The sequence below is a fragment of the Crocodylus siamensis genome, chromosome 6 (genome assembly GCF_052110815.1).
Source record: "Crocodylus siamensis isolate JL-2025a chromosome 6, ASM5211081v1, whole genome shotgun sequence".
Taxonomy (NCBI): Eukaryota; Metazoa; Chordata; order Crocodylia; family Crocodylidae; genus Crocodylus; species Crocodylus siamensis.
This window is the reverse complement of record NC_143400.1, coordinates 30,407,018-30,639,454: the sequence shown is the minus strand read 5'-3', so window position 1 is coordinate 30,639,454 and position 232,437 is coordinate 30,407,018. Positions and strand designations below refer to the sequence as shown.

General features: G+C 53.5%; 5 protein-coding genes across 15 annotated transcripts; all 5 read right to left on the bottom strand.

The window, feature by feature from the left end:
- Nucleotides 1–7,658: 7,658 nt before the first annotated feature.
- Nucleotides 7,659–24,108, bottom strand: BOLA3 (bolA family member 3). 2 transcript variants are annotated; one of them, XM_090052859.1, is made up of 4 exons: nucleotides 23,960–24,107; nucleotides 23,391–23,517; nucleotides 9,604–9,692; nucleotides 7,659–7,985 (listed from the first exon to the last, which is right to left on the bottom strand). In XM_090052859.1, the coding sequence occupies exons 1-4, from the start codon at nucleotides 24,005–24,007 to the stop codon at nucleotides 7,920–7,922; spliced, it is 330 nt and encodes a 109-aa protein (XP_089908985.1). In that variant the 5' UTR covers nucleotides 24,008–24,107; the 3' UTR covers nucleotides 7,659–7,919. The 2 variants fall into 2 exon arrangements, with proteins under 2 accessions (XP_089908985.1, XP_089908987.1); XM_090052861.1 differs by lacking the exon at nucleotides 9,604–9,692 and having other exon boundaries at nucleotides 23,960–24,108.
- Nucleotides 24,109–31,466: 7,358 nt separating this feature from the next.
- Nucleotides 31,467–151,368, bottom strand: TET3 (tet methylcytosine dioxygenase 3). 4 transcript variants are annotated; one of them, XM_090051075.1, is made up of 13 exons: nucleotides 151,095–151,367; nucleotides 150,544–150,688; nucleotides 149,687–150,452; nucleotides 120,202–120,258; nucleotides 69,341–71,975; nucleotides 58,811–58,901; nucleotides 53,655–53,748; nucleotides 49,021–49,229; nucleotides 48,325–48,475; nucleotides 47,530–47,619; nucleotides 45,993–46,130; nucleotides 42,361–42,697; nucleotides 31,467–41,352 (listed from the first exon to the last, which is right to left on the bottom strand). In XM_090051075.1, the coding sequence occupies exons 3-13, from the start codon at nucleotides 150,209–150,211 to the stop codon at nucleotides 39,521–39,523; spliced, it is 6,159 nt and encodes a 2,052-aa protein (XP_089907201.1). In that variant the 5' UTR covers nucleotides 150,212–150,452; nucleotides 150,544–150,688; nucleotides 151,095–151,367; the 3' UTR covers nucleotides 31,467–39,520. The 4 variants fall into 4 exon arrangements, with proteins under 4 accessions (XP_089907201.1, XP_089907203.1, XP_089907202.1 ...); XM_090051077.1 differs by lacking the exon at nucleotides 120,202–120,258 and having other exon boundaries at nucleotides 151,095–151,368; XM_090051076.1 differs by lacking the exon at nucleotides 150,544–150,688.
- Nucleotides 151,369–165,811: 14,443 nt separating this feature from the next.
- On the bottom strand, nucleotides 165,812–179,485 carry DGUOK (deoxyguanosine kinase). 2 transcript variants are annotated; one of them, XM_090051667.1, is made up of 7 exons: nucleotides 179,322–179,485; nucleotides 176,761–176,873; nucleotides 176,382–176,572; nucleotides 172,800–172,947; nucleotides 169,188–169,303; nucleotides 167,942–168,041; nucleotides 165,812–166,324 (listed from the first exon to the last, which is right to left on the bottom strand). In XM_090051667.1, the coding sequence occupies exons 1-7, from the start codon at nucleotides 179,413–179,415 to the stop codon at nucleotides 166,298–166,300; spliced, it is 789 nt and encodes a 262-aa protein (XP_089907793.1). In that variant the 5' UTR covers nucleotides 179,416–179,485; the 3' UTR covers nucleotides 165,812–166,297. The 2 variants fall into 2 exon arrangements, with proteins under 2 accessions (XP_089907793.1, XP_089907794.1); XM_090051668.1 differs by having other exon boundaries at nucleotides 176,382–176,569.
- Nucleotides 179,486–184,058: 4,573 nt separating this feature from the next.
- Nucleotides 184,059–206,424, bottom strand: ACTG2 (actin gamma 2, smooth muscle). Of its 4 annotated transcripts, none has more exons than XM_090051665.1 (9): nucleotides 206,247–206,424; nucleotides 192,515–192,673; nucleotides 190,800–190,928; nucleotides 188,715–188,825; nucleotides 187,707–187,791; nucleotides 186,994–187,155; nucleotides 186,206–186,397; nucleotides 185,177–185,358; nucleotides 184,059–184,315 (listed from the first exon to the last, which is right to left on the bottom strand). In XM_090051665.1, exons 2-9 carry the CDS (start codon nucleotides 192,638–192,640, stop codon nucleotides 184,172–184,174), a joined length of 1,131 nt encoding a protein of 376 aa, XP_089907791.1. In that variant the 5' UTR covers nucleotides 192,641–192,673; nucleotides 206,247–206,424; the 3' UTR covers nucleotides 184,059–184,171. The 4 variants fall into 4 exon arrangements, with proteins under 4 accessions (XP_089907791.1, XP_089907789.1, XP_089907792.1 ...); XM_090051663.1 differs by lacking the exon at nucleotides 206,247–206,424 and adding an exon at nucleotides 196,526–196,608; XM_090051666.1 differs by lacking the exon at nucleotides 206,247–206,424 and adding an exon at nucleotides 196,419–196,437.
- A 4,707-nt stretch (nucleotides 206,425–211,131) lies between these two features.
- On the bottom strand, nucleotides 211,132–231,093 carry STAMBP (STAM binding protein). Of its 3 annotated transcripts, none has more exons than XM_090052009.1 (10): nucleotides 230,899–231,093; nucleotides 228,587–228,802; nucleotides 225,307–225,382; nucleotides 224,551–224,646; nucleotides 217,393–217,750; nucleotides 216,234–216,358; nucleotides 215,561–215,698; nucleotides 214,982–215,094; nucleotides 214,178–214,277; nucleotides 211,132–213,283 (listed from the first exon to the last, which is right to left on the bottom strand). In XM_090052009.1, exons 2-10 carry the CDS (start codon nucleotides 228,787–228,789, stop codon nucleotides 213,227–213,229), a joined length of 1,266 nt encoding a protein of 421 aa, XP_089908135.1. In that variant the 5' UTR covers nucleotides 228,790–228,802; nucleotides 230,899–231,093; the 3' UTR covers nucleotides 211,132–213,226. The 3 variants fall into 3 exon arrangements, with proteins under 3 accessions (XP_089908135.1, XP_089908136.1, XP_089908137.1); XM_090052010.1 differs by lacking the exon at nucleotides 230,899–231,093 and adding an exon at nucleotides 230,674–230,789; XM_090052011.1 differs by lacking the exon at nucleotides 230,899–231,093 and adding an exon at nucleotides 229,600–230,647.
- Between the last annotated feature and the right edge of the window lie 1,344 nt (nucleotides 231,094–232,437).

Sequence of the window (232,437 nt, the reverse complement as noted above, 5' to 3'; positions counted from 1 at the left end):
GTGGCACGGCCCAGGTGGAGGGCATGGTCGGGTGCAGGGTGTGAGGCAGGCCAGCTGGTGGGGCGGAAGGGTGGGCAATCCCCAAAGTGGAGTCTGTTTGTGGACAGAGCCAGCAATGGCTGTGGGTTGTTTGGGGGATGACAGGGCAGGTATGTGTGTAGGGGGAGACAGTTGCTGTCCTGATAAGGCCTAAGGAGTTGGCAGTCACAGGGCAGTGTGGGGTGGTTGTGGGTGCTGGGAGATTTGTGCTGGCAGATCTTTGTGGCAGGGGGCAAAGTGTGAGTGCAGCAGAAGCAGCTGCAGGGGGCTGCTGGTGGCAGTGTTGTCCTGGGTGTGTGTTTGGAGGGGCGTCTAAGCAGACGGTCGTGTTTCAGTGGGCACTGGGAGGTGTAGGATTTGCATCAGTGGTAGGTGGGTGCTCTGTGGTGCCTGGGAGCAAGATGGCATGTGGGGTGTTGTGAGGTCAGGGCATGTATCGGTCTCAGGTTGTGCTGCCTGGATCTGTCTTTGCTGCAGCGCTTTGGGGTGGGGGTGGAGGCCATGGGTGCTGTTGCCAAAGAGGTGCTGGTGCAGTGTGTTGCCAAGTAAGGTTGTCTGGGTAGCTATGATATCATGTACTAGAGCAATTGAAAAGATGGAAAAAAGTGGTTGGCAGGCTCTCTGGCACAAACACCCTTTTGTAGCCGTAGGGAGAGTCTCCTGGTGTTGTGTGTTGCTGGAGGTAGAAAAGGTGATTTGCAGTAAGAAAGCTGTGAAGTTGCCAGTGTGCGGAGGATAATGGGGAGAAGGGGTGAGGTGTGTGGGTGTGAGTCATGGGTGGGGAGGGAGGAATGTGTGCACATTGCAAGGTAGGCCACTGGTGACTTTTGTTCGACTGTCAGAGGAGGATGGGGATGGGCTTGGCTGTGCCCAGGGACTGGTCAGCAGTGGGTGTGGGGAGTCATGCTGAGCTGGGTGTGGAGGAGATGGGGCAGTGGTACAATTCCTATTGTGCGACAGGGGCGGGGCCCTGGGATGGGGCTTGGAGGAGTCTCTCCTGCCCAAGTGCTGTGGGGTGTGGTGTGGTGCTTGAGGACTTAAGCTCCTTGGGAGGTGTGAGCATGTGGCCAGAGTGCTGTGGGTGAGGAGGTACCTGAGTGCCGGAGCTGCCCTGCGCTGTGCGGTGCAGTGCAGGTGCCACACCAACCTGGGGCCCAAGTGGAGCAGGAGGGATGTGATGTTCCCTGATGGTGGCAGGTGCTGTGGGTGGGAATCCATGGCAGTGTGTGTGATGCTGAGTCCTTTGGGGGAGGGGGTTGATGTTCCCTGCTCCCCTCCCTGCCAGCCCTGGGGAGGCCTAGAGGGAGTGGGGCAGGGAGTGCTGGTGACAGGGCCTGCCCAGGGAGGGTGCTGGTGCCTGGGCAGAATGAGGGGGCCCTGTGCCTCACTGCCAGGCAGAGTGCAGGTTAGCTGCACACTGCCCCAGCTGACACATCAGCCTGACTCCTTCACATGGCTCCCATCCAACACCCCCTCCTGCCTCTCAGCCAGCCTAGCATCTCTGCTACCTACCTCCAAAGACCATCACCCCATACAGACAGCACAGGCACCAGCACACTGCCCTACCACCCACAACTACCTCTGGGGCAGGGGCTGCCCCCACACACCTCTGACCAGCAGGTCTGCACAAGCACTCCAGGTCCACAGCCCCACCACATGCACCACACAACCCCCACACCCCCAGCTACACTCAGCAGACCAGCTCCCTATCCAACATCCCACCCATCTTCCATCTCCCACCATGTAGCTACAACAACCCCTCACCAACACCACCACTGCACAAGGCCAGGGGTTAACACACCCACCTGACCTGACTCAACACACTTCCAGGACCAGTGACTCAGCCACAAACCAAGCAACAACCACCAGCAAACACCCTCCCTCCCAAGCCCCCACCTCCCAGAGGGACACCACCCCAACCCACCATACGTCTGCCTGGGGGCAGGATGGCACGTGGGGTGTCATCAGGTCAGGGAGTGTCAGTCTCAGGTTGTGCTGCCCTCCCTCCCAGAGGGACACCACCCCAACCCACCATATGTATCACTGAGACCCTAGCCTCTCCCCTGGCACCTCTCACTACAGCCCCCGCCCCCATGACCAATGCATGCTTCCTCACGCTGCAACACCTCCACTGCTTAGACACACACAGGCGACTTCCTAGCCCAATACCAGCACCTCACTCTCACCCACAGCAAACAGCAGGTGTCCATCCAAGGGAGCACCCCACCACCACCTCCTGCCACACAACAGCCATGGCTCCCAAGAAAGACAGCGGGACCCCCTGGCTCTATCGCTGGGGTTCAGATCAGCACCCTCCCACAACAGGACATCATTCCCAAAGGACTCAATATGTAGTATCTTCTGATTACCACACACAACTCCATATGCTTCACAGCTCGACAGGACAACTTCAGAGACTAGTAGAAATCATCTTCACCTCATCTACTCAAAAAGAGACCTACTCAGGAAGGAAATCAGTACATGCTACAACTTAAGAGAAAATTCCAGCCATCTTCCCTAACACCGTGCAGACAGACTACCAAAGACTTTCTACAACATCTATCCAACATACCAAGGATAAATGGAACACGATATCAGATTTCCCAGCCACAAAACAACCATCAGACACACAACACCAACACCTTACAACACTCCAACCTCACACTTGACTAAACTGCAAGCAGCAACCAACCCTCAAATATCATCTATCTCTTGCTACACACACATACTTCTCAGACCTAAAACATCTGTCCACTCCAAAGGCCTGCATTTCTGTCCAGAAAAATACCCAAATAAGATATTCACCGTGGACAGCTAAAATAATTCTTCCAACACCCCCACCTCCTGGAATATGTCCACAATGTAAATGAATTCACTTCCAACAACACTTCATCCTCTGACAATTTCAAGGAAAAGATCAATCCCGAAACACCTGACCAAGCTTCAGATTGAACACCTCACAGTGGACAAAACTCTACCCTTGACCACTATATTGATTGCTTCAGGGAAATAATGAAATAATGAACAATACACACCACCATAACCACCTCTCCCTCTCCAAAAGAAGAGCCATAGAATCCCTAAGATCCAACCACCAAATAGCCATAAAACCATCAGATAACAGAGCAGCCAGTCATCCTTAACCAGGACTACATAAAATAAGCCCACAGACAAGTTTCACACACCACCTACTACAAAAACTACAGAAAGAACTACTCCCCTTGTCATCTTGAAACTCTCTAAATGACCATCAAATCATTTCCATCAGAACTGCAAGAAAAGCAAGAGACCTTGATCCCCTCCCACTACCTAACCCAGGAACTTTTGACAGGCTCCCTAAAATCCACAACCAAGGGAACCCTGGCAGACCTATCCTATGCAACCATGAAACCTTAACTGACAAAATATCAGGTTTCGTCAAATCAATCCTAAAACCACTTGTCCCCCAAAGACCACGTTTTCTCCAAGACGCAATAGACTTTCTACAACAACTTAGAAACACAGACCACCATCCCTGCAACATCCTCCTAGCCCCTGTGGACATTACCAGCTTATACACCAACATCCCACACTGGGATGACATCCAAGCCTGCCTTACATCTCTACAAAAGCAACAGGACAACTCAGAGGACAAACCCAAAGGTATGACTGACCTTATACACTTCATTCTCACTTTGAATAACGTACACTTCATCCAGACCATGGACACATCTATGGGCACCAAAATGGCCTCACAGCAGGCCAACTTTTTCATAGGGCACCTGGAAGATTTCCTCAAAAACTGCACCATCAAACCCTTGCTATAGTTAAGATATAGCAATGCCATCTTTATCATTTGCACTGTAAACCTGCCATCTCAGACTGAGTTCCATCAGAAATCCAACAATCATCACCCCTCCAGCCAACTATCTCTTGAATACTCCAGCACCACCATCTCCTTTTTACACACAATGATCACCATCCAGAATGGTCAAACAGACCTACATTATACAACAAACCCACAAACCAACATACATATCTTCACAGAACCAGCAATCAGCTTAAATACACCTAGAAAGCTGTAATATACAGCCAAACCTTCCAATACCATCGCATTTGCACTGAGAACACCCAGGATTGCCACTTCCCATCTTAAAAAGGCTTTCACTCAACAAGGACACACTTCCAGATAGATCACAGTTAGCCACCTGGATACCATGTGAAGAATTGCTGATGTACAGAAGGAAAACCCCCATGACACTCACACCACCGGTTAAGACATATCACCCCTCCCTCAAACCTATATGGAAAATCTTCAAACAATTGCAACCCATACTAGAAGAAGACCCAGTTCTAAGAGATCTTCCTAGAACCACTCATCTGAGGCTTCAAACAAGCACTGAACCTCACTAACTCATCACCAGAAGCAAACTACCTATGGCCCAAAAGAGAAAACATACCTAATGGATGCAGACCATCCATGACATGAAATGTAAAACCTGCCAGTATATCTCCACCACCACCACAATGACTACATCCCATCACCATTCCCGGATCTTACAGCTGTACCTCCAGACATGCCATCTCTCTCAGCCAGTGCACCAAATGCCCTGTTGGAAAACATGTAGGAGAGACCAAACAACTGCACACCAGAATGAAGGCACACTGGAAATCCAGCAAAGACAAAAATACCCAATGACCTGTGGGGGTACATTTCTCACAAGACAACCACTGTTTTGCCAATCTCTCAGTCTCTTCCTCAAAGGGAATTTACAAAACACTTTGCACATACAAGCCTACAAGCTTCACTTCATCAACCTCCTGGATCCAAAAAGCATGGACTACAGACAGTGGATTTATGACACCTTCTAACGTGACTCATATCTGACTCCCCAGGTACCTCTCCACTATTTACCACCTACAGTCATTCCCCTTCCCCTGCAGCCCGTCTCTCACCCACTGACTCCTCAGTTTACATCCATCTTTGCTGACTGCCTGTCTTGCATGCAGACCAGCCTCTGCCTTCTATGCTATCCATCCCAGCCAGGAAGAGCACACAGCGACTGCAGATGCTTCCTCAACCTGACCAAAGGGATTTATACACAAAAGCTTTCCAAGAAGAATTTTTCAAACTACCTGAGCTGGTCCAATAAAAGATATGAGATGGCTACAACCTATACCCCTGCCCACAAGCTCCTCTTACTTTGTGCTCTTCTCCTGACACACCACTTCCTCCACTGACAGACATGGCCCTGGGACCTCCCAGCCCATCACCTCCCACGTGTCATTCCAATGCTGCCTGCCCAACCTGCTACACTCTAAATAACACCGTCACGCCAGCCAGCCTGGCTGCCACCGGACATGAAGCCCACCGCATAGAGCGCTCACCAGTATCCCACTTCAGGCCACCCTTTCTCCCATGCATCCTTAGCTGACGTGTCCCATCTGCTCTCCCCAGTGCCACCGCCTCCAAACCAACCACGCTGCTCATCTACTGCAGAGACAGCAGATATGGAGGGCAGCCCCATATTTACCCCAACTGTGTAGATGACACTCTCACACTTTACCACACAACCCACCTTTAGGCCACGGGACACTCCCCAGCCAAGACCCTGCCTCATCTGAGTGCATAGGCCTCAAAGGGAGGGCCATGCTCCCTACAGCCCACAAAGACCAGACCTAACCCTCTCTCCTCCCCCAATAAGCTCCCAACACTACACAGCAGCACACAAAGCCTTTCCTCCACTCACACCCCCAGGTGTCTCTGCCCTGCTATACCCCAAACCTCCTCTCACCCTAGCCCACCCACACCATCACTTCCACACCCATCAGCTCAGCAACACTTCCCTCTGCACTACACTTCAGCCACCACTGCCCCAGCAGCAGCCCTCCCATACAGACAAGCAGCCAGCCCACTGCCACACACCCTGCTGTACCTCTCAGCAGCAGCCTACCAATGATGGCTTCTGCCCCTCTGGATATCCAACCTCTCCAGCACCCCAACAGCAGCTTGCCCCTGCCACACCCTTGCGCCTCATCCCTTTGGGACCATCACCTCTCCGACACCCCTCACAAGACCAGGACCCCTTACAGCGCTCACCTCAACCCACACCAGACATGCCTGCCACTGAGTGCAGCCCTGCCCTGCCCACTCCTCCCACACCACCTTAGAGAGCGCCCCAGCATGCTGCTCCACAGGCCTGCTCTGACACTGGGCACCAGATGCCAGGCGCACAGAGATGCACCCAGGCCACCTGCATGCACAAGGCTAAGCCCAGCCCTCCTGTATCCTCCCCCAGACTCCAGGCAGTCCAGAAACAACGGGGCCCCTGGCCAGCTTCTCCCAGGTCCCCCTTTCCCAGCAACACACCTCCAGACAGGTTCTCCCACCCTCCCACCTGCAGAGCACAAGGGCCACGTGGCAACACAGACAGGCCAGCCTCTGCTGCTCCCCTCCTGACCACACCGCACCTCTTCCCGCTTACGCTCCACTCAACACAGCTGCACCCAAGCATAAACCTCTGCAGCCTCCCTGCGCTCACCCCATCAAACTAGGCAGCACCCTGCAGCCACCAGCTGACCGCTGGGTCCCTCAAACCCCTGCTCCAGGACACCAAGGCTAGAGATGCAGGCACACAGCCAGAGCTTCCCAGCATCAGTACCCTGGCATGCCTACCCCCTACTCTGGCCCTCCTCTCAACCCACAGGGCCACACGTGCCCCGTTCCTCCTGGCCCAGCCGAACAAAAGCAAAGCCAGACCCCTCCACCAGGTCACCGCCCATCTGCCCCACACAGCCATGGTCAGCAACACCCCACCGACCAGAGGCATCAGAGCTCACTGAAGGAAGCTGCACAGGCAGCACCCTCCCTGGCACAGGTCTTCTCCTAACACCCGCTACTGGCACCAAAACACCTCGCCAGCTCACGTCCCCATCCAGCCTGGCAAGTCCCCGCCCTGCCTGCCACACTAGGCCCCACTCCACACAACCGGCCCCCTGCCAACACACTGCCGCACCTGCCTCACAAGCACACCACATGCCACACACAACACGGCAAGGCTACATCAGAGTAAGAAAGGCACCTACCTGGCAGGAGCCAACTCCACACGTCCGCTCCACCTGGGAGGTACTGCCTCCAGCCTGTCAAAGTGGCACTCACCTGAACAGCTGGTCCCCCTTCAGCTCCTCCATCACCGCTACAGGGAGGCACTTACTGCACCTCCATCGCTGTACTGCCCGCAACACCCTGCCCCCACACACACAGCATCTTCTGCCCAGCTTCATCACCAGGGGTCCAGCCCAAGATCTGCCCACCCCACTTGGGGGACACCCACCCCCAGCTGAGACCCACCATGTACACTCGCCTGCCACCAGTTCCCCCCTCAGGGGCTGCACTTACCTGCTGAGACTCCACACACGGCCACTGCAGCTCCTGAAACCCTATCACAGCACCTCACATAGACTGTGAGGACACTGGCACCTCAGCAACACCCGGGGCAGGCAAGGCCATACTCCCCAATTTCCCTTCGCCCCTTTGGGGCCACCTCCAGACCCCCCAAGCAAGGGACCAAACCCCTCTCACAGCCCCAGCTCCCGCACACAGCCCAGCCGCTGCCACCCAAGAAAGACACACTGCAAACTTGGCTTCACAACTTTATGGAAGGAGGGGGCAGGGGAGTCATGCTGGAGGCCGCGCACATGCCCCAACACACAGCAGGACCTCCTCCAACAGACAGCGCCTGCAGCCCACTCTGCAGGCTGCCGGGAGCACGCACCCTCCGCCAAGACGCTCAGCAATCAGATGACGACGCGGCCCAGGCACAGTCCGCTTCTCCAGGCCCGTGCTACCAGGTTCCTCTCCTACAACTCCGCAACCCGAGGCTCTACCCTCAGCTGCCTCTTCAGTGCTTGGGGACAGAGGTGAAGATGCGCAGGCCATGCATCGCTTTGATCTCTTCCTTGAGTGCCTACAAAAGGAAAAACGACACCCCTGTGGACAGCCCAGGGGGCCCCGCGCACACTTCCCACCACCCTTACAGTATACCATACACTGCCTCCACCAAGACACGTGCCTGACTCACAATTGCCAACCTCGACCCCGGGCTTCTGCCCCCCACCAGCTTTCCCTGCTCCTGGAGGAGGGCTACACCACACCGTGCCACTCAGCTCTCCTGACCTTGGCCCAGAGGCCTCCTGCTGGCCTTCCCCTGAAAGATAGCCACAGCTAACCTACACAGGCCACCTGACCGGCCCCAAATGCCCTGCTCTGCAGGCCACACTGCTGCTTCCCACTCCTCTGGCACATGCCTTGCCGCAACCAGGTCAGTCTGACCCCCGGCACCCATTCCCACACACAACCCTCCTGCCCTGCACCCACTTTACACAGCACCACATCTGAGTCCCTAGGCTGGCACTTCTGTTCTGCCCAGCTGCCGCTTCGCCCTACACCAGGCACAGCTCACGCATGACTGACTCCCACATGCCTGGCAGCTCCCCATGGGAACTCACTTCCACACACAGCTGCCCCGCAGAGCCTGCGCTTGCACACCCAGCAGATCAGCAAAGCCTCATGCTCCTCCGTCCTTTGCACACCCACACCAAACCAAACCATCACCCTGCTCCTCAGCACCTGTGGGGCCCAGAGCCACAGCCCCAGGCCTGCCTGCCCACGGCAAGCTGCAACCAACTCCAACTGGAACCAGACCCCCACAGGATGACCTACCCTCCAGCAGCCTTGATAACAAAAGGCCGGCCCTGCCCAGCAGGAAACCCCAATGGCAGTCTCCCCCTGCCACCCCTTACCCCAAGCACCTCCCCACATCTGTGCCCTGCCTGCCGCTCCCTGCTCACATTTCTGCTACAGACCCTGCCATAAACCATCCCATTGCACCGCTGCATGCTCCTTTCACTGACATCACCACACAGCTGGCATGCTCGCTGGTGCGCGCACACACAGCACACCCCTGGCAGATCACACCCTTCCCTCAGGCCACTCAAACCCAGTCTTGTCGCCCAGCAGCTGCAGGCCTGTCCATGTAACAAGTCACAAGCCGTGCTTCTCACAACCCTCGCCCCAACGTGAGACACAGGTAAGGCAGCCCCCAGCAACATCCCACCAAGCCACATGCCCGAGCTACTCCAGGCTTTCTCTGTTATATATACAACACTGCTAAGGGCTGCACACCATTTCCTCCCCTGTGGGGAGACTTTGCATCACTCCCCAGCAGGACACCCCCTCCCCGCATGGCACCAACACCTCTGCAAATTCGCCCCTCTCCTGGGAAGCACAAACTGCCCCAGACTCTGATGAGACCCACACTGACAAGGTATACCCCCCACTGCCAGCCGGAGCCCTCTTCTCCTGACACAAGACACTCCCCTTTCAGACCCCAAGATTTTGGGCGGACTCTGACTCACCCTCTCCACTGCCCCTTACCCAGCTGGCATCCAGCCTCCTGCCCCAAAGCCCTGCCCTACACACACCCACTGCCTGGGAAACACAGACATTCCCACACACCACTTTCCTGCCCAGTTTTATCTAGCGTGGGCTCAGAGCCGCCTGCCCTGTGCCACCGGGCCCCTCACCTGGTTCACCATTTGGTGCTGCTGGACAGTTCTCTTCTCCTTGAACTCCTCCGACTCTATGTGGATTTCATACATGGCCCCACAGCCCCCTGCAAGACAGAGACACACCAGCTCAGTCACGTCTCACACCCAGAATGTCCCAAGCACCTCCCTCTAGACACCCTGCTCTCGCCCGCTCTCTCCGCAACCAACTCATGCTCCCCTCTCCCACAATGACATGGCACATGGCCCACAAACCCCAAACCAGTCGTTCATCCCCGTCTTTGCCCCTGTGCTCTGTGGGCCGCATTCACTCGGTCTCTGCCAGACACAGGCTAATGCAGGGGTCAGCCGCCTGTGGCCCGTGGGCTGCACCCAGCCTACAGAGCCCTTGGACCCACCCCTAGAGAGGGCACCTCCATGGCATACAACAGCCAGAGCCTTGTCCCCTGCCATGCCACATCCCAGCCAGGCACTTGCCCCATGCCACAATACAGCTCTGCAGCAAAAACAACAGAGGGAACCAGAGGCAGCGGGTCCCATGGCTTCTTGATAGATAAAAGTGCTCTAAGACTCCTGGGCTACCAGATCGGCAACAAAGAGTGGCTATCAACAGGCATGTCCCAGACTGGATACTACATCCCAATGCCATTCCACGTGGATTAGTGTAGGGGCCACCACTTTGCAAGCTGCTCCCGCCCCGTCCGGGCAGAGGGACAAATAGGGAGGTGGCCGGGTCAGCAGGGGACGCGCAACACTCCAGAGCCCCGACCGCAACAGGCCACAACATGGCAGACAACGGGCACTAGAGGCAACTGCGAGGCGATGCCCTGGGGACCGTTCCCCCAAGGCAAGTACCCACACAGAGGGCCTCCCCAGGTGCCTGCAACTCCCTAGCACCGGGACCACATTCACAGTGGACATTTCCCTGCCAGCCTCACTTTGCCATTCAGCATCAGCCCCCACAGACAGACTCCACAACACACAGAATCTATCATATGCCTACACAGGTGCCCACCAAGATCATCACAGGCCTACAAGGCTGCCAAACCTGAGAGGCTGCCGAACACCTGGACAGGGTCCACACCACAACACTCAGACTGATCAGGGATCCAGGGGGGTTTCCAAGGCTAGGACTGTACAGCCTAGGACAGACGTGCTCCAGACGAGGCAGGATACACGTCACCAGTATATTACACAGTGGCCATGAAGTCCCCAGGGATCTCTCATTGTCTCTCTCTCTCTCTCTATCATGTGGCACTAGGGGACTGCCTTTGGGACCAGCAGGTCACCACTCTAAAGCCACTTTGCAGAAGCTCTTGCATACGATGCCCTGGGACCCTGGTCCCTACACCGTGCCCTAGACATCTGTCGGAGACATCCATTCCCAAAGGGAGAGGCCATATGCATGCAAAACAGGACCCTCCTGACAGACTGGCTGTGGCAGACTCAGGGGGGAACTAGCAACTTGGCCTTTCCAAATCCTCTAACAGCTCAAAGCAGCAGAGCCAGACAACCCAGGGGGATGGATGACACACACTTCTGGACATGCCCCAGGCACCCTCCCCCAGGGCTTTTGGCTATCCAGATAGACAGAAGCTTGACAGGAAATGACTAACCTAGTTAGGGAAGCCACTAAACACATTGCAGCAGAGTCCCTCGAGTTCCCCTGGCAAACACCTCTTTCCCAGACTGGGTGCCAGACTGCTTGGCCAGGGCCAGGAAGAGGTTGACTGGAAGCTTTCAGGACTTTGGGGGGCTACGCATGGAGTTTGGTACACAGGGAAACCAATACGGCACCACTCTGCCATAGCCACCACACAGTCCCTGGCCGAGAGATCTGACCAGGACACTGGCAAACAGAGGTGCTGCACCACCAAGCCTCAAAGCCTCGCCAGCTTTGCCCTCTAGTCTACAACGCTGTATATGCCAATTAAAACCAAATTCTAAGGGCACCACAGAGAAATACCACCCAGACCATGGACCCAGCTGAGGACGGCCATACCAGAGCCACACAGGCAGGGCCTACCACACCCTGCCACACTCGCACGCAAACCAGGCCACAGAGAATGGCAGAGGCAAAGATTTCCCCGAGGGACGTCTCCTATGGGACAAATGCCACAGTGGCTGCACAATGCATAGCATTCAAAGGCTTCACTAGGTCCGTCCCCACCACACTCCTGGTCCCCTAAAATGGTATGGCCCCCAGAAACCCTGGCCTGTCCGTATTTCCTAGTGCTTCTCAGCTCCAGGACAGCTCCAACATCACAAAGAAGCCTGGTCCCACAGCCAACGGAAACAAGCTTTGCTTGTGCTGCATACAGAGAGTGTGTTAAAAAAAAAGGCATGGGGGAAAGGAAAGGCAAAACCTCACAAGCGCCCAGGGCATGCTATGAGCCTCCAGCCCAGAGGGGCAGCCTCACTCCAACAGGGTAATGGAATGGCACAAGGCCGCAAATACCAAATTGGCCACTTGCATTCACCCTGACATCACCCGAATACCACCCACCCTGCACCAGGACACACAGACGCTGCACAGACACTCCGAGGCACCGTACAAACGGACCGCTCTCGCCAGCACTTGGATCTGCCACCTACCAGCACAAAGCCTGTACCCCAACACGACAGGAGAACAGACCAGCTCCGGGACAGCCACTACCATATCACCACATCGGACGTCCTTCTGGGACACCAGAGACGCTCTGCCACAGCACCTCTGACCTTCACCGAGCCACACAGGACACTGCCAGCAACAAAGATGTTGTAAGTGCACCGATGCAGGGTAACCCCTTGCCAGGACTGCTGGAATGGCCAATGAACACCATGCTGGAGACAGAGGAAGGACAAGCCTCACATCACAGCCAACATACACCATGCCACAAAGACTGGAGGAGGTAAAGCTTTGTGTGGCCAACCTCTTCTCTGAGACCCAGTGCCTGGGGCAGAAAGAACGCGCCTCCTTCCGACACCAGCCGCCATCTCCCCGAGCTGGCAGAGAAGTCACACTTGGCCCCTTATGGATTGGCTCCGTCAGAGCTTACATCAGTCCGGCCCTGCCATCAATGGGACTCATGAAACAACAATGCCCACAACAATCCTGACCTGTCACACGTGGCCCACACTGTCGGAGCCACAACCCAGCCCCTGTGCTGCCAGGCGGGCAGCCCAGGAAAGCTGGTTCATTTATCACATGGAGGTCGGGACCCCACCAAGTGCAGGCACGCAACTCCAGTCTGGCAACTCACAAGAAACCCATGTGAGAACAAGAGACATGGGGTTTTGGGAAGACACTTGCTAGAAACTAGCAGGACAGGTCACTCTACCTGGATGACAGGCACAAGGCCTGGCAATGAGGCACTTGCACCACTGGAAAACTGGGGAATAAATGGAGCTCCAATGGAGGAGATCGCCGTCAACCAGGACCTAGGAGATCTCTACATTAGCCTTCAACGCAGGCAGAAGTTACGGCCAATCCCTCACCCGAGCCACTCCTCCCAGGGCACCAGTCCCTAGACACAATCCACATTCAGGTGGCAGCTCTGCCACAAAATGGATCAGCCACAGCAGCAGGCAAACCTTTTGTGGTGGACATGCCACAAATTAGCCCCATACCCCCCCGAAACTTCCACTCTGCTACCCTTCTCCTGCCCAACCTGCTGCTCCACTTTTTGCTTCCTTCCTTGTGCTGCCTCCGCAATCTCCTGTTCTGCTTTCCGCTCCCTGCCCAATTTGCCTGCCTGTTCCTACCCCAGCTGTCACACACGTGCTGCAGGCTGGCCACCGCACCGCAACACCGCACCTCGCTGACGTCCACCCCACGCATACTGTGGGAGCAACACATTGAGATTGGAGACCTACTCCCTCCAGGAGGCACCTGATCCCTACACACAGTCCCTGCACCACACCCCCAATCATCAGGATGGGCTCCAAAGCAGACCCAGGGAACTCCCAGCCACCATCCAACCTACGCTGCCTGCCAGCTCCATTAAGCCAACAAAACTATAGGATTCAGCCCAGACAGCAGGGGCTTAAGCAGCATTAGGTGGGGAGGGCTTGGACTGGCATACCACCAGGCCTCAGCCAGGCACCAGGGAAAAAAGCAACTTAATTTTAACACTTCTGAGTCCTGAAGTCTTAGAAAGCCTCTAACAGGTGTCCAGCCTGTTAGGGAAAGCACCTTCCTACCCAGGTTTTGCAAACCGAGCAACTACACAGCCCTGAGTGGGTATCCTGGCAAGCTGGCAGTTCAGGATTGAAGAGCAAAAATCCCAGGGGAGTCTACGTTTTTAGACTCTACTGCTTGGCTACAATATTAAAAAGCTGACCAAATAAGGTAGAAACTTATATTACAATGTTCCTAAGAGGTGCTACTGGAATTATTAGCCATCCATCTATTCTTATTGCCTATAAAGGCTTCATCTTTGCTTACTGTTAGCTTGGCCTATCATCAAGCCCCTCAAGGTACTCAAGACAGCCAGGCCACTTTTACACTAGTTTCTTCACTGCGCCTGCCCCGAGCTGTCTAAAATAGTTCACACCTTGTGACAGTCTCTCACCTGAGCACATCATTCACCTGTTCCTCTCTTAGTCAACCTAGAATCAGGCCACCACAAGCATCTCTAGAACACCCAACCCTCGAACAGCTTCAGACTTACAAAAGGCTACAACAGGAAAGTGACCTCAGAGTCACAAGTCCCTAAAAGCCTCCCCTCTTCACTCTGTGATAACCATGCTACTACTCGTGACATGTCTCCAGACATCTTTCCCGCAGCCTTGCCACTCACAGCATATATTTTAACCAGCCAAACCTGACAAAGGATAACAATCCACAGGCAATATGCAGAGGAGCAATACAGGTGATCACAGGCACAGAGGGGTGATGTAGGCTAAGGTTCTCTGTCCTTGATAATGACCACTTGGAAAGGGATAAGATACAGGCAGTGAATTACTGTGCGTCACAGAGACAGCACCCAGGGATTTCTCTCTCTCCCTTTCTCAAGACAGCAGACCCACAAGACTCAACAACCACCTATTAGGTAGTATAAGATTGGTGTTGTAGCGGTCCACAAAGAATGCCAAAAGCAAGAACTTTCCTTGCCTCCTGCATCATTTCTGGACCATCACGGCTACAGCATTGCTCTTGCACTACCGTTTCTTAGGTCTCACTTAGCCATTTCACATCTAACACAGAGACTCTTGTCCTCGTGCCACTCCATCACTGGGTGGCCCTTGTGAAGAAGTTGTCCTTTTCGTCTGCCTCCCTGCTCTGAGTCTGCCCAGCCCCCTCTTTCAAACTGGCTGCTGGATCCACCTGGTCAAGCTGGGTGACTGGGGTGTGACAACTCCACAGGGAGGGGGAGCTGCTCGCTCTTCCTTTTCCCACAGAACAACCTGGTCTCTCTACCTGAGGACTGCTGGTCTGCATCCAATACTGCCTGTTTCTGGTTGGGACTTAGTGATAAGGTCACAAAAGCTTTAAAAGGGGTCACTCCGTTTTGGAGGTAGAAGTCATTTCGGGACACTGAAACAAGCAACAGGCCTCCAGAGCTCCATCCATCTCTGGATGAACATGTGAGTAACTTACCTGAAATTAAGCCATTAATTTAGGATTAAATGAACTATCCATGTATCAAAAGGGCCAACAAGCCCATTCTGCTTTGCTCAAGTAGGTTTTCTTTCAATTTTCCCTTGTTTTGGATTCCTTCCTCACTCTTTCATCAATAAAGCTATCTGTTACAGCACACCTTGCTGAACATGTTTATGTGAATGAGACTAGCTTTTAAAGCCCCCTTCGCCTGGCTAGCTATGGTGCACATAGCTTTTTACTTTCCTCCTGTACAGGAGGCTACTTGTGAATACTTCAGGCTAAAAGAAGCACCCCAAAATACCATGGTGGGCTAAGCACCCCCAAGGTCTGCAGAGTCTGTGTACCCCAGGCTGCACAGAGCCCTAAGAAAGACCAGGGCCTAGGTGGTAGCAGCAGTTACCTCAGGCTTGCAGGTGTGCTCCAGGAAGTGAGCTGGCCAGACACAGGCACCCCAGACGCCACAACAACACATGGATCCGAGAACACTGGCCAGCGCCCACTGCCCCGACACGCACCCCAGGAACCTTTGTATGCTGCCCAGGAAAACTCTGCCTGGAGGTGCACACAGGGGAGTGGGGGGAACACAGCCCCACCACTGCCCTGGATCCCCTCAGCCACTGCATACCTTGGTCTGGCCCAGGAGGAGGCTCACCAGAAAGTCCTGGGGCTTGGTGGTGCTTCATAGGCACACCATGTACAATAAAAGGGGCATGGGAAGTCCCGATGAACAGCACCCTGGACCGACCCAGGAAATGCCCGCCACACAGTCAGAGAGCACCCCACCAAGGCTGCAAGAGGCAGAGATTTTGGAGGAGGTATCAAGAGACACCGCCAGATGAGGATGCTCAGCTGTGGGGGAATGTGTCCTGGCACTGCCAATCCACTCTGCTGGAATCCCCGTTAGCCCACACTGGACAGGGGCCTAACCCTGTGGGCCATGGGCAATACATTCCCCGCTGCAAAGGTGCACCCGGGGATTCCCCAAGGCAGGCGTCCATAGGTAGGGAAAGTACCAATTCCTCACTTGCAGAGATGCACGCAGGAAATGGCACGTCTGGGAGAAAAGGCCAGGGCTCCCCACCTGCAAATGCACCTGAAAGACCGCGTGGGCCAGGTCAGTGTACAAAAGCAAAGCCAGACAGCCGCTCCCTAGGAAGCCAGACAGCACAGGCAGCTCCAGGACAGCTGCTCTGTCCCTCCAGAAATGGAGACCAACCACATCCTGCCGAAAGACTGCGGGCATTTGTGGTGCACCAAGGAGCACAATTTCCTTGGCCTCCATGTCACCCCAAACCTTGCTGTGCCAGCACCAATGCAACATTTGTTTCCACCCTTTTACTAAACCAAATGTAGGATTCAGGAATGCATCCAAAGGCTTGCCTAGTTCTACCTCAACCACAGGCTTCATCCAAAAAATAAATCACTCCTAACTGTCCTTGCTCTTCACAGTGCTCCTAGACCTTCACAGCTACACCAGGGCTCCCACACCAAACGAGAAGCCAGGCTGGGCCCACAGCACAGTAGGGAGGCTACCCGAGAAAAAAGGCTCCACTTATCAGGCAAAGGTCAAGCTCACATGAGCCACAACTCAGGCAGTAAGTCCTGCAGTTAAATGAGCTGACCACAATTTGGGGGAGACAGCTGCTACAGGCAAACACTAAGAGCAGCTCTAACTGCACTGCACCCTGAGAGCCGGGCAAGCAGTCAGGTACACTGCTGCACACTCAGGACAGAAAAGGAGTGCAACCAAAGGAGGAACTAAGAGAGATTCTGCATTGGTCTTCCTGCAGAAACCTGTTAGGGCCATTCCCTCGTTACACCCGCTCCTCCTGGGGTAGGCACTCACCGCCACAGACCCACCTCAGCAGGAGATGAGGTTTCAAAGAGAACAGAAGGGCTACACCAGAACACATCACCAGGCCTGGATGGCACTGACCCCAGAACCCTAAAGGAGCAAAAACCTGGTATTGCAACATGACTTCCTGCAGTAACCAAGTTACCTCCCCACACAGCCGCCATACCAAGAGACGGAGGGGCTCCAGAAAGAGCCCGGTGAATGGCCAGCCCCCGAGTCCACCCCCCCTGCCATGCAACTCCATACAAAAAATAAAGCACAGGCCTGGCTGACCAGACAGATGCACAGGACTTCCCAAGGAGACACTCCGTGGCTGCTCTATGCGAAGCCATGCCACAGTAACTAAGCAGAGCTCTGAAGCTCTTGGCAAGCAGGTGGTTTGGGAGGGCTCTCCTCAACCGACTGCATCTGGACCACCAAGAAACCTTTGCCCAGGTCCCCTCTCAAGGAAGAAACTGGATCAACAAAGGAAAGCAGGAAAGGCCACGATGCAGACCAGACATCGGCTAACAGGAGTCCCGGTCCTACAACCCACAGGCTGGCAAGAGGAGACTTTGGAGCCTCCACACATGGGAGCCACTTCAGAGGGGCTCGTGCCACTCCACATTACACTGCTACCAGATAGCTCAATGATGCCATCGGCAGGAAAAAAAAAACCACAGTAGGAAGAGGCAGCAGCAGCAGCCAGGCCCTTCCACTGACCCACCTCTGATCCATGCTGAGTCTGTGCAGCCTGTTGCCCAGAAACATCACTGACCTCTGGGACCCTGAGCTACTGGCTCAACAGCTAGGAGCATGTACTAACGGTCAGCATCCAGATGACAGGCAAGTTACCCCTGTGATCCCACAGGCTGTGCTGCTCTGCCAGTTCATGGTCACAGGCCCTCAGGAAAGGACACCGTGTGAAGGGCCCTGTTTGCAGGGGCACAACATGGTTCTGAGCAACACAGGCAGAACAGGATGGGCGGGCACTGCTGAGGACATGGCCGACGCCATGGAAGATGGAAATGCCCATGGGTATATGGAACGCAACACACGTGGGAAACATGCCATCCGTCCAATGACACCAACGTGTAGAGGGCTCCCGCATCCACAGTTACCACACACCAAAGAGGCCTCAGAGGCACTGTGGACACTGCACCAGGAGCCTCTGCTCCTCACCAAGCACCAGTCACAACACACGTGCGCTCGACTATGAGCGACATCCATCTGTCGACATTGCTGGCAGCCCCACCGACACCACCGCATACGTTTCCGAGCTCTGAGCCCTTGCCAAGGATCTAGAAGCACTAGCCACAGCAGAGCAGAGGGATTTCTATCTCTCTGCCTCTCAAAGCGCTAGCTGTAAGGCACCTCCATTTCCCTATTAGGCAGCTGTTCGACACCTAACAAGGGGAAGCACTGTTCCACCTAGCACACATTGACCTTGCGGACCTCAAAACCACCACGCAGACCCACAGCTTGACCTACTTCACAGGAGGACCAGATAGGGCCCTTGCTCCATACTGACTCGGGGAGGAACCAGCGAGTCAAACCTCCTCTGACAGCTACCAGCTGCTAGGCAAGGGGAGCAGGGGGTGGGAGAATCTCAGGAGGCCTCATTCACCCTCCCCCTCAGCATCCATGCTTCAACACTAGGTGAGACCTGCCTATCAGCTATACAGACAGAAGGGGGGGAGGGGAAGCTAGGTAGATGGAAAAACTAGGAACCTCCCTCAGTGACAGGGAGACAGCTAGGGACAGCAACGGCAACCTTGGGACCAGGCACAAATTCACAGAGTCAGAGAGAAGTGGGGCTGGAAGGGACCTCCAGAGGTCACCTGTAGTCCAACCCCCTGCCTGAGGCAGGATCAGTCCCATCCAGACCATCTCAGACATATCCATCATCTAAACTCTCCATAAGACTACCGTCAGCCCTGACACACCACAAACATCACACCCGAACCTGCCACGGGGAAAGCTGGGGAACCACAGCAGCCAACACCCTGACCTGACCAACACAGCAGCCAACACCCAAGAGATGTTAGGGCTCCCACACCAAATGAGAAGCCAGGCTGGGCCCACAGCACAGTAGGGAGGCTACCCAAGAAAAAAGGCTCCACTTATCAGGCAAAGGTCAAGCTCACATGAGCCACAACTCAGGCAGTAAGTCCTACAGTTAAATGAGCTGGCCACAGTTTGGGGGAGACAGCTGCTAAAGGCAAACACATACAATTAAGAGATCCCAGGAAGCGGGGTCACACTCCCAGCTACAGAGGAAGGCAACCCCCTCCCCAGCGGTCCCTATCAATCTGACCAGGGGGTGAAATTCCTTCCTGACCCCAAATTGGGGGATCAGTCTGACCCTGAATAGAGGGTAAGACCCTCTAGCTAGGAACTTCCAGCTTTGTTCGCAGGAGGAGCAGAGGCACAGCCCAGTCTAAGTCCCCAGCCTACACAAAATGCCTCTCGGGTGCCTCCCTCACCAGACTAGAACCCAGGGACTTTGTTTTCCCCTGCTAGGTGGCAACTTTAAACCTAACTCATGGGAACTCTTTTCCAAACAGTACACAATCACCCTGTGGCCCTCATCGCAACACAATGCTGGGCGGACCCACATTTAAAACCAGTTCAAAAGGCGATGGGGCAGAATCGCGCAGAAGAAAGTCAACAGCATTCAGACCATGGTACATCGGGGGACGCCAGCGATTTTGACCCTTCAAAACCTCCAGTGACTGGAAGCTACCACGGGAGAAGAGCAGAGTGGGGAAAATCCTGGACAGGCCCCATTCATCCTCCCCCTCTGCACCTGCACTCCGATACTAGGTGCAATGGGCTTATTTGCTACTCACAGACAGTAACCTTGATCCTCTGGGAAACTATAAGCCTGCCTTCATTAGAGGAAGGCCATTAAATACATCAGAGTAAAACTTTGGGACAGCGCAAGAAGAATCAGGAGCAGAAGTGAGGTGCTCACCCGTTGACTCTCAAATGTATTCAAGGAGCCACTGGACAGCACCCAGTAAAACTCAGCTGGGAGACGTGCACAAATGAGACAAAGTGAGGCAGCTGCACAGTTGCCCATGATTTTTCCTAGTCTGGTAGATGGGCACTCTGGCCACAGCCAAAGGCAGGGTAACCAGAAAGTCCTGGCACTGGCTGGGGCTATGTACGGGGCATGTCCAAAATAAAACATGTGGCAAGGACCTCAGGCACCAGCCTCTGGCCTGGACCATGAGCCACCAGCCCTGGATGGCAGAAGCAAACTAGAAATGCCCCTGGAACAGAGAAATGCTGCAAGAGCAGACGCTGCTATCATGCTGCACAATTCTGTTCATCCTCATGCTGCCTGGGTACCTTGCAGTATAGGGCAGGAGGCAGAGGCAACTTTCCTGGGCCCCATAACTGACCACTCTCTCAAGGCCTTATTCCAGCTACCTGCTACCCAAAAGGCCAGGTATAATGCAGGCCTAGGCAGGGCACAGGATTTGGTACAAAGGGTCACTGCTGCAGAGCCATTCTGTGACAGTCACTGTGTCACTGCCTTTACCTTTCTTCCAGAACAAGAGACCGAATGCAAAGGGCCCCAGCACCTACACAAATCTGAGTGGACCTCTGGGAAAGCAGTCCTGAGAAGCACCAAGGACAGTTATGACCTGGCCTGCTTAGTCACTCCACATGGGAGACGCCTGGGAAACGCCCACCACATGTCACACACCTAGACAGAAAGCATGCCACATACCAGCCATCCTGGTCCCATGCCAGGCTACGGAGGCTAGGCCAAGGAAAAACACTTCATTGAAATAGCACATGTTAGATCAAAATGAAGCATGTAAGGAAAGACGCTCACCTCAGGCAAGGCGCTGGGAACCCTGACGAGCACAGAGCTACAAGAGAGGCAAAGGAGACGCTTGCTAGAGACTAACAACATACCCACATCAGTTCTAGGTCTGCTGCATGCAAGAAGTCATCCTAAGGGTCAGCTGGACCACGGTTATCTAATGGGATAAAATCAAGGCATTGAGGGATCAATGCAGAAGGATACCACCAATGCTGAGAAACTAAGACAGCGGTCTGCGTTCATCTGTTACAGAAGAGGTTAGGGTTGTTCCTTCACCAGAGCTGCTCCTCCCAGGGCACCGGTCAGTCGAACGGATGTGCAGTGGGGCAGCAGCCGAGGTGGTAGCAGAAATGGAGATGTTGGGCTAAAGGATAAAAAACCAGGAATGACAACTAATGGGCCAGTCCAGGGTCCCCCAGGGATCTGTGTTAATACAACCACAGCATAACGTAGTCTAACTGATCCAAAAAATTCAGAACAGTAAATCGAGGTAGACTGCAAAGACCTACTGAGGGCACATCCCACAAACCATCCAATGGGCACAAAGAAGGATTTTGCACATTCAAGCCAATGGCCGCCACAAGGACAGATGATGTTCAGTATCATTATGTGCAAAGCAATGTACATGGGAAAACCTAAGGCAATTCATCCACGTCCTGCTGACAGGCTCTATGTTCTCTTTTTCCATGCAAAGATGAGATCTTGGCGCCATCAACAACAGCTGGCTTACTACATCAACTTGGGATGAAGCCTCAGTCAAAAAGGCAATTCCCCAGTTAAAACTACAACCTATCTGAAAGCCAGAGGAGAGACACCCATTGAGCACTGTTCACCATTCAGGTTGTCGCACTGCTACAGCAAGATAGAAGAGCTAGGAAGGGGACTGAGAAGACCAGCCAGGATGATCAGGAGAACGGTAGACCTTTTGTACACTGAGAGCTTACACAAGTGAGGACTCTTCCGCCTAGGAAATGGGCTCTTGAAGGAGACTAGTATAGATCTCTAGACTCCATTAAATGGAGTACAGTACATTACTACCAGTTGCTTAATTTCAGTGCCATGCAATATCAAAGCCAGGGGCTACATTTAACTCCTAAGTGCCACATTTAGAACTGCCTCAAAAAAGCTCTTTCCCATGCACCAAACCATTATGTTGCAGACCTCCTCGTCACCCAGTACTGCATGCACTCGTACTTGGCCCTGATTAAAGGAGGAACCAGCCAAATTCACACAGAAGAGGGCCACTGGTTGCTACAAGGAAGGCAACTTAGGGGGCAGACTCGGAGGCAGCCCCCTCTACACCTCTGATGGCTGGAAGCTGCAATGCAAGTGAGGTGAGGGGGAGATTATGGCTACACCCTACTCCCCACAGAGTCTACCCTCTGACACTACGTGACACAAGATGCTAGTGACGACTCTGAAATTCATGCTAAGCTGGGGCCTACTCACAAGAAGTTAAAATCCAAAATACTGATGCTAACTGAATAGTGCAAGAGGATGCAAGTTCACAGCTAGGCCATCTGAGAAGAAACAATGAGGTATCCCTTCTAGCTTATCTTACTACATTCATGATTTCAAGCAGGCTCCTAGTTGTCTAGTATGTAACTGTATTAAATGTTTATCCTTAATTAATTAGTATGGTAAATATTTCTCCTGCAATTAACTCAAGTTATGTACAGAAAGAGCCATTCTCCATATGTGATAGATGTCTCCTCCTGATTTATTTATGTTTTGACTCGTGGATCCCATGATTTTCCAAGGACACTCCCCAAAACCTGGTGTTTTTCCTGGTTATTAATCAGTTTTTTGGTATGTACCAAACTTAGTAGAAATGGATACCTCTCGTCACAGAGGAAGGCAATTCATTCAGATTGGAGCTTTCCAATACCCAGGGATCTCGGTATTCCGTTCTCCACAGAAAAACAGAGTAAACTGTGGATTTTACCTTTAACTGGAAGCAAATGCGGATTTCTCATTTTACCAGAGAAACCCACAGATTTTGCCATTTTCCCATGAGCCCCAGGTAGGGCTTGGGGCCACAATGCATGGCTGCAGAGCCCCAGCAGGGAGTAGGACAGCTATCCTAGCTAGGACAGTTGGAAGACATAGACTGTCTCTGTTGTCACCTGTTTGGTGAGAAATCATCACCTTATAACTAACTACTGAACTCTGCTTTGGTTTGAGCTCATTTGACCTTGAATATTTATAGTAAATAAAAGCCTTTCTGTTACTCATCGAATGGGGTGCTGTGTCAATCCCTTAGGCTAATTCAGAACCCTAGGGTTTTTTTTACTTGCCAACAGTTATGGAACCTACAGCCTCATCCAGGCACTGACCATTCCCAGGAAAGATCCATGCATCTTCAACAGTCCACAAAGGGAGATACCAGCCCCCAGCACCACACCTCAGGCTCCATGCACTTGCCTCCTCCACCACGCTGCTCTGCAAGCAAACCTGGAGGCCCTGGCTAGCTCCGCTTGTCCCCCAACACCCTGCCACCACAACGCCATGCACCAGACGCAGCCAGCCCAAAGGCTTCCGCTTACCGGAAATATCCACCACCTTGATGGCACAGGCTTGGGGGAACTTCTCCTGCAGTACCCGCATCACCTGGGCCTCCCCTTCTGTCTGCGAGGCTAGTGCCCTGCACTGAGGCGCACAAAGGAGCAGTGCCTGAGGGTAAGGAGACACTGGATGAGGTGGGCAGGGGGCATCAGTGCCACAGCAGCTGAGTGGAAGTGGGGCCTGCTATACTGGGCAGGAGCCCCCAGGCCCGGGCCCTTCTGCCTCCACTGCCTAGCAGCTCCCTCTGCAGCACGTGCTTCCTGGGCCGGGCAACGCCCAGCGCGCATGCGCCGAGTCCCGCCAGCAGGGGGCGCGCTAGCATAGGTGGCATACCCAGCCCGCGCCGTACAGCGCCCAGCGCGCATGTGCGGTATGCCACCTGCAGACGCCGCTACCATTGGCCGAACTCCAAGCGCCCGCATGCGCGGTACAGCACCTGCAGGAGGGCGCCGCGGTTGCTAAGCAATCCAGCGACAGTCTTCCCCAGCTAAGAGAGGGCACCCTAGGCACAAGCGAGGACCCGCACCCGAGACCCCACCCCCCGCCGTACCCGGCTGCCGCCCCGCAGCAACCCCGCGCCGAGCGCGGCCGCCGCCATGTCCGCCCGCAGCCCCTTCCGGCGCGGGGTGATTACGTCAGCGGGAGAGCCGGGATACCACACGCGGGAGGCGGGACTCTAGCGCCCCTGGCGGCGGGGCGGGACGGGGCGCGCCCTGCGGCCGCCCCGGGTACCTGCGCCGTCCGGCGCCCGGACCGGAAGCGGCGGGAAGGGTCCAGGCCACACCCGTTACGTACGCGGCGCACAATGGACATGCCTCTGCGTGTCGCTGGCCTACGCTCATGGCGCACACAGTGGCTGGCCGCTTGTATGGAGTCGTGATCCCACTTCCAAAAGCCTCTCAGGTCCCCGGCACGCATTACCTACATGGCGCACGGTGGCTCTGGTGTGTAATGAATGGGAGACAGCCACATGCGCCGAGTTGTGATGCCACCCCGAGAAGCCTCGTAGGCTCCCTGCACACATTACATACATGGCGTGCGTGGCGGCTCAGGTGCCGCCAACGTAAGGCAGCCACATGGGCAGAGGCACGAGACCGCCGGAGCCGGCCCGCCACAGCGTTGGGGCTGGGAAAGGAGCAGCTCAAAGGCTGGTTTCTGCCCGGGTCGCCTGGGCGGTGGGGGCATGGCCTGGTGCCAAGCGCTGCCAGCTGTTGCCCACAGGGTTCAGTGGGGGCTGAGCCCGCTTGAAGCCGGGGCTGGGCTGGATGCATCTCAAAGCAGCTTCTAGCCCAGCTTTCCTGCGACTCCTAGGACAACTCCTAGCGTCTGGATCACAAAGCATCTCAGTCCCCAGCAACTTGCAGGGGCCACCCACAGACCTAGGCTGAGGTCTCCAGCTGCTCAGGGCGCAATGCAGCTGCACTTCGGGTCTGGGCCCATGCCCACAGCACATCAGGTCCCCACAGACACTTGGGTCCAGACATCCATCCCCCTGGACTGCTGCGCTCAGCACCAGGCAAGACATTGGCACTGGAGGCCAAGCTCCCCTGCCCCAGGTGCTCGGGCAGGATCTAGCACTCCCTGAGGGCAGGGGAGAGGCCCGAACAGCCTACGGTGGCATTCGGATGTGACGCCACCTCCCAGCTCTCCTGGCATCACTTGTGGGGCCACCACAGGGCACTGGGGACAAACAGGGCACCCACGCTCCGTCAGTGACTGTGGAGGCACAACGCAGGAATGAGGGGCACTGCCCAAACACTGTGGGGGCTGCACATCAGGAGTGAGGAGCACCACTGGTGGTGGGTGAGTGAGGGGCACTGGGAAGCAGGAGGATTTTCCTGCTGCCATTCTCAAATGGGAGGGTCTCGTCTCCAACTCCAAGTTCACACCCAGCTCCAAATACTTTCCCACTTACTCCAGTGCAGACTGTTTGCCCCACAGAATCACCCTGCTGTGGTGCTGGGCGCTGGAAGTGACACCAGAAGTCACAGCTAGTCCAAGCCCTGCCTGAGGCAGGATCAGCCCTGGCCAAACCAGCCCTGATGCATCCATTGTCCAATCTCTGAGCAAAGGCACCAACTCAGCCCTGACACAGTACCAGACCTCACCCCTGCCCCTGCCCCTGCCCCAAGGCAAGTGGGGGATCACAGCAGCTGCTGTCCTGTGGCTGCAGGAGATCAATAGATGCTCCAGGGACCCCAGGCCCAGACCGTGCCCCCACACCAGAGGAAGGTAAAACCCTCCAGTCTAGACCAGTGGAAATCTCTTCCTGCCCCCAGTGCAGCAATGATCTGAGCCTGAGCAGAGGGGCAAGACCCTCTAGCCAGGACCCTTCAGCTTTGGTCCTAGCAGAAGCGTTGGCACAGCCCCATCGCCAGCCCCAGCCTGGGCTGCACCCCAGAGCCTCAGACGGAGGCTTCAAATGCCCCTGACACAGGTATCAGCAGCATGAGGGGAGATGGCCCTGGACCCAAGCAGGCACCAACGACAGGAAAGGACACAGAAAAGCAGGGCTGGCAAGAACTGCATAAGGCTTCATCCTATCCATTGGTGCCAAGGTTTCCCACACAGAAGGGCCTGGGCTTTGCTGGCACCACAAGGACAGCCCTGGGCCCAACCCTGGCTGGGGAGACCCAGCCTCCAAGAGCCCAGCAGCTACATGTGGTTAAGGCCTCCCTGTGACGCACCTCCAGGGCTTGATGAGCAGCAGGGACCAGAGACTCTTCGCTTGCCCCTGGCTTGCACCTTGCAGACCTCCGTGGGAGGTCTCAGCAGGCCAGATGTATGGCTTCTAGCTTGGGTGAATGCCGTGCCACATGGCCTTCACCTTGGGGTCAGCCATGCCATGTGGCTGCATTCAGGGCAGGGGCCAGCACATGAGGTGCTGAGGACACATCACCTGTGAACACACAACACCACGTGTCACTCACATGAGAGGCATGCAGGAAGCTACCACAAACCAAGACCTCCATACTGAGCCAAGAGGCTCGTCCTCCCCAGGCAGCACTGATGCCTACTTGCTCTGCAGCGACCTCCTAAACCACTTCAACATGGCACCCACTGCCCCATTAGGACGTGGCCTCTTCGAGGAACTCACCCCCAGGATTGTGGGATGGGATGCTGCTCTGATCTCATGCCCGTGGCTTCCCCCCAGGCCCAGAGACACTGCTTGAGAACTGAAGATCATTCTAAGCAGGAGGGGGCCTATTTGTGCACCCAGAAGTCATGTCTTTGGGGTGGTTAAATGCAGCTCACTCACCTGTTTCCACTATACCTTCTCCCAGCTGCATCAGGATGCTCAGTGCCTCATGGCTCCCATTTCATTCTTGCTGCCAGGGATGGAAAGCCACAGCTCTGGCTGCCACCTGGATGGTCTTTGTCTGGCCCAGTACTTAGCCATCACCATGGCCATTGCTTAGCTGCAGGCACCTGTCTTGGGCAACGTGCTCCGTCTCTGCCAGCATCATGGGACAGTGCCATGTGCATTCCTCCTGCCACCGACACCCCAGGCCACAGAAACGGAGCAGGGCCCCTGCAGCTGCAAAGTGGTTCCTGCATTCAACAGACTCACTTGACCACATGAGGACCTTGGCAACTCTCTTCCCCTCTCTACCTTGGTTTCCCTGTCTGCGAATGGAGAGGTAACAACGCCCAGGGCTGAGAAACGGGACACACTATGACTGAGGTAGGCAATTATTTCGGGCAGAGGGCTGCTTACTGAGTTTTGGCAAGCTGTTGAGGGCCTCATGGGTAGCCCCGCCCCTTGATAGGTGCATCACCCCCTGGACCAGAAGTCCCACTCCTAACTCCTGACCTTTGCCACTGGAAGTCCCTTCGCTTACCTCCGCAAGGGATTTTTCCATCTCAGGACCAGAAAAATACCAAATTATATTCTAAAAAATGAACGTCTACAACATTCATTAATTTGACTTTACAAAATATTTTTTCCCAGGTTTACATGTGTTTGTGTGGTGCACATAGAGGTGATCTCACAACAGCTTAAAATGAAGTCTTATGCTTGTATGTTGTGGAGGATGGGTGTATGGGATGTGGGTCGGTATGGGGTTTGTAGGGGCATGTGTATGGGGGGAGGGTGGCTGGGCTATGTGAGGAGGTGTGGGTGTGGGGGGTCTGTGTTTATTGTCGACCGAGGGGGCTGTGGGTGCATGTGTATGGTGGGGTGTACATGTGGAGCTTGCCCTACAAACACACACACACAGTCTGTTATGGGTGACTGGTGCTTCGTGATGCTGGGGAGGGCATCAGCAGCCGACCGGGGTGCCGGGGACAGAGAGGGAAAAAATTTGCGGGGGAGGCTGAGTGAAACTCTGTGGGGGGCAGGGGGAGGGGAAAGGGCCATGTGGGGAGAGAGCGAGGCTGGGGCTGGCACCGGGCAGAGCTTGGGCTCAGAGCCAGGGTCCACTTCACCAATGCAAGTGCCCCTTTCCCCACGCCAGGGGTCATTGCCCAGCACCAGTGTCCACTGCCCCCCAGGCTTGCACTGGCCCTAGCTGCCTCCCCATACCGGCCCTGGTTCAGCCCTGGCCTTACACTACCCAGGGGGGTCTAGAGCTGGAACAGGGCCAGCATTGGCTGCACCACTGGGCCAAAAGAGACAGAGCTTCCAGGACCTCCGCCCCACCTAAGTTATCCCCAGTGGCTCCTGCAGAGTCATGGCACCGGGGAGTCAAGGGGGCAAGTGCTCCCCCCCTCCAATCTTTGCATGGGGCAGGGCAGGCTGCAGCTGCGAGGCAACATGGGCTCTGCCTCCAGCCCTCTGCACCTCGCTGCAGCCTTTGAAAGCAGTGCAGTGCCATGTGTGTCTCACCACCGGGTGGGCTGGGTAGCGAGGCACATGGTGTTGTGCTGCACCACTTTCAAAGGCTGCAGCAAGGTGAGGACCAGGCAGGTCCCAGCTCACTTCATAGCTGCAGCCCACCCTTGCCCCATGCAAAGATTGGAGGAGTCCACATGTCCCCCGCTTGGCTCCCCAGCACTGTGACTCTGCAGGAGCCGCCAGGCTCTGCTTGTTCCATGACCCACCCAAGCAGGGCTCCATTCACCATGAATGAGGTCCTGACCAGGCTGGGTCGTGGGGCAATCAGAGCCCAGAGGTTCATCTAGGGCCACAGCGTTTTGGAGCCAAGGAGTTGGGGGAACGTGCCACCCCTCCCCCAGCTCCTCTGCAGTGCATGCAGTGGCAGAAGCCACCGGGCTCCAACTGCCCCACGATTTAGCCCAGCCAGGCCAGGTCATGGGACAATCCCCATAGTGCAACATGGAGTGGAGCAGGGGCGGAGGTGAATGTTTCTCCCCTGCCCCTATCCCACTCCCTTCTGTACTGTGGCAGGTCTTGATTCCCCACCCCCTCCCCAAGAAGAAACCTCACCTACCTGCCTGTGCCTGCTATGCTGGGCTGGCGCTTCTCTCAGGGTGGGCATGGCCATCTCAGGGAGTGTACATGCGCCCACGTGCACTCCCTATGCCACTGCACTCTGCCCCTGCCTACACACACACACACACACACACACACACACACACACACAAACACTCTGCCCCTGCCTATGCATGCACGCACACCCCCATACCAGCAGGGTCCCGTGCTCCTGGGTCCGGCCATGCAGCCTGGAGCCACATGCTGGAGCAGGGCGGGAGCAGGAAACAGGGAAATGGATGGGGGTGGACGGAGCTGGTCCTGCTGCAACCGGCTTCCCCTGGGTCCGACAGCTCCCGACTCCTGTCATCTTTGATGGGCAGCCAAGAGGAGATAAATATTTTCTAAATTTTTTAGGGGCCCCATGGGCCAGATAGTATGGCTTGGTGGGTTGGATTCAGCTTGTGGGCCATATTTTGCCTGCCCTTGCTATAGATGGCCGCTTCCAAAGGCAGGTGCCCCTATATGTACCACTGTGCTTTGCAGTAGAGGGGCCCAGGACCCATGACTCCCCTTCGGACCCAGAGGGTTATAGCAGCACTTGCCCAGTCCTACCATCAGTCTCCCACTCCCAAAGCACAGTGCACAGGCAGAGCAGTGTTACCACAGACACCCTGATTGCATCAGATCTAGATCACTCACGCCAGATACCAGCTGCTCTGTCGATGCAAAGCCAGAGGTACCCCCCATATGCTCGGGCCAGACGGGGAGGTGGCGAGATCCCCCCACCTCGTCTGGCTTCTGGGTCCCGCGGCTTGTCCCCTAGAGAGCTGGGGGCCTTGAAAGGCCTCCCCAGCAGGACCATACTTTCTCCTGAGGCTTCATGGCAGAGAGGAGCTGCCTCCTCCTCCTGGATTTGCCCTCGACTAGATTTTACCTCGTCTCGCGTGGGGACAGGGTAACCACTGACCTGGAGCAGGTGCAGCGGCAGGCATCTGTTCCCCGGAGGGCCATGGTCTGCTGGTCTTATACCACTTCTGGCCAGGCTTCTTCCTGCTTCTGGCATCCACCCACCCCATTGTCCAGTCACCACGGGACGGGACAGCCTACAGAGTGGTAGTGCAACCACCATCACCTCCTGCCCAGATCTTGGCAGACAGCCTCCTCCTCGCCCAGCCTCCCCCTCATCCTCTCCCTTATTTGATCATTTCCTGGAGCACCACCAGCTCTGCACATGCAACATGCACGTCCCAGCCTGCTTCCCCAGGCACCTGCAACCCCGGGCACCACTCCCACGTCCTGCCCATGCTCTGCTTCAAGTAATGCACAGGGGCGTACGGGAGCCCGATATGGCTACCACAGAAGACCCGACCTGGCCTTTCAGCCACAGCTGAAGGCAACAGCAGGGTGACAGGACATATGAAGGCCTCTTACCTGGGCTCTTTCTCCTATCCCGCCAAACACCTGGAAGCAAAATATACATGTTAGGACACAGCTCCACTCCACTGCAGATGGGGCTGGGGTGGTGCTGGAGAATTCAGAGCCAGGGGAGAAGGGCACAGGCAAGACCCTAAGGCCGTGTTGCCAGGAGAATGTGACTGCACACTGCTGCCACAAATGAGGAAATCCACTCCCTGGAGCTCTGCGGTCCGTCAGGGGAGGCTTTAGCCAACAGGGAAGACAAGAGCATCACACGGCATCAGAATCGTGTGTTCCCTCTTCTGCCTCCCTCCTCTTGGGGCTGCTCACAGCACCCATGTCTGACACTGCAGCGAAGCAGTCACTGCTAGCTCTTTTCTCCACCATTGCTTGTGTGCCAGCAAGCTTCCCGCCACGCACACAGAGGTGCTTTGACCCACCCACCTTACAGCGAGGGCTTTCTTACCTGGTGTTTGCCTGTGGCCTCATCCTCTTGACAACCAAGTGTAAGACATGCACCTCCTGTCAGCTCTTTGGATAGTCCAGGCTCTCCGCAGGTATCTCTCAACAAAACGGAATCCGCACCTTCCTCGTCTGAGTTCTGCTATGCACAGGATTGTTCCCTTCCAATCTTCCCATGGAAAGGGAAGACGTTTCCATGGGCTATCAACCCCATGTGGATAATGTGTCTTCCAGGGAAGATGGGCTGAGGACAGCGAGGGTCCCGTGCACAGCTGGGGAAATTGGCTGCAGCATCTGGCATTGCACCCACCCTTGGACCTGCCATCTCACCATAGCGATGACATGGTTTGTGCCCAGGGACCGGTCCATCATCTACCTGCTGCCCGCCAGCTGCCTTCCACCTAGCTCAAGACCTTCCATCTGTGATTACTGTAAGGGGCTGTCCTGCCTTGGACACTTGGCCCCCTGGGACATGGTCAGAGGGAGCAATGGCAGATTCTCCATGGGGCCCTGCCTGCTTTGGCATGAAAGGGGAGCCCCTGCACTTACACTTGGCCCAGTCTTGCCCACAGCGACCTGGTTTTCCAAACACCCCAGCCTCCCCTCAGCCTCCTGCTGGGGGTGAGTTTTTATTTATTCTCTGCACCATAGAGACCCACTGACACCCCCGACTCAGATTCCCCCGCCTCACTGACACTGGCCAGGGCTCAGGACAACTCGTCATCGACTAGGCAATGTCTTTGTCTGGGGGCAGACGATGGAGGAGAGGACAAAAAAAAACCACTGAGTATGAGTGCAAAAAATAAATATAAAATTTATTAAAACACCCACAATATTTTAAAGATATCAGGAATAATACATTTCACAAACCAGCTGGTTGTGTGTAACTTATAATAAAATACAAAAAAAAAAAAAAGGAGGATCCATACTTGCGATTTTTTAGGTGTCCTAAAAAATAAATTTACCGAAACACTGGAGGAAAAACAGGGTAAGAAAAAATACAAACAAAAAGGGGGAAATTATACAAAATAAAATTATCAGCATAAATTTACTGTACTAGTCATATCTACAGTTTAATACACATTAATCCTATTGCCTTGAGACATTGTTAAATCTACCGTTGGTCAATCACCCCCAGATAAAACTTCATTTCAAGTAGCCACAGTCACGAGTTGACAAAGAAATCTTCAAGTGTGATTCACAAGATCGCCTCCATTGGAGGCCTGGTTACCGCACGTGAGTTCAAAGAGACAAGAAATCAAATGTGTCGAGAAGTTACGGCATTGAGATCAACTGAACTGAAGTAGCCTCTCACCATCCAACCTGCATTCCTTGTTTTGCTCCAACTAGAACGGCGTTAAAAAGAAGACAGCAGCAGCCTACCCACACCAAACCTGCTTTCCTCTTAGCAAACTAGAAGCTTGAAAACCAAGGACTCGATGGTAAAATGGGTCCGAAACATGAATGGCAGCAAGTAATCCCTGAACGATGGATGCTAACGCGAGGAAGAGACAGAAAGGAAAACCACAACAAAAGGATCCCTGATATTGGACCAGAAGCACGACGTCAGCTTGCTCTGCTATTCTAGGGCAAAAAAAAAAGGGACAGGCCTCAACTGTGCAGGTGGCTGTATGCCGGCCACAGTCCCAATGGGATCAATACTCCTTCTCAGCTCTGGAGCAGACCCAAGTGTCATCAAGACCCAGGTGGCTGGTGTTTAGCAGGCCTCTCCTCCTCATCAGGAAGGCAAGGTTAGTTCCCATCAGTTCTCTCTGTCATGGGCTCCTGCAAACTACAGGCCGGATCCTAACTTGGCACGATTCAGCTCACGCCCACGGGGCTACATCGATTGCTGTGACTGATAAACAGCCATGGCTGCTTCAACTATTGTTCAGGCAACCCTTCCACTAGAGTGGATGGGACCCCGCCAGGGAAGGGTAAGAGAAGCATCAGGCTCCCGTCTCCAGGAGCATCTGTTCTCCAGGGCGCATGGCCATAACCAAATGGGCCATTGTGTGCTAGCAGAGGATCCGGCCTGCAGCATTCAGGCACGTGCTTTGAGGAGTTGCATCCTGTTCCCCAGAGCCCCTGCAAAATGCGAGCGAGCAGCAACCTATGGACAGAGCTAGAAAGACCAGCACAGTTCTGCAAAGGGAAGCCCAGCTTCAGCTTTCCCAGGCATACCCCCCAGCTCTTTCCTCTCCCCCTTAAGACACATTCAGTTACCTCGCCCAGACTGCTTGACTGCCAGGCTGTTCCACTACTTTCCTGTCTGTGAGGTATTTTCCTACTGGGTTAGGATAACAACAAGTGCATGCGACAAACCTCTGGTTTCTGTACAGTTTAGACCATCCAAGCACATGAGCTGACAGAGGAGGGGTGAAAAAAATAGCACCAAAACACTCAAACGAACCATACATGTGGAACGCTTTGTGGAAGGTTTCCAACGGCCCAGAGGGAGATGCAGAGTCACAATCAACAGGGGGCCAAAGGGGGTTTCCCAAAAGGAAGCAGCAAGGGGACATCAGGGAAGGGATCTATCCTGCATGATGCTCACACAGTGTCTGCCCACGTCACTGGCTAATCAGCTCACACCAAGTGTTGGGGCAAAGACCTGAAGCGAACAGAGGGTGACAAAGAGACTCCTACGGAGTACCCCCCGACTCGGCATCCAGCCCTGGGTGCTGGCTGGCAGCAAGAGTCTCCTTCAGTTGACAACCCTGGGCTACCTCCGTCTCAGTCGTGGAGATCACCTCAGATTGAGACTGCTGTCACCAAAAGCAGATGGGCCCGTGGGGAGGCTTGACCGGGTGAGGGAGAGTGGGAGGAGGGCTCTGGCTAACTCTTTACTCTTGGTATGAAAGCAAAGTGAGATGGGGAAGGAAAAGAAAGGCTACGTTTGAATTCAGAATAAAGACCCCAAAGCCTAAGAGAAGCTTCCCCTCTTCTCTCCCCCTCAGCAGAGATGCAACACCTTGCTCTCCCGCAGTGGGGGACAGTCATGCCCCTGCCTGGCTCAGATGACTGCGAAGTGTGGATTCAGCACCAGTGTTCTGTTTGCATAAGGACTGGAGAGTTGTGGCGCCCGGCCCACCCTCATGGGGACTGTGATGGCCCGGACCACATAGTGCATCATTTTCACCAGCGGGCAATGCAGCCATAGGAAAGAGCCCTTCCCATCCTTGTTGCCAGCAGGATTTCTCCCTTAATCTACCGCCTGCCTGATAAAGAAACAAACCTGGCAACAACAGCACCGAGAACTATCCTGGCATTGCATCTCCAGGCCCAGGAGCCTCTCGCACTGGCTGAAGATCTGAGCCTAGACCTCAACATCACTTCTCGCTGCAGCTGGCAGAAACCCAGACTGCACATCAGATCCAGGGCAGGGATTCTAGATGTCACCCAAGACCCCGACATATAAGCCTCGGCTTGGGCTTTTCCCCTCAGTTCACGCATGCCCCCAGTAGCACCTCGGCAAGATGGGATCAGGCAAAACATGATAGTTTATTAAAACACCATAGCACCGTTTTATTAGAAGATTTCATGTAAGAAAAAATATGCCTTAGGTTGCCCACAAAGCACCCTCCAGTAAGAAAAGGACAAGAGTCATTAGTTGAAGCACCTCGGGCATCGTTTTTCACTCCTAGATGGGCCTTGTTATCGGATGCAGCTGGGGGGGGGGACTTCCACGGGAAACTGGAGGCCCGCCAGACATCGTCTCAGCTGCCGCAGGAACAGGTAATGGCTTCCTCCCTACAAAGCACCAGGGGCGACGTCCCTCCATGCAGAAGCCCACAAAAATCCACGGCACCACTTTGGGCTTCTGGGATTACAGTGGTGGACATGCCCTCTTGCACCAGGGTGACCTGCTCTGGCCAGCGTCTGACACGTATCGTCTACAGTTGATGGGCCCAAGCATGGTATCCTGCTTTTAGTGTGCTGGGCCTGTATTCAGGGACACACACATCGCTGATGGTACCCGTGGGGGTGCAAGAGCTCCAGCTGCTCTAAGCAGCAGACATTAAGCACCGGTTGGGAGAGCTCGACTCCCCCCCGACTGCATCTTGGGAACAAGGCAAAGCGTGACAGAAAAAGAGACCGACGGCCTGAAAGCGACCATTAAAACAACCTGCATGGGCCCAAGACCTCCTCCTGCGGACAACAGCGAGTGACACAGACAGGAGGAAGGTCATGCCCTTTGTCAAGATTTCCCCAGGGTTATAGACTTGTTTGTGGTTCTAGCACCATGGATCGGTTATACCTGCTGCAAACGTTGCACCAAAAATAAATAGAAGTCCTGTTGCCTTCTTGGAAGCGCGCCCCCTCACCCGGATTCCCAGTTACCAACCAAGTGACGCATGACAGGGCAGCCGGGCTGTGTTCAGCTCTGGCCTCCAAGACCCACCCCCTGATTCGGGCCCTGCTTCACCAAATGACGTGCACTTAGCTAGGCACGGACTGTGAGCTGGCTCCTTGGCCTGCGATAACAGGAGCCACGAGCCTGACCCTCCTCTTGGCCGGAAGTCCACGGAAGACCAGAGGCCAAGTCCTTGGTAGGTGTCGGCTGACATGACCCTGTTGCCCGCTTCATGCTGGCTGAGGATTGGCCCACGTGGAATCGCTTGGGGAAAATCCAAGCAGAATCCGGCCAGGCAATTCAAATGGCTCTGGCTTTGCCCCGGCCTGGTCTCAGCGACCTAGCGAGCATAATAAATGCAGTGGCCAACTGGAGAACAGGAGTAAATGTTGGGGTTGTGACGCCAACTCAAGCCTAGGGATGCACCAGAGGATCATGCTCGGTAACCTCACGCCCTGGCTCTAAGCACACGTCTGCCCCTGGGGTCAAATTGTCTCAGAACTTGGGGTCTTTTAATGCTTGGATCCCAATGACTTTTTCATGGTTAGAAGCGGCCACAGTGGCCACAGCATGGGGGACACGGGACAGCGCAGATCAAATGCAAGACAAAGAGTTTGTTTTCAACAGACTCTGAGCAGCAAGGGGTAAAGAGCTGTGCATAGTTTTCATCCTCTGTTACTACAGGTCTGAAGCATGCTAATTTTTGAATGACTGCGATTTGAGGTAGGTTACAGATGTAGTGTACAAAACACCATGAGACTGCGACAGGGCTCATTCTCAGGACAAATCTCATTTCAACTGGGATGGCAGAACCTGGTAAGGTTTCTTTTTGCTTGCGACAGCCTGATTCGGAGTCTGTGGGAGACTGGGAAGGCCGGGCCGGGCTCTAGTCTCACTCCTTCCGCCCTTCTACAGAGGGGGAATCTGCTCCGGATTCAGATCTCCTTCTGTAGCACTGGGACCCCGCTTCTCCCTTGACACCTAATGCGGGGCTTCCACGCCTGGACAACCAGAATGATGGAGCCAGCAGAGAATCTGGTCCCACAGCGGGAACCAGAGGCCGACCTCAGTGCCACCCGGGTAAATCCAGAGTGAATTCTACCGCCTCCAGTGAAATCATCCTGGATCTCCAGGGGGGCACCTGAGACCAGACTGCAACCCGCTTCTCCCCTTCCACTGACTAATGTCCTTGCTGTTGCCAATGAGCAGATGAAGGCCAAGCATGGGAATATTCACAACGCGTCTTGGGCACATGTGGGCTGCTCAACATGTTCCTATGCAGGAACCTACAAAGAAGCAGGACTCGGACAGGATTCACAGACCATCACATTCTTCAACTATACACCGTTCCCTCTCCCCGACCCACAGTCCAGTTTCTTGCCCTCTAAAGTCATCTATGCAAAGCTTTCAAGGCACCTCTGCAACAACCTAAGACGCGGTCGTCAGACGAGACACAGAGATGTGCGGAGGCTACGACGAGCCATGCTGGCAAACCAAAGAAAAAGAGCCATTTGTGAGAAATTCAGGTCCAACATTTCCTCAAAGCTATAAAAATTAGCATGCTCACTACAGGCTGGATCCGGCACCTGTCAGAGTCGCCGACAAAGCTCCCGCCCACCCTGATGGCACCCGACGGGACCCCCGACACCGAGAGCCGGATCCGCGGCTGGCATAAACCGGCGGCACCTCGGGCGACGACCCTGGCCAGTTTATACGACCCAACATCCGCTCCCTGAGTGCTTGGGTTTGCTCCAACGGCGAAGTTCAGAGACTTTCCTATAACTCTGACTTGGAATTACTCTATGATCCTGATATGCTATTGGGTATTTATAAGAAAGCGATAATAGCTCATCGATTTTCCTTGTCAAATATATGCATCTTTACAGGATACAGTAAAAAAACCAAAACAAAAAAAAAAACCATAATCATGAGGGACGGACAAAGCCTGTTAAATATTTTGCCACTATTTACAGTTCTCCCACAATAATCTGTTTAAAACATACTGCTTTCAAGTTGTTGGGTTTTTTTTTCCTTTTTTTTTTTTTAAATCTAGGTGAAAGTGCTTTTAAAAAATTCTTTCACTATTTACAGTTTAAAATCAGACCACGTGAACGTTCAGGATGTTTTACAGAGATCCTGTTATTCTGTGCCAGTGCGCAAGAAACAAGGTTTACAGTAAACAAAATGTTATGCACGGTTACATGTTCAGCTCTCTCTCTCTCTCTCTCTCGCTCTCTCTCTCTCTTTCTCTTCCTCTCTCTCTCTCTCTCTCCAAAAGGCACCTGAGAGTGCAGGATTATGACTGAGTCTTGTTGTCCAGTTGCGCATCTCTTCTGACCCACTGGCCCTCCCACCTCCCAGGAACAGCCGCAGAGATCTCGGGACCATGCATGTGAAGAACCGGGCATCTGCTTCCGCGATCTGGGCCCGGGGGAACGGCAGCGATGGGCTCTGTCCCGCTCCCGCCGAGGTCAGTGCTGCCAGCGACTTCTGGGAGGGGGGCGAGGGGGGCAGATAGCACCTGTGAGGCCTGAGGTACGTCATCATTTCTCTCCAGGCTCCACTTCCCCGCAGAATGAAATCCACCCGCATGCAGAGACCACACTGGGGGCCTCGGCTGGCATGCATCCCGGAAGCTCCTGTGAAATCACAGGGTGGATTCATGCCGTAGAGGTACCCACCTGCCCAAGCCCCATCGCTTCCCATTGGAGCAGGCCCCCTCGGCACCTCTAAGGACCTGGGTCCGGGAGGCCAGCAATGCCCAGCCACTGGGCAGGGTCCCTGCACGGGATGATTTTCACCCTGCGTCTCTGGGGGCCACTTCCATGGGATTCCCGCTCTCACCACGGGCATCCCAGCCTCTCTGAGCCAACTCGGCTCTAGCCCGAGGGAATGACCTCTCCACCCAGCCTCACTCAATAGCCAGTTTCGAATTCAAAGCCGTTCCCCTCCCTACCCCCCGACAGTTCCACCTGCGGGAGGGAGCTGAAGGAAGCCAGAGTCACGGTTCAGGTTGTTAGAAAAGCACCACGCGTGTTGCCGTCGTCGTCGTGACGATCGCGATTAAAAAAATGGCACCAGAAAAAAAGGACCGCTGTGCCGAGAAGCACCGCTGATGCCGGTCGCTGCATGGGAAGGCGTCGACGCACCACGGGGCTGCCCTCGGGAGGCGGCCATATGCACCATGGAAGGCCGCAGGCTGACGGCGGCTGTGTGCTGTTCCCTCCTCCCAGAATGTCCCCGAGAGACCAAAAGCACCAGATGCAGCGACAGCGCCAGCCACAGAGCAACGCACACGATTCACAGTCTCTCCTGGGTTCTTCACGAGACAGGAGCCCCCTCCTCACCTCGGCCCTCGCTGGCTGCCGCTGACCATGGGAGGGTTGGTTCCCAAAGTCACATGGGAACAGGCTCCCAACATCATAGGCGTGAGAACCCCGTGGTCCTCTCCAGCGCTTGTGAGCCAGCGGCAGGTCCCCAAAATGCCAGTCGACCCCTCGGCATGAAGACGACCTGGCCTGGATCATTTGGTCTTGCTTTCAACCTGGGTTAGAATGTATTCAAGTAAAAGAATCTCTCGTGAGCTGAGGCCGGGTCTTCTTCTGATTTCACTTACATCGTTGCGATGGCCCTAGGCCTGATTGTCCTTTCCTCCCCACCTTGGGGTGAAATTCGCACCCCCAGCGGAGGGTCACGCTTCTGGGCTGGTGCAGGGGCGAATCATATCGAGCTGGCTGTCCCCTGGCTCGAGAATCCAGCCCTATCCCCATATGCAGGAGCTCCATGCGAGCCATGACTGGAACATGCCTCTGTTAGGCATGGCACGTGTGAAGCCCCAGCATTTGCGTCCAAGGGGGAAGCCATTACTGGGCTAGGAAGGGGTCTCCGTGCGCCTCAGCCTTGCCTCTGCCCCGAAGGGTCTCGGCATCCACAACAAAGAGAACTTGGCGGTGGGGTTCCCGCTGGACACTGTGACACGCTTTTCTGGGTGGCCTCCAAGCTGAGATTCCCACCAGCCTTACCGTGAGCGAACTGTTCACGGGGCTTGTTTTGTTTTTCTGTTGTTGTTTCTTCAAGCTGGTTCATTATTTTCTGGGTCATTTTTGCGTTTGCTTTATTTCTGACGAGCGGCTTCACGGTTGTCTTAAAAAAAAATCCAATAAATACATTATCTTAAATGGAATTAAAAACCTCTCCTTTGCGAAAGGACACTATAAACTTCTCTTTCCATTCTTGCGATGTACAAGGATAGATTAAAAAAACGCAGATATAAATAGTAGGTTACTGAAAAAGGTGAACAGCAACATCTCTTGCTTGCTCTCTCTTTTTTTTTTCTTGTTAGCTCCTCTCAAAGTGCAGCTTGTCGAAAGGGTTGCACTTGAGCTGATTTCTGTTTGTTCCCCCCCTCTCACATGCACAAGGGGAAAGCACCACAAAGCGGCGCCGTCTTCTGGCGCCGCCGACGTTGAGGTAAGATGGCCATGTGAGCTGTACTCCTTTCATATCCAGCGACTGTATGGTCCAGTTACCTTCGTATAGGCATAGGAGGACACAGTGATAGCAGAGTTTGTTGGGATGGCCACCGCCTGCCGAGTGGGGATGTAGTCTTTCTTCTCCTTGTGTTGGGGCTCCATGGCCGGGGAGCCCCCCCACTTGCGCTTCTTCCCGAAGGGCTTGGCTTCCTGCTGCAGCCCAAGGCGGGCTGCCTCCTCCTGCCTCGCCCGCGCCCGCTCTGCCAGCTGCTTCATCTTGGCTTCCCACAGGGCCAGGCCATGGTTAGGCTGGTTCAGGTTCTTGTGTTGGTAGAACACGAGGGAGATGCGCGTTGGGTGGCACCGGTTGGGCTTCTTTAGCGGTGTGGTGGCGTGCAGCTCCCGCCGTGCGCACTCAATCAGGATGGAGCCGTGGGCTGGCGCCACTGCCACGCCCCCGATGTTCTCGTCCAGGAAGTTGTGTTCGCTGTCCGACCACTCCTCCTCCTCCTCCTCTGCCTCCTCCTCCTCCTCTTTGATGCTCTTCTCCTGCAGCTCCTCCATACTGTCGTCCAGGCTGAAGGGGTCCCATGGCTTCTCCTGGCCACCCAGGCCAGGCACATGTGTGCCGCCCTCAGCCTTCAGGGCCTCCAGTGGCTTCTCCAGGCAAGAGCCCAGGGCCCCATGGGCCGGCGAGCCAAAGGGCTCCCACAGCTTCTCATGCAGCCCCACGCTGGGTGTAGGCGTCCGCCGCTCCTCCCCTTTGGCCCCGGGCCATGCCTCATCCGGAAACCCGGCACTGCCTTTGAAGGCGGCACTGAAGCCCAGTTGCCCAAGGGCCCAGGGCTTCTCCGGCAGAGCCGTGGCCCCCAAGCCCAGACTGCTCTCGTTGGCTTTGCAAGGACTCCACGCTTTCCCCGCTGGGCCAGGGCCGGGATGAGTGGCAGGGCCGTCGCTCGAGAACAAGCTCCATGGCTTCTCAGGGATGGGCGTGGTGGGTGGCCTGGCTGCATTGGCATGGGGGCCAAAGGGCGAGCTCAGCTTGTCATGTGTGCCCACACCAGGTAAGGAGGGGCCGTCGCCAGGTGGATACATGCTCCACAAGCCCTCTGTGTTACTAGTCCTGTCAGAAGGAGACCCATTTCTGCGGGCCGGGTAGGGGCTCCACTGCCGGTCCGGCACGCCGTTCTGTGACGACAGGGGGACCCCTGACAAGCTCAGCCCAGGGCTCTGCACAGACTCCAGATGGGAGAGGGAGTCCACAGGTTCTTGCTTGATTGCCCGGCTGTTGAAGCAGGTGGCACTGGGGGCAAATGGTGGGGCTTCCTCTGCCACCGAGTGGGTCCGGTGGGGCACTGTCACCGCCTTCTGGGAGGTGTAGCGGTTGGCTCGCTCGTACGTCCGCTGGTGGTGGCTCTTACTGCGCACAACGTGAGGCATGGGCTCAGGGAAGTCTGCACTCCGGTACGCGTGGCTCAGGTTCTCCGGCAGCGCCTGGACGTCGGGTTTCTTGTCGTAGCTGCCGCCCACCCAGGTGCTGGCCTGCTCGGCAGAACCGTAGCCAAGGAACTGCGAGGGGAACATGGGGCTGCTGGAGAAGCCATAGTACCTGAAGGAGGGGAGTGGGAACTTGGAATGGAACCCGTTCATGGAAGGCAGATTTGGCTGTGCATAGTAAGAATGGTAGGAGTAAACACTGTTCATGCTGTACGGGTCCGAGGGCCGGCAGCTCCCCAGCACCGAGTAGCTCTCCACCACCGCGTTGCCATTGTACTTGAAGGTGTTGTAATGTGGCTGTGGATCCACTTGCAGGGAAGGTTTGATTGGCTGCTGGGGGAGACCGCTCTTCAGTGCTAGACCTGTGGGCATAGGACAGAGAGCAAGGGGGTGAGTGGCCGGGGCCTGACAGGGTTCAACAGGGTTGACAAGGAGATTAGATTCCAGATTGGGTGGGATGGTTTGGAGAGGGCTGATCCTGCCTCAGGCAGGGGCCTGGACTAAATGACCTCTGGAGTTCCTTCCAAACCCACTTCTCTAGGATTTCCATAATTACAGCAGCCAACCCTAGCATCCTACATCACCTACCTGTGAAGTACCTGAATTACTGCTTTGCATGGGGACAGTCATGGCGAATCCAAGTTACTTGCCAGTCAGGACACATGGGCAAAGGGCTGTCCTGCACTTGTTTTAACACAAGTCAACTGGATTAAACCCAATGGCTGGTGTTAGCCGGAGTCTCAGGGATCGATGCAGCTGCGAATGAGCTGACAAACACGGGCTGAGGACATAACGCAGTGTCACAACAGCTGAGCAGATGTGTGCTGGGGCGGGCAGGGGGAGGACAGATGGTCTTTACATCAGCTTCCTCAATACAGGGCAGAGTCCTGAGAGGCAACACCATCTCAGGCACTTACCAGGGCCAGACCTTCACCTGGATCACACACAGATGATCACAGGATGAGCTGCTTCTGAGACAGCAGCTTGCACAGCCACTCCCCACCTTCCCAAACAGTGCTGAGCCTGCTCAATGCCACTGGAAGGGCAGCGGGGTCTGAGGGTGACAGAAGAACTGCATGAAAGAGAAGGGGAGAAGGGAAGAAAAGGCTCAGGGGCCTGATGGAATCTGCCTGCCACTAAGAATATTTCCGACACGTGCCACACGGGACCCAGGAGCTTATCTGAGAAGCAAACATGGTCACATGCTGCCAAGGCACCGCACTCTGAGAGACACCAATGCAACTGCACACTGTCCATGTCCCTGGCAGGCAGAGCCAGGGGAGCTGATTGACCCATATTATGGCACCGTGGGTGGGGGGCGCACAGGCAGGCTCACAGCCAGCCCTGCCACCAGCTGCCAGGGCCCTTACCTGCGTTCTGCTGGAGCACTGGGAGCTCAAGCACTTCCTGCTTGATCTTCTCAGGCGTGATCAGCTTCTCCTTCTGCAGCTTTTTCTTCTCTGCTGCTGCCTTCTTGGCTTCCAGCTGCCGTTGCCGGCAGGACTTGGCGGGCTCAGGCAGCTTGCGCACCTCGCGGGGGAAGGAAGTGAGAACCTGGATGGCGCCACTGCCCACCTTGGCGATCTGGTTTTCCTCACTGCCAAACTCATCTGTGGTGGACATCTTGTACAGCGGAAGCACGTGCAGCTGCTCATCCTCGGGGATCTTCCCGACGATGCGATTGTCTTCCTTTGTTAGGGTGCACACCTGCGGCCGAGGGGAGAGGTAGGGAGGGCGAGAGGCAAGAGTCATCCATCAGCTGGAAAGCCCTGGGAAGAGTGGGAACAAGGACACCCTACAAGCATCGCTGGGTGCACACTCCGCGTGAAATCACTGGCACACAGGCACATGGGAAAAGCTAGGCAGGCCATCCAGACCCTCATTCCCCTCACTAGCTGCTTCCGTCCAGGCATCTCAAGGGCCCTAAATGGTCTAGATCCAGGCATGGCTCAACCCCACTGCTGGAACACAGCCAGCTCCAGGATGGAACAAGGCTGCCCTTGACCACATGGTACCAATGTGGCCCCAGAGATGGGCTGCAAAGTTTCATGGAAGAGGAAGGAAGAGATGCACTGGTCCCACACCTGTCTCAAGTATCTGGGCCTGCCCCTGCAGTAGTGGAATTGGCGCCTTGGCCCCACCCGACTCGCTGACTCTGAGCGAACAGGAGCCAGCAACAAGTCAGAGGTGACTCCCAGGAAAGCCAGTGGAGGTAAGTCAGGACATAAGCATTGCTCAGACCCTAGGTCCATCTAGCCCAGTCTCCTGAAGCACACAGTGGCAGAGAACAGAAGCTGAAAGGGAGAGTGAGCTGGGTCTGACCAGGGATTTTCCCCTTGTTCTGCTCTCACTTGCAGCCTCCAGCACTTCAAGTCTAGGAATTTCTGATTCCTAGGCCATGCCCCTCACTCCCATGCTCCATAGCTACCCATGCCCCTTTCCTCCAAGAATGTGTCTGGTCCCTCGTGAGTCTAGCTAAACGGACAGCTTCCACAGAACTGCCTTGTGTTCGTTTTAAACTTATTGCCTGCTAGTTTCATTTTGTGACCTTTAGTTCTTGTATTGGGAGAGACAGTCCCTAGTGACTTTCTTTTCACTGTTTAGGATTGTGTAAACCCTTCTCATGTCCCCACTTCAAATGTCTCTCTTTTAAACTGAACAGGCCTGGTCTCTTTAGTCTCCCCTCATCTGAAAGCCCCTCCACAACACTCATTATCCTTGCTGCCCTTCTCTAGTTCTTCTACCTCCTTTTGGAGGTGCGGGAACCAGAACTGGCCGCAGCAGTCAAGGTGTGGATGCACCAGGGATTTACAAAGGGGCATCATGATACTTTCAGGCCTGCCTGTGGCCTGTACCGCACCGTACCTCCTGGACGGAGGAATTCTCTCCACCACTTCCCCACCTCCAGCTGGTTCAATCTTACAACAGATGCTGTGTCTCCTACCGGGTATTGGACAGCACAGAGAGGCTGGGATGAGGAAACCCAGCAGGCCACCTCTCAGCTACCTCAGCTGTCACAGAGCCCTGGAAAGACCACGTTCATTTATTCCTCAGAAAGGGAACATCTGGAATAAGCATGGGCTTTCCTTATCCTCCCTGCTAGAAGATGGCTGCTAAATTTGCTCCTCTCCATGGGACAGAAGGGGTCTAACCCAGTAGCCAGTATCTCACAGGGACATAGAGCAGATGGTAAGGGAAAGAGTATTTAAGTAGGGCCTATCCAGACTAACACATCTTCCACTCCCTGCATCAGCGGAGCTCTGCTGGCTTTAATGCAGAGGTGACCAAGCTTCTGCCCCCCTGCATGCTTGGCCAGCAGGCTAGATCCCCAGGGGGCAGGTGCATGGGGTTGGTCTCCAAATGAGACCCCCTATGCCAACCCAACCTTGTGTGCCTGGATCTCACCACAAAACAGCTGGCCTGATCTAGCACACATGGTCACATATCCAGCCCATGAGTCTGTACGTTGAAGTCAGGGGGGCAGCAATTAATGCTGCCGCTGCTCACCCACTGCTGAATCTCCAGATGCATGGGAAGCCCTGCAGGCTGGATGACATGACTCCTTGGGCAGAATCTGGCCTGCAGGCTGGAGTCTGAGCAGCCCTGCTTCATGATTAGTGGCCTCCATGAAAGAAACCTACGAGGGGAGGTTGAGAGATCTGGATCTCTTCAGCCTTCACAAGAAATGGCTGAAGGGAGACCTTGTAGCCGCCTATAAGTGTATCAAGGGAGGACAACAGGGAATTGGTGATGCGCTATTTACCAGAGCGCCCCAGGGAGTAACTAGGAATAATGGGTGCAAACTAGTGGAGAGTAGATTTAGGTTAGACATTAGGAAGAAATGTTTTACAATAAGGGTGGCCAGAATCTGGAATGAGCTTCAGAGAGAGGTAGTACTATCACCTAACTTGGAGGTTTTAAGAGGAGGCTTGACAGTCACCTGCCTGGGGTTGTCTGACCTTGGTCCTCTTTCCTGCCAGGGGCAGGGGGTTGGACATGATGATTCATTGTGGTCCCTTCCGACTCTACAATCTATGAACCTATAAATGGATCTTGGCCAATTGTCACCACTGGCAGATCTGGCCCATGGCCTCTTTAAAGGCAAGTCAAGGCCACAGTCGGTGCCTCAGTCTGCCTCATGATCCAACTTGGCCTCCTGCCTGTCAGTTGCCTGCCCAGCCTAGGTCAGTACAGATTACAGATGTCACGTAGGTGATGGTGACCAAGGTTTGAGGGGTCTCCGTCCACTTCCTACTGGATGGGGCTCTCAGCCACACACACACACACTCTACTGCAGCTTACACACGCTCTCTGAACAGCAACCAACCCTAAAACTACTCAGCTCCTTTCCACAAGTCTCTGAGTGCTTTGCAGAGGAGACTGGCATCCCTACCCAACATGGGGAAACTGAGGCAGGGAGAGAAGCCCATAGTCAGACAGTACAGACTGTGGGGGGGGTTTCCTTCCTCTGTAGGAGGCCATGGCCCTTTAGCTGTGCATCTATTAACAACCTTTAACAAAAGCAGAACGTTGGCTGTCGTGGGCCCCCTGCTTTCCCTGCGATGTGAGGGTTGACAGTCATTGTACTCCGAGGTGATATTATAGATGTGTCTGGGACGCACTGGACAGGACTGATCTTGCCTCAGGCCGTGGCTTGGATAAGATTACCCCTGGAGGCCCCTTCCAGCCCCACTTCTCTGAGATTTCTGTGAAGGTCCCAAATGATGCCAAGAGCAGAACTGGAAAGCGAACCCCAGATCTTGGTCTGGGGTGGGGGATGTCCAGTATTTTATGCCGTCTCCCTGCAGTCTTCAGTGAAAGCCCAATTAGACATTACTGCATGGCAGACACAGAAGGGGCTTGCATTGGAGCCACTCATGCTATATGCTTTTGATGAAGCTGCTCCTTACCTGCAGGGCAGAGGGGGTCCTAAAGACAGACCAGTGTTGCCCCCTTCCTTCCCCATTCCCTTCTACAGGACAAGACCAGAGTCGTCCCTTACCACAGTGCATCCGTTGTAGAGGTTATGCTGATCTTTGTGAGCGTGAGCACAGAAGTCCATGCATGCTGTCACCCCGGAGAAGGGCCGTCCTTCTTTCAGGCCAAGCCGACAGTCTATTGCTATATCCTCGTTGGTGACCTGAGGGGATGGACACAGCTGCCATGACACAGGTGCCTACAGGGCCCCATCTGTAACCAGCATACCAGTTACTCAGCAAGCCTCCTAACTGAAAGGGCTGGGACAGCACTTCAGACACCCCAGATACCTGACAGGGCCCCCGGAGGGTTACCTGCCCCATCTAGCAATCCCCAAAATCCACTCAGAGGCCTACATGGGCTCCTATTCACCCCTGCTTGAGTCCCTGCAGCCATATAAACACCACCCTCCTTGCCCATCACCTGAGCCTCAAGACCAAGTCACAAGAAGCTGGGAAGAGGAGGACCTGGTAACTGTTTTCCAGGCTCTCAGATGGGGTGGGACAGGGCATCACTTAGGCCTCTAAAAAGAATATCAGGCTCTTTGTGGGCCCAGCCTTGAATGCGGCCACTGCTCTTCTAGAGTCTCCTAGCAGCTGTTAACTTATGCATGCTCTCAAGCCAGAGAGGTGTAAAAGAGCACAAATACAAAGAAGAATCAGAACTTAAGCCTGGGTCTGTTTTGTTACATGGTCTCCTGAGTCAGGGCCTCCCAGGCCCATAGCCATCTGGGAAGACATGGACCGAACAGAGGCTGGATTTCTCTAGGATTACATAGAGACAAGGCCAAAATGCACCCAGAGAACAGTGACTGTGCTGTTGCAGTATCCTGGCAGCCAAATCCTGGCCTGGTTTCCATCTGGCTCTGAGTATCCTGTGCTCTGGCTGTGGTTACAAAGCCCAGCCTGGGTTACAACTGACTCTTGATTCTAGGCACTCAGCTGCTGGCAGGACTGGACCCTTGCTCCACGCTTCCACTGGCTTCCCCAGTTTGGAAGCCTTAGGACAGACTAGGCTGTGGTATCTGGTAGAGGTTGTGCAGGGGGGGAGCCTACAGGGCCAGGGGTGGGGGACACTTCCCTGCCTCCCGGCCATACTGGGGAAGAAAGGGGAGTCATTTCTCCCAGGTGGGAGTCATCTCAAGAATGAGCCCAGCCCCATAGCCATGTCAGACACCCAAGCACAGCAAGAAAAGGTGGTACAGATGGAGCCTGTACTGACACCCAGCTTGCCAGCAAGCTAGAGAATCATTCGGGGGCACAAAACTGCCTGAGGGCTACATTAGCCTGACTGCCTCCAATGAGGCACGGAAGGGCCCACAGCCCTACCCCGCCATTTCTGCTCTCAGAAGGGCTTCAAAGAATATTATCCCCAAGTTCATTATCACTTCTCTCTGCTTCAAACTATCTTCTGGGGGCTTTGTGCCTCTTGCCGGAACAATATTGGTGCTGCCAGCTGGGACTGGGACTGAATCTCTTGCTGCAAACAGATAAGAAGTCAGAGCCTGCTGGGTGAGCAGGGCTGACAGCAGAGCAAAGGAAAAAAGTGGTTCTCTTGGGTACCTGATTCTGGTAGGCCTGCGGCGCCAGCCTCCGGTAAAGCGGGGCAACTTCCGTGGCCAGGTCCTGAAAGCTCTTCCGAAGCAGCTCTTCCTGGAAAGGAGAACAGTAACAGAGAGTGGGTATCCTCCAGCGTCCCGTGCCCATCGGGACCCCGGGAGGGCAGAAACTTTCTGCCTTGGAAAGAGCACACAGGTCATTTCACACATGACACAAGCCAGAGCCTTTCACACCAGGATTTCTGGGGTTGGGCTCACACATATCTGTTGGTTTGGATAGGAGCAGTTCTGCTTCAGGCCAGGGGCTGGACTAGATGACCTCTGGAGATCCCTTCCAGCCCCACTGCTCTATAACTCTATTAGGCAGAGTCCCAAGTTCGAGTCAAAGGCTCCAAGCAATGGCACCTCTCGTGAAGCAGGCCCCAGGGTTTCATCATGTCTGAGCATCTGTAGACACATACAAAAGGCTGCTGCTACCTGCTTCCAGCTGTTCTGCCTCTTATATCAGCTCCCTTCTCCACACTCCGTGGCCTCATCTGAGCTAACCCAGAGGCGTACAGGTGACAGTGGAGAATCAGGCCGCAGCATCGCACCCTCCTGGCTCCAGCTAAGCCAACCAGAGTTCTGCTACTGTCCTCGCTGCGGCCAAGATTTCCTCTAGTGCACTGAACAGGAAGGTCATGCCAGGAGTGCGGTAGAGCATTTTAGCAGGACTACTTTTCATGTCCTTCCATCTGCACAACTGGGATCCTTCTCCCCTGCACTCCACGGACCCGCCACGCCCAGCCAAGGCACGAACCTCTTTGGGATTGTCCCCCACCAGCCGGAACTTCCTGGGAGTTTTGCTTCGAGCATATTTGCATCCGTTGAAATACATGCTCCAGGAGCAGCCAAAGGAGAAAGAAGCACCACAGGTATTGGGGTCCTTGCCTTGACAAGCGCAGGTTCGACTGCAACAGAAACCCAAGGGCAGGCCCTCTCACTCACTGGCTATGGAGCCAGCTTCCTTGCAGACCACATGGCGCCCGTGGACCTGGCAACCAGCCTTCCCCATTCACGAGGTGGAGCTGGGCTGGGCTGGGCAGGGCAGGGGGAGAGAGGGAGGTACTGAGGAGCTGGAGCAGACCAAGACCCAAGAGCATTCCACCGGTTTGGCTCTACAGAGGGGATCGCACAGGCCTTTCCTCCCAGACATCTACCATTCCTGGGATTCAAACCTTCCACCTGTACCTCTGCAAGCACCACCCAACTACCATGCACGGCACAGGATCTCTCGGCCTTTCCACAGCCCCCATCTTCCCTTATAAAAGGGCTCCTGTCAGCACAAAGTGCCACCAGTTGCAGCAAGGGCCTTGGTTGGATTTCCTGGCCCTGAAGATGGTTTCTCATGGGACAGCCGTCTCTGATTACCTCCCCAAAAAACACGCCCCCCCTTGAAGCTGCTTTGCATGGCATAAAAGGGCAGCTTCTGCAACTGATGCAAACTGACACTTACTCGTCATTCAGGCCGCAGCGGCGGGTCGTGGGGTTCCCGTACTTGGTGAGTGTGTCAGTGAGCTCCTGGTACAGCGTGTCACCCAGGGTGCGGGGGATGCCTTCCCAGGCCAGGATGAGGATGATGATGACAGCATTCTGGCAGTGGTGACCAGCTCGGTGCCGGACCAAGCACAGCAGCTTCTCCTCTTGGTTGTGCCTCCTGATCACCTGGAAAACAGCAGGCCAATTCAGTCACACTGGGAAGTCCCATTTGCAGCAGATGCCTGGAAACGAGCAAGCCATGGATACATGCTTCCCTCCCTGCTTTTGCTGGTTGTGGCCATGAGAAGCTCTCGGCCCTTACCATGGCCACCAGCTCCCTTCAGCAGTGACCTGCTGTCACAGTATCTGCCTTACGGTCCCCTTTGAGTCACCACTGGGATTAGTCCACAGTTTACAGTCCAGACAGACAGGACACAGGGGAATGGAGGCAACACAGCAGGCCAGTGACAGCTGGGAACAGACCTTTGGGACACTGCCCTGCAGCTCCTACACCACAGCACCTTCCTGCACTCTCCACAAGTCTCTCCACAGTAAATCAGCAGGCTCTAGACTGACTGGGTCATGGAGCTTAACTTCCCCACCTCCATGCCTGTATCAATCCCCTCCATGCACTGGAAGCACATCATACATCCTATGCTGTCCCCACTCTGCTGGTGATCGGTCTGTTGAGCACCCTCCCCCGCAATGGAGGCAGGGGGGTTCTCCCTAGTCCCAAAGAGCACAAGCTCAATTGCTCTTCTCCTCAATCCTATGAATGCTTTAAAATGATCCTGATAAGACCACAACAAAGACTTGGAGGCCCAGCCCAAGACATGTCAGTGAGGTCCACGTGCTCGACTACTTCTGCAAGTCAGGCCCCACCCCAGACTCTTGGGGTGGGCGCCCCACAACTAGCCCTTCTTTGCCACGTGGCCCCAACTGATCTTCATCTCTCTTTCATCTCCAAGACACTTTGTGGGCCCAGGCTCTGAGGTCCTCCATGTCCTTCAAATTCCTACCAGGGTTTTGCCAGAGTAAGAGCTGACTAAAGACTTTGGGGCCTGGCTCCGTACACAAGAGGAAAATGCACCCTTCCTCCATGTCAACCAATGGGAGACCAAGCCCTGGACTCCCTCGCTTGGGCAAAATCCCTCAGCTGACTTTCCTGAGAGCAACCAAGATGGTAACACCCAGCCTGAAGGCTGGGGAGAGATGCGCCTTACCAGCTATTTGACAGACCGCTCTGTGCACGCTTTTTCACGGCAACCTATAAAGTGAGCTCTAGCTGACGAACACTTATACACATCTGGTTTAGTTGGTCTACAAGGTGTATCTCTTCCCAGCCTTCTTCCTCACACTGTTCACTAACTACCGCTCTCTATGTCCAGACTGAACCATGGGATATGACCCAGTCTCACTCAGCATGAGGCCCTGTCCTCTTGAGAGGCGGCTGGGCCATGCATGCAAATCGATGGGCCTGCCTGGAGGTCTGGCTGACTGAGGCTGATGCTCCAGACATGCCAGGTTTGATCTCCGGTAGCAATCGCACACCCCTGGGCAAGGCAGTGCAGCCGCCCTAAGGACACTTGGCTGATGTCTCCTCTTGCTGTTGCCCTGGGGCTCAGCTGCACACCTGCCAACAACCTTAGACAGGCCACTGGCCTTTTAACTGCCAGGTTTTGCTCCCAGCCCTGCGGAGATCACTGGCAAAGCTCCTGCCAACCAGAGCCACACCAGGGTTTTCTCTGCACATGCCAGACCCTTGCTGCGCAGGGCAGAGACAGCTGCAGAGCCTCCCCGGGCTGAGCGAGAGGGGGAAATTCTGCAGAATTTCCCTGGTGCCGCAGAGGCTCAAAGTGACTGTGCCACCCCCGCTTCCCGCCCCCAGAGCCCAGCCACGGCCTCTCACTTCCTCATCTGCCCGTCCACTCCTGCAAGCGGCTGCTCTCACATCCTGTGGCTTGCGCACTTGCCTCCCTCTCAGCCTCCGGCTGTGGTGGCCTGGGGGATTCCTCTCGCCGGCTGCTTTGCACACCCACCCGTGGTCTCTACCATGCTGCTTTCCTACATGCCATCTCCCCCCACAGCCCAGCATCAGCACAGATGTGACAGCCCTGCTTCAAAATCCTGTCTGTAAAGGCAGCCTGCTTGGCTGCACTGGTCCCCAACACACACACGCACATGGTCAGAAGCTCTGATCTGGCAGGAATTCGCTGATGGGGCAGGGAAGAGGTCCCAGCCTTGCTCTGCTTAGCAAGGGGGAGCTGATGGAGTCCTGGCAGGCGAACGGCAGGGGAAGGAAAAACATTTGCTTTTTGGCTGGCATCTGCCGGCAGTGGGGTCTCATGTCTAGGCCTTTACCTCTGAACAGTGGAGGGCTCGATCCAAGCCCACCTCTAACACACACACACCTGCTCAAGAGGCATCTGCTCACACACACCATCACTCAAGGGAAGAACCTCCTCAACCCAGAACAGTGACAGGGGTCAACGGCCGGACAACCAGGATTTCAGCGCACTCAAGTGGCTTTAATAAAAAGAACCTGCCTGCTTCAACTGAGTCAGCCCCGGTGCAGGGACAGGCATGTGGGTCCTCACACGGAGAGCTCCCGCAGTACCGCAATCTAGTGTCGCCCACGGACCTTGGGTGACTCGCACACTGAGAGATTCACAGGAGCAGCTGAATCTCTACTCCACCTCCATGGTGGCACAGTGCCCCACACAGTAGGGCCATCCCTCAGACATATAGTGAGGATGGTCTCCATCGGAGGCAGCTGCGGAGAGCTTGTGCGCTCCACGTGCCAAAGCCTCACATGGGAAGCCCTTCTCCTGGCCCACCAGCCCCTCTGCAAACCAGCTGCAAAATAGACATTATCCCATCCTGGCCCATAGCACCGGCCTCAGCCCTTATCTTCTCTGCTGCCTTCATGTTAGCCCACCACAGCCAGCAGCAACGGTGGAAAGGCTGTGCTGGCCGTTATGCCCCCACCCCAGGGGCCCTACACCGTTTGATCCCTGGCAGGCAAGTGTTATCTCCCACCTGATGCTCCAGAGCCCCCGCTGGCCACAGGCCCTTAATCAGCACACAGCAGGCCGAGGCCAGCCCTGCCAATGGTTCTGGGGAGGTCTGCTAGGCCCTTTCAGGAATACGCCCTTGCCTCGGCTTTGTCTCTCCCAGTGCAGTATCAGACACAGCCCCAGTGCTGCCTCTTATAAACAGATTGATAAGCAACCCATTTTGAGGTGACCAGGCCTCCTGGTAGCTCCTAGATAGTAGGTGCTCCAGGGAACCCAGAGACGCAGGCTTGGCGCTGGAGCTGCCATGAGAAGGCTGAGGAAGACATGGCCAAGCCAGGGGCTGGATCCGAGCTCGCTTACCCTGGAGCTTCTCCAGGAGCTTTCCCTGGGACAGCTCCTGATTTGTCCGTGTGCCCATGAGAGAAGATGGAGGTCTTTTGTCTGAGGACTATGGGGCCAGTTGCTGATCTCAGGATCTCAGGAGCAGCACTGACAGCAGAGACATTCACTGGGGCACCCGATACCCTGCTCTGGCCCTGTATCGTTTCCAGGAACACAGAGCTAAAGCCATCTTTCTTCTTAGTCTGAGGTTCGTCCACTCCTTCCTTCTCTGTACCAGGACCCCCTCCCCAGTGCTAGGTGCCTGGATTTGCTCTCCCTGCACTGGATACTGCTCAGACAGGAACACTCTGAGCCTCGTTCAATACAGAGAGAAATCCTGGCTTGAGCCGCTGCCAGCTTTAGAGCACTTTGGCTCTGGGCATGAACCCTCTGGGAGCAATAGGCCTCATAGCAATTTACCACGCACAGGCTAGTTACAAGAAGGGCCTAGTTCTCCTCGCAGCTAGGACGGTCTAAGCCAAGGGAACCATAGGGGGCCCCTCTACCTCCAAGCAAGACTGGCCTGCTTGGACTTTGCAAGAGGGAGGAAAACCTAGTATCACAGCTCCTCCCAAGCCCTGTTTGGCCAGCCCATAAAGCGTTCCCCTGAGCACTTCCAATGACCTGATTGGGTGAGCAATCGCTCCTGTACAAATGCACCTTGCCCACCAGACATGCAAGAAAACAACCAAGGCCCCTCCTTTTGGCTGGAGCTCCCTAGCTGACCCCTGGCTCCTGCCTGCCCTGATGCCCCTGGAATTGGAGGTGCCCATCAAAGAGTGCAGTGGGGAGCTAGGAAAAGGTTGCATTCCCAATAAAGGGTTCTTTAGGCTTTCAGAGTTGCTGGTGGAAAATGTAACAGGACTGATCTGTGGCCAGCAGGCCTGTTCAAAGCAGGAAGAGAAAGCAAGAGGATGGTGCTTAGTGCCAAGGAGGCGAGAGAGAGAGATGATCATATGTCCAGGTGATGAGTGGGGCATAAACAGCTGGGGAGGTGACAACAAACATCGCTTGGATGTTCTACTGCTATCTATCCTTCCTTTCTTCCTTCCCTTCTTCCCTCCTGTGCATTGGTGAGCCTGTGCTCTAACTTGGAGATGCAGATGGAGGTGGTGCTAAGACAACGGAGGTACTTGGAGTCACTCTTGCTGTGCGTTATGACATAAAACACAACCCCCTTTCCCTTCCCTGGAGCTGGGGGGCCAGCACTTACCCACTTGGCAATAGGGCAGCCCCGTGAACTCTTTCCTTCCTTCCCAGTGTAGATCACCTTCTCGATTCTGATGGCTTTGCCCTTCTCGCCGTACCTAGTGGAAAGAAACATCCCCATTAGTGGTGGTGAGAGGCAAGGCCTATGTCATGGAAACATCTGCACTGCTGACTGCCCATGACAAACACAGTGTAAAAAGCAGCCTGTCCCCCACAGCTTTGGAAAGAGGGTCAGTATCACCACCCCCCTCTTACAGCTGGGGAAACTGAGGCATGGGAAGGAGCAGGGACATCACACAGAGGGCTAGGGACCAAGCCAGTGGTAGAACTCTGGCCCCAGGCCCCAGCTAGGGCTCAGATCGTTTCTTACTATTCACACAGCCATCTTCCCTGTAACTCACCTACAGGCATGAGTCAGGACCCCCCCAACTTCCTACTACGGTCCAGAAAGGGTGACATTCACCCCTGCAGAGCCAGCTGGGAGCTCAATGGTAACCTTATGACAGAGATCCAGCTGATATGCTGCTCTTTTCACCCGGACTATAGACATATGTGTCCCTCTCTGCACCTAAGTCCCCCAACCACTCACTGAAAGCAACAGCTAGTGAATCTCCCTTGCCCTCCTCCCATGGGAAGGGTCAGGAGAGAGGAAGTAGCCAGGGACACTGGGACTGGCCCATCACTGACTTCGTAGTCACAGCAGTCCCTGGGAGCCCCGAGGCCTGTGATACCAGTTGCTCCCATGCCTGCTTTCCCCCATCCCCACGTCACTCGGTGCAGAGGCGGCGGTGCTGTCTGGGGGTTTGCTGCATCATCAGGACAGAGCCCGGCAGGGGGGTGGGTGGCTGCAGACCACAGAGCTGAGTCACTGGTACAAATTCAGCCTGGATGAGTAATGCCTGGGCTTGGCAACAGGTGGGTGCCCGGGCAAAACATGACTGGTGGCTCTAGACAAACCCGGCCTCATCTCAGAGCTGCAGCAAAGGGTGACAAAAGCAGCTGGCTCCAACCCACGTTGACTGAATCCAGTGGGGACCCAGATGCTGGACAGTCAGGCTCACAGGGCTCGAATACCGCGTTCTGGCCCTGCTGAGGCCCAGGGGAAGAACCAGGTGGCTTCACAACTGGTGGGGATCCTGTGGCGGAACAGATCTGGATCCACACTGGTGCAAGAGCAGACACTCAGACCCAGCAATGTCCGTGGGGTCCCTGCCAGTCTCTGTGTGCCTGCCCTCCTCTGGCACACACACAGCACAGTACAACCCAGCACCAGCTAATCAGCCTAGAGTAATCCCCCTCCCCCCGCCTTTAGCTTTCTTGAAAGTGCTAATTAAAGGAGAGGCCGCGAAGCCGGCACTATCCATCACTCCGAAGGGAACAGCACCCGCCCGCCTGCCCGGCCCCGGGCGTTTTGTCAGCAAGAGGCTGGGAGCGCGGGATTCCCATGCCCTGGCTGCCGTTCATGGGTGAGCGCACACACATGGCCATTGTGGCCCTGCCGCTCTGTGCCGGCGGCGTGGGCTGGCGCCTGTCGAGCTGCAGCTGCTCTGAGGGAGGGCAGCAGGGCTGCGCGTGCGGTCTGCGCAGGGGAGAAGGCTTCTCAGCTGATCTGGAGCCACTTGGTGGCCGCTGACTGCCAGATCCATTGGAAAGCTAAGCCCACGGCTGGTCCCTGCTGCCCACACAGCACACTCTTCCTTGGCCTCGTCCATTAGGCTGCGACGGTCTAGTCCATTAGCACCTGGCACAGTGGAGCCCCATTCTGCGAAGGCCCACGGCAGCTCCGTAATAAACGCTCACAATTCAGCCACTAGACCCATATCGGCTGTAGCTATCTCCGATGGCTTTGACCGACCTGCTTATAGCCAGCCAAGTCCTGACTTCTGTGCGGTGATAATGAAATGCTAGTGCGGGTCCCATCGCTCTGGGATGTGCAGAGCCCCCATGATGCCAGTGGGCAAGCTGACAGCTAAATGATTTGCCCATGGTTGGCTACACAGTCAGCCAGTAGCAGAGCTGGGAGCAGAGCCCAAAGACCTTGTTCTACCAGCAGACAAGTGACACTATCCAGTGCCCTGGTCTACCACGCCGCAGGTTCCCCATCCCTGAGAGGCACTGGGCTCTTGCAGTTCACCTGGCCCCCAGCTGCCTTTGCAGTGGCTGGACAGCACTGAAAATCCTAGCCCTGACACCCAAACCACATCCTGACAGGTGCAACCCCTACGAGGCAACCGGACAGCTCAATGGCTGCTGACTCCCTCGCCTTCTGCCCTTTCTCTTCTCTGCCGCATGGCCCCAGCTGTTACCTGCCCCAGCACAAGGAGATAGAGCCAGACCAGAAGCATTTCATCTGCCCTGCAGGGTTCTCCCCTCTGTAGCTCCCCGTGCCAGATGTTTCTGATCTGCGCAGGGGGAAGCAGGACCTCCTGGATGACCGAATCTGCCTGGAGAGGCAGCAGGGAGTGCACGTGTTCCACGCCGAGGCTATCAATCAGCTGTCCCGCACGGCAGGGGAGCTCGCAGTCCTCAGGACAGACATATCCCAGGTGACAGGCTTCAAAGAGGGCTGGGGGCCAAAGGGCGACTGGCAGCAGCTTCCTGCTGCCTCACAATTTCCTGCCTCACCAAATAAAGCCAGGAGACACCAATGCTTCCCCTGCTGGGACAGAGCTGGAGAACCCACTCTCTGCTCCGGGCCTGTGACCAGGGCGAGCCGCAGGCAAAGGACATACAAGCAAAGGACATATTGGTGGGTTTGCAATTCATAGGCTCTCAGCTTTGCTGGTAGGAAAGCTACAGAAGGGGTGGGGACTCTAGTCTGGTCTTTCCAACCCCTTGTCCCCCCAGCAACAGAGGGAGAAACAAGTGGAGCTGACTGAGAGGTGGGAACAGAAGTCAGATCAGCACCAAGGCTCATCTGATACCACCTCCAGACATCTGAGTTGCCCTTTGGCACTGAAGTGTCACGATGACATCCTTCCCCACACTCCATGAGGCCCCAGAAACCATGACTTGGGCACCACACTTCCATCAGCGCCTGACAGAGAGCCGCAAAAAGCCACGAGCAGGAACCACCTTCTGTGTGCGTTGTCCTACAGGGTGGATTAAGACACAGAGGCTCCTCAGTGAGGAACAGGACCTGACCCTGAAAGCTTCAGAACAATCCCATCCCGTCTCTGTAGCAATCCACCATTGACAGTGACCTTTGAACTAAACCAGCTTGTCCAATGCAGGGAGTTCCCGCCCTGCCATGCGCTGTGCTGTGCCCATGAGGTCAGAGCCATGGCAGCAGGGATGGATGGGGTTGGGGGATTTGTAACAGACAACTGCCTGAGGGCATACCCCAACCAAACCAACCAGCAGCTCTGGCCCCTGCCGCTGAGATACTGGCCTCGAGATCAGCCCTGTTCAGTAGGCTGACACTTAGACACGCTTCACAAAATCAACTCAGAGCTTCAGGTAGGGGAGTTCAGGGTGTCAAAACCACCCAGCCCTGCTGTGGGCTGGCTGAGCTCTTTGCAACAAAAGAACAGCTCTCGTATTTCTCTGTAGTCGCAAAACAAGTGGAAGCGTAAGAGCTAGCATTTTCCAGGTGGCGCCTGGAGGCTCACGAGAAGGCCTTGACCCTAACAAAGCAGGTCGTGATTCTAAAAAAGGCCAGGAACCACTAAGCTGTAGCCCAGCCCAGCCACAATAGGAAAAGGCAAGGAGCAGCACCACAATACAGGAGCCATCACAAGGGAGGAAACTTCCTGGGAACAGACCCCCAAGCAAAGGGAAGAGACTGAGCAAGGAGAGAACCAGAGGAGGGGTCTCTCAGTGGTGACAGCTCTCAGGGCTTGCCCAGGTGCAGACATGCAGGGAACTTGGTCTCAATTCCCTTCCACAGCAGATTACTCAGACCGCAAGAAAAGCCCCACGGGGACATGGTCAATCAAGACTGATTTGAATGAGGTTCCTGCTCTTCCCCCACTGAACAAAAGCCACTCCAAGAGTGTCTCACAGGGTCAAATGTACTCCAGCAGGCCCACTTGCCTTTCATACAACCCCCGGGTTGCAGAAGCACCCTATCCACCACCACAAGTAAATTCAGATTCTCTCCCCCATGCATGCCTACCTTGGACTGCAGGATCTAACAGCACCTAGACCCCGATCCTCGTTGCCCCTGGGAGCAACCCTGGACTCCAGGACTCCACCTAGGTCACTGAGACCAGGATCTGGCCGTCCATGAGCTCACCCGTTCCCCTAGGGTGTCCTGTTACTTGGGAGCTAAGAGCCTGGACCAGGCCAAGCTCTTGGGAATCGCCCTTCAGGCTGAAACAGCACCAGCAGTCGAGTGGGACCGGTGACCAACTCCAAGGATTCACCAGCAACGGTGAGGAACAGTCAGTGCACAAGGGTCTGCCTTGGCCTTGGTTGGTTATTTTGGATGGTGGCTGCAGTGCTGACTGTGGATGGGAATTGATCCGTCTCATTATGCAAGCTTCATTCCCAGCCCATGTGGAGCGGCCAAGCTTCACTGACAGACACCAGGGCAGCACGCGAATGCCCTCGTCTCCTCCAGCCCCGGGGGCCAAGGGGCATGCTCCAGCCCAACCTGGCTGGTTGCAGCCAACCACACTGACCAGGTCACTGCCACCCAGTTGCAACTCCCCACATTTGCTCTGCCTCTGCCCAAGGCAGGGGCCTGGCAAGGGCATCCCCAGGACACCCCGTGTCTAGACAAGGCTGGCAGGACTTTTTAAAGGCTCCTTGACTATAATCTTCCAGCAGGGCAAGGCTGTCCCTTGCACACCTGGCTGCCTTAAAGGGACCTCCTGCTGCAGACACAGAAGCTGCAGAAATGTGGTGGCTGGGAGCAGGCGGTAGGAGGCTCACCTGCCACAAAAGAACAGCCCTTCTGTGTCTGGGACATGGGGGGAAGCTTTCCCCCAGATGCTTTCATCACACCAACCCCATGGGCAACATCCGGGGGGGCCAAAGGAGACCCCAAATGCTGGCACATAAGCTGCAGCAGGACCACCAGGGGGAGCTGAAAGCCCCTATAATCTCCCCTCTGCCCCAGCATGCTCAGATCCATGGCGGGCGATGGGCAGGGGTAGGGCACACTCTTACAGGGCTGCCCTCCTCTGCAGGGCACCAGGGCTGAATCCCACTTACCGCTCCTCCATGAGCTGCCTGATGGATGCCACGGTGGGTCCTGACCCCAGGTGGGTGTAGTAGGGTCCTTCGTCCTTCTCTACGATTTGTTCTGTCAAAGGGAGAGAAAAGAGGGAAGGGAGATTGATGGGCTTGTTCCGATGCACCCAGTGCAGGGAGCTCTGGGCAGTCTGGGTCTTGGGGCCAGTGAGGCAATCTCTGCACAGCCAGAGCTGCTGTCATGCAAACCTGTCCCAGAACTGGGCCATATCCTGCCACCCTTACCCACTACCACAGGCCCTGTTTCCCCACGGGCTTCGAGGGGACTCCTTGTTGGGCAGAAATAACGGCAGCAGCCCTGAGTGAACAGGTCCCCTCCCTACCCTGAGCCATCTCACTGCCCACTCAGTGGCAGCAGCCTGGCTCTGAAGTGCCTGATAGAATAATTGACACCTGGAATTTCTCTGGAGAGAGCCAAACATTTGGCATGTGTTACAGCTCCCAGTTCCCCCATGGTGACACCCTCATTTCTTGGCACGGGACAGAGAGTGCCAGCAGGGAGGGTGGCATGTGTGTGTTTGTGTGTGCTCACACCCGGGGAGAAAGGAAGAGACAGCTCCTTTTGCAAATCATTCCAGTATCTCCTCTCTGCAACACACCCAAAATGGCATTTCAGTGCTGCTTCTGCTCACTGTACGTTATTTGATGCTTTACATTAGGGAACCTAATATCTACTGTAAATTCAAGGGCCCAGCCCCTGGAGGATGAATTAAGCGGTATTCTAGACCTACGACCGATGGCTGGGATATCACAGTCACCGATTTTACACTAGTATGAGGAAGAAAATCAGTAAAAAAACATGTATTAGAGAGCACAGAAGATTAGGATAGAGAGAGAAATATGTAGATTAAGGAAGACAAAGGATGAGAGATTATGCTCAATGCATGTTAAAACTATTCAAGTCCATTACAATCTGACTTATTTCCCTGATCCTTTCCAGCTGCTGGTACTTGGGAGTCCATGTTATAAGCAAAGAAATACGACAGTAAGGGTTTCTGCTGCATAAGCTTTTGCAGGGCAAAAGCAAAAGTCAAATCTGCATGTGATCTATAGAGGGCACACGACTGAGCAGCCTCAGCTCCCTTGCTGCTGCTGCTACATAATTACTTGCTACCAGGAGAGATCATTTCTTCATGCTGCCTTTCAACAGCAAGGGGCATATCTTATTCCAAAGCATGTTGTATGTGGGGAAATATGGTACATCATAGCCACTTCAACACCAAATGGCCCAGCAAGAGGAAAAGGCCAAGCTCAAGCCAACTCTAGGGATCGCTCCCAAGCCAAGCATGCTGCCAGGCACCTTGCTGGATCCATCCATCAGCCTCCCCTAATTCCTTCTCCCCGCTGCCTTCAGCCAAGTGCCTAGATCTGCAGGGAGAGTCCAAGCACTGGGATCGTTCAGGTCTGGAGAGACCGTCTGTGGCTCCGTTTCCTGCTCCAAGTTCTATTTCCTACTTCCGAAAGAGAGGCTGCAAATTGCTTCCTTTTCCGGAGCGCAATGAGCAGCCGAGCACAGGCAGCACAGGGCTCAGCTGAAAAGACAGGGCAGCCAACCCAAAGCGGTGCGACACTTGGCACCCCAACCAGCTGGCTGGCACGGGCGCCAACGGGAGCATTGTCCTGGGCCATCCAAATGAATCGGGGCACAGCTTTGGGAAGCCTCTTTTTCACTTCGCTGCAAACAAATGCTGCTCTGTTGGAAGGTTTCCATGCGAGCAGGTTTCAGCTCTGCCCCCCCTGTAATGCCTTCTATGAGAAAAGGAGTGGGGGCAGCTGGATCCCACAAGGAGGAGGATGCCCCTTCCTGAGGGACTAGGGGGAGCCATGTACAAATTTGCATGGGATTACCACACTGACCTCCACGCTCTCCACCTGCCTAACTCAGAGCAAATGTTCCCAACCGGGGACAGTTGGCCTGGACACATCCTTCAGAACTCCCACAGATTTGCAAAGCATGAACACATTTTGGCGCTGATTTCCAGCCCCCGTCTCAGCCAATCTTTCTGTATTTTCCTTTCTTCCCAACTTGGCCACAGTCCCCGTCTTACTAATTTCCGCCGCCTCTCGGAAAGGAAGATGAACCCGAGGTTCTTGGGTTTCAGGAGCTTGCGGCCAAATGCAGTGCTCTCCTGGCTCCCGGCATCACTCGGATGTTGGGTTTCTGTTTGTTTTGGAGCAGTCTTGAAGGCTGAGATTCTTGGATGCCGAGCGCTTCGTTTCTTGGTCATCCAACATGAGTTGCCTTCCAGGTCCCAGATTCTCTGGGAAAGGGGGAGCGGCGCTGTCTGAATGTCTCCTCCCCTTCTGGGCCTTTAGATCTGGGCACCCGCAAATGGGGCCATGAAAAGCCCCTAGTCTAGTTTTAGAATTGTATCCCTGCCACTTCTTGTATAGATACGAACCCCAACATCGTTTCTTTGCCCACATGGTTCCCTTCTGCCCTAGGCATGAAATCTGGCTACTTCAAGGTTGCAACTCTTTAGAAGTAAATGTGTTTTAAAAAGAAATCAATGTCCTCATCCAGAGCACTGTGACACTTGGAAGTTCCTACGTGAGCACAGCGCTGTACAAGCTCATACGGTCTGAGCAGATGGACAGTTCGCTGCACCTCGGCTTCCTCAGGCTGTGCTCTAAGCCTAGCTCCCGGCGGAAGAAGAGTAAGCCACCCCAGCTTTGCATTCACTTACTGTGGGATAAGAGCGAGCACATGAGCTGTTACTGTAGGGCAACTGACGCATGGTCAAGTGCTTTCCCTTATAACTTGAATGAGTGTTTTGCTCCAAAATTCGATCCCCTGGCCTTGAAACAATCCCCAGAGAGCCCCCAACCAGGACTCACCTCCCACCGCAGAGGCCAAGAACAAGCACAAAGGAGCACCGGAAGGAGACCCCGGTGTCAGCTGCTGTTTACAGATATCCCATAAAGTGGAAGGACCTGGGTGGTTTGAACACAAGTAGGGCAGCTTAGTTCGACAACCCATTCCAGCTAAGAGGTGCTGAAGGTGGAAGGATCTGGCCCTACGGCCTCCCAGCACTTCACCCCCTTCAATACTACTCAGTTATTCTAGACATGAGCCTTCACAGACGGCAGTCAGGGGAGAGCCAGGGACTTTGTCCTTCTGCTGCCAAGGCCACCTTGGTGGCTTATCTGCCGTGCTGCCCTCTCCCTTTTGGAACAAACAGCAACTGGGCTGCGACAAGGGCCAGGATCCCGGCTGGCTCTTTTCCTTCACAAGCTGCTGCTAATGTGATTTGCTCTTTTGGTTGCTCCATTGAGTGTAAACGCAGCTGCCCAGCTTTCTTTTCTTTGAAGCCTGCCTGTCCTGGCTCTGGCTCCAACCATGCTCAGAGGCAGCACTGGACTATTGACGGGATAAAGAGCCAATACGGAGATCATTAAAAAGACATAGCGAATGCTTGCCCGTGGCAGAGCCCGGCTCATGGGTGACAGGCTGCAGTCTGGTGCTTGCAGAACAGGAGTTGGTACCCAGATGATGCTGTGCATCCGTGGGGCATCACATGGAACTGAGCCACAAGCACGGAGCTTGTCCATTGCCCCAAGTCTTGTGTTGGAGAGTCCTGAGGCCCCAAACTGCTGGGGGCTAGATGCGTCACTACCCTCCTTCTCGCAGACAGACTGATCCCAGAGCAGTCCAGCCTGCATCATGAGGAAGACTGGCATGTGAGAAAGGTGGGTTACGTGGGACCGTTTCAAGTCACTACGTTAAGAAGCTGGGCCAGTGGGACAGGTGATGACCCTGTCCTCAAACAATGGTGACAGGTTGTGATTCAGAGCTTCCCTGCTCCCTGTTTGATTCCAAGAGACCATTACCATGGGGACAGGGACAGAAACACAGAAACATGAATCCAAACCGTACTGCTCCTCCCCACAAAGGCATAGGCACGAGAGTCTGGACGTGGCCTCAGCTACGAGGATGATTTCTGCGGGGCCCAAGACCTCGCTGCCCAGCACCGTGGATAGCCGCGTACTCTCTGCTGGATGTGGCTGTGGCCAGCAATGCGGTCTGGTTAGTAATATCCCAATACGCTGGTGTTAGTGTATGGTTCATAGACACTTGCTTTGGCTTCTCTTGTGCTTCTCTGGTTAAAGTCTAAGTCCCCAGTCACCCAGGGCTTAACGCTTGCGTAAATGGCTATGGGGTAAAGGACAGGCCTTGGCAAGGGACCATGGAGGACCCTCTCGCCTGGGGGAGGTCACCATTGGGGTTCTGCTCTCATCCTCTTCAACAGTGACATCTCTTTGTGTCATGCCTCCAAGCAACCTCTCAGCCAGGACAGAGCAGCTCTTCAGAATGCTCCCTGGAGCTGGAGGCCCATTTGGCTTCACTGTTCAGCCGGGACACAGGAGCCGGTGCAGAGCCGGGGGTAAGGAAAAGGCATGCCCCCAGTGCAGGGAGAGTGAGGTGAAAAACATGGGCTTGGAGGGAGATGCACTGCATTTTGTTACCAGGCAGCACAGGGTGGCCAGCAGTGTCTTCATCCCATGACACAATCTAAGGTCACCGCACAGGGATGACAAGGAGTGTGCCCACCAGTCCTACCGGGAGGCAGGGAAGAGAGCTGGGGCTGCATGCCAGGTGCTGCCCTGAACAAGGACAGGCAGGAACCATGGCCCTGCACCACTGTGTCCCAGCCAGCTGAGCTGCACGGGATCGACGGGGGACTGTCGGGGGCATAGAGAAGACAGCGTGTCTCTTGCACCGGGCACCTCCAGGAAAGGCCTGTTCCAGCCCCGAAAGGAATCCATCCTCTGAGGCTGCAGGCTGCCAACTGGGACCAGGGCTCTAGCACTTCACAACCACAGAGCCCACCCCATGGACCACCTCCTGGGCTGCAGGGATTATTCCCCACAAGGGAAATGGAGCGGGCAAGAGGCTGGTCCACAGCCACAGAGGAAGCCTCTGTCAGAGAGCTCAGAGCACCAGGACACTGGGCTAGGTGATATCTGCTTGCTCCCCCCACTGAGTGGGTCATGTCACTAATTAGAGGCTATAACTTTATAATGATGGATTGTGGTATCAGCCCAGAACCAGATCCAGCTCGTAGGAGCTACACACATGTGTGCATGTATCACATGGTGATTGGCACCATCATGTAACTCTGGTCCCCAGTATTATTCTTCCTCCTCCATTTGGGCTTCTGGTAATGGATACCCACTGTTTAGTTTTGCTCAGTTGTGGGTATGCCCACAAAAGCCCCCACTCCACCCTCATCTCATCCACTCACACAACCAGGGTAGTAACAGGTCCAGGTGTTTCTTCAGAGGCGCGTGTTTCAGCTGGGCCCAGCTCTGTGGCTCAGCTGGATCCAGCTCTGAGCCAGCGCCCTGTGGCTCTGCAACCAAGTCATCACACACTCCTCTGCTATACAGCCACCCCCCCGCTGCAACGGGGTTTGCCTGGGCCGGCTGAGAACTGTGCATCTCGATGAGTTGTGCAGAGAGACTCTATGCCGAGAGACGCGGCCTGGCACGCAGCCCCCTTCCCCCCCACCCCACCTGCTCCCCTCAAGCTCCCACGCTCGTTGCAATTCAGCCGTCTGCCCTGCCTTGCCCCCTCCATGCTGGCTGCGCTTGTCTGCAATTGTCTCTGCCGGATGCTGCCAAGGGAGATGGGCTGCCTCACGCTGTTGCTGAGCTGCTAAGACCGGAGCGTGTCTTGGCTCGCGGTGGGATGGGGGGTTTGGCAAAGGGCCGGATTCTGCTCTCCAAGGTGGGGGGGTTATTCCAGGCTGATGGGGGCACAACTGAGAGCCTAAGCTGGCCCCGAGCCATTCATTATCTGTGCAACAGCTCACTGCAGCTGGGGGGACTCATCTACAGTTCTCCCTGCACTGGGGTCTTCCATCTCCTTCCCCCTTCTGATTGCCAGAGGCTGCTGCATCTTGGGCAGGGGCGTCTGTGTGTCTGCTCCTTGCACTCAAGGCCAACACCCCGCAAGGACATGATCCTAGGAGTAGCAGCCCACAGAAGTGCCAGACCCCCATTCATCCCTATGCTACCCCTCAGGCACCCGCTTTCCACCAGTCTGAAGTAACTGGCACTCCAGGCTACCAGCCCAGAAGCAGGCGCATAGCTCCCCAGCCCCAGAGCTCTAGGACTAGGATAGAGAGCAGGGATAGCATGCAGAGGGGTTCAGCTCCCAAGGGAAGCACGACACATTCGGGAAGGAAAAGCCCTGAAGCCCTAGGGGTAGGTCCCAGAGGCGACTGAGCCCTGAACGCCAGAAGACTAGATGCCAATGGTATGACTGCAGGAGAGGAGAGAAGCCCATGAACCAGAGCTACGGAGTAGCTAGCAGTGATTGCAGCTTTCTGCTATCACATACCTGAGTCATACAGGGACTTGGCACCTCCAAGGGAAGGGACAGGAACCGCAGTGGCCCCCACAAGGAACCTACTCCTGCCTCCTGGCCACCGCTCGCTGGCTGTTGCAGCAGGAACCAGCAGAGGCAGACTCATGCAAGAGCCGGGCTGGCAGGGCCATCGGGCAGCCACATCTAGTCCAGCCTGCTGCTCAAGGCAGGATCCTCCCAGTATACACCATCCCAGCCCGGTGTCTGTCTAACCTGCCCAGAAACTCTTTGCAAACAACCTTCTCCTACAACTACCAGGCCCAAAACTTCCAACACAGCCAGCTTTGCCCTGGATATGGCAGAGGGATGAGGGCACAGCCCATCTCCTACCCGGCACAGACAGAGAAGGCTGTTAAAATACACTGAAGAGATCCAGAGAAGAGGGCTGTCGTCCTACAGAGGAAGGCAAAAATACCCAGGCTCTGCCTCTCTGATGATGGGGCCAAGTTTCTATGACCAGCAGCATGACCACAAGCAAAGGAGCAAGACCCTGCAGCCAGGGCCCTCAGAGGATTCAGCTGCTGGGGACAGGTGGACCCTGGAGCTCTCAACTTCTCCATCCTTTTGCGGATTAATGTTGCCATAGGATGTCCCTACATCCTGGCTCGGCTACAGTGCTCAAGAACAGCACCGTGACGGGGAACGAGGAAGCACCCACAGCTCGGCGAGGCCTGCCGAAGTGTGGAGATCCCATCGCAGGGGACTCGGCCCCCCGGCTGGAAGCAGCTACTTGGACTGCCCGAGCTGGCCTGAAGGCCTAAGGGAAACCTGAAGAACTCGCTCTCCTGGCAGGGAGCTCTCCATGGAGCTCGTGGAGCTCGGAAGGTGCCTGAGATAAGCAGGGGGCTGAGGCTGAGTTGGCTTTTTCTTCCTTCTCCTTTCCCAGCCCTAATTTTTATTCCCATCATGTCTACCTGGCCGGGAGCCAACGCAAGGAGAAAGCACATCTCAGCTGGGCTGCAGCTGTCCAGACAGAGATCAATAAGTGACATGCAGCGAAGTCTGATTTTATTACAGTGTCTAACAGCACAGACACCTAATAAAGCACAGAGCCCTGACTCCTCCTTAATTGTTTTTCTCTCACCGCCTTTTCTCTTAAAAAAAAAAAAAAGAGAGAGAAACCCAAATCTTTCCTGGCAACAGAGGCGCAACAGAGTTTGGTTCAATCCGCACTCCACAAAGGCTGGCAGCTCCCTTTCAGGGGCTTGGTGCCGTCCGGGGTAATTACGGGCGCAATTTGCAAGCAAATAAATAATTAATAATCAGCCCAGCTAATAAAGTTCAACTTGAGGCTGGCTGGCGGCCAAGTCCCACTCAAATGCGGGGGAGGTTCTGCCAGCAGGTTTTTGTGGCTTGCAGCAAACCCCAAATTCCTCCCCCGCAGTTCTGTTTGCTGGATGCTGGGGAAAAGTGGCTATGAACCGTGAGGCAGAAGAAGCCCAGAGGAAGAGAAGGTCAGACCCCTCAATGGGGAGAGGGGCCAAAGGATCCACTCATCCCTGGGATGTAAAATGCAAACCAGAGGGCCACAGGAAGGTTTAAAAGAAATGCAGGACATTGGACAGGCCCTCAGTGCCAGCAGAGGAGTGACAGGAGGTAGCAGACGCTACCAAGAAGTCAACCTGCATGGGCGCATGGACAAGACAGTGGTGCAGGTTCGTGTGGCTGGAGAGACAGGCCTGCCGCTGCTCCAGCTTCCACCTGCTGCACCAAGCAAGAGCCCAGAGAACAAAGCCCTGGTTTAGAAGAGGTGCCAAAGAGGCGCTCCCAAACAGGATGGCCCCCCCACCCCGAGGGGACCTCTGGGGCATTCAGGCCCTGTGCTCACTGCCCCATGCAGAGGCCCAGGCCAAAGGTCCCTGGCAACTTCCAGTTGGTGGCGATGAGCTCTGGATGGCAGCGCAGCCCAAGGAAGTTCATCCTGCTGCCGCTGGTTGAACCAGCCAGGCAACCGCCTCCCTCTGGCAATGTCCAGGGCACAAGGACTTCAGCAGGGGAGAGGAAAGGCAGACTGGAGGCAGGAGGAGGGACTTCTCTGCCCTTTTCCCAGTGCCTTGCCTGTTCAAGCACCAGAGCACAGTCCCTAAGCAGAAGACTGCTTGCAGTGGCAGCCTCTGCTCAATTCCATCTTCCAGACCCCTTACTTCAACCTTACTATCGTTCCCAGCTCCTGACCCCCATGCCCACTGGCCCTCTCCTGGACCCCTGCGCTCTATAGGTGCCTCTAAGTACCCCCTTCCACCCACCTCTTGCAGGGCTGGCCAACATTGTTCCTATGGCAGAAGTCTCCCCAGGTCCAACCATGTTGAAACACATGGGCACCCTCTGCAAACAAGCAACCAACCTGCATGGCTGCCCAGGATGGCCTCCTCACAAGGGCAAATCCAGTGCTAATTCAGATCCCAGAGTGCTGTGTTATACAAAACCAGCCCCTCAATGCCAGCTATACCAATCTTGACAGACACATGGTTTATGCCCTCAAGCAGGAAAGGCTTGAAGGTTTATGCCCTGAACCAGGAAAGGCTCCGCCAAGCCTGACTCCCCAAACTTTCACAGAACATCCTCTGAGGGTGTCTCCAAGGTCAAACCCTCCAACTAAAGGCACCAGAGAGCCAGGCTGAGCACTCTCACCTCAAACTGAAGCCAACGAGAGCCAGGGAGGCTCAGCCCTTCTGAGAATCAGGCCCCAGGGGCTGGGGAAAAGCTGGCTTACTTTGGTGGGCTTTGATGGGGTTGCCACGATCAGTCTCACTACCTTTTAAATAGGCGATCTGCTTTTATTAGCATCCCATGAGGAACGTGACAGGCACACGTACTGGAGGCTGTCTTCTAAGCTCTGACCGGATAGAAGCAAATTTCTTTCTGGGGTTTTTTTTTTTCCTTATTTTCAACAAAACCAGAAGCTTTTAACCCTATATGCATCAACATCCCATCTATCCCATGCACATGGTGACTGGCAGAACAGCTTTACCAGGGTTCTGGGGTGGGCAGAGAAAGCATGTGCACATGCACATGCAGACACACGTGCCTGCACACAGACACATGAACACACACACAATTTCAATTCACACTGGTCCAACTATTTTTGCCGCAGTTCAGTCAGAAAGCCATCCTGAGGCCCAGCACTCCAGGTCACCCATCAAACCCTCACAACAGTGGTCCCTGGACCCTGACTTCTGCCATCTGGCCTATTTGTTCCTTTCTGTGGCCGTGAGCTTAGCCCAGCACAGAACATGTTAGCTTCCACCAAATGGGGAGGCTACTGGAGAAGGGAGCTACTAAAGGAAGGTACAACTGATGCCAGGGGACAAAAAATGCAAAAACAGGGTGGGAGTGCAGGTTACAGAGCTAAAACAAGTACACCAGATGGGGACGCTGAGCAGAGTCCCCCCGGACAGTGCCCACTGGCTCTCAAACACAGCTTAGGAGCCAGCAGACACTGCCCAGTGGTGCTCTGCCCAGAGACAGGATTGGAGTAGGGAGAGGAAGATCCCCAGGGACCCTCCTGGCCAAAGCCTCCTTCCTGGTCAAGCATATGGCCAGCTGAGCCAAGGCCTGGAAGAGGTTGACCAGGAGGTCCTGGGACTTGGTGGGACCACAGATGGGGCATGCATAAACACGCCATCTGTGGCCAGAACCTCAAAGAGGAGGTCCAGGAGCTGCAGCCTGGCGCACTCCAAATATACGTATGCCACTTCTGCCTTCTGGACAGGAGCTGGGAATGAAGGCACCCCACTTCAACTTGCTCTTCACGTGGAAACAGAGCATTTGGCGTTTTGATCCCAGACACCACATCACACATGTCTCACCATGCCATCAGTCCTACAGCCTTTCATGTCAGAAAGCTATGAGCATGGGGCTCCGACAAGATCACCAGAGACACGCAGCTAATGCCTCTGGCATACACACAGTTTTCAGAGGGTTTACTTCAGGGACTGAAGACAGAAACAGACATTGCTTAGACAAGCAGGCACTTGGCACCAACATTTGATCCATTCTCTGTCTCCCTCAGCTTCACACGCCTCTGGGCGAGTGCCACCCTTATGCCCAGCTCAAATCCCTCTCCCAACGGAGCCACGTCAAGCCCGCATAAGACAGAAGGAAAGTGTCTTACTCACCCACGCAGTCGCAGGTGGGAAACTCCGCCTGAGCCCTCTTCGCTGGGGTGTCCAGCAAGCTTTTAGTCGGTGTGTCCAGGTACTTCAACGGAGACTCCAAGAATCCACTGAGGGTGGGCGTGAGCGGCACGTCGTCCTTGGTCGGGGTCCCGTCCACATCGTCGGCATCCGTGTTTTGGCTTTCCTCAGAGTAAAAGCAAGTGGTTGAAACCACGGTTATAGCACCAGAAGATTCGATTTTTATCTGCTTGGGCGACCTCGCTGCAAAGGCGCTCTCCAAATGCTGCCCCTTCCCAGGCGAGAGGGAAAAGCTTGTTAGCCCTGGGTCAGGACCACTGGTGAGGGGCGGCGCTTCCTCCTTGGTGGCTGGCACTTGGGGGGCTGCGTCAGAGCCTCCTGGCAGCTCCGGGGTCTGAGAACATGTGTGGCAGGGAGGCTGGGCCAGCAACCCATCAGCCACCGGAGCCGGGAGCTCGGGATTCTGCAGGTTGAAGTTCTCCCCAAACTCTGCCTCAAATTGCCGAATCAGTTCCTCCAGTTTGTCGTCCACCATGATGGAGTTCTGGGGTTCGCCTGGGGGTAAGGGCTTGTGGGCAGCTTCATCCGGCCCAGGACCGGAGGTGGTGGTCACGCAGCAGGGCGCCGAGCTGGCAACGGGAGCACCGGGCAGAGCAGGCTGGCCCGCCAGCCCCTGACAATGGCTCTCCTCCGGGCTGCCATGGCCGGGAGCGCACCTTCCCTGAGAGTCAGGCGCCTGGCCTCCTCCGTCGCCAAGTAGCTTATGCAGCGGAGACAGCGCAGCGGCAGCACCAGAAACGGGTAGTGCAAAAGGCAGCGGCCTGAGGGGGGTGCTGGGTGGCTGCGGCTCAGTCTGCATCTCTTCCACGGGGGGCTCGGGGGTGGGGGCCACGCGGAAGCCTTCGAGGCTGATCTGCCGCAGGGGCAGGAAGAGTGGTTGAGAGTCTTTCTGCTTGGGCTTCTTGATCTGGACTTGCTTGCGGAGTGGTTTTATCTGGGGTGCCTTGTCTGGCTGCACCTTCTTCTTCTTCTCTTTGGCCTGCTTCTCAGATGGCTTGGACACCAGGGCTGGGGAGCCAGGGGCCCACCAGTGGGGTGGTGGCTCCGGTGGGCCTGGCTGTGACAGGTTCTGGTCGAGGAAGAGGCTGCGCTTGTGATGCAGGTGCTGCTGCAGCACCAGCTGGGTCTTCTTGTGAAAATCCGCATCCTGCAGCAGCTGGGATAAGTGCTGGCCAGTGACTGGCTTGGGGTAGCCAGCCCCGGACTCCTTCTTCAGGGCCGGGTCAGGCGGCTCCTGTTTCAGCTTGATGGCTTTTGCCTTGTTGGGCATTACTTCGGGCCGCTTGAACACCGACTTGATGTAATCATCGGTGTTGCCCAGCAGCTGCTCCAGCTCAGCCATGGGGTCACTGGTTGGTGGGGTGGAGTCCAGAGCCCACAAGCTGTTCTTCGTCTTCGCCTCCTCGCCCCACGGCTCGGGGAACTCGGGCTTCGGCGGGGTGGAAGTGGAGGTGGGGAAGAGACCCGCAGACTCCCGGAGGGTGCTGCGCTCCAGGAGGCAGCGGGCATCCTCGGCTGGCCATGGAGGCTGTGCCAGGGATAATGGTGCCTGGAACACCTTCTGCCCTCCGTAGGGGGGTGTTGCTTGGCTCGGAGACCGTTCCCTGCTGGGGGTGGCCAGTCCCCGGGCTTCATCAGGGCAGAAGGGAGATGCCCGCACCAGCTGGTCCTTGGAGGTGAACGCTGCAGGTGGCAAGGGGCTGTTGGAAGCGGCCGGCACCTCTCTGGCTGGCTGGGGGAGGGTGGATGACAACTGGGTGAGGGCCTCAATGGCGATGGCTGTCTGGAGACTAATGTTCTTTTCCTTGGCGATGCTCAGTGCACTTGGGGAAAAGGGGAGGCTGTCAGAAGGGCATGGCTTTAGCACCTCCTCTGTTGCAGGCACCTGTTTAAGAATAGCACCTTGGTCTGGGAGCTGGTGGGCTTCACTGACATGCTGGGACCGTGGGCTCTGCTCGTCCCCGATGGCTGACTTGATCTTCTGCTCCAGCCACTCCAGGTAGTCGGGGCACTCGGGGCCATCGCAGTTGCAGTTGGGGGGTTTCATGCCGTGCTTGGCCAGGGTCAGGGCAGCCTTGAGTGCCTTCAGGTCCTCGCCGCGGGTGACACCATCGGGGGACGGGGGCAGCGTGGGCTTTCCCGGCCCTCCTCGGCTCATCTCAGAATTGAACTTCTCGTACAGCTGCATGCTCAGCAGTGATGGGGACCCTGAGGCCGGCATCCCATAGGAAGACATGGCCTCAGCCACCGCCGAGAAAGCCACCAGGTTCCGCGCATCCTCCAGGTTGGCATTGCTGCCGGCGTCCCCCGGACCCGGGGCCGGCACTGATGCCCGCTCCCACTTGGCCTTCTCGCTGGAGGTAGGGGCCACTGGTGGACTGCCGAGCCACCCACTCGCTTCCATTAGCATGGCACCTGCCCCGGCCTGCTGGCTCCCGCCATTCACCACGCTGAGCCCCTGGCCTTCGTTCAACCTTCTTTCTTCAACATAGTTGACTGGCCCTTCTTCCATTTGGCCTCTTGTGGGTCCATCAACTGAGTTGCCCTCTGAACCTGTCTGAGAGAAGAGAGAGAGGAGGAGAGTGAGCAAATACCCACAGAGCTCCCTGATTACAAGGACCCAGACCCTCCCAAGGGTGAAGCCCACCCAGGCAGCCACTAGGAGGGCAAGGTATGATGACAGAACTAGCACGGACAACCCCATGGGACTCTGACCAGCGTCATCTTGGGCTTGCTCCAATTAGTCAAACACTAGCGTCCGCCCCCTCAGTCTAACTTATTTCCCTCACGGTCCTTTGGTTGTGGACAGATGCTGCTTTAAACTGTTTTAAAAGGGGCTGGGAGCTCGCATCAGCTATTCCAAAGTATTTGTTACATCTGCCCGCACCTGAAGGGGCACAACTGAAACGGGGCTCACATGCCAATGGTTTTGCTCTGCTTCTACTGAGGAGCCGATACATGTAACAGGAATCTTAGAGCATCGGGTACCAGTTCAGAGTAACACCAAGGTAACTGTTACGTCTGTCCATGCTCTCAATCTAGGCCGAATCGAGCCCTGTTCAAATCAAATCGAGAGACCCCCCCCGCCATGGTCTTCGGCATGGATTTGATCCACCTGGCTGAAAACTCACCATCTGGGCTAAACAGGAGCAATGCGGTGAGTATGAAAACCCTGCCCCTGCTCACAGCAAGACTGCGATGCAGCAGTTCAAGGGACAGTCCCTATCTCCATCAGTACGGCCAGCCGTGCCAGCAGTGGGTAATGCTGAAGGTCTAGTGTGGACAGGGCCGGGAACTCAGCCCTCCCAGGAGCACAGCACGTCTCTCACCAGGCTCTCCAAGTGAACGCACCAGCCCTGCTCACCTTCCAGCCGTCCCTGTGGTCCTTGCCTGGCTGACGCTAGCCCTGAGTGAAACCTGCTCCGATCTCTTCCTGCCTCTCTGTCTGCTTTTCCTCAGCTCCGTCTGCTTTGCCCTCTGCCTGCTGCTTAGCCTGGGGAAGCGTTATCAGGGAATCGGAGAAGTCAGAGACAGGAAATAGCCATCGGGGGGGCAGCTAGTCCGTCCCTCAGCGGCCACTCCGCACCGTTCCCTCGTCCGTCTTCCATCCGAACACTACGAGCACGGGGCTCAGACGCGATCACCAGAGACACGCCAGCTAATGCCTCTGAAAGACAGCAGTCGAGGACAGGCTTCAGAGGGGCTACTTCGGCAACTAACAATAGAAACAGGCCTTGCTAAGAAAAGGGGGCACTTGGCTCCAGTGTATGATCCGAGTCACCTCCAGCCTCACCTCACCTCACCTCAGGCTCCTCAGCCCTGACGCAGGAAATTCTGAGTTTATCTCCTGGACTCTTACTGATTTCCATGATGCACCAGAGGCCCCTTGATTTCACTTCACTGTTGACACCTGAGGAAGGTGTGTATGTGCATGTATGCTTATGTGTGCACCCACACACCCATCGTACATACGTTATTGAATAGCTCTGCCTTTATGGTGGGGTCTGTGATGAACCTTCTTGTTTCCTTTCTCCTTGACACCCTGACTTGACCAGCAGCCTCTGGCTGTTGATAAATATGGATTACGCTTTCCTAAAAGGAAAGTCCTACCAAAAAATCTGTGGATGCTTGTGTTCCCAGCAAGTGTAAATCAGCATAGCCCTCCAAACTGCACTGTTTTCTGCAAGCAAGTCATTCTTTGTAAGATAAAGGAACACTTGTGGCTTCAAAACCCAACCAAGGTGACATGCAGGTTCTGACCATGTCCTCCTTGCTGCTAAGTCAATACCCCAGACACCCCATTTGCTGCCAAGACAGATCAGAGCCCACGGGCCCTACCCCCAGGTCTAGTTTCAGGTTTGTTCACTACACTGTTTGCTGTTTTGTTGCACTCCCACAACACCTGCAGTACAGGAGAGGATGCAAGGGGGAAGGGGGGGCACTTGGTTATGGGAATCATCGGGGACTTGCAGCGTCTGGATTCGGTGTCTGGCTTTGCTACTGAACCCAGCCCCTCCCCTAAGCAAGTCATCTGCTCTGCAGTTCAGGTCCCCACCTGTACAATGCAGGCAAAGATACCTCCCCCTTCCTGCCTGGATGACCACCTGCTGAAGGCCAGGCCAGCCTCTGAGGATGTGCACGTGTGGTGCCTACCAGGATCCAGCCAACTTTGTTTAGGACTTCTAGGCATGCGTGCATGGGAATTCCCTTGCAGTTACAGCAGCTTTCTCTGCCCAGACTAATCCCATTGCTAATTAAACACTGTTATCCAACAGCCTCACATCCAGTGAGATCCTAAGTGCCAAGCGGGTCAGGGAGCACCCAGACACTGCAGCAATGGGTGCTAATACCTCATAGCATAGGGCACACGGTGACACCTAGTTTTACCTGCTCCCTTCCTCAACCTGCATGCTGGACACTCTATTAAAACACTGCTGTTAGCTGCATGGCACCCTTTCCTTTTGGGGCAGAGCTGTCAGGAGCAGGCTTTGTTCCTTCACCTTAACAAGACCCCACGCTTGGAAAATGGCTGCTCTCTGGAAGCAAAGCAGTGGCCATCAGTGCCTCAAGGTGTTGCCTGGAGGCTGTGACTAGCTCAGTCCCAGGACAGGCCTAGCTGAGAAGCTAGTGAACCACTAAGACTGCTCTCTCCTCCAACAGAAAACCACCCTGAGTATGTTACCCAGCTCAGCAAAGGGGCCACCCTATAAAATCCCTAACATACCTACACAGAGGTTGGGGTAAGAAACCACCATGGGCTCCTAGGCTTCCTGACATTCGCGCCTCGTGCATAGGATGAGTTACAGCCCAGCTGCATGGTGGCAGGTCCCCAGAGCAGACCCGCTGATGACAAGCAGCAGCAGAGGTGCGAGCGGCATAAAGAAGTGTCAGATAACGAGGTGGGAGCACATGCCGCACAGCCTCCCAGGCCGCTTGCTCCATCAACCATGACCCAGGCTCAGCTGGCCCAGGGGCAGGGAGACAGGCCAGGAAGCCAGGCTTCCCCTCAGAGGCCCTGGAGAAGGCGCAGTATGTTCTGCAGGGGATGTCTGCAGCCTGCCGGCCAGATGCCCATGGTCCGGACTGGGAGTGGAGTCTTGTAATGACGCGAGCAATGTGATGAGAGTAGAGGCTCTGTGCTCACACTGCACTTGGCTGGCCAAGCCCAAAGAGCCTTGTTCATGTCCTCCCCTCCAGATGGAGAAACTGAACAACTTCTATCAACAGTCAGGAGTCAAACCCGAGCTGCCGAAGTGCCCCACGCTTATTATGACACTGTGCCTTAATTAATGCCCACCTGACTTCGGTCTGGCTGCTGCCCTGGGAGGTTGGTTTCCCTGGGAGGCTGCTGAAGTCTCTGGGTACCTTGCACCTCAGTAGGGACTCGGGGTGCCTGGCACCTTGGAAGTCAGGCTACAGATACCTCAGGTTAAGCAGCTGGAAGAGGAAACAACCAAAGCTAACTAGCCCAAACAGCTCACCTGCTGCTACAGTGGATGTGGGAGGGGGTGGGGGAAGAAATGAACCAGGATCTGGCTTTCAGTCTTGCGCTTCATCCACAGGACAAAAGCCTCCAAAACACCATGCTCCCAAAACATTGCACTTTCCATTTTCAGGGCACCTCAGGCTTTCCTAGATGGTCTGCATGCAACTGCATGCGCGTGCGTGTGTGTGTGCACGTGCGCACATGTAGGCAAGGGTCACTGGAGTGCAGCTGCCTCTACAGCTATGAGGCTGCAATGATGTTTCAGAAGGAGCTGCCTGGCCCAGTACGACCCAATCTTTTCGGCAAGTATGCCAGCTAAGCCCTGCACCCCACCTTGAGTGCCACTCTGATCCCCTTCCCCTGCCCAACTTCCTGCCCTGCTCCCTGCCCCTTTCCCAATATGCCACATGCTGCAGGCAAAAGCTGCTTCTGCCATTTCTGGCACCTGTGCAGAGGTTGGACACCCCTCGCCTAGAGTTATCTTCTGCCCTTGAAACTTCCCAGGGTGACTGTTACAAAGGCCCGATCCACACATGTGTGCACTCCCATTAGGTGCCACAGTGCTCTCAGTCATCCCAAGCTTCAAAAAGTGCTTTTGCCAGCCCCAGGGTACCATCAATTGTACTTTATTCTGAGGAGGCTTCAGCCTGTCTCTTCTTCCCCTGCCTGCAGGTGTCGGCCTGCACCACGAGCTAGTTTAACTGAACGAGGAACCGCAAACCCATTCAATTCAACTCGTGTCATCAGCGGTGCAGACCCTCTCCCACTCAATACCCCTGGCCCTAGGCCAGCACAGCTCACGGCGCTTGGGGTGAAGTGTGCCCTGAATGGGAGCTGCGGGAATGCTTCGGCACCTGTTTGAACAAAGCTGCAATTCAGGGTGCACAGGTGTCACTTCTGTGCAGAAACGAGACCCCAACTAGGCTGCATCCCACATATCACACCCCAGCCTCCACAAAGGGGAAGAACTGGCTCCTTACAGCCCAACTGAGGCTCTTCTTGCAAGCCACTGCTCCCATAACCCTGCAGGATGGTATTTTTAATCCATGCCATTCCCCACTTGAGCCACGCTTGGAGGAAAGCACAGGGCCAGGAGGTGCAGAATGGGAGCTGGTCTGCTTCACAGCGAGAGGACACCAGTTAGCTTCCTGAGTGCTAAAAATATAACTGCATTGACTGGGGAAAGGGCGTTGAGGGCCAGTGTTTCCTGTCACACAGGCTGGCATGCTCTCCGGCACGCAGGGAGAGGGATTTTCTTGCAGACAGCCGGAGCACTGTAGCTGGCATGCTGGGGCACTGCGCTGGGAGGCAGCGTCAAGAAGTAGCTGGCAACAAGCTACAGATGACCCAGTGGGTCAAAAGTACAGGAGCTGGTTATGAAATCCCAGCAGGAGTTGGGCGCACCCTTGTCCCATATGAAAAGTGCCATGAAGCTGGCTCTTTCCAGAACGCTGCTCCACCATGCCAGGAGCGTCCCTCACCCCATCTAGACGCACCACCTGCAATAAACTAATAAACCCATCAAGCCAAAGCAAGCTCAGGGCAGAGCTCGTTCACCCTGAACAGGGAGACATGCCAGAGACTCCAGGAAGGTCACTGAGGACTTTGCCATCACTACTGATTTACTCAAGAAGGGCTTAGATTGTAAGATGACAGGTATTCGTGTAAGCCAATTAGCCGGCCAGCAGAGACGGATCCCTGCACACAGACGGGTTTCTCCGCAGAATCTCTGGAAGGAACGGATCTGATGCCATCGCTTCTCAACTCTCCAACTGCTTTGCATGATTAAAACTTCATTTCACATTGTATCAACAAAGAGGGGGATGGGGAGAAAACCCATGCATCCTCTTCCTTCCTTTCCCCCCAGCAGGAGTGAAAGCAAAAGGAAGGGGGAAGCATTAGGAGCAAGGACTCGAATCAAAATGCCCATTTTCTGCAATGAGCATTTTCTGCATAGAAATTCCCTCTTGGTCAGAAAGGCACTGGCCTGACAGCACACCTCCCATCTGCTCTGCTGAAACTCCCAGCAGGGCTTCCCCCTGGCACGGAGGGGCTGGAGCCAGCCAGCGCAGGAGTGGAAGCTGGAGCTAAGCAGCATAGAGCTGGTTTATAAAAAAGGGAGTGTGTTCACCTAATCTGGTCTCCAGCCTAGGCTACACCCGGCTTGGCAAACACTCCCGTGAGCCGCAGCAAGTGCAGGGGATTGCAGCGCTAGTGAACGTGGGTGAAAACCAGTACAGCGTGATGCCCTTTGGGGCAAACTCCACCAGTGCCATCACCTGGACAGCCTTGCCTCTCCTTGGCACACATCTCCCCACCCAGTACCCAGGGCTGAGGGACTCTTACCTGCGGGCCACCTCAGCTGCTTCTGGTCCCCCTCCCAAGGAAGGGGGCCCTGCCCAGCCAGGGAGGAAAGCTGGCAGGCAATGATCAGCCCTTTGCTATGCTGCTGCCTCTCCCTCTGAGTCACTTGCCCACCTGCTGGTCCCCGAGCCTGCCCTGCTCCAGCCCTGCACTGCTTCTGACACTGATCACTGCTCCAAAGCCTTGCAGAGGTCTCAAGGCATGTGGTACATCTATGCTCGACCACCCACAAGCCACGCCACGAGCAAGGGTGTCTGGAGAGGACTCCAGGGATCTCTGATGGAGTAAGCAATGCCGCATCGTCCCAGCCCCCTGCTCATTTAGCTTAGACAAAGGCAGGTCCAGGGATCAGGAGGCTGCTGGAAACCCAGTTGCAAAATGCATGCGCTCCACTAGAGTTCACATTGGTTTCTAACCTAGAGATAAGCACTGGTGCTTACTCCAGCAAAAATGCTGCATAAGGAAATCTGAGCCACTCCCAGCTAATCAGGAGGCTCCCTAGCCTGGAAAGTCACTCAGGGCAAATGCTGTGGACCTAACGCCGCAAAACCTCAGCAGGAGATTGGTCAGATTTGCCACGAGACAAGCCAGAGAGGTTTGGGGGTCCACAGCAGCAGCTCTCCTGACTGATACACCAGGAGCGGACAGAGTTAAATGCACGCGCAGAGCTGGCAGGCATTACCATAGCTCCACTAAAATGAATGGATCTATGCCAAGGTACACCAGCTGAGCATCTGACTGTGGCTTTAAAGGGACTCTGACTGCAACTTTAAAGGGACAGAGGCCTCCTCGTGAATGCTCTTTAAATTTAAAGCAACACACAGCGAGTTTTCCAAAAATCTCATTGAATGGATCTGCCTGGAAGCCTTTCACCAGGGCGAGCAAAAACAGGGCAGCAAAGATTCTTGCAGAAAAAAAGTCACCTGAAACATTCTCCAAATCTGACTTTCAACGTGCTGACTCTGCATTCAACTGCTCTCAGAGGAGAGCCGATTGCACTATTTCTCCACGTATGGAGAGCAAGGAAGAGACTGGCTAACTTTAAAAAAAAACTTATAAACTATCAGCAAGAGGGAGAGAACAAAGAGAAACAAAACTTGGCCAAGCCCTTGTGTGAGGACATGCCGATTCTGAAGGGACAAGTTAAATAGAAAGATAAAATCAATTAAAAACACATCGGGCCCTATATTTTGTCCTTTTTTCCCCTGCCCCTGGTCCTAGAAACCCCATATTCATCCAAACAAATGTACCGGGCAGAAGCTAAAAATGCTCAAGGTGACAAAGACCATTGTTACTAATGAACTTCAGTGCAATAGCATGTTAAGACCCCCAGCCAGGGGTTCATTACGACAAATATTGCACAAACACAGAACAAGACTTTGCTGGCCCCAAGGAGCATCCAGTGAAATACACTGCTGCTTCTTACCACTTCAGCAATCCACATCAGTACAGGTACATGCTCAAGCCCATGCTTATAGCCCCATTACAGTCCTGACAAGCCTCAATACTTGTACGGTATTGTTAGCCACATTTTACAGCTGGGGAAACCCCGAGAAAGAGCCCAGTACATGCCTGGCAAAAACATCCCCATCCTATAGCAACCTGCCTGCCCAAAGGGTGAATTTGGCCAAGGGGGACAAGTGGCCTGATGCCAAGCCAGCTGAAATCAGCAGAAGTCTTTACTGCAACTGTTACCCACTCCACAACACATAGCGGTGAAGAAGGCAGGCCTGGCTCCTGTTCCCACAAAAAACACAGCAGAGCTCCCAACAGCAAAAGCAACTGGACCCCTCCTCTCGGAGCCAAAGCAAAGTCAGTCTTGCTGGTCTCAGTCTGCCCCTCGCCCCTGGCATTCAACAGGTGCAGACTGTGAGGTCTCCTAAGCATCTCTGCTGAAGCTTAATTGCAGTGAAGACAACTGCTGTGCAGCTTCCAAAGCTCTCCAGCAAAGTGTGGCCAGGGACACTGAGATGGGAATCAGGAGATACAGCCCCTGAATGACTCTTTGAGTGAGGCTGGGTCAGTACCTTCCTGTCTCTATTAAGACAGCAGAGGTTTTCCTTCAGGGGCTGCCTCTTCCTGTGTGATTGCCTGGCACCCGATGCAATCACCAAGAAGCTAGGATGGGCCAGTGCTCTCAGGTATAAAGAGAAATCCTTTCCCCACGATCCAGCTTTGTCTTGGGCTGCTCCAGGGATGCTTGAAGGACTCTCCACCCGACTCACCAGGAAAAGAACCAGGATCCTATCAGCCTGGCCCATCTCCAGCCTGGCACGACCACTAACTTCTCACCGCAGGCCTCGGATACAACGTTGACAGACGCAGGATCATTGAACGATAAGAGACGTGATGGATCAAAGAGGCGGCATGGAGAGAGCCATTCTCTGGGGACCCCAATAACGCAGAGGGTTGGACAAGGGACTGGCCATTTATAGTGGTCACAAGAAGAAAACTGAGCACTCATAAAACAGCAGGAAGAGATGCAAAACCTCCCAAGCCAAAGTTTGAGCCAGCTCTCCCTCCTCAAGGTCAGAATGATGCCTGAGCTGGGGATGGATTGCACCGCTGCTACCTGCAGCATGGTTCGCACGCTCTCCTCTGAATCTGCTGGGGTGGAGCTGGAGACAGGATCACAAGCAAACCAGATCGGGGATCTGACCCTTTGCAGCAGTTCCCAGGTCCCTGTCTTCTTGTCTCACCTTACAAATGCTTTCTCTGGATTCGGAGCTCCCTGGATCCGTGGTTCCTGTCTGGGCAAACTGCAGAGGGTTCCTGTATGCCACTCAGCTGTGTTTTACTGGGACTTTCCAAACACCAACCCAGCATCTAGCCACACGCTGGGGAGGGAACCTGGATATCCAGGTCTGTTTTAATCAAGACTGGAGAAAGCCCCTGGAGAATGCATGCCACTGGTGCAAACCTGCCCTGTTCAGCACAGGTACAAAAAGTTTTTTCCATCCAGTATTGTAGCCCCAAGCCACCCACTGGGCAAGTCTGACTCCCGCAGATCACTGCTTGTCCTATGGCACTCTGTTAGGGGCTCCTGCTCTTTCCTCACAGAAACACGGGGATCACCAATGGTCCATCAAGTCTAGCATCTTGCCCTTGACAGCAGCTGGTACTGACTGCTTCAAGGGAAGGCGCAAAGTGTCTCCCTACCAGGCAGCGATGGGAGCCCATGTTCTGGGAGGGGTGAGGAAGAGGTTGTGCCTGTTCCCCACAAAATATACAGCAATTCCAAGAACCCCAGTGCTCCAGGTAGCTCTACCCCCTAGGCAGCATTACCCTCTAGGCAGCATTACGCTGGAAGCCTCCAGCACCGCAGCTGGACAGGCTAGATTCTCCCCTGCTTAAGGCTGGGATTTTGAAAGGGGCTGAAGGGACTGTTATGTTTGTCCAAGGCATCTGCACATAAATGACTCCAGCCACAAGTGTTGAAAAGAGTGCTGCCAAGCATGGAATATATTGTAAACATAAAGTAAAACTAAACAGACTGTTCTAACTTTTATGTCAGCCTAATTTGCACAAAATGAACTATTCCAGCCAGGAGACCTTACAACACCTCCAGCTCTCCAATGAAATATGAATTTTTATTTCCACCTTGGAGAAATTTTACAATCTTCACATTCTCCTATGTCTGAGGAAGTGTGTTTGCACTCGAAAGCCTGCAAATAAAGACACTTTGTTTTGCAAATATCCAGTTGGTCTAATAAAAGATGTCATCTCTGCCACGAGTACTGCTTCCTAAAGTAAAACTAGACACAAATTGGCATGAGCAGATTCAACAGAAAGAAACTTAAGATTCACATATGCAGATTCACCACTTTCACCGTAGCTCGCACGGGTGAGGGCAGCCAGTGCCTTACACATTGGGTTTGTCTGTGGAAGAGGGGACAGGCCAGCAGCTGGGGCTCACAGTTCACTTGGCCTCAGAGATGACTTCCTCCAGCTTAGGATGCGCCTTGACAAGAGACGCTGAGGCGCACAGTCATTCCTTCATCACAGTATTAGTCAAACAGAGCACATGGCCTTGCTGAGGTCAGCACAGCAGTAGAAATTTCACGTGCCTATTTAACAATCTGACTCTGGACTGAGCCTAGCCCTGCCACCGCATATACCATGGTGTGTGCCAGATACACCATGTACCTTAGGACCCCTCTGACATGGGCTTGGGACAGGACATTTGGACTAGGCCAAATCCAGGCAGCAACCAAACTAGAGGCGGCCTAAACTGGGGGCCCACTGCAGCATAAAAGACTGATGCATCCAGCACGGAGCGAGGCCTATGGAGCAATACAACCTGCTGCTTGCAGACAAGGAGCTTTCTGGCATAACACGGTCTCTGTGGCAGTTGGGTTTCTTCCCCCCTTAATCTCCACCATTGTGTAACGCTCGGCTACTCCCAGGAGGAGGGCGGCAGCCTGAATGCCCCTGCCCTTGCTGCCCTGACAAAGGATTCCTTGCAAAGGACTCCTAAGCCCTCCATGGCCAGCTTAACATCTCCTGAGGGCTACCCTGCTCTCTCCGCTCTACCACGGTTGTTCCAGCAAGGTGAAGGCACGGCCAGCTTTGCTCCAGCCATGCAAGGGGATGGTCTTTTGCAACTCGGTGTTCCCACTGCCAGCAGGAAAAGAGGGTTTCAGTTCTGGTTTCAAACTGAGTTTGGTTTCATCTTTCAGAGTCCAAGCCCATGACAGGATCCCAGAAACCCAGGCAGGGGAAACTACTGGATCCCACACGTAGCCCATCTTACAGGCTCCCTCCAGGCCTAGACGCTCACCATTACGGGATATTCCCCAGGGGGAAGAGTGCTGCAGGACGTCCCCCTGCACCAGGGGACCAACCTGTACAGCCCCATGTCCTCTGCAACTGGTGGCCCTATCTCAATCACAGCAGCAACCCAAGTTTCACGAAAGAAACCACAACCCCAGCCATGCTCAGTGGAGACCAAGGAGTCATCCATTCCCTTCTCCCTAGGATGGGGACACCTCACTACACCCCACTCCCTTGCTGGGTTCAGGCCATGGACAGCCCTCACAGCATTTGGCCTCAGAGTCAACCCCAGACCCCGAGACGCACCCCAAAGGCTCTTGCTCAAATGCTAGCATGATCAGTCACTTGACTGCTAAAAGCTGCTCTGATGGATGCAGCCACTTCCATGCCTCGAGCATTTCACTGGTGATCCTGGAACACCAGCAAAAGGCATTGTGTCATCTCCCTCTTCCTCCTCTGCACCTTAGATTCAGGTCACACCACTTTTCTCCTGCCCCGCTAAAAGGGAAAGGAAAATATTTACACAGGAGGGGGAAAAAACAACCCCACTGACACATTAGAAAGGGGGAAGTTTACACTTGACACTTCCAAGCTGCTGAGGCAAACAAAGCCACACTGGGAAAAACAACTCTGCACCTTTTGTTAGGGAGGAAACCCTCCCAAAGGGAATGCATGCAGCCCCCCTCAGCTGGGTCCGGTCAGCTCGGAGGGGAACAGACCCGGGGCTCCTCCCAGCCCTGCAATTCACCTGCAGCTCTCAAAGGAGCCTGGCATGGCTTGACTGGGACTTGCAATCACTAGCAGAAGGAGCAGGCACAATCTCAGCCCGGCTCGTGGCAGAGAGCATCTGCTCACGGTCAGCGTAACAGCCCACGCTTCCTCCTTGTGAGATCAAGGGTAATAAATGTCCCAGCCAAATCCTACCCTACGTTCCTCCCATGCACATGCACGATGCGCTGCTCGCCCCCCGCACCCTCCAGAAGCCATCCCGTCAACGGCTGCTCGACAGAGCTACTGCTGCGATCCATTTCAGGGCTTTCACCAGCCTCCAAAAGACCTGATCTATTCCCAAGGCCAAATTTAACCCCTGGCAAAGTCCACTGAGTTCAGCGCCATGGCCAAAGACAGTGTCCTCCCCTCTTGAAAGCGCTTGGCGACTCTCAGCCATCAGTCATTTTCGCTGTGTCCCAGTGGGCGTTACATCCCTCCCAGGGGGCATAGACACTGAGGCAAACCCATATCTGACTGTAAGAAAAACTTGGCTTGAAAGAAGCATCTCGGCACCGGACGAGTGGGAAGGAGGAGATGGCAATCGCAGCATCCCCAGAGGGTAATTTTGTGCATTCCCGAAAGAAGACAAGTCAGGATTTCTCCCTGCACAATCCCATCCCTCCTACGAGGGAGTCAAAGCAAAGGGGGTCAAATCCTTCACAGGCCACTGCACTACAGCAAGTTGCTGCCATGGTGGCATCATGCTAACTTCACAGCAGAAGGACTGACTGGTGGATGCCCTGAGCAAGGACTGGCAGGCAGGACAACCAGCTCTGACAAGGGCTCCTCTCCTCTTGGCTGAGTCAATTCCTCCCTCCGTGCCTCAGTGTCCCCTCTGGAAAACAAGGGCATGAGGCTCACAAGGGGGTTGTGAGGTACAGACACACACGCACTCCTGCGTGGCACACGCTGACTTCACCCTGTGCCTATAACAAACCAAAAGAAACCTGGGGGAAGCTGAATTGTGGGTGTCCAACATGCTGGGGTTTCCTACTGCCCTCCCAGCTAAGCATGGGTGCAGCTCAGCCAGCACCCAAGTTCGGAGGGAGCCGGTCTCAGAGCAGGCTTTGAAGGAAACAGTTCTCTGTGCACTGGGTGTTATCAGCAGGAGGGGCTTGGTCTTGGCTCAGAGATTAGACAAGGCAGAGAAACGATGAAAAACCTGTTTTATTTTGGGTGTGGGTATGGCACCAGACCAAGAGGCCTGTACACTACCGGTCCCTGCAACAGGTGGAGAGCAGGCAATGGCAGGAGGGGCAGCTACCATGCCATGGTGCCCCGTCAGGGGTGAGGGGATCCTTCCACCTCACGGCTCACTCGGCCTGAGGCCTCTGCATCATGCTGGCGAGGACGCCAACGCCAACTCCAACAAAACGTCTTTCCCTCCATCTTATCTCCCACAGCCACAACACCAGGGAGGTTCATGAACATTATTTTCAGTTCACTAGAAGACAGACAACTCCTTCACCACACATGCCAACTTCCAGTTCCCTTGCCCCCTACCCCTGAAATGAGCATGGAGTAGGCTGAAATTAGGGGTGTGCGAAGTGGGCAGTACTCGACTCAGATTCGGCCCGATTTGGGGGACAGTGATTGGATTCGCTGATTCGGATCACTGTCCCGATTCGATTTGGCCAAAGCTGAACCTAAAGATTCAATTCTGATTTGGAGAATCAGCGGTTCGGCCATAGACACAGCTTCATATGTTTTTTCTACGTACCTCGAGAGATTAATCGGTCTCCTGATTCAATTCAGGTTTGAAGATTCGGCTGCTGAATCAGGCCGAATCTCCTCCAAATCAAATCAGCGACCGAAGCTTCGCACAGCCCTAGCTGAAATGATTGTGTCCACAAGAGAAATGAGAAAATGCTCAGAGAGGGGGCAAGTATCCCATACAGACTTCAAAGCCTCCAGCCGAGAACCCTCAGCAGCCCAGCCAAGCGTCTCTACCCACAGCCATCGCGCTAATGGCCTGAGGTGGCTTTTGCCCTGGGCCATGCGTGCATCTCTCTCCCCCGCTCCTCACCGGTCCCCACAACACCTCGGCTCTGGGCTGGGAGGCGAAGAGGCGTCTCTTGAACGTGCTTTCCCTGCGAACGGAAGACCCCACTTCAAAGTGAGAACAGAGCAGGGAGTTGCTGGCCAGAGTAAACAGCCCAAGACCCTTCCTGACCCTGGAACAAGGGAGAGGCCAAACGAGGTAACTTCCCACCAAAACAGGAAAGCTCCTGGCGAAGCCTGGCCCTTTTGGGAACGCCTCAACACAGCACTGCCTGAGAGACGGCTTTCCAAAGCAGCCGGGTGTCTTGAGAGAGTGGGGGGGGGAGCCCCTCCTGTGCGCTCCGCGCAGTACTGTGCAACGCGACGCAAATGTGGGTAGGACAAGCAGTCTATTATATCCCCTCCACACACGCCAAATGGAGCGTCAGGGAGACATCTGAGAGCAATTTCACGGGCTGCTGGAGGGACTGGTCTCTGAGGAGACCTTCCCGTTGTGGCTTCAAAGGGCAGAAGCCATGTACCAGCCTGTTTAAAGGAAAATAAGGAACAAAACCAATTCTGTGTTCCCAGCCTGGGGCTTGCTGGGCCCATGGCTCTACCAAGAGTGCCACCCGGGGAGGACCCTTGTCCAGAAGTGGAGGGAGCGCTTGAGAAACGGACCACAGAAAGGGAAAGGAGAAGAACTGGGGTAAGCCCCCTCCACCCCGATCTCCTTCCAGCTTCAGCAGAGACAGGCTGCCAGGACCCCTTTTGCAGGCAGACAACTCCGAGGGATGTCCCCTGGGATAGCCAAACCCAGGCAGACTCTTGTGGCTTCACGTTCCCCGATGCGTGGGGGTAGCACGTCCCACACTTGCTGTCCTCACCTCACCCTGCTGCATGGGCCCCATACGCATGCCTCTCTCTGCAAGTCTCAGGACAACATACCCCGCTTCGGGAAACCCACACTGCAGACAGCCCTGCACATACACACGTGCACGCACAGTTCCTCATATCCTCCTGACCCTTACTGCCAGCTGGCCTCCCAAACCCATGTTCAATCCTGTCTGAAACAACCCTGCAAGGGGAGCCCTCTCCACTTCCCTCAGGAAGGAAGCTGTCTTGTCAGATGGATGCCAAGATGAAGGCTTTAGAAAGACACAACTTCCAACTGCTTTTAAAGGGGGCAGGGAAGCTACCCCTGGGGAGCAGGCGTCAGCGGGTCCAACAGAGATGCTGTCCGAGGGCACACACGCGAGCTACGCTCCTGCGCAGAAAAGCATTCAGGCTACAAGGTCTGCAACCTTCGTGCTACCCAGCAGCGTGCAGTCAGAAAAGCAACACTGTCAGGCCTTATCCCAGTATAGCTGTGACGTCTGTTCACATCCCCAAGCCTATCCTGCTTCTCATCCTGCCCTTCCTCCTCATGACCATCATCTCTATCAGACCCTCAAACCCTGACATTCGTGACCTTCCTAGATACTGGCAGAGGCTCACGTCCCATGGATAGATGCTCTGCCCCTCCACCCCATCACCTCCACTCTTCTGCATCACTAGCTGTGTGGGGCAGGGGGGCGCCTGGAATGGAAGACACAACGCCAGGCCACCCCCACCCACAATGAAGCGGCACAGCCACGACAGCACAGCCACTGACACCGCCAGGGGCTGACTTCATTTGCAGCCTAGGGCCTACATCCATGTTCTCTGGGAAATCCCACCCCGGCTCATCTGCGGGAGATGTCCTAACACAATGCGGAGCAGGCAGGGACGTTCTGCCTCCCTCTTCCCCCAGGTGCTCTCTTCTCCTTGAGCTTCACCTTGTGAAATGTAGCAGTACTACAAAAAGACAGAAGAGGACCACAGGAAAGAAATGGCAGACCTCATTTGGTGGAGAAGGGTTTGGCATAGACTTTTTCAGAAGTAGACCCTCTGAGGAGGGCAGTGGGTGGAGGTATGGGCATGGGTGCGCAGGCACACCGTTATGTGGTACAAATTGTGTAATGGGCTGTCAAGTGTGCTTTGAGCTGTCAAGTGAACCACAGGGGCTACTTGGCGGAGATACACACACACACACACACATATACATATATTTATTTTTTTGTAAAAAACCTTGAGCTTTGCCTCATGCTCAGGGTGGGGAGAACCTAAGTGGAACAGCCACGAAATGCTGCAAAGGAAACGACATAGGGCAGAGAAGTCATTTGCTTCCATTGAGCACCATACCATTAGAGCCAGGTCCTAAATGCAACGAGTTCACACCTGCCAGGGAAACCCAAGTGCTCCATAAAGAGGGGCCTGAGAGGAAGCTAAGAGCGGCATTGTTCTTGCTCCTGCTGTCATAGTTCAGTGCCTGGTTTCAACACACGTGCGGAGGGAATGGGGGAGGGAGACACCCCCCCCCACCAGGAAGCATCCACATGACACACCAGGGTCAAGCATCATTCTCCTGCTGATTTGCAAATGTCAAGTCCCTGGGTAGAGAAGCTGTCAGCCAGCTCAGAGACAAGGACAGCAGATCCCTGGGTGAAGACAGCAGCAGGGGCATGTCACGAGACAGATGCATTAACACACAGGGCAAGGGGAGACCTGGACAGCACCTGCTCTTCCCTCCAACTGTCCCAAGCCTCCTGCTGTCCAACCCTACCACAGATTCCCATGCAGAACATCAGCGAACTCTGCCTCTGCACTCTGGACACAGCCACAGCCACTAAAAAGTTTGCTGCACTGGTTTTAAGCCAGCCTTGGGCATCCACAATGCCTATATGCATGTAAGATGTGTCCTTCAGGTGCACATGACCAAGCAAGCCACTCGCCGGCAGTGCAAACTCGCTGACTGCAGGAGAAAGACATCTACAGAGCAAAGCGGAAAGAGCATAGTACACCCAGCTTGCCTGGGGACATTGCTAATGCTTCACACATAGCACAAGCTGCTACCCCAGGATGATGACACACAGTGCCCTTTTAGGTATGAGTTAAATCATTCCTCTCCCTGTATTTCCCAAGCACACAGGGGTTACATTAAAGAAGCAGGATGAAAACCCACTGCACTGACATTTGCTCCAACACTTCAAGTCAAGCCTGGGCGTTTCTTTCTCTGTGTTCTGCTTGAGCAGAACCAGAAGTTACTGGCAAGAGACAAGGATGAGCATCTCCAGATTTCATGGTACCAGAGGACAGACCAGACAATCAATACAGTTCCCTCCTGGCCTGAGAACCTATGAACCCACGGGGACCTACAAAGTCCAGGCACAGCACAATCAAACCCTGCATTGCAACGACAGTGCCGGGGACGGCAGGAGTAGGGAGCGTGATGTCCATGCTGCCTCCAGTGGGATGGGGGACACCAAAGTCAGGGAGATCATAGGCCCAAAGCCCCCGCTGTGCTGAGCTAGCCAGTGCCCAAAGGGCTCATGATCCATCTAATGGCTTTTACAAATCAGAGGCAGATTTTTTTCCCCCCTCCCAGCAGAGCCAATCAAAGCGACCCCTTGTTTAACAAACCCCGCACATTCGTGGCTTTTCTGCCTGGCTTCCTTTGTTCCCTTGCAGTGCACAAGAGGGGGTGGGGAGAGAGGCGAATACCCAGATCTACGTCTTTGCCCTTCTCCCCCACTCACCCAAAGCTGTCAGCAGCACAACTCCCCCTCACTTTTGAAGAAGTGGGTAGATTCTGCAGGTTTTGCATTTCAGGGCAGGCCAAAATAATTTCTTCTGTGCCTCTCTCTGCCTCGCCTAACACCAAGAAAGCCCAGCTCCCACAGACAGTCACCCTGGCTTTCCCAGCCATGCTGCCTTGACTTTCATTGACACCCACCCAAAAACCATTAAAGATTCTTCCTAAAACCAATGCCCTTGCTTTTGTCCTGCCAAAGTTTTAAATCCCCCCCAGCCCCAATTGGGAGCACTCAACATTTTTAAGAGGGGATAACTCCCTTAAGGAGCAGCAAGCCCTTGGGTTCTTTAAATGTCTCCGGGAAAAATAAAATACCTTGGACAGCTTCCAAATGCAGCTAAGCTGTTCAGGAACAGAAGTCAGGGGCCATTTATAATTTAAGATCGTTGTGGGGAAACCCCACTGCAAGGCTGCAGAACCTGACAAATGACAGGGCAACCTTTGTGCGGGGGGCATGTGCTTCTCTTTCCCTCTCTACCCCACTCCCCCCTGAGTTATTTTGATGCCCCAGTGGGCAAAGCAAAAGAGCTGCAAACTGAACCTCCCTCCTTCCCTCCCCCACAACCCTGCCTGGACACACACGGAGGCAGAGCCAGATTGTAGAAAGTGCAAGCAAAACTGCAGAGCGCAGAGGCGCTGCCTGTGCTTTGCGGGACTCACTTCCCCCCCACCCAAGCTACTTTGGTCGCCCCAACCCAGCACCACGCCTGGCAGGTGACCTGCGGTTTGTGAATCCTGTGCTTTAAACGTGACATGTACTTGCTGGCGCTGCCACCTCCACTGCCCGTTAATCCCTCCATGCAGGAGACAGATACGCTGTGCCCAGTGAGCAGACAGGCTCACACACACGGGCATTCACACACAAGCTTGCCAGTGCCAGGGTTTCTTCAGCCACAAAGGCACGCCACGACCCAGACAAGCCGGGGAAAGCGGCGCGCGAGAGGAAAGAGGGAAAGAAAAAAGAGAGAGGGAGAGGGAGCGCACTTACATTGGCAGAATCCGCTGGGAAAGCAGAGAGAATCAAGAAGCCAAAGGAAAAGGAAGCATGGAGGGTCCAAAGGAAAACGTGACACACCACAACTAAGGACCGCAGAGGAAGAAACACTGCTCTAGTTATTCAGCCTACACACACCTCCCCCTCCCCCTGCCGCACAGCTGTGGGGGCCATTATCCCTCCTGCACAGTGCACGTACAGCCCCAGAATGGCAGCAGCCAGAGAGAGCGGGGTCAGCGAGGGAGAGGAAGGCAGCACTGTCCCACCTCGGACCTGTGGGGCTCAGAGCAGGGAGGCCACAGCCTCAGGGAGGAAGCCTCTGACAAGCCATCTGGAGAAACACAGGCGCGAGAGGCAGCATTTGGCAAGCCCCGAGACCCTCCTGCCTCGGGCTCCAGGTGCAGAACCTTAAATGCCCCCTGACTGTCCTGCGACGAGACCGATGTCGGTGGCTGCTACAACAGCTCTAGGGCAATCCTGCAGTCCCCTGCCCTGATCCAGCTTTGCGGGGAACGTGGCCGTGGCTGACGGCATCCCTGCAAAGGCACGGTGGCAGATCCACTGGCCTTCGGGCCCCCGGCCCCAGCTGAGCGCAGGTCCCCATTGGGGTGGTCCACGCGGGAACACGAGCAACCAGGCGCCGGTCTCTCCGCTCACTCGCTCTGGCGCTCTCCCCTGCTCTGATGTAATCGGGGAAGCTCACAGAGTCATTACCCCGTACATGCCGACGCACGGTCGCCCTGCCAATCACGCGCCGCGGGGCACGGGGCCCAGAGCACGAGGCCCTCGGCTCGGTAAGCGCCTGCTGGCACAGGGCTCCGCGGTACCCGGGTCAGAGCAGCAGGGAGGGGATGATTTACGTCAGGGTGGGTAGGTAGGTAATATTTTCCCCAATGCCTTGTATGGCAGCCAAGGGAGATTCCTGCTGCCTCAAACCAGGGAGAGCCAGCCCATCAGCTTCACATCCCTCCTTGCCGGCAGTGCTGCTAGGGTCTCGTCACTCAAGGAGAGCCGGCCCTGCCTCATGTGGAGAGGAGAGGACCGTCACTGAGGACACACAATCTGGCACCCCACATCTCCTCCACTGCACTCATCTCAGAGGTCCCTCAGAGCCCAACGCCGACAGGGCAGGCACAGTGAAGACTAGCTGCCGGCTACGAAAGCAGGAATGGGGTCTGCATCCCCTCCAGAGGCCTTTCCCTTCGCAGCCCAAATGACCAGGTTCCCGCACCCACCTCAGGATGTCAGGGTTGGCCTTTGACACAGCAGGACTCAAGCACAGGCCACTGCAGCTGCTGTGGGACATGTGAGTTGTGCTGCTACTGCCTGTCTCTTGGGTGCCTGGAAGAGGAGTACATGGGCCCTTGTTGTCCCTGTCAGGGTGCGTCTCCAGAGAGGCGCCAGCTCAGTGGTGCGAGGGCCGTGGCCATGAGAAGAGCAACTGGACTGGCTGCGTTCTGCCTGGGCTGCCATCCCTTTGCACCCACTGAGACCACAAGGAAACAGACCACCAGCCCATCCTGAGCAGAGAAACAGAGAAGACTGCCCTACTGCTCCAAGGGTCGGCGCTCACAGGGAGTCTGAGAGAGACCCTCCACATTGGCACCGACTCCCTGCGCCCGCCTTGCCTCCAGACACAGAAGCCTCCTGCTTCTGGGGTAACTTCTCAAGCCCTCGGGGCTGCAAGCAGAACACAGCCCCACTGCTGGGATCTTCTAGTTGGGCTCTTGACAGCTTGTTGCTCTGCTTGTCGATCTTCCCGCAGGCCCTCCTCTTAAAGCAGCCACCTCTGAGGAACAGGAAACCCCGCCTACTAGTGGGAATGCGCAGCACCTAGCACAACAGGGCCTTCTTCCCTGATTTGGGTCCCCTGAGCCAAGCAACAAGGCAAATAAGAATCTGGCCTCAAGGCACCAAGGCCTCAGGAGGGTCACAGGGGAGCAGCACAAGGCTCATGCAGCACTTATAACCAGAGCATAGGTTTTGCCCATTGTCTTTCAGCTCGGGGGGTCTCCAGGGCTCCTGAAGACACTGGGACTCACAGCTCCATGCTCCACATCAGCCCTCAAAGTGCCCTCACTTGTGATTTGCACAGGTCTGTGAACCCAGAGTTGATCCATCTGACTCTCCATGGGGTCTCTGCTTAGCAGGCCCACCCCACTCGCCTGTGGGGGGATGAATCACCCAGCAGGAGGGTCCGTGCTGACTCCTTCTTCTGTGACAGGGCCCAGGATCACTATACACCAGCACTGGGTTTTGAGATGGGCCCCCAAGACAGACCCTCCATGCCTCTGCTTTGGAAGGGCAGGAGGGGAGAGGGGAAGACACCAAAGAAGAACTGTTGAGTCTCATGAAAGCCCGGTGCCAATTGCCCTGCAGCCTCGCAAGCTTAGTGTAGGGACTGCTGGGTGAGCTCCCGCAGTGCAGACAGGCAAGGTGCTCAGAAGCTGACCTTCAAACCCTACAGACCAGATGTCTGCTGATTTCATCAGCGCTCTGCTGCTAGCTTCAACAAAGCTGTCTGGTATCCAGGGTATCCAGGGCTGGCTACTACCACAGCTGCAGCAATCCCCACACGTGGCCAGCCGGTATCCTTGGCAGAAAGGGCCAGAAACCGGTGCTGTCTCCTGCTACGGCAGCCCAGGGCAAACCTACAATCCCCAGACCCAGCCCTGATCTGGTCCCTGTGAGGAATGTGGCCGCAGCTGATGACATCCCACAAAGGCACCGTGGCATTTCCACTGGCCCTCGGACCCCCAGCCCCAGCTGAGCGCAGGTCCCCACTGGGGCAGTGCACCAGCAACCAGGCACCCGTCTCTCTGCTTACTCGCTCCAGGACTCTCTCCTGCTCTGATGTAAGCGGGGAAGCTCACGGAGTCATTACCTGGGAAAGAGCATTCAGCATGGGCATTTCGGCTGGGTTTCTACACACCCCAGCCAGGGAAGAGATCCCACCAGCTTCCTTGTGCTCCTCCACATGCGCTCTCCCCTCCCCACGTCTGACTCCACAGTTCTTACCCCGCCCCAATTACTACAATGTCCAAGCACCTCAGTCTTTACTGCATTTGTTCTCACACACACCAATGATATTGGCCATGAACTGAGAGTCCCAGACACACCAGCGCAGACCCCGGTGTCATTCACATGGGTTTCATACACTCGTATCCAGTACACTTGGATCAGGAGCAGACACACGCACAGTTAACCTGAGGTAGCTGAATACAACTTCAGTGCTAGGCAGCAGAGAGGCAAGCAGTAGCCTGGTTGCCTGAATCAAATGGGTACTCCAGGACGGATGGAAATGAACATATCCTAAATCAGGGTTATTAACCCAGAGTTCCCCCCCACCCAATTCCTTCTCCTTTGGGAGCCTGTATCATCTTTCCACTGAGCTTTTCCACCAGTCTTTTTTACACTGCAGCACTACAGTGAGCAATGCTGATTCATCTGCCCAGGGCCTGAGTGACAGTAAGGTCGTATGGGGGAGTCTAGAGAAACAGCACAAACTTCACCGAGATCATGTGAATGAAATGCTACTGCCTCAGCCTCTGAATGATGAGAGCACCGTGCTCTTCTCGCGGATGCTGGGACCCAGCAATGAACCAAATACGAGGAAAACCTGAGGGCTGGGCTGATGTTCCTTCACCAGGAGAAAGCACGTTTCTTCCTTCGCAGGAAGGATCCCACCGCAAACCCAGGGCCATTTATTCACTCCTAAAAAGACAGGCCCAGCCCCATCTGCACACATACCAGCCCCATGTCCTCAGTGTGCAACGAGGGGGAAAAAAACCCAGCCCAAAGCAAACGTCCCCACTGGCCATAAATCAAGTGCTGCTTTCGCTGCCCTTTCCAAGCCGCACACTCTGGCCACATGAAAAATCAACAGCGGGTGAAGCCAGGGGAACAGGTTTTAAATCCCTCTTCCTTGGTAAACACTGGCTGGGTTGAGCCCTGAGCCCGTGAAGGAGCACATGTGTGTGTCTGTGTGCACGCACACCATTTCCCCACCTCCTTTTCTACACGCCCATACAGACAGCAGCTCCCAAAAGTGCCCCAAGACACCTGCCTTGCAGGTTGGGGGGAACCGGGGGCTGCAGCCTCTGTCCCCCGGGTCCCCACCTTGAGTACAGGCGGTTCTCATCAGAGCCACCTCCAAGAGATGGGACGGCGTCTGTTCCTAGCTCCTCCGTGCGAGGCAAGCACAAACACGGGAGCGGGGAGCCAGCCTGCAGCTGTCTGCACACCCACCTGGCTCTCTCCCAGCCCAGGAGCGCTGGGCTCGCTGCCTCCTCGAAGGGAAACAAAGGGAAATTAAACATTAACGTGGGCTGGGCCGGCGTGAGTCAATGCGGGCATGTTGGAGGCGCAGGGAAGCATGCCAGGGTCCCCTGAGCCAGTGAGGCAGCGTGGGCCAAGGGCTGGAGCAGGGGGTGGAAGTCAAGACGCTGCAGTTTGGACGCCCAGCTCTAAAGGGGGCGGGGAGCCACTCGAGGGAGTCCCACTAGGGGAAGGCGCAGGACTCCTGTGTTCTCTTCCCAGCTCAGCCCCTGGGCGTGAGCGTGGATGAGTCACTTGTCTCCTAGCACCTCGAGCTTCCCCAGCCACGGACTGGGATGACGCTAGTCTGGGACATTTAAAGTGCTGGGGCAGGCCACATACTGGCACAATGTTGCCATCAGGCCGCTTCTCATCCTATCACACACAGCAGCTTGCTCGTGCTGGGTTTCCACGCCAGAGCAGGGGACGTGCGCTGGCCTGCGAGGGCTGTAAGAGAATGCACCAGAGTTCACAGGCCCCCCCAAGCACGTCTGGCCCCTGCGTTCAAAGACAAGGCCCCTGAGATCCACAGGCCAGCCTGCGGGATCCTGCCCACACAAACACCCGTGTGCATGCATATGCTAAACCACGCCTGTGAGCATGCCCACTACCCACGCGTGTCCCACACCCACACACTTTCTCAGGAAACCCAGGTGCCTGCCCGTGCCAAAACGCGCTGCTTTGGCCAAGGCCGGGAGAACCTGGAGCCCCCGAGACAGGTGTGTGCAGAGGGTGAAAACATGCCACACTCCTGTTCTCAGACACTGAGCACATCTCAGACAACTGCTCCCCTCCAGCCCCAGTGAGCTGCTCCGCCGTCTTGAGAGGAGCAGGAATCATGAATAAAAAGGCAAGCAAAGCCCTCCCTGGCCCTGGCACACTGCCGTCTCCCAGCTGGATGCCTGCCGCCCAGCCTCTCCCCTGTTTGCACCTGCTATGAGACAGACCCTGCTGGCTTTGGTCCACAGCCCAGAATCAGGAGCAGCTTCAAAATGGATCTGGCTTAGTTCAGCCAGCCCTCAGACCCCGCCCTGGCACTGGAGCTGCTCAGAGACCCACCAGACACAAGAGAGTTAGCATTGGGCGGGGGAAGCAGGCTGCTCCTGTTCAGGATTGCTTCACGTCTACACTGCGACTACGCCCACAGGCGCCAATCCAGATCATGTTGTAGGCACACACAGAGCAACACAGTCCCTGCACCAAAGGACAACCTTTCAGGAGGCTGCCGGCATATGGCAAGGGAGGGATGCATGCATGTACATGACACACACATACATGACATGCACATAAGCCATTTGCTAAAAGACTACTGACAGTGAGTAAATTCAGTGCCAACTACCAACCTTTGCCCCTCCATTCAGCCACTGCACACCAGCTGGTTTCTTAACAAGCCACGCCACAGAGAAGGACTTCGGGGGGGGGAGGGGGGCAGGAGAGGTGGCACATAAGGCTCTGCACAGGGACTCAGGACACCAGGGTTCTGCTCCCAAGCTCTGCTGGGTGACCCAGGGGGAGTCACTTCCCCACACTCCCTCTGTGCCTCAGTTTCCCCTACCACCTCTGCCTGTGCTGCAAGCTCCCTGGGGCACATGCAGGGCATCCGGGTGGCAGTCAGGGCAGAGGGGACCTCAGCTCTGTCAGGATTCCCCAGTGCTGCTGTTCCTCTACCACCAACGCACGGGAAAAGCATGAGCTCCAGGCGCAACTCCACGGAGGGCAGCACACTGTCACTTTGCCACACTGCTACTTACTCCTGGGACAAAGATCCATGGCTCCCCCTGCTCCTCCCATCTGGTTTTGCCTCTTCACTGCTGCCCAAGTGCAGCTAATCATGCTGACAGGTCCAAAGACAGGAGCCTCCGGCCACCACCGATGCCTGCTCTGCAGTGGGAGACGGTGCTGTCCAGTGTCTCGGGCCCATTTCCAATCTTGCCGATGTCACAGAGGGTTTGGGACAGGCGGCCTGCCTGCTCCCCCGGTCATCCAAAGGGCAGAGGAGAAAAGCCAAGGTGGGAGGGGATGCTCATTAAAGGCAGAGGGATAAAAGGGGCACTCCAAGGTGGCCTGAGGCCAGAAGTGGGGAAAATCCAAAAGAAGAGGCCCCATTTCTTGGTGTAATCCCAACCCAGCAAGGCAAAGCTCTGCTCCAGACCTGCAGTTCACAGGTGATTCTCTCTCGGGGGACTGAAGATCAAAGCCACTGCAAAACAGAGGAGACACCAGAAGAGGCTCCGCAGCAGCTGGAAGGGGACTTGCCGATGTCCAACTCCTCCACTTCACTGGGCAATGGAGAGACCTCACTGCCTTCTCCAGACCAAATCCCAGCAGCAAAGGGCCAAAGTGAGGCGAGGATCACCGAGGGGAAAAGGCCATCTCCAGCCACAGCCCACATCATGAGGATGGAGGACAAGGCGTGCGAGGCTGGGAGGCGGAAGGGCAGTCCTCTCAGGCTGGGCCGCGGTGGGGAAGGACCGTGCTTGAGAGGGTGTTTAGGAGGTCAGCAAGGGACACGCACGCTGACAGCCAGAAACCTCAGCCTTCCCAGAGACATGCGCCTCACTGGCTCCCTGCCGCGCTCCTCAGCTCAGGAATGGAGCCCGGCCAGGCCAGGCACCGAGCTTGTGGTTTCCCTACATTGGCAGCCGCGCCACGGGAGCTCCACAAGCGCTGGCTGTGGGAGTGCAGCCTGGCAGCTGCAACCCGAGGGGAACCCAGCACCCGCCTGGCCCCGCCAAGCAGGCCTGGGGGGAGCCCCACGCCACCAGCTCTGGGTGCAGCAGGGGTGTGGGGGCTCTGCTCTGCTCTGCTCTACTCTGCTCTGCTCCATCCTGGCCCCAAGGCCCTCCAGGCTGGAGCCAGAGTGGGAATCGACCAACGCACAAGCCAAGCTGCCACCATTCACCAAGACAGGCAGCCCTAGGCTCATACCCTGGCGTGAACACAGCCACACTCACAGGCAGCCCTATAATAACAGTCATGTGGTTACCCAGTGCTCGCAATGCATGGGGACAAACAACTTGGTAATAAAGCAGTGCCTGATGGTAAGGGAGACATCAACCCTGCCATAAACCACCACAGCAGCAGGGCTGCAGGGAAGGAAGGAAGATCCCCCACCTCTTTAACATGTGTGTCCCCCCCCAACTCAAGGCTTTCCCTGACAGCCTCTGTCTCCTGGGCGGGCCGAACAGGTTTGTTCCACAGCCTCGCTGTCCTACCCCATGGCCTGCCCTCACTGCTCCCTCCCCGACACCCATGTCAGTCCAGATAACTACACATGGGGTGCCCCGATGTAGGCTGCTGTGGAGCAGAATTAAATGCAGACCCTTCTACCATGTAGTCACTGGTGGGAGCTTAAAGCCATGTGCAGGACAGGCCCAGGGTCTCAAGGGCAACCAGTAGCATATCCCACTGCAAATCCCAAATGCATTTACCCCAACCTGGTCAAGGCTCAGACCTGGGCAGCCAAGCTCCAAAAGCTTCAGAAATCCCTGCCTACAGAGCACACATATCCTCTCACAAGCTCTTCATGTCTTTCTATTCACAGCCCCGCTGTCCAGATAATAGGATCATAGAGAAGCCAGGCTGGAAAGGATCTCCAAAGGCAACATCTAGTCCAGCCCCCGGCTGAGTCAAGATCATCCCTATCCAAACCATCCTCTAACCACTTAGCAAGGCAACAGAGTCAACCCTGACCCAACACAGAAATCATAGAAAATGAGGGTTGGAAGGGACCTCAAGAGGTCATCTAGTCCAACCCCCCACGCAAAGCAAAACCAGCCCCTACTAGATCATCCCAGCCAAAGCTTTGTCTAGCTGGGTCTTAAAAGGGTCCAAGGCTGGAGACTCCACCACCTGTCTGGGTAGGTAGCCCGTCCCAGTACTTTACTACCCTCCTAGTGAGAAAATTCTTCCTAACAGCTAACTTAAACTTCCCTTGCTGCAGCTTGAGACAGTTGCTCCTTGTTCTGTCATCTGCCACCAACCACTGAAAACAGTCCAGCTCCGTCCTCCTTTGAACCCTCCTTCAGGTAGCTGATGTGGCCTCACCAGTGCCGAATAGAGAACAATCACTTCCCTTGACCTACAGGCAGTACACCTACTAATGCAGCCCAGTATGCCATTAGCCTTCTTGGCAACAAGGGTACACTGCTGACTCCTATCCAGCTTATTGTCCGCTGTAACCACGAGGGCCTTTTCTGCAGAGCGGCTGCCCAGCCAGTCAGCCCCCAGCCTGTACTGGTGCATGGGATTGTTCTGTCCTAAGTGCAGGACTTTGCACTTGTCTTTGTTGAACCTCATGAGATTCCTTTACTCCCCCCAGCTTGGTGTCATCTGCAAACTTGTTGAGGGTGCACTCTATGCCATCTTTCAGGTCGATGAAGACATTGAACAAAACTGGCCCCAAGACCCCTGGGGCACTCCACTTGATGTCGGCTGCTGACTAGACATCAACTCATTGATTACTACCCTCTGAGCCCAATGCTCCAGACAGTTTTCTACCCACCTTACCGCCCATTCATCCAGCCCAGACTTCCTTAACTTGCCTGGAAGCATGTTGTTGCAGGCCATATCAAAAGCCTTGCTAAAATCAAGGTACACAACATCTACCAGTTTCCCCAACATCAGATATCACACCTGAGCCTGCCCCAGACAAAGCAGGAGGACCACAACGGCCACCATCCTTATGTTGCAAAGGTTGTTAAAATACACTTGAGAGATCCCAGAAGGGGCTGTGCCCCCTGCTACAGAGGAAAGCAAAACTTCTACAGTCCACCCCAATCTAACCATGGGGTAAAACTCCTTCCTGACCTCAAGTATGATGCTGGTCTGATCCTGAGTGGCGGGGCAGGACCCTCTAACCAGGCTGAAGTCCCAGCAGGAGCACTGGCACAATCCCCAGCTGGGTTGGAGCTGACACCCAATGCTGAACTGAGCTGACAAAGAGCTGAGCACAGAAAGCCCAAGGGGCTAACCTACCCCAGGCCTCCCACTGCCCTACCTTGCCTCTGCCTGGTATCGCATGGCTGGGTCTTGGCAGACACCTGGGAGTGGAAAGAGCACCTGGCATGAACAGAGATGTTCATGAGCTAAACAGTCCCATGAGAAGAAACCCATCGCATGGGGTGACCCCCAGCTTGAAGGACCCCAGACAAGAGGTCCAGGTTTTCCGAGCCGGCGGTGCACATGGAAGCTGCCCAGTCAGCCCCAAAAGGCTGCTTCTAACCACCACAGGAGAAAAAGCAGCAGATCAAGGTGCCACAGGCACACTGAGACATGCATGAATCTGGGGTCAGGCCCAGCTCTTGGGTGTTCCCATTTGTGGCCCCAACAGTGAGGAAGCGAGAGCCCAGGGGTGAAAGTCTGGCTGGGAGGAGGGGCAACACATGAGTGTGGGCAAATGGGCTGCAGCAAAGACAAAAGGTCTTGCACGGGACCATGATTTCCTCCACGCTGGCTCCCAAAAAGCCCCGGGAACTCCACAGAAAGTCAGGGGAACAGGACTTGCAAGTGCAGATCAATGGACTTTAGACCTACGGAGCCGCGCGCAGCAAACAAAACAGACTTCCCATGGCAGCATCTGAGTGACCTCTGGGCTGCATCAGCTCCAGCACTGGACGTTCCTAGGGATGGCTCGCTAACAGGACAACGAGGAAGCACTTTAGAAGCAGCTGAGGCCAAGGCTGGGTGCTCCGAGCATCTGTTGTTCATCTGCCTCGGATCTGGTCCAAAGGCAGGTTGGAAAATTCATTGCTGCGCACGCAACTGGCAGGCGGGTGGGCCCCACCACATGAAGCAAGCTGCAAGCCCAAGTCACAAGCAGCCTTCCCTTCCCAGGCAGCCAGCTGCTGCCTCCTGGGCCCTGGGGCAGTGAGGCAGGGGGATGGGATGTCCCAGGAAGCCCAGGACATGCAGAGCTGGAGCACTCCAAGCTTTTTAAGGAGGCCTGTTCTCCCCGGAGGAGAGGCTGGGGGCAGAGCAGCAGATTTCCAGGGCTCACCTCTGGCCATGATCCTCCAAGCACAGACAGGCAGCAAGCCTGGGACTCAGTCACAGCTGAACCCCTTCCATCTGGGAGTCAGCCCCTGCCAGAGGGATGATGAGCTGCCAGAGATGGAGCCAAGGTGCCTCCACTTCTCACCCCTCTTTGATAAATATGTATGACCCAGCTCTAAATGGGTACAACCCAGAAGCCCCAGGCATGGGCTGCACTGTGCAGGGCACTGTACAAACGCAAGACAAAAAGGCGAGTCCTACCCCAAAGAGCTGACACTCCCAGGAAAGATATGGGGAAGTGAGCATAGAGGCATACAGGGTGACCTTCCTCCTTGTGCAGGGAGCTCACAGCCATGGTGTTCAAGCTTCCTTCTGTTTTTTTTCCACTGGCCTCAGAGCCTCAGCAGTAAAAAGTTTGCTATGGGACAGGAGGTGGAAGTGACTTTCTTGGGGGTTGGTAATTAGCATCTCTGGAAAAGACCTGCAGGTAAAACGCCATTCTGTTTCACTGGGATTTTGGAATCATTTTTTATTTTATTTTTACACATCCCAGAGGGGGTGTACTGCATCATCAACAGCAACAAATCAAAACCAGAAATAGGGGTCTTGTTTTTAGTTTTATTTAAACCATTTCCAAGAAGTATTATGGGGAAGGGAGGATTTGAGTACAGGAAACCCTCACTATTCGCGGGTTCGACATTCGCAGTTTCAAATATTCGCAAATGCTGAACCCGCTTCTTAAATACACTTAAAGGAGCTCCTCAGGAGCTCCACGCTTGCCGCTGCCACGCTCCCGCTACTGCGCCACACCCCCAGCCGCCGGGGCCACCGAGTTCATGAACGCAGACGGCATTCATGAACGCAATGCCTTATTCACAGATTTCGCCATTCGCGGGGGATACAAGAACGTATCCCCCGCGAATGGTGAGGATCGCCTGTATAGGCAACAACAACAAACATCACATCCAAAAATATGATTCTATTTTTTCCCATGGGGGAAAAAAAAATGGATTTTGCCTTCAGCAAGTGAGGAAGAAGAAATGAAAAACTGTCACAAGGGAAAACTTTCCACAAAAAATATTGGGAGTTTTTTCCCTTTTTCTGCCCCAAGAAGCCACTTTGAAATGAAGGAATAGTAAGACCAGTGGTTCCCATCGTTTGCAGATGCAAGACACAACAAGATGCCTGGTTAGACACAAGGGCCCCATTGGAAAATGCCAGCTCTTAGCTTTTTTTTAACGACAGAAAAACACTGGAGCAATTCTTCTGTTACAAAGAACTCAGACCGCAACTGGGAGGAATGTTTTTGACATTCAGGATTCCTACTTGAAATCAATCCCCTATAAGTGTGCACAGACCTGACTGCGCTCCCACATCATGGCACCCTTAAAACCATTTCACAGCACCCGGGTTGAGACTCACTGGGTTAGACCCAAATACTGCAACCAGCTCTGGTGTGGAGTATCTCCGATCCACATCGCCTCAGCCAACCAAGCGCAGATTCCACACACATGCACAGAGGGAGGCAGGTCACACTGCAAACCAGCCCAGCATGGCACCTTCCTTTTGCAACTGATATCATATCTGCAGCTCTTTTGTACCACTCACTTACCTACTAGCTCAAAGGAGCTATGTTGCATAGCAACACCTGCATCCCTTATCGCCAGGCATCTCTGAAAGGGAGGGCATCTAAGCCGAAAGGAGAAGAGAAGACAAAATCTGACACCGACAGACCCTGCTGGAGACCGATTGGCCAGGCTGAATGAAACAGTGACAGACAGGGGAGATTTCAGCCTTTGGGAGATTCCCCAAACTCTGGACCCATCAGGGAAATGAAGTCGCGTTCCCCAAACTCTTGAGTGACAGTTGGGAAATCTCCCCAGCCACCTGGCTTGCAGGTCACCAGCTCTCCAGGCATTCATGCCATGTGCAGCACCCCCAGACCATCGCTCCTACTGCACCATGACCTGAGGGCTGTCTGTCCAGGCCAGAGTACAAAAACACTCCCTTCCCTGTACTTTGGACCCGGCCTGGGAACCTGAGGCTTGCACAATACATGACCCCAGAGCAGCCGGCCTCGGCTGGCCTCCAGACCACAATCACATGGGACAACATGATACAAGCAAGGGAGCAAGCCCAGAGGACGGAGCCCCAGGCTGGGAAGCAGACATCTTGGCTCGGCTCCAGTTCAGGTGGTGACCAGACAGGCTGTGTCTACAGTCAGCTCCTGTGGGTCCCCAGGCAGGAGGCTTCCATAGCCACAGGCTGGGCATCCAGGCGTGCCCCTGTGGTGACAGTGATGGGCTAATTAGCATGGAGGCAGGTCACCCCATGGCGCTAATTAGTCAACCGGAAGTCACGAGCGGACGAGGCTGCGCGGCTTCTCTGCAGCCCAGCTCCCGGAGTGTACAGGAGTTCCCCATGGGAACACGGCTTCAGTCTGCCCCGCCTCAGTTTCCCTCTGGGGCTGGAATACTGGCCTCCCTGCATACAGCCTTGGTAGCTCTTGGGGCTGGGGAAGGAGGTGTTTTATGCACACATTTGCTTCTTCGCTGGCAGGCCAGCAGCCACTGCGCCCATACCGGGGTCTTCTCCGAGGAAGGCACTGGCCCCTCCAGAGGTCACGGTCCCCGACTCGTGCATTCCACGGAGACAAAGGCAGCCGCGGGGCCGGCGGCGTGACAGGCCGAGCGGGCACGCGCTGCAAGCCTGGAACAAAACTGTCTTTCACCACGAGGAGAAGTTTACAGGCTGCACAAGAATGGCTCAGAACAAGAACGTCTTAGATATCCTGCTCCTCCGTCAGCAGCACCCATCGAGGGGAAGGAACGATGGTCGCCCTCTACCACTCCTCTCCTGCAATGAAGGACCTGCTCAAATTCTCCCTCTATGGCTGCACCGTACAATTTGCGGGACACTAATGGGCACCATTCCTCTACATCTCCTCTTGGATGCCCCTACACTAGTCATCTGTATGGCACTGGGCACAGCAGGGACCCTACCCTGGCCAAGGCCTTGATGCCACTCTTTTGCTGAGGAGTGAGGGCTGAGCACCACGCAAGAGTCACGTGAAAGGAAGGAAGGTTCAGGATTCCAGGTGCTTACAGGGGACTTAAGACCTGCTGCTCTAAGCTTGGGCAAATCTCTTCAGCTAGAACCTTTTCCCACCAATTAGGCCCCTACATCAATATTGGCATCTGTGCACAATCAGCTCGTGGCCCTGAGATGCTGCTAACACAGGTGGTAGGTCCCATGCAGAAGGAGCTTATCAACCCAGCGGGGAAACACATAGGGCTGGCCACACCGGCAGAGACACCCAGTGCCATACCCACTGCACCACACTGCTCTTCTGGTGCCCCACAGCAGGCAGTGAAATCTGTCCCCTTTGCTCCCGCGCGCACTGACAGTGCAGGGGCAGAAAGACAGGCCGCAGATTAACAAGCACGAGCAGCCTGGCCGCTCTGCGCTCATTCATGCCTGCGGCCAAGCCGGGGCGCGAATCCCCACCACGCCGCCTGCCCGCCATGAGGCACGAGGGAGAGAGGCCGGCAAGGGAAGCCAACTGGCAGGCAGTGGCTGCAGAAGGAAACACTTTCCAGGCCTGGGAAGTGGAAAGGCTCTTGGAGACAAGGCAAGAAGCAGGTTCCAAAGCACAGGGTGGGAGGAAGAGAGGGGAAGAGGAACTCTTTGAGAAGCCAAACTGAACCTTTTTTGCTCTGGGCTCAACAAGTCTCTTTCCTCCCTCAGACCAAGCTGAACCTATGTGCATGTGCCCAGCTACCAGCTTGGGCTTTGCAGCTCAGGGAGTGGAGCAGGGGGAGTAGGAGCTGTGTAGGCTACAAGCCCAGGGAGATGTCCAGCCCCCGGCCACCAGCTCTGCGGCAGCACCATGCTCTGTCCTACAGGCCAGGCCAATCTGCCTGGTTGTGACTTTATCCGCAGCTCCTAGATGGAGACATACCCTCTTGAGCTGCTCTTACACCAGCGCCATGCTGCAGGGACTCCGGTGCAGGACCCCGGTGTCTGAGGCAGCTGGTATCTCCCCACCTGTAGCATCCCGAGGCAGCCCAGGGAATGCCCCCACGAGGCTCAGGGAGAGCCAAGAGACCATCAATCCCTTCCCTCAACAACTCTGCTAGGGCTGGGGGAAGAGGTTGGTACATGTAAGGCAGCTGGTTGGCAGTGCTTCGTGGCATACCATGGGCCTGATGAGCGAGAGGCTGGAGACACTTCTGCCTGGCAGCATCTAGTACTCATCCGCCGGCTCTTTCTGGAGCCCATACCAACCCCAAGGACTTCTCTCCCTTCCCCTGCTCCTGGGGCTCAAGCCAAAAGTGATCCCGGCTCCCCCCAGCCCTGCTGACCGCACTAAGGGGCCCCCCAGTATTAGGAGGCACCAGTTGCCCATGCTTCGAGGCAAGGCAAGCAACAGCAAGGTCCCCTCTGCCCTGCCCCTAGGTGCAGCCAAAGGAACACAAGATGCTTAGATGAGACCACATTTCCCTGCAGGCATCACATGCAGACCCCACCCCTGGTGCTCAAAGCATAGGCTGGCAGCCCTTCAGCACTGGAGATTCCCCTGCTTGTCTCTTGCTCTCACACCAGTCTGGCGTGGCCGTCAGGGGCCTCCGAGACCCTGCCGCTCTCTCTGAATGGAGACGGCACCAGTGAAGTGCAGAGCAGGGTGGGCAACAGCGAGTGGAAGCAAGAGGCAGAGCTAAGCCTGCCTGCCTAGGAGGACAGGGCTGACTCGCCCCTTCACCGTGGGCAGTGTGGGGGCCCTGACACACACTGACAGCACACAAAACCAAGCGTGGGCTGCACTGAGGCCATGAGCCGGGTCCAATGGAAGGAGCCCTGACTCACAGCATCCCAGTGCACGCACAAGGGGGCTGCACACTAGTTCCTGGTTACTAAGCCCTGCCCACATCATCTGGCCGAGGCACGGGGATGGGGAGGGGACTGGGCTGACAGGGCTCCCAAGTCACTGGGCCAGAGAGCACGGGCAGCTAGCTGCCCGCCCCGGCAGGATGGAGCCCTGTGCACCCACACAAGCTCACCCCCTCCAGCAGGACATCCCACTTTGGCCGTGGGCTAACACTCCCCTTGCAAAGAAACCAGAATACTGCCACCGCCCGCTCCCATATGCATGCACCCCAGCACCCTGCCTCTGCTCCACACCCAGCACAGACGCGTCCTACAGCCCTTCTGAAGCCTGACGCAAGGTCCACGCAAGAGCATTACCACCCCCACCACAGCCAGGCCAGGCCAGGCCAGGCCAGGCAGCTCCTTCTCCAGCATGGGATTGCCAGGACCCCCTCAGCCCCACACACCTGCCAGGCGCCTGCTCTCCCCATTAGGAAAAGGCAGTGGGAGATGCTGGGGTTGCTCCTTCCCTTCGTAGCATGGGGGACAAATCCCCAACCCACCCGCATGGGTAAGGATAAGGATCCTGTCTGGCCCCCCACGGAAATGCCGGTATTGACTGCAGCTCTCCCTAGGACCAAACCCCAGCAGAGCCCGACACCCGCTCACCTACCCAGCAAAATGCTGCCGGGGACACGCGTGCCTGTGGCACTGCTGCTGGGTCCCTGAGGCACCAGGGGCTGGTGAGGAAGCCTCGCACAGCCTGGCCCCCGCCTTCTCCCATCTCTCCCAGGAGCGCTCCTCTGCCTCACGACCAGCCCCGCGATGGATCCAGGAGGTGCTGCTTCAACACGCCCCGGCCCAAGCAAGTGTGAACACGTCCCCTCCGAGACGCTGACGCAGAGGCTGGGGAGGGACCAGGCTGCACTGTGAGCCCAGCCCTATGCCCTCTGGGTCTGGGACAGGGAGCCTGGCCCCATGCCCTCTTCGTTACAAGACTGGGAGCTGGAGGGATGGCCCCACACCCTCTTAGCTCCAGGATGGAGAGCAGGTCCCAGCTCTGACCCTACATGTGAGGGCCTGTCCCCATCACATGGAGGAGCTTCCCTTCTCCACAGCACACGGCCCCCCCATGGCTGTCTGCTTCAGGAGAGCAACGGTACAGGTTGGCCTCATGGAGGATGTCTGTGGATGAGCTGCACAGTGCTTTAGAGAGGGGAAAGCATGCATATGCTGGGGCAATTCAGCAGCAGCAGCACACCCCAGTGCCAGGCAGCACCCTCCCTCCCTCCAGCACCCGTATTTCACAGATGGGGAAACTGAGGAAAAGCAGGGCAGATACCCAAGTACACCACCAGACCTCCCAAAACACCTCACTTGTCTCCAGCCATTGGAGCTCTACAGTGCCTTCCTCCCTGGCTGGTTAGTTTGCAGAGGGCTCGGGGATGAACCCTGCTTGAAGAAGAGAGATCGCGGACATACCTGCCACATCTGCTGGGACCTTGGCACACGTGAACCCAGGGACCGGTGCGGGATGAGCTGCCTGCTGGCTGTATTTACCCTCTCCCCCCTCCTTTAATTTTGATTCGTGCCGTTAATGACTTCAGCGAGTGCTCACTTCCAATTACGTCGTGGTGGTGGCGGAGAGAAAGGCCGAGGATGAATCACCCCCAGCCGCTCTCCTCGTTCCAACCTGCTGTAATTGTTTCTGAGGGCCTGGGCCATGTGCTCCCGTGGAGGCCGTGACTCATAGGCAGGCCCCCGTACACACACGCACGTAGAGCCAGCTACACACGGGTGATGGAAAGGAGATCGAATGGGCAGCCTTGACTTCCCGGCGATGCAGCTGCCACCGAGAAGCCGTCTCCCAGACACCGCGGCATCGCCTCTGAGAACGTGCCCCTGACAGCCCCAAGCGCTGTCTGTCAGCAACCGAGACAGAGACCAGCAGGGGATTCCCCAGGGCTGAATGGCGGCTGCTTTCCGGCACTCCCCACACTCCTGCGGCAGCCAAGGCAGGGCAATATTGGCTTTGAGTCCTGCTTCACTCCCACCGCCTCTCCAGGCCAGGGCGAGGGCAGCACGCTGCGGCAGCAACAGAGCTCAGCTGACGGCCGCGCTCATGCGGCTTCTGCTTCATCTTGGGCTCGCTGTGCAGCAGGTGCAAACCAATGGCAGACAGGCCGGCTCGTGCAGCTTGGGGCCAGTCACTTCCTCTCCCAGGGTGAGACTCAGCGTCTCAGCTGACAAATGATAGGGGAGCTCCTGCCCCCTCCAGAACGTGCTCCAAGCACTGGGCATGACGGCACCTTTCCACTGAGAGGAAAGGGAAGGGGGGGGCAGGGGAGGCAGAGAGAAGCAGAACTGGCCTGGGGGGCTGCAAAGCGCATCTGTAGCCAAGCCAGAGATGGACTAACAGCTGAGCTGGTGGGGCGGGCTGCTGGCGGGAGAGTCCCCACACCTCAGGCACAAGGCGCAGCCGGGAGAGGCGGTCTAAAAATAAAGCCGCCGGGAGTCGCCGATCCGCAGCGCTGCTGCTCCTGAGCTCCCGGAGCTTAAAATAGCCAGCGTGACTGCACGGGTGGGCAGAAGAGAGGAGCCTGGTGCAGCGTCTTCTGCAGAGCTGCCGGTCCTGACCTCACCTGCCACAGCCCAGCTTCAGCACTGCCCCACTGGAGGGAGATCCAGCTCCTGGCCAAGCCCAACCACCCATGCCTGTCCCACACCCATGCAACGCACAAGCACCCAGGCCTGCTCATGGAGTGACCTCTCACACTCCTGTGTGAATGCTGCCTCACACCCCCAACCCGGCGCAGCCCCACCTCACCCCCCCATGCATACATACACAGGGCCCTTACTGCCCCCCCCACACAATCAACACACCAGCCTCAATTCAGCCCCTGTAGAAACATGTCCAGCTTCCTTGAGTCTCTGCCAAGAAGGAAGCTGGACCAACCTTCTACTTTACTGTATTTTCCAGTATACAAGATGTATCAGTGTATAAGATATACCCCCTCCCCACCACACAACAAAGGTGAGGAATAGGGGTAAACTCATGAGACACGGCAAGGTGACTTCACCCAACACATATGAGGGAGGAAGGAGCAGGGGCTATGGTGCAGCGAGTTGGGTGGACGGTAAGGACAGGGACCTCCTGAGGCTCAGTACAGAGTACCAGGGAGCTCCTACACCCTCCTTACCCTGACAGCAGCACGGTGACCCAGGAGGCCCAGACGCCTGCACACATTGCGACTATACCAATGGAGAAGGATGCTGCCACACACGCCCCTTCTCCTCTTTCCCTGACCGGACCCTGTGGACTCTCCCCAACGTTTCCATCCCCCTCTCCAAGTCACTGATATCTAATCACAATTACCCGGTATTTTTCCTTCCACAGCAGCTCTGGTGGCTGCGCTGCCCTTATCTTGAAGAGCTCCTTCCCTGGAGACCTTTCTTTTACTAAGGCCCTTTTCCTGGCCTTATACACCAGGAATTAAGGCACTACTCTAATTCTGCGCTGCAAAGACACAGTCAGGTTTCCCAGCCAGCCCTTACTACCATCCAGAGGGTAGTACAGTGGGCAGAGGCCTGGATTTCCACTCTCTCAATCCAGGGTCCGAGCTGGACTCAGCAAAAGACCAGCCTGGGGCTGGCAGGCCGTGGAGCAAGCTACCAGCAGGCTGTGATCCCTGCACCCCAAGTACCAGATGAAGTGCCACGAGTTGCAGCCCAGCGCCTGGCGTTTTCCGGCTGTCCCTGAAGAACCCCTGACAAGCGCCCGCCTGGATCCTCCCTCTCCAGGAAACCTGCCAAGCTTCCCTGCTTCCTGTCAGGACCAAGCTGTCTTTGGCACAAGCAAATGAGCCCAGTCACACGCTGGGTGACCACAGACCGAGGAAGCTGCGTGTGCATCGAAGGAGGAGAACTAGGTGCTAGGAGAACAGGGGCTTGGCCACTTCTGCAGCACGGACATGGATGTATGGGCACGAGTGTCATGGACATGCAGACATGAAGCGGAGCAGGAGCCCTCACGTACACACGCATGCCAATTCACACAGGCTGGTACACACGCAGTACAGATGTGCACAGATGTATACTTACATGCAGACAGACCAAACAAAGGCTCAGCTACAGGCAAACCCAACTGCACATGCAACTTTGCCTCCCATCTGCAAGTTGCTTGTCCTGTGCCTGAGAGAGTCCCCCACCCCTGCTGGGACTTCAGCTTCCCTTGCTGTAAAAGCACAGCTCCCAATCCTAAACTGCCTCCCCCAGGGGATACATTAGTCATGCATGGCAGAGACTATGGTCCCCCCATCTCTTCACACTACGCTGGGGCACTGAGCTGAGAAGCTCAGACGTGGCAGCATGCAAGCACTGCTCTGTGGACACGCAGTAAAAACCAAGGACCTGATCTCCTGGGCTTTTTATGAGCTTGTGGAGAGGAATGATTAACCCAGTGTCCTGGCTGGGCTCCAGGGCAGGTAATAACCTCAAGTCTCCTTTGCTTCCTCCAGCTGGATAGAGATGGTCTCCACTGTCCCCGACCCATACCGGGACAGCAAGTGAAGTGTAGTGGTCAACAGCACTGCCTCTGTCCGAGGACGGGATGACATCTATAGGGTGTCCTGTCCACAGCTCCTCTCTGGTGGCTGTCACACAGTAGGCCTCGGTCTTTTAAGACTCATGGCACCCATAGGAAAATGCCAGCTCTTTGCTTGAACTTCTTTTATGACTACAGACAAATACTAGAGCATTTCTTGTGTTGCAAAGAGTGCAGCTGATCAAACACTTTGTGAGGAGCCGTAACACCAGAGTAGATAGAGAGGCATCAATACCATCACAAAACAGGATAATAACAGCCAAGTAATATTGAGAACACACTCCAAGGCATTTAGGGATCTGCGGCTGAGAAGCACCTTCAATACTACGTAGAGCACAGCTGGATTTTAGCTACTGTCTCTGTGTTCACCGGGGCCATTTGGGCTCGAATACACACAGCAACAGGCTGCGGCAAGAGGATCTGGATAACTGAGCTCATCCAGGGGCTAGACTGGGCCTCAGGCAGAAGAATTCCTATTTGATGTCCCAGAAATGCCAAGGGAATCACACACACCTCCCTCCCTCCCCCCGGCCATATCCCTGATGTCATGAAAGCAGAGGAGGGAAGGACCTCTGACTCAGCTCTTTCCCCCTTTCTCCGCACCTGGACAGCTGTTGCTTGGAGCCCCCAAAGGACAGGCAAAGACTCTAGATTCCCAGGCGCCTCTGCGGTGCACCTGGGCTGCTGTGCCTTCCAGCTCCCAGCTGGAAATCCCCCCACAACTGCTGATCTATAGAGGTGCATCAGCTCAACAACGCCTGTGCTTTAATCCTCTCCCAGGCTTCCCCCCGGGGCACTAGGAATGCCGCTACTTCATTGATGGGGGCCTGGTAATGAATGGGGGGCAAGAGGAATGGAGATTTCTTTGCTCCCCTGCTTGTGAAGGGAGACACACTGGAGTTCTTAAGGTATCAGGCAGTTGATAAATCCCTCTGCTGCTACCTTGGGCAAAGCTGGAACTGGATGCCTGACAACGTGACGTGACAGCCACAAAGCCATGGAAACCAAGACACATCACAGACAATCTCTATGGCAGGACACTGCATGCACCACCTGCTTTTCCAAGCCCATAACTGCCTCTTCTACCCGCCTGGCATCACAGCCTCATGCCCTTTACAGTGTTGCCAGAGACATGTGCTAGTTGGGTCAATGAGCCTCCTACCCCCCAGGAATGAGAGGGAAGATACCCAGCCCAGCCACATGCCCCAAGACAAGACCAGCACTGAAGTTTGGGTGGATCCAAGCTGTGTTTAAAACAAAGACACCAGAAGGGGAAAGCCCTTCCACTCCTGCCAGCCCCGTGAGTGATGGAGGTCCATACCCAGAAGGCTCTAACACCCTCGCTGACGGAGGGAGGCAGCTGGGTTTGCAAGTGAGGGCAAAGCAATAAAAGCAGCACCCACTGTTGGCACATGGGAAGGGGAAGAGGCTCCAGTCCAGCTGGAAATTTGGCTTCTGCCTCTCCTTCCCAAGACACTACCTCCTGCTGTAACAGAGCATCGCCCCACGCCAGCCTGGGGCTCCTGGCTGACTCAGAGAGAAGTTGGAGGCCTGCTGAGTCACCTGCCCCACCTCAGATTTCAGTAAGTGGCCTGGCCAGATCCTGCCCAGCATTACGAGATCAGGGGATGGCATCATCTGGAGGGCAAGCAAGAGGCAGCAAGCTGGGCCCAGCCACATTGGAAGCACATACACAGCGCTCAGGGCTCAGGTCTGCGTGTTGATGTTGCCCCAGAGGAAAGGCCCAGAAACAGCGATAACTGCTATTCGGCAAGAACAGGCTGCATGAGACTCCAGAGACAAAGCTGGGTGGCTCACAGCTGGGGCTGGGAAGGGACACACTCAAATGTTGCTTGCCTCCTTTTCAAGTGTCCCATCAACACGTCATAATGGCATCAAGGACACCTGACGTGCTCCATCCTGGCTCTGGTCCCAAGCTCTGGGGCAGCTGAAGAAGGGCTACAAACAAGTCCCAGGCCAAGCCATAAATACTACAGTCAGCAGAGCCCAGACCTCCCCAGGTGTCTTTGCTTGGGGGTGACCTGACTAGAGGATTTCTGCAGCAGTGCCTGCAAGACCTTTCCCTGCTGTTGCTTCTCTTCCCGCAGCCCCACAAAGCTGGTCTTGGACCTGTCCTGGAGTGACAGCCAGACACGGAGACCCGCTCCAGAAGCATCTTGGCTTGGCAGAGATGAGGCTTGGGCAAAAGAAGGGGGAAAAATACCCAGGGCCAAGGTAGGAGGCCTTTCCTGGGGAAAATGTTCAGCCTCTTCATAGTTCTGCTGATACTGGCTACCTTCATCCTTCCTCCTCTTGGAGCAAGAAGCAGGAAAAATCTGTCTCCTTGAAGAGGCTATAGGTGACCACACTATCTCACATCATGGAGCACTTGGGGTAAAGAGTATGAAGGTCAGGGGGGAGCATCAGCAAGAAGAGACCTCTGCTGTCATGGGAGCCCCAGCAGCAGGAGCTCAGTGCTCACAGCTCTAAAGTGCTTCCACACTAGGGCAGCAGCTGGATTTGCCACCTGCAAAGATGCCCTTCCAGCTACTGCAGACTCCCATCTCCTACCAGGACAAAAGGGGAGACCCATCAGCCTGGGGCAGGGGATCTCTCTCATCCTTAGTCATTGCATTTGGGATCGCTAAGCCCCTATCTGCACCTGGGCAACAGACCACAGGTTTACTTCAAAGGTCTCTACTGCATTGATAAGACTTGGGGTGTGTCTCATAAATGCAACCCGCCCTGCCACACAGCTACAAGGCACATTGCCCAAAGATGTTAAAAGCAGCCTTGCACATATAAATCTGGGGGACATGGGCTGTCTATGTCCTGCTGCTCCAAAGGTTGCTGAAATGCATTAGAGAGACCCAAGGCAGAGAGCCTTGTCCCCTGCTAGAGGATGGCAAATCCACCACCAATCTGACCATGCAATAAAATCCCTTCCTGGTCCCAAATGCAGTGAGAGGGCTAACCCTAACTGGAGTGGCAAGACCCTCAAACTAGGACCCCTGGGCTGTAGTCCCAGCCGGAGCACTGGCCCAGCCCAGTTATGCTCCCAAACTATGGTTGCAGCCCACACACAACAGCTCTGGGGAAGGCAAAAAAAATCCACCCCCACCCCCCACCCAATACCTGTAGCAACAGGAAGAGAAAAAAATTCCTCCCCTTGTGGCAACCAGTAAAACCCAGAAGTGTGGAAAATGCCAAACTCCTTTCACTCCACTGGGGACAGCCAGCAGACCTCCACCCACCACCCCCTCTAGCTGGACAACCCCTTTCTGTCTTCCCCTGCAAATGCTTAGCCAGCCACGTTCGTCTTCTTTCATAATGACACCAGCTGTGCCGTTCTCCGACTGTCCTTATCTCAGATCCAATTCCACCCACTAGCACCTCACTGGGATGCTATCTAGCCCTGCCCGAGTCCCAGAGAAATTCAACACGCCTCCTTGGGTACCACGCTGTCACCTGAGCCAGGAGACTCACAGCCACCAACCACAGCAAGGAAGAGGAGGACCCACCTGCCAGCAATGTTAACAGTTTCTCTGGGGTTCAGAACACGAGATGCTTAATCGGGGGAATAGGATCCAGCCCCGCATTTCTTAAAGGCACCGGCGGGCTCCTCCCCTCCTCAATGGCCCTGTCATCTGCATCCTGTTCCATCTCTCCATGTAACCAAAGCTGCCTGTATCAGGTGCCCGGGAGCTGCGAAGCGATGGAAGGCCTCTGGGTGCATGTACACTGCAGACGGCCAAAGCCTTGCTCAGGAAGGCTTGCGAAGAACTCAGGGCCGTGACGGCCTGACTTCAGTCCTCCCCTTTCTGAGCAGGGCTTTTCTTTGCACGAGGAAGGGCTCTGGGGTGTCGTGACAGCAGGGATGGGGGGCATGCACTCAGGACTCCTGGGTTCTGTGCCGGGCAGGGACCGCAGTTGAATGGCAACAAGAGACAGGCCCATGTCCTCGGGACTCCCAGGTTCTGCTGCCAGCTCAGGGCAGAAGCGTGTTCCACTGTCTGCGTACCCAGCACGGGTCCAACAGAAGGAGAATTAGGACCCCAGGTGCCACCTCTGCCCACTCTACACTAGGCCCACCCCCCCCCCCCACCAGAGTGCCCTCCACAATCACGTGGCTGCAGGAGAGTTAAAGCAAGACAGGAGCTCAGCTCCCAGCCGACTGCTCATCAGCTTCTCCGCTGACCGAGCCGGAATGAGAGCAGGTGATCTCACAAAGGGGCTCAGTGCTCTCCATCCCTTCTGGCCAGGGTCATGGTAGTCTCCCAGAGGTGAAAGGCTGCTGGACCCATCAGGATCGCCGGGTCTTTTCCACCCCGTCTGCAGATGGGCGGGGAAAGCACCGGAGGCTGGTACTTGCCCGCTGCAAGCCGCAGCCTTGCCTGGGCGTGGGATCCACATTGGTAAGCTGACCTGACCGTCAGGGCAACCTGCACCTGATCGGACGGAGGGGCCTGCCTTGGTGAGCAAAGAGTTAACACAGCTCAGAGGCCTCCAACAAGGAGCTGGAGCAGCAGGAACTCATAAGGGCCCCGCATTCCTCACCAGCCATGTTGTTTCCATTAAGGCTGCCAGTACATCGTGCAGGGGCTGCAGGGGGAACGCTGCAGATGGAGGCTGGGGGGAGAAAACCAGCCAAGCAAGAGCCAGGCCTGAGCCCCCATCCCCTGCCGCAGCTCCCACGCAGCCGGCCAGAAAGCGCCGCACGTGGCCACTGCCAGAGCCTGTCGCTGCCTCTCCCAGCGTGCCTGGAGACCGGGAGACTAAAAATAGCTCCCACCGCACCATGGTGCTGGGAATGCTGCAGTCGGGGGCTCGGGAACTTGCTCTGCTCAGAGAGTGCCAGCAGAGCCAAGCAGGGGATCAGCCAGAGGCGGCCCTGGCCTGCACAGCCCTGCTTGGCTCCTTCCTTTGCAAACTGTACCGGGGGGGGATCCAGACACCCCTGCCTCCCACTCTTCATCTCTGCCTTCTCCCCCCCCAGCTTTGGACCCCAGGGCCACTGGGGTTCCTTTCCAGCCCCCCTCATCCTCCTCCTCCTCCCTTCCAGAGCATGTTTCAAAGTGTCCCTTTAAATTAAAAAAAACCCTGTGGCGTGGTGCCCACAAGGGAGGAGAGCTGGGAGCCTTGGTGTAGTGCTCTTATGGCCGAGCCACTAGCCATGTCCTGCCACCGCCCCTTGTGCCCGGCAGTGCCGTAGGGCACGGGAACTGGCAGGAACCATGCAGGAGGGAACTCTCTGGTCCAGCGGGCACCCTGGCCACAATCCCAGAGGATCAGAAGCCTTGTCTCATCTCTGCGCTCCCTTGTATGACGTCTCTTCCCTGTTCGAACCAACTCCGCGCCTCTCGCACAACCTGAACGCTTTCCACGGGGGCCATCATCACCCCCACCCCCAATAGCATCCTTCACCAATGGGAGTGCAGCTACCACCCCCCTCCCAACCCCGTGCCGGCGCCCTGCACTCTGCTCCTGTGCCAGGGGCTGGTGACTCACAGGGCACCGGGCACACGAGGCTGCAATGTTTGTAAACCTAAAAAAAAACCCCAACCACGTGTGGGCAGGAGCAGCAGGCCACCGCCCAGCGACAGGCTCCTCAATGGGCTAAAAATATGCATGAGCACCCGCCTGGTTTCCCAGCCACTCCAGCCTTGGAAAGCAAAGCGAAAAGGAAGTCACTGCTACTCCCCCCCCCCACACACACACACGCACACACACACAAGCTGGACGGCTCCTCTCCCAGGGCGGGGGTTTAAATGGGCTAGAGCAGTGGCCTCGCCTAAGCTGTTCGAATAAAGGCTGCGCCGGCTGGGGTGTCAGCCCAGGTGCCTGCTGTGTCTGACAGGCAGCGATTCAAGCCCAGTCTGGGTTTCGTGAATGATCTCCTTGCTCTCAGGAAGCCCCAGTCTCAGAGAGCCCCCCCTACCCCAGAGTGAGCCAAGTGCTGCACAAACACGGAGCATGCTGCCTCCGGATGAGCGTAACTCTGGAGATCCAGGCATGGAGGCCACAACGGGCATCCCAGGAGGCTGCCAACATGTGCATGGCCCCTAGTTTGGAGCCCTCCACCTGCAAAACCTCTGCCTGGCATGTTGCATACCCAGCAGCTCCTATCTGCTATATAGCCCAAGAGGAAATCAGGGACAGGTTATTTCAGTTGAGGCTTTGAGGCTGTTTTGTGTGCTTTGGGGCAAAGGGAAGGAGCCGTGTGTGTGTGCTGAGATGAACATGATGGTGCCTAACAGCATCGTTCCATGATATCTATAAGAAGTTCAGTTTGTACAGCTCCTGACACACCAAGGTCTTAGGCCATGACAGAGGCTGCTAAGCTGCCACCCCAACCCAAACATGAGTAACACCTGGCTACCGAAGGACGCAGATAGGTTCTGTGATTAGAAAATCAGCAAGGACTGCTGCTATTGTCTCCTTGCACAACAGACACACTGGCCGGCCAGTCTCAACTCACGCCAGAGGGTTCCTGAATGAGGACCCATCCCTGTAGCACCTGGACACCAAGGAACGGACCCATTCACACACCCCCAAACTGGGATAAGACCAGCGAGGACAGGGCACCCTACAAGCTCCAGTGGATGAAGCGCCCCATGACATTTAGTACCTGCCAGACTCGCTGTGTCAGGCTGGAAACAGTCCATGGCCCCCCATCCAGGACAACAAGACTCTGTGCTGCCAAGCTTCGGGATGCAACAAACCCAGGTCCTTTGCCAAGCCACTGAGGTGTCTCTTCTCCCTGGGAGAACTGGATTCAATGTGTGGGGCATTCACCAAAGGGGGAACCTACAAGCCTGCTGATGGCTCCTCATTCTCCATGGGCACAGCTCCAGCAACACAGCAATGACTACAGCCATGATCTGACCCCAGGCTCTCCAACTGACCAAACCTCCTTCCAGAGGAAGCCAACGACAAAGCCTTGCAGCAGCAGCATGCTCAGGTCAGCGCTTCAGCCACCTGAGCCAGGGTCTCTATCCATCCTCTTCTTCTCCTAGACAAAGCTTCATCTTTTCCCAGATGCAGAAATTACATGCTGGTTCTTGTTAGGATGATCTGTCTGGGGAAACACCCCTGGTGTCCCCAGCACTTCTGCGATGCACCGGAAGGGGCACTCCGTGGCCCCAAGGAACTCCCAGCCTGCAGGGACCAGGAAAATCTGGCTCCTGCACAACCTCTAAGATCTCCAGGAGAAACTCTACCACATAACAATCACTAGCTGGAAACAACTGGAGGAAGGGGGGCTGATCCCACCCCGTATAACAGCAGCAGTGCAGAACTCTACCTGCTCCCCCGGGGACTGGGGAAAAGCCATCCGAAGCATTAATTCTTCCACTGCAGGCTGCCCTGCTTGGAGCCACAAGACTGCAGCAGGCCATTAGAGCCATTACCATCCAACCCAGCCAGCTTATCCTGCTGCATCGGGGCCGGGGATCTCAGCAGTGAGCACGCACCAGCTCGGGGAGGCAGTAGCAAAGTCTTGTGCAAAAGCGCCCACAGCAATGGAGACAGGCGAAGGTGTCCGCAGGAGCTGGCTGGACCAGAACTGCCATCTTAGATGCAAACCAACCCGCAGCAGGAGCTCTGTCAAAGGAGGCATTTTGTATCCCTTTCAGAGAGCTGCCTGCCAGCCCGTGCGGCTGGTGGCACATGCCTGCGACGGATGCAGTCCCTCTGCTGCCCAGCACGATCTGCATCTGCCGAGCCTCCACTGCGCACAGAACCGATCCAGGCACCGGCGAAGGGTAGAAGCTGTTTGGAAAGATCTCCCCGCCCCCTGCCCTTCCTGCCTGCAGCCCGGCCAAGGGAATCAGTAGATCCAGTCTGCAGGAAGCTTCTCTAATTGGCTGCTTGTGCAGGGGGTCCTGCTTCCCCATTTGCTCACATGCTGCCAATGGGCACCTGGATTCCCAGCCTCCTATGACAGTGTTGTGAAACCACCCACCAATAATCTCAAAGGGCGCACCTGCCCGTCCCTCCCAGGGCTCTGGAAGCACAAGTCAAGGTGCGTTCAAGACTGGGGCACTAGGAATATTCACAAGACGCAGAAGTGAGTTTAGTGCTTGGAAAAGCCAGGGATGGAGAGTGGGCTGCTCCGGAGCTGTGGAAACCTGCCCCACGTCCTTCTCACACACAGCTCAGGCATGACATGCAGCCTCCTTTGCTCTCCAGCCCCAAGCTCCCCACACACACCACCTCCCACTTCCCTGCCCTCCACAATCCCCAGCAGGGCATTTGGGAGCAAAGGTATGGGGGGGTGCATCTGAGAGGGAGCAGAGAAGCCCCCCTCCATGCAGAGGGCTTCAAGCTCTTTGTTGTGGGGGTGAGGAAGTGTCTTGCTCACACCCTCACCCTCCCTCTGTGGTCCTACCAGGAAAATACCCTCCCCTGAATAGGAGGCTTCACATTTCTAGCTACTAAGGGAGATCTTGGGGCTTTTCCACACTGAAAGCAGCCCTGGCCCAGCTTGATCTTCCCCTAATTACCAGGGGTAAAGGCAAGCCCAAAAATAAACAGCAGCAGCACTAACGAGGTGACAAAGGCCAGCCTCCAAGCAGGGCTTGTTTGCTTCTCAGCCTCCCTCAGTACTAGGCGAGGCCTCCTGCTCCTGAAGGTACCTACCTACCCCCCACCCCCACCTGCCACTGATGCAAGAGGTGAGCCAGGCCCCAGGGGCAGGGATTGCTCAGGTGAACAAAGGCAAACAGTCCTCTGTTTGCTGCATCCCAACCAAAGCAAACAATGCTCAGCCAGGGCAGAGAGCTGGGACCTAGGTCCCTACCCTCAAATCCACTTATTTACACACCAAAGGGACCTAACATCTTCCGACCCTGCACTTCTCCAGCCAAGGGCTCCTGTCCTTACTCTGCAACTGGGAAGCTAAGCTCAGGGGGAACTTGGGAAACACTGAGAGTTATGAGTGGGGCAGGGAGGGAACAGGACGGCCTGAGTGGGTGGAAGGGAAGGTCTCAGAGTCAATGCCTGGGGGTTCCCATGGACATCCACGAGATAAGGCGTGCTGAGCCTGATTTCAATCATGTGCTGCTGTAGCAACCTTTGGGCACAACCACCCCCTCTGCCCCACCTTGCATTGAGGCCAGTGAAAAAAGTGGGCCTGAAACTGCAACGATGCGAACGACTGGCACAGCAACGGGGAACATTGATCCCCCGCTCCATGCACCAGTGCCTCCTCGCCTCCCATTTGGGGAGGGTCTCCCCATGACACCCTTCCCTGTTAGGATGGAGCAGGGCTTGAATGTGCCGGTGAGGCTGGCTCCCGGCCCTCTCAGCAGAGCTCAGCCACCCAGCCAACCCCCAAGCACAGCAGGAAGGGTTGCGCCGTTGGGAAAGAACCTTTCAATGCCAACGATGCAGCGAGGAACTGAGGATCTAATCCAGGTAATGCCCTAGCTGGCAATCAAAGGACCCCCCTTCCCTGCCCCAGCAACGAGATGGAAACCCCACTGACCGAGGCACTGGAAATCAGGAGCGCTGGGAAACAGATGTCACCAGGACGGGCCAGGGAGTGGTGTGCCTTACGCTGCAGCGCTTTGAGACCCAGCCGACCCCTGCAACACAACACGCCTGAAACAGGCTCTTCCCAGCTGGCACGCTCTCGTCTCCCTCCCGCGCCTCCGGGAGCCTCAGCGCCACTGCCTTCAAACTTCATCTCCAGCGCAAGGGCGAGCTGCTCCCAGAGATGCTCCCCACCAGCCGGCGTTGGGGCTACAGCAGACTCCAGCTCCCCCCGGATCGACAGAAACAGCGACTCCGTTGACATTCACCTGCGCTCCCATCAGCACGACACCGAGAGGCCACCGGCCTTGCACCTTCGGCCTTGGACCCCAGAGCGCCTCATCCTGCCCGCTTCGTTGATTCTCCCCCCCACCGCCCCCACCCCACATTGCAGACCCTGAGGAGTCTTTTCGGCCCTGCCGTCATCGTCATCGTGAAGGCTGACAGCAGCCATCACCATGGTTACGTCAGGGTGATGTCATGCCCACTTCAAAGCACGGGGCGTCTGGCCTCCCCCTGCTAATTTCCCTGGCTGCATGTCTGACCTCAGCAGATCTGAGAGAGGGAGTTAAGAAAAAAAGAAAAAACACCGCTGCTTTTCTGCAAAGACGGGTGGAAACAGTGCAGCTATTTATTTATTTTTTGCCTTGGCACCCGCAGAGGCATAGAAACGGCTTGATTTCCCTTCCCCGCCTTCCCCCCCCCCCCGCAACAATCTTGTAAAAAAATATATATATCACAGGTTAAAAACACCACTGGAAAATGGCCCAACACAGAGAGCTCAGAAATGCTGCAGAAGGCAAGCCTGGGTTTTAAAATGCTGCAACATTGGCTCAAGCGCTGGGTCTGATCCCCCCCTCCCATGCTGTGGACTCCCTGCCCTGCTTTGTCGTCGACCTTTTAGGAGAGAAAAAAAAGAAGAAGGTACCTTGGCTGCCAGCACTTGCTCCTGCGTTCGGGCTTCTCTATTGTCCTTTCGTTCCACCTGCAGCGGGGACAAGCACACACGCACACACACGCAAGAAAGACATTTTCAAAATCAAATCCAGCAGATCCCCGCTGTGCCCCCCGCCCCAGCCCCACCGCCGGCACATGCAGGCAGAGAAAGGGGGGAGGGGGGGGCTTTGTGGAGGGCTGCACCCTCGCTGGCAGAAAAGCCCTCCGCGGATCCCCTTGTGACTCTGGCATTCAAAAGGCTTTTTCTGGGGAAAGGGGAAAGAAGCGCCCAGCACAGGAGGGGATTTACCTGGGTCTGCTCTGGTTCCCCCTCCTGCCTCTCTGCTGGCCAGCTCAGCCCCCCACCCTTTCCAGCGCTCCCCAGCCCTCGCCGGTCCCAGCACAAATCCGGCGCTACCAGGCAGCCATCTTGCTTCGTTCTCCTTTAAGCTCGGTTACAGACACCCTGGTGCATTCGGGGGCTTTTTTTCTTTCTGCCAGACGCTAGAGTCATTATCATACCGCTGCGCTCCGGGTCCCTCCCCCCCTCCCCAAGACACAAACACCGTGGACGTGACATGCATGCCCACTCTCCGCCTGCGAGAGAGCCAATCCCTGGCGTGTGCGTGTGTGTGTGTGTGTGTCCGGGGTGGGGGGAAGGAGGAGGAAGAAGAGAGGGATGTGGTTTTTCTGCTCACAAGCACACTGTATCTTTGCCTCTTGTAGGTCACCGCCCTGCCACTGCCATGAGGCAAAAAATGGGCATCGCTCTACTTGGCATCAGAGAGTGCCAGGCGGTAACGCCGGCTTCCGGGGAGCTGCTCCTGACAGCAGCCGCATGAGAACCGGCTGGGAAGCAGGGAGCCGGCGCGCGTTTAAAGAGCTCGCCTGCCAAGCTCTCCTCTTAGAGCCTGGCGATACGGGCACGTCCGGCCCTCGGCGGCCATGGGGGAACACCACCGGCTCCACCGTCACCTAGAATCAGCATCACGCCCAGCTCCCGCCTAGTGCCGCGCATCAGTAGGTTTCAGGGAGCTGCGCCGCGGGGATTGGTACTGTCCTATCCTCATTTCACCGAAGGGGAAATCAAGGCACACGAAGAAACGACGGGGCATTACTAAGGCCACCCAGAGACATCGGTGATGCATGGGGGACACGGGGGGGTGCATGCCCCCCCCGCCCCGAGACTGCCCACTGCCGAAGCTGCCCCCGGCTTCTGCAAGTGGTCACAGCCCCCCCCTTGCTGCCAAAGTGCCCGCCAGCAGTCCCCACTTGCCACCACCACCAGTGGCGGCTGCGGGCAGTCCCTGCTCACCGCCATGGTGCCCCCTGTTGCAGGCGGCACCAGTTGCTCATGCCCAGAGACACGACCAGACCCCAATCTCAACTGACCCGGTGCTGAGCCTGACCCCAACACCACTGCAGCATGATCGGCTCCAGCTGTACCCCGGAGCAGGCACAGGCTGGGTTTATCACCCCAATGCAGCACTTACACCTGACTCACCCTTGCGGGTAGTTCTGCTACACTGCTGGGCACTCCCAGACCCTTTCTTTAACCATAGGCACATCAGTTACCTCCATTTTCATTTTAACTGTTCAGTTGGATCCAGGGGTTCGGTTTTAGTAGGAAGAGGGTGGAGCACTGGGAATGTACGTACAAACGTCAGGCTGCCCTGTCCCCACAGCACAGGCAGGACCGCTGGCTGGATCCAGGTGCCACAGCCCAGGCTGAAAAACCCACCCCCTTGGCACAACTGGATCCATCTCTCTCTGCATCTTCCCCACTCCTTATTCACAAGCCCCCACAGCAAGATCAATATCATCCTCCTGGCTTCTGAGATGGGGAAACTGAAGCCCGACTATGGCAGCTCCAGGTCACATTGTAAATCTGTGAGTGGCAGGATTTGAACTCGGGTCTTTTGTCCGTCCGTGCAGGAGAACCCAATGCTTTTCCCACGGGATGGGGGTGGGGGATCTCCATGAACCAGCCAGACCCCCGGATCACTGAGGAGCAGAGCAAAGGCACCTATGTCCTGTACAAACATGTTGCAACACACTGTACTTTGGCTGGGAGGACCTGCAGGGGCTCTCTCTTCCACCCAGGATGACAGGGTTGCTCTGCAGGTTGCATTACAGGTGCTGGTGCCCCAGCCAAGGGCACGTGTGGATGCAGGGAGCTGTCCCCTTTCCTAGGTTACAGGCACAATATTTACAGGGCCTCGTTACTGCGAAGCCCCAGACACACAGACAAGGGCCTTCACCCCCAGCCCAGCTGGGCTCATGAGGTGTCACAGTGGCTGATGGGCCTGCTCACACTTTGCACGGGGGTATCTGGCCACCCAGAGACCCCTGGAAATGCAAGTGCATTGAGTGCCAGTCATTTGTAATGACCCTGAACCAAGCCCCTGGAGCCTCCTGTGCTGGGAGCATGTGGGGAAAAGAACAGACACAACCAATACCCTTCTCTGATCCCACTGAACCATGCGCAGCTGAGGAGATGGGCCAAGCAACCGCATCCTCTTTCTGCCCTAGCCCTCTCCTCCTGCCTCCCAAATGCTGCCAGCCATGCTCTGGGTGATATCAGTCACAAATGCACTATGCCCTGGCAAGGCCGCTGCTTGCTGCCACCATCTTTGAAGATGCTCCATCCTTTGCCCCACTTCCATCTCAACCACCAAGGCACAAAGGACCTCTGGATTGCGCCCGGCCATGAACGCTTCATAGAAATGAGTGAAATGACAAGTGACCCAGGAGCATGTCAATGCTAGGCCACTGGTCCCTTGCAGTATCTAACCCCACGGTTATTGCAAGGCCATTCGGGCCCTGCGGCAGCTTGATCTGAGGTTAACAGAGCATCCTGGGGTAATTCTGGCTCCCTGCAACTGTCAAGTGACAGAGCGAGAAGGAAGCGGAGGGTGGAAAGCCTGAGGTGGGAAGGAGGAATCATCACGCAGAAGAGTTAATGTGATGACAGAAGGCAGAAGCCGAACTTGTCTGACCCTGTTTTTTCTTGCCACTCCCCCCGCAGCATTAATGGGGGTGGTGCTGGGGAGGGGACGGGAGCATTCAGAGTTGGGACATGGGCCTCACATGCTTGTTACAACATCCATTAAGGGGCCCATCCAGAGCCCATCCCTGGGGGTCTCTTTGCTGGCAGCCCTGGTTAGTGGCTAGGGTTGGGGGGGGGGGTTGTTTTCATAGCACATTTCCTGAGCTGGCAGGTTCCTGGAGCAATGCCAGTGTTGCTTGAGTGTGTGCGTGTGTGTGTGTGTGTGCGTGCGCGTGTGCGTTCATGTGCGCATGCAGACAACACAAAACTAAAAAAGAAAAAGAGGGAGAGGAGTTTGCAAAATGTACCCAGAGCAAGTGTACACACGTGAAATCTGCTGGACACAGAATCCTTTCTTTGTGACCCCAGCACCAGTGCCCCCGGACCGTGGCAGGGAAAAATCCTTGCCGCCAATACCACTAACAGACAAGCAGAGGGGTCGGCATCCAGGGCTCTGCCCCTCTGCTGTGCACCGCATCACGCTCAACCTTCGCCACTTATTCCACAAGGTTCTCTGCCAAACCTTTCCACTGCTACCTACTGCTTATGGTGTGGGACTCCCTTCAGGGCAGGACAAATTCCAGGTGTAACAGGACCCAAAGGCTCGTACTCAAAGCCTGAGCAGGCCAAATCAGCAAGACAGCACTGAAGACTGATAAACTCATGGGGCAACCTATCCAAGGATGCTGGAGGCTCCTCCATTGACCAAAGTCCTCAAGTCAAGGCTGGAGAAGCATTTCCGAAAAGGCAAGCACCAAGATGGCTCAGCACAGGGATTACCGGGACAGACCTCAGGTGAAATGACCCAACAGTCCCTTCTGGTCTTTGTCCCCAGGAGTCAACAGTACCTCTGTGCAGGAGCTGGTGGAAATCCAGCCCCACCTTCACTGCCCCCCTTAGAACATAGGACTTTCTCCAATACCGTTACACTGAGGTGAAGGGAAGGGGGAGCAGGGACGCTGCGAGAAGCCTGCAGCCCAGAGGCAACAGAGGCTACTTTCACTACAGAAGAGATTTCCTGTGCACCATCAGGAAGAGAAAAGCAACAATGGAAAAGCCAGACTCCAAGTTTGTTCCAGCATCAGTGTGTTCAGGGAACCAAGTGAACAGGGACCGCTTCACACGCATGGTCTAGCCCTTTATATGCATTATCTACTTAGGCTTCACAGCACCCTGGTCTGCTAGAGATGATCTCCAGTCCGCGGACGGAGAAGAGGTGGCCCAGAGGAGGGAAGTGACAGAGCAAGGGCACAACTGGGTGTAGAGCCGAGGAGTCCTGGAAGATGGTCCCTCTCCTTGTCCTCTGTCCCTGTGCAAGAGTGATGGGACCCAAGGGTCCTGAACCAGAGTCATGTGCTCTTAAAACCTGACAATACTGCTTCAGTCCAAGATACCTCTGTTCCACCCCAATTCACCTTCCTAGTAACCAAAGCCCTCCCTAAAAGCGTATGTCTGCCAACCAGCTGAGAGCCCAGGGCAAAAAGCACTTTGCAGGGTATATGCCAGACACCTGCAAGATACCTCTTGTCCCCTGCACCATCATGAGCTGCTCACTGAGAGTGTTTCCAGCCATGAGAGATCCCAAGGAAATCAGATACCATACTCCCAGCTCAGAGAAGCCAAGAGCAGCTCAATTCCACTAGGAACTGGTCTACCGTGCAACAGAGGTCCCACTCACACACAGCCACACGAGGAAGACGCACCCATATTTGGGAGGGATCCATGCTCTAGTTCCACCTACTCCAACCTGGAAGCGCACAGCCTGAGCGCCTAAAATGTTACTGCCAGAAAAGGAAGCTGGGTCTGCAGGGGCCAGGACTGTGGCTCAGAAACCCTAAAGGACTTCAGGCAAGCTATTTCATCCTGCAGTCTCAAGTGCCCCTCTGCATAATACTTGCCTTCCTTGTCCTTGGACACTGAAAACTCTCTGGGATGGGGGCTCTCTTTTATTTCATCGGTGCACTGTGTCTGGCAGAACATAAGAACTGGCATTCGCTAGGTCAGCCCCTAGTTCTGTCTTGCCCAGTCTCCTGTGTCATGTGGGGCAGAGAGCAGATGCTGGAAGGGAGAGTGAACTGGGTCTGACCAGGGTTTTTCCACTGTTCCTCTCTCACTTGCAGCCTCTAGTATTTAAGCTCTAAGAAGTTCTGATTCAGAGGTCGTGCCCCTCACTGCCGTGCTCAATAGTTACCGATGCCCCTTTCCTCCAGGAATGTGCCCAGTCCCTTTGTGAATGTGGCTAAACGGTCAGCTTCCACACCATTGCCCTGACCATGATTGGGGCTTCTGGGTGTTCCCACACTACAAAGCAGATTTAGATGGACCCAATCTAAATGAGGGAGAGAGGATCCCGACAAAGGATGCCTTCCTAGGCAGGCAGTGCTATTCACAATGCCAGCCTGTGAAGAGATCTGGTTTTTTCCCCCAAGCTCTGCTACTACCTTTGCCCTGCACTGACTTGAACCTACACGCCACTTCGGGAGCCTAACCCCACAGGGCCTTGTTGAACTCAGATGAGGGAGAACAAGATAAACCTCCAGGAATTAATCGACAAATCATACAGAACTTCTAGGGTTTCATTATGGCTCAAAGCCCTGTGGACCTGGGAGTGATCCATGCTTTGGGATCAGAGCCACAAGGGATGTACATGTGAGCAATAAACCCCAAACCACCATGTTCCCAAAAGACATGGGGCCCAGCTTGCCTGGTTCTGCCTAAAGTCCTGGAAAGCCCAGACCCGGGGGGCTGGAAGCAAGCACCAGTCCATGGCAGTCAGCCGCATCAAGTTTGGACTCAGATGAAAAGATCCCCGAGAGGCTAGCTGGGAGGGGGTTGGTTTCCTAGGAAGGCACCTATTTTGCATGCACATTTGCATACATCGACATAATGACTGGCTCGGAGAAACACCGTATTGTTCCTACCCGTGGTGCATAAATAATCCCGCACAGCGATAGTTACGTGGAAAACAACAGATGTCAAACACGTTGCATTGCACTGAATAACTGCTTCCCCCAAGGCAGCCCGGCCAGACCCCAGCACAGACCCCACCCTAGACACGGCCAAAGGAATGGCTCTTGGAGTGGATTCTGCAACAATCCCAGGCTGCAGCTTGCAAGTGTCCAGGGTACAAGCAGAGGCATTGCTGCTGAACCCAGGAAGAGACAGATAAGCTTCATACAAGGCAGCCTGCAGTAAATGGCTTGAAAGTCAGCAATCTGGAGTCACTCCTGGACTGCAAGCAAAGCAGAGGGACCTATGGATGCAGAAAAACCAGTGGCCAGGCCAAGCTAAGGACCAAAGGTGACATTCAGATCAGGGTCTCCCCCTACTTGAAGTCCTGGGTGCCCCATCCTTGTCAAGATGTCCCCTGCTACATTGATCTGCAGTCCAGCTAGCTCAGCTCTCATCCTGATGGTACAGAGAAAGGCCCTGCAGCTCCCACACAGGCTGCACTAGCCCTGGGTGGGCTGCACTGCAGGAGCCCAAGAGGTTAAACTCTGGAGGCAAAGGACCGCTGGCCCCCAAGGTGAGACCTGGTGGAAGGAGGAGCAGCCTTTGCAAGGATGGAGCTGTCGCTTCCCTGAAGGACAGGAGCCTCATTTACTTTAAAGACTTTAAAGACAGTGTCAGCCTGGCACAGTAAAACTGTGAGACTTGCCGCCGAGAGTTTAACAGGATCCTGAAAAGGCCCAAAGTTTATTCCCTAACCTCCATGCTTCATGGCATAAGGCAACCACTGAGGGAAAGGGGGGAGGAAGGGTTCTCCCTCAGAGAAAGGCTGGCGCATCACTGCCTGGCGCAGAGGTTGGGGTGGCCAATCTGTGGCACGTGTGTCACAAGTTGCACGGGCAGGAGCAGGACACACAGCAGCAGACTGGGCAAGGAACAGAGAGCAAAGCAACACATTGGGCAGGGGGCAAAAAGCAGAGCAATAGATTGGGCAGGAAACAGAAAGCAGAGCAGCAGATTGGACAGGGAACAGAGAGCAGAGCAATACACTAAGCAGGAGCACAAGGGAGGGAGCAGAAAGCAGAGCAGTCAATCTGGCAGGGGAAGGAGGAGTGGCACTTGGAGGGGTGTGGAACTAATTTGTGGCACACCTAACAAAAAAGCCTAGTGCTTCCCCAGCTGGAGTCCAGCTACCGGACAAAGGAAACTGCGTGCAGTATTCCTGGCCAGCTGTAGAGCCCTGGAGGTCACTGAGGCCACTTAGGGATGACTGGCGGTGGGCTGACCATTAACTGGCCTTTCAGTGCAGCCGGGACGGAGCAATAATATCTTTGAGCTAAATGGATCAGGGAGGCTGTGAGATGCCTCCTTGGGATGCTCCCTGCCGTGAGCCCTAGCAGCACGCCAACAAAAAGTCCTTCCCTTTCTGCAACAGCATACTTACCTGACACGGGAAACACCATGTATCGGGTCCATGAAGGCAGTTTTCCTTAAGCGTGCCCAGGGATAACTGTTCTTCTGGCGTGGTTTAGTACCCACCGAGGTGTTGGGACTTAAAGCCCATTTTATGTAAATGGGACGCTCCTCCCTAGCTTGCTTCTGCGGCCATATGGCTGAGGGCAGGCGAAACTTGGAGGCATCCGAACCCCAAGCCTCTGGGCTTGGGCCTGCACGTAGGATGCCTGCCAAAGGACTCTGAAACTATCTGAAGCCCCTGGTGGGGGTGGAGGATGTTTCCCGGCTGTAGGGCCACTTATGGTTTTGGACTGACTCACAGATTTGGACTTGATTTGGAACACAAAGCATTTAAAAAAAAAAGCAGCCACTGCTGAAACCCCACTGGCCCCCTCAGGGTGGCAAGTGTGGCCCATGCCCCTCTGCAGTTCTGCTCAGGCAGGAGAGGTGCTTTGCCCCCCACAGCAAGGAAGGGAATGGGCATACAGGCACTACTGGCCCTCTGAGCAGTGAATGGGCCACTGAGAGCTATCTCTTGTGGCACTGGCAGCCTCTCACCTGCTGTATCCGACTGCTAGGCAGGAGCAGGAATGCCCAGGCTGGATTCAGGTGGGTCATGTTGATTCCCAAGCAATGCAGCCTGAGGTCAGTGGAGCTGCCCCCATTACCTGGGAGCAGAATCTGACCCAGATGGGGGGCACCAAAGCAGCTGGCTGGGGTCAGGACTTCTCTACAAACCCCCAGCCGACTCGCCTGCACAGAGATGTCCATGATCTCACCACAAGCATGACAGGAGCTGGCAAAGGGAACTCCAGGGATCCGCCTGGCCCATCAGCAGCATCTGGGCTATCAGCCCCTTGCCACCCTCTTCCAAACTAGTCTTGGGCGTACGCAAGGGGAAAAGGAAGTGTAAAACAGATCTCTGTTTGGAAGGAGCCTGGAAAAAATTTGAGGAAAACCAGAAAAGACTGGGGTGGTTTGTCACGGAGAAGAAGTGAATCTGAAGGAAATGACAGAAGACCCAGATGACACTGAAAAAGGACATGATCTAGACTAGCAAAGGGAAATGCTTCTTCGCTCAGTGCCATGAGAGGCTATGGCTGTAGCCAGGTCTCAGTTGTGCAGATAAGAAGGATCTCCCAAATCAAAGCATGGAAGAGCTGTGGAAGAAATGTGAGACCTCACACCCCAGCGCTTAAGCCTGTCTCAAGTGGTAAGGATTTAGGAAACAGGTCTTCACAAGGGGCAGCCTACCCCATTGAGGACAGGACACTGGGCTAGACAGACACAGTAGCAGTAACTCCTGCAGCTTATGTAACCAAGGTAGGGAAAGGTCATGGTTTGGGCCCTAGAAAGAGTCTAGAGAAACAAGAAACATAATAATCTATGTGTATGATCATAAAATCACAGCCCATTCAGGATGGCAGGGTCCTCAGAAGGTCAGATCTAGTCCAGCCCCTTATTCAAGTGGGATCACTCTTGTCTAAACCAGCTCAAGCAAGTGTGTGTTCAACTTGTACTTAAAAACATCCAAGGATGGAGAGTCCACAGCCTGTCAAGCCAGAGAGAGAAATACAGTCCATCCTAACGTCCAACCTAGATCACCCTTGTGGCACACCCAGGACTTCCTATTACCCACATTCTCCATGTAAAGACATCCGAACCAACATCCGGTCAACATCCCAAGGACATGTCCTGTACAAAAGACACGAAGCACCAGAGCAGAGGACTCAGGGGAGAGTAATAAAAATCAGAGTATGGTTCCACTCAAACAAAGACAGGAGATGGAAGTGCCACAGTATCGCAGCCACATGCTTCCACGTGCTGCGTGAGATCGTATCAGCTAGTCACAAGAAGGGGAAGTTAGAGCAAACCAAACCTGAAGGAAAAAAGCTGCTTTGGCAGAACCACTGCTTGCAGCTCCTAGCACAGGAGGGGGATTTTCAAATCCTAGTTGCTAAAGCAGAATATAGGGGAAATACATCTAGCACCGCACTTGCTACTCCCATGCAAGCTAATGGGAATTGCACAGGTCTCTCTAAGACTGGCATGGAGCTCAGGGGCTACAGAGAGAAGCCAGGTACCCAGCTAGGGCTCTGCCCAGGTCTGGGAAGATGAAGGCTGAAACATTATATCTATAGGTCTGCCAAGGACCAAGGTGTGGCCAAGATCCCCATCAGAATGACACTACTAAGCACTTGCTTCATAGCCACAGAGCTGCTGGAGCCTTCTAAAGAATGGACCCATGTCCCTACTGGTGAAACTGAGGTACAGGCAGAGGGTTGGACTAGATGACCTCTGGAGATCCCTTCCAGCTCGACTTCTCTACCATGCTATGAAGTGATGGTTCAGACTAACGACTAGGCACCAGACAGACTCAGACAACCTGGGCTTTGCCATTGACTAGCATACAACTTTGGGCGAGTAGTTTCTCTCCGTGCCTCAGTTTCCCCTCCCACCCTTTCACTCTCACTGATTTTGATAACAAATGCAGATGACTTCCTCGGGGCATGTGCAACACTTAGCACAAGGTTAAGGGGAGGGGAAGGGGAGTCTCTAGGCACCACTGTTCCCAAAGTCACACAGGAGCAGCATCTGGCGGGGGGAGGGGAGATTCAACCGACATTTAAACAGGGCCACCCCAGATGCCCTTTAGCAGAGTGACCATTCAAAGGTAGCCCCCCTCTAGCCTAGCTGAGCATCGTATCCCACTGCTTCCCTCCCACTAACCTGGGCTGCAAAGGTCCAAGCTGATCTAATTAAGCAAACAACATCACCAATAAAGCAAGAGAGACCCACGCCACCGAAGGCTGTTCTCACCCCGGCCGCTGTAATTGGCCAGCGTGCCGTGGTTTATTGCCCCGCCGGGCTTCACACTGACATCAATTTGCTGCAAAGTAATTTTAGCAGATAACATCACAGCCTAGTTTTGAGATCTCCCCGTTGTAGGCATGGTAACAGTGCCCATCTTCCCCGCCACAGCATCCTTTGCAATTAGCCGGGGACGTCATTGACAAACCAAGAAGGTGGCATCTGGGTGAGGGGGTGGGCATGGAGGGGCAGGTCTCCTCTGCAAAGGAAGAGGGAAGCACATACAGCAAAGACCACGAAAGACAGGAAAGGATTGGATGGATCTTGGGTCACAGCAGGACACAGCAGCAGAGAACCAAGAAGCCCTGATCCTACAAGCACTGGACATTAGGAAAAGAGGCTTGGCTGGGCACAAACAAGTCCTCCCCCTGCACAGCATAATGGGATGAGGGGTACCATCCCAGCAGTGGGCTAGGGCAGCTCAGCTGCATCGCAGGAGAGTTTTGCAGTGGCTCCCAGCCCAGCATAGAAAACACTTGCTGTTCACTACACTACAGAGGTCCCCGGGAGGGCCAGGCATAAATCTACCTCTCTGTGCAGCCTTTACAACCCTTGTGACTGCAGCACCTTCCCACCTGCATGCACCCTTCATCACACCCCATTAGACAGGCACTGCTGGTATCTCCACGATACGGCCAACATGAAAGGAGGCACAGCCATGCTAAGGGATTTGGCCAAGTCCACACAGAGAATCAGTAGCAGAGCAGGGACCCCAAAGAATGCTAGACTACCCTCACACTTCGACCTGAAGCCCTGGCACTGCGTCCAGCTCACTCCCTGGCATTTTGGAGCAGACATAGAAAGCTAGACAGACCCAGTGCCTCTCTCTAACAGAGATGTCTCTGATGCATCAGCCTCAGCTACTGAGATACTAGAGCCAGCTTTACACAAGGTGCTCAGGGCTGCCGCAATAGCCCAAATGCTGGCAAGAAGCAGATTCAGGGGTGCCCCCACCTCCCTTTTTGTCTGAACACCTTGAAACAGAAACAGAAGCCTGAAGGAAAACAGCTTCACATGGCTCCCAGGATGGAAGACAAATGTAGTAACATGGTATTAATGCTCTAAACGAGGCTATCAGTAATCTCTGGCATGCTCAGCAGGCCAACAGCGTGCCAGATTCACTTAGGGGTTCACAACGCTGGGATCGGGAACACAAGGAAGGGCTCCACTCATGTTCCGGGAACGTGCCCTGGAAACCACACACCCAACCAGACCCCTGACGGCAGGCTGAGTCCCAGGGGGCCAGAAGCAGCCATGGTGGAGTTGTATCCAAGCAGGGGAGGGAAGGGGGGGCAACACTGTTGACAAGATTTCTGCTAAGAGATTCAGAACGAATATCACAGCTAAAGAATTACTGATGGCCCCAGAAGCATCTACTAGGCAGCTGGTTCTGCGGGGGTTGGATTTGTCACACGGTCACCTTCCAACCTTGTCACCAAGGTTGATATGGGTGGTCTCGGAGCTAAACCAAAAGGGTAGGGGGTTTAGAAGAGTTGCACAACTCACTATCAGCCCTGTCCTGGTCACCTCCCCTCTCCACCCCTCAATTTCCCCATCTGTAACACGGACAGCAAGACCAACTCCACTTCACAGCAAAGGTACCACTGTCGAAAGAAGCCTCCACCTGACAGAATGCTTCATGACCAAAGTTAGTACTCAATACTAGAGGCCATGGGTGGATCTAGGATTTTGACAAGTGAGGAGCAAGTGGTGTGGTGTATTGTCACATATAACACAATACGCACTTTTCTCCAAGTAAAAAGAAACTAGAAGCTTTACTAACATGCAAGGGGCCTACAGCTATAATATTCAGCTTAAGATCAAAGTAATAACAAATATAACTGTGCTGGACATACTTTGCTATATCATACATTTTGAATTAAAAACAACAAACTAAGCAAAAATATCAAACCATGTGGTTTCTTTAGTCCTATGGCCATTAGAATTAAACGTACGGCTCTTTCAGATCCACAAAACAAATCAAGCCTCCTTGAGCATCTTGGCAGTACATCTGATACCTCACTGAAAGTTATTTCCACACCTAAGTTAATGTTTTTTGTTAGAGTTAAGAACAGACTGCAGGGCTGTGAAATGGGAGCTGCATTAGCAGGGGTACTACAAGACAGCAGAATGGCAGAAGACAGAATAGCTTGATTAGGGAAACACGAATACCATCAAAAAGGAGAGAAGGCCATCAACAACCATAGAATGAAGAGTTTAGAAGTAATCAGATAGGTTACAATGAGCCAGCAAGTCAAGTGACTCCCTCACTGCTGCCTGGATAGAAATGCCACTGCCACTGCTACTGCCAGGCAATTGGTTTTATAATTTGGGTGGAGCAGGGACGAAATGGGGGTGCAACCTGGATCTGCCCCTCACTGAAGCCACCTGCCTACTTTCTTTGCAGCAAGCCTGTTCCTGTAACTTGGGTGTCTCTTTGGTATTCTGGTCAGTCAGAGAACAACCATGAGCCACCCATGCAATGGAGCCATGAAAAGACAAATGCCATCCCTGAAGAGATGGGCAAGTATGAATGCCTGCCTTTTTGGCAGGCATGCCACAACTTGGCCCCACTCTCATTCCCTTCCCCTGCCCAACTGGCTGCTCTGTTTTGTGCTCCCTGTCCTGTGCTCTCTGTCTGATCTGCTGCTTGACTTTCTGCTCCCTGCCCTATCTGCCACTATCCCCACACCACGATCTTTGTATGTTACACGTGTCACAAGTTTGCCGTCCCTGATCTAAATACCAGCAAGGCCTCTGCTAGGTCGCTGCATATCTGTCTGATCGTCTGGGGTCAACGACAATGAATTCACAATGAAGCAGGTGCATGGAAGGGCTCTGAAGATGACTGGGAAACTGAACAGGAAGCACATCACATTGGGCTGTTTTAACCTAGCAAGACAAAGACTGTGGAGAGATAAACACATGAGGGGCAGGGAGAGGCCCTATTTAAAGTTTAAATAAATTCAGGCTGGAAATTCAACAACGGTTTCTAACCGTCAAAGGAAGCAAAGATCTGGAACAGCTCTTCCAAGAGGCAATCCGAGGGCAGACAATGCAGGTGTGTGATGTGGCTGGATAAACAGGGCAATGTTCTCTGGGGTACCCCCAGGCTCCCACAGGGCTATTTCTGAATGACCTGGCAGGCTGCAAATGCCACTAACAAAATCTCTGTGCTCGGTCCCTCAATACTGTGTGGGTGGAGGATATTGCCCCTTTCTGACCGAACAGCAATCTGTACCCGACAAGGGAGGGTGAGGCCCATGAACAGGAAAGTCCCTGTCCAAAGAACATTCTCTACCCAGCCAGCAGCTCTGCACACCCCACTGGGCTTACAGACTCGAGGAAGGGAGTCAACTGCTTGGAAGCACCCAAGCAATTGAGGTACTTCCCTCCCATGTGACGATGGCACCAGTGCTTCTCCCACATGGACTGTCACTTGCAAGGAGGACCCCAGTGCACTTGCACAGCTGAGTCCCTGCGCTGCCACTCAAGGAGACTCCAGCTCCATCCCCCAGCAGAAGCAGCCGCGGAAAAGCTGGCACACAAGTGACAAGACACCTGCTCTTGGCAGCCGGAGGGGCTGCGGCACAGGCCGGAGAAGGAGGGGATGGGAATCAGGTGCTAAGAGGCCACTCGGCAGAAGATACTGATGCTTTACATACATTTCCAGAACAGGGGACTGGTGATTAGCAGGGCCCAGAAATCAGACCCCTTAGAGACCAGCTGTTCTCAACCTTTTAAGACTCTGCCCCCCTGCCAAGAAAATGCCAGTTCTTCACTTTCACTCTTGTTTGACTACGGAAAAATCGTACAGCCAGTTGCAAAAAACTCAGCAAACCTGCAACAGGACAGAACGGACAATCTGGATCCTACATGAAATCTTTGGGTTTATCTTATGAATCACATGTAGGTGTCTGCTCACCTGACAGTGCTAATATATTGTGCCCCCCCCCACGTGGCACCATGAAAAAGAGCTCACGGCTTCCCGAGATGAGAATCACTCTAAGGCTCCCTACCCAATTAAAAGGACCCCTTTAAAAAGTGTCTCCATTGGAGCGCCCCCAAAAATTCCCAGGGCACTGAAGTCAAAATCTGCTTGGCAATTATATGAACCCCTTTATAGCACCATTGCCAAGGGCTGTGCGGGCCTCACACATAGAAAACTGCCCACCTCTCCCCCTGCACTCCCTAACTCTTTGATACACTTGATGCTCTTTTTTTCCCAAAAAGACAAATCTTTTCTCACACTCTCACTCCAAAAACAGCTTAGGGCTTTAAAGCGGCCAAGACGCACACAGAGTACAGAGGGGTCCAGGCCGCCCGTAATCGCCCCTGGTTAATAGGAAGAAATATATTTCTCTCACGGACAGTCTAGTCGAAGGAGCAATCTGGCATTCCAAGAGAAGGATTTACGAGTGAGGAGAGACAAAACTGGGCGAATGCTTGCGCGGCAGCAAAGAAAGGAGAACAAATAAGATTCGGGGGGCCAAATCCAATCCACCACAAGGGAGGTTTTCAGCAGCAACGGAGAGGATTAACCTCTCGCTTGCCTTCCTGCTTTACCAGCAGCTCAACGGGCTGAGCACAGCACTCTGGGTTTCCAGAAGAGTTGCTTTTTGAGTTGTCATTCTCAGGTTGGGGTCAGTGTCTCCCACCCCAAGCCGCTATGACTGGCAGGGAGAAATTCCCCAAGGTCAAGTGAGGTTTCTGCTAAGGGCCCGTCACTAATGAGCAGCTAATGAGATGCCGATTACTTATGCAAATGAACCAAGGCAGGCAGCAGGGCTTGGATCAGTCCACCAGTTGCCCCTGTCCAGGCAACCACACTCAGATGCACTGGATACCATGTAGACGCAAAGTCTCTTTGGGAGGAGACGCTGACTGCCAGGGGCTGAGTCCCTGACACATCGAATAGCATTTAACTCAGCTGCTCAAAGGGTCTGGTTCTCTGTCAAGCACCCGCGTGGGGAAAGTGCTACCACTCTGCACAGACGGCATCTCCCTCCCTGCCCCTTCAGCATCAGGAACCAAACCAGGTGCGGGGCTATAACACTGGCAGGAGTGGGTCTTTCTGCACTAGGGTTTGCATGGGTGTCTGTGTCCCCGGTCTGACAAATTCTCCCTCCCATCACCACCTGTAAGCTCCTTGCAGCAGGAACTGGTGCTTCTCGTGAGTTTGGGCAACACCAAACACCACGGGGCCCTGAAATGAGCCGGGCCCTGCTGCCCTCCAGGCACCATGGAACTGAATCAAGGGACACCGGCATAGCAGGACTGCACAGGAGGAGATGCACAGCGTGTCCCAAGAGACAAAGTCCGGCAAGTCCACTTGCTGCCACATGCCAAACCCAGCACTGTCAGGGAGATGCACACCAAGGGACCCCCTCCTGACAGCTCGCACACAGGCCAGAGACCAAGGTCCAAGAATGCCCCCAAAGTAGCCTCACCCCTTTATTTTGAGGGTTGGCACTGGGGAGCTGGACCTACTCAATGGCATACAGATGCACTCTCTGGAAGGGCAGGATTGGGCCCTGCACAAGGCAGGTCTTTGAGGCGATCCAGTCCCCGGCGGTAAGCAGGATGTGAAGGGTTACGGCAGCCTTATATGCATGTCTATACAGATCAGGGAGCCTGAACACAGAGCAGGCTGGCAACAGGATAATTAGGCCCACAGATTCAAACCAACAGGAGTCACGGACAGGGACGGACAGATGCCAGAGCCTGCAGACAAAAGCAGCTGAGAAAGTGCCTCCAAGTTTGTCAGTGGGGCTGGTGAAGCTGGTGGAGTTGGGAGAGGCAGGGCAGACCTCCCCACGGGGCCAGGAAGCTTCAACCCTTGAAAAGACTGAAAGACTCTGGGACCAAGGACGGATCTGTGCCAGCCCCAAAACCTTTCCCCCACCTTCACGCAGCCAAAAACCCACAGTCATTTCTGCATTGCCAAATTTCTCCCTCCTCGCAAACCAAGACAGGGTTTAAGGGAAAATTAGCTTCATATAAGCTGAGCCCTACTTCTCACCCCACCAAACCCCACACACCCACAGCCTGTTTTATGCCCAGAGAAAGAGGTGTGAGGTGGACCGGTCATGTCCTCCCTGACACCAGCCTTTCTGGAGCTCTGTAAATCACGCTCGTGGCTCCGGGGAGAGGTGCAGGCAACACGCTGCCTGAGGCAAGGCTGTAAGGGCAGGACATGGTGGCCAAACTGCCATGTGCCCACTAGCAGCCACGATGCCCCTGCCAGGACATCACTGCTACAGCTCGGCCTCTGGCTGCCCTGCTGATGGAGCTCACCAAAGGCAGGCCTGGCATTAGCCTCTTAGCAATTCAGCCCTTTTCTCCTGGGTCAGGACATAGCTGGACACTTCAACAAGGATGGGAAGGCTGCTGAGGCGGGTGCTGTCTTTACACAGACCTCAGTCCCAAATCACAACCCCCTCCCCCATGTCCTTCAAAGCTCAGGGTTTTCCACAGAGGTGTACTGGACGTTATCTCCAGGGCCAGACCACCTACCTGGATGGCAATCATTGCACTGCCTGCAAAATGAGGATCACACTTCTCAACCCATCAGCGGCCATGAAGGACTGCAGGCATTAGGTCTGCAAAGTGCTAAGTGCCATCTGCAGCTCCCTCCGCAGTCACCCGCTGGGATCTTGGTGGATTCCACATCCCGCTTATCAAGACCCCCATCCCGCGTTTTCCAATGGGACCAGCAGCCTCTCTCCCACCTTCCACCCCTGCCAGTTGGCCCCGAGAGGAAGGACTGCAAAAGCAGAAAGAAAAGGGAGGAACAAGGGAGTTATGTGCAGCGCTAACAGGCAGCCCCGTCCCAGCCTGGAGTCAGCTGCTTTCCACCAGCAAAGGAAGAGCATCCAGGGGTTTTTAGGGACAACATGGAGTACCTGAGAGGTGGAGGTGACCATGAGCTTTCGCAGTGGGGCTCACATGCCCTCTTGGGCAGAAGGACGGACACCAGCTTCCAGCTGCAGGGTGGAGGAGAAGGACTTGACTGCAGACACCAAATTCTCTGGGAATGGATGGCCTGGGGGAATTGGAAAGGCTCAAAGGCGCCTGAGCTGAGAGTTAGCAAAGAGAAGAAATGCAGGAAGAAGCCTGGTGCCTGTGATGGGCCCTGAAGCAGAGAGAGAAGCAAGCAAAGGGGATGGCAGCCTGGAGGAAATAACAGGCCTGTCCGAGGCTAATGAGCTGTGTCCCAGCCCAGGCAGGGCCCGACTGGTGCCACCGTGTGCGGAGCCGTGGGGGCTCTGCCAGCCATGCTCTGCCCCTCCGCCCACAGCTGCCCCCGACTACCTCTGAGATTCACTGGCAGCCTCGCCAAGGGGTCTCCTATCTAAGCCTGGCGCTGGTGGCAGGAAGAGTGGGCTCCCGCAGAGCCCATCTGTCCAGGGGCAGGCGCTGCCCGAGCGCACCTGGCCTGTCACCCCTCCGCCAGGGAGGGGGGTGGTCACCAACTGCAGGCGGCAGCCGGGACTCACGTTTTCCCCACAGAGGGTGGGGAGTTGCTGAGTGGCCTCAAAGGTTGCCAAGCCTTGGCAAATGGGTGAGGCTGCTTTTCTCCACTCACGCCCCAGCCCTCCCCTTCCTGACTGCCAGAAGCAGAAGTGAGGAGGGGAACAATGCTGTGAATGCTGGCCTGAAGTTACAGGATTTCCCCCACCCCCCCCAGCCATACCCTGAGGTTTCAGCACAGCTGAAACAGGGACCTGCTCACAACGAGCCCCGAAACTGTCCCCTGGTCTCCACTGAGAATGGCTAGTGCTGGGGGATGGAAAAGCCTTACAGGCAGCTGAAGAAGGGACCCAGAGGACTCACGGAGCCAGACAGGACACAGCAGCACAGGTGCACTCACCCCTGCAGGCGGAGGAAGCCGTGGGATCAAAGCTGTGCTCACTCCAGACCCAGCCTATCCCACAAAGTCCAGGGCCGTGGCACATCTCCGGGGTCCCTGGAGAACAGCTCCCGAAGTCCTGCTTTTGCTGCAGGACCCACAGAGAAGCCCTGGCCTGTCCCCACTCACCCTTCTCCCAATCTGCTCCAGCCAGACATACGGGCTTACATGGCCCCACACCAAACAACTCAAATGCCCGAGAGGGAGGTTAAAAACCAACCCTACTCAGGCTGCTGGAAGAATAACTCCATCCTCCTGAGCCCTGCAGTCCCCATCCTTTCTCCACCTACATCAGGGCTATTGAGAAACCAACACCTGTCATGTTCGAGAGCCAGATTATTCCCCCTTAGGACACCATCCATCCCAGGTTCCTGAAGGAGCTTTGAGGCTGATCCCAAATTACCCCTAGGTCTGACACAGGCGCCTGCTTCCCGCCCTGTGCACAGAACAAACGCTGCTTAACTGGAACGGGTCCTTCTCGTTCCAGAGAGAGTCTCCACGCACAGAGGAGCCGTGGAAGCAGTCCCACCACCCCACTCCGGCAAATGGAGTTCCCCAGGGAGCAAAGGGTTTTGCCCAAGTCTGCACAGGCAGTCGGTAGCAGGGTGGGGAGGAAGTAGAGCTGAGCCTTTGGGCTTTCAGTGTGGGGCCCTGGAACAGAAGATCACAGAAATTACAGAGAAGTGGGGCTGGAAGGGACCTCCAGACATGACATCTAGTACAAGCCCATGCCTGAGGCAGCATCAGTCCTATCTAAACCATCCTAGACAAATCTACTGCCAACTTCTTAGTAAACCTACTGGCAATGCTAACACAACACCAGACATCTCCCCCAGCCCTGCCACAGGGAAAACAGGGGGACCACAGCAACTAATGTCCTGCTGCTGTAAAAGGTTTCTAACAGATGCTCAAGAGAGCCCAAGCAGAGACCGTGCCCCTGCTACAGAGCCCCCCAGCCTGTACCAAACTGACCGGGAGGTAAAATTCCTTCCTGACCCCAAAATAAAGCAATTGGTCTGACCCTGAGCAGAGGGGCAAGACCCTTTAGCCGGTACCTCCAGCTTCAGGTCCCAGAAGGAGCACTGGTCCAGCACAGTCACAATCCCCAGCCTGGGCTGCAGCCAACACCCGATGCTGCTGAGAAAAGTTTTAAAAAAAAACAAACCCTGACACACGTAGCAGAGAGTGGGAGGGGGAGCAGGATTCCCTCCTAGCCCCATGGGTCTGCCAGCAAAGCCCAGCAACCTGGGAAATTCCCATAGCAGAGCACAGGCACCGCTATGCCTAGATCATCCCCTACCAGCCACTGTCCAAATTCTTCTTGAGCCCTCGGTGCTAAAGAGTCCAGGCCGCCCTAGGGAACTATTCCTCCACCTCACTGCTGTAACAAGAAAGAAGTTTTTCCAAGCCTTGGTGAAGAGACTGGACTTGCAGAGGCACCAAGGTGCCCAGCATGCCCAGAGACCCACCCTAGTACCCTCAACAGACCCAGTTTCAGCCCCGTGGCTGGTATCACTGAGATGCTCAGATGCTCACAGCCTGGATCTGAGCCCCTTCAGGACAGCCAGGCATGCCCAGCCAGGACACTGCTCTAGCCAGCCCCATGGCCTGTATCTACAGAGAAGCAAGCTGGGGAGCCGAGGATTAGCTGGAAGCTGTGAGGTGAGGCCCCCAGCATGTTTGTGGCTTGGCCAGGCCCTGTGCTCCACGACTCTTCCAAGCCCAAAACCTCAGGCAACAGGGCGGGAGACTGGGTGCCTAAGAGGGCATGAGCCACCCTCCCTCCTGGGCCTCCAGCAAGTAACCCAAGACCCGCCATGCTGGGATAATGCAGCCCAGAGAGGCGTGCACAGTCCCAGAGACACTGACCGACCCAGGGGAGAAGATGGCTCTGCTCCTCAGACAACTGGTGATCAGAGCTGGGCCCTTGGATGGGGAGCTTAGGACCGGCCCTGCTCTCAGCTGCTCCAGCATCCATCTGGAGTCACTCCATGCAGCTCATCAAACAAGTCCAGATTCATCCTGGTGCCCGTGAGGGACCAGGACCTGGGTCCTAGGTCAATCAGACCATAGTGCCTCTCCAAGCCCCCCTCAGCCAATAAATCCAAGGGTTACAAACCAAAAGCAGCGAAGTGGCTATCCCCAGTGCTGCCCATCACAGTCTGAGCTTAGTACCTGCCGTGCCCGGTGCCCAGCACTGCAGCCACACACTGCCAGCTCTCCAAGGCAGAGACCGTCGCCTGAGCGGACAAGGGGACCAGGACACGGAAGCAGCAAAGGAGCTGTGACGTGCTCAGGGGCCCCACGGTTCTGGAAACAGATTTGGGGTCTCACAGCTCCCAGGTCTTCCCGCCTGGCTCTTGATTGCATCTCTCACTCACACGTCACTCCCTTCACCTACAAATGGTTCAGGGCTGTCTCCAGCACCTGTGATTCCCAGGGAGCAACTCCAAGTACCAGCCAGGCCCCAGGTAGTTTAGCTTCAGAGACTAGACAAGGTAGGATGCGTTCAGGCCAAGAGGGCAGGGAGCAGATCTCTGACGATCCTGATTTAAAAGGAGCATAGGAGGAGAAGCAAGCCACAGTGCTTTCTCCCTATGACACTGGGACGTGGAGCAGAGGATTAGGGTTAGGCTGAGCCAGAACCAAATCCAGAAGCCACAAGGAGAGGGAAGGAGCCTCTTGAATCAGAGCCTGCCCACCCGGCGGAGAACCAGAGCCCGCTGGCAGATCCAACCACACAGCTGAGGCAGGGAGCAGGACGCTCAGCTTCCTCTGGGGTCTGTGTGGGGAGGGGAGAGGAACCCAGCAGCAGGGCCCCAGGGAAGCATAAATCCCCAATCTGCATCTGTTCCACGTGGACCTCTGCCCTTCCCCCACCTGCCCGGCGAGTGGGGGAAGGGAGAGCATTCCTCTCCCAGTGGCTCAACAATTGCTTCTAGGCTACAGGATTTGAGTAATTCCACCACCCCCTTCCCCAGGGGGCATCCTCTTAAGCTGGAGAGTCATGGAAATGGTCTGAGCACATGCAAAACAGCCACCTGGAGCAGGCGACTGGCTCCCGGCACCTGCCCACCCAGCCCCCGAGCCACCACGCAAACCCTAGCACCCTTGCAAGGGTCTGCAAAGCTGGAGCTCCTTGCCAGGGGCAACCTGTACTGCTTTCAATAGCCAGAGCCTGCCCACAAGACTTGTTTCAGCACCACATGCCCACTGTTGGAGTCAAGACATGACACACGAACCCCCAAGGTAAAAGACATCCAGGCCCATGACTGCAGACAGAGAAGGGGAAGGAGATGAAAGAGCAGCAGGATTCCTCCCCCGCCCCAGACTCCTGCCCTTGGATCCACGTCCCAGCAGGGGATTACCTCTGAATGTGAAGGCATGCCCCTCCAAGCAGGGTGCCCCAACTGACTGGACCCCCGACAGGAACCAGGGACACCGGGGTTTCAGTGCCAGGGGCTGAACCAAGGTCTCAACCTCACCCTCAGCTGCAAAGAAGGAGGCAGGCCTGGCTGGATGGTTTAAAGTGGAATGAGGCAATAAGTGGTGGCCCCGACAAAAACAAGAAGTTGGCCTTTCCCCATCTCAGTGTGACTGGCCTAGCAGCCGGCTCTTCCACCCCGGCCGACTGCCTGCCTTCACCGACAGAAACTGGAAAATTAGTCATTAACTGACAGGAAGTCGCCTGTCACTCGAAGGCACGTGGCGGGTGTGGGGCTACTAGCTAGAAAACAGCAGGCCCTCCCCGTGACATGCAGGGCTCCCACCAGCACTACAAGAGGCCTCCCGCCTGCTTCCACAAACACGTGCGGCCAGCGGCCAGCTCGTCCCTGCTTCCCTCCGGCTGTGTAAGCCCCCAGCCCTGCTCATCTCACACGTGCAGCCTGCGACGGGCACAGGGGGCTAAACCCAGTGGGGGGGACAAACCTCAGCACCTCGTAGGGGGGTTTCTGCACACAAGGGCCCTTATGGTCCAGGAAGAGGATTGCCTCGCTCCTTGTCCTACAACTCACCTGCACAGGCCCTCAATCCCAAGGCAAACGGGAGCTTTTATTCACCACCAATTGCTCCTTTTCTAATGCAAAGGGATGAATGCCAAATCAGGCGACTTGCTTTGGAAGAGAGGGGCCACACGGGAAGCTCTCCTGCAACAGGTATCACAACACAGCTGCTGCTCTAGGCCAGGCTGGTCAATTCGACATGCCAGGAATGGGAGGGGAAAGCAGAGAAGGGGCAAAGCAAGGAGATGTGCAGTGGCACAAACAGCAGCAAAGGGACAGGGCTGGGTGGGGGAGTGCTGCAGGCCACAGGGGCTTTCACGAGTGGGATCACACAGCAAAGGAAGAAAGCAGAACGTCACTGTGACTCGGGTCAAGCTGCCGGGAAGTCCGACAGGGGGTGACGTGGTTTCTGCAGTCAAGTCTCCAGAGTCAGACTCCAAGGCCTGGTGGATTCATGGGGGACGATTTGCAAGGACAATTTTAGAGGCCTTCATCAGCCACAGCTGAAGAGCTCCTGCGTTCAGAAAGCAGCTGATGGAAATCACCTCAGGCCCCTTTAAGAAGTGCTAAGTTGGGCACGCCAGGGAAAGAAACCCTAGTCACCTCTGAAAGTTTTGACCACAGCTCTCGGGAGGAGAAGAGCCGAGCCTTGGGCCTCACGTATGACACAGACCCTAGCATTTCCCCTGAGTGAATCAAGGCTGCAGCACTCACAAAGCCACAGGACACCATAATCACTGCTCGCCTACCCCCACCCGAAATCACTTGCCTTTCTATTTCATTCATCATTTCAGATCAGTTCGTGTAGGGAACACCCCTGCCGTGCACATGCCCCAGGAGTTAAGTCTGCTGCAGAACAGCCAGGGGATTCCTCTGGGGGCCGGCGCCGCGCTGCTTTCTTTGAGAGCAACAGGTTTCCGACCGGCCTGATGCCAATTGAACCCTCTCGCCAGTTTAGTTTCACGCAGCTGCCAGGCAGGAAACACAGGAGCTATGAGTGTAGCGGCAGTGCACTGAGAAGGCACCTGTCTTCTGCTGGAGCAAAAGAAGGATGTGAAAGGAGTGAGAGTAAGTGAGCCATTTGCTAGGAGAGAGATTTGGGGATCAAGGTAAGCCATGAGAACAATAAAATCTCTCCTCTCTCCAGATACCCCAAAAGATCCACTGGCCATCTCAGGCCCCTCGAGTAGCCAGGGACCTAGAGTTTAAAAAAGAATTTGCTCTGCATTTCAAAATAAAGCAGAGCAAAGCAACCCTTTGGGGCTGAAACCACCCGAGGAGCTCTTAGGAATCCAGACCCAAGAAGGTTCAGTTGCAAAGTCTGGTCCCCACGACCTTGGCCTGCTCGGAGAAGACCTTCTCCTTCCAATCCTGTCGACCAGCCCCGTCGCAAACAAACCTGGCAACTTCTCAATAAAACAGCTTGCATGAGCCAAGGCTGCCGAGTCAGGCTGACGGCAAGAACACAGGAACCAACACACAGGATCAAAGCTGCAGTACAGCCCAGAACAGGCAATAGCCAGCATCGGCTGCTTCAGAACAAGGTCCCTGGAAACATGGAGTAGGCTGGTATGGGCTGACTTGTGGAAAAGTTCCTCCAGACCCTTGAGAGTAAGGGTGTCCTGAAGCATGAGGATTGGAAGAGGGAGGACTTCTTCAGGAGCAACAGGGCTTGACCACCTGGATGATGAACATGAAGCAGCAATAGCTGAACACCTTTCCCTTGCAAGATTCAATCCAATATGATGGGGAGGTTAGGATCATACTGAACGATGCCCTGTGGCTTATTGTATTGTCACACTTCCTCCCCTTTTGAGAGGCCATGCGGAGAACATTTGATGGCATCCTCCCAAATCCTTTCTTAGTGCTTCCAACTGGAAGTCTGGAGATGTGATCTAAAGAAACAACTCCCCCACCACCCCACTTCATTGCCATGTCACATGATGGCACATAATAACAAGGTCTCAGATGAAAGATAAGTGGGAGGAGGGGGCCAGAGGAAGAGAAGGCATCAGGCAGCCTGAGAGACTAGGACGGGGTCCAATATTTTGTAGTCATTGCACGGCACATCCCAAACATCAGGCACCCTTTGAGTGCCCTCCCTTCGGCCACCACCCTGAAAAAAAATCACTGTATGCAAACAGCAGCGCTTCTCACATGCAAGCTAATCACACAAAGCCACAAATCTGGTCCTTGAATCCAAATTTAAGGCCTTGTCTAGACACACGCGTTTTCATGCTATAATTATACTGGTCTATAGTGATTCCACTCTTTCACTGCAGGAGTAGTTATGCTTGTATGAATGGACTTATCTGGGAACAGCTTATGCCTGACCAGGCAGGGGAATAAGCTCTGCTGGCATACACTGTGATGCCACTGTAAGTGCATCCGCATTAGCAGTTATGCCAGTGCAACGATGTTGGCTAGAAGAAAACAATCACACTTGCTAAAGCACAGCATTATACAAATGCAAAAACTTTTAAATCGAAGAGCAACACAGCAAACTCGCGGCTTGAGTTGCAGACAGCAGTGTGCAGAGAATAAAAAGGGCTTCAAGTCTGCACACTGCAAAAAAGGAAAAGCATTTGTCTTGACTTCATGCCCCCTCTGTATCTTTAAGAACGATACATGCAACCCTTTTAACTGGGAGGTAACAACCACCCTGGCCGGTAAAACCAGAAATTGCAGACAAAAGATAAAGAAGTGCTGCGATCCTTGTCCTATATAATGCTGAAACTTGTTCCCAGCTCATACTCAGAGATGCTGTACAGATAGTATCTTTCCTACTGAACAAAGCCTGCTTCTCCATTCCCCTACACTGAGTTCTGCGCAGGAATGGGCAGTAGTAGACACAAGCTGGATGTTGTCAGTCCCATCCTCGCTCTGCATCAAGGAAAGGTCTTTCAGCTGGAATTGTCCCAGCGCTACTTCTTGACTAGAAGCTGCCAAATTTCAAACCAACTCACCTAATGTTAAGGCTAGAAAAGAGGCACTTGAAGGGGGACATGATAAGAAAAAGTCAAGAGAGAGTCTATGTACCAAAATAAAGTCAGTAGGGGTGTATTATTTACTCTATCCCACAGTACAAAAACTAGGGGGTCACGAAATGAAATCAGTAGGTAAAAAGTTTCAAACAAACACAAGGCAGGTCTTTTTCACCCGTTCAGGGGTAGGATCTGCTGCCACCAGATGCGGCGGAAGCTGACAGCTTAGCCAGATCCACAAAGCGACGGGGCGTGTTCTGGGAGGAAAAGGGCATCGACAACTACTGACCGTGGCAGTGAGGGACGCGGCCTCTGAATCAGAATATCCTAGACCTTAAATGCTGAAGGCTACAAGTGAGAGAGAAACTGAGGGAAAAGGCCTGGTCAGACCTGGTTCACTCTCCCTTTTGGCATCCGCTCTCCGCCACTGTACGACACCGGAGACTGGGCCAATAAGTGGCAGTTCTTATGTACGTCCACCCTATGGTACAAAGAAGCACAATTCACAATGAACAGCACTGGAGCAGCAGAAGCCCGTAGCACAGAGGCACTCACACCAACCTGACTTCTTTTCCTAGCACTTGTTAGGCTCACGATGGGAGGGTGGCTCGGCTGTTCGAGGGCCACCACAGCCGGAGCCTGCCCATCCCTGGGAAGTGCTGTCAGGCCTTTCCTACTGGTGCAGCAAACAAAGCTAGGCTGAGATATCATTTAGGGGGTCTCTGGTTTATGTTGTCATTCCAGTTCCCCTTCAAGTTGTTTTGTTTTCTTCTTGCTCTCCTGTTTGGTAAGTTATTTTAAGTGACATCTTATTGCAAACCACCCTGAGCCTTTGTTGGGAAGAGCAGTATAAATAGCACATAAATAAAATTAAAAAAAAATATATATAAATATTTTAAAAATGCCTGCTTCCAACTCCAGCAAGTCCTACCTACACAGGACAGTGTGACAATACACCTAGCCAGTACTGATCTCCGAGGGAAGACATGGATAATGCCATGTCAGCGGCTTCCATAGGGGATCTGAAAACTGTTGCATGGGGCTGACCCTACATTTCAATTGCAGATGCTAAACTGCACCAAGAGCAGCCCTGAGGATGTTCATGCCCTGCCACCCACCATGCTACTTTCCTATCTAAAGATTTCAGACTCCACAGAGATATTCGACAGCAGATGGGAAGGTACCTGGAGTCGGGGTGTTAGCAAATTGGAAAGGAAAGTCCCCACAGGACCGTATGGATATTAAGTTGTGGTCCCTGCTATGAAAAGTATATGAACCACCGTGACACACAGGACTATTAAGTATGTAAAGCAGCTGCCAGGAGGCTAGGAAACATCTCCCCAGGGAGTGCAGTTAGCACCCCCTGCCAGATTTCTTGTAAGTGGTTTGCCACCGCCAGGATGCACGTGCAGTTTGCCTGTGCATCACTACCCACTCCTGTGCTCACACTCACCCACCTTCCCCCCGGTGTCTGCACACTCACTCCTTACGTCCTGATTAATTCTGAAGGGGGGGAGGCAGGGGACAAGAGCTACCTGAGGAGGTCCTGATCCTACCACAGCCAGAAATGAATTGCGGTTTAGGGAATATGCTTCCTCCCTAAAATAACCCCCAAAACAAACAGAAACCTGTTTCACAGAGTCCAGATACCCAGTGAGGATTCGGATACATTGCAACACTGCGTTGGCTCCCAGACCTGCCACGTTCTTGGCCCTGAGGGGATATTTCTAAAGGGAGCCCATGCCATTTGGAGCACACTAGATCGGGAGAGACGGGTCACTGCTTTGTCCTTTATCATCCCAGGCTTGTGAACAGAACCGTCGTGTTAAGGGCACGCTTCACTTCCTCAACGCCTCGCCCCTCACCCCGCAAGGTCATAACCTCCACACGCAACTGTCTCTGCAGCAATTAAGTTGGACGTGGAGGTTTCCCCATGGAGATAAGCAGCTGGATCAGCTTTGTGTATCTGCCATGCAAATGTGCCAAGCGGATGGAGAGATGAATTAAATATACCTAGCTAAAGGGGGTGGGAACTTCCTGATACCTCAGTCATACCATCATATGTCTGTTCCCATCCTGGGATAAGTGGCAGCCAAAACTACAGTACCTTTTCCTTCCAGTTCCCACTACACACACACAGTTGCCACAGAAGAGATGACACAGGAATTCCCCCCAAACAGCACCTCTAGGGCTTAGTACAGTGTGACCATCTGTGCACACCCCAGAATGGCATCGCATCCAGAATCTCACTCGCACCACCAATGCCTCCTGCAAAGCTTCTTGTACCTTCCCCTCAGGAGAGGGGATGACCCGCAACCAGGATACTGAACAAGCTGGACCCCAGATCTGATGCACTCAGGCAATCCCTGCATTCCTGCACCCCCCAAAAGGACATCCAACACGATGCTGCAGCAGGGAGGGCAAAAAAAATTCCTTCTGACCCCAGTACAAAATCAGCAAATGCTCTGAAGCATAAGGGCTGACAGAGGCTCTCTAGCTTCTCCCCTAACTACTGCACATGGTAGCATTCACCCCAGGTGCAGCAAAGTGCTCTGAACACTGCTGAAGTCCTGCAGAAGGGCTCCATCATGTCACAGGAAGCTGAAGCTTTCACACCCTCTGCAAACCTGTGCTCCCTTCACCTAGGCCAAGGCAAAGCACCCTGTGGGAAAGAGAAGATGCTGACACAGAAGCTGGCATCATCCGTGTTCGGATGAGTCTGAGGCCCATCTAACACTCCACAAAGTGACATGGGAAGGACATGAGCCTCACTCAACCCTTCAAACGCCTCACTGGGGAGGCACAAAGCCCTCAGCCCTCTTTCACTTACCCCCACAATATGGCACAGTCTCTCTGACTTTCCCACCCAGACAGAATGGACGCGGCCCCATTTATGCCCACTACAACCCAAAGGGCTCCGCTCCACGAAGCACTGAAAAACAGGGCTGGGAAGCAACCTCTGGACGTCACATCTGGTCCAACCACCTCCCTGAAGCAGGCTCGGCCCTGTACAAGGCACCCGACACAAGTCCAAACCCTACTCCAAAAAGTATGCCATCGACCACGTCACACAACAACAAGGCATGCTGGCCAAAGATACCAAGATACTTAAAGCTGCACCTCAACAGGTGTAATATATCTCATCCAATGCACCAAATGCCCTGATGGAAAATATGTAGGGAAGACCAAACAACAACTGTGCACTAGAATGAACGCACATCGGAAATCTACCAAAGACAGGAATACCCAGTTACCTGTGGGGGCACATGTCTCACAAGACAACCGCTCTCTCCAATCTCTCAGTCCAAACCCTCAAAGGAAACTTACAAAACACTTCCCAGAGACAAGCCTATGAACTCCACTTCATCAGCCTCCTGGATACTGAAAATCATAGACTAAATATAGACATTGAATTGATGACACACTATAACCTGCCTGACATCTGACTCCCCAGGTACCTCTCCACTATTTAACTGTTACATTCATCCCCCTTTTCTTTCCCCACCCCGACCCAGCCTGTCTCTCAACCACTGACTCCTCAATCTCTATCTTCACTGACTGCCTGTCTTGTATGCATCCCACCCCGGGCCTTTGGCTTCTTCACTATTCCTTCCATCCAGGAAGAGCACACACCAACTGCGGAAACTTCCTCCGCCTGATGAAGGGGTTTTAAACCCGAAAGCTTGTAAAAAAATTTTTTCCAACTATTTAAGTTGGTCTAAAAAAAGATATCAGATTCACCCAAAGAACCTTGTCTGCCTATGTCCTTAGTCCAACACAGCTACAACCTACACCCCTGTAACAAAGATACCAAAAGCACTCAAAACTGCCACATTAAGGCAGGGGGAGAAGGGCCGCCAGTGTTCCCCCCGTGCAAGGGGCATTAAAATGCATTTGAGATATCCAAGGAAGCAGGCCATGACCCCCGCGGCAGAAGGCGGCACAACCCCCGCACATTCTTCCAGCCCTGCAGGTGACACATCAAGGGCCTGACAGTGGGATGTTCAATGGGCCAGACTGGACTGGATAGTCGCATCCCATCCTAACGCATTTCCTCACGTGCCCCTTCACCTCCACAGATACCCCGTGCTGGAGAGCTCCACCCATGCACACCCGCTCTCAGAGAAGGAGAGCTGACACAGGGGGTAGCGACCCATGGAGACAGCAACCTGTGAAGAAACCTGAGCCTGTGGTATCATTCTGGACCATGCATGCCCATCAGGCCCTCCCTGTACTCCCAGCAGGACCCCTACCTCCTTGAGAAGCACCGACTTCTTCTTCTTGAGCGTCTCGCACTTCCTCATCTTGCAGACCTGGTGGCTGGTTCTCCGGTTCAGGCAGTGGTAGCAGGCGCCGCAGTTGCCCTTCCTCAAGCAGGGCACACAGACCCCACAGCGCTTCCGCTTCTTGGGCAGCTGGGCTGCGGCATCCAGCCCGGGACCCCTGCCCCCTTTGTCCGGGGCTGGTGAGCCACCTTTGGGTCTGCCCGGCATCCCACAAGCGCCGTCGGGCAAGCGGCAGGAGTCCTCCGCCTTGCTCAGCTCAGGTGACAACTGGAGTTTCTTCATGGCTGCTAACTGGACCCAGCGCAGGAGAGTTTCTTTTATTGAGGCTGAACTTGTTTCCCAACAGAGGCCAAGGGACTGGGCAACGCTTTGCTGGAGGGGAGACGGCTCCCCCCCTGCCCAGGCTAAAACCAGGGGATAAAAAATGACAGCTAAAACCGCGATTGCGTTGCCGCGTTCAGCTCCGCTGGACCCTCTCGGCAGCTCGCTCATCAAGCCTCACATGCCCCAACTTCTCTCTCTTCCCAGCAGGACTCGCTCCCACCCTGCAATCTCTTCCATCTCACAGCCGCTGAGGGTCCCCTGCCAGGAAATCATGCTGGATCCAAGCAGGAGTTTTGTTTTTTAGGGTGAAACGCAACTGTCAAAGCTCCAGAGGTCTCCAGACGGCCGAACCTCACAGCCTCAAGGAAGAGGGGAGACCCAGACAAAATAGGAGCTGAGGAGGTGTCTTCTGGAAGGGGAAAAAAACACATCAAAGATGCAGCAGAGTCACAGCACCACAGCAGTTGCACCCCCACCCCACTGACAAAGGAATCACCTACACAACGTGACTTCCATAAAAAAACCCTCAATTGGGGTGTCAGAGACTTTCAGGGTCGAGTTACGTCCACGCCAGCCCCCCGCGAAGGCGAGTGCCCACGGAGCCGGCTTTACATGCGAGCCTTCAAGGAGAAAAACAAAACCCACCTGAAAAGAAAAAAAAGAGCTTTGTCTCTAGGAAACGGCTCTGGAGGAACATCCCTTTCACCTTAAAACAAGCTCCCTGCCACCAACCCACAAGCCAGGAGCCAGGTTTTGGGGTGTCTCTGCAGGAGGGATGTGCAGGCATGGAGCAAATCAGGGTGGCTACGAGAGGGGGTAGAAACTAGGCAGGGAAAGTTGCTTGGTTGGTTGCTGTTTGGGACCAGAGACAAACTTTTAATTCTCTCCACTTTACCAGCTGCTGCTTGGAAGTGCAGAGCTTTGTTTGCCAGAGCCCCAGGCTGCTTCTCTCCCCACCAAACCACCTTCCACAAGGGATCAAGGGAGAGCGAGTGGATTTCCCCTCTGCCCCCCAGCCCCCGCCAAGCCCCCAGACACAAAGAGCTGTTACCCGCAGGCAGAGGTGCAGCCCGGCGCGTGGATCGGAGGGGAAGGGGGAACCTGGCCCCCAGGAGAGGGGATGCAGAGGGCAGGGGCAGGGCAGGGCTGCTCCGCTGCTCCTTTGTTCTGCAGGCTCCTGCCCTGCTGCCCGCGCCCTCCCCGCTGGCTGCAGCTGGGGGCCCTGCGCACACCCCCGACCCACCCCGGGCCTCCGCCGCCTTGGGGTCCCCGTGGGGGGGTGCGGGGAGGGACAATGGGGAAAGTTTCCAGGCGGCGGCAACAGCAGCGGGAGGGGGAGGAGGAGGAGGAGGAGGAAGAGGAAGCAGCAGGAGGAAGAGGGAGGGGGGAAGCACTTTGCTTTGCAGTCTCCCCGGGATCTCCCCCCAGGCGTGTACCCCCGCCCCATGTACATAAAAGCTCCCCCCTAGAGCCACCCCCAGGCATGTACACACGGGCACCCCCACCCCAGGTCAGAGCCCCAGGCATGTACACAAAAGCTCCCCCTAGAATTGCACCCCCCTCCCCCAGTGTACACACAAGCTCCCCCTGCAATCGCCCCCGCAGGCATGTACACACAGGCTCCCTCCTGGGATCACCCCTGCCACCAGGCATGTCACCCCCACTCCAGGGTCATACCCCCCGACGGGTACACATGGGCTCCCCCCGGGAGTGCCCTCCCCCCACAGTCATACTCTCCAGGGCATGTACACCTGGGCACCCCCACGCCGGGATCATACCCACCAGGCACACGCACGTGGGCTCCCCCACGCCCCAGGCATGGGCACCCGCCACTGGGCTCCCACCGCCGCCCGGGCACGGACACGTGGGCACCTGCCGCCCGCATCCGACCCCGCAGGCACAGACACGTGGGCACCCGCCCCCGGGCTCTATCCTCCCGGCTCCCCCTGCCATCGCCACCCCGCCGGCTGGCCACCCAGGCGTGCACACCCTGCCCCCGGGGATCGCACCGCCCCCGCGTGTACACATGGCAGCCGCAGGGATGGCAGCCCCCGCCACGTGCACACGGGCAGCCGCCCCTCCCACGCATGGAACACGCGGGCACCACCAGCACCCCGCAGCGGGCGCCCTCTGCACCCCGCGAGCGCCCCCCGGCCCGGTACCTGCGCCCCGTGCCCGGCCCGGCCCGGCCCGGGCAGGTGTCGCCCACGTGCGCCGCGCGCCGCCCTCGGGCGCCCCCTGCCGGCTGCGCCCGGCCCGCGGCCGCTGTGGGGCTGCCCGGGCCGGCGCCGCTGCGGCCTTGTCCCTGTAGGGGCTCCGCGGCCCTCAGAGCCCGCTGGTTCACTTTTACGGGGTCTTCATAAGGCTGGGGCGCTGGCGCTGTGTTATTGTAGGGTCTCTCTGGGCTCAGACTCACAGATGTTAGGGGCTGGAAGGGACCTTGCAGCTCACCGGGCCCAGCCCCCGGCTCTAGGCAGGAAGACAACGGGCTGGGGGACCCCAGCAAGGCGACTGTCCAGTCTCCTCTTGAAACCGTCCAGGGTAGGTGACCGCACCACCTTTGGAGGGAGTTTATCCCACTGTCTGGACACCCTGACTGGGAAGGAGTTTCTGGTATTAAGCCTGAAGCGGCCTTCCAGGAGTTTGTATCCATCGGTCCTGGTCTTCCCCGGGATGCCCTAGCGAAGAGTTGTTCACCGAGCTCTCCGTACACTCCTCTGATATAGCTGTAAGCCGCTATCACGTCCCCTCTCCACCTTCTCTTCTTCACACTACAGAGGCCCAGGTTGCTCAGCCTTTCCTCATATGGCGTGCCTTGCAAGTCCCTGGTCACACGGGTGGCTCTCTTCTGGACCCTTTCACTTCTTCCACATCCCAGCAGCAGACCCTGCTGCTTTCTCCCTGTAGATCTCCCTGGGCTTGAGATCCCACTGGTTTGTTACCAAAGGGTCTTTGCTGGTGCCAGGGCTTGCACTTGCACTGCTTTCCCATCCATCGTGGAGTGACTGGACCCCACACTCCACGCATTTGCTCTTGCCCTGTCCCTCTTGCTCCCAGGCAATGCGCATGCCTCCACTGCTGCACTGCCTGCATTTTACTCTCTAGGGCCACAGAGATGCCCCAACTGAAACATCAGGAGGGGGCCCCAGCAGGAGGGAGCTACCTCAGCCGAGGAACCCCAGGGATGAAGGGAAGTGGCACTTAGTGTAATCCATCATCATTAGAGCCCATGGATGGGCCTTGACAGCACCTTGGGTACTGCAGGGTCCGGGATGCACCTAGAGCTGTCAAGGTGGGGTCTTTTCCAATGAGGCCAGCCAGTGCCTGCCCACTGCCAAGAGTGGGAGCCTTTCAGAAAAAAACGACTCCACGAGAGCTGGGCAGCTGGCATGCCGTGCCAGGCACTGGCTACACTGTCTTGCCATCACCCTGCGCTCCCTTCCTCCGTCTAGGGCTGCCCGTTGCGTGAGGTTCTTTGTGACCCGCCTGCACGGCACCTGACACAGCCAGGTGCTGGGAGTCCTACCACAGACTGCCCGGAGACCGAATCCAGCCACCTGGGCCAGGCCACTCCAGCACCGATCAAGCCCTAAAGAAAGGCCGGCTCCTTCCATCTGGCTCCCCCTCCCAGCACAATGAAAAGCAAAACACGGGCGAGGAATTCAGGGCTCCGACGGACTTGGCTGCAAGCAGCAAGTTCCATGTTCTCGCGTCCCCCGCAAGCGGCTGCCTACAAAGCCACAAGTGTCTGGGGTCCCTGCCTCCTCCGGCACGCAGGCTTCGGTGCGAGTTGAGCCAGGCTTGTCAACAGATGGGGGAACTGTGCTAATTGGTTAATCTGGCAGTGGCACAAGACAGCCAGCAAAGACACAACGAGAGGCCCTTACGTCTCGGAGGGCTTGAATGCAGGTTCGAGGGACCGAAATAATAGACGGAGGGACTTCAGTCATAGTAGAGCCAGGGCAGTTTATTGGATTAAGTACAAAACTGGCAGCCAGGCCTGACAATGCCTTGCTGGCAATCATAGGCAAGACACTTGACCAGCTAAGAAGCAGCACCCCAAAAGGAAAGAGATCTTCTATGGTGCCTTTTCTCCACAGGTCTGGTGCTCCGCCTCCCTTGTTTCCCTCTTCCTTACTGTGAAAAATTCATATCTCATCGATTCCATTTTGCCTGGGAGACTCCATGTAGGAAGGAAGAACCGATCCGTTTAGGACAGGAGATATTCCCTGCCAGGCACCTCTGGTCAGCAAAAGCCATTTTAAAAACATCTCCCTCTCTTCCTTGTGGCTAGGGAGACCATGGGGGAAAAGGGGTCTTTAATAAAGATTCAGCAGTGTTGTACTGCGCGCTACATCCTCAAAGAGTTATTATGAGACTAAGAGCCTGCAATCTTAGCAGACAAGGCCAGTACTGGCTGGAGTGGAAATGAGGCAGAGAAACAGGGTGACATGACTAAGGTCCCACATAAGATTTGTGGCAGAGGCAGCAGCAAAGCACAGCTTCCAGTTTGCTGCCTTATCCATTGGTCCAGACCTCAGCTCAGCAAAGGACAGCTGGGAACCACAATACTCATCGCCTCCATCCATGCAACCTCTGGGAAGCTCTCCAAAGAGAATGAGGGAAATCCAGACTAATGCTCCCGATGCATCTCAAGGTATGTGCACTCACTTCTCGCCATCCCTTTCTAGAGGACACTTGAAACCTCTCTGCCTCAGTTTCACCGCTCTCTGGCAACTACACCTCCATATCCATAAGGTACTCTATGAGTGTTAATGGCAACATGCTCTTTAGTCCACCCCACAGGGATTCTTTAAAAACTGCTGCCAATAATACCAGCTCCAAGACCTGGCTTAAGCCACATACATGCCATTAGTGCCTTCCCCACTCAGCCAGGGAGCTGGGCCTACGTGTGCCCCATTAATCACTGTAGTAGGAGGCAAGCACATGTTCTGAGGGAAGAGTGTGCATAAGTGCTTTGCTGAAGCAGGGCCCAACCTGTTAGAAACCTTGATGGATTTTCTTCCCACCTCTTGACCAAAAACAATAGTGAAACCTTATACCCGCCACCAGGTCAGCTTGCTAGTGGTATCACACGAGATGCATGCATTGTTCATTGTGAATTATGTCTCTCCGACTTCTGCTACCATGCCCGGCAGGCCTTGTAAATTCAAGGGTATTATTACAAGAGACGGGTTTCCCCGATAGACTACCTTCCAAGGGGTATGCACTGGCAACCCCTCAACTGTTTGCATGTTTGTCTCACCCACTACAGGCAGGAACAAGCAGCCTCTTTCACTTGCACAGAGCCAAGCCTTGACAGCTCCAGTCACTATACAAAGCCAGTCTGAATGCGTCTTCTGCTTCTATTCCCCTCATCCTTGTTGCCACCTGTTCCACGTCTCTAGCCCTTTATGCAGCAGGGGGTTGTTTGCATGCCCCAGCAGTAAATTAGTCTATCGAAGAATATCCTCTTTCAGCAAAGACCTAGATTCTGCAAACACTTAGAACAGGGCTGTCTCCTGAGCTGCACAGACTATAGGTGAGGGCAGAAGTCTGCCCACATTCAGTCTGCCACATGCTTCGGGCCACAGTCCATCCATATGTCATCCAACTAGTCTCAAAGGCTGGAGTAGCAGAACCTATGCTCCCTGACTTCCACATCAGTTTCACATCGCTAAATTCTACAACGCAAGAACCTAAAAGCTGCCAGGCCCATCCTGCCCAATATTGTGTGTCCCAGTGGCAGAGCAGATGGTGAAAGAGAAAGTGGACTGGGTCCGATCAGGGTTTTTTTCCCCACTGTTCCTCTAACGCGCAGCCTCCAGCATTTAGGGTCTAGGAAGTTCCAATTCAGAGGCTGTACCTCTAACTCTGTACTTAATAGCTACCGATACCCCTTTCCTCCGAGAATGTGTCCAACCCCTTTTTGTATCTAGCTAAAGTCTCAACTTCCACCACGCCTCGTGGCAATGACTCAGAATCACAGAAAAGGGTTGGAAGGGACATCAGGAAGTCACATTTAGTCCAACCCCTGCTCAAAGCAGGACCAGCCCCAACTAGGTCATCCCAGCCAAGGCTTTGTCTAGCCAGGTCTTAAAAACCTCCAAGGATGGAGAGTCTACCACCTCTCTGGGTAACCTGTTCCAGTGCTTTACTACCCTCCTAGTGAGAAAAGTCTTCCTAATACCTAATCTCAACTTCCTTTGGAATTCCATGCGGGGTGAAAAAGAACATCCTTGTGCCAGTTTTAAACTTCTTGCCTACTAGTTTCATTTTGTGACCCCTATTTCACGTAACAAAGGCAGGGTTGACCCCAGAAGTACAGTTCTGAACAATGGTTCTCTCTCATCTAGTCCATCTAATGCAATCAAAAGGACAGAGAGCCCTTACCCAGCTTTGGTTTCCAAGTGCTTTGTCCACACTCGTCAAGTGGCTTGGGTAACAAATCTCCCACCACTAACACATGTAATTACCAAACAAACTCCCCACTAACTTTTATTTTGCCTCTACGGGGTAGAACAGCAGCAAGAAGTGATATATAAAGTCTAGGACAAGGCACAGCTGTGAGTTCAGTTAAGAGATGCAGGAAACAATCATTTGTCCTCTCATCTTACCAAGTCCATCGCTACGTGGTCCTCTCCCACTGCTTTGCCTCTCATGATAGATCAGTAAACAGGTTGAGAGGAGCACCTTTCTGACCTAGTCACCATACCTCGGATCCACATTTGCCCAAGCATCTGCTTGAACAATCTACATCACTGCAGCTGGGATGGAGATCAATCAGCCTCCCACCAGGTTGGATCCACATGTGCTGTTCAAGGAGACATCTGGAGGCTGGCACATCAGAAGTGCTGTTTTACGGTATCCCCCGCTGGCTGCCTCTCTCCATCCAAGGACTTGCCAGATCACAGCTGGCTAGCAGAATCAAGAGAAGCACTGTTAAATTCATGAAGTGTATCATCTTTCCTGTTTCTTTGTCAAGTACCAAGCTGCTATGAGCACCAGGCTGAGATTTTTCAGCCAGGCCTAGGGGAGTTAGGGATGTGCAATACCATAAATATCTTATCAGATCCACATTCTAGCAGTTATAGCATAGACCCAGAACTTGCATCCTTCCAGTCATTTTTAATCCCGGGATAGCACATAATAAGCAACTGTCATGCAAACACGCATCCTTGCAATAGGTGTGTGAATTATAATGCTCTATTTGTACCAACGGGATATTATAGGCTGAATTCTCAATTCTACTCAGCCCATTTTTGTTGGCTGAGTAAAAGCAGCTTTAAACGCCTGGATAAGTCCTTTTCCCATGCCAGGACAGTATAAAGGGGCCAGGGCACACAGGGAAATAATTAACCAACCTCCACACAACCCCTTTCTCTCTCCACTCCATCCGTACCAGGTCACTGAGGCAGTGATAAAGAACAGAACCCAGCCTGCGATTTCCACAGTCTCCGCGTTCTGAATACTTCTCTACTAGACGCATTTCTGTCTGGCTCACATGGCTGGGAAAGTGGGATGCTTGCCTCCACGGACTTGTAGGGGAGGACAGGTAAAGCTGGACAGAGGATGAGCTTCTGAGCATCAAAGAATAAATCAAGCAGGAGGAACTCACCCTCCTGATGGCTGACACCAGCTCGGACATATTGGGGATTACGGAAACGTGGTGGGACGCAATGCATGATTGGGCGGCGAATGTCAAGGGCTATAGGCTGTACAGGAGGGACAGGATAGGAAAGAGAGGTGGGGGCGTAGCACTCTATATTAAGGAGGAATACACATCCTCGTTAATTAGCAAAGAGTCAGGGGAGGGGCACCCTGAAGTGCTTTGGGTTAGAGTACAAGGCAGTCGAGGGGAAAGAGACTTAACGGTGGGGGTCTACTACAGACCTCCCAACCAGGGAGAAGAGCTTGACCAGGAATTCTTGGGTCAGCTCACAGAGGTAGTGAAGGCTAAGGATGTGGTAGTCATGGGGGACCTGAACTTCCCAGACATCTGTTGGGAAGAGCAGTCAGCCAGGTCTGAACACTCACGTAGGTTCTTGGCCAGAGTGCCGGACCTCCATCTAACCCAGGAGGTGCACAGCCCCACCAGGGGAGACACCTTGTTGGACCTAGCGCTGCCACGGGTGATGACCTGGTGAGGGGGCTGTGGGTGCTCGACCACCTGGGCGACAGCGATCATCGCCTGCTGGGATTCACCATCCAGCGCAAGGTGGCAAAGGCATGCAGTAAGGCAGCGGCCCTAGATTTTAGGAGGGCAAACTTCAACGAACTAAGGAGGATAGTTGGAGAAGCGCTGAGGTCCCAGAGGGGAGGGGAGCCAGGTGTCCAAGGAGAGTGGTCGCTCCTTAAGGAGACTGTCCTCCAAGCCCAAAGGAAGGTAATCCCAACGAGGATCAAAGGGAGCAGGAGAGCACACAAGCCTCCGTGGCTCACCAAAAGCATCTGGGAATGTCTCCTTGCTAAAAAGGAGGCTTACACCCAATGGAAAGAAGGGGTCATCACCAGGGAGGACTATTCTGTAGTTGCTTGGGGATGTAGGGGGTTAGTTAGGAAGGCCAAGGCAGAGATGGAACTGGGACTAGCTTCCCAGATTAAGGACAATAAGAAGTCCTTTTTTAAATACATAGAGGGTAAAAAGAAGGTCCCGGGTAATGTGAGGCCCTTGCAGGACGCGTTGGGAAATTTGGTCGTCACACCAGACAACAAAGCTAACATGTTTAACGATTTCTTTGCCTCCATCTTCCTAAGTAGGCACCAGAACAGCCACCTCCCTGCACACCTGGGCCACGGGTTAGCAAGGATTTAGTTTTGGAGCTTCTGGAGGGGTTGGACGTATTCAAGTCAGCCGGCCCGGATGATCTCCACCCTAGAGTTCTAGAGGAACTGGCCGAGGTCATTGCAAGTCCCCTGGCACGGCTTTACGAGCACTCGTGGTGCTCTGGTGACGTACCGGAGGACTGGAAGAGGGCCAACATGGTCCCCATCTTCAAAAAAGGCAGGAAGGAGGACCCAGGAAACTATAGGCTGGTTAGTCTTACCTCGATCCTAGGCAAGCTGTTTGAGAAAATTATGCTAGCACACATCCAGCAGGGGACTGCATGCTTAGGGGCAACCAACATGGGTTCATCAGTGGCAGGTCCTGTCAGACCAACCTGGTGGCCTTTTAGGATCAGATCACCAGATCATTAGATGCAGGGGTAGCAGTGGATATAGTCTTCCTGGACTTCCGGAAGACTTTCGACACTCTTTCTCACCCCGTTCTCATTAAGAAACTGGGGGGCCGTGGTATAGACACCCACACAGTCAAATGGGTTGCCAACTGGCTGGAGGGCTGCACCCAGAGGGTGGTGGTGGATGGGTCCTTCTCAACCTGGAAGGACGTGGGCAGTGGGGTTCTGCAGGGCTCGGTCCTCGGGCCCGCACTATTCAACATCTTCATCAGTGATTTGGACGAGGGGGTAAAAAGCACCCTGTTCAAATTTGCTGATGACACTAAGATGTGGGGGGACGTGGGCACACTGGAAGGATGCAGCGGGCTACAATCAGACCTAGACAGGTTACAAGGGTGGGCGGATGAGAATAGGATGGGTTTCAACACAGACAAGTGCAAGGTGATACACCTGGGGAGGAACAACCGGCACCATACCTACAGGTTGGAGAACTCCCCTCTTGTCAGCACGGAGGCAGAAAAGGATCTTGGGATCATCACTGACTCCAAGATGAACATGGGCCGGCAGTGTGGGGAGGCAGTCAGGAAGGCCAACCGCACCTTGTCATGCATCCACAGATGCATCTCGAGCAGGTCCAAAGAGGTGATCCTCCCCCTCTATGCGGCACTGGTCAGGCCGCAGTTGGAGTATTGCATCCAGTTCTGGGCGCCATAATTCAAGAGGGATGTCGACAGCATGGAGAGGGTCCAGAGGAGGCCACTCGCATGATCAGGGGGCAGCAGGGCAGGCCCTATGAGGACAGGCTGCGGGACCTGAACCTGTTCAGCCTCCACAAGAGGAGGCTGAGGGGGGATCTTGTGGCCTGTTACAAACTAGTCAGGGGGAATCAGCAGGCACTGGGGGAGTCACTGTTCCCCCAAGCACCGCCAGGAGTGACCAGGAATAACGGTCACAAGGTGGCAGAGGGTAGGTTTAGGTTAGATATCAGGAGGCGCTACTTCACGGTCAGGGCGGCTAGGGTCTGGAACCAGCTTCCAAGAGAAGTGGTGCAGGCTCTTACCCTGGGGGTGTTTAAGAGGAGGTTAGATGAACATCTTGCTGGGTTTGTTTGACCCCAGTATTATTTCCTGCCATGGCAGGGGGTTGGACTAGATGATCTGCTCAGGTCCCTTCCGACCCTAGAAACTATGAAACCCCTCACCTGCGTTCTGGGCACACCTTTCCCCTCTCAGCTCATGGGTCTGTTACAACCCTCTCCTGCTTCATCCCCCATCAGGATCAATTTTGATGGCAGGTGGTTTGGCACAGGGCCCAGGGGCTCAAGTCTGATCTGAGCGTGGAGTCAGGAAGAACACTCGAACACCAGCGCAGAAGGACAGGACACCCACAGGTCTTCCTTCCCTATGAAACACACTGCCCTCTCCTGCCCAACGGTACACACCTCGTGCTAGCCAACTGCTTTTCCGAGGTTCTGTCGCACAACACCACAAGTTGATTGAGAAAAGGTCATTCAGGGGGTTTCTCCTCCATCTATCCACGGCATTAGGTCAGTGGTAAGAGGTGGAGTCCCACTGCTCACCAGGCTGGTCCTATCACAAATCCCAGCCATCTATCACAGAGACCCATGTTTCAGTCACACATCTGTCCATATTGCTTAAATTACGTAAGAGTTATGCAAATGCACAGGAACTCCCGATGGCACCGATACCACTACCATACACAGCAGAGCAGAGGAAAGGAGACAGCTTCGTGTTATGGACCAAACTGTCTGCTATAGAATAAGGAGGAAAGTATTTGGAGCTGAGTGTTAACTTGTGGCTGCAAAGGAGATTCTCTGCTTTGAGAACCGAAGCAGCAAAACACTCCTGCTTCCCAGTGTAAACCCAAGCAATCCTAAGCAGAGTGACTGGGGCAGGAACTATCATTAGGAAAGAAGTGGCTCTGAAGCAAGAAATACCAAGCATCAGCATTATCAAAGCATTAGGCTGGATTTGCGAGCATTACCACTGGTGGAAAGGAGATGAGAATTAGGCTGAAGTTTACCCAGCTCGTGGAGATTTATGAGGCAGAAAATCAAATTACCATCATTCCTCCATCTCACACTTGCCAGCTTCCCTTGTCCCCCCCCTCCCTCTCCCCGGCACCCAATCAGATCATAAATAACAGCTGACACGGCATCATTAGGTACTGAACAGCCCTCATTTGGCCATAATCACCACCGACCCCCGCTTTGGCTTCAAGCCCACGCCAGCCCAGCTGAAACACCCCACATCCCACTGCTCTGAACCACTTGAAAGCAACAATCCAGCACAAACACCCTGTGGTAGGAGACCGCCTGTTTGCACAGAGGCCCAAGCTGGGGCAATGCAACTCGTTAGCTCAGCTGGGATTTCCAGCCTGGCAGAGCCTGGTTGTCAGCAGGCTCCCAAATCCCACGCAGCCCCTGGAGAAGGGCAGCTGCAAAGCACTCATGTAGCAGACTCCTGCCTGCAGATCCTCTCTGTTACACTGGTTTACATAAGTTGCGAATCCACTGCTGGCAGTCAAGCGGGTAGAACGTAGCGGAGCAACGGATCAGGTTCAGAGAGCAGCCTGCAGCCGCCCAGCTCAGCTCGTACCTTTGGGTGACTCTGAAGTCACAGCAATACAAAGTCCACTGATGGGCATGGAGGCTCTGTATTCTCAGCATGGCCAGTTCCAAGTCCTGTCTGACCAGAGGTTGAGCCCACCGCTCTGATCCATGGTCACAAGTTGATGAAGCTCTGTCTGTGCCCCAGAGGACTCTATGTTGTCACTCCAAGTCCCACAGCAGGGAGAAGCAAGCCAGAGGCTACAGACATTTGCTAGTGGTCATTAAGGAGATGCTTAAGCAGGCAGCAGTCCAGAGGAAGAGCCCATCACTATAGAAAAGTGGCTGCATCTTCTCCAGGCGGGAGGCTCTGCCAAGGACAACCGAGCTGAGCCCAGCAAGTACTTTGCTTCCTGCTTCTGATGGATCTGTGTCATGCACATGGCATTAGTAACAGCCAGTCGCAGCACCAGACCAGTGGGCTACCTCTGGCACTAGCCACAGGATGCTGTATTGGGTCTGATCCAGTGTAGCAATGTGCTGCCATCGTGGCATCATATCTGTACAAGCTGGCTGAGCTGCGTCCACCCACCCCAAAGCTCTGTGAAGCTGGAATCAGACTCATAGAGAAGCAGGGCTGAAAGGGACCTCCAGAAGTCACATCTAGTCTCATGCAGGATCAGCCCTGTCCAGCCACCCCAGACTAAACCATTGTCCAACCTCTTAGTGAAATGAGCCTTGACACAACACCAGATGTCACACTCGAACCTGTCAAAGGTAAAGTTGGGAGACTGCCGCAGCCAATGTTCTTTCACCATAAAAGGTCATGAAAGGTTATAAAAGGTTGCAGCTAGCTCTGGGACAGGAGGCATTAGCTGATGCACTCGGCCTGCTGCACAAACCTCAGGGCAACAGGAAACGATAGTGAACAGGGCCACGCTGAGCTCTTAGGAGAGGCATAAGCAGGACATTTCAGAGCACAAGGCCTTCCTGAGGACAGCGGCTTGCAGAAATCTTCATGGCAAGGACCGAATCAAGTTGGTTCTGAGTCCAAGTTGCAATGCCAGGAACCCTCAGTACCTGCTATCCATTCCCGGCAACCTCCACAGACAGAGGTTTCACCATACTCAACCAAAAGGCAGGTGCAGTAAGTTACACATCAGTACCCAGGAAGCATGCCAAAAGGCAGACACTGCTGCTGTCTGTGGTCAGAGCAGACGACAAACTCAGGACACCAGGCTTCCCCTACTCCCTCCTGTCACTGACCAATGGCAGCATCTCCTCATGTCTCAGTTCGCCATCTACACCACCAGCCGGTAAAACACCTGGAAACCTGAGGACCAAGCACCCTGCAACAATGCAAAAAAGGCTGCCACCAGGCGAGATGAAAGCAATTGTTCACCAACCCTGGAAAAGCACATGCAGTTTGCCTTATTTATAGCAAGAGAGATGAATGTGTTTCATAGTTTCTAGGGTCAGAAGGGACCTGAGCAGATCATCTAGTCCGACCCCCTGCCATGGCAGGAAAGAATACTGTTTGCTAGGGCAGAGGATAAAGCCAGGGCTCTGCCATGTTAGAACTCAAGGCAAATTTCTGCTGGGCTTTCTGCTACCAGCCGAGAGCCAAAGCCACATGGGAGACCAGAGAGAACAGGTTTTAGCAGGCGATTTGATGCAGGATTCCCTCTGCCCAGAAACTGATGAAGCACATGCATCAAGGGCCATGCTCTACCAACAGGAATCGAAAAACCAAAAACCTGGGACTGAGGCATTCTTTGTTTGCTTAACAAGCCAGCCCTGGTGGCTTTCCCCAAGAAACCACCCTTCCCTGGCCAGCCCATCCAAAGCACGGGAAAAGTCATAGACTCAGGGTTTCAATTTTAACTTCAGGATGGAAGCTGAAGCTTGGAAGCACAGTGCCACCTACTGTCGAATTACAGGCGGTACTGGGCTGCTGGACCCATGGATGAGTCTCCAGAAAGGGCCCTCACAGCAGCTCTCCCCAGCCTGCCATTGGCTGGCAGCTAGGCCTCCCAGTCTCAACATCTCAATGAAAGGCCAGGGCCCAGCTGCCACCATCTCCTCCCCACCAACCCCAGCCTCATCTGCCTTCTCCAACCCACTTCCTAGGTTTAATTCTTGCCTCCCCTGCTACTTGTCTTCTCTCCCCCTCCATCCATTGGCAACCCTTCATCGTTCCCTTGGCGGGCTGCTGCCAGCGTGTGGGGCAGAACTAAGGAGATATACCTGGTTGGCACCACGACAGGCCTAAGCATCTCAGAAGGAAAGCACAGACAGAGTAGGCTGTTCTCTGCAAGAACAAGGTGAAGGGAAGACAGGTGAGTGATCTGATCAGCACATGAAGCACTCAAGTATCCAACTCTGTGATTCAATCCCAGTCGCACTAGGAACCTTGGGCAAAGGCAAGAGCTGGACCCTGGTCACCCAAGTCCTAAACGCAGTGCCTTCACTGCAACACCATCCTCCCTACCACAGCTTCACCCAATGGAGGCCAGCTCCCACTGGAGAAGGGCCAAGCAAGACATTGAAGCTACGGAGAAGGGAAAGTTATTTAATTCAAAAGGGTTTGTCCTGACTTCATACAAACCTGACTTCATACATACAACACACAGAATTTTCTTCAGGAAATAATCAGTGAATTAAATTATTTTAAAAAGCAGCCATTTCTTAAATAGGCACCCTAAAAACATCTACCAACAGTACATACATGTCCTCCTAAGAACACAAAGGAAGGGAGCCTGGAAGCAAATACAGCCTCTACTAACAGGTATAAAAAAAACCCACATATCCACATTAGCTTGCTTCTGTGCCTCAGTCACAGGAGGTGCTGAATGCTGCAACACAACCTGGCACCACTTACAAGTAGCTCCAAGCTTTAAAAGCCACCAGGCAATGCACAGCTCCCTCTGCTCCATCCACAGGAGGAAAATTCAGGTGTCCTGAAGTCAGCGGAGCCAAGATTTCTCCCAGCATGTGGCAAAGTGTCCCTAGGACAACCGGTTACTAGATCATGCATGTGCATTTGGGAGGGATCCTGGCTGCTCTCTGAACAGAGCCATTTTTCTCCCTGACATTTCTAAGTTGCCTGTTTCTCACACTGCTCCACCTCTTTGGCATGTGGACTGGAGGGGACTAACTGACAAGTTCTGGCTCCAAGTTCCTGTAAGGCCCGACTACATGTCCTAATCAACCCAGACTGACCTGGTTTCAGCAAAGAGACTGAGTTAATTTTAAGGCTCTGGAAGGGTTGTGCATTTAGGGTGGGATTTGCAAAGAGAAGACAGGGGAAGCAACCAGTTGCACTGAGGTTCAGAGAAAAGTGGGCACCTGGCTCCCTTCCACTCCTTTCAAAATCCAGCCTCATGTCCTACATTTTCTCTTTCTTAGCCTCTGCAGATCCTGCTCTCCTAAGTTAACTCTCTGAGGATGGGCTGTGTTGCGGGCAGCCAGTCTGCCCTGCCAGCCAAAACAAGGAGGCAAAGTAAGTGGGAACTGTAAGTTGGCAAGGTATAATATAGGTCAAACCTACTCTGGAGAGTAAATGCCTTTCAAATGACACCGTAAGCACAGGAAAAGTTGTGTGACCTGTATGAAGTCACAGTGAGTCAGCTGGAAAAGAGCCCAGCTCCTGCTCTCACCATCATGTCATCCCTGACACAGACAGAGTTAAGCGCTCTGTAAGCTCTCTAGAGCACGCCACCCCCCCCTTGTCTTTCTGACTGGAACCAGCTGATGTAATTCATGCCAGAGCACTGCAGCTGACCACAAACAGAGCTGGAGGACACAAGGCCCAAAAGGCTGCAAGCACATTAGGTTGCAAACTTGAGAGACTGCCTAAACACTCACCTGGACTTCCCATTTCCGCTGTGATGAACCAGCCATAAGATCTTATGGGATCCACTGACTTTCACATACCAAGTACCTGTGTTCAAAATGAGCGTGAAATAGCAAAAGCAACAGTAAACTCTGCCTAGGCACAAAACAACAGCCAGGCACGTCCACAGGACGCTGTATATTTTATCATACCCATCTTCACCCCTGGGCAAACACAGTATATGACACAGTGCAAAGAATAACTTCTAATAACGGAAGGGAAGTGAGTTTGAAAACACTCACTCACATGGAAAGGGATTCTTCATCATTTCTAGGATCATTCTTCTAGGCTCATAACCATTGGGAGGCTCCTAAAGGCAATCACTCTCTGAGAGCTTTTCTTCCTGCCCAGTACCCACACAGGGAGTTTTGTTACTGTGAAATCATTCCTAATCATACAAACTTTTCTCCCTCCCTGCCAAGGTCATGCTGGTTTGGAAGAGAACCCAGAATCCAGATGTCACTCATTCAAACCCACCAGCTATGGGTTTTTCCCCCTTCAACACAGATTTGCTGACTGCTCTTGGACAGAAAGCAGCACTGTTTGGTCCACAGGATCACAGATGGCTGAAATCCAGAGCTAGGACTGGAGCAGGGAGGCCACAATTCAGATCACAGCTTCTTTATAAAAGTCTTCACCTGTGACAGAAAGAAAGCAGCTTTTATCACAGCACACAGAAAGCAGGCAACACATCCACATCCCTGAAACACCTCTCCATCCCTGGAAATGTTCAAGAGCAGGCTGGGTAGACACCTGGCTGGGATGGTTTAGTCCTGTTCTGAGCAAGGGAATGGACTGGACTGGATGACCTTGTGAAGTCTCTTCCAATCCTACTCGCCTATGATCCACAGCTATACTCCAGTCACAGACCAGGTAGTACAAAGCCTTCCACACCAGATGTATTTTATCAGAGGCATTGAGAGAGCAAGAAGCTTTAGCTGATCTTAAAACCCACCAAGAAGAAGAAATTATTTTCATTGCAACAGAGTTTCAAACCCCACTGTACAAGTGGATATAAATACTACCTAGGCCCACAATAGCTTGCTTATTAAGAATAGTGACATATGAAGAAGCGGGTAGATAATTATAACCACGGGGTTTTACAGGGTGGCAAGTTACACAAGCAACAGGCATCTTCTGTGCACTTCCTGGCAGAATTCAAAGGACAGCACAAGGAACAGAGCTGTTTCACTTATCAGGAAAGCAGTATCAACACCTTTTCTACAGCTCCACTCAGCCCAAAGGAGCCTGAAACACTACAATTCAGTCCCAAGGATTTTATATTTGGTGCTGGGAATTAAGCATTTCTGCAATTAAATCCAACACCTGTTCAGCAGCACAGTTTGGAACAGAAAACAGAGAACCGCCTTATCCAGTTGAGAGGGAACTGAGAGGGAAGAGGTGATTCTCAAATTTGGCCAGGACATCAAGGGTCAAATTATTCCTTAATTAGTAACTCCTCGTAGTTGATAATCAAATAAATAGGTGCCTGGATATGCATCTTGTCTACTGGCAACTATCGCCATCCCACATCCTTTAATACTAAGCTTTGGCATTGGCTATGGGCAACACACCACCTATAAGGACACTTGTTCAGTACGTTACACCCAGGATGACTCTGGGGGCTTCTATTTTATCCGAAGTACAAGAGAAATCAGAGCAAAGTCTTTTAAGCTACACACCGGTTTACTGGGATATTGGCAATCAGGCAACATTATTAAGAGCGGCTGCATCCAGCAGAGAATACACAGACACACTCACTGCTGCATAGGACAGTCTCAGGGCCCTCTGAATCTGTTACCATGGTTTGAGGCAACTTCCAGACTGCCACCTCACTGCCTCAGTGTGGAGGAGTTTTATACACTTCAGGTTCAAATGTCTTATTCCCACCCATTTCTCTGAAAGAACGATCTCTTGGCCAATTGAGTTGAGAGCAGAGAAACTGAGGCATGACCTGTGACCACTGTTCTTTTCTGGGCTCACCTTAGTATCACTGGCTTGTCATCTCAGCTCCCTTAAAACTGCCACTCACCATCTATCTTCAGACTGAACTACTTCTGTGATCTGTGAGGAGTGACACACTTGGCACAGCAAAAAGGGATGAGGGGTGTTCAGGACTCCCCTGCACTGACAACTGCTGAATATGGCTGCAGCTGATCATCTCCCCTCCAGGGAAAAGAGAACCTTCTGTCACACACCCATGCAATCCTGCCCTTTGTCCGAAGGGCAAGCAGAGGCCAGTGTCAATCACCTACCTTCCTTATAAGCTCTTCTTGAACAGATGGGTTGTGCTCAAAGTCCTGGTTGACATCCAGTACCAACATGGGAGCATTCCTCAGGTTTTCAAAGTGGACCCTGGAGAAGACAGAAGGGGTCTGAACAATGGTGCTTGTTGGCAAACATCTAGGAGGAGGCATGGGTTGAACAGGCCCAGGGAGAAGACGGATGCATCAGACCTTTCTTCTAGCATGAGTTCTGCTCTCAGACCACTTCAACCATTAAGTGAAGCCACAGGGAGCCAACACTTTTCCTCATATCCATCAAATCAAGAGAGCCCTGAATTGAAGTGCTCTCAGCAAGACTCAGTCCCCCTGAATTCATCATCATTCAAACCAGCAGAGCCCTCCAAGTGCTACCTGACATAATACCCTTATGCCAGAGGCATCCTCCCAGAAATCCTTTGAAGGGTGCCACAGGAGGTGTGAAGAGATAAATGAGGTGTGAGGAGATAAGCAGTTAAAGCAGCTTATCTCCCTGCCTGGCTGCTCCCTTGACCCCACTGCAAAGAGGTCAGCCCTGTAATAAATACATTAGTCTTTGAAATAGGGTGCCTCTCTGTTCACAAAAGTTATGGAGGGGTGTCTCAAGTCTGACAAGACAAGAAGTGCCATGACAAGGGACACCTAAGATGAGGAGTATGATAGGGCAAGAAGTACCCCTACGTTCCAAAGGAGTGGCTGAGGTTCCCATCTTCAAAGGCCCATCAGGACTTGTGGTCCCTTAGCAACTACCTGGGATGGGAAGAGGCCTAACAGAACAGCAGACCTGGGACCCACGACTCCTGCGTTCTACCATTGCTCGGCAGCAAAACCCATTATTTCTGTGAGCTGGATCTTGCCACATCCTAGCAATGGCCCCAGCTCAGTGGAGAAGGCAGCAACCCCCTGATAGGAGTTGGGTCTGAGTGGTCTCTGGCAGAAGCTTCAGGACTGGGTGCAACAGAAAACAGCACAAGGCAACTCCAGATGAGGACAAGCCTATTGAAATACCCTCGCAGAACTGTGTCATTCAGATCAACAGTCAAAGGAGTAGTGGGAAGCCTCAGAGAAGGGTGAAGAAGGGCTGTGAAGAACTGAAGGCATCAGGGAAAGATCACCAGAACTGGGGAACAGGCCAGGGTGGAGAGGGGGGCAGACACGTGGTTGGGAGCTAGGTCATACACTAAAGCCACTGAAGGGGCCAGGGACTGAGAACCCGCCCGCCTTTTCCCAGGTCACTCACTCTGTGCTTTTGTTGACTAGCCAGTTCTCGTGCTGGGCGTGAAGCTGCTCCAGATACTCCAGCTTGATGTCCTTCTCCTCAGCCCTTGCCCTTCGGCGAAGCCTTTCCAGACATTTCTGGAGAGAAAGAGGCAGGTCTGTTAGCCTGATCGCCTTATGTAAGCCCCACTGAATTTAGTAGAGGGCTGTTTGGCATGAGCTACAGAGGACGCCTAGAGGGTAGTGCAGGCAACAGTAACAGCTGAGAGGCAGCAGGGAAGCAGGAGATGCAGCTGATCTGAGGGGAGACAGCCACACAAACAATTCAGAAGTCACAGGACCTCTTTACTCTCTACTAATCAGTGCCATGGAGGGGCTTTTAGATGAGGAGAGACTAAGAGGCCAGGCCCGTTCAGGTTAGAAAAGAGATGGGGGTGGGGGGGAAGCAGGATAAGGGCTTACATAATAGTAAATGGTGAAGTCAAAGGGGATTTATTATTTACTGTCTTTCACGGTACAAGAACTAGTAGGTAGTAAGTTTAAAATGACCATGAGGCAGTCCTTTTTCACCCAGTGGGTCATTCAAGGGTGAACCTTGTTGCACCCAGATGTGATGGAAGTGGAGAATTTAGCCAGATTCACAAAGAGACCAGACACATTCTTGGAGGAAAGGGACATCAGTAACTATTGAGCATGGGAGTGTGGAGCATGGCCTCTGAATCAGAACTTCCTAGACCATAAATGCTCGAGGCTGCAAGGGAGAGAGGAAATGGAAAAAGCCCTGATCAAACCCAGGCCACTCACTCTCCTTTCCAGCATCCCCTCTCTGCCACCATGCGACACAGGAGACCGAGCAAGACAGACCTACAGTCTGACCCAGGAAACAGCAGCTCTTATGTTCTTGTGAACAGGTGCAGGCACCAGAGTCAGGCTGGGTGTGGGACAGGCATCAGTCACCACAGGCCATTTCACCTTGCAGATAAGTCCTTGGAGCACCAAAGCCTCCCTAGAGGTTTTTAAGTGTACGTTGCACAAACACATGGCTGTGATGGTCCTGCTGACCCTGCCTGGAAGGGGGCTGGACTAAATGTGACCTCCTGAGGCACAGCCCCATATATCTATGGTTTGCCTTGCGTTCCTGGAACATTTCAGAGGTGGCTCCTTCTTGTCTATGCGTTAATAGCTGCATTCAAGCTGCCTTTTTTCAACCGCTTCCCAGTCTGCTCCATAAGGAGAAAGAGGGTCAAGTGAGGGACCAAGTATGACCAGAATCATGGAAGAAGATAAAAACCACATTTTGGAAGGTTCCAGTCCTAAAGAAAGATGCCCCGATGGTTCTCCACACAAGCACCATGCTCCACCCACCGTCACCCAACTCTGGAAGTCTATCGGTTGCCAGCACAGGGTTAAAACAGGAAGCGCTGGCCCTGTCTAAAGAATGGACAGCCGAGCAAGTGGCCCATGTTGATTAGGATCAGAGGATCTCCAGAGATCCCAACAAAATGAAAGCCCCAGGTGCTAATCTCTCACACTCAAACAGGACATATCCAGTCTTGTTATGAAGAAGAGAAGGCTGAGAGGGGATCTGGTGACTATCTATAAACTTACTAAGGGGGACTAGCAGGGAACAGGAGAGTCCCTGTTCCCCTGAGCACTACTGGGAGTGACAAGGAATAACGGCCACAAGTTGACGGAGAGTAGGTTTAGGCTAGATATCAGGAGGCGCTACTTCACAGTCAGGGCGGCTAGGATCTGGAACCAACTTCCAAGGGAAGTGGTGCTTGCTCCTACCCGGAGGGTCTTCAAAAGGAGGCTAGATAATCACCTTGCTGGGGTTGTTTGACCCCAGTACTCTTTCCTGCCCATGACAGGGGTTTTGACTTGATGGTCTGCTCAGGTCCCTTCCAACCCTACCAACTATGAAACTATGAAAGGAGAATTGCCATCAGTGCCATGGAGGGGCTTTCGGAGAATTGGCTGGTGTCACTGCACAGCCATTGGCACGGCTGTTCGAGGACTCCAGGTGCTCGGGCCAAGTCCCTGAGGACTGGAAAAGGGCCAATGTAGTCCCTATTTTCAAGAAGGGGAGGAAGGAAGAGCCTGGCAACTACAGACCAGTCAGCCTCACTTCTATCCTGGGGAAGGTCTTTGAAAAAATTATCAAGGGCCACACTTGTGAGAGCCCTGCAGGGGAAGTGATGTTGAGGGGTAACCAGCATGGATTCCTGCAAGGCCGATCCTGCCTGACTAACCTGGTCTCTTTCTATGACCATGTAACAAAGAGCTTAGATGGGAAGGAGGAAGTCGATGTCGTCTTCTTGGACTTTCAGAAGGCCTTCGACAGTGTCCCACCTAATTCTGGTGGGCAACCTGAGGGACTGACGAATGCACGGTCACATGGGTGGCAAACTGGCTCCAGGGGCGAACCCAGAGAGTGGTGATGGACATGTCGATGTCAACCTGGGAGGGTGTGAGCAGCGGAGTCCCCCAGGGCTCGGTCCTTGGGCCAGTGCTGTTCAACATCTTCATTAGCGACCTGGATGAGGGTGTGGAGAACACCCTGTTCAAGTTCGCTGATGACACCAAGCTGTGGGGTAAAGACCGGCAGGCAGGGACCGCATCCAGGCAGACCTGGATAGGTTAGAGAAGTGGGCGGATCTGAACAGGATGCAGTTCAACAAGGACAAATGCAGGGTGCTGCACCTGGGGAAAGGGAACCAGCATTATGGTTATAGGTTAGGGGCTTGGCAGCACAGAGGCAGAGAGGGGTCTTGGAGTCAGGATTGACTCCAGGATGAATATGTCGCCAATGCGACGAAGCAACAGGCAGAGCCAACCATAGCCTGTCCTGCATCAACAGGGGCATCACTAACAGGTCCAGAGAGGTCTTGCTCCCCCTCTATGCAGCGCTGGTCAGGCCACAGCTGGAGTACTGCATCCAGTTTTGGGTGCCACACTTCAAGAAGGATGTGGAGAACCTGGAGTGGGTCCAGAGGAGGGCACTTGTATGATTGGGGGCCTCTGTGGCCAGCCCTATGAGAAGCTGAGGGACCTGAATCTCTTCAGTCTCCGCCAGAGGAGACTGAGGGGGGATCTTGTGGCTGCCTACAACCTTATCAGGGGCCACCAGCAAGGACTCAGGGAAAGTCTGTTCACCAGGGCCCCCCTTGGAGTCACCAGAACAATGGCCACAAGCTGAGGGACGAGAGGTTTAGGTTAGATATTAGGAAGAACTGCTTCACGGTACGGGTGGCCAGAGCCTGGAATAGGCTCCCCAGAGAGATGGTGCTCTCACCTTCCCTGGAAACCTTCAAGAGGAGACTGGATAGGCACCTGGCTGGGGTCTTATGACCCCTCCCACCCCCAGTGCTCCTTCCTGCCCATGGCAGGGGGTCAGACTCGATGATCTGTCTAGGTCCCGTCCGACTCATTGATTCCGTGATTCTATGATCACTTTACACATGGGAAAGGGGGCGCAGACAGTAAGTCCCACAACGAGTCCAACTAGATCTCCTGGACTCTCCTGTCTCACCCACAAGGCCACACTGCTTCCCTTGCCCTGTTTCTCTGTGGACCAGAATTCCTCGGCCTCCCTGGGGTAAGAAGGCCAGCCCTGGCTGAAGCTTTCCATTACCTCTGGAGATGCTTGGAGGTAGAGAAAGCCATGCAGGGCAATTCGGTCCCCAAACTCTTGCACAAGGAAAGTGTGCCAATCCTGGTAGATGGTCCACTCGATCTCAGCCAGAGAGCCAATCTCAAACTGGTTCTTGGCAAAGATGTACCTGGGAAAAGCAGACACAAGACATGGAGCCTGACGGAAGAAAACACAGTGGTTCCAAAATGGTATGATTATTACGTTGCAGGTGGCACTACACCAAATTACGAAGGGTTACATCAATAGCACGCTGGTCTCAGCTACAGGGATAACATCCAAAGAGTAAAGTGGCATTGAAGGCAGCATGTTTTGAAGTGGTTTTTAACCGAAGTGATACTGGCTTTCCCTCACAGGGGCCTAACTGGGAACAGCCCAATTCTTGTTTTAAAACAAGATGCAATGGTTTTTGTGGGTAATAGCTTTTATTGGATCAACTGCATTTTTGGGATGGATATAGATAAGATTTATGGTACCAAAGGTCCAGATTTAGATAAGATTTATGGTACCAAAGAAAAAGAAAACAGACATAGCTCGAGGATGTAGCAGACAGAACCAAGGGCTGTGTAAAACTCCAGCTGTGGTTAAAACCAGGATAAAAGAGAAATTACCAAGTAGCTGACAGACGAGAGAAATACAGTTGGTCCAATATAAGGCATCACCCACAGAAATCTTTGCCTCTCACACACTCCCTTGGACCATCACAGCTCCAACACTTTTCTAAACAAGGAACCCTAACTGGGAGTTGTTTTCCCGCTCATGGGGAATTGCTCCTTGGCCAGTCACAGCACAAAGCAATTGCTTCTGCATTCAGGCAGCATTCACTCTTCCCTCACTTTCAGGACACTGCAGACCCAGCTTGTTATCTCACCTCCAACTCAGATATCTGGAAACAACAACTTTTCCGCCCAAAGATCCACCACAACCACTTTCCAAAGAGCCTAGCCCCATTACCACATAAGAAGCACCTCCTTGGAAAAGCAAGCACCCCCAGCCCCACTTCACATCCCGAGGCAGACACAGGAAAGAATCCTTTAAACTCATTTTTCAAATCAGCATCCATGTAAAGCAGTGGTTCTCAGCCATTTTAGACTCAAGCCAACTCTCATTCAAGTCAAGGTCCCCATTGGATGCTAGCTCTTAGTTTTCACCCAGTTTTTGACTGTGGAAAAATAAAAGAGCAGTTCTTCTGCTGCAAAGAACTCAGAAAGCCCACACAAGAGCAGAATGGTTTTGACATTGGATTTCTAGTTGAAATCTCTGGGTTTTATATTGTATCACATGTTGATGTGTACAAAGTGCTAATGCTGAATAGCAGCCCACAGCATACTTAAAAGGATCTCCCATTCCCCTGGCTGAGAATCATTTGTATAAACACTTCAAGTCCCACTATCTGACAAGCAGCTACAAAACATAGTCAAGCAGGTTTCTAAGTGTCCAAGCAACTGTGATGGAAGGGGTGCGACTTGGTCTGACAACATGAATGGCACTGAACTGCCCAAAGCACATACTTCGCTTGGTTTTAAAGGATGCATCTGAGGAATAACGAATGGGAATGTTTGTGGGAGTTTTATATAAGCCTTTCAATGAAGTGTTTTGCAGAACTGAAAAAAGAGCACATCCATGTTTGGGAAGGCTATGGACTTCCAGCACAAGCTCTGAGGAGGGTTCAAGACAGTCAGGCAGAGATAACACAACCCCCATGACTCTTCTATCACACAAAAGGCACCTTCTATTTCCAATAACCGGTTGTGTTGGCCTGAAGTCTGGCAGAAGGCAGGGCAGAGGGGCACCTAACTGCTTTCTGCAAGTCCATTGATGGCATCAGAGAACAGTCCAACCTCTGAAAGCTCATGCCTCTCTGAAGCCATTTAGTCTCCACGGTGCACCCCCCCTGCCCTGTCTTTTGTTTTAAGAGCTTTTTTCCATTTTGGGGGCCTCGTGACAGGTCATCAGTTTTTCTACCTCCCCTCAATAGCCATTTAAGGCTGAGTTCCACATATGAATAGGATCAAAATGGACCAGATAACTTACATCGTCTGACGGTACAGGGCGCAATCACAGCAAGCAAAGAGTAAACGTGATTTGTCCCCAGCAACTCTCCATCCTATGGCGTAGTCAACTCCAGAGCCAGACCCACTGTGCAATTCCTTGCTACACCACAACAGACGCCCAAGTGGGTGATTTGTTTCTGAGTGCCTCGAAGGCAAGAATGACACATGCCTCCGGCAGCTGGGGGAGGCACGGCAGCAGCAGGAGTGCGGCCGTGGTGGTAAAGTGGGAGCTCCCACGGATGCCGCCAGCACTGTCGGCAGGGTGTGGGGGGCAGGGCAGTGAGCACCACCCAGGGGTTGGCAACCACCCGCAAACGCCACCGGCCAGCAGGGATTGCCAACTGCCCACAGATGCTGCCGACAGTGTTGGCTGCAGGGGGGAGAGGGGTGGCAAGAGGCGATCGCCTGCAGACACCACCAACAGTGTCAGCGGTGCCTTTTTTTAGGGGGTGCACAGCCATGCTGAAAGTGCACGTGCACCCATGTGCACCCCCTTCAAGCCACCCCTGCTTGAAGGCATGGCCTGGGCAGGTTCCACAAGATACATAACAGGGGGAATACATGGAAACAGTCCTAGTCCTGGATACAATCAGCTCTGCCACATCACTTTTCAAGGCACACATCTCAAGGCATCTGCTTCACCATCCCCCTGCACTTTGCATCATCATTTATACTGTGACAAGGCAAACATGAAATACTACTGCTGTGTTCCCACTGCATTTGCATTTGCTCTGCCAGGGAAAACACAAGACCTTAGAGCAACAATGAATGTGGTCTTTCATCTGCCTCATCTATAGAAGAGGATAATACTTCCGGTAGTATGACGGCAGATAACCTTGTCACATGCTCAGATGACTCGACAAGAGCCTCAGCAAGTAGATGCAAGAGTTTCCTGACCCGGGTTTCCGAAGGACACATGTTGGGTCCCTGCAACATGTTCAAATTCAACCTGGAGAGAAGCAAGCTATAGAGTTGTTGCACATCTGCAAGCACTAAATTGCATCTGCCTGGTTTTTTTGTAGCTGGACAGTCATTTTTATTGTCCAATAATTACTTTGCATGTGTGGCCGGTCCAAATTTATTGCATGATTAACCAGTTACAGGTAACTCTTACCATTCACAGGGGATATGTTCTCACATCCCCTGCAAATGGCGAAATCTGTGAATAAGACACTGCGTTCATGAATGCTGTCTGTGTTCGTGAACTCAGTGCCCCCAGCGGTTCGGGGGGGCACAGGTGTTCTGGCAGCAGCGGCAAGTGCAGAGCTCCCAAGGAGCTCCTGTAAGTGTATTTAAGAAGCAGGTTCGGCATTCATGAATATTTGAAACCGCGAATAGTGAGGGTTTCCTGTAATTGCATAATATATGTAACGTGTAGTAGGGATTTTGGAAGCCCACATGGGTTCCTCTTTAATTAAAAAAGCAACCAAGTATGGCACTGCCACACTTTCCGGATAAATGAAGAGCTCCCTAGCATGGTGGCTGCAGCCCAGGGCTCCTGACACCGTACCTATCACTGTATACTGATCTCTCAAAGATCTGTACAGGGTCCTGAGACTTCAGCAGCTTCTCCGGCAGGGGCTCCAGCTGTGCCTTTAGCCGGGTCATGAAGGAGTAGGTCTGGAATGTGTAGGACCACCGGGCTGGCTCCTGGTAGATCATCTGAAGCAGGTTCCCAAAGCTCTGGGATGATGAGACCTGCTGAGGGAATGGCAGAGGCGCCCAGTGAGGGAGGAAGTCTCTGAATCTGGCTGATTCGGCTGAGAAGCAGAGCCCCTCTGAAGCCTGTCAGAAGTGGAGCAATGAGGGCATCTCATCCTGATATACCCCCTGGAGATCCTGGCTCATCCTGATATTCCCTCCACCCACACCCACACTCGTGGACTCACCTCATTGGGTTTGAAGGCTTGGACCTTCTGCCATTTTGCCACAGGCTCTGTCCCCACACACCACTCGGGGAATGCCTTGCCAAGCAGACGGACAAAGGTGGACTTCCCCACCGCTGGAGAAGAAACACAGGGGCATTTGTCAGTGTTGGGTGCCCAGAGAGAGAAGATGCATCCAACCCTGCATGTCATCCCAGGTCCCCTTTGACTTGAATACAAGGAGGATACTCCCTTGAGCAAAAGCAGTGATAGAGGATTTGCGATCTCTGACCACGCCAGCGGGTCTCAAGCTTTTTAGGTTCAAGGCACCCCTGAATAGACTCAAGGTCCCCCTTGGAGAAGGTCAGCTCTTAGTTTTCTGCCTACAGAAAAATAATAGTGTAGTTTTTCTGCAAAGAACTCAAAAAGAGTACATCTATGGATACCTATTTGAAAGCTCTGGGTTTGCACAGCTAGCTGTGCTAACATGGTACAGATCTCCAGGATGAATCTCAAGGCACCCCAGTGCTGTAACACCTAGTTGAAATCACTGATCTAGCCCAGCAGTCTATCCAGACTAACACACCACAGCCAACAAAACCCTTGTGTGAACAACGCCACCAGTGCCTATTTCACTGCCAAACAGACTAAATAAACGTTCTATGTAGACAGGATGGGGGGTTTTATAGAAGCCCCCAACTGGCACATAAAGCAACCGCCCTGCAAGATTTAGCAGTAGAGTATGTAAAAGGGTCTCATAATAGCTGAAACCGCACTGTTTCAACCAAATAGAACTGTACTATTGCATACGCTGGACACAAAAATCAGGGCACAATCAGTGTCTTGCGAGCGGCTGCTTCGTTAGGACTTTAAGGATCCGTCAAAACAAGCTGCTTGTCTATCGCTGCTTGTTTGTTTCGGCTTTCAAGGCCCTGGTGCCACAGTCACGCCAAGTTTATGGGTAAGTACAGATAACTGAGAGCTCAGACTGGAAACTCATCTACATTGTTACTGGCTGAGATGAATAAATAAATGCTTCATCTGTGTGATACAGACTGCACAACGGACAGCTACCTCTTTGGCTGTGACAATTTTGAGATTAACACGTCCCACTACAGCTTCAGCCTCAGAATCAGAGGAAAGGCAGGCCAGACAGGGCCTCACAAGGGCCCTGTCCAGACCCCTACTCAAGGCAGGATCCTCCCTGACTAAACCATCCCAGCCACGGGTCTGTCTAACCGCCTCTTAGAAGTTTCCAAGGAAGGAGATTCCACTATTTCTTGTTCCAATGCTGGACCACTCTGACTCAGAAAGTTACTCATCTTCCAGCCTCAGTTTCCTCTGCACCACTTCAACCCACTGCTCCCAGTCCCGTTCCCCACAGCCACAGGGAAAAGCCCATCTCCATCCTCTGTCATCCCCCTGCAGGGATGCGAGGACTGTGATCAAATCCCACCTCAGCCTTCTCATCTCCAAACTAACCCTGCTTACTTCAGCCTTTCCTCATCACTCAGTCTTGATGCTGATGCTGGGAGTCCTGAACATCCCTCGCCCCTTTTTGCTGTGCTACACGTGCCACTGCATCCCTCCTCACAGGTCCTCCGATCCCAGGAGCACTTTGGTGTGAAGGAGGATGATGAGGGGCAGTTTTCAAGGGAGCTGCGATGCACAGGGCAGCAGTCACTCTCCCATGCTAACAAGGAAAAGACCAGTTGTCACCAGCCAGGCCTCAGTTTCCCTGCTCCCAACTCAACTGGCCAAGAGACCCTTATCTGCGAGGAACGGGCTGGGCAGGAGTACAGGCATCTGAACTTGAAGCGTACAAGACTCCCCCACACCACGGCAGAGGGGCAGGAGGCTGGAACTCGCCGCGACCACAGGGGGCCTGAGACCCAGCAGCAAGGGGGAGGGGGCATGCAGTCTCTGCTGCAGGCAGCCGCTTTTGGTAATGTTTCCTGATAACTAACGACCCAATAAACGAGCAGAAGGACTGGCTTTAAATCGTACAAAAGAAATCCAGAGATCATCTAGCCCAGCCCCCTGCCTGAGGCAGGATGAGTGCTCTCCAAACCATCCCAGGCACATCCGACATCTCAACTTTACCTCAGACAACCATCAACCCATGCCTAACACTCCACCCTGCCAAAGGGAAAGCAGGGACCCACGACAACCTGCACCCAGCGTGGGCTTCTCCGGATAAAAGACATGCCCCCAGAATCACTGTGGGTGCGCTGCTGCCTACCTGTCACCGCCATCGAATACATGCATGCTAGGAAAAAAAGAGATGGAGAGCAGGGCACCGAGGACACCTCTCGGTTTTGCAACTTCTGTCACTTCCCCAGCTCCAGGGGCGGGGGGCTTCACCTTGCCTCCCCCAGCCAGGATTCAGAGGGGCTCTGGTCAGCACCCCCCCGGCTCCCAGGGGGCTCCTAAGGCAGGCTTTAGGACCAGGAAGCCAGATGCTGGGATCTCCCGACCCCGCACCCCGCAGGCAGGGAACCAGGAGCCCCGCGCAGCCGTGCGGGGCCCCGGCCCGTCAGCTCTCGCCCCCACGCAGCCGTGCCCGGGGCCGCAGCCCGCCCTACCGATGTTGCCCTCGATGGCGAGGCGCGGGCCGGCGCGGGCCGGGGGGCTGCTCCCGGCCGCCCCGCGCCGCAGCATGAGCCGCAGCCGCCGCATTGCACGGAGCCCCCGGCCCGGCCCCGTGGCGTCACTCCTCTGCGTCACCTCACATGCTACCGACCGTCCCCGGCGCGAGGGGCGGGGCCGGCGATGACGACAGGCACGTCTGCGCGCGCACGCGGGGCGACTCGGGCGCTTCTATGCAAATGACATGGTAATGAGGCGGATCCGTACTCGCTCCTGCCGGCGTGTTATAATCGTGTCATTATTTATATAGTGTATAAATTGTAATAGTATAACGCCTGCCCGTTCATGCGCATTAAGCAGTGGGCATTACCTATATCGGCTTAATGTGCATGAAAGGGCAGGCGTTATAATAAGGCCACGATTACAATTTAAATATGCAAATATACATGTATGTAATGCCCCCTGCTTAATATACATATACACACATACCCTATTATAATATTAATATATACATATACTTGCTAACATGCATCTGCTACACTGCTGCATGCGTTCAGATCCTGATGAAATGCTAATTTATGCACTGATGATGTCAATATGTGCATGCGGGATGGAGTCGCATCGCCGTTGCTGCCTGTAATACTATGCGAATTTATGCGTGTTATATGATAAGCCAATTGATGCATCAGTTAGTATGACAAGGATGTGCCGGTGATCGAGCATTATTCAACTAGACCAATGAGTGGGTCTGTTAGTGTAATGATGCACTACTGTATACAGTGCTAGGAATACATAATAGTACATGCATAAACTAGCAATGCTACGTCAAGGTATGCATTTGTTCTTATTATAATGCTATGCCAATTTACATATTGGTTATTATCATAACGATGGTATACCAATATATGCACTATTTATTGTAATCTTATGCTGATTTATGCACCATTATTGTAAGGATATGCTTTACATGCACATATTTCAATAAGCAGTTATGCATCACCTTTCTTATTTGCTGATTTAAGCATACATTATTATGACATGCCTGTTCATACGTGCTTTGCTGTAATAGCATGCTGATTTATTCACAGTATGTATGCATATAAATTATACCATCTGTGCATATGCCTCTTTATGCACACACTCTTAATATATTAATTTATGTAGCATTATTATGCTATGCTGATACATAGTATTTATAATGATATGCTAGTTTGTGCATTCATTTTAATAATTCAATGCCTGTTTATGCATGTATCCACATAATGATATGCCACTGGGGCTTTGCGTTTATGCCAACAGCTGATGATATGCTGTTTCAGCTAAATCTTAATATCATAGATTATGTGGCTCTGTTATAACAATGACTTTTGCAGTGTTGAGCATGATAATGTAATTATTTATTCAGCAGCATTATGTTGATCAGGTACATCTTATAATTTTAATGATAGGCCAGGGTGCAGTATGCAGATATGATTTCTGCATATTCTATTATTTTGTACTGACCGGAATGGAACTGATGAATGATGTAAATACCATGATGTAGGTCTTTTTTTAAAAGTGTGCTGGTTTATGCAGATCACATAACTTGCTGATTTAAGTAGTTTTACTTATAATTGCATCTCAGTTTATGTAGGCAGCCTTTTGAGAAGCTGATTTTGTTATAATTGCATATTATTGAGCAGGCTTCACAGTAAGTGTGAGCTTTGCATCACCATAACAAGATGGTGCACAGCCTGCTATGAGGGCTTGCCAGCTCATGCCGTTGTCATGATTCTAAGACAGACACAGGTATAATGTATATAAATCTGGGGAATCAGAAGTTTGCCCCATGCAGAATTTATGCGGGACAAATTAAAATGATAAATCTCCAACCCAGAAACATCCAGCCAATCTGGATCGACACACAGAGTTGTACCAGTTAATAGGATCATAGCACTGTAAATAAATGTCTTGAAAAGCCTCAAGCTTAAGGCTGGGTTTTTGGCTAACCTGTTACATAAACGCAACCTTTACCCTACCCAGAGGCCTTTAATTAATATAAACTTGATTTGTATCCGTGTCGTACAAAATCAATGGATTTAACTCTAGCACACACTAACTGAAGAGTGCCCATACAGTTCATTTCAGGATTAATCATCTCAGTTCATTTTTATGACCAATTCATTTAAGCTAAACCTACATTGCAGTCTTCACAAAACCCTTTGCACTAGTTGAACCAAATCAGGTCATCCCACTTGGCTAGACGCAAGATGCCATTCCTAACCCACCCCAGACAGATGCCTGCCCAGCACCTTCTCGAAAACCCCTTGAGGAAGAGAGATCCCACAACTTACCTCATTCTCCTTAGCAAGTTGCATCTTGGCTGTAGGCTCTGCCTGCTGTGCTGCAATTCAAACCCATCGCTCTTTGTCTGAGGAACGCGTTTCCTTCTGCTTCTTTATGGCAGCCACCCACGTAATTGAAAGCTGCCCTCATGTCCTCACTTCATCTCCTTTTCTCCAAACAAAACATACCTAGTTCCTTCAGCCTTTCCTCATACGGCTCACATTGCAGCCCCTGTATCATCCACGTCACTCGCCTCTACCTCCTCCTTCAAACACAGCGGCCAAAACTGGGCAATATTTCAGCTGTGGCCTAACCAACACTCATCAAGAGTAATGATATCATCCACCAAGTTTTGAGTTCCTATTACTATAGCCTGAAAAGGGCCCTGAAGATGAACCAGTACAACTCTTCATACAGAAGAGCCCAAAGCTCCCTATTCACGAGACACAGCTGTGTTAGACACCATTTTGGAGAGAAGATGCACAAAAAGTAGTCAGCTGTATCCTAATTTCCCTTGCACGGATGTAAATTGCCAGCTAACTTCCTTGCACTTTTGTATCCGAGATCAAAACTAAACCCTGTTCCTATTTTGCTTGAGAGTCCTTGAGATATAAGGATAAAAATGGGTTGAACATGAGCGAATTTATCAAACTTGATCACAACAAGCGTGTGGCATCAAACAGGAACAAAGGTGTTACCCTCACATAGGAACAATAGTCCATCCGGCTGTATCTACTCTATGAGGCTTCTGGAGAAGGTGATGGGACCCAGTACAGCCAGCCCCAAGCATTCAAAGTTGTGAGATCAGCTTGTGAGCTCTTAGAAAAATAATTCACATTTAGGGTTTTTAATTTGCTCCCTGAATTAAGTCACTTCTAAGTTCAGCTGTTCAAGCTTCTCTAGCAGGAGGGACAGAAATGCCCTTTTTACAGAAATCAAGGCAGTTGATCTGCTTGTATTGTGGCACTCTGGGGTGTAAGTGCTAGAGCAGGCTGCACTGAGACCCTGTCCGTTTGCCCCATGCTGTCCTTGGAGATGAACCCCTTCACGGTGCTCCATTTCCACCCTTAAGGGTGAGATCACATCACACTTCCTTGCCTATTTTGGGATGCAGATTGCTCCCTGCATTCAGCTAGCCAATTTCTGTTTGCAAAGCCGTTGTGGAGTCTGAACACTAAGTCAGCTGGCAGCCTACATTGCAACCTTCTTCCAAATGATTTGAAAAAGGGAGAAGGTCCTAGACTGCACCCAAAGCTGGGCAAGGTGCACTGAAGCCAACAGAGCTTACTGCAGCTACCTCCTGATAACGTGCCAGCAGAGTGTGGGAGAGGACTGGCTGAAATGGGGTCTGGAGGGGAGGCAGGGGGGACAGCAGAAAATTTGCAAAGCCACTTCTTAAATGAATTTTCTGGCCTGTTTTTGTTCAAGGGTGACCCATTCCAGGCTGAACACCCAGACCGTCTCAGCTACTAGCTGCAGGTTTTCACTTGTTTGGCTCCCCCTTCCCCACCCCAATGAAAAATAAGCAATTCAGACATTCCCCTTAATCCCTAAAAATGGTTTTGCCAGAAATTCAAGACAAATCTAACGCCGGGATGAGACATTCTCTGCTAGCTCTATATCTTTCAAGACCTGGCTTGGAGATGGCATGGAACAGACAGACAGGGCCCTCTCCCTCCTTCTGTCTTGTTCTACCCACTAATTGTTTTCCTGCTGTGACACCTAGGATCATTTACATTCACATTTGATCCAGTTTTTTTCTTGCTTCTCTTCTGCCTCCCCCTCCTATCGTTTTTCATTTGTACCAATTCTCCCCTCTTCTCCTCATGCTGAAGAAATGGCAGCTTTGCCAAATGAGGACAGCTCAGGGATGGATTCACATAGCTTCTGCCCCTCCCCATTCTTCAGGCCCACTGGACTGGTCCCCATTGCCCTTCCATGGTACACCCTGCTCCCTTCAGGAGGAGAAACACCAGCCTCAGGGGAGCTCCTGAGATGCCCCGCCAGCCCCCAGTCCATGCAGCTTTGCCATGGAAACAACCTCCCTCCTCACCAAGCAGCTCAACACTCATCTTTTTGTGCCCAAGCATCACCCCTACATGAACAGACTGCATCTACCTATGGAAATGAGTGCTTTGGATGGCACACACCAATGCAAACATTATGGGGCACTTTTGGAAACCTTGCCTCAAGAGGTCTGTGCAGTAGTTAGGGGTGGATGTCGAAAGGCTTATTACCATAACAAATGGGGCATCTACAGTGGGATGGCCAAGCAAGCAGGTCACTTGCCCAAGTCAGGAGTGTTGGCTCCTATCTCTGTCCTATCCCTTGAGCTCAGCTCTTCTCCCACAAGCACTGCCCATGTCCTGACTTACAGGTGAGGCAGGGAACAAAGCATAACACGCAGGGAAGGCTTGAGAAAAGGTTTTAATGCATTTTGAAGGGTTAGAAAGAGTTTGCCAAAGGAGAAAAAGGAGCCAAGGGAAGTGCCCGGGGGTCCCAAAGGGCAAGCACCAGGTTCTTAGAAGCACTTCCTGTGGACAATGGAGGGGCCGGCCTCATCGTATTCCGGTTTGCTGATCCACATCTGCTGGAAGGTGGAGAGGGAGGCCAGGATGGAGCCGCCAATCCAGACAGAGTACTTGCGCTCAGGGGGAGCAATGATCTGTCAGAAAAAAAGCACACAAAGTCTCTGGTTACAAGGTGAAAGGAGGCTGCAGGCCTCCACCGCAGATACGGAGCACAGCACGGATGGCAAGGCAAGCAGGATCAGACAGGTTGGACCATACAACATGCTAAACACCCTCAATTCCCAATAACTGGGATATGGGCTTTTCCATCTACTTCAAATCAGGCTCTACGATGCTCAGCACCACACAGGAATGCACCCCATGCAACAAACAAGCCGTTGTTCTTGGATACAGTGGCTGGAATCAACATCCACTGGCTCCTAATCCTTATAAGCTACAGGGGAGAGTTTCAGACATGCCTGTGAGGTTTAGGAACACAAGCTGTTTGGGGCAGGGCTGTCTTTTTGTTCTGTGTTTGTACAACACCTAGCACACTGGGATCCCATGACCAGGACTCATAGATGCAGCTACAATGCAAACAATAAGCAAGACCCTTCAAAGTCCTATATTTGCTTCAGAAGATCTACCCCGATGTCTTAACAAGAAGGTTAATGGAGTTGGAAACGTTTGAACCAAACTAAGCAGCTTGCAGCCATGTACAATACACAGGGGGAAGGTATGTGAGAAAGATTTGCAGTGTCAGCCCTTCCTTTGCAACTGAAAGAGGATCCGCCATGGCAGCAGACCATGCTCAGTTAGTGAAATTAACAGTAGACAAGGTGAAATGTAAGGACCTACATGGATATTTTGATTTAATCCAGCTGGTATAAATGGACTTCTAAAGGGTTTCTAAACTAACTGCAGGATCATGTTAGAGATGGTAGCCCCACATATCTGTGTGTGGTAGGAGAGAGAGGCCCAGCCCATTCAATAGCAAGCCAAGGACCCAGACATACTTTAATCTTCATTGTACTGGGGGCCAACGCTGTGATTTCCTTCTGCATCCTGTCCGCAATCCCAGGGTACATGGTGGTGCCCCCGGAAAGGACGTTGTTGGCATACAGGTCCTTGCGGATGTCGATGTCACACTTCATGATGGAGTTGTAGGTGGTCTCATGAATTCCAGCAGACTCCATGCCTGTGGGCATGAAAACGGCACATGGTCAGTGCTGTGACACTCTGACAATGGTTCACTGGCACCTCTAAAGATGGATCCAACTCCCACCCATGTCCACGGGAGCATCTCTACTAGTTGCGAGAGAAACTGGTGCTGAAACAAATCTACTTCCTCTGCATCCTGCATAATATTCATCTGCACAGAACTGAATGGTGGGGTAGACTGTTTATGGCGGCCCACATATAGATACTATGAGACCTGGTGCATTATATAAATCCAACCAGCAAACTCAATTGACATGGACTGTGAGTTCTTTGAGACTGTCTTTGCTGTGCATTTGTCCGGTGCCCAGATCCTGGAGTGCAACTCGTGCTCAAAAGAGCTACTGTACTGCAAATGTACATCTACAGCTACATCCTGCAACACCAAGCAAAAATGTTGCAACTGAAGTCTAGCAGTTAAGCTCTGGGTTTTTTTTAGAGTGTTCAATGACAATTATCTTGCATCCATGCCGGGAGCAGACTCCAGCCCTCCTCATCCTCTAATTCTCATTAACAAAAGAAAACAAAACATTGAATTGCACTGTACTACACGACTGAAATGTTTACCCATCAGTCCCATTTTGAAACATGAGGAGAACAAGAGGAAGGCATGGGGAAAAAGGTAGCTACTCTTGTCTTCCCAAGTTTCCTGTCCCAGGAGTTAGAGTGGTGCAAAGAGCACCACAAGAATCAGTTCAGACATTTAGAAGGCCTGAACCAAATCCCAGATGCCAACACCCTCCAACCTGGACCAAGAGCTGAGAGGTCCAGTGTGGGTCTGTCCACCACATACAAGTGAAAAGGGGTGGGGAGGTTTGGGCTCTCACCAATGAAAGAGGGCTGGAAGAGGGTTTCGGGGCAACGGAAACGTTCGTTGCCAATGGTGATCACCTGCCCATCAGGCAGCTCGTAGCTCTTCTCCAGGGAGGAGGAGGAAGCAGCTGTGGCCATCTCGTTCTCAAAGTCTAGGGCCACATAGCAGAGCTTCTCCTTGATGTCACGCACAATTTCTCGTTCAGCTGTAGGAGACAGGAGCAAGCTGATGAACTTGCCACTCACATACCACCCACATGTCTTCCCATGGTGAACTTTGCCACCCCCATCTCTGCCCAGGGGCCACAGATGGGGAACATCAACCAGGAGAGAAGCCTTTCAACTAGCCGGCTGTGATTTAGCCTGGACTGTCATCACAAGGCTTGCCACATGGCAAGTGGGACCGACATTAATCAAATCTTAAAAGTAGGATCTTCAGTACAAAACACCAAAGGCTTTAAACATTACAGTATATACTCCATGAAGAGAGCAAGGGAAACAAAGGGGCTATGACTGCTTCAAGACCCCACACTGGCAGAACATTTGTTGAGTAAGATATGCCCAGATGATCTTGGGAAATGAACCATGCTCTGTGCTATAGAGGAAGGCAGAAGAACCTCTAGTGTCTCTACCAATCTGACCAGAGATCAACCCCACCCTGTCCCCATGTGTTGGCTACGTGATCAGGAACTGCCCCAGCCCTTCCAGACGCTAAGATCTTCTCTTTACAATGTCCCAGGAGCCTGTCTCCCATGGGTTCCTAAACCAAGACCACACGGAGCGTAAGAACTAGTGATAATACCAGTGGTGACAAAAGAATAGCCTCTCTCAGTGAGGATCTTCATGAGGTAGTCTGTCAGGTCACGACCAGCCAGGTCAAGACGCATGATGGCGTGGGGCAGAGCGTACCCTTCATAGATAGGCACGTTGTGAGTGACACCATCGCCAGAATCCAGAACGATACCTGAAGACAAGGGAAAAAAGATGCAATTCATAGACAGGTCTGCTGGCAGAGTTGGTCTTACCATCTGTGTGCAAAGAGAAACATGCTCTTTTCCACATAAGATCACAACACACTGAGCTTTGTATAGGAAGAGGATGGTCTAGAGTTTAGGGCACTTGCATAGGATGAGGGAAATCTTCGTTCCAGTCCTGCTCCAACAGAGACTCCAAATACAACTGAGGCCAATTCTTTTTTTGCCTCAGCTCTCTATCTGCATGGGGATAATAGCACCACCCTTCTCCAAGGGGTGGAAGAGGCTGAGGTGCTCTGGTATTATGGTAGCACATGTGCCTCATATAGGTAGAAACAGGCATAAACTGCTTTCACTCTGTAATGCATGGTGTGCAACTGAGACCAGCAAGCATGCCAGTCCACTAGTAGATTTAGATAGTCTTAAGAAGATACAGCTCCCCATGAATTTGAGCTGTGGGTTCCTGGCTCTTGCAAAATTAAGCTGAGAGTCACTATGCCCTAAGCCATCCCCTGCATAAAAAGAAGGGAGAAGCACTCACCAGTAGTACGGCCAGAGGCATAGAGAGACAACACTGCTTGGATGGCAACGTACATAGCAGGGACATTGAAGGTTTCAAACATGATCTGCCAAGAATTGGAATTCAAAAGCCTGTGTCAGCATGTTATGGCTTGTGAAATGCAAGCACTGCATTTATGTACAAGAAGGCTGACAAGCCAGATGTGCCAGCTGTGGAAGAAACAACTGGGGAAGTTACTTGGGTTCCACACTGTGCTGATGGCCCCAACATTGCAGGCCTGAATGTCAGGATGGAGTCCTATGCCCCATGAACTAGGGTTGGACTAAGCTGGGTAGCCAGGGAAGGCTCCTGCAAAGCAGAACATCTGCACATGTTGCTCACATTACATAGAGCTACATTGTCAAGGCAAATAGACCTCCTTGTTTTCACGTGGTTATGCCCCCCCGCCCCATACACACACATCTTGGAGTAAGGTCTAAGGATATCTTTTTCTACAGAGGGACTAGCTCCTCCTGTGATTTAGCCATACCTCTCCAACAAAGGCTCAAGGTGATGTTCACCACCTACTCCAATGTGATCCATTTTTTGAACCCATGGCACCAGCACAACTGGATACTGGACAGCTAAAATGGAGCACAGTGACTCTGGATCTGGTTCCTCAGAGCTCAGGGCACTAAGGATTTTTCTGTGGCCCCAGAAAAAGTAAGCATCTCCTGTCACTATTCCCATTTTGCATTTCCAGCCCCGTGATAATCTTGTTCCACCAGTAAAACTGTGGGACAGTCTCAAACACAGGGGTGGGCAAAATGTGGCCTGGGGGCTAGATGCAGCCCACCAGGCCATTCTATCCAGCCCACGGGGCCCCTAAAAAATTTAGAAAAGTAATATTTATCTTCCCTGGACTGCCTGTCATGCAGCCCTTGATGGCTTGCCAAAACTCAGTAAGCGGCCCTCTGCCCCAAATAACTGCCCACCCCTGCTCTAACAGGACATAGGTGTAGGCCACCTTTTGGGACATAGAGGCTTTACCTGGGTCATCTTCTCACGGTTTGCTTTGGGGTTCAGGGGTGCCTCTGTGAGAAGGGTGGGGTGTTCCTCAGGAGCAACTCGTAGCTCGTTGTAGAAGGAGTGGTGCCAGATCTAGGTTGGATGAGAGAAAACAAGCAAGCTCAGGCTCAGTGCTAGAGGAGCAGTTTAGTGCAAACCATTTGTGTAGATGGGCTAAGGGACAGCCTACACTGGTGCCTAAAACCAAGGTTTCAAGTAGGAGATCACAACACAAGTGCAATCAGCAACCTTCCCATAACCACACAGCCATGATGGTAGCTGGAAATGAGACAAAGCCACAATGAGGACAAAGCCATGAAGTAGAAACAGGCCTGAGCTGCAATTAATACTTTTGCCCCAAAATTAAGACATAGCTGGAACACAGGGGGACAGAGTAAAACGGCACACAGATTTTGAATTTGTCCATCACTTCAATGCATCTTAGAGTAAAGGGTTTGATTTAGAGGGAAAGATCAGGACAAACAGAGCCTGTGAAGCTAGGCTGAAATGCAACTTTGGGGCTACAGTGGGAGAGACAGGAATGCAATGGGCACTACATTAGCTGTTACAATACAGGACAGATCTGGGAGTCATTGTGAACAGTTAGCTAAAAACCATCAGCTCAATCCTCAGCAGCCACCAAAAGGCAAACAATGTTAGGGATGATTAAAAAGCAAATTGCAAACAAAATGGAAAGTACTGTGATTATAATGAACGTATTGTATTATAAATCCATGGGGCATCCACACTTTGAATACAGTTCTCGTCCCCACACTGCAAAAAGAAACTAGGAAAACTAGAGAAGGTCTAGAGAAGGATAACAACGATCATCAATGGTAGGGAGGGGCCTCCGGATGAGGAGAGACTAAAGAGGCCAAGCCTATTCAGTTTAGAAAGAAAAAGACACTTGAGGAAGAACATAAGGGTTTACAAAATACTAAATAGTGGAGAGAAAGTCAGTAGGGATTTATTATTGAATATCCTCCCCAGTAAAAAACTGGGGGTCACAGAATGAAACGTAGGAAGCTCAACATCAACACAAGGCAATTTTTTTTTCACCCAGCGTGGAATTCAGGGGTGCTATTCATTGCCACCAGATGTGGTGGAAGTTGACAGTTTAGCTATATTCAAAAAGGGAAGGACTGGACAAATTCTTGGGAGGAAAGTGGCATCAGTAGCTATTGAGCATGGAAGTGAGGGGCATGGCTCCTGAATCAGAACTTCCTGGAGCGTGGAGGCTGCAAGTGAGAGGCAACAGAGGAAAAATCCCTGGCCAAACCAGCTCACTACCCCTTTCAGCATCTGTGCTCTGCCGCTGTGTGACAGGAGACCAGGCAAGGCAGACCTAGCATCTGACCCAAGAAATGGCAGTTCTTATGTTCTTACGTGACTGCCTACAAAATGGGCAAGCCACAAGGGACAAGAAAGGCTGATCAGGGTGCCTGGGAGGGGTAACACTAGGAGATATAGGGGGCCATTAACAACAGAGAAATACTGGCTGCATACTGGGAAACCCTTCTTCGGTAAGTTCAGGGAGGCTGGAAACAATCATTCAGGGAGAAGTGAAAGTTGCATTGATGGGACATTAAAAAAGAATTGGACAAAGCCCTGAAAGTGATATTCTAGAGTTTCTGTCACTGCAGCATCTCCATAAACTGACTTTGAAGAGACCAAACCTGCATTGGCTAAGGCTGATATATAATATATATTGGGGTTTAATGAAGAGGGGACTAGCAGGACTGAACCAAGGATCTCCCCCATACATAAAGCTAAAACCATGAGCTATTATGGACTGTATTAAATAGTCAAGTTGCATTAGGTGGATCTATAAGGGACTCATACTCTCTCAGCTGGGCACAGAAAGGCCTCTGTAACATATGCTTGCTAGTGTTTTATCCATGGATAAAAACAAAATCACTTATCCATGACCCACTTGTTCGTCCCTCTCTTCCACTCCCTGAAGGTACAAGGCTATTAAAACCAAATAAGGACAACAGATCAGACCCAACAGAGACAGGGTCATCATACCAGCTGGGCCCAATGAGCAACAAGAGCTGCCAATCCTACCTTCTCCATGTCATCCCAGTTGGTGATGATTCCATGTTCGATGGGGTACTTGAGAGTAAGGATTCCTCTCTTGCTTTGAGCCTCGTCTCCCACATAGCTGTCTTTTTGGCCCATACCCACCATCACACCCTATAAAACACGAAAGAGATAAATCAGCCCTTCAGAGACAGGTTTTCAGTGGGGAGGGGGCAGAGAAAAAAAAATAATTAAACCACCTGTTAGCTTGGACACCTGTCAATCCACACACCTCTCGCTGATTTATCCTGATGTTATCCTCATTGGCTCAGGTGATCTGGCCTAAACTGTGCTCCACTCCAGTGGGACTATATAAAAATTAAGGCACTATCATGCCATGATTTGCCTCTGCAGAGTTCATTCCTGCTTGAAATCAGAGCACCTCATTGCCAGCACAAAGGGCAGCTTAGCCTTGGATCTCACACTAGTGGAGATGCACCAAGAGGCAAAGTGCCATCAGAATTGGGCCCATTGTCAGGGCAAATGTGAACTGCTCTGGATTTACACTATCATGATCCAGATCAGCATCAAACCTAAGAGGTAACTTGCATGGGCCAATATAGCAGCAGATTAACACCAGGGATATATTTGACCCTAAAAAACAGCCATCTCCTGCCACCTTCATGCCTTCTGCCCCTGTAAAAAGGCACATTTAAAACCTTTCATGGGGACAGATGTCCAAGGCCACACCACTGAGCAGACTAACTATGGGACCGGCCATTGGGAATTGACTAATCCTAATCCCATCTCCGACATTATTGAACTCAAACCCACCCCCCAGAGTCTAATAGCAACACTCCTGTGAGCACAGGCTCTTGGCCAACTGCTTCCCGTGTAGCTCTGTGTACATCATTTTATATCTATCCCTTGCCTGTAAAATGGGGACAGTAAGAGAGAGACACTTTCCAAGAGCTTTGTGAACTAATTAGTCAAATGCCTGTGCAGCATTTGAGGACAGTAAGCACCAAATACTATTACTGTGCAGATAAGCTTTAAGAGGCAGAGGCAGTTGCTCCATCTCTACTGCTGGATGAAAATGCCCTTCTAAACCCAGGACATAACTGTTTTAGGAAGGCACTTGCAGTCTTACCCCTTCTGGACTGTAAGACCCTACCTCCAGGCTGTAGCCAAGGCAGATCACCCTGCAGCAGGCTGGCAGAGCCTGGCGATGACCACGAGATGGGACAGTCGTCTCAGTTCTACCTCCTGAAATCCACGGCACTCAGCAGAGCTGTGCCATGCCCCTAGATCCACCCTGGTTTGCAGTCTCCACTTCAACCACTGAAAACTCCCCTGCTCTAGCCCAGGGAAGATTTAGGAGCTGTGACTCAAGTCCAATTCAGTGCAATTCCAGTTTAACCCAACCCTTGGGCCCTGGAACCGGTAACGCCAAGTCCAGCTTCAGCAAATGCTGTAAGACCACAGAAAGGCCTTTGCCAGACACCATGATAAGCAGACACTGGTGCGTTCAGGTTCAAGAAGGGGAGTCCCAAATCAGCCTCCGAACCCAGGCTCAGGTAAGTCAGGAATCTAGTGCCTGTCTCATTGGTGAACCATGAGGCAAAGGGCTGGAGAAGCTAAGGATTGTGAGCAGTCCACAGGTCAGTTCAGCCTGCCCTTGCTATTTCACCAAGACCTTCTCAAGCCCAGCACATGCACTGACCATCCTGGAAGTACCCCAGGAGATGCCTCATACTCACCTGGTGCCGTGGGCGGCCCACAATGGATGGGAAGACAGCGCGTGGGGCGTCATCGCCGGCAAAGCCAGCCTTGCACAGCCCGGAGCCATTGTCACAGACCAAAGCAGTTGTCTCCTCTTCACACATGATGGTGCTGGGAGATGGTGGGAGTCAAAGCACCTGGAGGAGGTGAAGCAGAAAAATATTAGGAACCCAGGCTGCTCCAAGCACTCAGGTACCAGATTAAACCCTGCCTGTCAACTGCAGAGAGGCCAGGGCAGAGCTGCAGGGCAGGGCAAAACCTAGACCCAGCACAGCGCTGCACAGAAACAAAACCTCTATTGCCCCAAATCCAGCAGCTCTGCTGATGCCAGGAGCACTACTGTCATCTGCAGAACTGGGCCCCGTGCATGTAAAAGCCCCGTGTTATCCCTAGTCACACACAGCTTCTGGTGGCCACCTCTCCAACCCCAAATCCTTACCCAGGTGGCTTTCCACTGCACCCCATGCTTTTGTGCCCCTGTGCCATGCTATGCCCTTTGCTCTTCATAAGTTGGAAGAGCCAAAGGCAGCATGTTGGTTAGATCTACCTGGCAAAGTCTCAGCCTTGCACTATACTGCTAAACCCTGGATGTTACAGATTTTTGAAGGCCAGAAGGAGCCGTTACAATCATGTATCCTGACCTCCTTTATCAGATGGGCCAGCAATTCCAGTATCATGTCCATCAAATGAGCCTGGGCTACAGCACCTCATTTGGAAAGGCATCTGCAGCAGACACTCTCCTTCATAATGAAGTCCCTGCCCCATCCGACACTTCCTCACAGCTTGCTAACCAGTGCTAGCAGTCTCCTGCTACTATAACTCCTTTGAAGAACAACACTATCAGGCATCAGCATCTTTTGTGATGAGCCCAGGATGCAGACAGGACCCTCCTCTGCTAACTGATGTAACACGGCCTTCTAGTTTGGAAGGAGGACACCTGGCCAGAGGCACAACACCACACACGATGGAGAAAACTCTCCAGGCTCAACAAAAAGTAAGATCTGGGCTCTCACTTAGGCTGCTGCAACATCAGGATGAATAGGCTGAAGTCAGGAGAGCTGCATCACAGCATGAATCTAGATCTCTGTACACTGGCTGATTGTTTTGAGGAAGCTGGCTTCTACTTTGGCCAGTGGGGAGAGTGGAGATAGCAGGCTAAAGTCTCCTGATGCTCCGGCCAGCACCCAGTTGGCAAATAGGTGTTGCAGGTTAGGAGTGACTTCAATGAAGATGTGTCTGGTTAGTGCCAGGCATACAGGACAGTCAGTGTCATGGCTTGTCACAAAGCGGGTAGGGTGGCGAGTAGCCCCCAGGGGAAGAAATCTATGACTGGGGAAAGCTCTGGACCTGACCCTGAGTTTGAGGAAACAGGATTAGCTTTGCTGGACCTCTATCCATTCGCATCAGCAGAGATCTGCCCTTGCAAGCCCAGTAGCAGCCCCAGGGAGCAACTCAAATGAAATGTCAGCAGGGATATGCCCCCCCTGAAGCTTTTTGAGGGCTTCATTAGCTAAGTTATACAGGCTGAATGCCATTCTCAAGCCCGTGTCATACAGATAAGATGCTCAAACAGCCCCTTATGACCGTAACACCCTGTGAATCAAAGTCAGACGAGCTCCAGCCACGGTTCCTGACGCTTTGCTGTTGAACCTACAAAAGCAAAATCGCTCTTCATCCCCATTAGCAGACCAGTATGGACTCCAGGCTCCACAAATCCAACACACAGAACTTGGTAATAATAACAACAACAACAACAACTAATAAGTAATAATAAACCATATTTACCAGCCCCCAAGCCAGTGTCTCTAGCCAAATTGTTCCAATGTTAACATACATAAACCTTATATCAACAGCAGAGATTTCATGGATGTTAAGGCTGGAAGGGACCTCACAAGATCATGAGGTCCAGCCCCCTGCCCAAGGGGCAGGAAGTCAGCTGGGGTCATATCACCCCAGCAAGGTCGCATCCAAGTGTTTCTTAAAAATGCATCCAAAGTTGGTGCTGGCACCACTTCTGGGGGGAGTCTGTTCCAGACTCTGAAGATGATAAAGGTCTAAGCATCACAATGTATTATTATTTCCTTTGTAAGTATGGAATAACTCCAACCACATGCAATTCCTGTGTAATACTCCAGTGCTGGAATTTTGTTTCTTTATTTGCCTGAGTAAAACAAAAGCTTAAAGAAAAAAAAAAGACTAATAGTACTGCAATTCTTACTTAAGCCAAGCTCCCAATAAAAATCAGGGACAGTTTGCTCTGGGCGGGGCCAGGATAGAGGGGTCCAACACCCTGGAATAAGCCAGATATTGTACCCCGAAAAGTCACTGCAGCAGAACGAGAGAAGGTGGAAGGAAATCCACGGGGCTGCTAGTGGATTGTGCCTGCCTGCTCCTGTATGAGACTTGCTCTATGCAAGGCACAAAGGATTTAAGTTACCAACAAACTAATTTGGGGGTAGGCAGCCAGGCTCAGGCCCTTGTGCCCTAGCCTTTGTTACTCCCTAGATTGACTCCAGTGGCATGTACCTCAGAATCTGGCCCCATTCACATCCTGGGGCTGTCAACTGTAGCTGCATCTGGTCTCTTGTCCTCTTTTTAACCTTGCTGCTCTCCATAAATGCCCCGGGGGCTCCAGAGCAGCAGTAAAACCATTGTCAAGTCTCATCCCCCTGGTTCTCAAAGCCTCTGCTTGCTGCCGTCTCCCCCACACTATCCCTGCCTGGACAGCCTCAGCATGAAGACCTACCCAAGCATGCCAGAAACAGATGGTTCCTCATCTCACGTCTGTTAGTGATAATCTAGATCCATCCCATTGGCTTTGATGGCACTTAGATCAGAACTGCACCCGGATTTCTGAGGCTCCTTTCTGTGCCTTAAACCTCCTTACAAGCTACTAAATCCCTCCGGAAGATGCAGGATCTGACTCTGGAGACTGCACAGCACGAAGGTAGTTATCAGCTGTCTGAAAAACTCCTGCCCATCCCTGTCCTCCCATTTCCTCCAGCCCAATGCTCCCAGCTCAGCAAAGCATGAATCAGACTGTGAGGCAATCATGCCGGGGCCAGAGCAAACATAAACACCAGGCTACATCAGGGCCTTTCCCAAAAATGGAAATAATCTTCCCAGCTCTTGGTTGCAGCAAGGCCACTCCTGTTTCCCTTTCCATCGGCAAACAAAATGCTGCTCCTACAATCAAATCCACCCCAGAGGAGGGGAGCAGGAAAAAAAACAACTCCCAGGAGCACAGCTTGATCCCAAGCTGTATCTGTGCCAGTTTGCAGGGAGAAGAAGGTATGTTAGTAACAGCAGTTAAGTGTCTAATAAGAAACCACCGTTTCCAACGGCCCATGTCTGTCAGATGAAAAACATGCCTTTCCCCCAGCTGAGAGTTTATTCCCCCTGTTTCACCCCCACCCACGCATGCTTTCATCTGCTACGCGCTCTCAGCCCCACGCCTGCTCATCAACAATTTCATTTACCCTCAGGGAAGTCAGTGTAGTGAAGGGCAGTCAGCACCTGGCAGGATTAGGCACAGTAACAATGGCTTTTAATCTGTCTGTTCAAGTCACATGCATGCGGACGCATCAGACCAGTATCCGCATTGCCAAACCAGGGCAACAACAACGTGAGCAAACATTAAGTGAACCCAAACCCGATGGCTTTGAGCATTGTCATGAAATCCCAGCGCTTGCCAGGCAGAGGGAAGCAGCCTCCTGCATCCCAGAGCTTAGACGGAGCACAGAGCACATCCAGCTCCCTCTTCCTGGCCTATAGCCAGCCACCTCTCCGTCAGGCATACGCTGGGAGCAATTTAAATTCACAGGTGAAGCCCAAGCCTATGACTTGACAGCAACTGGACTGGAAAAACACAAACAAACCCACAACTGATCCAACAGGATTGCTGCAGGACTCCTGCGTTGCCCCTAGATGGTATTCTCCTTCCAGAACTCAGCCGTGCCGGGACAGGACAGATGGGCTGTAGTACTCACCAAACGTACAAGAGTTCCTTTCCTCTGGGACCGAGCCCTGATGTGCCTTTGGTATAAATACCAGTGAGACTGTGAAACCTCAGAGGCGGATCCTTTCTAAACGGAGACCCTAAAAAGGCTAACTGATGCTGTGTTCGCCATATGGCCATATAAGGTGTTTTATTTCATTATATTGACCTTGGGACTGACTGCAGAACCCAGAACAGTTAATTATTGCAAGGGGAAAAAAAAATGCGTGCAGGGATAACTCAGGAGGCAACACCCCACTGGCGAGTCTACTCCTTTTATGCTCCATTTGGATAAACAAGTAAGACACAAGTCCTTATAAGCTGCATTTGAAAAGGAAGTGAAGGCACCTACGACTCCTGGGGAGAGAAAGCTACCAAGAATGGCATCAGGACCTCCGCTGCCCCGCGGGCGGGTGTTGTTCAGCGCAGTTCAGAGTGGAGATGGCACGCGAGGAAAATGGAGGGGGTTTCATTGAAAAAAAATGACTGGTATGTAGCTTCCCTCCGGCCCAGGTACGCACCGTACTTGGTGATTTAAATGAGGGGCGAGAGCCACATCCTGCCCTCTCTGGTATAACAGAGTAGTTCCAGAGGGGATGACTTCAACCCTCATCCTAGACTGAATCCTCACTGAACAAACTGAGGCCCCACCTGCCTTATTCAGCTCGCAGCAGGATGGAGTCTCTACCCTGGGGTAACTCAAAACTGAATTTGGCCCCTGGGCCACACACAAGCCCAGGAAAATGCTGCTGCCTTCAGATTCTCTCCTTGGGATTGGTGTTGGTGCCACCGAGCTGGATTTGGCCCATAGCATCTTTCTTGCTAACCAGGCTGCAATCCTTCCTGTCCACCTCTGCTTCCAGCTCCTGGACCCTCCTCCCCCAGATTCACACCCATGAGGCCAGGGAAGTGGATCCAGGTTTATAGCAGCAGAATGGCACCTGATTCTCTGCTTGGCAGCTCTTTTGGGTACACAAATAGGCCCAATCTGCCTCTGGCTGGCAGTGACCACAGCAGAAGCTGGATTACACCCAGTAAGGTCACCAGGACAGTAACCAGCTGAGCACACATCTTGCATCATTCACTGAGGATTGGGGATCCGGTCCTACGGCTAACAGACCTTTTGCACAACAAAAATATCCCTCCTGCCACTCAAAGTGGATCCTCCGAGCCCCTGAGCCATCCTAATTCCACCTCCGCAATGCAGTGGGGCAATCACTTAGAGCCCCGAGCACAGTGGAGCAGCGTGTGCAGGCAAAGAGCAAGGAAATGTTATCACTGCACAGGGCTAGAAATGCGTGCGCCAAACGGATGCTTGGGGAACAGACCGCTGCCCCAAGGGGTTTGCAAGACCTAACCCTTTGCAACTTCCCTTGAAAAAGAAACAGGTGCCGCACGTGGCTGGTTTCCTTCCTGGAGCTGGTGCATTTCCAGCAGAGACTAATTGGAGGTCAGTATATGCTGCAAAAAAAAGGAAACATATTTTAAGAACCTTGAGTTTGCAGAAGCAAGGACTGAAAAATATGATGTGGCCAAGGATCAATGCAGCCCCTGAATGCAAGGATCCGATCTAACTCAGTCCATCACTGTTTGATGATGCAGTTTTCTCCACAGGTCCCTTGTCTCACTCATGGGGCAAATGGACCTACTGTGGGTCATAGCATTTTTTCCACCCGTTCTAGTCTTGCTAAACGTCCAGGCACAATGTGCTTCTTTCACTCTCCCCCAATGCAACGCTCCTTCCCCCTGCATTTGGGTCAGATCTCTTCCTCCTGTATACTGCTCAAGCACCCGGGGGTACGTGCCATTGGCTTCTGCTCTCTGTTCTGCCACCTGACCCCACCCAGAACTGAGCTACATGGAAAAAGTCACAGCCCAGAGGTGCAGCATACTTGGGCACGCTACAGAGATGGCATGTGCGTGATCTGCTCTCAGTTCAGAGCCAGCGGATAAAGCACATTCAGCGAGGATGAACTCTGAGGAAGAGGTTTGAGCTGCAAAGCTAAGATGTCACTACTGCACAACATGTGTGAATGCCTCATAACCTGGCTAACGGGGAGGATTTTTGTAGCAACAGACACGGTCCTGAAACAAAAACCCATTTCAAGCCCCCAAAATCCTTAGTCTGAGATAGACACACATCATGGAACATCCCAGCTCAAGCAGGTTAAATCTAGTAAAGTTATATCAATTTGTAAGATGCCCAGTCTACATACTGCCACTTGCATCCCATTCCCTGTGCTTCTAGCTGATTCACTTTAGCAGCAATAGCCTAGATACAGTTATGCTGGCAAAAAAGGGCCTTTTACTGGCACTTGTGCAACTTCAAGTGAAAGGGCTGTTTGGACAGTACAAGCCGTCTCACAATCATAGAGAAGCGGGGCTGGAAGGGAGCTCCCAGGGTCATTTAGTCTGAGACTGGATCAGCCCTATCTATACTATCCCAGACAAATCCTCTTAGTAAAATTACTGTCAACCCTGAAACAACACAACACATCACACCCAAACCTGCCATCAGTAATGCAGGGGGACCACAGCAGCCCATGTCTTGCCTATGTAAAATATGCTCAAAAGATCCCAGGTAGAGGACCATACCCTCCACTACACAGGATGGCAAATAAATAACCCCTGTAGTCCACAGCAAATGGGGAGTTTGCCTGTACAGCTTTCTTGCCATAATTAAACCAGCAAATATTTAAGTGCAGATGCAGCCTTTTCATGGGCTGTGTCAGGCAATCTTAGTAGCACTGTTATCCTGGTTGTAACCCCTCAGCTAGGGGTCCACATCCCTGCTGCATTTCATGTGTAAGGCATGGCCTTTCCTACTCGCTCACAGAGCCGAAGCACAGATCCAGGCCTGTGTGACAACAATAGCCTTTCCTCTGCCCTTTGCAAATGCTTTCTTGCCCCAGCACGCTGCTGGAAAGAGCATTTTCCTAGCAGACTATTTGCATAGGATGGTTTGGATAGGCATAACCCAGCCTCAGGCAGGAGGCTGGACTAGATAACCTCTGGCAGCCCCTTCCAGCCCAGTTTCTCTATGACTTCTACCAGGCTCCCACACTCCACCAGCCTCCACTCCCTGGCTGGTGCCTCCAACACAAGCTGGGCTGACAAGGCCCCTCATGGTCCATACCCACCCTAGCCAGCCACTTTTTTCCAGCACTGAGGTTGGCCCCCAGCTCCCATCAGCCAAGGTCCAAACCCCTTTGTACTCTCTTCTCTTGCTTATGGGCGGACCTTTCTGTAGCAATCTGCAGGGGCCTGGGAGGCAGCAGCAGGACAACTCACAGCCGACTGCAGTGCCAATTAGGCAGGGATGCCTGATTGGGAGCAGGGCCCAGCTGTACCCTAAGTGTTGGGCCCTGAACTGCAAAGCCAGCAGCAGCTTGCAGCTAGCAGCTGAAGAGACAACATTGGGCTGAGCTGCTGCTCAAGGAACAACTGTGGTGGTAAGACCTGGGGTTATGGCGAAGGAGGAAACCCTATGGTCCTGGGCATGACAGAAAAGTGCACCCTCCCAGGGAGGGGTGGCCTGGTGGAGTTACCTGAGGCAGGGTAACTCCCCAGAAATGCCAAGCCAGTTACCTCCCTGACGAAAGGCAAGTACAGGACGCTTTCCAACCCCAACCCCACATCCCTGGTGGGTTAGATCAAGGCAGGGGGGAGCCCAGGCTTACTGTGAACACCGAGGCAGGGCCCACATCAGGCGGCGGGGCATCCTCTGTGGTGGAGGTCTGAGGTTGCATAGACCTTGCTCCAGGAGGCCTCAGGTCCCAGTGTGAGCCACTGGAGGGAGAAACATTTGTGAAACATAGGCCACAATAAGGGTAGGCAGGAGTCGTGGATTATGCCCTTAGCATCAGGCAGGTAAATGGGCAGCCGCCCACCTGGGTAACATCATATAAACTTATAACATCAAAGTGTGGCAGGAGAGTGGTTTGCCCAAAGACAAGTGGGCAGGCCAATGTTTAGACTAGCCCCAGGATGCCCACTTGTTACACAATCCCCCAAGCAACTGTGTTGCCCTCCTTGAAATTCCCCCTCACTGTGGTGCCTACCAAAAACCTCACAGCAGTTGCAGCTGCACATATGCTTCAGCAGCTGATCATTATGGCACTAACACTTCCCTGGCATTACTTTGCACTTGCAACCTGACATTGCTTGTGTTATAGCGAGGACATCCATCGCCTGGGGCCAGCACTCTCTTTGGTCTATGTTAGCACAGTGGGTCCTTGATCTATAGTTTTCGAGATGCTATGATAACACAAGCACAGTCACAATCCCTGTTGGCAGCAACACTTGAAAAGACCAATAGCTCTTGTCCAGTTTCTCCTGGAACATTTTCCCCTAGAAAAGCAGGGGAGATTTGCACATTATAGACTAACCAAAATAGAGCCAAGTCCACAGATCTTAGATCTGTGCATCTAAATTGAGAGAGCGAGTGAGAGTCCCAAACTTTCATGAGCTGAAGCTCACTTCATCAGATCACTTTCCCTTACCATGTATTCAGACAATACTCATAACTTAGGAGCCACCTAGCAGCAAGTTTCCAGCAGATGCTGCTAAGAAGCCTAGGTTGTCATAATCAGAGGCAAGTGTAAGTGCAAAGAGTCATTCACTGGCACTGTTAACAGATTCAGCTCATCCAGCCCACATCCCAATGACAGCACTCAGATGGGGCTTGACAGTTGCTCTGGGCCACATGCACCAAGAAGCCATGTTAACATCCTCCGTGGTGGGAAAGATTGGCTCCCACGTTACTTGAGCTGTACAGTCTGCTCATCTTTCTTCCCATCCACAAATCGACTTTCCTAAGATAGATTTATAAGGAAGACATGAGCCTATCCCTTTCTATTAGCAGTGTGTTACCAGACACAACGCCTCCTACCCGTATGCTATACCCAACCTTCAAAACCGACTCCAAACTTAGAAGGAGTGACACTCATGTCTCCTTCTAACAGTGGGTTGGTCTGAGCTGGCTAATAAATCCTGCAGCCCACCCTGCATGCAATGAGGGTAGTTCAGCTACGTGTCATGAGCACCATACTGCTAAAAATTAGAGGGATAGGCTCCATCAGAATATAGTAGTAGCTTAAAGCATGATCCTAGTTCTCTCGCTGCTCTAGCTAGGAAGCTCCCAGGCAGACCTGCCAGAACTGTAATGACCCAGATGACCCTGTGCACATTCCCAAACACTAAACACACTATTTATCAGGAAGTTAATTTCATGCTGCAATGTGGAGAGATTTCCTACAAGTGTGCAAGGATGGCTGTTGCACTCATGATGCCAGGGGAAGATGGTAAAATAGAAAGCAACAAAATGGATCGGCAGTCCAGGAAGCCTGATGTGTGAGACCAGGCCAGAAAAACTTGGATTAATTGGCCTAGAGAAGATGGGAGGAGTGATCTGATGACCATGGTGAAACACGAAAAGAGTTGGTAGACAGGAGATGGGGATTGACAGGTCTTAGCACCCACAGGGGACAGGATAGGTAGTCACAGATGTCATTGCACTGAGGGAAGCTGAGATGGCTCCTGAGCAGAACTTTATGGCAGAGGTTGGTTCAGTGGAACTGATTCCCAAGAGAGCTACAGGGCTGTAGAGCCACCCTGAGCGCCCAAAGAAAAAACTGAACAAGGACTGAGATAAATCATATCTGGTCCCTTCCTGGAGCAGTCAGTCCTGGAACCCGACCCTAACGGGACAGTCCCACCCCACTGCACTAATTGTGAATGCCTGGCAATAGCACCTTGTTTTCATGGCCTCTTGCAAGGAGCAGGATGGACAGGGCTAACAGGGCAGCCAGCCTGCATGGCATACATGTTGGCCTCTGAATGGGCCCAACCATTTCCAGAGGCTGACTGGGAGAGGAAGATGAGGGAACAGGGCCGTGTTCAGAATAGCTTTGAATAGCCACCAACGTGGATGCTGCAACTTGTAACCCTGGCATCACGCAAGCTTCCAGACCTAAACACAAGCCCTGAATATCCCATGGGGGAGCTGGGACTCTTCCCCTGTCCAGGGCCATGAAGCCCCTACACTGCAACCCTGTTGGCCTGGTGGATTTTGAACCTTCACTGCCCCAGGACCAAATCTGGTTGAACCCCTGTTAAATTCCCCCTGACATCTGATATACCCATGGCTGCAACTAGGCCAAATTGAACTGTGTGCCACTGGCAGAGACTGGGAAGGGGCAAAAGCTAGCAATACCTGAATCTCTGGCAACAGCAGGGAGTTGGTTGCATGCAAATGTCCTACAGGATCCCAGCAGGTAACTCAGGCTGCCAGGGGAGGCAGAAACTCCCCCTAGGTTTCTTTCAGGCTGGACAAGGGGACGAACACTTATATCCATCCACCCCCAGCCTGGCCATCAGTCTGAGCATGACACAGAAGCCAGGCACCCAGGAGGCGATGCCAGTTGGGCCCACTAGCATTGGCTGTATAAATGAAGACACCTGCTATTAATTTTCAAAACAGGCTGCAGTTCAGCTGCCAGAAGAAAAGCTATTTGCAGGCCACCGGAGGTTTTTAAAATCACAGCAGCTGCAGGGCACAACAGTGCCAGGGAACTGGGAGTGAACTGAGAAGCAGTGCACCATCAGGGCACTGGCTGAACTAGTGACCAGCACACAATACTCTAAAAGCTGGATGGTCCTCAGGAAGCCACAAGCCAGAGGCTGAACCAGCTTCTTTGCGGTGAGAGGGGAAGCAGACGAGACACTGGGTGGGGATTCAAGAACTGTCTTGCTGGATAACCTTTGCTTCTCTGGGCCTCACCATCCTGGTTTGTAAAATGGGAATTAGGCTGCTGAATGCCCTTTGCAAAGCACTTGGAGAGTGTCTTTGAGAGAAAGCAGCAGGTAGCTCCCTACAACAGGTTAACTCCAGCCAGTTCAGTTTCCACCCACCTGCTCCACTCCCGACAGGCCTGTTTGCATGGCACAGCATGCTGCTGTTACCTGCTTGCAACCCCTTTCTGCCCCTCTCCTTGCCTTGCAAGGACATGGCTACTCCATGCAGCCGCAGTCCCCAGAGGAGCTCTTGGCAGGCTCATAATGAAGAGCTGCTGCTTTCCCCAGTCCCACAGGAGATCCAACCAGAGGCTGAGAAACTCCCGGCTGCCTTTTTAAGGGAAACAGGCCTGTTGCACAATGCGGACACACAATCCTCAGTGAGGATCAGACTGGGAGGGGAGAGCCGTCTGGGTACCACAGCCTGCTGCACTTTCAGAGAGCGATGGTGGGGGAAAACACCAGCCAGGGCCATGAGAAAAGACTCTTTGCTTGGACTCATTAGCGATCCAGGCAGTGGGAACACCCAGGATACAACCCTGGTCAATAGGAGCAGGCTTTTTGGCTAGGCTGAGGTCAAGACTTCAGGCTCAAGTCCTGCTCATGAGAACAGATGTCACAACCAGCCCCTAGCCTGCTCAGAAGAACCTGACTCAATACCCCAAAGGGTCTAAAATCTACCTGGAAAGTGCAAAGGCCCCCAAATACCACTCAGGATTTGAGCCAAGGTGCGACAGCTGCTACTTCTGACTCCTCTTTTGGACATCTCAGGATTCATCACCAAAAACCCATGTGTTTGCAGCTCTGCTCTTGGCAGCGATCACACCTGTTATACTGAGTGGGACAGGGTTCAAGGTGCTTCCTCTCATCACAGACTGTCTTTTCCAGGCAGCTTTCAAGGTCATTGAGACAGAGGCCCCACCCATGTATAGGGCCATGCGCAATGGGGCTGTGCCCCCAGGTGGGGCACCTCTGGGGAACTCTGCAGGGCAAGGGGCAGAGAAGACACCTTGCTTACAGTGGAGGCTGTGCCCTTCTCTTCTGCCCTGCAGCATCCTCAAGGGGGAGGAACAGGGACTTGAGTGGGGCTGGGGGCCATGCTGTTCGGCTGTGCCCGCTTTGGTCTAAAGCACCTAGCACACAGGGCGATGGGCACTGATTTACCCAGGGGCATCAGCAGAACCAGAACCCAGGAGACCTCACTCCCACGCCTCCTGCTGCAGCGCACTCCCAGGCACTGCTACCCTCCAAGACCCAGGAGTCCTGGCTTCTGCTCCCCCCGCACCAAGGTTGCAGCTGCTGGACCTCTCCCACACTCCCAGAGCGGAGAGGAGACCTGAACTAGCCCGTGGAAACCAGGAGCTGATCTGCTCCGGCCTCTGGTGGAGGGAGAAGTGGCTCTCTCTGCCCTTCCCGAGCGCTCTCAGATGCTCTTCTCCATCACCGCCAAGTGAAAGAGAAACACGAACTAGTCCCCTCCTGTATGAGCCAAAAAGGCTTTGCACAAACCCAGCTCCTGGGGAAACTGCCCTGAAAGCCAAAGGCTCACCCCGTCCACCCAGCCCCTGCTACGCCGAGTCCCCTCCTTTAATGAAAGGCTTGTGTGAGGCCAGCATCCCAGGCCCTGCTGCCAGGTTTACTTGAATGGCTTCCAAGCATGAGGTTAGCGAGGCAGAGGGTTGCCATTATATGACATGACTGAAAAAAAAAAAATCCTTTCCCAAAACAGGATGCAGCAGCTGTGCACATGCCCAAGATGGCTGGAGGCTGCTCTGAATCGGAGGGTGGAGGGTCTGTGCTGGCAGCTGGCGGGAGTGTGGTGGGGTCTGCCCGTGCCCCGGACTCCCAGCCCTGCAGCTTGGATCACGGGCGATCTCCAGGCAAAGCAGCTGCACTCCAGAGGTAGGGACAGACACTCGGGCACCAAAAGCAGCAGGCAGATTTCCTCCCTCGGGAGCTCAATGCCATCTAGTGCCACCTTCAGACCCTGAAGGGTCTCTGGGCAGGTGGCATCACTGGGGGAGCTGCTGGGCAAGGAGGAGTTTCACAGGAGGGGGAAACCCAAATCCAGCCCTCGTAAAGTGACTAGAAGGGATGGGCTGGGCTCTTCAGCAAGTCCCTGGACTATTGGCTCTGTGGAGGCTTTTCTTAGGAAAAGCAACACCGGAACCAGCCATTTTGCTTGGTAGCTGCTTGTCTGGGTCAGCCAGGACAGCCCGAGGCCCAGAGCAGATTTCAGCTGGAGTCACGTCAGGCCCCCATGAGATACTAACTAGATGCACCCTAGCACCATCCTCAGCCAGGCAGGGAGGGCTTCATCCTCCAAAGGCAGCCTCTCCCTTGGAGAGCAAGACCACAACTACTTTGATTACGGAACAAGAGAGACTTGATCTGGGGCAGCTGGGCCTCACCCCCGCGCCTCCCTCCGCCAGGGAGTCCAACAGGTCAGAAGTGAGGTCCAGTCTCCTTACAGCAGCTCCAGAAAGATGCCAACGAGACAAGAGCCATACCATGCCAAGAGCTACACGTGCACTGGAGGAGGGACAGCCCCAGCTATGGAGAGCTGCCAGGCTACAGTGAAGGCAGAGCAGGGGCAGCACTTGCAGATGGGGGCTAAGGAGCGACAATTAAAGTCCGGGTCTATGGAGAGGCCCGCTCATCCACAACCTCTCAAGACTCCCCACAGCAGGTCCAACAACAGCCATAGGGAGCCCGTGGCTTGCAAGGGGCAGTGTACCTCTCCCAACAAGCACCAGGGACCTGGTGTGGACACCGAGCTGGAACCTGAGCCCAGACGCCAGCCCAAGTCCTCACCCAGTGTTCAAAGAGCAGCTGATCCTTGATTTGAGCAGGAAGCACAAGACAGGAAAGGCCTAGTATTAACCTGATGCTCCCAGTGGGACCAAGATCATACAAACCGGGAGCCTGAAGTATCACGCAGTTGCTGGCCGAGTCGCAGATCTCTGGTGCATTCAGCAAGGAAAACGTCCGTCTGATTTGTAGCCGCTCTGGAGCTTTGGGGAGGAAAGAAGTCTCCAGACACGTAGCAGCTCCTTCGTGCCACCTGCGTATTGCCAGGGCAGCCGTCTCCCACCTAGGACACCACCCTTTGCCTGGTCCTGCTCACCCTCCACAGCAGCAACCCTCAAGCCTCCTTGAATTACAGAAACGGTGCAGACAAGGCAGCCCCTTGTGGCCAGACCTGTCCTAGGTCTGGCACCAGCCTGTTCTCAATCGATTAAGGGTTAGCTGAGCTGCAAATTAAGGCCCCAGCTCTTTAAATACCACCAGCTCCATTTTGAGATGCTAAGGGGGATCTCCTCCCAGTATCGTCCTGAATGCACACATCTAGGTTGATCCTCAGGAGTCTGGCTGGGATTGCACCACTGAAATCAAATCCAAGAGCATCACTGTTGTGCTATAGTAACACCCAGAGGTTCCTGCAGAGATGGGAGCTTCCCTGGCATGCAGCAAGTCGCAATCCCTGCCCCAAAGCAAATGCAACGCAGAAAGCAGGAGACACCGATAAGTGAAGCAACATGTTCAAGGCGCGCCATCAGTGGCAGAGCCTAGAACAGCTCTGAAGCTTCCCAGGCCTCGGGCCACTGTCCAGACCACTGACACCCCCAAACAAAATATCCCAGGCAAGAGGCAGAGGAAGCAGCTGTTTCTGGTGTCCTGGACACTTATGAGTTTTAGCTGAGGCAGAACTGAGACAGCCTAAAACATATGATGGGCTGGGTCTGTCCTGTACCCCATCAGCTCAGGGTGGATGACAGCAGCCTAGAATTGCCTGGCAGGGTCCTAACAAGGGGTTCACCACTTTAGAAACAGCAAGCAGTGCTTAGAGGTGCCCTAGCAGCAAGGGAAACTGTGGAACGCACCAAGATTTAGAAACTTCCTTGCCTTTGAGAGCAACCTTCATACCCCCTAAAAGAGGATGGAGCTTAAAGCCAGGGGACTGCAAGGGCAGGACATCCCACACCCTGAAAGCCATAGAAACCAACCTGCAGGCTCTTGGTCCAGAATCCTGGGGGCTGCAAGCAGCCTGTAAGCTGAGCAGGGCCGACCAGGCGAGGCCTAATAAGGAAACGTTCCTCCGGCCCGGCCAGCGGGCCTTCCTTGCAGCTGGTATCCTTGCAGGCTGGGATGGAAGCCAGGCACTGACAGAGAGCAGGCCCCCAGCCAGAGGATGCTACCCGGAATTTCAGGCATCCCACTGTGCTAGGGGCTCCAGGCTCTGTCATCCTTGCTTCCCCGCTGCTCAGCTCTGAGAGCAGCAGCAGGGAGGGTGAGGGTGGCTGCAGGGATGCCTGGAGATGGGCTGGGAAGTGCCCCACGTTGGGTGGATATACAGCTGCAAGGAAGGAAAGCTTTAGTGGATATCATGCTGGGACACTCTGCAAATGACTCATGCTGGACTGCATGTGATCGGAGGTTTAAGAAACCCAGGCAGATCTTGTACTGAAGGGATGGAAACCGCATCCCAGCTGCAACTGGCAAAAGGCTGAGAGGGTGGTTCACACACAGGACATGAGATGCAGGACACCTGGGTTCAGTTCCTACCTCTGCCCCAGCATTTTCAGGTCCTCCCCATTGCATCTGGGAGAACCATGAATAATAGTGAACCACCTAGTGGCAAAGGCCAGCTACATACTCAGACCAGGTAGAGAGAAACAGGGGGAAAAACCCTGGTCATATCCACTTCACTCTCCCTTTCAGCATCTGCTCCCTGCCACTTTGATACAGAGACTGGGCAAGACAGAACTACAGTCGGATCAAATAAATGGCAATTCTTATGTTCTTAGGTTGACACAGCCCAGCTGCTGTCCCAGATGACTTAACGCAGTAGAAACATGTTGTTAGAACAGTGGCCAAAGCATCTAACCTGAAGCCAAGCAAACTTCCTGCTGGCCATGAGTCCAAAAATTGTTAGACAAAGCTACCCCAGTCATCCACGGGTTTCAAATAGTTGCACTGAAGCAAATATATATGGGATGCTGTTCTTCCAGCTTGAGGGCATTTGGATCACAGTGTCATATTTCTCTCTGCCACAAGTGCAAAGACTTATTTTCCAATAAGCCAACACTGAGAGTCTCACACATCCACAGGACCCCTGGTGCTGGTGCTTTAACCCATGAGAGTCCTTATCACACATGCTAATAGTGATAGCATTGCAACAAAGCCATTTACTTTTCTTTGCACTAAGAGTGCAGAGCCAGATATTGGGTAACTACATAAGGGAAGCCCCCACATTTCTGCAAGCTGGTAAATGAATGCTTCAGGTGGGAAAAATTAAGGTAAAACCCAAACTACAGGTCTTTCTAAGACCCCTTGGCTGGGGCTGGGTTGATTGTCACAGGATGTAAAAACTCATAATGCTGAGTCTCAGCCGCCAAAAAACTGCCCAGCTGTCAGTGGGGTGGGAAAGAAATGGACTCTACCGCATCCGTGTCCTTTGCTGGCTTGTCGGGAGGTCTCCTCTGGGTTTCAGGGAGGTATCTCCTCTTCGGGTCTTACTTCAACCCCGTTCTCCTCAAAACAGAACCAAGAAATGTTCTTACTGTCTCCAGTAAGCAGCTATGTTTCACTGTCAGCTGGCACCTCAGAACCACCACGCAGTGGGGAGGCAAGGAACAACCCTCATCACCCAGCTGGTCATAAAAGGACAGGGTTCTCCAAGTGATCCCAGGCCCTACCTGTGCTTTGAAGCCAGAACTGTGCCACAGCTGCACACACCTCGATGAGAATGATCCTAATACCCTGCCTGATGGGGAGAAGACTAAAGACACGCCACCTGTTTAGACTCTCAAGGAGGTGACAACTTACAAATAGGCACCCTGGGAATGGGACCCCATTCTCCATCTCTTGCAGTCAGAGGCAAGACAGGACACTACAGAGATGAACCACAGCTCAGAGGACACAGGATTCCCATAGTACGTCTCACACGCTATTTTCTAACCTCTGTTAGGATCCCTTTAGGCCTTAAAAACCACTGTCTCTCCACAACCTGGTTCCTGTGCACTTTTTACCTGTTCTGAGAAAAATCATTATTTAGGTAGGAGACACCCCTTAGATACAACAGTGTTAAACAAGAACGAATCCTTCAGGCTTCATAAGGAAGCATAGGGAAGGAACCTCCCCTGCTATGGTTTGCCTCCTGACTTCAGGTTCATTCTGGTCCTCTCTGCTATGGCCTCTGTGATGCTCCCATGATATTCTGTTACCACAGAAGCAACCGCTCTGGTGGCTACTGGGACATTGCATGATAGGAAGGGGTGGTGTCTACAGGGCAACATCTCTGCAGATGTGCGCTTCCACATGATAAGCCAAGTGGAGAAGCTCCAGGCTACGCATTCGGAAGCTGAATTTCCTCCTCACCCGACAGATGTAGGCACATGAATGGAATTGTTTGGGATATTAAAAATTTCAAATCAACCAGTTCTTAACTGTGACATACAACCTTTATATGGCAGATGCTCTGCCTCGAACCTCCTACCATCCACCTTGAGAGATTTCTGGAGGGTTCATCATCAAGGAACATCCAAGAACCAGATTCAGACCCCTTACTCCCATTGAATATTAAGTTACTCCATCAGTAGGTCTCCTGAATTTATATAGATCAACTTGTGGAATAAAGCTCTATTAAAAACTGTCGTGCATCCACAGATGCATCTCAAGCAGGGCCAATGAGGTGATCCTCCCCCTCTACATGACACTGGTCAGGCCACAGCTGGAGTACTGCGTCCAGTTCTGGGCACCCCACTTCAGGAGGGATGTGGACAACACTGAGAGGGTCCAGAGGATGCCACCTGCATGATCTGGGGACAGCAGGGCAGACCCTACAATGAGAAGCTGTGGGACCTGAACCTGTTCAGCCGTCACAAGACAAGGCTGAGGGGGGACCTGGTGACTGTCTGTAAAATCACTAGAAGGGACCAAAAGGGTTTGGGAGAGACCTTGTTTCCCCGAGCGCCCCCTGGCATAACAAGGAATAATGGTCACAAATTGTAGGAGAGTAGGTTTAGATTAGACATCCGTAAGCACTACTTCACAGTCAGGGCGGCTAGGAGCTGGAACCAACTTCCTAGGGAAGTGGTGCTGGCTCCTACCCTGGGGGTCTTTAAGAAGAGGGTTGATGCCTGCCTGGCTGGAGTCATTTGAGCCCAGTTTTCCTCCTGCCCAGGCAGGGGGTCAGACTTGAAGATCTACAAGGTCCCTTCGACCCTACTTCTATGATTCTATGAAAAAAAGCAAGTGGAAAAATAAAAGGACTCTGCCCAGTGCATCTTCCAATTGAGATCCCTACAGTAAGGTCCACAAAGGATTCCAGAGTTACCTATTTTTTTTCCCCTTCTGATGTCAGGACCCTCTATAGCACTAGTTCTCAACCATGAGGTACCAAAATCCTTGCAAATATGCCCCACAATGTCAGGTGTGCAAACGTGATTCACAAGATGAAACCAGCTTTCACATAGGAATCGGTAGTGTTAAAAACATTCCAACTTACCGTCTTTCTAAATTCTTCACAACAGAAAAATGTCTCTAGTATTTTACTGCAATCAAAAAAAAAGTGAAAAAATGAAGAGCTGACATTTTCCAGGGGGGGACCTCAAGTCTAACAAGGTAGAGAACCACTGCTTTAGAAGTCTTCAGGGCAGGACTCCGGGGTCTGTCCCCGATATGGGACTGGGGGCAAGAGACTCCCATGCCTATAAAATGAGAATCCCAATCCCTTTGCAAAGCACTCAGATTCCTGGTCAAAAACAACTCAGTCAAAGCAAAGCAAAACAAAAGGCAAGATAATATAACTGATCTGTATTAAACTGTACAACGAGGAGTCTGTTCACCAAACATTAAGCAGCAATCCGTTTGGGTAGGGGCATGTTACACACCTATTCCAGATGACCTTCCCCCCACCACGTGGGTATGTGTTGATACATGAACAAAACACCAAATGCAGGAGGCCAAGCCCTTTATAGAAATGTCACCTGCTCAAGGGCAAAAGGCACTGCTCTGAGCCACAAGTCAGGCTTGCTAACTTTTCATACCGATTACCCATTTAATATCAGAGTTTCAAGGTAATGCAAGTTATGAAGGGGGAATGCACAGAGATACCCGCTTTTCCCTAGCTTCCTTCAAGAGTGATGGATACTTGACATAGACAGCAGCAGAGACGGAGGGGGGAGGAAAGGGAAGGAAATATGACTGAGATCTGACATGACCAGCACGAATGATGCATCATTCATTCACCCAGCAAAACAGGCCTTTGCAAACAACCCTCAGGACTTATGGAGATGGTGAATTTTGGCAAGTGAAAAATCAGAGGAAATGTCAGAGCAGCAACAAGGGGGGCTTGGGGAAGACACTTCAAGGCATAATGAATACTTAAGTGGGAGACTGTCCTCGGGAGAAGGCACAAGGCAAGAGGAGAGCTTATGAACTTGGACTCTAGCAGACAGGAACTGCATGCAAGTGAGGCCCAGACACCCCACGGCTGAGGTACAAGGTCTGAATCCCACCGCTGCCATTTCCCGCACCCTAAAACTGTGCTCTGCCTGCTCCTGACAGATTTGAACTTTGCAGCTGGCCCCATCTGAGAACAACTGATTCTGGCATGGCTTCAACACTATTTATCTGACCAGACCAGCTTGGGATGCTCTCCTCCAACTGCTGGAGAGCTGCACTGCTGCTAGTAGAGCTTTGCATTCGTAACTCCTTGAAGCTCTGAAGACACGTTACAGTCCCATCATCCTTAACCTATGGATGAGAGAAAAAGGCAAGCCACTATACAAAGCCTCCTGACTCCCAGTACAGTACCCAGTCCATCAGACCCTGCTAAATTACATTATGTTCCCACAGTGGGGAAACCCTGTTACTGAGGGAGGCCACTGTTAGAATCATGCCAGTGCCCTCTCAGCCACACTGCTGCCAGATGTCACCAAGTGTTTTGGGAAAAAGATGCAAATTCTTTGACAAACCTTCTATAGAACCGACAGCACAACCCAAGACCCAGAAACTTGAGTAGCAAAGAAGAACCCAATGTTGCTGTCGTCCCCTTCACATGGCCATAATTGATAGAGCAGATACAATAATAAAATAAGAACATAGCATTCATCTCCATCTATCATTCAGCACCGTGAAACCATTTTTCCCCCATTTGTCGCAGCAAATAGCAATTGAAGTCAGGTTCCTCAATCCATTGTACCAACACCACTTGGTTATCTCAGGGTGTCAAATTCCTATCAAGCTGTTGGGACCATTTCCTCTTCCCAAATCAAATCAATGAAGCACTAGGTTAGGGAAAGATTAAGTGAGAATCAGACACAAGGACCTTTTCACTCCACACACTGCATATGGGGAAGCTTGGAGACACAGACCCTGGGACTCCTGGTGTTAACAGGACCTTGGTGGAAGTGAAAAAAACAGGCTAAGAGAAGGACGCTGTGGGTTTGATCTAAAGTGAAGGGAAAGGCCCAAAGCTTTGCCAACAAGTAACAGAGGCAACAAAAAACCCCCAGGAAATGAATTTTCAGTGCTACTCATTTGGAAAGCGCTTCCCTCTCGAAGGCTCCTCAGTCCCAGTTCTGGAGTCTGGAGGACAGTTCCTTGCATGAAACCCCTCAGGATGCATTTGCTGAACAGCCAAGTATTACAGTTAAATCCATTTAGTGTTAGGTTTTGTTTTTTTAAGCAATCCCAGGTTAATATTTCCTCACGTCTTGAGCCCCTTGCAAGACGCAGTGCAGGATGCCAAGTTCTCAGAAGCACCCAGTAGAGTCAAATTAACAATTTCACTGAGACTACCGGGATACCAATGGCTATGGGAGGTGTGATCCCCTAGGATGAAGAGGAAGGTAGCTGCTTTCCCGTAAACTGACAAGTTAAGGCAAGAGGGCTATCGTAGATCCATCACTGCCACGTCCTGTTCCATCACTGTGATGTGACTGCAGGTCTGGAAGAAAGAGGTAAGGGAAAACAGAAAAGTGATTCACATGCCCCCTTGAGGCCATTTCAGCGAACCTGCCATGAGCTGCTTGTATGGGCCAGAGGTCTCCGAATCCCACTCTACCACAGACATCTGTCAAGCATGGAAATCTATTAGCCACTCCATACAGAGGAGCAATGGAGACTCAGGGCAGATGAAAGGATGTGACAAAGGTCACATGGAGAGTCAGTAGCCATGCCAGGAGCTGAGCTCAGGACCCCTCTGCTCCAAATCCTGTGAGAAACCATTAGTCCTACATCCTTCCCCAAGCAGGACAGGAAGGCATCTGTCATCAATAGCCCAAGCATTAGGCAACCTGAAGCAGCATTGGCACCTTTATTTTATACCTGGGGAGCTGAGGCAGATAGAGAAATGGGTAGCTCAGCAACTCACTGGCATGGCTGAGGGCAGGAAATGGGTGCTCCAATTCCAGCCCCCCCCCCCAAGTACTGTGGCACCCACTGTTCCTTTAAGGGCCCATTCAATGTTTGACACAGGCACAGGGCTTGCAGGTGAATCTCCTCCAGGTACTAACAGGGCTTGCCTCCCTCTCAGCATGTAGGACACTCAGCCTTCCATGTTCCAAGGGCCTTCCCACAGCATCCCAGTAGAGCCCTTCACCAGCGGGGACACCATGGTACACAGAGGCAAAAGTACTCATCTAAGGCCACAGGAACCTGGCCCTCAGCCCCACCTGTGTATCACCCAAGCCAGGCTGCCTCCTATACCCCCAGGCTCATGCATTACTTTCCTTCCAGGTCTCAGGGTCTGGCCCTTCAGCACAGCTAAAAAACACCAGTGATGCAACAAACAGGCTGAACGAGCTGCAGTTCTCAGTGACCCTTCTCCTCTGCTACTTACCGTGAAGAGCGGAGGATCTTTGGAGTGTGGGTGGAACCCCTTCTGCCTGCAAGATGAGATCTCCTCCAGGCCGTGGTCCGTCAGCTTGAAGAACCCCGTTCTAAGGAGAGAAGATACTTTCTTAACTGCCTGGACCTCCTAAGAAAAGCTGGCTGCTTCAACTGGACTACCCCAACCTATTCCATGATTTCTCATTGTGCTTCTTCCTTAGCAGGTCAACCCACATATCAGGTGCCTTACAATAATACCCAGGGACCCCAAGTGAAGTCAGGGCTCCACTGTGTTAGGTGTTGTACAAACCCATCTGCCAAGCTCTCCAGCATACACAAACAAGACAAGAGAAGAACTGCCCTTCTATTACACGTGGGAAACTGGGGCACAGAGGCTTGAAGTAGCTTGCCCATGGTTATACAGTCAAGTAAATGGAAGAGCTGGGAACTGAATCAAACCTTGACCTCCCTGATCCCAGCCTTCCCAGATTAGTTCAATCCCATTATACAGATCTGTTGGAGTGATCCAAGAGCAAGTATTACTATGGACTTTGTGAAGCTAGTGACAGACATATGTACATTGTTTGTACCCATAATTAGGGGTAGGATTTTACACTACCCTGTTACACCAACATAAAGATGCTTGTAGCTACAGCCCTGGACAGCTGTACTGATATTGTTGTACCTGAACCATCAGAACCTTCCAGGGTGTGGGGTTTAGACCTGGTTAAAGTTCCTGAAGTGCTTTTGAAAGATCTGCCTTTTGCTCTAACTCCAAGACACGCTTCCAAAGCCCACCCCTGCCCATACTTACTCTTGGTATTTTGGCGAACACACAATCGCTATAGACTCAGGCAGCATCATCTGATAGGAGCAGTGTGTGTGCAGGTCCACGCTGGACAGGAACGCCGTCTGGGTAGGGTGAGTCTACAGGGGGAGGAACCAGTGAAGTCCGGTGCCAAGGGAGGTGTTCTGTGTGGCTACAGTTGCTGACAGGGAGGGAGGATCTCCAAGGGTAGGGGCTTATTTTATTTTTATTTTTTTACCAGGATACAGACTACCCAAGGAGGCCTGCTTCAGATTGCAGGGGTTCCCACAAGAGGGCCTGACTGGGGGGGTGCTGGTGAGGCCATGGTATGTGAGCCACAGATTGCAACAAGCCCTGTACAACAACTTCACAGAGCTTCCAATAGCAGTTTGATGACAAGGAACAATGATAGTCAGCAGGGAAGCCTGAGCATTGGCTGTGCTCTGTTCAGCCAACGTCTGGGTACCACAGCCTGACCATACTGAAGAAGGCGGCAATCTCCTTACAAAGCTATCCTCCTCACCCACAAAAAGGCCTTTTCTTTCTCTGCTCAAAACAGGCCAAGGGCACAGTTGTGGCACTCACGTGGATCCAGCCCAGCGTGACGAGACTGTGCTGATCCTGGATGAGGAAGAGCTCCTCCTCATTCTCTGTGTTGCAGTAGTCAGGGCCTCCATATTGCTTGGGAATGATGACATGCGTGATTGTGAACTCATTCATCATCTGGAAGACAAGACAGAGAGGGGCCTTGGTGCTTCTGGACACAGCAAGGCCAAGTGTGCTAGAGTGTCACAAGAAGGCAAAGCCAGGCTCTCATGCTTCTGAGGCATTGCTTTCCATTGCTGCTTGTATTGCACAAGGGTCCAGGTCTGGTGTTTCAGGCAGCACTAGAACAGGGGCATGTTGGCCACATGGTGCTTGAGAAGCTACAAAGCTGCCAGGTCCCTAGTAGCTCAGCCTAGCCATTGAGTACCCTGTGCAGCTGCCAGCCACCGGGTCAGCACAATCTCTGGGATCTAATAAGGGTCACTATACTTTGGTTCCAAAGGACACAGAGGTCTTCCAGCATTGGGAGACTCAGGAGGAGACATCCTAAGATGGAGGGGTGAAAGAATCCTCTTTTGTTAACATGGAAACCTAACAGTGTGCAATACCCGCTTCTTACACATCATCCTACCTGTGCCAGAACTGACAACTACCAAGCCTCTAGCAAATCCAAGAACTGAAGGAACAGGGTCTGTGGAGGGCAGCACCTTACCAGCTTCCCACAGAGGATCCCACATGTCTCCACACCCTTGGCTGTGTTGGCGTCAGCGAGCTGGAGGAATTTGTGGCACAGCTCCTTGGGAATGATGATATGGCGAAGGCCATCGATAGTTACATCTGGGAGGGACAGGAGGAATAGAAATGAATATAAGGCCAGATCTGCTGTGGCCTCCATCAAAAAGGGCTGTGTGCAGTCAATTTTTAAAGTGGGGTGGAGAGGGGCAAGTTATATCAGACCCCCCACACTGAGGAGCAGTGATTTAAAGTAAAAGCTATATATTTAATACAGCACTCCTCAAGAGAAAGCTGGCATGACTGTACCCATTGCTGAGCCACGGAAAGGACAGACTTTCTGAAGGACATGTGGGTTAGTGATGGAATCAAGAATGTTCCTCATGAGCTCTGGCTCCAGCCCAGCACTCTGTTGGATCTTTGTTCCCAAACTACAGGTATAAATGATATAACTGGCCTCTCTAGCTTGGATGCATCCATCTCAAGTGTCTACACCCAAGTTCTTTATCATGGCATTTAATTTTCATTTGAGAAGTAATGCTGGTCATGATGGAGCACTGATCAAGTGACCCCATCAGCACAGAGCACGAAAGCCAGGCCGCGGGATTGACCAGCCCAGTAAAACACTTACTGTGCTCTCCCTTCTGACAGCATCTCCAAAGCCTGGCCATGCCTCAACACTGGAGCTACTGCCAGGCAACAGCACACAAAGGAGTGATAAAGCCATCATTACCCTATTGCCTCCAGATCCAGCAGCCTGGTTGACCAGGGGTTGGATTAGAGTTGGATCATTTAGGGGCAGCCTTTGGTCCAGGTCTGGAGCATGGCTTAAATTCACCCTCTGGAGTGAGAGCTGTTCTGAAACAACATCACCCCCAAAGGTGGATGAGGGAAGAATGAATCAAGGGACAAGTCAGCCCTGACCCAGATCCCCATCATGATTACCAATTTTTGACCTCCATCAGCACCCAGCCCTTGCCCTGAATTTGGCTCTTGATATTAAAAGTTCAGACAAGCTCCTGAGGTGCTCAAAGGGCATCAGCCCTACAGGGAGTTGAGCACTGCCCTCCCCCGCTCCCCAGCTAGGTTCAAGAATCAGCAGCACTGACACAGGATAACGAATTCCAAGAGATACTAACTGTTCTGCAGGGTCCCCAAAGCTGCAGGCTTCAATGATCTGTCCACAGCAGGAGGCTTGGGCAAAGTGCCTTGGTTTGAGGGAGGAACAGGAAGGATACCAATCTTTGGTGTTACGTCAGTGGGAGGCTTTTCCACACCAGGGATCAGGGGACCCTCTGGGCTGGGTTCAGCCTTCCCAAATTCCTGCACAATTTTCAGTCGCTCTTTCTCCAGCTCCTTCCGTCGGATCATCTCCTCAAAGGCATGGAACTGCTCCTGCTCTGCCTGTTGCTGCTTCATCAGGGCCACTCGCTGCCTCTCCTCCTCCAGCTGCTGCTGCAAGGCGAGGTTCCGTGCAAAGTCCTCCTCCTCCTTCCTCTGCAGAGAGAAACATAGGTGGAAGGACATCAGGACAGCACCCTATCTGGCCATGTCACGTGACAAATGAGCTATGTCCTTGCACCACTGATCCCTCAGATGGGCCCTTCCTCAGCCAAAATCATCCCTGAAACTATTTATCCACACACAGGGTCAAGTCACCCAGGAACACATTCATGACTTATGAGGAAAGGCTGAAAGCACTAGGGTTACTTATTCTGGAGAAGACAAGACTGAGGAGGGATTTGATTAACTGCCTTTGTATTCCTGAACAGCGATTATGAAGAGAATGGAGACAGGCTCTTCTCTGTGGCTACAGGGGACAGGACTAGGAGCAATGGCCTCAAGCTGAAGTAGAGGAAATTTCGGTTGGCGATGAGGAGGAATTTTCTGACTCTAAGGGTGGTCAAGCATGTGAACACCCTGTTTAGAGAGACTGTGAATTCTCCATGCTTGGAAACTTTCAAAAGCAGGTTAGACAGACACTTGGCTGGGCTGGTTTAGTCAGGGGGCTGGACTAGATGATCTTGTGAGGTCCCTTCCAGCCCTATTTTCCTAAGATGGTAGGAATCATAGGAAAGTCAAGCTGGAAAGGACCTCACAAGGTCATGTAGTTCAGCCCCCTGCTCAAGACAAAATCATCCTCAACTATACACTACACGCCTACAAGATAAGGCTTCTGACAGATAGGATCCAAGAGCTTCCATCTCGCTCTGCCTTCTGTTGCCTGCTGCCTTTCTGAATGGCAAAGCCAAAGTCCTTAAATGGGGTTAGGACACAGGCTAGTGAGGGCAGGGTGGGCACGAACATCAACAGGACAGAAACCTTATTGAGGATGCAGGAACAAATTATCCCGATGGGCAGAAAGAAAGCAAATGTGGCAGTTGACCATCTTAGCTTAGCGGAGAGCTCTTCAATGAGCTTAAACACAACAAGGAAGCTTACAAGAAATGGGAGCTTAGACAAACAACTTGGGATATAAAAATACTGCTGGGGCATGCAGGGATGAAACCAGGAAGGCCAAAGGCACAACTAGAGTTGCAACTAGCAAAGGATGTGATGGATAACAAGAAGGGTTTCTACAAGTATGTCAGCAACAAGAGGAAGTTCAGGGAAAGTGTGGGTCCCTTACTGAATGGGGGAGGCAAACTAGTGACAGATGACAAGGAAAAGGCTGAAGTACTCAATGCCTTCTTTACCTCAGTCTTCAGAGGCAAGGTCAGCTCCCAGACTACTGCACGGAGCAGCACAGTTTGGGGAGAAGGTGAGCAGCCCTCAGTGGTGAAAGAGCAGATTAGGGATTATTTAGAAAAGTTGGGTGTGTACAAGTCCATGGGGCCAAATGCTATGCAGCTGAGGGTGCTGAGGGAATTGGCTGATGTGACTGCAGCACCGCTGGCCTTTATCTCTGAAAACTTACGGTAACTGGGGGGAGGTCCCAGATGACTGGACACAGCCAAATATAGTGCCCATCTTTAAGAAAGGGAACAAGGACGATCCAGGGAACTACAGACTTCAACCTCACTTCAGTCCCTACAAAAATCATGGAGTAGGTCCTCAAAGAATCCGTTTCTAAGCATCTCAAGGAGAAGGAGATTAGGAACAGTCATGCCTGACCAACCTGACTTTAGTAAGGCTTTTGCTATAGTCTTTCACAGCATTCTTACAAGCACGGTGAAGAAGCATAGGTTGGATGAATGCACTGCCAAGTGGATAGAAAACTGGCTGGAGAGTTGGACTTAACGGATAGTAATCAATGGCTCAATGTTTAGCTGGCAGCTAGTATCAAGTGGAGTGCCCCAGGGGTCAGTTCTGGAGCTGATTTTGTTCAGTACCTTCATTAACTATCTGGAAGATGGGATGGATTGCACCCTCAGAAAGTTTCTGGATGACACCAAGCTGGGGGATGTAGAGACCTAGACAAATTGGAAGATTGGGCCAAAAGAAATCTTATGAAGTTCTACTGCCAGGCCCTTCTCCCCCGGGAGCAGCAGGGGAGAGCTCCGTCTCCCTCCACGACTAAGGAGGACTCTGGGACCTCCCGCTCTGCCCAGTCAGGGGCATGGACCAAGGTGGTCAAGGGCGCGAAGGCTCGCCGCACCAAGGGCCCTCCCTCCCCGGAGCTTAGCAACAGGTTCACACCTCTTGCAGCCCCAGCAAAGACTGCTCAGTTGCCGGCTCCCGCAGGCAACCCAGGCTCGACCGCAGCTACTGGCCCCGCTCTCCCGAAGACAAAGCAAAAGGTGTTTGTTGTGGGAGACTCCATCCTGCGGGGCACTGAGGGGGCAATCTGCCGCCCCGACCCCTTAGCCCGGGAAGTCTGCTGCTTCCCGGGGGCCCACATCCGAGACATTGCGGAGAGGATCCTGCAGCTCCTCCGGCCCACAGACCACTACCCCATGCTCCTTATTCACGTGGGCACCAATGACACGGCTCAGAGCACCCCCAGCCAGGTCATGAGGCGCTACAGGGAGTTGGGAGCGGGGCTTAGGGGTCTGGGAGCTCAGGTGGTGTTTTCGTCGATCCTCCCAGTCTCGGGCTATGGGCTGAGGAGGGAGAGGAGGATCCACGCAGTGAACCAAAGACTGAGACGCTGGTATCATCGGGAAGGCTTTGGCTTCCATGACCACAGCCCGCTCTTTGGCGAGAGAGGCAGCGAGCTGCTGGGAAGAGATGGCCTCCACCTCTCTCCCCTGGGGAGGAGGCTCTTCTCAGCCAGGCTGGCTGACCTGCTCCACCGGGCTTTAAACTAAGCCTGCTGTGGGATGGGGGGACTACTGCCACTGCTGGCCCGCTGAGCAACCCTTGCAAAGCCAGCGGGCCAAGGCACTTAAGGGAGCCTACCCCTGCCTCAGCCCTGGCACAATCTGTGGGCAAGGCAAGAGCCCCCAAGGGGACACTTGCCTGCCTGTACACTAATGCCAGGAGCCTGGGCAACAAGCAGGACGAGCTCGTCCTCCTGCTCAGTGCAAAGAAATACGATGTCATTGGGATAACAGAGACCTGGTGGGACTCCACCCATGACTGGACCATGGGTATAGAGGGCTATACCCTGTACAGGAGGGATCGTGTTGACAAAAGGGGCAGGGGTGTAACTCTCTATGTGAAGGAAAGCTACATGTCCCTGCAAGCTGATGTTGGCGACCGGCATGGACAGCTAGAGACCCTCTGGGTAAAAATTCGTGGGGAATACAGCACAGGGGACACAACAGTGGGAGTCTACTACAGACCTCCCACTCAAAGTCCTGAGATTGACCAGGAGTTCGCCCGGGAACTGACTGAGGCCGCTTGCTCCAGGACCTTGGTTGTCATGGGTGACTTCAATTACACGGACATCTCGTGGGAAGATCACTCAGCAAAATCCAAGAGGTCGCAAAGCTTTCTCTCATGCGTGGATGACCTCTACCTGACTCAAGAAGTCTATGGGCCAACGAGAGGCAAAGCGCTGCTCGACCTGGTACTGGCTACGGGGGACGACCTAATCGGCGACCTAGTGATCGATGGGAAGCTGGGTGACAGCGACCACGAGCTGATCACCTTCACCATCCGCCGTAAAGCTGGCCAGTCAGTCAGCAACACAGAAGTCCTTGACTTCAGGAAAGCCGACTTTGACAACCGACTTTGACAAGCTCAAGAGGCTAGTTGGTCAGGCCCTCAGGGACCGTGACCCCAGGGTGATGGGAGTTCAAGAAGAGCGGTTGCTCCTCAAGGAAGCAATCCTCAATGCACAAGCTAAATCTATTCCAACACAGAGGAAAGGCAGCAAGAAGGCACAGCAGCCCCCCTGGCTCTCCAGGGACCTAGCAGACCTCCTGTGGCTTAAAAGGAAAGCCTACAAAGGATGGAGGATGGGATTCACCTCCAAGGAGGATTACTCCGCGCTAGTCCGGTCCTGCAGGGACCAAACCAGGAAAGCCAAGGCTGCAACTGAACTCCAACTAGCTTCAGGCATCAAGGACAACAAAAAGTCCTTTTTCAGATACGTGGAGAGCCGGAGGAAAAGCAAGGGCAACGCTGGACCCCTGCTAAACCAGATGGGGCAACTGGCAACTGACGCCCAGGAAAAAGCCAACCTATTAAATAGGTACTTTGCGTCAGTCTTTCATCAGTCACATGGGATGCCCATGCCTGCTATGGGACAGGGAAATCTGGGTGAGGGGGATCCCCTACTCTCTATAAATGCTGACCCCGTGAAGGAACACCTTGAGAAGCTGGATACCTTCAAGTCAGCCGGCCCTGACAATCTGCACCCCAGGGTACTCAAGGAGCTGGCGAGCGTCATATCCATGCCAGGGGCTGGGCTCTTTGAAAACTGCTGGCGCTCTGGTGTAGTGCCCGAAGACTGGAAGAAGGCCAATGTGGTGCCGATCTTCAAGAAAGGGAGGAGAGTGGATCCGGCTAACAACAGGCCCATTAGCCTGACTTCTATCCTGGGGAAGATCTTAGAAAAGTTTATTAAGGAGGCCATCCTTGAGGGCCTGGCCCAGGCTACCATCCTAAGGGTTTGTTCGGGTAGGTCTTGTTTGACCAATCTCATTTCCTTCTATGACCAGGTGACCTATCACCTGGACAAGGGAGAAGAGATTGATGTCATATATCTTAACTTCAAAAAAGCTTTTGATCTGGTATCCCATGATCACCTCTTGGCCAAACTGGCCAATTGTGGCCTTGGCTCCACCACGATCCGCTGGCTGGGAAATTGGCTCCATGGTCAGACCCAGAGGGTTGTGATTGATGGCAGTCACTCATCGTGGTGCCCTGTGACCAGTGGGGTCCCTCAAGGCTCTGTCCTGGGACCCATACTGTTCAACATCTTCATTAACGATGTGGACATTGAAGTCAGGAGTGGACTGGCCAAGTTCGCCGATGACACCAAACTTTGGGGCAAAACATCCACACCAGAAGATAGGCGGGTGATCCAGGCTGACCTGGACAAGCTCAGCAAATGGGCAGACGAGAACCTGATGGTGTTTAACACCGAAAAATGCAAGGTTCTCCACCTTGGGAGGAAAAACCTGCAGCACCCTTATAGGCTCGGCAGTGCTACGTTGGTTAGCACTACAGAAGAAAGAGACTTGGGGGTCATCATTGACCACAAGATGAACATGAGCCTGCAATGCAATGCTGAGGCTAATAAAGCGACCAAAACGCTGGCATGCATCCATAGATGCTTCTCGAGCAAATCCCGGGATGTCATTCTCCCCTTGTACTCGGCCTTGGTGAGGCCACAGCTGGAGTACTGCGTCCAGTTTTGGGCTCCACAATTCAAAAAGGATGTGGAGAAGCTTGAGAGAGTCCAGAGGAGAGCCACGCGCATGATCAGAGGTCAGGAAAACAGATCTTACGATGACAGGCTGAGAGACATGGGACTCTTTAGCCTGGAAAAGTGCAGGCTCAGGGGTGATCTGATGGCCACCTATAATTTTATCAAGGGTGACCACCAGGATCTGGGGGAACGTTTGTTCACCAGAGCGCCCCAAGGGATGACGAGGTCAAACGGTCACAAACTCCTGCAAGACCGTTTCAGGCTGGACATAAGGAAGAATTTCTTTACTGTCCGAGCCCCCAAGGTGTGGAACAGTCTGCCAGCGGAGGTGGTTCAAGCACCTACATTGAACACCTTCAAGAGTAAATTGGATGCTTATCTTGCTGGGATCCTATGACCCCAGCTGACTTCCTGCCCTTTGGGCAGGGGGCTGGACTCGATGATCTCCCGAGGCCCCTTCCAGCCCTAATGTCTATGAAATCTATGAAAGACAAGTGCCAAGTCCTGCACTTAGGACAGAACAATCCCATCCACTGGTGCAGACTGGGGACTGACTAGCTGGACAGCAGCTCTGCAGAAAATGACCCAGAGGTTACAGTGGACAATAAGCTGGATATGAGTCAGCAGTGTCCCCTTGTTGCCAAGAAGGGTAACAGCATACTGGGCTGCATTGGCAGGTGTGTTGCCAGTAGGTCAAGGGAAGTGATTGTTCCCCTGTATTTGGCACTGGTGAGGCCATATCTGGAGTTCCGTTGCCAGTTTTGGGCCCCTCATTACAGAAAGGATGTGGACAAGTTGGAGAGTCCAGCAGAGGGCAATGAAAATAGTTAGGGGGCCGAGGCACACGACTTCTGAGGACAGGCTCAGGGAACTGGGTTTTTTAGTTTGCATAAGAGAAGACTGAGAGGGGATCTGATAGCAGCCTTTGGGACCACCCTTCAGGTTGTTAAAGAGGATGGAACTAGACTGTTTTCAGTGGTGACAGATAACAGAACAAGGAGCAATGGTCTTGAAATTGCAGCAAGGGAGGTGTAAGTTGGATATTAGGAAAAACACTCTTACTAGGAGGGTGGTGAAGCACTGGAACAGGTTTACCTAGAAAGGTGGTAGAGGTTTTTAAGGCCTAACTTGACTAAGCCCTGGCTGGGATCATCTAGTTGGGGACAGTCCTGCTTTGAGCAGGCAGTTGGACTAGATACTTCCAACCCTAATTTCCTATGGTTCTACGACAGGGGCAATTCCTAACAGTGCTCACACTTTATGCTTGCAAACATCAGGGAGTCTACCCTATGCCTTACCTAAAGAGGAGATGGGAGCAGGGAGGGGTTGAGGAGCAGCCTGTAGTTCAGGAAGATGGCTGGATTCCCACCCCCAGCCTGAAACGTGATTGGGAAAGCTGGCTCTTAGCTCTGTGATACATAAGGCTGTGATGCTACCAGTGCAGAATCATGTCACCCAGGTGCATGAAGACAGTCTGGGGTGACTTTCCCAGATTCCTCTGAAGAGATGCCTGGGCATATTCATCATCTCTTACCTTCCTCTCACTGTATTCCGCATATTCTTTATTGTATCTCATCAACAGCTCCTTCTTGAGCTCTTCAGCTCGGGGAAACGCAACCTCTTTGAGTTTCTGAGGAAGGGAAACAAATGGAGATGATGGCAGGGTAGGGACAGCAGGACTAGTAAGCAAACTAGGATGTGTAACACCATGACATAAACTGCTCCCATACACAACGCAAGGACAGCTGAAGCCACGAGTTGTCTGGGTGGGGGTGGAACGCTGCTATGATACTGAAGCAGATGTAATCCAGAGGCAGGGGGCTTACAGCAGTGGCACCCTACCCAGCAAGAAGCAGCCAACTGCTAGTATGGCAGTCTGCTGCTGCAGTGGGATATGCCTCTTGCTGATCTACTGGGGATGAAACATCCTTAGATCCCTATTCCCATCTCATGGCTAGGGAAGAAGGTAATCCCTTGGCTCCTTCATCCACAGATAGTACTGAGATGGACAGTCCCAACACATACCACCTACGGACTCACATATTTAACCAAAGGGAACAGGCACCCTTGAAGAGTAGAACGAGGCTCCATAAAAACAGCCTGGTGACTGTCACTACAGAGAGCCTATATTCTTATGCACCCAGTAGCTGCTCTTTCTGGCTGAGCATAAGACCAACATACCAGAGACACAGGGGCCTAGCCCAACACCAGGCAGCTTGACCAGGCCACCTGATGGACCCCACTACACCCAAACATTCCAAGCTCAAGGCCAAGAAAGGTTGCAACTCACCTTCACAGTCTCCTTCTTTTCAGGGATGACAGCCGTCCTGTAATCCCGGTGTTTTGGCAGCTTCTCGATAAACAGCCTGGGAAGGCAGAGCCAAAAGGTCACCTCAATGGACAGCAACATTGAGATGCAGGGTGCCAAGCTTTTTACTGGGCTTTTTCTTGCTGCCCCCTGTACTCCCATTCCGATGCTTATGTGGGACATAGAATTCTGCCTTCCACGCATCAAGACCCTCCCTAGCAATTTGGGGGATATATTTGTACTTCATCTGTATAGCACCTTATACATGGCTATTTGGGCCCATCAATAGAGACCTCAGGTGCTACCTCAGTATTGAAAAACTTAACAGACCTCTGTTTAAAAACATTCAAGCAGGTCTCTCACATCTAGTTTTGCCTGGTGAGAAAGAAGGTGTCTAGGACTGCACCCAAGTGTCTGACAACACAATGTGCCACAGAACTCTCACTGGGAGCAGCGAGTCTGTGTCCCTTGCATAGCGAAGCCCCATTCACTCAAACTATTGCACATTTCTCTGCCAGGCTCAGGGGCTGGCACTGCTCCTGAGGGCATAGAGAAAGCAGCTCTAAGCTCCTGATCAGGAGGCTGCCTGGTGCCAGGGCACACCCTGAGCAGGCTGGAAGAGCTTGTTTCTAGCTGGTGCCAGTTGTCAAGGGCAGCCACAAGAAGTGCTGGGACCAATGATGCCAGGGCACGCTGGTTTCCCACAGCCATGTGCCCAGCTGCAGGACTCAGAACACTGGCAGCAGGTGCCACCACTGGGTGTCTTACTATGGGGCTGACCCCTCATTCCAGCTACAGGGGTGGTTCTGTGCCATAGGGGAGTCACTTGTGTCACTCCTGACACCGAAACCAGACACTCTCAGCTGGACCTTAAGCCATTAGCTATGGGACAAAATCTGTCTTCAGAAAGAGTGCAAATCCAGGGCAGTGTCACTGACTGCAGGGTGACACTGTGTAACCGCGGAGAGCATTGAATGGTTGGAGGTCAGAAGAGAACACCACAATCAAACCCTCCAGCCTCCTCCCTCCCAGTCCAGGCAACGTCAACTAGATCTCATGAGGCCTTTATCTATTATGATTCAATGCTATGGGAACACATGCAGAGACCTAGATTCTCTCTTTAGCAGTGGTGCAAGTAACTCTGTGGAAACCAAGTGCCATTATGTCATATTTGCACAAGTGACTATGGCTCAGAACAGCAATGAGGAGCCCAGAGTCAGAGCCCGGTGTTAATGATAGGCATTCAATTAGCTGATCCAAGCATATACACCTAGAGCGAATGAGCTGTGCTGTCCCTAACACCAATGAATTTAAATACAGTAAGATTCCTCCTAACCAGACCACAAGGAAAGATAAGCGCCTTGTGTATTTTAAGGCTTCTGCAGAGGAAACACACCAGTGCCTGTTACTGAGATGATGAAGGAGCTGTCAGCTCAGCTGTTTAGCTAAGGAAGGTTGTTTCACACAGTAAACTGAAAAGATTCCACTTGGTTTTACGCTTTGCAGCTCCCTGGCCTCCCTCCCTCAAGCACAAAGCCATGCCCATAAAAGCTCAGGAGTTGGAAGGGGTAAGCGAGCCTGGTGCCCAGGCTCAGCAGGGAAAAATGAACTGAATTTAAGAGGGTGGGCCTGGGACACTGTCCTCAGGGCCAGGCACAGGAGGGAAGAAAGTGATGGTGGTGGGGACAACTATCTTATGGGTAGCCAGGCTGATTTATCAGGTGCAGGAAGGATTTTTTTCCCCCCTTAGCTTCTAATTAGGCTCAAGGAAATGAGTATAAGAAAACTAGGTTGAGCTTTGTGGAGGGGTGCAAGGGAGCTTGACTTTCAATACAAGTTTGGCTTCTACCTCCCAAAGGTTCCTTTGAAAATCCCAGCATTAAATCCTTTACAGATCAACACATTCATCTTTCATCAGCTTGAGATCCCAGCCCCAGTAGCCATCCTGTCTGAGTTAGTTATTGGACGGGAGATCTTCCACAAAAGTCCAGAGACCTGCAGCAAGAGTTGATGGCAATGCAGAGCTTGATGTGACTGGGTGCTCAGCTCCAGATCTCCCACTTACCTGCTGGCAATTCACCACTGGCCCTAGAGGCAGGGCACCAAAACAGTTCACCTTTAATTTCAGCCACGGTTGACCTAATCCCCAGCCCCTGACCACACAGCCTTCTACAGGCTCTCTCACATGGGCCAAGAGCTGCTAGGTCCAATTGGAATGCACATCTAGCAAGGCTGTGAATGAAAACATCCCTAAGCTGAGCTGGGCAGCAGCAGGAAAAAACTCCTCACAAGCAAGGGAGTTTTTTTAAAGGGTGGGGACCTGGCTGTGACTGGGGAAGAAGGAGAAGGAAGCAAGAAGAGAGAAATCCCCAGTGGCCTTGTTCAATTCTCAAAGGGTTAACACACTTCCTAGGAACCAAGAAGGTTTCTAGCCATGATGGGTTAGGACATGTTGGATTTGGAAGCTGGCTGATGGTCTTTTAGTGTAACCCAGTGGTTTTCACCCTCGTTAGACCTGAGACCCACCTTGGAACTTGTCAGCTCTTAGCTTTCACTTGTTTTTTGGCTATAGAAAAATACTAGAGCCATTCTTCTGTTACAGGGAGCGCAAAGAGCCCACACCAGAGCAGGATGGTTCTGACATTCCGGATTTCTATTTGAAACCTCTGGGTTTTTGCATACCTAACAGCAAAGAGAGCACATAGCACTCCACAGTTCCCTTAAAAAAAAAAAAAAAACAACTCTCTCAGCACTCTGGTTGAGATCACTGGTCTAGGCAATGTTTCTCAATCTGTGGATTGAGACCCACAAGTGAGTCGCAAGAATATACGAAAGGGTCAGGAACAAACTTGAAAAACACAGTTTCCTTTAAAGGAGAAAAATGCAGGAAACCCTGGCTTTTCCGTTGCAGACTGGTGCTGGGGGACTGGGGACTGAGGGCAACAGGTCAGGAGTAAGGGGCACTGGGTTGGGACTGGCCACTAATGTTTACAAATAGGTCCTGGTACAAAACGGTTGAGAACCACTAGTCTAGCCAATGGTCTGAACTTATACAGTGCTTCCTGCTCACTGCAGAGAGGCAAATGGGATCATCAGTCTTATTCTAAAGGTGGGGAAACTAAGGCACAGAGAGGACCTGCCCAAAGTGACTGGGGGAGTGAGCAGCAGGAGTGCTCTGAGGTTAGTAATGCCCAACACAGGACACATGAGAGGCCCATGCCCTAGATCACACAAGGGGAATAAGTGAAGGGAGGGTTCTTACGTGATGTACTTGTTGTACAGGATGAAGGCACGCTCGATATTGCCCTCCTCTGCATAAATCGTTGCCATGCGGAGCATTTCCACACCGGAGCGGTAGTATCGACGCGGTGGGACATCCTCATTCACCTCCACAGAGCTTCCCATCTGCGTAAGACCCCGCACCCTCTCCTCTGGGGTGAGGCTGGCATCCATGTGGTCAGGCATTAGGCTCACTTGTCTGGAAAGAGGATGCCCAGGAAAGCTGCTTTATCGCAGGTACAGCCTCTTCATACAACCCTCCCAGGTAGACAGCCCCACCTAGGCACAAAGGGGTACCCAGGGAAAGGGAATCTAGTTAGTGGGCTGAGCAGTCCTGAGGCAGGAACTGGAGGAAGAGCTGAGGTTTGGACATAGGTGTTTCAGACTTGCAGCTAAGATGAGACTGTTTTGGAGTTTCCCTGCAATGGCAAATAGGCACTAAAACTTTCTTTTCAACAACAGATTAGGCCAAATTTGCATCTCACCACCTTCCAGAGCCATCTGCAAGGCACATCAGTCAAACCAAGCACGCTTCCAGGTGCTCAGGGGAAAGAACCAGCTGCCCATGGCTACCACACCAAGTCATCAACTACTACATGGAGCAGCAGCAAGAACATAGCTCATTCTGTTACAAATAACAGCCATAGCTTCACGTAGGTTCTCATTTTGTGGCAGCCACTGCTACGGCACTGCCAGTAACTAAACAGTACCAAAAAGGTCACAACTAAAAGGCCACTCAAACCATAATCCCTGCAGAGTCTCCTTGCTGTTTAAGCACAATAAGCCAACCACTGATTCTCTCCCTACTTTCTTTATGCCCCTACAAACATCCCCTGTCTTTCTGGGAGTGCACCTCAGCCTGGCCCCCACTCACCAGGGTCCCTGCAAACACGTGGCTGGCCATCCTCATGCCTTGTGGCATGCTGCATGCACACCCTGTAAACTGAGAAGGGCCAGGAAGCAAAGCAGAAGAGGAGGCGTTCACACAATTCTTACCTGCTTCATTTACCCTTTTGCTGGAGACCCATTCATCTTGCCTGATATATACTGGCCACATGAACACCCTCCAGCAGATGGCTTTTACCCAGTACCAAAGTCCTAGTACTGAATCTACAAATCCCACAACAACAGATCGCCACAACCATGTGAATATGATTTACTGGATCCTCCCACTAAACAAGGGAATGGGTCATATCCAGGCACAGGCAGCCACCTTTCGCTCTTGAGCCCTAGTGGCAACACAAGCTGCATTCCCACATTTCTCTCCATGTAAAAACCTCTTTTCACAGGCAACCCCACAAGTCAGTCTTCAGTTGGGCAATGCACGGTGAACTGTCAATGACAATGTTTTCTAAACAAGGGCTGTTGCAATAAATACCACAATAGTTGACTCATGATCTAAACACAATACAGGGTGCTCAGTCTAACACCCAGGTAACCACAGACCAGAAAACAGCTGAGACCCTTCCCTACAACACATGACACCTGGAGGAACGAGGCTTACAGCAAAGCCATTTGCCCACACAAGCCTTCCCTGAAGGTGAACCGGAATCGTGTTCTGAGCAACATGCTAACGCAGCGTTGGGCTGTCACACAAGGGCAACCACAAAGCAGTCTTCACTGGAAGCCTACCCTGGGTGAGGGGGACTGACAAGGGTCTGTGTCCACAGCACAGACGAGCCACCCCAGATGCACAGCACGGCCCCCAACTTCTTTTAGCCTCGAGACCCCTTGGAGCACGCCAGCGCTGAGCTTTCTTGCCTACAGAAAACATACAAGAGCGGCTCTGCTGCTGCAAAGAACTGAGGGCGAGAGCCAGAGCGGTCTCGGCAGCTCTCGTGCTTCCCCTCACAAAGCAGTTGCAGGGGCCTGTGCCCCAAGGGGGGCTCATAGCGTGGCACTCTCACTGCCACGGATCCTGGGGCAGCTCCATGAGCCCAGGGTTTCTCTTCCCTCGCCCCAGCGAGCTGCTCGCACCCCACATCCTCCTGGTCTCACTGCTGTTGTCCTCCTCGGCCCTGCCAGCACCCTGCTCCAGGTTCCCCCAGCCTTCATACTGCAGTGCCATACCCTGCTGCTCTGCGCGGGTTAGTCTCTACAGTGCTGACCCACTCCTGCCTCACTTCGGTCTGAGGCAGCGAAATCCCTTCCCCAGGGGCAGGGGCAGGGGCAGGGGCTCACTCACCCCCCTCCCCCCCGAGATCTCAGATCCACAGCCAAGCCCCACGCAGCCCCCTCCGAGCTATGCCCGCCCTCAGCCCCCTGTCTGCTTCCCCGGCCCCGGCCCCGGCTGACCTGCCGGCCCACAAGGCAGGCCACCGGGGGCCTGCAACACCACTTCCGGGTAGCCGGCTTCAGCCTATAGGAACAGACGCTGAGAAACCTCGAGACCCAGCCTTTCCTGCGACCTCATTGTGAACGGCCAATCAAGAGGAGCGGCTACATCCGGGGTGTCGCCTCCCGCCACTGTCTTCCGGCGGGGTGACTTTTTTTTTAATGCTTAAAAGCCACCAACTTGAGCATAAAGGGGGCGGGGCGACGGCCATTTTGAGGCAGTCACTGGAGGACGCCTCATGGGGAGGGAAGTTCTTAAAGGGGCCGCGCAGGAAAGCAGGCAGCTGCTCCACCCCGCACAGCGACTGCATCCGAGGGAGGCCCCGGGCTTCCCCAGAGCGCAGCCCGGCTGCCTGCAGCACTGCTTGGCTTCCCCGTCATAGGTTACATGTATTATGCAATTCATACGTTACATGTATTATGCAATTCACTGGTGAATCGCACAATAAATTTAGACAGGCCAGACTGGCAAAAGTAATGATCACATCCCGGCAGTTATGGTAGTGCTTGGAAACGTGTAACAACTTCATAGCTGGTTTCTCTGCAGCTTTCATTTGAATGTGTGGCAGGTCCCGACAATCCACAGGAAAGAGGGGTATTTCAGCCAATGCATCAAAGCATGTGCTATTAGTGCCCAGCTGGCTTTGCAAGCAACCTGCACCAGGGAAGAAAAAAAAAAACAAGTAAAGAACGCGGCGTACCGGATCGTCTCGTGTACAACATGCCCACAATACAACACCCGCCCTCTTCTGTTTGGGAAAGGCACAGCGCAAAGATCTTTCCTTGTGGCACATACCCGGGTAGCAGCAGGCAGGAACCTGATGCTCACTGTAGATCGCTGCAGGTTTTACCTTCAGGTTTCAGGCAGCAAGCGGCAGAACCTGCTCTTGCCGCATCTCTCGCATATAATTCACATTCCAATTCCCAGAAGCTGGTTTTTGGGGGAAAAGGTGTGCGGTGTGTGACAGAAAATATGATAACAAGATAACAGAGGAGAATAATAAAATTAATAGACTTAATACAGTAGACTTAATTAGGGTTTGAATTCACTTGGACTCTTGGGGGGGGGGGTAAGAGGTGGCAGCGGAGGTGAGAAGCTGCAGGGTAGCCTGGGTGCAGGCTCCGGGTGGCTGCAATGAAAAGCTCCCAGCAGCAATGGGGGGGGGGGGGGGGCCACAGCATTTTCCTCCCACATGCCCAGCTGGTCTCTCATTTCTTATGGGGGTGCTTAGCCCCCCCCCCCCTCCGTAATTCAAACCCTGGACAATAGAGCAGACTTAATAGAGTAGCTGAGACCATACTGAGGGCAGGGGAAAGGCTCCTGCTTTAGCCTTTTCTCATCTCTGACGAAAGTCACTGCAAAGGTAACAAAACAGCAACAATCTTTGGAGCAGGGTTTAGAACATATTTGTCAAGCACCCAGCCAAACCAGACGACATTCCTACCGCACCACTTCATGTCGGTCTGGTGAGTCAGGTTCCAGCCCCATCACAAAGCCTG

Excerpts from the sequence above, each read along its gene's own strand:
- DGUOK (XM_090051667.1), bottom strand. The coding sequence starts at position 179,415 with ATGCGGCGGCTGCGGCTCATGCTGCGGCGCGGGGCGGCCGGGAGCAGC. Across the intron at positions 176,573-176,760 it reads AAGCCTTCAAACCCAATGAG|CAGGTCTCATCATCCCAGAG; the intron begins GTGAGTCCACGA and ends CCATTCCCTCAG. Across the intron at positions 172,948-176,381 it reads AGATCAGTATACAGTGATAG|GTACATCTTTGCCAAGAACC; the intron begins GTACGGTGTCAG and ends TGCTTTTCCCAG.
- STAMBP (XM_090052009.1), bottom strand. The coding sequence starts at position 228,789 with ATGCCTGACCACATGGATGCCAGCCTCACCCCAGAGGAGAGGGTGCGG. Across the intron at positions 215,699-216,233 it reads GGATCCTCTGTGGGAAGCTG|ATGATGAATGAGTTCACAAT; the intron begins GTAAGGTGCTGC and ends CTTGTCTTCCAG. Across the intron at positions 215,095-215,560 it reads TCACGCTGGGCTGGATCCAC|ACTCACCCTACCCAGACGGC; the intron begins GTGAGTGCCACA and ends CTCCCCCTGTAG.
- TET3 (XM_090051075.1), bottom strand. The coding sequence starts at position 150,211 with ATGAGCGAGCTGCCGAGAGGGTCCAGCGGAGCTGAACGCGGCAACGCA. Across the intron at positions 58,902-69,340 it reads TCCCACCTGCGACTGCGTGG|AACAAATCGTAGAGAAGGAC; the intron begins GTGAGTAAGACA and ends TCCCTTTGACAG. Across the intron at positions 48,476-49,020 it reads CGCTGCGGCCTGAATGACGA|TCGAACCTGCGCTTGTCAAG; the intron begins GTAAGTGTCAGT and ends TTTCTGTTGCAG.
- BOLA3 (XM_090052859.1), bottom strand. The coding sequence starts at position 24,007 with ATGGCGGCGGCCGCGCTCGGCGCGGGGTTGCTGCGGGGCGGCAGCCGG. Across the intron at positions 23,518-23,959 it reads TGCTGCGGGGCGGCAGCCGG|GCACTGCTCCTTTGTGCGCC; the intron begins GTACGGCGGGGG and ends CCTTACCCTCAG. Across the intron at positions 7,986-9,603 it reads AGCACCAAATGGTGAACCAG|GCACTCAAGGAAGAGATCAA; the intron begins GTGAGGGGCCCG and ends TTCCTTTTGTAG.
- ACTG2 (XM_090051665.1), bottom strand. The coding sequence starts at position 192,640 with ATGTGTGAAGAGGAGACAACTGCTTTGGTCTGTGACAATGGCTCCGGG. Across the intron at positions 190,929-192,514 it reads TGGGCCGCCCACGGCACCAG|GGTGTGATGGTGGGTATGGG; the intron begins GTGAGTATGAGG and ends CGTGTTTTATAG. Across the intron at positions 184,316-185,176 it reads CCAGTACAATGAAGATTAAA|ATCATTGCTCCCCCTGAGCG; the intron begins GTATGTCTGGGT and ends TTTTTCTGACAG.